Below are 288,358 nucleotides of genomic sequence, written 5' to 3'. Positions count from 1 at the left end.
AGAAACACACTAGGAAAAATCTCCACAGGAACCAGTGTCATGCACATTATGTCTTGCTGGACAGGATTTAAGAGATTCTAAAAGCAAAAAGAATTTGAAGACACAGAACAAGCATTGGAACCAGATTCAGACATGAAAAAGATGTTGGAATTATCAGGCTGGAAATTTAAAACAATCATGATTAATATACATAAGCCTCTAATGTATAAAATAGACAGCATGTACTAACAGATGGGCAAAGTAAGAAGAAAAAAATGGAAATTCTAAGAAAGAAAAGAAATGTTAGAGATCAAAAACAAAAATGAAGAACAATTTCAATGGATTTATTTGTAGACTGCACATGGATAAAAAAAATATCTCTGAGCTTGAGGACATCTTAATTAAAAAGTCCAAAACTGTAAACAAAAAAGACAAAAGACTGAAGAAACAGAATATACAAAATTATATTAAAATTATATATAAAATTATACAGAATATACAAAAATTGTGGGATAACATATGCCTAATGAAAATATCAGGAGAAGAATACTTGAAATAATGACTCAGAATGTACCCAAATTAATGCTGGACATAACACCACAAGTCCAAGAAGCTCAGAGTATAGCAAGCAAAATAAATGAGTCCCTCTTCCTACTAAAAAAAAAGAAAAAAAAATCTTGGCATTCATTTTTTAAAATATCTTACAGTTTTTTTAAAAGATTTTATTTATTTGAGAGAGAAAGAGCATGAGAAGGGGAAGGGTCAGAGGGAGAAGCAGACTCCCTACTGAGCAGGGAGCCTGGAACCTCAAATCATGACCTGAGCTGAAGGTAGTCTCTTAACCAACTGAGCCACACAGGTTCCCCAATATCTTATAGTTTTATTTGTCAATTATACTTGACTAAAGGTGGATTTTTTAAAATTAGGCTCTAGGATCAATAGGAAATGGTCATTTGTCATACATGCACACACATATACAAATCTACACATGTATATACACATATACATACATACATGTTATATGCAGTGTTCTGCAGTAGAAAAAATCAGGGTTTTTTTCTTCAATTTAAGTTATAACTGGCATATAATGCTGGTTTCAGATGTACAACATAATGATTGTGTATTTGTATACGATGTGAAATAATCATCATAACAACTCTACTTAACACCAAGTTAACTCTAGTTAACTCTAGTTAACGTCATCATGCACAGTTACAGAATTTTTGTTTTTCTTGTGATGAGAACCCTCAAGATCTACTCTGTTAGAAATTTTTAAATATACAATACAATATTGTTAATTATAGTTGACATGTTGTACATTACACCCCTATGATTTATTTATTTTACAACAAAAAAAAGTTTGTACTTTTTGACTCCTTTCACCCATGATAGATATATTATTTTGAAACCACAGAAAGTCAAAGTTAAGGAAAAATCCAGAGGTAAAAAACACTTTACCTAGAAAGAAGAAAATACAGGAATTATATATGAACCTCAGAAACCATGGAAGTGAAGAGAGTGAGATGAAATATTTAGTGTTGAAAGGAAAAAAAAAATACTACCTACATCATGTACCATTTTTAAATTTTTTTTTAAGATTTTATTTATTTGACAGAGAGATCACAAGTAGGCAGAGAGGCAGGCAGAGAGAGAGGAGGAAGCAGGCTCCCTGCTGAGCAGAGAGCCCGATGTGGGGCTTGATCCCAGGACCCTGGGATCATGACCTGAGCCGAAGGCAGAAGCTTAACCCACTGAGTCACCAGGTGCACCTAAAAAAATTTTTTATTGTTATTATTTTTTATAAACATATATCCCCAGGGGTACAGGTCTGTGAATTGCCAGGTTTACACACTTCACAGCAATCACCATAGCACATACCCTCCCCAATGTCCATAATCCCACTCCCCTCTACTGACCCCCTCGCCCAGCAACCCTCAGTTTGATTTGTGAGATTAAGAGTCACTTATGGTTTGTCTCCCTCCCGATCCCATCTTGTTTCATTTATTCTTTTCCTACCTCCCCCCAACCCCCCACATTGCATCTCCACTTCCTCATATCAAAGAGATCATATGATAGTTGTCTTTCTCCGATTGACTTATTTCACTAAACATGATACCCTCTAGTTCCATCCACGTCGTCGCAAATGGCAAGATTTCATTTCTTTTGATGGCTGCATAGTATTCCATTGTGTATATATACCACTTCTTCTTTATCCATTCATCTGTTGATGGACATCTAGGTTCTTTCCATAGTTTGGCTTTGTGGACATTGCTGCTATAAACATTCGGATGCACGTGCCCCTTCGGAGCACCACGTTTGTATCTTTAGGATATATACCCAGTAGTGCAATCACTGGGTCATAGGGTAGCTCTATTTTCAGTTTTTTGAGGAACCTCCACACTGTTTTCCAGAGTGGTTGCACCAGCTTGCATTCCCACCAGCAGTGTAGGAGGGTTCCCCTCTCTCCACATCCTCGCCAGCATCTGTCATTTCTTGACTTGTTAATTTTAGCCATTCTGACTGGTGTGAGGTGGTATCTCATTGTGGTTTTGATTTGTATTTCCCTGATGCCGAGTGATGTGGAGCACTTTTTCATGTGTCTGTTGGCCATCTGGATGTCTTCTTTGCAGAAATGTCTGTTCATGTCCTCTGCCCATTTCTTGACTGGATTATTTGTTCTTTGGGTGTTGAGTTTGATAAGCTCTTTATAGATTTTGGATACTAGCCCTTTATCTGATATGTTGTTTGCAAATATCTTCTCCCATTCTGTCAGTTGTCTTTTGGTTTTGTTAACTGTTTCCTTTGCTGTGCAAAAGCTTTTGATCTTGATGAAATCCCAATAGTTCATTTTTGCCCTTGCTTCTGTTGCCTTTGGCGATGTTCCTAGGAAGAAGTTGCTGCGGTTGAGGTCAAAGAGGTTGCTGCCTGCATTCTACTCAGGGATTTTGATGGATTCCTTTCTCACATTGAGGTCCTTCATCAATTTTGAGTCTATTTTCATGTGTGGTGTAAGGAAATAGTCCAATTTCATTTTTCTGCATGTAACTGTCCAATTTTCCCAACACCATTTGTTGAAGAGGCTGTCTTTTTTCCATTGGACATTCCTTCCTCCTTTGTTGAAAATTAGTTGACCATAGAGTTGAGGGTCTATTTCTCGGCTTTCTATTCTGTTCCATTGACCTATATGTCTGTTTTTGTGCCAGTACCATACTGTCTTGATGATGACAGCTTTGTAATAGAGCTTGAAGTCTGGAATTGTGATGCCACCGACTTTGGCTTTCTTTTTCAATATTCCTTTGGCTATTCGAGGTCTTTTCTGGTTCCATATAAATTTTAGGATTATTTGTTCTATTTCATTGAAAAAAAGGGATGGGATTTTGATAGGGATTGCATTAAATGTGTAGATTGCTTTAGGTAGAATAGACATTTTCACAATATTTGTTCTTCCAACCCATGAGCATGGAACATTTTTCCATTTCTTTGTGTCTTCCTCAATTTCTTTCATGAGTACATTATAGTTTTCTGAGTATAGATTCTTGGCCTCTTTGGTTAGATTTATTCCTAGGTATCTTATGGTTTTGGGTGCAATTGTAAATGGGACTGACTCCTCAATTTCTCTTTCTTCTGTCTTGTTGTTAGTGTAAAGAAATGCAACTGATTTCTGTGCATTGACTTTATATCCTGACACTTTACTGAATTCCTGTACAAGTTCTAGCAGTTTTGGAGTGGAGTCTTTTGGGTTTTCCATATATAGTATCATATCATCTGCAAAGAGTGATAGTTTGACTTCTTTGCCAATTTGGATGCCTTTAATTTCTTTTTGTTGTCTGATTGCTGAGGCTAGGACTTCTAGTCCTATGTTGAACAGCAGTGGTGATAACGGACATCCTTGCCGTGTTCCTGACCTTAGCAGAAAAGCTTTCAGTTTTTCTCCATTGAGAATGATATTTGCAGTGGGTTTTTCATAGATGGCTTTGATAATATTGAGGTATGTGCCCTCTATCCCTATACTTTGAAGAGTTTTAATCAGGAAAGGATGCTGCACTTTGTCAAATGCTTTTTCAGCATCTCTTGAGAGTATCATATGGTTCTTATTCTTTCTTTTATTAATGTATTGTATCACATTGATGGATTTGTGGATGTTGAACCAACGTTGCAGCCCTGGAATAAATCCCACTTGGTCGTGGTGAATAATTCTTTTAATGTACTGTTGGATCCTATTGGCCAGTATTTTGGTGAGAATTTTCGCATCTGTGTTCATCAAGGATATTGGCCTGTAATTCTCTTTTTTGATGGGATCCTTGTCTAGTTTTCGGATCAAGGTGACGCTGGCCTCATACAATGAGTTTGGAAGTTTTCCTTCCATTTCTATTTTTTGGAACGGCTTCAGGAGAATAGGAATTAATTCTTCTTTAAATGTTTGGTAGAATTCCCCTGGGAAGCTGTCTGGCCCTGGGCTTTTGTTTGTTTGGAGATTTTTGATGACTGTTTCAATCTCCTTACTGGTTATGGGTCTGTTCAGGCTTTCTATTTCTTCCTGGTTCAGTTGTGGTAGTTTATATATCTCTAGGAATGCATCCCTTTATTCCAGATTGTCAAATTTGTTGGTGTAGGGTTGCTCATAGTATGTTCTTATAATTGTTTGTATTTCTTTGGTGTTAGTTGTGATCTCTCATCTTTCATTCATAATTTTATTTATTTGCGTCCTTTCTCTTTTCTTTGTGATAAGTCTGGCCAGGGGTTTACCAATCTTATTAATTTTTCCAAAGAACAAACTCCTAGTTTCATTGGTTTGTTCTATTTTTTTTTTTTTGGTTTCTATTTTATTCATTTCTGCTCTGATCTTTATGATTTCTCTTCTCCTGCTGGATTTAGGCTTTCTTTCTTGTTCTTTCCCAAGGTCCTTTAGGTGTAGGGTTAGGTTGTGTATTTGAGACTTTCTTGTTTCTTGAGAAAGGCTTGTACTGCTATATATTTTCCTCTCAGGACTGCCTTTGTTGTGTCCCACAGATTTTGAACCGTTGTGTTTTCATTATCATTTGTTTCCATGAATTTTTTCAATTCTTCTTTAATTTCCTGGTTGACCCATTCATTCTTTAGAAGGATGCTGTTTAGTGTCCATGTATTTGTGTTCTTTCTAAATTTCCTCTTGTGATTGAGTTCTAGCTTCAGAACATTGTGGTCTAAAAATATGCAGGGAATGATCCCAATCTTTTGATACCAGTTGATACCTGATTTATGTTCCAGGATGTGGTCTATTCTGGAGAATGTTCCATGTGCACTAGAGAAGAATGTGTATTCTGTTGCTCTGGGATGATATGTTCTGAAGATATCTGTGATGTCCATCTGGTCCAGTGTGTCATTTAAGGCCTTTATTTACTTGTTGATCTTTTGCTTGGATGATCAGTCCATTTCAGTGAGGGGAGTGTTAAAGTCCCCTACTATTATTGTATTACTGTTGATGTGTTTCTTTGATTTTGTTATTAATTGGTTTGTGGAGTTGGCTGCTCCCACGTTAGGGGCATAGATATTTAAAATTGTTAGATCTTCTTGTTGGACAGACCCTTTGATTATGATATAGGGTCCTTCCTCATCTCTTATAGTCTTTGGCTTAAAATCGAATTGACCTGATATAAGCATTGCCACCCCAGCTTTCTTCTGATGTCCATTAGCATGGTACATTGCTTTCCATCCCCTCACTTTAAATCTGGAGGTGTCTTCAGGTCTAAAATGAGTTTCTTGTAGGCAAAATATTGACGGGTTTTGTTTTTTTATCCATTCTGATACCCTGTGTCTTTTGATTGGGGCATTTAGTCCATTAACATTCAGGGTAACTATTGAGAGAGATGAATTTAGTGCCATTGTATTGCCTGTAAGATGGCTGTTACTGTATATTGTCTCTGTTTCTTTCTGATCTACTACCTTTAGGGTCTCTCTTTGCTTAGAGGACCCCTTTCAATATTTCCTGTAGAGCTGGTTTGGTGTTTGCAAATTCTTTCAGTTTTTGTTTGTCCTGGAAGTTTTTTATCTCTCCTTCTATTTTCAATGATAGTCTAGCTGGATATAGTATTCTTGGCTGCATGTTTTTCTCCTTTAGTGCTCTGAATATATCATGCCAGTTCTTTCTGGCCTGCCAGGTCTCTGTGTATAAGTCTGCTGCTAATCTAATATTTTTACCATTGTATGTTATAGACTTCTTGTCCAGGGTTGCTTTCAAGATTTTCTCTTTGTCACTAAGACTTGTGAATTTTACTATTAGGTGATGGGGTGTGGACCTATTCTTTTTTATTTTGAGGGGGGTTCTCTGCACCTCCTGGATTTTGATGCTTGTTCCCTTTGCCATATCAGGGAAATTCTCTCCAATAATTATCTCCAATATACCTTCTGTTCCCCTCTCTCTTTCTTCTTCTTCTGGAATCCCAATTATTCTAATGTTGTGTCGTCTTATGTTGTCGCTTATCTCTCTAATCCTCTCCTCGTGGTCCAGTATTTGTTTGTCTCTCTTTTGCTCAGCTTCTTTATTCTCTGTTATTTGGTCTTCTATGTCACTAATTCTTTCTTCTGCCTCATTCATCTTAGCAGTGAGAGCTTCCATTTTTGATTGCACCTCTTTAATGGCTTTTTTGATTTCAACTTGGTTAGATTTTAGTTCTTTTATTTCTCCAGAAAGGGCTTTTATCTCTCCAGAGAGGGTTTCTCTAACATCTTCTATGCCTTTTTAAAGCCCGGTTAGAACCTTGAGAATCGTCATTCTGAACTCTAGATCTGCCATATTACCAATGTCCATATTGATTAGGTCCCCGGCCTTCAGTACTGCCTCTTGTTCTTTTTTTTGTGGTGAGTTTTTCCACCTTGTCATTTTGTCCAGATAAGAGTATATGAAGGAGCAAATAAAATACTAAAAGGGTGGCAAAGACACCAAGAAAATGCACTGTAACCAAATTATAAGAGACCCCAAATCATGGGTGGGAGAAAGGGGATAAAAAGAATTTCAGAAAAAAAAATTAAAAAAAGAAATCATATAAAAAAGAAAAATATATATATACATTAGATAAACTAATTTAAAAACGATAAAAAAGAAAATGGTAAAAGTTAAAAAAATTTAGCAGAAGAAAAAATTAATTAAAAAAAATTAACTGCAAGACTAAATAATCATGGGGAGAAAGCCATGAGTTTCGTGCTTTGCTTTCTCCTCCTCTACAATTCTGCTGTTCTCCTTGGTAGGTGAACTTGGTCTTGGCTGGATTCCTTGTTGATCTTCTGGGGGAGGGGCCTGTTGTAGTGATTCTCAGGTGTCTTTGCCCCAGGCGGAATTGCACCGCCCTTACCAGGGGCCGGGCTAAGTAATCAGGTTGGGTTTGCTTTCGGGAGCTTTTGTTCCCTGAGCACTTTCCATAGAGTTTCGGAAGACGGGAATGAAGATGGCAGCCTCCCAATCTCCGGCCCGAGGAGCAGAGAGCTCGGGGTCCTGCTCCTCAGTGCGCCCTCAGAGAAAAGAGCCCAATCACTCCTGTCTCCCTGGCCTCTGGCCATGCTCTGAGCTCACCCAGCGACTGATTCAAGGTAACCCCAAACTGAGAGCTCACTCCTCGGCTCTGTCTCTGTAGCCGGCTTCCCTGGTCTAATACCTGAGAGGTCTGTGACACTCAGACACCCCTGATCCTTCTGTTACCCCATGGGACCTGGGGCTGCACTGACCCTGCGTGGGCTTCACCACAGTTTAGCCTCTGGAATGATGTCCCTCAGTGAAGCAGACTTTTAAAAGTTCTGGTTTAGTGCTCCATTGCTCTGCTGCTTGCCGGGAGCTGGCCCCTCCCCTCGCAGTCTATCTTCCCATCGCTTTGGATTCACTTCTCCACTGGTCCTACCTTTCAGAAAGTGGTTGATTTTCTGTTTCTAGAATTGCTGTTCTTCTTCTCTTCGATCTCCTGTTGGATTTGTAGGTGTTCGCAATGGTTTGATAAGCTATCTAGCTGATCTCCTGCTACCTGATGTAGTCTCAGCCTGCTACTTCTCCGCCATCTTGACTCCTCCCCATCCTGTACCCTTTTAAAATGATGAAATCATCCTTTAAAAATGATGAAAAAAATAAAGTCTTCCTCAGACAAATGAAAATTGCAAGTATCTCTTGTCAGCAGGTCTGGCTTGCAAATAAATAAATAAATAAATAATTAGAGGTGGGGAGGGGCAGAGGGAGAGAGAAAATCAAGGGGCTCAATTCACAACCTGAGATCATGACCTGAGTCGAAATCAAGAGTCAGTCAGGTGCCTAATTGACTGAGCCACCCAGACACCCTTGTTTTGTAAAACATTTTAAGAAAAAAAAAGTTATTTAGAGAGAAGATAAATAAAATAGGTCAGAAACTCAGATCTACATAAAATAAAGAAGAGCATTGGAGGGGCACCTGCATGGCTCCTTTGTTGTGTCTGCTCAGGTCGTGATCCCAGGGTCCTGAGATCAAGCCCCACATTAGAGTCCCTGCTCAGTCAAGACCCTGCTTTTCCCTCATCCTGCTCCCCCTGTATGTGCTCTCTCTCTTTCTCTCTCTCTGTCAAATAAATAAATAAATAAAATATTTTAAAAAGTAAAATTAAAATTAAAAGAGCATTGGAAAAGAAATAAGTGAAGATAAAACAAAACTTATTTTTCTTAATTGATCTGACAATAATTTATCCAAAATAATAATAGTGGCAATGTATTCAGTTATATATGATTATGTATATAGATATTCTTATGTGTGTTTATGTAAAAGGAACATGACTGACAGTAATGATACAAGGGAAAAGTTAGGATTATTTTGTTATAATGTACTCACACTACCCATGTAGTAATATAGTATATTTGAAAGTGGACTAGGATTATTCATAAATGTAAATTGAAAATTCTAGGGCAACAACTGAACACAGTAAAAAGAGAATTACAAATGAAATACTAAGAGAGGAGAGAAAGTGCAATCATATAAAATGCTTAATTAAAATCACAAAAGGCAAAAAAGAAAGTGGAAGACAAAAATAGAAACAAAGAAGAGCATACAGGAAAAAGTAACAAACATGATATCAATAATTACTTAGAACATCAATGGTCTGAATGCACTAAAAGGGATTGCTAGAGTAGATAAAAAAAAAAGACCCATATATATAGACATATATAGACTATATATATAGACCCATATGTATATACATATATAGACTAAAAGCAAATGGATGGATGGAGCTATTATGTGTATTATGCTAAGTGAAAAAAGCCAGTCAGTCAAAGACAAATACCATATGATCTCATCCATACATGGAATTTAAGAAAGAAAAGAAATGAACATAGGGGAAGTGGGAAAAGAAAAAAAAGGAGAGGGAAAGAATCCATAATTGACTCTTAATGACAGAGAACAAATAGAGAGTTAATGGAGGGAGGTAAGAGATGGGCTAGGTTGATGATGGGTATTAAAGAAGGCACTTGTGATGAGCACTGGGGTTTATATGTAAGTGATGAATTACTGAATTCTACTGCAGAAAACAATATTGCAATATGTGGTAACTTAAATAAAAATAAGAAAATAAAAATAAGTGGATGAAGAAAGAAAAACTATGCTAAACATTAATCAAAAGAAAGTGGGAGGGGCTATATTAATTATAGGCAGAGTAGACTTCAAAGCAAGGAGAGTTATGGAGAAATAAAGAAGGGAATTACACAGTTGTAAAAGAATCAATTCCCCCAAAAGCTATAAAAAAACCTTTAGCTGTATATGCCCAACAATAAAGCATCAAATTATGTGAGGCAAAAACTAATAAAATTGCAAAGAGAAATAGATGAATCTACTATCATGGCTGGAGACTTCAACACCCCTCTCTCAAGAATGCACATATCCAGTGGTCAAAAAAATCAGTCAAGATACACTGAACTCAATAACACCACCAACCAGCTGAATATAAGACACCTATAGACTCTTTCAGCAAAGACCAGCAGAACACAAATTCTTCTGAAGCTCATAGAACATCCACAAAGATACACCACATTCTGAGCCATAAAACACATTTTAACAAATTTAAAAGAATAGCAATTATACAGTGTCTGCTAGCAGACCACAATGGAATTGAACCAGAAATCAATAATAGAAAGACAGCTGGAAGATAATCAAATAAGTGGAGATTAAACAACACATTTTAGTTAAAAAAAAAAAATCCAAGAAAAAATGTAAACTACTTTAAATGAGAGTAGAAACACAACTTATAATTTGTGGGATGCAGCAAAAATACTGTATAGAGGGATATTTTTAGCACTAAATGTATATGTTAGTAAAGAAGAAAGATCTAAAATCAATAAGGTAATCATCCACTTTAAAAACTAGAAGAAGAAGAGCATATTAAATCCAAAGTAAGCAGAAGAAAAGAACTGAAAAGAAATTAGAAGGTTTTTGATCACTGCTTCAATCTCATTACTAGATATTGGTCTATTTAGGTTGTCAATTTCTTCCTGACTCAGTTTTGGAAGTGTATAGGTTTCCAGGAATGCATCCATTTCTTTTAGGTTGCTTAACTTATTGCCATATAACCGTTGTTAATAATTTCTGATGATTGTTTCTATTTCTTTGGTGTTAGTCATGATCTCTCCCTTTTCATTCATAATTTTATTAATTTGGGTCCACTGGAGGCATCATGTTGCCCGATTTCAAGATTTACTACAAAGCTGTGATCACCAAGACAGCATGGTACTGGCCAAAAACAGGCACATAGATCAGTGGAACAGAGTAGAGAACCCAGATATAGACCCACAACTCTATGGTCAAATAATCTTTGACAAAGCAGGAAAAAATATACAGTGGAAAAAAGGCAGTCTCTTCAATAAATGGTGCTGGGAAAATGGGACAGCTATGTGTAGAATAATGAAATTCAACCATTCTCTTATACCATCCACAAAGATAAACTCGAAATGGATAAAAGACCTCAATGTGAGGCAGGAATCTATTAAAATCCTAGAGGAGAACATAGGCAGTAACCTCTTCAACATCAGCCACAGCAACTTCTTTCAAGACATGCCTCCAAAGGGAAAGGAAACAAAAGTGAAAATGAACTTGTGGGACTTCATCAAGATCAAAAGCTTCTGCACAGCAAAGGAAACAGTCAACAAAACAAAGAGGCAACCCCACGGAAGGGGAGACAAACCATGAGAGACTGTGGACTCTGAGAAACAAACTGAGGATTTTGGAGGGGAGAGGAGTGAGGAGTTGGGTGAGACTGGTGGTGGGTATTAAGGAGGGCACATATTGCATGGAGCACTGGGTGTAGTGCATAAACAATGAATTTGCAACACTGGGAAAACATTAAATCTAATTTTTTAAAAAAGAAGAAATTAGAAATCAATGAAACAGGAAATACAAAATTAGTAAAGAAAATCAATGAAATAAAAAGCTGATTCTATGAAAAGATACAAAAATCAATAATCCCCTGGCTAGGCTAAATAAGAAAAAAAGAAAGAGAAGACAAATCACTAGTATCAGAAATGAAAGCAGAATATGATTATAAATTGCATGGACATAAAAAGGATAATAAAGGAATACTATGAATACTATAGGCCCACAAATTTGATAACCTAGATGAAATGGACCAATTCCTTGAAAAACACAATTTACTAAAACTCACACAAAAATAAACAGTCTGAGGGTTTCTGGGTGGCTCAGTCCGCTGTTTCTGCCTTTGGTTTAGGTCATGATATCGGGAGTCCTGGGATCCAGCCCAGCATCTGGCTCCCTGTTCAGCAAGAAGTCCACTTCTCCTTCTACCTCTCCCTTCCACCTGTGCTCTCTGTCTCTATCAAGTAAATAAACAAAATCTTTTTAAAAACTTCTTTTCCCTATTTCTCTCCCTCTGCCCCCTCCCACTCTCTCTAAAATTAATTAATTAATTTTTTAAAAGAATAGATGATCTGAATAGGCTTATATCTATTAAATAAATTGATTTAAATAAGTAACACCTCCAAAACAGAAAGCACTAGGTTCAAATGTTCTCACTAGTGAATTCTAAATATTTAAGGATAAAATGTAAACCAATTTTCAATAATCTTTCACTGGACAAAAGGAGAGAGATTACTTCCTAATTCGTCCTATGAAACCAGCAATATCTTAATGCCAACTCAGACAAAAACATTACAAGAAAAGAAATCTACAGGCCAATATCTCTCATTAATATAGAAACAGGGATCTTAACCAAAATATTAACAAATCAAATGCAACAATGTATAAAATAATTATACACCATAATCAAGTAAGACTTATTTCAGATATGCAAGGCTGATTCAACATTTGAAAATCAACTAATGTGAACCATCACATCATCAGGCTAAAGAAGAAAAATTGTATGATTATATCAATATGCAGAAAAAGCATTTGACAAAATTCAACACCCATTCAGGATAAAAACCCTCAGTATGCTAGGAATAGAGGAAAACTTCTTCCACTTGATAAAGAATAGCTAGGAAAACCTACAGCTAATACTTAATTTTATAAAATAGAAACTTTCCCATTAAGGTCACAAGCAAGGCAAAAATATACCCTGTCACTACTGCTTTTCAAGTCATAATCTAAGTATAAGAGAATGCAATAAGGAAAGGAAATAAAATGTGAGTAGACTGGAAAGGAAAAAATAAAACTGTCTTTGTTTGCAGGTGATATTATTATCTATGTAGAAAACCCAAAATAAATGATATTTAAAACTCTAGAGTTAAAAAGTGATTATAACAATGTTGCAAGATATAAGATTAATATAGAAAAATCCATTTCTTGGCTTATATATCAGCAACGAACAGGTTAATTTGAAATGAAAACCATAATGCCATTTACATTAGCACTGCAAAAAAAGATACATTCTTAGATTTAAATCTAACAAAGTATCTGTATGGCCTATATGAAGAAAACTGCAAAACTTTAGTAAAAGAAATCAAAGAATTAAATAAAAAGAGAGATATTTTATGTTCATGGAAAGGAAGGCTCAAAATTGTTAATATGGAAGTTCTTCTCAACTTTATTTGTAAATTCAAAACAATCCCATTCAAAATACCAGTAAGTTATTTTGTGTACAACAAACTGATTCTAAAGTTTATAGGGAGAGACATAAGGTCCAGACTGGCCAATGCAGTATTAAAAGAAAAGAACAAAATTAAAACACTGACACTCTCCAAACTCTAGGCTTATTATAAAGGCATAGTCATGAAGACAATATTGATAAAGGAATAAATTAACAGATTCATGGAACAAACTAAAGAACACAAAATAGATCCATATGAATATAGTTAATTGACCTTTGACAAAGGAGCAGACAGCACAATGGAACAAAAAGGGTCTTGATATTGTGCATTCTTTGGTTTTGGACAAATGTATAATGACATATGCCACCATTATAGAATCACATAGAACAGTTAGTTGATAATAGTTAACATTGATTAATCAGTTTTCTTAATTCTTAATTGATTCTTTTAACAAATAGTACTGTGTTCAACATATAATAATAAAAAAGAAATAGTCTCTACCTTATAGAAACTTAGAGTTCTTTTGCATGAAAGGGCTTATACATCTGTGAAATGTACAGATGACATTAATGAGCTTTGTTTAGTCCCTTTGTTTGCATTCTCTCATTAAGGATGTTTTGATATCTCTAAATGATTTTAAAAACATTGAAAATATTCTAGGAGGATTAGTGGACAGTTATTTTCCTCATTTGTTAGAATAAACTAATTGTATATTTTAAATTATATTATTGTTGGAAATATCACAGTTATTAACATGGATCATTAATGTTATTTTCAAATATCTCACATATTATGAATTGTCATAATTTCATTTTTAGAGTTATATCATGATAATAGCTTTGAAATAAATGTTTCCTATGTGTTAGGGTTTTAATTATAATTATCTCTACATAGTTATATATATTACTTCATGTTAGGTCAGATGATATAGGAAAGTAATTAAAATATGTTTCACTTGTACATAATTAGTCTAATTAAAACTTGTTGAGAAGTTTTTAAAAAATGAATCTAGACACAAACCTTACACTCTTTCCAAGAATTAATTCAAAATACATCACAAATGTAAATGTAAAAAAGAAAACTATAAAACTCCTACAAGATAACATAGGAGAATATCAAATGACCTTGGGTATGGTGATGACTTTTTAGAAACATCAATAAAAACATAATACATAAAGGAAATCATTTCATAAGCTGAATTTCTTTGAAATTAGACATTTCTGCTTTGTGAGAAACATTATTAAGAGAATGAAAATATAAATTCAGGAGAAAATACTTACAAAAGACATATATGATAATATGATGTTATCCAAAATATACAAAGAATTCTTAAAACTCAACAATAAAAAAAACCAGCCTGATTAAAAAATTAGTCAAAGACATTAACAAACACCCCACCAAAGAAGATGGACAAATTGGCAAACAGGCATATGACATCATATGTCATCAGGAAAATACAAATTAAAATTAATTAATACAAATTAAAACAACAAGATACTACTATACACCTATTAGAATGGCCAAAATCAATGAACGCTGACAACACCAAATGCTGGTGAGAATATGGAGCAACAGAAACTGTCATTTATTGTTGGTCAAAATGCCATATATATAGTCAGTTTGGAATGCAGTTTGGCAATTTCCTATGAAACTAAATATACTTTTATAGAAGCCAGCCATCACACTATTTAGCATTTACCCAAGACTAGTGAAATCTTATGTCCACACAAAAACCTGCACATGGATGTTTACAGCAATTTTATTCATAACTGCCAAAACTTAGAAGCAACAACATATACTTCAGTAGGTAACTGAATAAAGTGTGGTATTTCCAGACAATGGAATATTATTCAGCAATAAAAAGAAATGAGCTAACACTGATTTCTGTATGTTGTTTTGCATCCTTCAACTGTACTAATCTGTGAAATAATTCTTTTTTTAAAGATCTTTATTTATTTACTTAACAGAGAGAGAGACACAGCAAGAGAGGGAACACATGCAGAGGGAGTGGCAGAGGGAGAAGCAGGCTTCAGAGGGAGCCTGATGGGGGGCTTGATCCCATGGAAGAAACTTAAATGCACATTACTAAATAAAAGAAGCCAATTCTGAAAAATCTACATACTGTCATTACAATCATATGACAGTCTGTAAAAGGCAAAACTATGGAGACAATTAAAAGATCAGTGATCACAAGGAGTTAGAGGGAAAGAAAGGATGAATAAGTGGTGCACAGATTTTTAAAGCAATAAAATTTTTCTGTATGATATTCTAATAGTAAAGATGCATCACTATAAATTCATGCAAACAATAGAATATAACACCAAGAGTGACCCCCAATGTAAACTGTGGAATTTGAATCATGATGATGTGTCATTGTAGCATTATTGATTCTAACAAATATACCATTCTGGTGGGGGATGTTGATAATTGGGGAGACCATGCATGTTGAAGGGCAGGTGGTTTATGGGAAATCTCTATGTCTTCTCCTCAATTTTATAATGAACCTAAAAGGGCTCTAAACAATAAAGTTCACAAAAAATCTTGGTGAGGGATGATACTTGTATTTTTAAATTTTTTTTATTAACATAACATGTGTTATTTGTTTCAGGGGTACGGGTCTGTGAATCAGCAGTCTTATACAATTCACAGCACTCACTATAGCACTAAACGTGATAGTTTTATATAATCCACAATAGAATGAAACTTATTCACATATTAGAGTAAATTAAAAGCGTTGTCACTGATTTAAATATATAGTTCAAGTTAATTCAGATTAATTATATTTGTATTATATAATTCTTTACATTTTGTAATTATTTTTCCCATGATCATACTCAGAACAGGCTCTTTTTTGGTTATTATTATCATTTCCATTTTATAGGTTAATAAAAGTGAAACTCAGAATATTTAAAGGAAACTAGAAAGTGAAGAATCTGAATTTAAGTTTTTTGATTCCTGATTTTGTTCTTTTTCTGCATATATTCCTGGCCGTTAGAAGAGTTGAGAATTACCTCTAATTTGATCCTACAATTAAATGGACTCTTAAAAACCAGAGGACCCAGTGGAAAATCTGTTAGTGCATATGATTAGTCAAGGAGTTAAATAGCTTTCATTTCCCTTGGGGGAGTCCCTTATTCTGTCTGATATTTTTCAAATTCTGCTGATATGTTATTGTATGCCATTTTATATGGTCCCCTTGTTTCTCAATTTTTTTTTTTTGATGATTGAACATCTAGACAAATTAGTCATAACCAAGAGGGTTGTGCTCTGAGTTTTTAACTTAAAAAGTATTCCTTTCCTCTTAATGAAAAATAGTTTTGGGAATGTATTCTTGCTGAAATACAGAATTGATTTAGTATGCACATGAATTTTTATGTAACATCCTGATACTCTGGTAAGAAAAAAATTCTAAGACTATTGGCCATAAATATAAATATCTCACTGTTACTGCAATGGTGTGTAATTCTATTTTTTTTTTTTTCCTACCACCACTCATAGTCAGAAGGAGTTAACTGACTAAGGCCCACAATGTCAAAGTGAATTTTGTTTTAGCATCAGCAAGAACCTCGGATTATGCCCCTGAAGACAGTGTTTTATGTTTGGGAGGAGTCAGGAAAGAATAATGAGTTATTGTTGATCATGTTTTCTATTCAATTACATGTTAAAGAAGAACCCTGACTGTTGCTTCACATGCAAGTAGATAAAACTTGGAAGAAGTTGCCTGAAAGTCTACCAAACCTATTCTGTCTTATTTTATTTATTTATAAGTCATACTTCATTACAAAATTAACATTTCAGGAAAGTACAATGCAAATGAATACAACAAACGTTCACAGGGTTGTCCCAGGCAAAGCAGGATATTTAGTTTATTCTATGATAGTGCCTTGACAACAGGTAAGACTCAAAGAAATAGTTGCGTGGTGTACTAAGAATGCTGGCTACTAGACTTGCTTGTCTTGTCATATAATCCTGGTGATTATGCTGGACAGGAAGCCTATTTATTTATTTAATTTGACCACTGTCTCACTTTAAAAATGATCTGTGGCAGCTTGAAGAAAAAACACATTTATATATAAGTAGAAAATTTTACAATATAAATAACAAATCTATTTTTCTAATATAATACAAAGTTCTCTGGTCAAGTGAGAAAACTATATGGGTTCTTCTTTCTCTCAAACTCTTTATAAAGTTTGCTTCGTGATGATTTAGAATATTTTTGCACAGGCGACTTCTTAATTTGGTTGCTTTGCTGCATGTGTTCATTTCCATAAAATAGAATCCATGGTCAATTTTAAGTGTCACATCTTAGCCTAGTTTTCTCTAATAGGAATCTATCATACCTTGTGCATTGCTTAAATTAAGAAAGATGACTTTTCAACATGTACATGACTTTTATTATTTATCCACTCATATCTTGCCTTGTTGCATAAACTATTTGAGGTAATCATATGCATGTATATAATTTTTTAGGATTAGCATATTATCAGGTTCATGGAACAGGCTGAACAACATTAAACCATGCCCATTTTTTTAATTCCTTAAGTAAGTAGAAGAGAAGAGATGATAGTTACTTGTTTTGAATTGGAATTGAGATTAAAAGATAAAATATGCAATCTGACCCATTTGTCAGCATCTTCATTCTTTTATTGAATATATATATTATTCCCTCTTAACACAGACTTTAAAATATATTCAACTTTATCAGTTCTCTAAAACCATATCCAAGCTTGTTTAAAAAAAAATGTAATGATCAGAACATTGAATGGTAAACCAGTGTAAACATACATTTAAGAATTTAGAGCAATTCTCAATCCATTAAAGAATGAGATTTTTTTTAAAGATTTTATTTATTTATTTGACAGAGAGAGATCACAAGTAGGCAGAGAGGAAGGCAGAGAGAGAAGGGGAAACAGGCTCCCCACTGAGCAGAGCCCAATGTGGGGCTCGATCCCAGGACCCTGAGATCATGACCCCAGCCGAAGGCAGAGGCTTAACCCACTGAGCGACCCAGGCACCCCTGAGATTTTTTTTTAAATGATCATTTCTTTAAGCCTTAAAAGAAAACCAGACTTTTTATACGATAGGACTGTTACATGTTGAACTCTGGCCCCCACCAAAAAAAGTATCCCAAGGTCCTGGGATCAAGCCCCTCATTGGCTTCCTGCACAGTGGGGAGTCTGCTTCTCTCTCCCCTCCCCATGCCCCTTCCCCTTGCTTTTACACATGTTCTCTCTCTCACTCTCAAAATAAATAAATAAATAAATAAAATCTTTAAAAAAAATAGATTGAGCTCCATTTCATGATTATCTCTGTCATTTACTTGAGTGGGCATGCAGCCTTCCGTTGCAGGTAGGGGATGGTGGGAGTATGTTCACATTCAGAATCCTGGCTCCAATTAAAGACACTAAAGGCAGAGCTGTTAAAATGCACCTGAGAATAAAATCTTAAAATTAAAAAAAAAAAATGTACCTGAGCCACATGTGTGGGCTTGGACAGCAAACTTTTTTTTTTTTTTAAACAATTACACTATTAATTCCTAACCAAATAATAGACATCTGGCCACCATGAACACGAGTTTCAAAGAATTGCAGAAATGAAGGAATTATCTATCCAGTTTTGAATCTTTTAACTAGCTAGCTAGACTCCTCTTGATTTTATGTAAGAAATTAGTACTTGATGCATGCAAAATAATAATTGATACTTTCATTTGTGATTAATTGCTCTGAAAAATATTCTAAATTTAGATTTTTTTTTATTTCTTCAAGTAATGAAAGAAGAATAAGCTCTAGATCATTTCTTAAGAACATGGCATAACCTTTTTTTAAAGATTTTATTTTTTTAAAGTAATCTCTATGACTAAAGTAGCGCTTGAGCTCACCACCCCAAGATCAAGAGTCACATGTTCCACCAACTGAACCAGCCAGGTGCCTCAAGAGCACAATATATTCTTTGCTGAAATTATCACTTTGTGTGGTAAGTAGACTAAGGCAACCCCCACTTGAGACAATGAACATCTTAATACAATGAACATCTTAATGTGAATATTGGTACCTATATGAGAAAAGGACCTTGCAGTTGTGATTAGATTGAGATGTAGACATAGGGTGACTATTCTGAATTATCCAGATGTGTCCTTAGAATGGTTCCATAAAATCAGAAAAAAATATTTGAAAGGTAGAGACTGAGAGAGAAAGAGAGATGTGACTGTAGAAGTCTGGTCAGAAAGATACAACACTGCTGGCTCTGAGCCTGGAGGAAGAGACCATGGGCCTAGAAATGCAGGTGGCCTCTTGAAGCTTCAAAAAACAAGGTAACAATTTTTCCTAGAAGCCTGCAGAAAATACTGCAACCCTGCTAACACCTTGATTTTTAGCCCATTGAGACCTATGTCAGACCTTCTGATTTATAGAGCTATGAAATAATAATTTAATATTGTTTTCTTCTACTACATTTATAATAATTTATTATAAGAGTCATAGGAAACTAATACACCTTAGTTAATACCTTATTTCTAAATACCTGATTATTCCTTAGATGTGCTATATAAACTTAAATTAACTAGTGTGTACTTTATGAAAATATTATTTTGAGTCCATCCTCCCTGGTTAGTAGGATATAAAAACATTTGGTTACGGAACATAGCATTTATAAATTATGCTATAAACATAACATTTAATTGTTGTGCAAATACTGCTTGTACCTAATCACTCAAAAGCTCAGTTTCAGCCCTCTAATAAATTCAGTTCAGTGAGACTACAAAATATTTTCTCAACTGGGGTAATTTATAAGAAATTGATACTGTAGTCTGCTTCACTTCCTGCCTAAACTGGTATTTGTAACACAGGACTCTAATATACCAAGTGTCCAGCAGGATCAGCAATATGGCATTATTTCTTCCCTACCACATATACCCACCTGAAGTTAGCTAAATCTAAACCTGCTCACATGTGAGTACATTGATTTTATTATCAAAGAGCACTCAGCATGCCATCCCTGAGAGAGAAGTATAAATTATGGTGTGTGGAGGAGGGTTCAGGAAGAGAACATTGGGTGTTGCTGGTCATCTTTTTTTTAATCACATATCCAGAGAGAATGCTGATTGCAGCATATGCACTTTACACACTATTAGGCAAAATCAACATAGAAGCTGCAAATAAAAGTTGAAGTTCTCTCCTGGCTCAGTGGGTTAAGCCTCTGCCTTTGGCTCAGGTCATGATCTCAGGGTCCTGGGATCAAGACTCCCATCGGGCTCTCTGCTCAGTGGGGAATCTGCTTCCCTCTCTCTTTCTGCCTGCTTGTGATCTCTCTGTCTAGTAAATAAATAAAGTCTTAAAAAAAAAAAATGAAGTTCTACCAAACCCATCCTAATTTTAATGCAACCATTAATTTTATTTGTAATTTATATTTTATTTCAAGGTGACTTTTTCAGGTTTAAGTGCTCAACAGCACAGGATACTGGCAGAGTGGGTATTTACTAGGATGGTCCTGGCCAAACCGGCATGAGTTATTCACCCTGACCATGAATGACTCTAATGAAGAATCCTTTTCAAGTGGAGTCTTTTCAGCAAGGAAGAGAAGCATGCTGTGCCCAGAAAGGATTCACGTTAGGGTTTCTTGCAGTCATGTGCTGATGAACATTTAACAACCAGCTCTACTGGTAAGGTGCATGGGTGGGGAAATCAGACTTGTAGTATTTGCCAGTTTCTGTGGCGTAAATAGTCCCACCAAAGACAAATTCAAGCTATCAAATTGAAATCAGTGAATGTGGAGTTAGGAAGAGATGTACACATCTGTCTCAGCCAATAGGTAAGAGCTGAGTGCAGCACACCCCTAGCTGTCTCTGGAACCACACACACATGGAATGGGGGAAGAGTCACATATGACTGGATTCTAAGGATACCATCAATGAGTACTATAGACTAGATATTAGAAGTTCGTCCTTTTTCTGTTGGCCCACTTACACTTCACAGATTCTAACATGACTCGTGGATGGAGAGAGTAAAGGAGTACTTGGATAGCTTTTGAAAGTTCACGCAAAGATTAAAATACTATATTATTTTAATGTTATAAACTCAAATTGAATTTAAAAACCTCAAATTAAATATGTATTTATTACTTTTGTGATTATTATATAAATTCAAATTTAAGATGACCATAGCTCATTGGGGGAAAATATTCTTGCTAAATAAGTAAACCTATAGAGCAGACATGAACTTAGAAGGAATTGTGCGCTCTCTCTTTGTTGCCCAGTATCAATCAGATTTTAGAATGTTTGAACATTTTAACAATGACTTTATAATTCACTCTAATTTTCATACAATGGCAATGGATTTTAGTTGTACTTTCTTTAAGGTTAGCTGTCAATTCTTACTCCTAATTATATAATAAATGTTAGGGTCTAAATGTGTGTGTCCCCTCAAAATCCATATGTTGAAATCTTAAGACCCAATGTGATAATATTTTGAGGCAAAAATTGGGGGCGGTAATTAGATCATGAGGGTGGAACCTTCATGAATGGAATTAGTGCCCTTGTAAAGGAGCTCTCTTACCCTTTCTGCCATGTGAGGATACACTGAGAAGACAGCCATCAATGAAATATAAAGCAGTTTCTCACCAGGCACTAAGTCTGTTGTTGTCTTAATTGTGGGCTTCCTAGCCTCCAGAACTGTGAAAAATAAATATTTGTTGTTTAAGGTCTACACTGTTTTTGTTATAAGAGCTCAAATGGACTTAGACAATACATCACTAAAAATCTCCAATTTTAAATCTTTTGCAAACTAAAATTACTGAACAAAAACTTGCAGGCAGAACGACGTTAAAATTTATCCCCACAAAAACAAAGGAGGTACCAAACACATTAAATAATGAGGATACAAAAAGTATATATAATTTAATTTTAAAAATTCTGTTTTTGTGCTTCAGAATATATCAATTCATAAAAATGACTTTTTGATGGAGCTTTATTTTTTCATTTGAAAATTTATATGCTCAACCTAAGTGAAATAAAATTGAGATTACCTAAAATATATTTTGAAGAAAGGGCTTTTGATTGGTGGCAAAAAGACACTACCTTTGAAAATATTTAGTCTGAAATAATCACAAATTTCAGTGTGAGAAGACTTAGAATTTGAGAATAGCTTCCATTTAGCAGAATGCTCAACAAACTTATGTGTACCTCAGTACTCACAGAAAGAATATTTCTTCAATTAAGCATATCATAGTTCAGAGAGAAGTCACTTGAAGGTATGACAACTTGGAATTTTAATTAAGTAATTAATAATAATTAAATCTGTATTTTCAGAAAAATGCCAATGATTTAGGATTTGAGAACAAAACGAATTAAAGTATATGATTATGTTCTAAGAATATTCTGCTTAGGGCGCCTGCGTGGCTCAGTTGGTTGAGCGACTGCCTTCTGCTCAGGTCATGATCCCGGACTTCCAGAATCGAGTCCCGCATCGGGCTCCCAGCTCCTTGGGGAGTCTGCTTCTCTCTCTGACCTTCTCCTCTCTCATGCTCTCTCTCACTCATTCTCTCTCAAATAAATAAAATCTTAAAAAAAAAAGAATATTCTCCTTATTTTTAATACATATATAATCAATATAAAGATTTTTAACTTGGATTTAATATATCCAGTATATAGTATTTTTATCTTTTAGAAAGGTATAGGTAATTTTTAATAAAATTATTTAAGAGCCAACCAATATTATGAGCCAATTGATCAATCTCAAGTAAATATTTCTAAACTGGAATTTATTATTATTATTGTTACACCAGCTTTCACTGTCAAAATTGTCTCAGTCTGGATGACCTGTAAAAGTTCTTTCCTACTCTAGGATACACTGACTTCTATTACACTTTAGTATAGGATAATCTTCCCTCTATTCCTTCTCTTATCTCAAAAGTACTCCCCAGTTTGCTACACTGTCTCCTTCCTCACATACTCAGCCCCATCAACTACCACCCCTTCAGGTCCCCTAGCATTACCTCTCCAGAAAGTTTTGAATTCATAAAATGGTAGAATTGTTGACTTCAGGCAGCTTCTATTTTTTAGTTAACAGAGAGACCACATTGTGCACTGATTTAGATAAGAGGAAGAAAATGTCCTACAGAGGTGATGTAAATAGCTACCATAATTGTTGTAGCAATTGTTACTTGCTGTAGCAATTGTTACTTGTTGTAAGGAGGAGGTGCTTTGCCGATTTATGAATTTATGGTAGGGTAATCAGGTTTGCCTTCGTTATAATCCAGAGGTACTCAAACTGATTGACAGTCAATCTTTATAGTTGGAATGTATCTTGTCCACATAAAATTATTACAAAATCTGTCAGCTGCATTGTTTATACTCTATTATAGCAGATCTTTCATACCATAATATTTCTATATATGTCAGTTTCTCCCACTAGAGTCTGAGCTGTTCAAGAATTAGGATACTATTTTATTAATCTCTATATCCCCAGGATCTAGTGTACTCTGGCCACAAAATAGGCACTCAGTGAATAGTTGCTGAAGGAATCATGAATTCAATCATATCTATAAATTCTCACATCACAAATACTACAGATGCTTGAAGAATATAATAAATTATTTGCATTATTGTTACATGGCCTGTAGCAAGTCATCTGCCATAGAGAAATCTTTCTTTTGTCTCATTAGCATTAGTGAACATTGTTCATACAAATTGTACCTATTTTTAGGATGACCAAACCCCTACCCCATAGGGTTCAAACATTTCTTTAGTATTTGCCCTTTGTACTCAATAACTGTAATCTAAACTGTAATGACATTAAAAGTATAAAAACATAGTGAAAAGGAGAATATTTAGCTTGCAAAGTTCCAAGATGCTTTAAAGATCAATCACCTAGTACAATCCTCTCAACTAATAAGTGAATCAACTCTTACCCAGGGAAACTTAATTCATCCAAGTTCACATGACTGGTTAGTGATGAGGCCAAGGGAAAAACAAAAAACCAAAACAACCTTCTAAATTTTATTTTTTTCCATGATGTTTGAAGTTAATTGAATTGGCAAAAGGAAAATAGAAGCAGGAAAAGTAACACAGAAAAATTCAGAGTAAAAACTACATCAGAAGAGAAGTTTACTTTATACAATCGATTTAATTTTCAACATTAATGCGCAAAACTTCTTTTTAAATTATTTTACATTAAATGAATCCTGCAATTTGAAGAAATCCTATCTTAACTCAACTTCCCCAGAGAACAGACTTTGAACATCAGAGATTTGCAGGTAGGAAGTTTATTGGGGTGTGGTCTCAGAGCAATATCTGGGAATATTTGAAAAGCATCAGATTGGGCAGAGGGAAAAATTAAGCTGTCACAAAGTTGCAACAGATTCATTTAATTGGATTGGATGCTATGGAGCTTGGATGTCCCTTCAGAGCTGTTCCCATTTAAGGCAAGGGGGCTAGGCTTTGTACTCCCACTTCAACCAATCAATGGACTAAGCTGAGGGAAATTTTGAGATACTCATTTGCCTTCAGCAGCAGTTCTTCCTGGCAATAGATATAGTATGTCTCATTCCCGAAAGGAATCTGAATAATGCCCCATACTATCCACTACTGTCCTCTCCTTATGCCCCTCAGAGTCACTTAAGTCATGTACTCCACCTGGGTAAAGGTACCCCACCTGGGTAAAGCTACTCCAAGATTCAAGTTTGTCTCTTCTAGGAAATTTTGTGATAAGAAAGCTAGTGGAAATAACTCTAGTTCCTGCTGCTATAGGGAACCATAACTGAGATTCATTATTTCCTCTTCTATTCCCATTTTAGATTAATTCCTGCCAATAAGAGTAGCTTATTTGGTGATCTAGACCCTCAGCCCTTATGAGAAAGAGTCCCTAGCCTTATGTGTGCTCAGGCAGTTGCCCATTTACTCTCAAAATTGAGCAAAGGAGTACTAAGAGATGGCCTACTATATCACCAGAATATGAAACATATCCTCCCCAACTCTACCCATTGTATGTCACCAACTTTATCTTCTCCTGGTGATGAGCATCAATTTCCCCCTTTCCCTAGGGCCTCTTTCTATGCTTGCTGGTCTTTTAGTAAAAGAACCTCAAAGCAATGAGGTAACAGCCATAGGTTAAAGTGTAATGGGACATTTACTGTTTCCCTAGTAGAAGCATTCCCCTTTGGAAATCAGGACCTCTAGACCTTCAGAGTCCAAAGTTATGAGGATGAGAGGATGGAAAATACAAATTCCCCATGTGGGTTATTGGGAATAAGTTACATGGAGCCATTCCTTCTCCTTTATTCTCAAATGCATGAATTATTATTGGATACATAGCATCATATAATGGCAACTGATTTAAATTCTTTGCTGCATTTTGGAGGATGGAATACCAGTATTAGATGACCTCATCTCTAAGCTGGTGCCTCAGATACACTTTCAAATGTCTATTCCGCTGCTCAGTCATGCTGAAAAAATTGAATGGTATAGTATATGATAAGACAAATGACCCAGGGGCCATATGCCCATAGTCACATTCTGCATGCTGTACAGTGGGTTCATTGATCCAAAACAATATTAAGAAGAATTTTATGCTGGTGAAACAAATAATCTATAAACCTTTGGAACGTGGAGCTAGATGAGGGCTTGTTGATAAGGCAACCCCGATATCTGGAGCATGTTTTCCTGTAATTAAGTTGAATTGGTGCCCTACACAACTAGGGATCCAGTGAAATCACTTTGCTACCAAATAGCTTGTTGGCCTCCTGAGAGAAGGTGCCTTGTTAATGGTTCAGCATCATTCTTTGTTGCTGGAAAGTTGTATATTCTGCAGCAGCAGTCACTGTATCAGCCTCACTGAATGGAAGTCCATTCAGTTGAACCCAGGCTTGATAAAATCCGTGCCACTCATGACTATTCCATTTATGCTCCTCCTTTGCCAAATTAGGTGACTGATGTCCACTGGCCAAGATATCCCCTAAGTTTGATTATTTTTTGTAGTGTTTCTTCTATGATGGCTCACTTGTGGCAGGAATTATCATGTATTACATGTTTTTTTTTTTCCTATACTTTGTGCCTCCCATAGGCCCATTTATATATCCCACCAAAAAATCATTTCTCCCAATCCTCATTTTTTTCTCCTTCCAAGCCCCTAATCATTCCTCATTCATTCATCACTGCCTATGAACCCACATATATTTTAATCTCAAGCCACTTTTCTTCCACTTATATGGGTACTGCTCAAACTTATACCCACTGAGAGGATTTCTCCTCACCTTTGTCTTTCAGGCCCACCCTTATGTTGGTTTGTAGAACAGCACATTGATTTTTATTTTTTTATTTTTTTTATTTTTTTTTATTTTTTTAAAAGATTTTATTTATTTATTTGACAGAGATCACAAGTAGGCAGAGAGGCAGGCAGAGAGAGTGAGAGGGAAGCAGGCTCCCTGCTGAGCAGAGAGCCCGATGCGGGACTCGATCCCAGGATCCTGGGATCATGACCTGAGCCGAAGGCAGTGGCTTAACCCACTGAGCCACCCAGGCGCCCCAGCACATTGATTTTTAGATAACATACAAAACCAACCCATCTATGACTTAAGCTCAGCGTTTACCTCTTTTATGAGCTATTCATAATGAATCCCCCATATGCCATAAGTGCATGCTAAATGAAACATTCCAGTGCAAAAGTGGTAGATGATAGGGAGTCTGAGCTACCTGCTTGTGTTGCTTACTTGTACCCTCTGGCCCTGCTCATGAATAATTCTGTCATGATGTATAGCCATTGGGCTTAATCAACCTATGACTAGATGAGTTTGGCAGAACCCAGCTCCACATGGTTACTTGATTTCTATTTACATTCTCTGTCTCTTCAAGATCCCTAGCATGTCACAACTGTTAATCTAATAGAAGTTCATTTTCTTTTGCTGATGGCAAAGCCTTGCTCCAGAACACTAAAGGGTCTACATTAGAACTCTCCATTTAAGTCATGCCATTACTCTACATGGTGATCCATGCCTACTATAGACAACTTTAATATCATAGAGACTTCTGTATAATCTTCAAGGAAGGGGTTCATGTAGCAGGGCTACTTGTACTCTAGCCAGAAGCTCCAGCAAAATGTTTTCCTGTTTCCATGTTTAACTCAAAGCTGTTAGCCTTCCATGTCATTTGTTTACCAGGACTGTATCTTCCTTCTTAGTGGTGTAAGATAAAAGACACAATAAGTTGTCTTTTACTGTGGAAATGATCTGGCATATATATGAGGTCACTGAATACAAACTTCACTGAAATAAGAAGTCCCTGAATCTCCACTGGGTTTATTTCCCACACTCTAGAATACATGTGTCTTAGCAAGGCCACCAACATAAACATTTCTGCTTCTTGTAGTCTGCTTAATATAATGACATTGAAAGAGAGGACCAACGTGATATCATATGGATACCAAAATTATTCAGTTGCCTCAGGCTCTATTTTTGATGTAGGATAAGAAAATTAATATAGCCCTGGGAGAGAAATAAAAATGTTTATTTTTGCCTATCATATGTGAATGTTAACTTCTAGTTCTCCTTCCCATTAGAACTGAGAAATGGCTGCTTACCAAGTTCCTGAAACCCTGTTATACAAAAATAAAACAGAGTGAGGTGAGTAAGACACTTGCATCAGTAGCAAAACTTAAGGGAACATTAAAAATTCAATAATCAAGATAAATAATATTTCAATGCAATTAAAAAAATCATCAATCAAAAAACCCATGATGAACAAAGTATCATTTTTTTTAGTAAAGACAGAATCAATATTACTTATATCCTTTAGTCTTGGCATCATCCTGTTTCTGATTTTATTCTAATTTAAACTTTCATTATATCTGGTAAAGAACCTGTGGCTATTGCTTTTGTGGTAGTTTATGGTCATCTACCATTACCTTACTTTTGACCATCTTGGACAGCTTCAGGAACAGTTTCAGAAGTTTCTACTCAGTATTCTTCATCCTAGTAGTTCTTATTCCACAAGACAATGAAGTTAAATGTAGTCTTTGCATTTTATGTATACATTTGAAGACCAGAGAAATGTCTAGTAGGTGGGCTGATGTACTTTGTGTACTCGAGATTCTGTTTATTACCTGGCCTCTATATGCTCTACTCTAACAAGGAAATCAGGCACTTGTGTATTAACATCAACTCAAACATTATGCCTTGCTGTTCTCTAAACGTCTGGTTATTTCCCTTTCCTCAGTGTATGGTTATCCATATAAATGGATGTAGGTCCCTTTAAATAAGGACTCTGAATCATTTTAGCACAGTACATTTGCTTCAATCTTGCAAATCCCTTCCTTCTGGGCAACTGGCCTTCCTTTCAGTCAGTGTAATGTGGAACTTAAAATTGGCTCATATAAAACTGGGCAGGAGATTATGACATGTTATGACATGTTACCCTCAACCTCCTGATCATTCATTTTTTAATTCCTTTGTTTTTTATAAGTTGAGCAATATCCTTGCCAGCTACTCCATGGCTTCCTTAAGCCTACCCACGTTCAATCAAACATCTCTATATTTCCATGTGACTCAAACTCCCAGGCTGCCACTCTGACCTTGTAGCACTGCCATCTAACCTGTATTATTCCAGGATTCTGTATTTCTTATTTTATCAGGGGTGTTTCAAATCCCCAGCTATCAACAGCAACACTGTTCTCTTTCCAGTGTTATGTACCAACATCTTCTGCCATCAGTCCTGGTCTTCAGAAGATAACCATCACTGATCTTCACAACAATGGGAAAGTATCTCTCCTCTTACCACTGTGGAAAACACTATGTCCTCCAGACTTTTGCAGAACATAGCTGGTGAGTTTGTCAGCCTTATGCAGTTTATCCAATCTAAGGGGTCAACTTCTTTGACTCCTTTTATCCTTTATTCTACCATCTGCCATCTTAGTTTTGGACTTTGCATCTCACTGAGAGCTATCAATTTCTTTCAACCTTCAAGAGCCCACCTAGCATGTTAGCTGTATCTTCTCTCATCCTTCCCAAAATGCATTACCTGTATCATGGCAGAGTGCTTGCCATTCATCTAGCTCTTTTAAGATCCAATCCCATATATTCCTGCCAGTACTATTAAATTAGCTAACTTAAGCTAGTTAGCTAAATCCTACAGTTCCTTTGATATGTCATCCCTTCTTTTTTTCAGCAAGTCCAACACATATCTAAGTACATTATATTGTATTTAACCCTAATTTTTAGTATTTGGTCAGGATTGGAGGTAGAGTACATCCTGAGGGGATGCGATATGCATTTTCCTATAAGACAGAGCCTTGCACTGTCTTTAAGCAAAGGGGAAAGACTGACATTTAATATGGAAGAGTAACTACTTTTGATGACTCAGGCAACACAGATGAATTTATGGATGTGAAAATTTTCCAAGTGCATTCACCTAGATTTCCTCATCTTAAGATTTTGCGAGGAGGTAGAACAGTGATAGCTAATGGATGACAAAATAGGCCATTCCCAATTTTGGCTCTCCTCACAAGAAGAACAACTAGCAACTATCCACAGATAAAACACCACTGTGAAAATCCCCAAATCCAGGGGTGAGGCTGAAACATTCACCCTGGACCACAGAGACTGAGAAGGACTATAGTAGGATAAAAGGAGAGTCTTCACTTTAACCACATCATCTCTCCTCAGTCCAATACAGTACCACACTGAGAGAATCTCCTTGGACATGAAGTTTCTCTGGTAGGAAAAAGAAAGACCAAAGTGGATGTTCAGTTTCCCTAGCTTTGCAGGATGCTTTCTGGGAGCTCACGTGGGTCTCACATCCCAGGGATCACTGGGGGGATGTGCAGGACTCAACACTAATGATCAGATACAGATGAAGACGGAGACAAGGCTTTCAGCAACCAGCATTCAGATGTTCGTGGGTCACATTACTGCTTGCAGTTGCACCCAACCAGAGATCTCAGTCAGCAGCTCTTCTTATTTTCAGAGCCAAGTCAGTGGCCCCATCTGCCTAGGGTGCTTGAGCTATAGTTCTACCTGATTTGGGTGGCCAGACAATAGGCCATAAGTATCTGTAGAACCCATTCTTGGCCCCAACTGGGCAAGGAAGAAAGTTCAAAGCATTGTCCAACTGCTAATCATTGACTCCAGTCTTCCCCCACTGGAAAACCTGGCCATAGACACCCAGCACCCAAAGAGTACACCCTATGGCCTGCCTGAACAGTGGGGTAAGGCAACAGCCTCACCCAATTGCTAAGCATAGCCTCCAGTCCCACCTGACATAGTGAAGTTTCATCCTACATTTCTGCTCAGGTAAGGCACAAAATCAGTAGCCCTAACCAAAGGCTGAGCATAGTTCTGGTTTTACATGACCTAGGAGCCAGAACAGTGACCTCAGGCAGACTTGGAGCACCATTTACACCCAGTTACAGAGCCCCACTGAAAAGTTTCACCCGACAGCAGAGCCCAGCAATGGCCATACTATATTGCAGAACATAACCTGCAGCCTAATCTAAGCAGAAAGCCCAATTGGTGACCTCATCCAATTACAGAGCTTAGCCTGCAGCCTTGCTCAATCAAAAAGCCTGGACAGTAATCCCACTCAATCAGGAGCAGTCTCCAGCTCCATCTAACTGCAGGATATAGGAGGGGCTAAACAGAGAGCCAGGTCGGCAAGCTCACCTAACAGCAGAATACAACCATCAGACAGTCTGATTATGAAGCACCTCCACCGGCCCCACCAAAACACTGGGAATGGCCAGCAATCCCTGTGCCAACAAATGAAAGATTACTCCATACTTTGCTGTGAAAGAGAGAAGGCAAGGGGGTCAACCCTCAGGCATGGGAGCCTTTATTGGTCCCACTTTTATTGGTCCTTCAGTACAATCACAAATCCTTATCACTGTTTCTCAAACACAGGATGTGTGACAAGGGGTCTTACTGGAACTAGGAGGATCCATTTATGGGAAAGATATGATATGTTAATCTTTGTGTTCTACAGTTCTGCTAAACATAGCCTAAGAGACAAAGCATACATCTCTTAGATCACAGGGTAGCTATTTGGGCTAAGAAATCTTGGATGAAAGCAATTCCCCAAGGCATTGTAATGGCAGAGTGGTGTGTAGGCCTTGGTATTCCAAAGGCCTACACCCTTCTCCAGAACCTTCCCTGCCCTCAGTGGCCTCTGTGTTACATTTTACCAAGCCAGGTATTATGACTGGATCCCATGCTCTATATTAACTCAAATACGCAAATTCACAGCAGAGCTTGCTGTCCCCAATCACAAAGTTCAACCTCAGTCATTGTCTGACCATGAAGCCTCTCCATGGAGTCCAGCCAGTGGCAACTTCCAGTCAGAAAACACAGCCTGGAGCTCCACCCGATCAGGAGCAATTTTTGAGCCCAGCCCACAGGCCTGCCTGATTACAGAGTTCAAAAAGTTGGCACTGCCCAAACAGACTTGATTGCTGAGACCAGTTCAAGGGTCCAACTAACAATAGAGCACAGCCATCAGTCTCGCCCATCCAGTGGCACCCTCTACTAATCTCAGAGCCCAGGTGGTAGACTTGTCCAACTAAAAGACCCTGTTAGGAAACCTCAACCAGATGCTACCAGCTGAACTGTCCAGAACACCAAGCTGATCTGAGTGGTGAAGGTCTTTCCGCACCAAAGCAAACCTATAAAGTCTGGAAGAGAGAACCACTTCTTCAAATGCACAGATATCAGTGCAAGAATCCAAGAATCATGAAGAATCATGTAAATATGACATCAAGAAAAGAAACTAATAAAACCCCAATACTGACCCTATAGAAATGGAGAACAGTGAACTGTCTGACAAAGAATTCAGAATAATATTTTAATCAATAAACTACAATAACACACAGCTTAACAAAATATAAAAACAATGAATGGAAAATGTGATAAATTCAAACAAGAAAAAGAAACCATCATTTAAAAAAATATATAAGGGATGGAAAATACAATGACTAAACCAAAGTACTCAGTAGAGATATTCAATACCAGATCCAATAAGTAGAAGAATCAGTGAACTCAAAGATAGATCATTTGAAATTACCCAGTCAGAGAAGCAAAAGAAAAGAAAAATGGAAAGGAAAGTAGAATACATATGGAAGCCATAAAAGGAAATAAAATATACATTATGGGAATTGTATAGGAAGAGAAAGAAAAAAGGACAGAAATTCTATTTCAAGAAATAATGGCTAAATATATAAAAAACCTGGGGAGAAGATGTATACCCAGATTCATGAGGTCCAAAAGATTGCAGATAGTTTGAACCTGAAAAGGGCCACAAGACACATAATTAAATTGTCAAAAGCCAAAGAGAAAGAATTTTGAAAGCAGCAAGAAAAAAATCAACTCATCACATACAAAAGAACCTTCATAAAATTATCCGGAGTCTCCCCAGCAAAAATTTTGCAGGCCAAAAGAGAATGGGACAGTACAGTCAAAATGTTAAAAGAATAAAACTGTAAACCAAAATACTCCATATGGCAAAACTGTCCATCAGAAATGGAGAGATAAAGAATTTCCCAAACAGAAAAGCTGAGAGTTCATCACTGCTAAACTTGCTAACAGGTGTTCTTCAACCTGAAATGAAAGGATGATCATTAACATCCCCAAACTATACAAACATGTGAAAGGTAAATGTAAATATATAGCCAGATTTTCTGATATTGTATTGGCGATGCATTAATCACTTGCAACTCTAGTTTAAAAGTTAACAAACTTAATAAAAGCAGTTATAAATAACTTGTTATTGGCTACACAATATAAAAAATTATAACATTAACCTAAAATGTGAAGCCCAGAATAGTAAAAGTATAGTTTCTATATTCTATCAAAGTTAAGTTGTTACCAGTATAAAATATGATGTCATAACTATATTTCACATAAACCCCACAAGAAGGAAACATCTATAGTAGATACACAAAAGATTACAAAAAAGGAGTCAAACCACACCAACATGGGAAAAAAAAATCATCAAATCATAAAGGAAGACAACAAGAGAGGGAGAGAAAGAAAGGAACTACAAAACAATCAGAAAACAAATAACAAAATGGCAATAATAAGTTCCTACCTATCAATAATTACTTTAAACATAAATGAATAAAACTCCTCAATCAAAAGACATAGACTGTCTAATTGGGTTAAAAACAAAACAAAACCAAGAGCCAAAGAAATGTTGCCTCAGACAGACTCACTTTAGCTTTAATGCAGATAAGCTGAGAACGAAGAGATGGAAAAAGATACTCCAAGCAAATGGTAACCAAAATAAAGCAAGGATAGCTATACTTATATAAGACAAAATAAACTTTAAGCTAAACATGGTCAAAAGAAATAAAAAGGTAATTACATAATGATAAAGAGGTCCATGAGAAGATAAAACAATTGTATATATTTATGCACCCAACATAGACCACCTAATTATATAATGAAAATACTAACAAAACTAAAAGTAGAAATAAACATAATATTTGAGGCAGACTTTCAACAATGAATGTATCCTCCAGATATAAAATCAATAAAGAAACAATTTATTTGGAAAACACTGTAAGCCAAATGGACCTAACAGACATAAATAGAACATTCCATTTGCAGCAGCAGAATACATATTCTTTTCAGGTATATGTGAAACATTCTAGAGGATAGATCATCTGTTAGGACATAAAACAGGTCTCAATAAATTCAAAAATATAGAAATTATATCAAGTACTATTTCCAATCACAATAGTGTGAAATCAGAAATCAATTGCTGGAAGAAAACTGGAATTTTTTTTTTTTAAAAATGGAAATTAGAAAGACTCCCCAAACCCACAGGATCAAAGAAAAAATTTCATAAGGAAAATAAAGAAAATATCTTGAAACAAACAGAAATGAAAACACAGCATACCAAACTTATAGAATGCAACAAAAGCAATTCTTAGAGGAAATTTTATAGTTACAAATACATACAATAAGAAAAAAATCCCAAACAACCTAGTATTACATCAAAAACTGGAATGAATGAAAATGAACTAGAAAATGAAAAACAAATTAAGTTCAAAATCAGTAGAAGGGGGAAATGATGATTAGATTATAAATAAATGAAACAGAGAATAAGAAAACAATAAAAAATATTTTAAAAACTTTGACTGTTTTTTTAAATAAACAAAATTGACAAATCTTTAACTAGACTAACCAAGGAAATAAGAAAAGACTTAAAACAAAATTTTAAGTTAAAGAGGAAACATTGTATTTCTGATACCACAGAAATACAAATGATCATGAGACTACTATGAACAATTATACATTAACAAATTGGACAACCTAGGAGAAATGAATACCTAGAAATGTAACAACCTAACAAGACCAAGTAATGAAAAAATAGAAAACATTAACATATCAATAATGACTAAGAAAATAGAAGAGTGATCAAAACCTTCCTAACAACAGCAACAAAAAAAGCCCAAGGCAAGATGACTTCATTTAAATGTTTCTACCAAACATTTAAAGAAAAATTAATACCCATTTTTCTCAAACTATTAAAAAAAAAAAAAAAAAAACAGAAGAGAACACACCCAAACTCATTTTATGAGACCAGCATTACCCTGATTCCAAATATACAAGAACACTATAAGAAAGAAAATTATATGTCCATATCTCTGATAAACATAAATGCAAAAAGTTCTAAATATACTGGTAAACCAAATTTAATAGCATATTTAAAAAATACACCATTATCAAGTGGGATTAATCCCTGGGATACAAGGAGGTTCACAAATCAATGTGACACATCACACTGATTGAGTGTCAAAAATCATGTGACTATTTTAATAGATGCAGGAAAAGCATGACAAAATGCAACATCCTTTCATGATATAAACCCTCAACAAGTTTTGCACAGAATGTACCTTAACATAATAAAATCCACATATAACAAGCCCATAGCTAACATCATACTCAACTTTTTGAAAACCTTTCCTCTAAGATCAAGAACAAGGCAAAGATGCTTTTTACCACCCCTCTTCAACAGTTGGAAGTCCTAGTCAGAGCAACCAGGCTAGAAAAAGAAATAAAAGACATCTAAATTATTTACATATATAGAAAATTGTCTCTGTTTGCAGAGATAAAGTTACATGTAGAAAACCCTAAAATCTCTACAAAAAAAAAAAACCTGTTATAATAAATTAATTCAGTAATGTTACAGGATACAAAATCAAATACAAAAATTAGTTGTGTTTATATACACTAACAGAACTATCTGAAAAAGAAATAAAGAAAACAATCCCACTTATAATTGCATCAAAAACAATATAATACTTAGAGACTAATTTAACCAAGGAGGTGAAACCTCTGTAACTGAAAACTGTAAGACATTAATGAAAGAAATTAAAGAAGATACAAATAAATGAGAAGTTATTCTGTGTTCATATATCAGAAGAGTCAATATTAATAAAATGTCCATAATACCCAAAGTGACCTATGGATTCAGGGCAATCCTTATCAAAATTCCAATGGCATTTTGCACAAAAATAGGAAAGCAATCCTAAAATATATATGGAACCACAAAAGAACTCAAATGTCCAAAATAATCCTAAGGAAAAAGAACAAAACCGGAGGGTTCAAAATTCCTGATTTCAAATTACACTACAAAACTGTACTAATCAAAATATTGTAATACTGGCATAAAAACAGATTCACATATCAATGGAAAGAATAGAAAGCCCAAAAATAAACCCATGCACATATAATCAATTAATTTCTGACAAAGGGTTCAAGAACATGCAGGGGGGTGAATGATGGTCTCCTCATAAAACGGTGTTGGAAAAAACTGGACAGCTACATGCAAAAGGACAAAACTGGACCAATATTTTAGACTATAACCAAAATTAATTCAAAATGGTTTAAAGACTTGAATGTAAAACCTGAAATAAAACTCCTAGAAGAAAGCATAGGGAAAAAGCTCCTTGACATTGTATGGGCAATAAATTTTTGGGTAGGACACCAAAATCACAAGAAACCAAAAAATCCGTGGGATTACATCAAATAATTTCTCTACAGAAAAAAAGAAAGGATCAATAAATTGAAAAGTCAACCTATAGAATATAAGAAATAATTGCAAATTATATATCTCCTAAGAGATTAATATCAAAAATATATAGAGATATACACACATACACACACACTTCTGGATATATCAGAATGAAAAAGAATTACTTTCTGGAACAGATATCTGCACCCTCATGTTCATTGCAGCATTATTTCCAATATCCAAAAACTAGATACAACATAAGTGTCTGTGGATGAATGGGTAACAAAAATATTATATATATAAACATATATATACGTATATATGTGTGTATGTATATGTGTGTGTGTGTGTGTGTATATATATATATATGTATATATATATATATATCTCAATGGAATATTACTCAGCCATAAAACAAAGGAAATCCTGACATTTGCAACTGCATAGTTGAACCTGGAGGGTATTATGCTAAGTGAAATAAATCAGACAAAGAATGATAAATACTCTATAATCTCACTTACATGTAGACTTCTAAAGAAATCATAAAAACAGAGAAATCGGTGATTGTCTAGGGCTAGTGGGGATAAGGGCAATGAGGAGAGGTTGGCCAAAGTGTACTAATTTCTAACTCTAAAAGGAACAAGTTCAGAGGTTCTAATATACAGCACAATATTAATAATAGAGTTAACAATATTATTTACTGGAAGTTGCTAAGAAGTAGATCTTAAATGTTTTAATCACAAAAAGAAAAAAAAATAACTATATGAGGTGATGAGTGCATTAACTAACTTTATTATGGTAATAATCTTGTAATACATATGTATATCAAATCATCATGTTGTGCATTTTAAACTTAACAATGTTATATGTAATTCTAGCTCAATAAAGCTGGAAAGGGTGGGGAGACAGGTTCCACTCTTTCCTAATTGGGACCCCAACCTTGCAATAGATTATTTGCTGAGACTGAAAATTCAGTTTTCTCTAGAGCTCTGCTACACTTAAAATTGAATCTGATCCTCTGCTTTTTATATTTAGCTGTAAGAAATGAGAGTTTCTTCACATTTGGCCAAGAAAGACCCTCTGGTTTTCATGTTTCACTTTAAATTGGTGACTGGTAACCTAAGCCTTCGTGTTTCCGAGTAAATTGTTGCCAGTTGGCAGTAGACTTCCAATTGTATTGTCCTGTATTTACTGCTTGTCCTAAGTTTCTCACACATTGAAGTTACTGTGCCCACTTGTGCATTTCCTTCTACTGGTATGTTATCTCAGTTTACCACTAGTAAGACTTTTTAACAATTGTGCTGCTTGAGTATACCCGCAATATCTGCACTCCATTCATCATCCATAATGAAGTATGCATTGCCCTCTGACTGGTGGGTGACCAAACTTCAATATCTCTTTCAGAATCAGTTGCCTTGAACAACCCCAATTCTGGTACCAACTCTCTTACATCAGTCTTCATTTACTGGAGAGCAGAATCCGGAACAAAGATTTGAATGCAAAAAGTTTAATTTACTTAGGACTAACACCTGTGGAGGAATGAGGGCAGCAGGAATGGACAGAGGAATAAACTGAGCTACAATGCTATTCTAACAGAAACTCAGCCAGTTCCATGGAGACTTCTGAATTTGCAATGATCCATAATTGTCTCCCCCACCACCACCAAAAAAGGGGGGCAGGGGGCAGCACATATTTATTCCCAACATGAATCAGTCAATACATATAAACCACCCAAGGGAAAAGAGCATAAACATGGGTGACACAACTTTCTTCAGCTGAGAGCAACCCCTAAGTGTGGAATTAACTATGAACAGTATGCAGGTAACTCTTAAAACAGCAGAGGAATTGGTCCCTAAAGGATTTCTAGTTGACACACCATAGCATTCTCTATAAATCACTTGGTGGAAGTTTTTCACTGAAGTGATAATCTCCTAATTTCTTACATCTATATATCTGTCTCCAGGTGCTGAATTTGTTTAAAGGATAATCTATCCATCCTAAACTACCTTTTAAAAGTGTGTAATATCTGACCAAGAGTAAATTTTAGTTTACAAATAACCCCTCTAATCTATAGAAAAAAGACCTTCTACCCTACGGTAAAAAAATTTTTTTTAAAAGTCTATATGTTTTTTATGAGTGAAGAACCAAAGAACAGAGATCTACCTATAAAGACAATATGAATTCTGCAAGAAATGTGAGTGAATCTGTTTCATTTATTTTATTAATTAGTATGTTTTCACTCATATTCCCAGACATTTAAGTATTTAAAATTAGAAAATCCCACTCCACTCATTATTGAGACTTAAAATATATCTGTATGGAATATAACAAAGTTTTAAGTAGAATAATAGATTGATTTTTTTATAAACATCTCCTTTTTCTATGAAAAATGTTTTCTAGGATTAGCTTCTATAGCTCTTAGGCCTTGTGAGAGGACTCTGTGGGCTAAGAAAAGCTAAATAGGAAGGTGGGAAAAATGAAAGTAGAGGTTTCTCATTCAGAAACTTAAGTTTTCTGAATTCTAAGTTAAATGTTTGAGTATATATGGGTTCAGGATCCATATCCTGTGATAGATGATGCATTCTTTACACCATTCTAAAACCATTCTCACATGACCCCCCCCCGTTTTCATGAAGTCAGATAAATTACCTGAATATATCTTTATGCTTTTCTATCTTCTAAAGAGTCTAGAAGCTGCAAGAGTTTGACAGTGATTGTACTTGAAAGACTTAGAGCTTCCCATATAAAAAAAAGATCCATTCAATTCTAGTCCTCAAATCCATTATGAAGGGTCAGACAAAAATAGTTACAATATCATCCTGTCTAAATTTGTAAAATCCATTCTAGTTAATTCCCTCTATCCCCCTACCAACTTCTTCCTTCTCTTCTATTTTAAAATAATTAATTTTTAAATTAAAATTTAACTAATTTTTATTTTAAAACAAAAGTTCCCATATATACCAATAAATACAGAATGGTAATGGAGGGAAAAGAATGTACAAGAAAAAATGGGGAAAGCTGAGAAAGGCAGAGCCCACTCTCTGTTTTGTTTTGTTTTCCCCAGGAGGTTTCTATGTAAAAGAACTCACAAAGACTACATTTATATTTATCTATCTATCTACTTGTAGATAGATAGATAGATAGATAAAACCATCCCTCAATAGAAGAGCAGCTAGGTGAAGATGATCCCTGCCCTTAAGAGTTGTAACAACACTGGGGTGCCTGGGTGACTCAGTCCATTAAATGTTTGTCCTCAGCTCAGATCATGATCCCAGGACCCTTGAATGGAGCCCCACAGTGGGGGTCCCTGCTCAGTGGGGAGTCTGCTTCTCCCTTTGCCCTCCCTCATTTGTGCTTGCTCATGTACTCTCTTTCTCCATAATAAATAAATAAAATCTTAAAAAAAAAAAAAAAGAATTGCAACAAGATTAAGCTAAATGTTAAACTCAATACTGCCCAGAAAAGGTAACTAACTCCTCCATATTCTGAGATCTCCCTGGCTTAGGACCCCATCCTCAGCAGGATGGAAAAACAAGTGACACAATTCCTTCAAGGCAGAAGTTTCATGCAAACATCAGTTGAACAGACTACTCCACCCCAGGCAGCACACTAAGCCAGACACTGTATGGTTTGGCTGGGGTTAAGAATTCAGGTCAGAGCACCTTTGAAGAATGGGCATTTACTCTTTCCTTCCTCTGCCTCAAAATAAATGCTCTCTCTGACCAACCCTTCTTACCACAGAGGCTGGATGGCAGGAGGACCTTTTCCCACAGTGATGACCAAGGGTCATAGCTCTAATCACACTTCCAGCTCTAGTTCTCCTACATGCTGCTTCTCAACCCCAACAAATATAACCCAATGGTGGCTGAGCACTGATAACTGAGGTACCAGGGAAGTTGGTTCATAAAGTCTATGTTGCAAATTTAGAAAGAGAATCCTTAGATAAGTCATATTCAGCATATTAGACTGGAAAATGTCTAACTGTGAGAAAGAATTTAACTCAATGAAATTACGAGCTGTTTAGCAATTGCAAATATACGGGAAGACCATTTTAGGTTTTGTTTTGGAACCACAAACACAGGAAGAAGCTTAGATTAGCATAGGAAAGGAATAGGTAGAATAGAGCAGGTTATCAATAATCAATTAATAATGAGGAACCTGATAAACTGCTCTTCTGCCAAGAGCTTTAGAAAACTTAGTCCCAGTCAGCTAAGCTCAGTTGAAACTGTCTGCATAAACATTTTATTGGTTGTCTAAATTGCATGAGCAAAGCCCATCAGGTCTGCTAAGCTTTGCTTAACATCAATCAGTTTTGGATAACAACCCCTGACTTCCCAAGGTCACATAGATGTTCAAAGGTGTGCGGTTGCTTCCTGAACGCCCACCTGTTAAAGAAGATAGTTCCCTGCACCCACAAGGTTAATTACACTGAAAAGACCCTTGAGATAAGTTAGTGCTTAATGGCATTTACATTATGTAAAGAAGCAGGTTCTCCAGACAGACTTCAGTGGATGTACAAGAACAGCATAAAACAAAAATAAGAGTACACATAACTATTACAGTTAGTGGCATATTAGTGAACCACTTTACTATATGAATGAGTGCTATAGACTGAATGTTTATATCATCCACACCAAATTCATATGTACAACTTAAACCCTAATGTGATGGTATTTGGAGATGTGGCCTTTGGTGGGTGATTAGATCATAAGAGTGAGTGGAGCCCTCCCGAATGTATCTAGTGCCCTTATGAAAGAGACTATAGAAACCTCCCTTATCACATCAACCGTGTAAGGGTACAACAAGAAGATGGCCATCTATAAAACAGAAAGCAAGTTCTCAGCAGACACTAATTATGTGCCTTGATCTTCAACTCCCTAGCCTCCAAAACTGTGAGAAAAAAACTTTTTTGTTTGTTTGTTTATTGTTAAAGTCACCTAGTCTATGGTATTTGTGTTATAGATATCCAAACAGACCAAGACAGTGGGAACCCTAATTTTTAACATTTGTCAATATTCATTGTGTGATTACTTACATCAAGGTCAATTATGTAGGTGATGTAAGTATGTAAAAATATTCTGAATATTTAACACTTGGTCCTCAGAGCTGGACCAATGCACAAGGCATCTCTGCTATGGTGCTAGTATAGCCTAACAGCAATAAAAGAAGCAAGACAGAGACAATTATCTTGGCTAAAGATACTGCCCTTTTTCTAAAGCAGCAACAATAATAACAGAAAATCAGAGGAGTTCTAGTTCAGGGTATAACAGAGATAAAATGAGAAAGGCAATATGATTATCCCAAAGATTGTATAAAATGAGATAGGGGAGGGTAAAAGAGATGTGCTCTAAAAATTATAAAGAAGCTGAGAAAAAGGAAGATAAACAACTGGGATCACAAAGGGAGAACTCGAGAGATAAGTGATACCATAAAGTGAAACAATATTAGAATAACTGGGATCCCAGAAGAAGAAGAGAGAGAGAGAGGAGCAGAAGGTATATTGGAGCAATTATAGCTGAAAATTTACCTAATCTGGGGAAGGAAACAGGCATCAACAATCCAGGAGACCAAGAGAACCACTTAAAATCAATAAAAATATGTCAGCACCCTGACATAAAATAGTGAAACTTAAAAATCTCAGAGACAAAGGGAACATCCTGAAAGCAGCTCGGGACAAGAGGTTTGTAACCTACAAGGGTAGAAACATTAGACTGGCTGCAGATCTATCCACAGAGACCTAGCCCATCTAGAAAGGATTGGCAAGATATACTCAGGGTGCTAAATGAGAAAAATATGCAGCCAAGAATATTTTATCCAGCTAGGATGACATTCAAAATAGAAGGATTGATTAAAAAGCTTCTAGGACAAATAGAAACTAAAAGAATTTGTGTTCATCAAACCAGCCCTACAAGAAATATTGAAAGGGATGCTCTAAGCAAAGAAAGAGCCCAAAAGTAAGACGGACCAGAAAAAAACAGAGACAATATACAGTAACAGTCATTTTACAAGTATTACAATGGCACTAAATTCTTATCTTTCAACAGTTACTCTGAATGTAAATGGGCTAAATGTCCCAATCAGAAGACACAGGGTATCAGACTGGATAAAAAAGCAAGACCCATCAATATGTTATCTCTAAGAGACACATCTTAGACCCAAAGACACCTCCAGATTTGAAGTGAGGGGGTGGAAATCTATTTATAATGCTAATGGACATCAAAAGAAAGGTGAGATGGCAACCTTTAGATCAGACAGATTAGATTTTAAACCAAATACTATAATAAGAGATGAGGAAAGACATATCATAATTAAAAAGTCTATCCAACAAGAAAATCTAACAATTGTAAATATTTATGCCCCTAATATGAGCAGCCAATTATATAAACCAGTTAATAAAAATATTAAAGAAACACACCAATAATAATAATAATAGGGGACTTTAACACCACCCTCACTACAGTGGACAGATCATCTAAGCAGAAGATCAACAAGGAAATAAGAGCTCTGAATGACAAACTGGACCAGATGGACATCACAAATATATTCAGAACATTCCATCCTAAAGCAACAGAATATACATTCTTCTCAAGTACACATGGAATATTCTCCAAAATACATCACATTCTGGGTCACAAATTAGGTCTCAACTAGTACCAAAGATTGGGATCATTCCTTGTACATTTTCAGACCACAATGCTTTGAAAATAGAACTTAGTCACAAAAGGAAATTTGGAAAGAACTCAAAGACATGGAGGCTAAAGAACATCCTATGAAAGAATGAATGGGTCAACCAGGAAATTGAAGAAGAACTTAAAAAGTTCATGGAAACTAATGAAAATGAAAACACAACTTTCAAAATCTTTGGGATCCAGCAAAGGTGGTCCTAGGAGGGAAGTATATAGCAATACAAATCTTCCTCAAGAAACAAGAAACATCTCAAATAAACAACCTATTTCATGTGTCAAAAAGTGCTCAACATCACTTGACATCAGGGAAATACAAATCAAAACCACAGTGAGATACTACCTCACATGAATCAGAATGGATAAAATTAACAAATCAGGACATGGCAGATGTTGGTGAGGCTGCAGAGAAAGGGGAATCCTTCATGTTGGTGGGAATGCAAGCTGGTGCAGCCACTCTGGAAAATAGCATGGAGGTTCCTTAAAAAGTTGAAAATAGACCTACCCTATGACCCAGCAATCAGACTACTAGGAGTTTACCCTAAAAATACAAAATGTAGTGATCCAAAGGGGCACATGAACCCAAATGTTTATAGCAGCAATGTCCACAGTAGCCAAACTATGGAAAGAACTTGATGTCCATCAACAGATGAATGGGTAAAGAAGATTTGATACACACACACACACACACACACGAATACTATGCATCCATAAAAAATGAAATCTTGCCATTTGCAATGACATGGATAGAACTAGAGGGTATTATGCTAAATGAAATAAGTCAATCAGAGAAAGACAATTACCATATGATCTAATATGAGGAATTTGAGAGGCAGGGCAGAGGAGCCGGGGGTGGGGGAAGGGAGGGAAAAAAAATGAAACAAGATGGGACCAGGGAGGGAGACAAACCATAAGGGACTCTTAATCTCAGGAAACAAACTGAGGGTTGCTGAGGGTGAATGGGAGGGAGAGCTAGGGCGACTGGTTTATGGACATTGGAGAGAGTATGTGCTATTGTGAGTGCTATGAATTGTGTAAGACTGATGATTCACAGACCTGTACCCCTGAAGCAAATAATACATTATATGTTAAAATTTAAAAAAATAAGTTTTATAAAAAAGAAAATATACAACCTAACCTTATACCTAAAGAAGCTGGAGAAAGAACAGCCAAATAAAGCCTAAACCCAGCAAGAGAAGAGAAATAATAAAGATTAGAGCCGAACTCAATGAAATGGAAATCAAAAGAATAGTAGAACAAATCAACAAAACCAGGAGTTGGTTCTTGAAAGAATTAATAATATTGATAAACCCATGGACAGACTTGTCAGAAAGAAAAGAGAAAGGACCCACAAAAATAAAATCATGAATGAAAACAGAGATCACAATCAACACTGAAGAAATACAACCATAAGAACATATTAAGAGCAACTATATGCCAACAAGTTAGGCAATCTAGAAAAAATGGAGGCATTCCTAGAGATGCATAAATTACCAAAACTTAACCAGAAAGAAATAAAAAAATTGAAGAGACCCATCACCATCAAGGAAATTAAAGCAGTCATCAAAAATATCCCAACAAACAAGAGCCCAAGGCCAGATTGCTTCCCAGGGGAATTCAACCAAACGTTTACAGAAGAATTAATACCTAATCTTCTGAATCTATTTCAAAAAGTAGAAATGGAAGGAAGACTTCCAAACTCTTTCTATGAGGCCAGCATTACCATGATCCCAAAACCAGACAAAGACCCCCACCAAAAAGGAGAATTATAGACCAATGTCCCTGATGAACATGCTGCAACAACTCTTTCCAAAATACTAGCCAATAGGATCCAACAATATTACTCACCACGACCAAGTGGGATTTATTCCTGGGCTGCAAGGGCGGTTCAACAACCACAAATCAATTAGTGTGATACACTACATAAATAAAAGAAATAACAAATAACAAAGAAAGGACAAGAATCTTGTGGTTCTCTAAATAAATGAAGAATAAATAATGAATAATAAATGAATAATAAATGAAGAAAAAGCATTTGACAAAGTGCAGCATCCGTTTTAGATTAAAACTCTTCCCAGTGTAGGGATAGAGGGAACATACCTCAATATCATAAAATCCATCCATGAAAAACCCACAGTGAATATCGTTCTCAGTGGGGAAAAACTGAGAGCTTTTCCCCTAAGTCAGGAACGAAACAAGGATGTCCACTATCACCATTGTTGTTCCACATAGTACTAGGAGTCCTAGCCTCAGCAACCAGACAACAACAACAACAACAACATAAATAAATAAATAAATAAATAGAACCCAAATCAGCAAAGAAGAAGACAAACTCTCACTCTTTGCAGATGATATGATACTTTATGTAGAAAACCCAAAAGACTTCACCCCAAAATTGCTAGAACTCATAGAGGAATTCAGTTAAGTGTCAGAATATAAAATCAATGCACAGAAATCAGTTGCATTTCTATACACCAACAACAAGACAGAAGAAGAAGTTGATACCATTTACAATTGCTTCCAAAACCATAAGATACCTAGGAATAAATCTAACCAAAGAGGCAAAGAATTTGTACTCAGAAAACTATAAAACATTCACGAAAGAAATTGAGGAAGACACAAAGAAATGAAAAAACATTCCATGCTCATGGGTTGGAAGGGAAAATATTGTTAAAAAGTCTAATCTGTCTAGAGCTATCTACACATTCAATGTATTCCCTATCAAAATACCATCAACTTTTTTCACAGAGCTGGAACTAATAATCCTAAAATTTGTATGGAATCAGAAAAGATCCTGAATAGCCAAAGGAACGTTGAAAAAGAAAACCAAAACTGAAGGCATCATAATTCCGGACTTTAAACTCTCTTACAAAGTGATAATCATCATGACAGTATGGTACTAGCACAAAAACAGACACACACATCAGTGGAACAGAATAGGGAACCCGGAAATGGACTCTCAACTCTATGGTCAACTAATCTTTGACAAAGCAGGAAAGAATATCCAATGGAAAAAAGACAGTCTCTTCAACAAATGGTGTCAGGAAAATTAGACAACTGCATGCAGAAGAATGAAATTGGACCATTTCCTGATGGAAAATAGAATCAAAATGAATGGAAGACCTAAATGTAAGACAGGAATCCAGCCAAACCCTAGAGGAGAACATAGGCAACAACTTCTTCAACCTTGGCTGCAGCAACCTCTTGAAAGACATGTCTCCAAAGACAAGGGAAACAAAGGCAAAAACAAACTATTCATCAAGATAAATAGCTTTGGCACAACAAAGGATATTATCAACAAAACCAAAAGACAGCCAACAGGATGGGAGAAGATATTTGTAAATGATATATCAGATAAAGGGCTAGGATCCAACATCTATAAAGAACTTATCAAACTCAATGCCCCAAGGACAAATAATTCAATCAAGAAATGGGCAGAAGACATGAACAGACATTTCTCCAAAGAAGACATCCAAATGGTCAACAGACACATGAAAAAATGCTCAACATCTCTTGGCATGAGAGAAATATAAATCAAAACCATAAGAATGGCTAAAATTAACAAATCAGGAAACAAATTTTGGCAAGGTTGTATAGAAAGGGAATACCTCCTACATTCTTGGTGGGAATGAAAGCTGGTGCAGCCACTCTGGAAAACAAAAAAAAAGTTAAAAATAGAGCTACCCTACAACCCAGCAATTGCACTACTGGTATTTACCCCAAAGATACAAAGGCAGTGATCAAAAGGGGTACCTGCACTCCAGTGTTTATAGCAGCAATGTCCACAATAACCAAACTATGGAAAGAGCCCAGATGTCCATAAACAGACGAATGGATAAAAAAGCTGTGATGTATATATACAATGGAATATTACACAGCCATAAAAAATCAAATGTTGACATTTGTAATGACGTGGATGGAATTAGAGGGTATTATGCTAAGCAACATGAGTCAATCAGAGAAAGACAATTATCATATGATCTCACTGATATGTGGAATTTAAGAAACAAAACAGAGGATCAATAGAGGAAGGGAGGAAAAAATAAACCAGGCAAAACCAGAGAGGGATACAAACCATTAGAGACTCTCAATCAGAGGAAACAAACAGGGTTGCTGGAAGGAAAAGGGTTGGAGGGATGGGATAACTGGTTGATGGATATTAAGGAGGACATGTGATGCAATGAGCACTGGGTTTTCTATAAGACTGGTGAGTCACAGACTGTATCTCTGAAACCAATAATGCATTATATATTAATTAATTGAATTTAAATTAAAAGGTTAAAAGATAAAGTTAAACATTATAATAAGGCCCAATAATCAGAAGTCTTAAATCTCATGATTAAAAGTTTGCGATTTTTCTAGGAGTGATGAGAAGCTTCTTAAAATTATATGGTCTCATAGCTGTGAATGTATAACTTTATCCAACAATACTTCTAGTGCCTGAAATAGAATAACAGTGATGGCAATGTAAAATTTAGGACTACTATTTGCAAAAGACAAAAAAATAATAATAAATTGGTTTTAAAAGTAGAATTTATTGCACCAAGAAACTGAAAATTAAACAACTGCTTTATTCAGAGGCTCAAAAGGTATCACCTGGACAAATATCTCTCCTTATCTCTATACTTGTCAATGTTCACTTGATTCTCAACTTCTATATGATTACGAGGTATCAATAATAGGTCCAGGTGTACATCATCTCAGATTCATGACCTATAGATGGTTAAATAAAACATAAATTTTTTTTTCAGAAAATTGAAAAGCCTATTCCAATATTTGTATAAAAAAGGAAAAGGACTTTTTTTTTAATGTTGAAAAGAAGAACAGAGTTGAATAACTTAACTACATAATAGTAATCAAGAAAAAGTGATATGGGATAAAGGATAGACCTGGAGGTCAGTGTAATAAAATAGAAAGTCTAAAACTAGATCTATGTTTATGAAGTCAAGTTGCCAAAGTAATTCAAGGGAGAAGGAATAGTCTTTTTAACAAGTGGAGTTGGGACAACTGAATATCTATATGGAGAAAAAATGAACCTCAAATTTTACCTCATCATATATACAAAAATTACCCCAAAATATATCTTATTCTAAATATAAAAACTGAAACAATATAATGTCTGAAAAAAATAAAAAATCTCTCTGACATTAGATTAGGCAAGAATTTTATGAATAAGACATAAGGAGAATAAATCATAAAAAGAAGGAAATGATAAATTGGATTTCATCAAAATTTAAAAAAAAACTTTACTTTTTGAAAGATTCAGTTAAGAATACAAAACACAAACTATAGCCTGGGAGACAGGTTTTCAAAACATACCTGGAAAGGCGTGTGTGTCCAGAATACATTAAGAACTCCTATGATTCAATAATAAGACAACCCAATTAGTAAGTGCAAAAGATTTGAAAAGATACTTTACTAAAAGAAGACACCCAAAAAGACAACAATCACATGAAAGATGTTTAACATTACTACCAGCCAGGAAATACAAAGAAAAGTCATAATAAGATATTATATACCCCTCAGAATGACTGAAATGAAAAAGGCCAACATTACCAAGTGCTGGAGAGGGTGAAAAGCACAGGACTCTCAGACATTATAGGCAAAATCAAAATAGTACAACCACTCTTTGCCAGCATCTTATAATTTAAGTATACACTTATGATACACCCTAGAAATCATACCTCTAATTACTTGCCCAACAGAAAGAACATATGTTCTCACAAAGACCTGTATACAAATGTTTATAACAGAATTATTCATAAAAACAAAACATGAGAAGCTCTCAAAGAGTTAACAATTGATGAATAGATAAACAAATTGTGATGTATCCATGCTGTGGAATACCACTCAGTAATAGAACTATTGATACATGCAAAAACATGGATAAATGGAAACTGAATTATACTAAGTGAAAAGGTCAAACACAATAATCTACATGCTGTAGAATTCTCCTTGTGTATAATTCTGGTAAGACAAAACTAAAGTGAGAAAAAGCAGATTATTAATTACCTGGGACCAGAGGTCAGGAGAGGCCATTACTGCAACAAGGATGAAGGAACATTCTAATTATCTGATTGCTAATTCCAAGTTTATCTCTAGCATCTCAAACTCAAAATGCCAAAATATGGCATTTTTATTATCCTATTTCATGAGGATGAAGAAAATGTTATCTTGAACTTAAAATGGAGAAATTTTCTTGTACTTATATTTTACCTCAATAAATGTGAGGGAAAATTATTCCTGAGCTTTCCCTTTTTCTTTCCCCTATCCTCATCCTTCTCCAAAAGTTCAGTCCTAAAAAGACTAAAATGTGGTACTGAGCTAGAAATGATAGGTCAGTATCAACACATAATTTTTGATAGAAGGGTGTGTGTGTGTGTGTGTGTGTGTGTGTGTGTATTCCCTATTTCTGTTCACTGAGAGATTCTAAAAGTAATGTAACCCTAAGATCAATAAACACACTTAACATTCAGATATTGGTCTCTAATTATCACTCTCTATTAAAATGAACTAGTGCCAGTTGGAAAAATGACTGATGTGCCAGCACAACTAGAAAACACAGAGGTACTCAAAGCACAATAGGGTCATGAAGATACCAACCCTTTAAAGGCATTTCCACTGGCTAACTGAGAGAAAAGATGAGCTTCAAAATAACTACAGTAACAGATTGTAACTGATTAAATTAAATGGTAATTAACTCTCTTATCGTTATATCCCTGCTGATAAAAAGACATTAATAAATTGAAAGTTTGATGAGGAAAGGAATATTTATATAGTCCCAAAATGCCTCCACACAGAATGATTATTAATACCAAAAGGAAAAGGAGTAACTCTAAAGTAGAAAATTCTAGAAGATACCACTTTAACCAAGTGATCAAAGTAAATACTATCAGCAACGTGAGTAAAATAAATTGTTACCTGAGAGGATGCAAATGAAAATGTCCTCATAAAGATTTATAGGCAAAGCCAAATTGAGGAACACATTTCAAATAACTAGACTCAGTCTTCAGAATTGTCAAGGACATGAAAATTAAGGAAAGACTGAGGAACTCTCCCTGATGAAAAGAAACTAAAGAAATGTGACAACTAAATGCAATGGATGATTCAGGACTTATTATTTTGCTCTAAATGGTGTTATTGGGTGGGACAATTGATAAAAGTTAAGAAGGATCTAGAGATTAGAAACTATTCTCTTATAGATGTACACATCAAATCCCTAGAACCCATGATTATATTACTTTGCATGGTAAAAGGAACTGTGAAGATGTGATTAAATTAAGGATATTAAAATGAGAGATTAGCCCAGATTATTCAAGTAGGCCCATTGTAATACTTGTAATTGAAAAAGGGACACAGGAGAATCAGAGTCAAGAAAAGATTAAAAGATGCTCTGTTCCTGTCTCCAAGAATGGAGGAAGGGAACCATGAGTCAAGGAATGTTGGCCAACTCTACAGTCAGAAAAATCAAGGAATAAGATTCACTTCTAGACCTCCCAGAAGAAATGCAGCGTTACCAATACCTTCATTTTGGCCCAGTGAGACCCATTTGACCTCCAATCTCCAGAACTCTTACATAATGAATGTGTGAAATTCATCTAGCAACTATAGCAGACTAATATAAGTGGTGTTAATGCACTGATGTTTATTTCTTGATCTTGATAGTTATACCGATTCTGTGAAGGAGAATGTTCTTGTTTTTATGAATTACATGCTATAGATTTAAAGCATAATAGTGCATTGTCAACAATTTAATCTCAAATGATTCAGAGGGGAAAAAAAAAGTTTTGAACTGCACTTCAAATTCTGTAGGTTTGGTATAAATTTGGTTTAAGTTCTCAAATATCCCTAACTAAATTAGTTATTATGGACAAAGGGATAGCTTCCCATGTTAATCCCCAGATTAATCATAATATTAGTACCCATGAATAAAGAAGTGTTATCTTATTTCTACAAAAAGTACTGAGTATCTTGAAGTACATTTGGAATAGAGAAAAAGGAAGATAGGCAGAGAAACTATAAACAAAAATTTAACAAGGAGTTAAAATGAAGAATAATGATTAGAATAGCATTTTACCAGAAGATTCAACTAGACTTATGTCTTTTTTTTTTAAATTAACATATAATGTATTATTTGTTTCAGGGATACAGGTCTGTGAATCATCAGTCTTACAAAATTCACAGCACTCACCATAGCACATACTCTTCCCAATGTCCATAACCCAACAATACTCAACTGGACTTGTGAAAAAATAGAAAAGAGAATTCAAACATAATTCCATGGTTTTCAAGCTGGGATAACTTATTTTTATGCCACTCACTGAAATATGGACTTCAGGAGAAAAATCAAATAAATACAAGTAGATGATAAACCCATATTTTGGCATTTTGAGTTTGAGATGCTAGAGATAAACTTGGAATTAGCAATCAGATAATTACAAATAATAGAACAAATATGAGAAAAATGGGGAAAGACTATTCAGATTAGATGTTAGTTGATAGAGAATAAATGAGAGAGCAAGGAACAGATAAATGTAAAGGTAAATTTTAAAAACTGATTATTGGAGACAATGACCATTAGATAGACATATAGGAAGGAAGAACTACTGAATAGTGTACAGTTAAACATGAGCATAAGAAACAAACTGTCAAAAAAAAAAAGAAAAAACTGTCACCAATTACAGTAAATAAGAAAACTTAAACAGAATAAAAAAATGAAGAAAGATCATTAATTTTTATATATGAGGAAACACTGATGGCTTTTATTAGAAAGATTTTAGTGATGTCTTTAAGTGTGAAAGGGTAGAATTAAAGGGTTAGTATATATTGAGGAAATAAAGCCATCAAATTTTTAAAATTTTCTTGGATATGAAAGGAAAAAAAAGATGAAGGAATATCAAAAGGTACAAGTGTCAACAACAGTATTTTTTGTGTTGTTTTGTTTTGTGTTTAAGATAAGAAAATTTTATTTTAAAGGACATAGCCAATATAGAGAAAATCATAAAAGAGAAAGATTGATAAAATAAGTCCTAGAAAAATGAGGAGGAAACAGATGAAGGACCAAGCCTGTAAAGGAAAAGAGGTCTAAACAGATAGCAGAGGAAGAAAATACTGTAAAAAAAAAAAAAAATGAGGCCAGTTTTAAGTTGAATAATTATGAATTATTAGTGGTGTCTACCAATATTCAAAGTTCTTTTTCAGAGAACTTTCCTGCCTCTACAGTTAGATAAAACCATAATTTCCTTTAGGAAATTAAATAAAAGCAAAGCATTAGGAGCCATTTTGTCTTTAACCTGCCTTTCTTTTTCTGTGCATGACATCTTCCATAAACATGGTAGTGCAGATGATGGCTGCTATATCAGATAGTTACTGGATTGAGGAATACATGCAGCAAAGCTACCAAGTACCCATAATAGACATGCTGTGGGAAAAAGAAAGAAATCTTATTGTTTAGGGCACTGAGATTTGGGAATTATTTGTTACTGCAGCATAATTTAACTATCCTGACTGATAAGAATTCCAAATGCAACTAAGAGTAGTCAGAGATGTAGAAGAACATCCAGTGGGATTATTATTTGGATGCCTTTGATTTTCTGAGTTGAAAAAAGGAATAGTTGACAGTTGTAATGGAGATTTCCACAATCATCTTGTTACAGAAGTATAGGCCTTCTTGACTACTTAACTACAATAGAATTGAACATTTTTATATATTTATTGGATACTTTCTTTTTCAAAATATCTACATATTTTCCACATTTTTATCATTTCATATATTTTAATTCTTCTCAATCAGTTTCACCTGGGCTTAATTTTATTAGACTTTTAAAATGAACCACATTTTCACCTGTTCATATTCCCTTTTGTATGTTTTCTATTTTATTTATATTTCATTTCTTTCTGCTATAATTTTATTTCCTTCTATTTTGCATTCCTTAATATAGAATGGATTATTAAATTATCAATTTTTCTTTTTTGCTATTTTCTAATATATGCATTTCAAACTACACATTTTTAAAATTTATTTATTTGGCAGAAAGTGAGACAGCATGAGAGGGAATACAAACAGGGGGAGTAATAGATGGAGAAGCAGGCTTCCTGCTGAATAGGGAGCCTGATGTGGGGCTCGATCCCAGGACTCTGGGATCATGACCTGAGCCTAAAACAGACGCTTAATGACTGAGCCACCCAGGGACCCCTAAAACTATACATTTTCTTTTCAATGAAGTTTTAGTTACATGTCACACATTTTAATTTTTATCCATTATCATTCAGTTCAAATATTTGTTACTTTATTGTTATTTCTTGATCCATACCTTACTTAGAAGTACATTGCTTAATTTCTAATCATATGAAAATTTCCTAGTTCTACTTCATTGTACATTACCAGCTTAATTAAACTACAGTCAGAAAGCATACTCTGTAGGATTTCAATTCTTTAAAGATAATTTTTCTTTTTATTTTAGCTATCTTAATATTTTTGTATATCTTTGGTTTTCATTTGTTTGTTTTTATATGACTAGATACAGTTTTGTGTTTATCCTTATTTATTTTGCATAAATTTTGATAGACTCAATGTCTATCAGTTTTGGAGATTTTTCAGTGGTTATTTCTTCAAATATTGCTTCAGCACAAATGATAATAGCCCCAATGGGGGGTCATTAAAAAGAAGTCACAGCTTCTCAATTTATCCCCTATATCTCTCATTTTTTTCTGTCATTCTCAATTATTTCTTTTCTCCTTTTTATTCTTCATTGTTGATATTCTCTAGTTCTTTCTTGAAATATTCAACCTTGAAATGTATTTCTCCAAACACATTAAACAGAGGTTTCTTTAAGCCCTGGATTTTATCTGAATCCCTTCTACTATCAATTTCTCTCTTTGTTTTTGATCGAGTGTGTTCGTTGTTTTTTGTTTTGCTTATTTGGTTGGTTATTTTAAACTAAATGCTAGCTATCATATGTGAAAAGTTACAAAATTATTTGAGTCCTAGCATGATGATGTACTCTCCAAAGAGAATTTAAATTCAAGCTGAATTTCATTTTCTACCAGGAAAATTGCTATAGTGTAGCCTGTCAAAATCCCATCCCATAGTATGGAGCAATAATGGAGGTCTTTTTCCCCGGTGGCGCCTGGATTTTCGCTTTTGTCTCACTATCCCCACAAAGGTGTCAAAAATACATCTTAGAATATTGGACTCTCTATATCCTTTCTGGAATTATCAGATAACAAGGAAAAGGGCAAATCCAAATGTCAATTTAATCATTTTGTATTTCCTCCTTTCCCTGGAACTTAGCTTCGTTATTCTCCACTGTTTTGTGGGATCTTTCTATGCCAGATGAATAGTGGTCAGAATATTTTACAGCTCCTCTAATCAAGAGATGGAATCACAAATTCAATGCCCCCACCTCTTGAATCTTACCTGGCTTTTTGGCTTGCTTAGGCTAATCGAATAGTATTGGCGAAATGGCACTGTACAAGTTCAATACCCAAGACTCATTGTCCCATGCAATATAGTCTTGCTGTTCATGGGAGCCTTATAATGAATATGGAAGCAAGCTCAGACTATCCTGCTGAAGAATGAAAAACATGGAAAGAAACTCCAGTCATCCCACCCATTCCAGATGAGGTAAATAAGCCAAGAAGCTTCAAGTAACATATTATCTGAAAGACATGAGTTTCACCATGATCACCTAAACCTGGCTCATACCAGAATGACAGTCTAAATTCCAAACCCACAGAATTGTGAGTCAAATAAATTGAAGCTGTTTTAAGCCATTAGATTTGGGGTTCGTTTGCTATACAACAAAATGTAAATAGTATGTCTGCAAATAAATTGTTTTCATAAACATTTTATCCAATTTTTAATTGATCCCTGTGGGGAATTGGTCCTAGTTATTTCATTCTCTATCACCAGAAGAAATCACTGAAAAACATTATTTAAAAATTTTTAAATTTCAACTTTAAAATATCTTTGAGTGGGAAGATTTTAGTTACAAAATAAAGTTAGAATACCTACGTGCAGCACATTACGACTCACAACAAATTTTACTGATCTCCATAAATTCTTAAACATGAATGACTATTCATTTCAAATCCTTCCAATCATTAAATAGTATTAAAAAGTACTAATTATGTGATTTCTTTTAGAATTTAAAGGTTGCCAAAGTATTGGAAAGGATTTTTTTTTTACTTTATTTTTAAAAAGTTTAGAAAGAGGAAAAAAATCATACAATAAAATAGGCATAATCAAAACCCACAATAGTCATATTATACAACAAATAATCAGGGTGCCTGGGTGGCTCAGTGGGCTAAGCCTTTGCCTTCAGCTCAGGTCATGATCTCAGGGTCCTGGGATTGAACCCCACATCGGGCTCTCTGCTCAGCAGGGAGCCTGCTTCCTCCCCAACCCGCCACCTATCTCTGCCTACTTGTGATCTCTCTCTCTCTCTCTCTCTCTCTGTCAAATAAATAAATATTTTAAAAATAATAATAATAATCTAAGGAGCCATAGATCTCTCGACATAAGGAAAAATAAATAATAAAAACACAAAAAGAATTTATAAAATCTAAATAATTTTGATGGTACATTGTCAGAAGTAGGTTAGATGGAAAATAATTATTGTTGAGTTTGAGGACAGCCAAAAATGATACAACAGCACAAAATCAATCATAATAAACTAAAAAAAAAAAAAGTTTTTAAATGAAAGAACTGGTGAGAAATTTTCTTCACTTTTTCTGAGGAGAATGCAATGATAAATGTCCGGAAAAGCAATAGCAATGGCTTTGTTATTTTGAACTAAGAAATAACCTCATAAAAAAGGATACAGAGAAGAATCTACTGGAAAAGAAAATTAAAATAAAATAATTATGCCAAATGACCTATGCCTTTTATTTTATGATGCCTCTTATGAAATACTCTAATACTGCTTGTTCAGTCTGACATTAACAATCCCAGGCTTTAAATAAAATAATTAGGGACAAAGAACATTAAGAATTAACAATATAGCCAGCTTGCCCACAGGAAGTAAAATAAACTCTGACTTATTTCAACTATAATTTTTAAAAATGGCTAGTGTATTTATAGACTAATGTACTTTACAAATTTGAATATCATCACTAATGGGTAACCTGTTATTGATGTGAGTAAGAGACAACCAAAGCCAATTTTGAACACCATATCAAAAACAGTAATTCACTGACTACCCATATCATTTACAAGCTCTAATTTAGGTTGTAAGAACAACTGCTCCTGCTGTAACTGATTCTGGCCAGGGAGTTAATCAGGCATTCATTTTTATTGGTTCATTATATGATTAATATGATCTTGTTTGTTAGGGTGGAAAAAAACAACATTCCTGGTCTGGACAGGTCAGATCTTGTGGCTCTTTCAAGCTTTAAAACAAACCAATAAAAAGGCTTTGCCTTATTTTATGTGGAAAAACTATGGAAAAAGTACTTCTGAAAGTGTATGAAAGAAGGGAGACAAATCATAAAAAGCATTTCAGATTTCAAGTGTAGATGGAGAAGAAACAACTTGTTAGATATCTTCCACAAATTATATGATGAAAGGAAAGTGATATTGGTATGTAAGTAAGAATGAGTCTATTGAATTGCAATATCTGAAAACATATCCCTATTTGTAGAAATAATTAGGGCTAAAATATGGAAGAGAGGTGGGAGAGGGGTAAAAGCACTATAATGGATCCTAATAGTTTTTAATGTTTGAAGGATGCCAACAAAGTAATGTTGAAAGGTGTATTATTCCATTTATCCTGCTAGCTAACTCACATGTGGGCTTCACTAAGGAATATTGCTGAATATATCTAGAAGTTTTCAAATGAAATCAAAGCAAATTAATTCTCACAGCGTGGTAATTTTTCTTTGCATTCATTTTCCCCAGCATAACACTCTCCCCATCAAACACTTTGGAGGAATGTCTTTTGAGGGCTGTGATGTATTCTCACATCACAAGACAGTTAGTGCATGTAGATAGATATGAGTTCATAAAGATCATATATTTATTTCACTAATGATCTGTCAACTACTCTCCCTATTGTTATAAATGGCTAACTGGTTACCTAAGCAACAGACTAAAGATTTTTCAAGAAGGGCGTGACTACCTTGTCTATTTTAAAGAAATCTGGAAGGAAATATATTATTCCAGGTTTAATATAATCCTAATAATAGATCAATTAACAAGTGATTACCTGCTTTACATAGCTCTTATTGCCTCATTAATTTTTTGAAAAATGCTTGGGGATATAATATCTTTTTCCATTTGTTACTGTTGTAAAAGTAGTCAATTAACTTTTAAATCACTCATTAAAAGTAATTTAATGTTATCATCCTGGGGTTGTATTAAAGTTGCTAGTATTTTCAATGTATTAATCAAGGTTTACATATAATCCCAGGAATATTTCTGTTTGTGATTTATGCTGCATCCAACAAATGCCAACAATGTCCAAGTGAATCATAATTGTCTTAAAATATTATTTAGAAGATCAATTATTAGGAATATATATTTAGTTAATATGCAATATACAATCAAAAGAACTTTTTCATCATTTCAACTCCAGCTGATTTGATAAACATAAACTATGACATTTATATAATGACAGTTTAATAACTCTTGAGGAAAGGAGATTAGTCATGTCCAGAGAAACTTCAAAAGGGCCATATAACTAAGGGGCATTTACAGATAATCTTAAGCAACAGAACTAAGATATATTGGAATTTCAGATTTATAAATACAACTGATAGTTGAAAGGTAATAAGGAATTGGACAAAATCAAACAAACAAACAAATTATTTTACCAACCTATCTAATCCAAGACCATATTAGATTCTCACTATTTTTCTACCATTTTAAATTGCTCTTAATCCTGGAGGACCTTTTATATTTTATCCCAGTTTAGTTATGTCTATTGCCTACCAAGATAGAATTTAATTTACATTATGCTACTCTTTGATCTAGTTAATATACCATGGAAATTCAAATGGTGACACATTGTCCTCATGAAATAAATTCACATCATGCCAAGCTATGGATGATATGTTAAAAAATAACTTCATCCTGGGATGAAATTATATTTCTATCCCCTATATTAGAATATTTGCTGTTTACTATGGTAAATGAGCTGCAGTAGGGAATCATTACCAACAAATTAAGTTGTTTCCCATCTAGTCTTAGCGCAAATTAATACCATAAGTCCTCCAAGCTACACCAGCCAAGAACACATATCAATTATACCTTAAACAGTTTTATTTTTGTAGTCTCTTTCAGATATATTGAACTATTGGACAAGAAAAACAAAATAGAGCTTGTTTGTTAAACCTGTATGAATAGAGTATACTTTTTGTATAATTGTCTTCTATAAAAATGGAAACATAATATGTAAATCTCAAATAAAAATTACTTTTAGTTACAGATGCCAGGCCTCAATTAACTATGTCTTTGCATGGCAGTACATTTTCCAGGGATTTAAGTGTAAAAATCAAGCTTAGAAATGGCTGTAAGATGTTCTTTTGCTTGATATTATGGTATATTGAGACTATTAAAGTAATAAAGTAAAATCTTTTAAAAAAGAATAAGAAAATTAATGTAATTAGCTATGCTCTTTTGAATAATATACAAAGTAAAATTATTTTATACTTGGAACTGGGAGAAATGTAAGGGGTCTTTATTTAAAAAAATTTTTTTTTCATTATATTCACAGTCAGATTCTACAAATTGACAGAAACCATGATTAAACTGCCACTTAAAATAATTTTTAAAAGTGGGTTGTATTACATTCTGCACAGTGTCTGTTAAATGTTAGAGAACGGTCAAAAATATATCATTTTATGAATTGACATGTGAAGAATCTCTTCTTTTGCAATAAATAACTAGATAATAAAAGTATATTTAATAAGCACTTTAATAATGCTATTATATCATTCTAGAGTTAAGGACCATTGATATAAATTGTTCTGCTGTTATTTGCTAAAACGTGAAAAGCATGTTATAGGACAAATCACTTCTTATTTAATCTATTTTCTTTTGTTATATAGAAGGTCACCTTGTATATGTGAGGCTCAGAAGTTGCATCTATCTTGATAGAGACATTAAATGAAAGAGAAATAGTCATCACAAAGAGAATTGATAATGGATTTGTAAATACATGGAAGAACAAAAAAGTAACCTAGTTCCATGTTCAAACTCAAAGAAAAAGATGGACCTGTAATAGCAAAATTTCATGGATTCTTTCAATCATGAAATATCCTATTCTCATAAAAGAGGGCACAAAGAATTCCATTATATCGTATGCACATCTTTAACTTTTCCATTTTCAAAGTAGGCTTAGGAAGAACAAAGGACTTGGAACTGTTCAATGACATTATGCTAGGGGAAGTACTGTACTTGGGGTTCCATTCTGCCATCTCAAAGGGATTTTTTTTTTTTTTTTTTAGCTGTCAGAGTGCTTTTTAGCCTGTAGGTAGTGTATGAGCAGGGAGAATTCTGTTTGTTCTTTTAAAAATAGTCCAAAACATTTCAGTCTTTGTGAAAATTTCTTGAAGCTTAAATAGGAAATAAATTCAAAGTCAAATTCCCTATTAAGCCATCCATGTTACTTGTTTCTTATTCCACTGAGAACAGTATATCATAGTTCTACTGAGACTAAAATAAGCTCAATATAAAAATGGGAATAAACTATAGAAAAGTCTTTGATTTTACCTGAAAGTCAAACAGATCTTGAAGTTACACAAGGACACTTCTAGTTTGTTCTTTATTTTTAAGGTTGAAAAAATGTTACAGTTACCTACTTTAGTGGTCATGTCTTATTTAAAATCACCTGGCAGGAAAAAAATTAACAAGCACATATACATATTTGTCTGTTATGTATGTGTGTGTGCATGAATAAATTTGGAGACTTATGGAAAATATAGACAAATAAAAAAATCTCTGCTATTCATTTATAAAGCATTTCTTTGAAATATCATTTTCTTAATTGTAAAAATGGATGGAGAAATAGTTGTTGAATCAGTGGAGTTGACTTCAAGTAACAAATATGCTATTCTCACATTTCTAATGTATCAAAGACTCAATTTTAATATTTATTGTGGTCTAATATCTAAGGTACTCTGTGATACTGGATTTTTGGAATTTTGAGGGATCTCATTATCTTATACTACATATACAAAATAAAACTAAAATAAAGAGATTAATTTGGTACAGATTTGATATATCATTTCTGGTCATGCCATAGTTCACTCTAGTAATTTCATTCTAGTTACTACTTGACAGCAATAATGCCATGGTTTATGGAATCTATTTCTGAATAGCATTGAACATTCTTATGCAAAAGAGAGGCAAATTGGGGTGCCTGAGTGGCTCAGTGGGTTAAAGCCTCTGCCTTTGGCTTCGGTCATTATCCCAGGTCCTGGGATCGAGCCCCACATCGGGCTCTCTGCTCAGCGGGGAGCCTGTTTCCTCCCTCCCTCTCTGCCTGGCTCTCTGCCTACTTGTGATCTCTATCTGTCAAATAAATAAATAAAATCTTTTAAAAAAAAGAGAAAGAGGCAAATTAATGTGTTTTCCATAAGCTATCTGACAAAATAAAGTAATATGGGGATATTATACCTTTTCGGGTCCTGTATTAAGGCCATTGTATTTATCTCCAAGGAAGGAGTATTAGCATATAATGTTGAGATGGAAAGAACCCAATGAAACATCATGTTCTAGATACAGGAAAGTGAACATTATCTATTATTGTTAATTTATTAATTTATTATTTTATTGTATAAATATTTTTTCTTAGAAAGCTGGTATTAGAGTATTTTAATGGTATTATTTATGCCTCATTATGTTTTTTTGATTTCTTATATTTTTCATTTTTTTGCTCTCCCCCTCTCCTCCTTCTTCCCCCATCCCAACATGTACACACATGTACACACTGATAGCAGGAGTCAGTATTTTGTTTTGATATTTTCCCAAGAACTAAGTTTGTCTCTTTTTCTATTTAAATATTTAAAACAGTTTAAGCTTTCTTATTATTTCCCTTCATTACCTTTTAATCATATAACATTTAAAACACTCATCAAACATTCAAAAGAATATTTATAAGTAATATATGAAGTACAATAACAAAATGAACATTTGTCAAACACCACACAACACAAGAATGAGAACATTACCATGATCTTCGATTACCTATGTATTCCTTCCCTATTTCAGACTCCTGATCCTCCACCCTAGGAAGAAGTCCACCGCATACCTTTCCAAGACAATTTCAAGCTAACTTGCAAAGCTGTTGAACCAGTTTGCACTTACAAAGAAAATGAAATGAGTTCCACTTTACCCACCACTATATTAGCACTTCTTATTTACAGATGTTTACATTTTTCCAATATGTTAGATAGGCAAAAAACATCTAACTGTGGTATTGATTTGCATTTTCCTAATGATGAATGAAATCAAGGATATTTCTCTTGTCCATATGTCTTTCAAGTTTCCATGAAGTACATGCTGTATTAGTAATCTATTGCTGTGTAACAACTTAACACAAATTCAATATTTTAAAAGAAAAACATCATTATGTCAGAATTTCCATGAACCAGGACTTTAAGCGTAGCTTAACTGGGTCCTATGCTTTGAGTCTCACAATGCTACAATCAAGGTGATAGACTTCATTTTCACCTGGGACATTCAAAATAGGGAAAGAATTCATTTTCAAGCTCATACAGGTTGTTGGCAGACTTGTTTTGTTTGACTGTAGGTCTGAGGATCTGGGCTTCTTAATCACTCACACCTGGAAGATAACCTCAATACCTAGAAGTTACCCCAGTTCCTTAATGCTGTCAATAGTTCTTTGCCATAAGGACTTTCTCAAAATGGCAGCTTACTGTATTAAACATACAAGAAGAGTCTTTAGCACAAGTGTGCTAACAAAAGAGTCTCATGTAATGTAACATAATCCTGGGAGTGACATTCTATCACCTTTGCCAAATTCTACTGGTTAGAAGTTACTGGCCCCACCTATTAGGGACACAAATGCTTGAACACCAGGAGGCAAGAATCCTGGTGGAGAGCTACACCTGTCTACCACACCTATTTATGCCATTAGCCCATTTTTCTATTGGTTATTTTTCTTCTTAGCAATTGGCATGTTTTTATGCTGTCAGTTACTCATGTTGCTATATTTTCTATTTCACAACTTATCTTTTCATTTCTTTATAATGAAACATTCTTCATTTTAATGGAATCAAATTAATAATTTATGTTTCTATGGTTATTGCTCTTTATAACTTATTTAAAAAGAAAGTTTCCTAATTCTAAAATTTTTAGGTTTTGCATGTCAATTTCAATTGAGCTTATATGTTCTGGGTCCTATAATCTTTTTTATTGGTCAGTCTGTCCATTGGACCTAATGTTACTCTATACTAGTTCTATAAGATGTCTTGATATCAGATAAAGCAAGCTTTCCCTTATTCTTCTTAACAATCCATGAGTACTTTTTTTTTAAGATTTTATTCATTTATTTGTCAGAGAGAGTGAGCACAGGCAGACAGAGTGGCAGGCAGAGGCAGAGGGAGAAGCAGGCTCCCTGCTGAGCAAGGAGCCCGATGTGGGACTCGATCCCAGGATGCTGGGATCATGACCTGAGCTGAAGGCAGCCGCTTAACCAACTGAGCCACCCAGGCGTCCCCCATAAGTACTCTTTTAACAGTTTCATCAACTCTAGGGGTCGAAATAGGAAGTTATAAAATTTTTGTTATTGAGTCTTCTTTCCATGAACATGAGATATTATTTATTATTAAAGGCTCCTTTAATATCTTTTACTATAATTATTATCTTTTGGTCTTGCACATGGTTTTTAGTTTATTTTTCAAGATAAAATTGTTGTCACTATTACAAATTGTGGTTTTTGTTTAATTATGTTCATAATTTCTGATTGTTTCTTTTGGTTGTTGCTGGAGGGTAGAGATGTAATAATGTGTATGTACTGATGTACTGATATTATAGCTAACAATTTGTCTAAACTTCAGTATGTCTAACAATTTGTTTGTAAATTATTCTGTTTTATAAATTATTTGGTCTTCTCTATGTAGAGTTATACCATTCCTAAATAATAACCCTGATTTGTTCTTTCTAATCCTTAAGCTTTACTTTTTCATCTTATTGTAATGCCATCTTATTTTATAGTGTTAGGTAATAATACAGATATTTGGAACTTTGTTTTCCTGATTGTTCAGGGAATGCTATTGGTAATTCTCCCATTTATTTCTTTTTTCTTCTTGGTGAGAGAGAACAAAGTAGATGTCTTCTCAAGTGGGTGAAGGGTGGGGGAGTTGGCCCAGTAGGCCAAAGTGGACTGCCAGAGTTCTACCATAGTGAGAAGGGGGTCCACACTAGGTAATCCTGGAATTGGGTTTTAGAGCCCAATAAGGGTGAGTAGAGAACCTTCTCAAGGGGGTGGACCCCTTTAGGGTGTTGAAACCCATGTGGAGGTGAGGAAGCTATCCACAGAGAACAGCTAGGTTATGGGGTATCACAAGTAGGGTGAGAATAGCATCCATGTGTGAAGAGATCAAGATACTGACCTTCGGAATCCTTTTAGAGTCCTCCTCTGCAATGAATAGGGATAACTTGTATTACCAATATGATATTGTAGAAGTGATGGAGTGTGATATCTGAAGCTGGATCTCAAAAGACATTGAAGCTTCTATCTTGTTATTGTGGATTACTTGCTCTAGGACAAACAAACATCAATACTGTGAGGACACCTAAACCATCCTATGGAGAAACTCACATTGAGAATAACTAAGGTTTCCCACCAAGAGCCAACATAGAACTAACACTACCTGCCAACAGTCATATGAATGAGCCATCTTAAGACTGAATCCTTCAGAAAACTATAAATCAGGCAATATCTTGACTTCAACTTCTTGATCCAGAACAACCCAAATAAGCTACCTCTGAATTCCCTACCCACAGAAACACTGAGCTCATAAATGTTTGTTGCTTTAAGCTGCTAAATTTGGAGACAATTTGTTATACACCTTTCAAGTAGGTTAATATAAAAAGAAAGAGATAATTTAAAAGCATATAAAATATTAATCACACTCATTCTATAAAATCCAAATTTATATAATAGACAAAATTTTTGTCTATGACATTGCACATTGGAATATGTGAAGGTGTAGATAAATAAGCAGTTTTATGCATTGTTTATGGGAATATAAACCATAAAATCCTCTGAAGGCAAAGCCTTAATATTTGCATACTGACTTCAGGCCCAACTAGGAGTTTGAATCCATGTGTTAAACTCTCTTCCCTTTGTCACCAAAATGCTAATTAGAAAGGGGTGCACACAGTATTCTAACTTCAGCCTGCTGCAACATAAATGGAAAAGAAAATTTTCAGAACAGCAATGAAGATCCCTTCTAGAATGGCACATATAACTAAAGTTCCTTCCTTGCTTCCCTTAGGCAAATCGACCTATAGTGCAGCAAATTAAGACTCCAGCAAATCTTAACTTTCCCTTCTCTTTTCATCATGGACACATTTGAAGACTCACATACTTCTGGAGCCAACTTATTTTAGCTCCACTTCTGAAGATAAGCCTCCCCTATCCCATTAAATATGAGCAGAGAGAGACACATGAGCAGGGACCAATATGAGAATCAAAATAAATGTTTCCCTGTGAAATATTTTCACTTTACTTCAAGAAACAGAAGAAAACGTTAGAAAGTCAATAGCATATTCTCAGTGATTTTAGAGGCTTTGGCACCGTTTAGCAATCAAGAAATGAAATTAAAACTACCATGTCATAGCCATCCACATTCTTAAATAATTTTAACTGCTACTGTCCTGTGTTAAGAGAAATAGAAACTCTTATGCAATGCTAATTGGAGAATAAATTGGCATGTCTATTCTGAAAGAAAATTTAAAATATGTAGTAAAACATTTCTATAGAGAACAACCTGATAGTTACCAGAGGGAAAGTTGGTGGGGTCATGGGCTAAATAGGAGATGGGGATTAAGGAGTACATTTGGGATGTATGGAAGTTGTCATAAGGGAGTGTTGAACCACTATATTGTACACCTGAAACTAATATTACACTGTTTGCTAACTGGAATTAAAATGAAAACTTCAAAATAATTTTTTAATTTAAAAAAATTCTTCAAATAATCAGACTTTTTATTCAGTAATTGCACTTCTAGAAATTAACCGTTATAAATAGTTGAGACACACTAAAATGTATATGAGGTATTTATTGTAGATTAATTAAAACAAAAATAATCTAAAATGTCTAACATTAGAGAACTAATAACTGAAAATATTGGGATGTCATACAATTTTTATTTGATGAGAACTGAAAGTAACTTAGCTCATAAGTATGCATTTCAATTTGGAAGCACAGAAAAAGATCATTCAAATTAAGATGGACAATAATTGTTATTATTTCAGTTTATTTCTGTTCAATTTATTATTTCAACCAAGTTAAATCAAGATTCTCTTTCTCCTCATTCTTTATTTTTTACTTCCAGAATGGTCTAAGTTCCCAGATGGCTTTCTTGATGTCCCTGATTCAACAGATAACCATATTATATTTTACACATAATCCTCTGTCCTACTTACTTGCCTGGTCTGATCTTTGGTGTGCCTGGTATCCACTGTATCCATTGCATCTATTACTTGTATCCATGGTTCCATCATAACTTCTTATTCTAAAGCTTCATTCTCTGAGATTGCCTCTCACAATGCCAGTTCTCTACTGAGTCCTTCTTGCCATTTTCTAATCCCTTCCTAACCTGACACTCAGGGAGCCTCAGTCACCTGTACCATGTTGAATATTCAAGACTTTCAACATAGACCCCTCTCTTGCCATGGCTTATACTGCACTTAAGTACTGGCTCCTATGTGAAAACTCTCATAGCTCTGCAGCCTCTACCATTCAACTCTGCAAAGCCTTCTGTTCAGAGCCCCATCACCTTCACATCCAGAGTTTAGTATTAGAAGGGGGTTGCAACAACATTGTTTGCCCTATTGTCATGCTCTCTGATATTACATCCCTTGTCAATTAACTGTACTTACATGATTTGGGAAGGGAAAGAGCTCTTCAGGAAATTACTCTAGAGTCTATATTATAAATTTTCACTTCCAGGCTTCCAGGCTTTGACTTCTTAAAAACTTGGAATCTGGTCCTGTCTCATGAAAGCCTGGTACTTTCAATTAAAAGCTCTGTTCTCAAGATTTTAATACACTCGAAAATCCTATTTTTCACTTAAGTTAACATAGTATTTTTGAATTATGATATAACCTCACACTTGGTGCAGGGTATATTTAAAGTAACTCTGCTGTCTGAATGGTGATATGGGATAATATGATAATGAAGGATGGAGAGAAGCAATTTTTCATTATTCCATTCATGAAAAGACACACAGAAATGAGAATGAAAGAAAATATGCTAAAACATTTGAGTGGTTCTCTGTGTGTCTATATTCTATTTTCCTTTTTGGTTTTCTATAGTGGTATTTCTTTAATGAATATGTTGTTTGTATGACCTATTAAGTTATTATCAAAGATACTAATTGGTTTTGGGATTTTTGTTTGTTTGTTTTGGGGGTTGTTTCTTGTATAACAGTTTTGAGAAATCTCTTAGCCTCTCTCTTTTTGGTATTATTAATAAATTAGAATCTCTGGTACTTTAAGATCATTTCTCACTCTTTCCTCCACCATTTGAATCTATATTATTCTGGATCAGGAATAAAATTTTCTAATTTTCCTCTGCAGTATCATAGCATATAGTGCATACTCAATAATTCCTGGTCAAACAAAATAAATTTGGACCTGAATCCCACCTGATGAACTGCTACTGAGAACTCTGCTTCCAGTCAAGACTTTCCCCCCATAAGCCCTTTGTTTTTAGTTTGTTCATTGTCCTATTTTTCAAGAATCAAATAGAATGTCCAATATTCCTGTGATTTTATCATTTGAAAGCTTTGCAACGAAGATCCACCATGAAAAGATACAGGCTGTTAAAATCCCTACTCCCTAGTTCAACAGAGGAAAGACATAAAAACATTCAGGAAGAAATTCAATACCTTTTTCTTTGAAGTATGTTTTTGTTTCTCTTAAAATACTCTATTTCCCTGGGTCCCTAGAGTCTCTTGGACAATACCCAAGAGAGAATTTTTAAGTACCTAGTGTGTTTCTTATTTGTTGACTGCTGTTGCAGTTTTCCTCTTTAAATTCAATGTGGCTAAGAACAACTTTCTTCAAGACAACAGGGAATTTGCTTTATTTGAAAGGAGAATATCGAATTTTAGTATATGATTTCGATGGAAAAATGAAAGTAAGGAAACTAATACATACTGAAAATAGGATGTTTAGATCTGCTACATTGCAAAAGAATGGTGTCTCTTCCCATGGAGGCTGAGGTTGGCTACCTTACCTCTTTCCATCTGAAATAATGTAGTTTGAGTAAATCATTTAAATAAATTAAAATGTTTTCAAATTATTACGTGAAACTTGTACTGTAAATTTTTAAGTGAGACATAATAAGTGAGGTATCATGTAAACATTTGTCCCTCTGACACACACAAATATATCTTATTTACCAAAGAATATTTTAGAAGATATTTACTTTATTTCTATTTCTTTTAAAAAATGTTATTGTTAAGGAAAACTTGGCAAATATATGGAAAAGGATTTTTAGAGAGGTCAGTGCTGCTTTTCAGATAAAATTATCTCAATCCTCTCATTAAAATTTAGTGAAAACTAGTACCAGAGAAGCGTCCTGATACTTGGGTTCATTGTGCAAAAGTAGATCTCTGGAAACTGCCAAGACCGTTTATGTTACACAGACTCTTTTTCTTCTCTCTCCCTTTTTTTTTATTTTAAATGAGCAGTGAAGCTTTTTATTCCCCCCATTCCATGTTTTATAGCTGAGTCACATTTTTTATTTACAAGACACCTGCCTCCCCTGTCACACATCTCTGAAACAAAAATCAGAGAATAAGAAAGTCCAATTTTAAATTCAATCAGCACACAAGCCATCTTATGCAATGGATTCCATTTCAGCCACTGTCTCTGCCTATGTGTCCCATGCAGTTAAAAAAAAAAAAAAAAGATTAAATTAAAAAAAAAAAAGCCTTCCTCTGGAGAACTGATCATGTACACAAGATGACTAAAATCCAGTTTAAGTCTGCCCAGGTGTAGGATTATTGGCAGTAGTCCTACTCCTAGTGATTGACTTTAACCCCTCAGAGCCTCTTCCATATTTCCAAGAATGCTGATGTGTAATATTTTAATTTAATATTTCACTGAACTCCAAATTTTAAACACCAAAATGCTTTACAGAAGAGAATTTTTACACAATTGCAAATACACGACATGTCTGTGTGTCTCTTGAAAGTTAAAGCGTGCTGTGAATTTTATAGGAAAATGTAATTTTATAGAAATCTCTGGAGTAAAGAGGGTAAAAAAAGAGGACAGATAAAGCAGTCATGTTCTAAAGAGGAGAAAGTTGGTTGGTGTTTAGGTATAGGATTGCTTCTGAAATCAGTTAGCATTGATTTCTTGAATTTGTCATTCTTCTAACTTTGAGCCTAACTAGAATGTGTTACACAGTAATCACAATCTAAATTAGCTTCCCCCCGTAAGTTGGCTTTTTAAAGGAGATACAGGTTTCTCCTATTGTTGACACATAAACTAGCATTCTATATTTTATTCAAAAATCAGAAGGCCAGAATTTCCAAGAAAGTATCTGATTAGAGAAATTCCACAAAATGAGTAGAAATGACAACTCATCATATGTTCCCTTTCCACAGGTGGAAGATTGTAATTGCTATGGAAATGCCATTTCTCATTGCTCACAGAGGAACCTGAGAGAGAACTTCATCCCATCCTCCACCTCAGTCTCTAACCGATGTCTGCACCTGCCCCTCTGTTCCCAAATACTTCTGAAGTCAGTTCCAAGAGCAGCTCAATAGAATGCAACTTGGGATGAAATAAAACCAAGGCTCTTTTAGGGAGCCAGCTGAGTTATGAGTTAAATTTAAAGGGATATTAAATCAGATACTGTGACCCTTGATTTTCTAATGCTCAATGTCAATCTAGAAACTGTTTTAATTGAATTGAATGGGCGATCGCAACGTGCATTGTGAAAAAAAATTCACCTGGTTATATTCAGAGAGGGAGAGTGTTGGGGTAAATGCCTTAACAAGTAGTTTGGTACAATGAATAAAAGGTACCATTTTCCCCTACATATACATATTAGCAAAATAATTTTATAAAACATCTTAATGAATAATTATAGAAATCTGAAATTTTTCATTTGTTATATAATTTTAGAAGTTTTAATAAAATTAGATTTTAATAACTATAATTCAGTAATGAATTAGTTTATATTAGAGTAATAGTTGAACCTTCAAATCATAAAAAACATCTACAATAAAAAGTTGACTTTTAATCAAAAAGCTAAGAGGCGTCAGTATCCTCCAATGTAGAATTAGCATTTAGCCACCCACAATAGAATTATTCCCAATAGTCCTTTTTCTTCTTCTTATATTTTTCACCTGGTACTAGAATGGCAAATATAGGAAGAAGACATGAATGACTTTAAAAACATGAAACTGTTGACGAATATGAGAAAGAGCAACTAATTTTATCCAAATCTGATATGGTACAAAGCAGAAACAAACAAATCATCATATCCTTCTTCTTACCTCATAAGTTTGTAGTTTAAATAACTAAAGAAAAAGGAAGATGGGGTGGAATGGAGTTGTACTTAACCTTCAACAACCATGGTTTAAACAATGGCTGCCTTATACCTGTATGCTGGAAATTTTAAACACTTGATTCCTTTTTATATCACTGGGGTTCAATACAAGCCTTTTGAATACAAAAACATGACAGCAATCAGTAATACATACTTAGAGAATGCAGTGACTGGTCCTAGAGAAAAGAGATCAATTTATTGTCAGCCAATAGATTAGAGAGATGGAGGAAGAGAGAGAGAGAGAGATAATGAATGACTAGACTTTGGGGAAAGAGTGCCAGGAAATTTCATTTTAACTAGGCATTATTCTAGCAGTTTTCTTCTTGTGAAAACTAAACAAGGAAGAATGTAAGTGTTAAAGACATTCAGTTCCAACCTGTATATGCCCAGTTAAAAAATATTAAAAAGAGATAGGGAAGGATTTTTGAATTTGATTCTTAATTCTTTATCTTCCCCAAAACACTGACATTTTGAATTGTGGTTTTGCCGACCACAGACCTTGTCAGGGATGAAAGCAACCCCCCAGGTTTAGCAAGAGTGAATTGTATAGGTCCTGACTACTACTGGTAGTTACACCAATTTTTTTTCTGACATATCTTATGTGTATGTATCCAACTTCTGGTTATCATACTCTAACACTTAAACACTTTAAACTCTAAGCCTTCTCTTCACTGTGGTAAAATTATCTCATTGTTTTATCTAGTGCTTATTAACCTATTTCCAAAATTTTCACTTCATAGGGCGGTAATGAAATTTTACATGAACAATAAAATTAGTACTCAATATACTGGAGTATTAGAATAAGCAATGCTGCTTATCAACACTTGATCATCTTGTTTTATACAAAATAACATATTTTTAAAGATTTTATGTGTTTATTTGACAAAGAGAGAGAGACAGTGAGAGAGGGAATACAAGCAGGGGTAGTGGGAGAGGGAGAAGCAGGCTTCCCGCTGAGCACATATCCTGATTCGGGGCTTGATCCCAGGACCCTGGGATCATGACCTGACCTGAAGACAGACACTTAATGACTGAGCCACCCAGGTGCCCCTCTACAAAATAATATTAAAAGTATTCTGACATCTATTACGGTAATTGCATCAGATTAGATACCAGTTCCATCACCCATGAACAAGAAGCTCTTACACCAGGGCATGACTGCTAAATATGAATCTGATGTTAAACACTAAATTATATAGGTATATACACACATGTAATTATATGAACACACATGCAAAGATTCACACATATCTTGGTAAATTTTACAATGATTCTTGCAGCATCATGTACCCGTGACCCTCATCTTTGTCATGTGTTATTACAAATTAGAAGTCAATTAAGAAGGATCATTAAATTATGAAAGTACCTATTAACATCCTTCTAAGCAATTGATAAATACCTTTGAAAAATGTTGTGTTGTGCACACATGGAGGATTATTGTTTCATTCTTAAGAAGACTTTACATATTTTGCAAATGATTAATTGAATTGATGCAGTTAATAATATGATATATAGATCTTTAAACACTTGGAATATATTTTCAGCCACATTTTATTGTAAGTATAAGAAATTACTTTAGATTTATGTGAGCAGACCAATATTATCATCTATATGTTTTCCTTTTAAAATTAATTCAAAGCCATAATTCATTCTTTGAGATTTCATAAGATATGTGTTCTATATCTTGTTGTTCCACAACTTATAAAACATTAATCTTACTAAGAACATATAAAACAAAATATTTCTATACAATAATTTGTCAGAGTCTAGAATTTTGAATTTTAAAGATGAAATTTAGAAACTTTCTAGGAAGCCCCTTCTAATTGGTCCATTGGTAACATATCGCAGGCCACCCAAGTTTTTTTCTTCACAATTACATGCTGCACAAGGAAGGCTTGCCCCTAGATATCTTTGCAGAAGCATCATTCATAGTTTAGTTTTATAACTTCATCCCATGCATATGATCCTTGCAAGTCCCATAATGCCTTGAAGGAAGGTCCTGCTTCTTTAAAAAGTGACATTGCCTTGGCCAGTTTGCAACTGATTAAAACTGAGCTCTAATTGAGTGAGTTTATTAAAGTTTTCTATTTAAAATAATTGAGATATGGCCCTGTAAGCAGTGGGCCATATCATCTATGTCATATTATAAATAGAATGGAGCTCATGTCACGGTTGCTTTTGGATAATTTGTGCAATTGTCTGTGAAGTACTGCTACACAATTTCTGAGTGACTGTTTTGTCTCTTCACTCAAAAAAGATTCATAATGGGCTACTAAGCTTGTTTTCTGGAGATATACATGGGTAATTTAAATAGCAGTTTAGTCAAAACTGGTCCATCACTTGTTTTTAGCAATACATATTTCTAGAAATTTAAATTTTTTTAATAAATTCACAGGATGAGATCAGCAAAACATAGAAAACTCCATCCATAATTTCTGCCCCAGAAAAACTGAAGCACATTTAGTGGTATGGGAAGGAGCAGACTGAAAATAAAAGGATAGCTAACAAAAGATAGAGCAAAAGTTATAGCACACAGAGGGAAAAAAAAACACTTTTTGACAAAAAAGTTTTTAAAGGTCCTTCAAATTTCATATAATTGGGCTTTCACCATGCTCTGATCTTCACTGCTGATTTTCGAAAATCTCACATTTTTCTTATCCCCTGCTGAGAACTGCCCTGTCCTGTTTTTAGTCAGAGGTAATTTTATGTTGAGGCTATGAAACCTCTTAAAATAACTTTTTATTATTTATGATCCACAGATGCATATCAGAGGCATTGTTCTGTTCAGTGTTGCACACTGACACCTCACATATGGATGCCTCAGATTACCCTGAGATTATCGATGCTCTCCAAAGAGCTGGCTTCAAATCATTCTGGAAGCTTCTCCAGTAAATATTTCACTATCAACCTAACTGTGTTTAAAGAGATTGCTATTATTGAACAGGGGTAGTCAGCTGCCTTCAAGTTCAAATTCTGTGCCCCTCCCCCACCAAATAATGAGGTGCCCTTGTCTTTGCCCAGCTCCCTTTTTTTTTTTTTTTTTTTTTTTTTTTTTTTTAGGAATGGTCTTCAAGCCATAAGTGAACAAATAAACTTTTTAAAACAGGGATATGAACAAATTGTCTTCTTTTTCATTACAACAATTTCTGTTTCAACAGAATGAGCACCTCAGAAGTGAATTGATAGCCTTGGCAAACTCTGGGTTTTAACCTGGAGTTATACCTCCCATGGTGTTCCGTCAGACAGATTTTCTGAGTTACCTACAGAGACGCAGAAGCCACCAGGCGGAAGCGTTAGAGGCAGAGAACTGAAGACACAACACCACAGAGGCTGTCGCAGGATACAGCTGTCATCTTACCACAAGCGTTACTGTGCAAAATCTTAAAGCTCTATACGATGTGGCTGGTTTCAGTCCACAGAGGTTTAAGACAAGCTTTGTTTGTACCACACATCAAACTTTTAATGTGAATTTGGGGTTCTAATAAATTTAAAACCACAAAATGAAATTTGGCAGCCACATGTATGATTGGAAAAATCTCTTCACTGGCTTTAATACAGTTTAGCCTCGAACTTGTACATCAGATAAATGATGTGGCTATTTAATTATTTTCAAGACCATCAATGCATTTTAATTATGTCAGTGATACTCCCTAAAATGGTTCTTTTGGAAGTCTCATATACTCAATAATTAGAGTCCACACAGCCTGAGTTGATTATCAAAAGATGACTTCCTTTTTTAATGAGTAAAAGTATTTCTCTTTCTCCATTTAATGTAAAGCAAAGGTCATTTCTGAGGGAGGAGGGAATAAAACTAAAATTTTTGCTACTTTTAAAATGTTATTTTGCTTTAGGTGATAACTCAGTAAACAGACTTTGGGGTCTCTTAACATAACTGTCTACATGATCATTTGAAGAAATTACACTAGTTAAATGTCATGTCAGGAAATGTGGAAGAAATTCAGATGAAAATTAGTCTGTAAATAACCTTGTATACTCTCAAAGGAAGCAATTACTACCCAGAACACACTTTCAGTGACTACTGGGGTGAACACAATCTTGATCAGTGTGTTGACAGACCTTGATTCATTACAATCTCGCCTTCCTGCAAAAGTGATCACAAGATTCTGTGGTGAATCGCTTGTATTCCAAAAGGATTTGGGTTTCTCATGCAGATAGTTGCCCAGCATGTGACCCTAAAACAAATTGCCCCTTCTTCCAGAAGGGAAACTGCCCTGAAATAGATTGCCCATTTATTCACCCACTCTCTAAACTGCTGTGCGCCAATTGAAAATTCCAGGGCATGACTTTTCCTGGAGCTGTCCTCTATCTTAATTTTAGCTGTCCAGAAAAAGACGGGGCATCTAAGGCTTCCCGTCCCCTCCTCTGCAGTCCCACAGAAACTGCTGTCATTGTGTTACTTTCTGCTGGCCAGGCAGGTATGAGGCTTCCACTGAGGTGGATGTTAAAACAGCCACATGGGTCAGCAGGCAGATGGAGAAAAGGACTGGGGATAGCGAAACAGAGCATGCTTTTTAAAAGACAGCATACCATGGGGTCACACATGTGGTGCTGGGTGATCTGACACTGCAGTACTGACAGTTGTGGGATAGAAATTTAAAGCTGGATGTTTTTCTAAAATTATTTTGTCTAGTTCAGTGCTTCTAGATTATTTTACAGGGTACTCTGACATATTATTTAAACATCTCAACCAAAACTTTCTTTGGAGATCTGACAAAGATATGGAGATTTTATAATAAGCCAATCAATCTCATCTTTTTCAGAATAATTTATCAGAATTGTGAGTTCCACGCTGAATCATTTAAGTGAAATGAACAAAAATCAGAAAAATAGGAAAAGAAAGAGTAGAAAATATAAGGAAATTATAGGGTAAATAGTCTCTTATTCTATTCAGTAAATGTGATCCTTCAACTCTAAAGAAAAACAAGCCTCAGAAGCTCTGGAAAGTGCAACTCTCCTTGGCAATAGCTAGATTTGTGATTAGACCACCAACCCTTCAGAAGAGCCTCATTTATGCTGTTTTCCAATGCCGGAATTAGAAATCCAATTTCCACTACCCAACCCTTTTCCATATTCTAGGGCTTTTATCCAAAAGATAGTATGCTTTTAGGAACACAGCTGTATGACCTCGGTGGAAGTAATTATTCATGAGGAGGACCTGTCCTTCATCATCCACACTTTTTCCAACAAGTGGATTCAATTGTATTCTCTTAGATGGTGACTCTGGGCCTGCTTTTATGCATAGAGTCTAAAGCCTAAGAGAGCTGACATCGATAGTGACTCAGATTCCCACGTTTTCACCACTTCAGAGGAAAACATTGACACCAGGACTACTGCAGTGAAAATCCCCACGAGGTGACATTTACAGCATAATATATATGAATGGTGCCACTAAGAATTACACAGAGCATAACCTACAAGGCCAACATTTGAATCCACATAAAGGCATTTAAGAAGGGAATTTTCCCCCCCACAGGAAAACATCTGCATCAATTTTACCCAACAACTCCTTTTTCCCTTTATCAGAAACCACCAGAAGATATATATTGAGATATTTGTTGCAAAAAATTGGTTTACCCGATTGTGGTGGCTGGCTAGGCAACTCCAAGATCCAGAGGGTAGGCCCTCAGGAAGGACAGGCTGGAAACTCTCAGGGCTGGATACACTTGGGCATGGACTGAAGCTGTTGCCCGGTAGAATTTCTTCTTCAGGGAAGCCTCAGTTCTGCTTTTTAAACCTTTCCCTAAAAAACAAAAAACAAAACAAAAAAAAAAACTTGCCCTGACTGAATCAGGCCTCAGTTCTGCTTTTAAGACCTTTCACCTGATTGAATCAGGCTGACCCAGACTACCTGTGAGAATCTCCCTTATTGAAGGTCAACTAATTATGGGCATTAATCACGAAATCTACAAAATATTTTTATAGTGATATATTCATTAATATTTGATTCATGAACTACAGACTAGACTGTAGCCTAGTCAAGGTGACATGTAAAACTGGCCAACAGAGTCTTCTTCAAAGGAACAAAAAAAATTAGTCTAGTTTTCCACATTAAGAGTAGAAAACAAAACTACCTGCCAGGAGAAAAATCCAGTCACCCTGGTGGTTACTTCTGTGCAAACTTGACTGGGCCATGAGATGTCCAGATAGTTGGTAAAACATTATTTCTAGGTATGTCTGTGAGAGTGTTCCTGGAAGATATTACCATATGAATTGATTAAGTAAAGCACATGGGGTGTGGGCATTCATCATCCAACCCATTGAGGTCCTGAATAGAACAAAAAGTCAAAAGGAAAGTTGAATTCACTCTGTGCCTTAGTGTTGAGCTGAGACATCAATCTTCCCCACATTCAGTGCTCCTGGTTCTTAGTGCCTGGAATTACAGAACCAAACCACCAACTTTCCTGGTCTCCACCTTCAGACCATGGGACTTCTCAGCTCTCATAATCATGTGGGACAATATCCTATAATAAATCTCTTCCCAGGTCAGTAGGTAGATAGATAAGTGGGTATGTTTGTCTATCAATCAGTCCATCTTTATCTATCTCTTTCTAGTTCTGCTTCTCGAGAACTTGACTAATGCACACTAACATTGAGTGAGCTAGGTTTCTATCTAGAAAGAGGAAATAAACATAAAAATAAGTGAGGATGTAGCCAAAAGAAGAAAAGACTCAAAATTTAAAGTGGATTTACCACTGAATTTGAGGAGTAAAACAGTATTTTAATGTATTGGTTTGTTTTTGTTCCATATAATTTTCACTTCCTTTAATTCCCTTATATCCCATAGCCTTCCCCTCATGCAGACTAAACCCAGAGACATCCACTGCCTCCAGAAAAGGTTGTGAAATCACAAGTATTTGAGTATCAGAAGCCAAGATATAAACAGGGAATTTAGAAGAAAAACGATCTATCTGGTTCAGTTTCCCCCCATCCACTTCCCAAATTTCCAAATTAGTTAAGATTTGCTTTAAGGATAATAAGGAAAAGGGCAGAAGAGGAAGACAAAAAGGAGTGAAATAGGCAAGACCTTGGTAGAACAATGGCTAATACTCTGCACCCACACCACAGAGTTCGAAGTCAAGGAGGACAGTGAGGACAAATAGTTCAGAGGATCTAAAAGTAGCAAAACTTGCATTTCCCACCTCATCAGATCTATCCACAGATCTGTGAAAGAAGAAATAGGATTCTTCTGCTTTTTACATGGAAAGGATCAGAAGACACACCTGAATTACAGGACTGCGATCACCTCATCGCATAATATAAAGGAGCACAGTGTTGTCAATGATGAGGGGATTTCATCTGGTTAAATTAATGATGCTTAAGAGAAATGGCTTTGCCTTGTGAATGCTTTCACATTTGTTGCCCTAGAACCAATTTAACCTCAAAGTTTGTTAGATTGGTGTCTTTGCTACTAACCATTCCCATTTATGGCTGATGTCTTCACCACCTTATTCCATAACTTAATAAATGTGTGCACCATACAATACCCAGATCATATCAACATTTGGTCCTGGGACTTTTAATTAGATGCCATAATCACTCCATTCTGTATTTCCCTAGTTTAAGCATCATAAAATGACTTTATTATGGGATTGTAATAAGGTAAATTCATGCCACATTTTTATTCCAGAGAAAGCAACATCTGCAAGAACTCTTAGATTCTATGTGCTGTCAGTAAGATGCCTGTCTCGTAGTCATAAAGACCTGACAACACATAGGACTTGGGGTTTGAACTATAATTTGATGACATGTTGCTGCCATACCTTACCTGTTCATTTCCTAGCTGATGCACTGACTTTTAACAAAAACTGTTATATCCTGGTCCAAGTTTGCATCACTAGGAACTCACTACCAACGAAACCCAACCTTGTTGAAACTCTCAGTTCCTCACCATTAATGGCAGATTTCGATTGCCTGTGGGGTTGCAGCTGATGTGTAACCTCTGCCTCACTCAAGCATATTGTTAGTCCATAGCCCTGAGTGCAGAAATAATTGACAACCTGCTCCATCTCCTTCTGTATAAACCCGCAAGGCATAGTCATCCACGTTAAACAACTGCTAGGTGACTGCTTCAAATATTGCAGGCTTCTACTGAATCCTGCTCAAGGGCAAGAACTTTCTGGAGGAGGAAAAGGAAATCTTTATACCAGTGTTCAAGTTTCTGGTTGCATCACTGATCAGGACTACAGAAAGATGCAATACTCTACAATCTGGAGACAAACCCATCTAAACCCACTGGACATGGATAAGAGAATAAAGTGGGGCTATGCACATCGCATTATCACAGGTGTTTGGCAGCTTTTTACCCCGGCAGCAATAGATATAGAATGTACTTTTCTTTTGAATGAATTTGTATATAAAAAGAACTAGGTTATTGACAAAAGATTGACCTTTCCAACTTGAATAACTTCAAACACTTTTTTTCTTTTCAATTTTTCTCAAAATTGTAGAACTATTTTGCCATAGATATAACGCTGTTTTATTCATTATTGGTCACTATTCTGGTTATCTATTACTACATAACAAACCATTTCAATACTTAGGTGATAATAAAGATTTATCAGTGAGGACGAAACTTCCCAGAATCTTTAATGAACATCTCCTTGTATTTCAAAGGCCAAAACTAGGATACCCACCCACCCAAAATGGCTAGATTCCATTTTTACTCAATTCAAGAGGACTCTACTTGATATATTATCTTCAATGAAATACTCTCAGCAATGAAAAATGAGGGACTTTTATAGACAATAAACTATCTACACATGAGTTTTCTGCATATTTGTATTAGAGAATAACACTTTATTGTTGCTTATAGTGAAGGCAGTGGTCTTCCACGAAAGGCCCTACATGACCTAATCTCACTTATATTTGTCTTGTGTCTGATTGATACCTTTTGATTTTACTAATCAAGAAGTTGCCAATTTTCATTTACAAAAGGCATTTATTTGGCAGACTTTCATAACCTACCTATGTATAATTTTTGAGAGGGCTTTAATTTTTTTTTTCTTCCCATGGCAGGTGTAAGGCAGAAAATAGAGGTACTCTACCAATACAATACCAGTAGTACTCCAGAATGGCAAACCCTTGGCCTGTATGTCTTTAGAAATTCTAGGGTGCCTGTGTGGGTCAGTTGGTTGGGTGGCTGCCTTTGGCTCGGGTCATGACCCGGGACTCCCAGGATCGAGTCCTGCATCAGGTTTCCAACTCCACATAGAGTCTGCTTCTCCCTCTGACCTTCTCCCCTCTCATGTTCTCTCTCACTCACTCTCTCTCACAAAAGGATAAATAAGATCTTAAAAAAAAAAAAGAAAGAAAGAAAGAAAGAAAGAAATTCTATTGTTGCTGTCCCTCTCCCTAAAATATGAAAAGGGGATCCAAGTTCCCTGGTTTGTGAGGAATCTATGAGAAAGGTTCTAATATGTCATAATTACTGCTGGTCTGTACAATTACACATTTAAATTACAAAATCACGTGATGGCCATTCAATACCAATCCTCACATCTGTGAGTTAGTTGTCATGAGACAATAAGGCAAATTTGGAAACTAAAAACGATCTGGGCTACTTTTGAAATATTTATTTAGGAAATTCTAAGTACAGCTTTGATAAACGTACCTAAATCTCATCTCCTGGGCCACTCATTCAGTAGGACTGTCAAAACTGGTTGAAAATCTAAGGTTTTTATAACTGGCTTAAAGGTTCAACTAGGATTTTCAAAGTCTCTACTATTTTAGGTTTCCTGGAAAATAATTGTTATTCTTTCTCTTTGGTGAGTTCTATATTAAGAGACAGATATCTCTACTGTCCTCTCTTGACTTGAATTAGAATTATGGAGAGGATTGGAATGTCCTGTTCATTCATATCCAATTTTTCACCCAAGAAGCATGTCCTAACCATCAACTATGTACAGAGACCTTGCTCAGCATCTGGAGGGATAGGGTTTCTCATATCAGAGAATAGATAATCAAATCCAGTTTGAATAATGTTAAAGAAAAACAAAAACAAAACCCTTTGAGGGAAGAAAGAGTTAGTTAAAAAAAAAATATTGATGGACACCTGGGTGGCTCAGTCAGTTAAGCATCTGCCTTTAGCTCAGATCATGATCCCAAAGTCCTGGGATCGAGTCCCACATTGAGCTCCCTGCTCAGTGGAAAGCCTGCTTCTCCCTCTGCCTGCCACTCTCCCTGCTTATGCTTGTTCTCTAACGAATAAATAAATAAAATATTTTTTTAAAAAATTGAAATAGTGTCAAGATATATAGTCAATTCAGAGAGTTTGAGAATGTTAAGTAAATGCTTATGTGGGGATTGAATGGCTGTGAAACATCAAGGTCTTTAGATGAACAGCCATTTGTTTTAAAAAATGCTTCTATAACTATTAGTGGTCAAAATAGTAGTGAGATGATTAGATAAAAAAGGAAAAATTAAAAGATCAACAGCTACATGAAAGGAGTTAGTGGAATAGATGACTCATTTTAAAATAATAGATTAAGAGCAAGATGAAAAATTATGTAGTTACGAGTATTTTAATAGAAATACTAAAATGAATTTTAACAAAGTAAATTGCACTTTGCATTTTAGGAAACATGCTTAAATTGGCAAAAGCCAGCTTACAGAAAGTGCTGAAAATGCCCATAAACTATTTCTCAGAGAATTGATCAGAAGGGCGGCGGCGGGGGGGGGGGGGGGGGTGTCTTTGTTGTTAAAGGATTAAACTCTTTAAATCCTTTAATCTGAGTTTCCTTCCTTTCTCTCTCTCTTTATTTCTGATCCAACGAGGCATGGCCTTATTCACGTAAAACTTCAAGCAGTCCAAAGGTTTAAGAAAGCAGACGTTTGACAAGTAGTTAATGGAACCAAACCCTACCCTAGAGATATTCTCAGATTTTTGATTGCCAAGCCCTGAGCATCTGCCTCTTTGCTTTACTTGGGAGTATGAAGAGGCCTCGTGCAGGATCTGTTGACCAGGAGGCTGACAGAATGCTAAACATGCAGAGAGAGCACAACTCATTTTTCTTCCTCAAGATCTACCTGGCTTGCTTAATCCCCAGTCCTCCTCCCTGCCACCACGTGCCGCAGAAGAAGCTGATAATTCATGCCTGCAAACCTCTAGACAGGATGCTGCCCTAGATACCCCAAGGCAACTTCACATGCACTTTGCAAATCTTAGCAACTGTCTTGGGCAACCTAAGAAGGAAATGCAAAATGAGGGGATGGTTTCAAATACTGCAGGGACCATCTAGCCTCAAGACCTCCACAGATGACATTTGAACAGTTGTGACTGATTATGTTCCAGGGAAACCGCAGCCATCCTGAATGGAGCGCAGGTGTTTCTTCTTGGGTGAAAGGAAGGGAATGAAATGGGGAACAGACTGCACACTGATAATGCATTATCCTTACTAAATTGGCATCTTTAATGATAAGTATATAATCTCCAATGTTAAAAAGCCTGCATAACAAATATAATTGTCTATGCCTTATCTTTAAGTGAATTACATATCAATTACTTGGTTTAGGCTAAATCTTGTCATAGAAGAAATTATTTTGGTCCACAAATGAAAGGAAATTTTACAAAGAGATGAATGACAACTAGCTAAGTATATCCAAAAAAATTTGATTCAGTGAATTCTGTTACCAATCAATCCAAAAAATTTGTAAGTAATTTAGCCATTTGGTATATAAATATATGTAGGGTTTTAAACTTCCTTTAAAGTGACATTTGTGGGTTTTATAGCTTATAAAAGAACCTGATAAATATTATATATAAGTATTAGCAGCTGTTCCTGTAGAAAACAGCTGCTGGAAGGCAAAACAAAAGTTTTCAATGACCAAAAAATTCAGGGAATTGTTCATTTATAATAAAGTATCATACTTGGAAATGCTGATTTATGTGTTTGGCCAAACCGTAAGAAAATTTGTTTCCTTTGGGTACAAGAATTGTTAATATGTGAAAACCCATGGAATAACTGTTTGCATGATCATTTGGTAGTTTTAAACACACACAAATGACAATAAGAGCAAAATTTAAATGTATGAAAATATCATTTACCATAAAACACTCACAAATATTAGAACTAACAAGAAAATGATTATGATTTAGGTATTCTTTTAAAAGAATTTTTGCTATAGTTTAAAGTAGATAATTTAACTGTGCAGCTACTGAACACTCTTGAAAACTAATTTACAGATACTGTACTTCCTGTGGACAAAACATGACTATTAGTAGCAAATTATAACCTGAAAATTTAGAGACAAATACGCTTTCCTAGCAAATAAACATCAGAAGTGTCTAATTAAATGAATCCTGACCTGGTATCCATGATACAACATTTTTACTTCTGGCATTTCTAGCTATTTGGTGATCCGGGGAAAATCAATTGACCTCTGTGAACTTAGTTTCTTCATTGGTTTTTAAAAGAAGGAAAATAGATTGAATAGACTCTTATATCCAGTCACTGTGGCAAGAACTTTCCATTTAATAGTCACAACAAACCTATCAGGTACTATTCCTATTCCCAGTGTACAGGTGAAAAAACTAAGGCTTCGAAAAGTTTAATAAATTTTTTATGATGACAAAATTCAAAGTCACACAGTTGGAATGACCTTTCAGTTCCCTTTTAACTTTACTATTAAAATTGTAGAGTATCATTTAAATACAAATTGAATTAAAATACTGAATTAAAATGCTTATTTTAAATTTTGAACTTACATACAATTTGAATTAAAATAGGGTTATTTAATCCCTACGTACACAGACACTGCTTCCTTAACAAAATGTGCTTTTCAGAATCCATGCTGTGAAACTGATGGTTTCCATAATTTTCAAGACAGAGCCATATTATCCCAAATGCCACACTAAATAGGTGCCTATTAGAGCTATGCTCATCTCTTCAACCATGAGCCCATTTTCTGTTTTGGGTTTCTCAAATGAAGTAATTTTAAGTATCATTTTCTAGTTAAAATCTACCCCTAACTACAAAGTCCTCAAAGATCACCAAGACATGGGGTTCTGAAAATATATATCACTTTGACGCCCCAAGAACATGAGGAAAATAAAACAATACAATTCATTTGAAGAGTCAAAGAGGTATATTTTAGAGACAACACAGAGTGTGTGGAATGAGAAAGTGAGGGCCAGGGAGACAGAGCAAACCCTTACACATTGGTGGCTGTGTTCTGCCAAAGATTCTCAAGTGCTTGAAAGAAACTGAGGTTCACAGCAGTCCTATCAAACTGCAGATGAATGGACAGGATGTGAACTATTCTCAAGGTTCCAACAGCAACAACAAAAAATTATGACAGACCTGAACTTTCAGGTTCTTGTCCAATATTAGATGCAATTCTTTCGCAAAGCATTTATAACGTTCTTACTAAAGGACAATTCTGTTTATTTAGCTGTGACTTTAATTCCATTTCTAAGTGACAAGAAAGCTAGAAAATGCTACCAAAACAAATGATATTTTTGATATTTAAAAAAAAAGAAAATGTAGTTTTCTGAACATTTGGTATACAATATTCTATATATTATAGTTTAACTGTCATGTTTTTTCTCATAAAAGATTAAAATATGTTATGGGAATGGTAATGATACATAATACATATTTAAGTGTTTAATAATTTACATTTTGTTAATTATTTTGACTGATTTTGGGTAAAGATTGTTTCAACACATAAGCAGACCATCTGTTGCTGTTAGAATTATTAATAAATGCTCCCTGAACTAAGTATTTTAATTAAAAATAAAATGCTGCATTCATTAAGGCCCATCTTAAGTGGCATGCTCCAAAAGGAATTAATAGTGTATCCAGCTGCCAATCTCTAAATAGTTTGAAAATATTATAAACTTTTATTCATGAGAAACTGCATGGATTTGGATGATTAGGGAACAATCTGTTGAGTCCTCCAATGCCTTCTGCTGTGTAGGATCCAAGAGTATATGAATCAATGAAAATGACAATCCCTGTTCTATATACCGTTCCACAAAATTACCAGGGAGTCAGACTAGTGCACATGCTTTCTTAATTATGTCTTTTTGGTTCTTAATCTCAGGAAGGGGAGCAACAAGTACTAATCAACAGACAAATCAGTGACCTTGCAGATGATGAATTTATTTCATGGTAGTATACCATGAAAGCAGTCTCTGCTGTCAGATGACCTAGGTATAAATCCAACCTCCCTATTTTTTAGCTGTGTGACCCTGAGAAATTTACTCCACATTTCTGTGCTTTAATGTCCTCATCAATAAAATGAGGATACTAGTGGTATTTCCTTCATTAGGTAATTATAAGATTTAAGAGTTAATAGACACAGAGAAGCTAGAAGAGTGCTTTTTCTACAGAGTAAATATTTAGTTAATGAAGACTCAGAATTATTACTTAAGTATTGTTGTCATTAGTGCACCTTTGCAACTTTTCTTGGAAGATTGCCTTCAAAAGATAGGTTACATTCTTTCACATTTTCTTAAGGATGTTACCTCTTCAATTTTTCCTTTGAAACTCAATGTTGATTAGAACAAAGGGTAGTGAATGAGGGAAGTAGGAAAACTTGATAATTCCATTTTTAATCAAAAAGACACATGACAAGGAAATATGTAAGCACAGTTCCTAAATTTCAAAGAAAAAAGTGCCACACACATGCATGAGGAACAATCACCCCTCAAACACAAGTTCAGGTAGAGCGAGGGAGAAAATGATAAGGAAAAGCAAGAAAAGGAGAGAAATCAAGAAAAGAATAAACATAAAGGACACTTAAAAAGATTGCCAGAAGTCTAGAATTCTGAATAAAATCTCTGAAAGGAAAAACCTCTTACTTCCATTTACGTTAGAACCTTTGCCATGAAAATCAAGGACTGAAAGTTCAAGTTATACCTTTGATAGTGCTGTTAACATACATGGACTCTGACCCTTCACACTCTTTAGCAAGTCCCTGCTCATAGTGAAAAGATTTCACTAGGACATTGTGCTCATTTTTCATTCTCTTCATTCACTTTCCTGGAAATAACCAGGGTTTGGGAGCTATTGAACTTGAGAGATTCAAGCACCAACTTGAGGCCACATAGTTTCAGAGCTCCCTGAAGCATGTAGGGTGGTAGTGAGAATTGGAGAGGTCCTCTCTGAATGAAATGTTAACCTACTCTCTTACATTAGTCAAGTCCTTAAACTGTACAAGGCACATTCACTTATACCTACTGATTAGGTAATCAGAACCACTCTTTAAAATTGCTATTGCATCCCAGTGTTATAGTATTAGAAAACTGAGCCTCGAGAAGCTTAAATGGTTTTCTTCAGGTCACAGGACCAGAAAGTGCAAGAGTCAAGAGTCGACATGAAATTCAAAGCTAATTGCTTTTCATGGTCAACCCCAGCGTTTTTCAAACTGAAATGCAGAATATTTGGGTTCCATTTTGGAATCTTTAAGGAGTAGCCTAGAGGTGAAGAGTTACCCGAGCAGCTCACCCGAGCCCTTTCACACTCTCCCTTTCCTCTGCTTCCACAGACAGCTCTAATGAGAAGTTTTGAACATCAAAGTTCCAATTGAAACTTAAAAAAAAAAAAAATCACTGTTAAGAATTTCGTTTTTCAAAATTAATCAAGAAATGCGTTCATCATGAAGAGTCCTTAAGTCCCAATCTTTAGACAGTACATATCTGTGTATGTCTAGTTAATTGCCTATTATCAATTATTTAAATTTTAATAATTTAAATAAATAATTTATTATTTATTTGATTATAATTATAATTATATAAAAATTATATTTATATATTAAATTAATTAATATATTAATTAGTATATATTATATATTAATTATATGTTAATATAATTAATTATAATATTATTAAATAAATAATTCGAATAAAACTGTGTTCTTTTTACGATATGTACCATGCACTGATCTGATTATATTACAGAATAATCACTACCAGAGGAGTATTGGATGTACATCAGTGCTATTTAAACTGCTTAAACAATGCTTGTTAAACTGTTACTGAGTCTGATAAGGGGCCTATGCCAGAATCCAAACCAGCACATTGTTTCCTTTACGTGGAGAAAGTCTTGTTATGAAATGAAAAACAAAAGTTAGCTGAACTAAACAATGGGCTTAGTTGGTTTACATTTTGTAACAGTTGTTTATGCTTTCATTATCCAGAAACAATTTCCCTAGGGCATTTTGAGTAGCACTGTGCTAGATTCCAGAAGTTCTTTGAATGAAAACTTGGTTCCTACCCCTAAAGTTATGTCCAAAACTTTCTCAATGGTCTACCACTCTGATTATTCCCTGTCTGTCTTATTTGTCTGTTTTGTGCTCTGAACTCTAAATACTGGAGTTTTCTGAGACCCTGTTCTTCAGCTGTGTCAATTCTTGTTTTCTCTGCTCATCTTGAATAAATTTTCTGTATCCTGTATCTTATCCTTGAATAAATTTTCTGTATCAAAGGCCTCATATTTTTTCTCTTTTGTCTCTGACCCTAAATTTTCTTCTGAACCCAGATTCCTTACTTGTAATTGCCCACTAACAATCTCTATCAGATTTTAGTACATGTACCTTGAATTTAACATTTCTAATGAAAAAAATACCTGCCCCTATACTCCCTCTGCAACTATATAGTCAAGAATTTTATATTGTTAGAATAGGACAAAAAGAAAACAAAATGATAATTTCCAGAAGAAGGGAAGGGATGAGAAATGAAGGGAAGAGGAAAGAAAAGGATGGGAAGGGAAAATGTTTTGGCTGTATTCAGAAAATTCCCAGGATTCATCAGCTTTGGGGATGATTGTATTAAAGACTTCAGGAAAAAAAGCATCATTCTAATCTCCTGTTTTTTCCATCTCAGAATTCAGCTGTCTTCAGTTCTGGCTCCATTCTTTAGGGTGATCATCATCTTCAGATTTACATCTTGTCTTCTCAGCAGCTTCCAACCCAAAGAGAGAGTCTTTCTTACCAATATTTCCCTTAGTATGATCAAGAATATCCCATACGATGATTGGTCATCTTAGTACTAGCAGGGGAGTCAGCTATATTTAAAACATGGACTATAAAAAGGAGGAAGGATCCTTCTCCAAGAAATGCATGGAATTGTTTCAAATAAAAGTTGATGGATGTTGGGCAGGCAAAAAAAGAGAGCCCCAAAATACTCAGCCTAAACGTGTGCTGCCTCCTGTATTTGATTAATCATCTTAACTTTAAGATATTCACTCAGACTTCTAATCTGGAAAATATAAACCTCAACTACTACTTCTCTCTAACTGTCCATATGCAAGCACATATCCATATTCAAGAACAAATCTTGTTGATTCTACCTCTGAGTGTCTATAAAATCTCATTTCTCCTTTCCATCCCAGTTACCATTATCTTTCTCTCTTATTTAAATTATTGTCACTGATTATTCCAACACATTCTCCTGTCATTTTTCTCTTTCCAGTCTATTTTTTCTGATTAAAATCCTATGCTTTTTCATACAGAATAAAATCAAAACACCTGAGATTAGCCTATGCATTTTTCTTTCAAGGATTCTGATCACTACACTTGAAATACCCATAGAAGAGATAGGCAATCCCCATGAAATCTACCAGAATCAATTTTCCAGGGAATCTCTGGGTGCTATTACTCTGAAATCCTTGAAATCGACTAATTCCATATTGGCTCACAAACACCCATCTTTTTCTCCATCTGCCCCCAACCTTGCACTCTCCTCCACAGTATACTTTAAAAGATCCTTCCCTGAAGCCAATTGCTCTTTTCTTCTAAATATTTTAATTATACCAAGAGGAATACCGTTCACCTTCAATATCTTCCCATTTTACTCCAGATTAACAGAATTTTTTTCCTGAGGATACCATTTCCCATGAAGCCCTCTCAACTGAAAGACACTCATGCTCACAGATTTCAATCATTCCAGAGCTGTTCATTGAGAAGAGCTTTAGTCTTGCTTTTCAACAGCATTTCCAGGCCAATAGTCAGTCCCAATCACATCAAAATCACTGATACATGAGGACTGATGACAACTGGCAACAAATGCTGTTTTTTTGTCTCCTCACCTAACAGTCACTGTTCTCCTTTTCACTCACTAGGAATCCTTTGGATCAGAACTTTCATTTTCCTTCCTCTCCATATTGTGCCACAGTCCATTATTTCAATGTCCATAAGACCCAACGGTATCCCAATTTTACATTTACTTTTCCTTATTTCTAGGGACCTCCACCTCAACTCCTCTGAAATCCCCCACTTCTGTGGCGATGCCTTAGACTACTGATCCAACCATAATTTGCATTCAAATAACCCAACCCTCTGCCACATCTTCCTGTCTCTTTGCTATAACTTTTTTTTGTTCTTACAGGGATTTCCAGTTCCTTGGCCCCTCCGTTTTACTCCTATCAGCATTGTCTTCTCCTCACTTCCTTGACTAAGTAGCTTAGATTCCATCAAAATTACACTTTTCTCAATATCTTCAACTTTTTTTTCCCTATTGTGCTATAATTTTATTGTCCTAGAAAACTATAAACTGAATGAATCCATCTCAATCTTTTCCAGGCCTCCATCCAGTTTCCTGAGAATTGTCATTAGGCTTTCCTCCAAATTTTAGTCTAGCTCACATGTCACCATTAACACCAAACACTAGACTATTAGATGTTTATTGCACAGAAATAGCATATCACCCACATTGTGTTTGGTCTGTTTAAATACCTTTCTCCCTTTCTAGACATGTTGAGAGCAGGAAACATGTCTTAGCTACCTTTTTTATTCCTGTATTTCACACATTGTAGTTATTGAATAAAGTTAAATAAATGTGAATAAATATGTGTGATGACATCTTTGTTCTTCATGCAGTGGATTATGTTTCATATTTAAATGAAAGTTGTTTAATTTTAACTTATAGTAACCTCATTAGGTTATATTATTTTTACTAAGAAAAACCATGGTTTTGCTCCTTGTTAAATGACCTCAATTACTCAAATTATTTTAATGAAAAATGCATTGGTTTATTAAGACACAGTAACTTTGGTACAAAAATAAATAAACCTAGTAGAAGGTTCAGAAACAGACAGTCACCAAGTTCAAAGCAAAGTTGACACTGTGTTTCAAGGAGAGATAATTCTCTCTTTAATAATGATGACTAGTAAATAGGATATCCCTCCCATAAAATGTAAAAATTAATTCCAAATGGTTTATCATTCTAAACTTGGGAAGTATAAAATAAAGCATTTAAGGAAAATAGAACATATTCAAAGTTTTCTTAAACAGGATATATAGTAAAGCTAATTGTAAAATAAAAATTAATTGGACTATCTTAAATAGAAGAACTTTTAGTCATTAAAAAGATACTGTTAAGAGCATAAAAAGAACCCAAAGAGTAGGAAAAGATATTCACAATACATATATCCAACAAAATGTTGGTATTTTGAATAAATTTTTTAAAACTCCACAAATTAAGGATCCCTATAAACTAATTTTTAAAATAATGATAACCCTCCTTAAAAATTACATTTCTTATATTTATATGGGCAAATTACTAGAACACATGAACACACTTTACCAAAGAGATTAACCAAATGGCCAATAAATGTATGGAATGGTGCTTAACCTCATTAGTCATCAGAGCTAAATACTGACAAAACGACTAAAATTAAAGAGACAAAAATAGCAAGATTGCAAGGATGTAGAGAGCCACTAGAATTCTAATACATCACTGGTGGAAGTCTTAATTGGCACAGCCACTTGGAAAACTTCTAGTCAGTATACATTAAAGTTAAACATATCCATATCCTATGACTCAGCAATTCCACTGCTAGAATCATGTCCTAATGTTCACCAAAAGACATATAAAAGAATATTTGTAGTTCTGCTATTTATAAAAGCCCCAAGTTGGAAACAATCTACTTGCTGAATAAAAACAGAATTGACAAATAAGTTGCAGAATGGTTGCACAGTGGAATATTATACAGCAATGAAAATAAGTGATATCACAGCATGCAACATGTGAATGAATCTCAAAAACATAAATTTTAGCAAAAGAAGCCACACACAAAAAATCCCATACTCTCTGACTACATTTATATAAAATATACAAACTAGGAACTTTAATATATATTACTAAAAGTTAAGACAATGGTTATCCTTGGGGGATAGAGGAATGGTTTAGTCATTGGATGGCATGAGGATGACTTCCAAAGTGTTATACACAAAAATGTGCTCAGAAATTCACCACGATATGCACTTATGCAATTTGTATTTATTATGCCTCAACCAAAAAAATCTTTAAGATGAGATACTGTAAGAAAAAGTAATAAAAGTGAATAGGGGTCTAGGAAAAAATAAGGAAAGGACCAAAGGTTAGAAAGACTGTACTCTTATAAATTGAATATGAAGGTCTATAAGCTCAGCAATTCATAAGCAATATATACTATTCAAAATTGAGTCACAGATTTACTTACATCCAGCTCCATGGCCTCCTTCCACATGGGTTGACATTATTTGTGTACTAACTGACTTTCTAAAATACATATTTTCTCAGTGAATTCCAAGGGCCTTACACAATAGAATAAACATAGTTTTGTAATTGACTATATTCTTTTGTCTTTATCACAACAGAATAAACTGTTCTGCGGTGTCCTGGATGATCATTTAGCAGTTCTTTTCACTTATAATTATCTTTATACACAAGGTTTTCTAGAATATTGTTGGTGCCTATAAACAAAATTTGGATGTCAGAAACAGCATCTCATTTTAAAAAGCATGTTTGCTTCCTAATTGAAAAATTATATTGCTTTTGGCACAAACTGAAAAGAAAAGCCATCAAACAAGATGTAGGTAGTGTTAAATGACTAAAGATTATAAAAAGCTTTTATAACCTGGAATCCCAAGTTACACACTAGCTAAGATGCATTCAAGGAATGTGGCACTTTATGGCAAAGTATGAGAAAAGAGTATTATATTAAAGCAATTTATTTTCATTTTTTTTGTTCTGCATTCATCTGTGATAAATGTAGCAAGACAATAGACTACAGGTGGCAGATGGTTATTTAATAGGCAGAAATGTCAAAGCTAAACTATCCACTTCTGCAAAATACCTTTAGGTAAAAGAGAAGGGCTTATTATCATTGAGAGCAGCATTAAACTCATTAATAATTACCTTAAGAATGTTCTTTAACCATTACAGAATCTAACTGCAATAACTGTTAATTTTTCTAATATTTTACCAAATGGCATAAAATAGCAAAGACAAAATCTGATAATACATTCATCTTTAACTCAGTCAGATACATAGCACATATACAAAACCAAGTCACTTTAGATTTTTTTCCAAGTTTGTAATCTAGGATAATAGTAAATTGTTATATAAGCATTTTTCCAAGCTAAGTACCTTGCTAACTAATATGAATTATCTCCCTACTAATTATTTTAAAACTTAAAGGTCAGGTAGTAGATAATCTCCAAAGATGGCTGCCATCAATTATTTCTCTCCCTGTACAGGCATGCCACACTTCACATAAAAAGATGGAGTCTAATTCTTCTTCCCTTGAACCTGGGCTGATTTTGTGATGACACTTTGACAAGCAGAAATGTGATCAAAGAAGTTATAAAACATCTTACAAGTTCTATCTGGGTCTGTCATGATGCATGCTCTTGGGATGCTTCTTCTTAGAACTCACCCATTATATGGTGAGAAGCCCAAGTCCAGGGCTAGATTTATAAGCATGCAGCTTCTGCCATCACTGTCTTGAAACTCTTATTAATTTTTTTAACAAGAAGCCCCAATGCTTTCCATTTGCACTGTGCTCTGAAAATTATGTAGTTTATCTTGTCCAAACCTCATAGACAGCCTGAGCTCCCACACTTGCAGCCAGCATTACCTCTCAGCCATGTGGGTGAGTCCCCTTGGATATTCAGCCCAGCTGAGCTGGCTGGCAGTCCCTGAATAAAACCTCATGAGAGACCCCACATGAGAACTGCCCAGCTAAGTCCAGTCAACCCCTAGAACAATGAGAAATAATAAATAGTTTTTTAAGCCATTAAGTTTTGGTGTGGTTTATTAACCAGTAATAGAGATGTGATACCAGTAGGTATTACTATTAACTCATTTATTTCTTATAGTAAACCTATGAAATAATTACTAACAATATAATCACCTTTGAGGCAAAGAGAAACAATTTCACTAACATCTCTCAGTTAAGACATGGAGAGCTATGAATCAAATTCCAATATTATCAAAACACATAGCCCAAGCTATAGATTGCTTTTCTTTATAAGTGTCTAACACACAACAGTATTACTTGATTTTTCTACTTTTAATGTGATTTTTTTCTATCTTTGTTTCACTAAAGTATTTAATTTATATATGCTTCCAAATTATCACCAATGAGATTTCAAGAGTAATGTCTAAGGTTGTACCTTCCAGTACCTCCTCATTTTCTCAAGAAGGTTCGAAACCATAATAATTGTAGACACCTCCATTTTAATGCTAGCCAATTATGCTAATAGGAGTGCATTACTCATTCTTAGTGATGTATAGTCAACTTTTATGATTATGTCCTCTACTATCCCCTGAAAGGTCATCATTAATTCCTAACTGCTCAAAATTATTTTCCTACACACACACACACTTATGAGGTCTTTGTGATGGGAATTTATTTCTCAAAAGGGAATTTAAGACCAAATCTCAGATATTCAAAAACTGATGAACAAGGTAGTTGAACCTAATTAAGCTATAGGAAGTCACCAGGGAAAGAAAAGGCACATCATTAAGTTCACTTTGCTGAAAAGTAACAATTTCAGGATTCCTGGGAAAGCAAAGAGATACCTTAAACATAATTTCTTGAAATTTTGTTCCAAAATTTGGCTATGATTCAACTTTTCTGTCTCTGGTATTAACCTAAAGCACTTGAGTGAGACATCCAATGAAATACTTCTTTACTGAAATTGTTAATTAACTATTAACCTAAAAGTGAACTCTGAATTATTCTTTTGTTTGTGTTTAAATTGTTTTAAATTAAGTTGGATGAGTGTTAAAAAAAAAAAAAAAGAAAGAAAAGAAAAGACAAAAGAGAAAAGAAAGAAGAAAAAAAAATTAAGGAAATAATTGGGTGGCTCAGTTGGTGAAGTATCTGCCTTTGGCTCAGGTCATGATCCCAGGGTCCTGGAATTCAGAGCTGCATGTCGGACTTCTTTCCCAGCAGGGTCCCTGCTTCCTCTGCACCCTCTGCCCCTCTCCCCTCACTCATGCTCTGTACTCTCTCTTGTGTTCTCTCTCACCCTAATAAATAAATGAAATGTTTTAAAAAAGGAAATAATTTCACTTCTAATCAAGACTCTTTTCAGCTAATATACTTCATGCTTTTCACAAAATGTATCTGTATTAAAAAACACAGCACAATCCCCAAGACAAATGTATATACAGCTTTCTAAAGAATAACCAGAAATCCATATTAGTAATTTACATAATAATTTTAGTCAAGAGATAAATATTGGCTACCAATTAATTTGTAAGACCAAATTAATTATTATAAAATTTATTGACTGACCACTGTATTCCAGCTCTTTAATATTTTTATCCAATTATCCTTTTCCATGAAGTAAAATATCAACCCCTAAAATACTTCTTATCCACCTTATTTTCCCTCAAATAAACATACATTTTAAAATAAAAGGACATAATAATATCTTATTTCTGATATAGTTTGATTCTGTGATCTCATTCAATGCTAAAACTTTTTAAATTACTTTGTATGTTTTTAACTAAAATATTTAATTATTTTCTCTGCTACCAATTTAGAACATAGAGTATAGTAAACATATTTGGAACTACTTTTGTTGAAAAGAAACTAAGTAGAATCATTCTTATACCCTATAATATATGTAAGGTTATGGAAATATATTGATAACATTTGACAAATGCTTCTGGAATGAATGAATGTAAATAAATGAATGAGCTGAAACTTAAATTATAACTACACAATTTCTCTGAAACACAAGGAATTTTAAAACCAGTCTTCGCATTCTTTCTCTCATTACCACTGAGAAACCAGTGGCTGCTCATCACAGCCAGTGGAATTGAGAGGCAACCGTACATTAACTAACAAAACTAAAGAAAATATATGTTATGAGTATTATAAAACAGATTAAAATGTAAATAAATGACCCTGTTTAATTTTAATTGATCATTAAAATCTGCTGATGTATGGATGTGAACTTCATAGAGGAAGCTGTATCATCTGTTACTTTATCTCTAATACCTGAACACATAGTATGTGCTCAATTAATATTTCCTCATTAGATAAAGAAATGATGACTTTTATTTTATTGCTATATGTCTTTGTTTGTAATAGTCTAAAATAATATTTCAACTACCAAAATCTGGGAAGCAGTTTTCAGTCTGTCATTGTCTCTATTCTATTCCCTATTCACTGCTGATAATTGTCACCACTGTATATAGTACCATTCTTAATTATCATTCTTAGAGGAAATCATTATAGATTATTTAAAACATGACTTTTGGGAAAAGAAGCAACTGGAAATGTTGATCTCTTTTTGTCTATTTGATACATCACTTTATCTAATTGTATTAATTATCTATTGCTAGATAACAAATCATCCCATTTAGTGACTTAAAATTATAATAATTATGTGTTATCTTTAACAGTTTATGCCGGTCAGGAATTCAGAAAGTTATCAGTCCCTGAGGTTGCAATCTGATTTTAGTTGGGGCTATAGTCATCTGATGGTTTGTCTAGGAGTGGCTGATCCACTTCCAAGGTTTTTTAACCACAATACTGCCAAGTTAGTTCCTCGCCTTGTGGGCTGCTCTGCTGTTCTTACAACAGCTGGCTGGTCCCAGAGAGAGCAATGCAAGAGAACAAGAAAGAAACTGTTCCTTTAAACCCAGCCTTAAAAGTCACATGCTGTCATTTCTGCAGTGTTCTGTTGGTAACTCAAATCAGCCCTGATTGCACAGGTATAAATAGTTAGGCAAGATCTTGAGGGGATACCCTGGAGACAGGCCACCGTACCAATTACATATGTAAAAAGATAATATAAAACCACATAAGTATTTAAATTGTTTGGCTTAGGACCAAAAAGCATTTGCCATTGATTCTAGTGAAAGCTTTTTTTAAATCTCTATTCCCACCTACTTGACACTTTTGGCTCTAAGTTAGTCTTAAAAGGTATGCCATGAACTTTTAGTTTTATAGTATTGGAATAACAATTTAATCATAGTTAATGTGTTATTTGCCATTTGTGTATTTTCATTTCTTCTCTCATTGATTTGATGTCAATAAATTTACATTTGACATATACAAAATAATAAAAACATAGACTTTTTCATCAAAATTATTTGAGTATGAATAAGGTCATTTCTCTTTAAAGTGCATTACCCAAATTGTTTCCACTTAACCTTTGGAATGGAGCAGGGAGAGGCTAAACTTATGGACTAATTTCGCAGAAAGAAAATGCAAATCCAACATAAGGGAGAGGGAAGGAATACAGAAATGACACTCAGAGGAAAATGTTACATTATGGGAGGCTAGAGTTAATGAAGCAGCAACAGAAGGGAAACTAGGATGTATGGGTAGAGATAGTATGGATATAGCACTTGATGCAGGAGCTTCTCTGAAAGGTTTCTGATCTATGCTCAGCTGCCTCTGCAGGCCCAGAGGACCCATTTCAGCCCAGTCTCTGAAAGTCATGGTTACATTTGTGAACTTGGGATTTCAATAGTACATTGAAATGAAGATGCTACTGTTACCTATTGTTCCTTTCTGGTCAACATCATTACATAAAGTATATTATTCTATGTCTATGTCATTTGCAATGCTAATTCACTCTACTTTATTCCAAAGACATGGACCAGTATTTTCTAAAACGATTACATTACGCTTTGGGGAATAGTTGTCAAAAGCCTTTAAGGCCTTCAAAAATTTAATTGAATGAAGAATGTGACATTACCTGTTTTAGATTTTTTTAAAAAATTGTTTTTTCTTGGAGATTCTTTGTATTGTAGTAGGAAAGACTCAAACTTTGAGGAAGTATTTGAATGTAATTTCCCTACTCATCTATGCTACCATGGGCTGCCTACTTATGCTTTCTTTGCCTCATACATCAAGTGGGAATAATACCTACCTCACAGAATTCTTATAAAGATTCAGCATGATAACTGTTATAAAGTTCCTCTAATAGTAAATACCTATTAAATGTTTGTTCCCTTCTCTCTTTTGCCTTTTATGTGTTCCCAATATAAACACTATTTTCTGATAATATCAAATCAATTTGCTGGCAGCCAATATTTAATCCTTCAGTGAAGGCTTTTCCTAGTCTACATCCTGAGGACTGCATATTTTGCTCATAACCTTTCTTTGTATTTGAAGGAGCAAGGCCAATAGTACTTCCTCATCCATCTTATATCTAATCCTTTTCATGATTTTTTTTTCATTATCAACATTCTTCAAATAATCTTCAGTATAAGTTTTAATAACTTGTCAAAAAATGTTTGTCCTGTTAATTATTTATTGACCAGCTTTGGGGGGAGGTGTTTGTTTATTTTACATGAAGCAACAGTGGAATCTTATCTGATAAAACTGCCATTAATATTTTCATTTTCAATTTCTCTAGTTTTCTCCCTTCTATTAAAAAAAGAAAATAATCAAAGCAGTGTGAGTGCAAGGTAGTACAATAAAAAAAAAAATCCATTATTTTGGTTCTATAATCTTTTCCACTTACTACTCCCATTCCTGAAATTATTTTCCAATGATTCAGTTATTCATTGTTTGCATGTCCTAATAAATATCTAAAATATAATTACTCCCTCTTTGTTCTATAAACCTTCCAAATTCAAAAGTGAGACTTTTTCCCCTGATTTACCATTAGACCCCTAGGTGTTAAATATCTTTATAAATTTATTTTTCCAATTTCCAGTTACTGTTTTCCTCCTCCAGTTTTCATCAATGGAATTTTAATGTGAAAAATGTGGATATTAATGAACAAGTACCACTACATTATTTTCAACGTATGTAAGAAGGTGATGAATGTACGGTCCCCCCATTCTTTCTTAAAGTGTTATATTAGATATAAACGTGTTTCTCATGGTAAAGCAGCTCACAAGATTGATTCTCTGAAAATGCAAGTTATTATTGAAAATTCCTGTACTCATCTCAGATCTAATATTTTCCTCCATCATAGTGTTTTTTTCTTTTTATTTCTACCAAATAACATTTGAAAATCTTATAGCAGTATTCTGGTTTCACTGATATGTAAATAATAGATCACAAATTAAATTTGTGTTGTTTCTTGATAAGAGAAAATAAAATAAGCTTATTAATTTTCTTCAGTACATCTCTATTTTAAAATATCTTGCACTGTTTATTAATTCTAGGTGGATGACTTAATATGGAAAATAAAGCCCATATTAATAAAACCATGCACTAATTTTAGTTAGTGACAATGTTGTTTATTTATAAAATTCAGCCTCCCCAGCAAAACTTTAGAAATGTTAGTATTTTATAATAGTTGCAGAAGTGATTTTGAGGGGTTGAATTCTGTTCCCCCCAAAAAAGATATGTTGAAGTCCCAACGTCTAGTACCACAGAATTTGAACTTATTTGGAAATAGGGCCTTTGTAGATGTAATCAAGTTAAGATGACTACATTAGAATAGGCCCTAATAAGATATGACTGGTGTCTTTATTAAAAAAGAAATGGGTGGATTTGGACACTGATATGTACAGAGGGAAGACAATGTACGGAGACATAGGGAGAAAGTCAAATGAAAATTGGAGTTGTACTTCCGCAAGCCGAGGAAAATCTACAGCAAAAGCTGAAAGAAGCAAAAAAGGATCCTTCCCCTATAGGTTTCAGAGGGAACATGGCCTTGCCAATGTTGATTTTAAAATTTCAGCTTCCAGAACAGTGAGAGAATTCTCATTTTTTGTTGTTCTAAGCCACCTAGTTTGTAATACTTTGTTATGGCAGCCCTAGGAAACCAATATAAATGTAAAACTAATAGCTACTTTGATTCATAGTATATAAGTTACATGGACTGTGATTATATAAACACAGTTTTGAATAATTTATTTTAAAAATGAATCGTTACTGGGGTGTCTGGGTGCATGAGTTGGTTAAGCATCCAACTCTTGATTTCAGCTCAGACCTTGATCTCAGGGTGGTGAAATTGAGCCCTGCATCAGGCTCTGTGCTGGACATGAAGCCTGCTTACGATTCTCTCTCCCTCTCTCTCTGCTCCTCTTCCTGCCCTCTTTCTCCATCCCTTAAAAAAAGATTATTACTTTAACACCATAGATCTTTATCATTATGGGCTATTTTGATAACATAATAAAGAATACTTCTTTGTGTCTACTACCATAATAAGTGTTTTACTTTTACCAATTCACCTAATCCTCATAACTATATTTCAAAATAGTTATTACCATTACAACCCCTTTTAAAGCACAAAGATGTGAAGTAACTTTCCCTGATGTTGTCCCTAGTATGTGAGGGAATCAATTCAAACCCACAAAGTCTACCCACAGAGTCCATGTTTTCAGTCACTACATGAGATAACTTTCATCCAGTCTATCCCCCATGCCTTCACCTGTACCAATCAATGTCTCACTTTGTCCACCTTTTAAAACATAGCGATCATGGGGCACCTGGGGGGCTCAGCTGGTTAAGCATCTGCCTTCAACTCAGGTCATGATCCCAGAGTCCTGGGATCGAGCCCCGCATTGGGCTCCCTGCTCAACGGGGGAGTCTGCTTCTCCCTCTCCCTCTCCCTCTGCTCCTCCCCCTGCTCATGCTCTCTTTTCCTCTCTCTGTCTCTCACTCACTCTTTCTCTCAAATAAATACATAAAATCTTTAAAAATAAATAAATAAAACGTAGCTGTCATGGCTATAGCCAAACACTCATAATATGTTTTATCATTGTTTACAAGAAGGCTGCCAGATTCTTTGGTGTGGCATATAGCATTCATAGTGCCCCATAACCTGACATAAACTTGCATTTCAAAATCTCTAGTCACATTATGTAGAGAGACATTAAAGGAAAGGAAATTGCATAAGTGGTGTTGGAGAACAATAAAAGAATGTAGAAGTGTCAGGATTTAGAGTCAGTGCAGAAAATACCACTGACAATGAGTCCTTTTTATAAGACATCAGGTCAGGATAAGACACACAAGCATAAAATTCTGACCTTGCCCCTACTTACCTGCTTAATCCTATCTCCTCCTACACTTGCTTTTTCACAGCACACTCAGCATATACTTCTGCAATTTTAGAGTGAGCGCATTCTCTCTTATATTCTGACATTTATGTTTGCTGCTGTCCTTTCTTGTGTTCTTTTTATCCCTAATATAATTTCCCCTCCACCATCCCATTGCACCACTTTTATGCATAGCTTCTCCTAGAATTCTATAAAGCAGCTTGTTTGTCTCCTGTCCTGAGAGGCTTTCTCTCATTTGCCTCCCATCCACTGGCCAACCCAGAATCTGTGCTTCACCTGTGTGCTTCACCTGGTCTTTAGCATTCATTGCACACCTTTGAAATAGTCAGATGGCTTGTCAGCATGGCCATTCTAAACTCTTTCACATTTAGTCTTCGGCTGCCCAGAACATATACAATGACTAGAAAGAAGTAGCAACTCAATAAGAGTTTGATAAATTAATAAATAAATGTTGAAACCTAGAAAAGCCTGGAAGTGTATGCTGAAGAAAAGAGGAAAAAATGTCCAGCCTATGGAAAGACCCTAAAGCCAGAGCTGTCTGTGGTGCTGAAGCTCTGGCATCAATAAATACTGGTACAGACTGAGATGCGCCTGCCAGTCAAATGCCCGAAGGCAGGGACAATATCATGTTGTTGCAAGAAAAAGACTGGAAACATTGCATAGGCCAAAGCAGATTTTTTTTTTTTTAAAGATTTTATTTATTTATTTGACAGATAGAGATCGCAAGTAGGCAGAGAGGCAGGCAGAGAGAGAGGAGGAAGCAGGCTCCCTGCTGAGCAGAGAGTCTGATGTGGGGCTCGATCCCAGGACCCTGGGATCACGACCTGAGCCGAAGGCAGTGGCTTTAACCCACTGAGCCACCCAGGTGCCCCCCAAAGCAGATTTTTATCCAAACTGACTAGCCGGGAGGAAAAAGCAGAAAGATAGTTGAAAAGAGTGGACCGTTGTAGAGTCAGAATCAATACAGACAGAAAGAAAGAAAGGAAATGCAAGCAGTAAAGATCAGGTGATGCAAATGGTAATTCCATAGGCGGATGAATTAGAAATAGAAAATTGTCGCATTAAAAGATTATATGATCTTTTCTCCAGAAAGTGTTCGGGCCAGGAAATCAACAGACAGGAAAGCAGATGCAACCACAATTTTGTAAAATATTGATGACTACAGTAGATGTGTGATTTAGACCCTAAAATTTTATGGAATTCCTACTAAAGCAGACATCAGCTTCTATATGAGTAGCCAAGGCCATAAGATCCATGAGAGCAGGCTTATATCTGTCTGACTCACTGCTGTATCTGCAGCCTAGCATCTCATTGGCACAAAGAGATATTTAGATAGGATGGGCCTTTCAGTTACATGACATGCCAATCACTCTTCACTCTCTCTCCTCTGTCATCAGTCATCTAGTTGTCCAAGCAAGAAACCATGAATCATCACAGACTTCTCCTTCACTCACTCTCCCAACATAATTATCAATAAGCAACTTGTTAATTCTAATACCAGAATTCAATTTAGTGACTCTGTGTCCCTATTTTCCTATCAACACAATGCTTGTTTAGGCCACCATTCTTGTTAATTTACACTCCTGCCAAATTCTTGTAATGATCCCTTCTGTTTCTAACTATTCTCTTCGAATGAACTCTCCAAATTGCTATCATACTAATAAGTATTGTGTATTGAATTATGTTCCCAAAAAAGATATGTTTGAATGCTAACCTCCAATACCTGTGAATGTGACCTTATATGAAAATAAGTTAATATGAGGGTATACCAGGTTGGGATGGACCTTAATTCAACGATCAGTGTCCTCATAAGAAGTAATTTAGATCCAGAAAAACAAAAACAAAAACAAAACAGGTAGAATGCTATAAGACAATAGAGAGATGACAGAGGCAGAGATTGGATGCATCTACAAGCCAAGGGACACCAAGGATTTCCAGAAACCACTAGAAGATAGAAGGACGGACGCCTGAGATCCTCAAGCCATTGGGCATCAGGACTTTGGTTTCTGCTCAGGTTGTGATCTCCACTAGTGATCTCAATCCCAGTGTCATGCTCCATGGTCATTGTGGAGTCTCTTTCAGATTCTTTCTCCCTCCCCCTCCCTGCTGCCCTTCCCCACTCACATGCACATGCGCATCCATGCTTTCTCTCAAATTAAAAAAATATAAAGTTTTAAAAAAAGTTTCCTACCCTAGAGCCTTCAGAAAGACAATGGCCCTGCCTACTGACATCTTGATTTCAGACTTTTAGCCTCCAGAACTATAGGAATACGTTTCTGTTTTCTTAAGTCAACCAGTTCATAATTATCTGTTTCAGCAACCATAGGAAACTAATACAATCTGCAAAAACAAAAATCCAATCAAACCACTCTATTGCTCAATATCTTTAACAATCCTTTTAGTTAATATACAAATTTTTTATAAGTCCTATGAACCCCAGGTGATCTAAATCATACCTAACTATCTGGATTAATATCCAGACACTTTTACTTTCTGGGTTTGCCACACTTCAGAGATGCAGGACTTGTTTATTTTCCTTCAATATGTCTCAATTTCCAGGACCTCATATACATGCTCCTTCTGCTTGAGCATCCCATTTCTCTGCATTCCCCTCCTATAATTAACATGACTAAGTCTGATATTTTCCTATCTCACAGCCTCATTCCATCAAGGAAGCTTCTCAAGATGCCAAAACTAGTTTAGGCTCACCTGCTATGGAACAGTATGGTACAGACTTTATTCTAAATATTGGATTATTTATTTTTTCCTCTATAAACTATAGATACCCTAAAAGGAAAAACAATATCTTTCTTGTGTTTTCTTCTGTACTTCCTGCATCTAGCAAAATGTTCATACATTACTATGAATACCTTGTTACTATTATTGGTCACAATTGCCACTACTACTAATAGTAATAAGTTAAAAATTTTGAACACTCATTTGTACCAAGAATTTTGCAAATGATAAAAAGTCACATTACTTGATGCTCTTCTCTAATAGTTATTTACATGATAATCACCATTATTTCTAAGCTATCACTGAGAAAAGTGAATTTTACAGTTGTTGAATTACTAATGCAAGGTCACACTGCTCTGAAGTGACAGAACGAGAGCTCATGCTAGTTGCTTCTGACTTCAAAAGGCCATATTCCTAATGATTTTGCTCAATAAATATTTGTTGACAATCCAATAGAGAGAGCAACACAAATAAAGGCCAGGTGCTGAAATTAACACAACTGTGTTTGAGGAAAATGAGACAGAGATTTAACTTTTAGTGATAAAATGAAAATGATGGTTTATAGCATGTAAAGAACAGATAAAGAAGCAAATTTGAAGAAGATAATTGAGACCCTATGATTCAAAGCAAAATGGCTTTGAGGAAGGTAGTATAGGGAGAAGCAAAATTGTATTAATTATTAAGTCAAATACAACACTATCCTCTCTGAAGATACCAGGCAATAAAAATATCACTGGATCAACAAAATGTAAATTGATTCAGACTCCTCAAATATACAGCATCTTATGGAAATTAAAAGAAAAGTACTACAAATTTGGGGGGGAAGCACAGGATGGGGTAGAGTGTTGTGACATATATGTTTTGAAATGTTATGATACAGCTGTTTAAGTTTGTTGGTCACCATTGGCTTAATTTCTGAAAACAAATAATGTAGCTTGTACCAGAAGTGAAGAATTCATTTTACTACCTAGATTTAAATCCTTTAGTAAGATTTTCAAGAAAATGTTTAGTTTTGAAAGGCACAGGAGAAAATTGGAGTAATATTGTCCTCTTTTTCCACAATATTAATGCTGCTTCAGGCAATGGCAGATTATTAATAGATTAATCCCATTCTGCATATACTTTTTTAATAATAGGAAATGAATTGTAGGGTACCTGGGTGGCTCAGCTGGTTAAACATCTGACTTCAGCTCAGTCATGATCTCAGGGTTCTGGGATGGAGCCCCGTGTTGGGCTCCCCACTCAGTGAGAAGGCTGCTTGTCCCTCTGCCATCCCCCCCAACTCAGGTTCCCCCGCCACTTAAATGAATAAATACAATCTTAAAAAAAAAAAAGAAAGAAAGAAAATGAGTTTCACCTCAATGTAGATATTGACAATATGTGTAAAAATTATACATTGGAAGAAACTTAGGAAATGCATATGACCCCATCAAGCTTTGGTGGAAGGCAGCTTTAACTTCTGATAATGCTTGAGGTAAGGACACAAAGTCACAATGACTTCAGATTTGAACCTGAGCTGTGGTGATTGAGAGTTGATTTTATAGTTAAAAAAAAAAAATCACTTTGTATTCATATTATTAGAAAGACATCCTAGAAAGAGATGGAATACTTTCAGAAGGAAGGATGATAAACAATTGACGAAAACTGGAAGGGTTTTAAGTAGATTGGAGGGGTCCATATTCATCCTTTGGTTAAGGAATTTACTAAAACTCATATATCTTTGGTGCCTTGAAGAAAAAGGCATCTGGGTGGTTTAACTGAAGAGAAATTAGAATACTGGTGTTTAAACATGAGAATCTCCCAGGATTCATGTTAAAAATGTGGGTTCTGGGCCCAATCAAAGATCTTTTGATTGAGTAGATAGGGGTTCCCAAGAATATTCATTTTTAAGGGCACCCAAAATAATTTATCTCCCAGGTGACAGAGGTAGTCTCCTCGCACATTTTGAAAATATCAGTGGGTAGTCCAGGAAACACTTTAAAATAATAATAAAATACTTATTTTAAAAGATGGAAACTGATTCTAGTGAGAAAGAATAAAAAAGTTAACTTTAATTTGTAGCAAAGAAGCCAGAGAATGATTTAATAACCATCTCCAAGTATATTAAGTGTATATATGAGAATGGCTGGGCAATATTTCTCCATTTCTATTGTTGTCCACACAAGGGGAAATTGACTTGGATTAAAGTAAGAACTCATTTACAAGAAAAGATTTCTTTCTTTCTTTCTTTTTAAAGAAAAGATTTCTTGACTTAAATAATGATTATAGGCTAGAACTGTCATGAAGGACATTTTGGAGAATCCATATTCCTGTTTTGTTGTGTCTTGCTTAAATATTATAATCATCATCCTCATCATCTATCAGTCCTGGCTATTTCAGGGTGTGTCCCTTCACCAATATTGGAGATAGGGTCATTGACCATAGGCTATTCTAAGTTTCTTTCCCTGTTCTATGATAGGGACATTTAATAAGGATATATTGCTCTTTGAGTAGGCTATGCAGGAGTCATTAACTGTGACTAATATGCTATCCTCAAGATGTGCCAGAGCAGCCTCATTAATCAAATCAAATTGCTGCTGAAGACATTTTTGTATATGGATGTGTGTGTGTGTGCATGAATGTGTGTTTGTGCATGTGGTCATTTATTAAACTCTTTTGTTGGAGTTACAGAATAAAGATAATGACTTAATTGAAAGACATACCTTGTCTCTTTTTTTTTTTTTTTTAACCTTTTCTCTCTTTCGCCTAACCCTTAAGGACTAGACCTGCAAGCAACCAGGCTGCTGTTCTCCTCAGACAGCATTTGTAAATGCTAAGTGGTACAGAGTTGCTCAAGCAAACAGAGGGTGGAATTCCACCTGGTTCTCTCTCCCTGCTACTGCTTGGTTTCTGCAGCCCTCTCATGCTGTGATAAGCCATAAAAAAGACTGGCTAAAGTGACTACAGATGTTGTGTGAAATAGCCAGTATGTTTTCCACCTGTCTATATTTGCCTAAGGGGTCAGGGACAATCAAATTAAAGCAATATGCAAGATGTGACAGATGTTTGTCCTATTGAGATAAATCTGAGCAAGTTACAGAAAGGTAGAATAAATGTAATACATGAAACAAAACAGAGAAACCACTTTAGAAGGTGTCCTGAGAATAACAACATTTCTAAATAAAGGCCCATTACTATATGCCCTTCCCTTCTAATTAGACCCATAATTGGACACTTTATAGTACCTAGTGGAAGCATAATTAGTTATTCTTTTTATAGCACTGTAATTTGTTGGGAGTTAGATTGTTGAAGTGGAAGAAGGATCATTTTGGAGATTTTTTTAAATCTCTTTTTCAGGCAATAGGTAATGACATGGTGCATTGCCCATTTTGTTGGAAGAACTTGGATGAACGTTTCTCCATCAAATTAATGTCCTCCAATTATCTCATGTTCTTCCCAAAATATAGGATGCTGGTCTGTATCTCTGAGGCTAAGCCAGGTAATGAAATAGCCTCTCAATAACTTATTGACTGGAACATTGCTAACATGTCAAGATCAGGCAAGAGGGAGTTAGATGTGACATTATGATTATATATGTCTTGAAACAATACATTAATATGGAGCATTTTTCTTTTGTGTCACACTGGCTGGATGTCTCTGGTCAAATAGACAATATATGTTCCTTGGCAAAGTTCTTTTCTGGTCTTTATCTTTCTTTTCCTATCTCAAATATTTTATGCTCTGAAATTTCAGCAACTGCTCCTGAAAATTATGAGGCTTAAAAAATACGAGTTGGCCAGCAAAAGCATAAAACCAACCAACCATTGGACATTAACTCTTTTGAAGGTTGTAAAACTGTGCAAGACATGATGAAATAGTATTCATTGCATTTTGTAGAAGGAATAATCTGTTCCAATTCAAGTCATTTGTAAATACTTTCAGGGACATAATAGAAGGTTGTGTGTTCCTTAAGACAAAAGACTATTATGATTACAGGTATATATTATTCCCTAATTTCATTGTCCTAATGTGACAAGTCAAGTGGGTCTGAATATAGGCAATTCACTTCTGGTCCCAGCTGCTGCCAACTGCAGGTTGATTTAGATGACAACCTATGTGGCTATAGTGAAGGCCAATGGAAATTACATAAGCCATTTTTCTTTCCATATGGAGCTTTCCAAACTCTCAATCACAAGACAAGTCAAGCACAGAAGCCTAATTGAGATTTGGATACCTACTGCTTATTGCAGCATCCCTCTTTACTAATACAGAAGGAATATTCACTGTGAACCTCAGCCCTTCTGTTAAAATCATTCAGTGTTGGGTAGTGTTTAAGCATTGTTGGTTTTGAAAAGGTCTTTCTCAGGAGAACACCAATATTTTCAAATTGACCTAATTGATCTGTGATTTAGCAATATATTTGTTGAGTTCTTATTATTTGTCAGACACTACTTTACACCTAAGCTTTTTCCTTCCCAAATTCTGTCTGTTGCAGCAACTGTAGTACTGGAATCACTTGATCAGTGGTGATTTGGAACACACATAATTCCATACCCTCTCTCATCCAATCCTTCCAGGAACAGGGTGTGTAAATCATCACTACTCTCAGGAGAAAAGGGAACGTACTCAGAGGATTCCAAACTTCTCCTGGCATTAATAGTGAACATCATGAGAATGTTGGGAAGCCAGGGTAGGTGGCCAAAAAAAGGGGAAAAAAGCAACAAGATGGGAAATGAAGATGCCTCAGGCTAAAAGATGCTAAGAGGAGTGATTGCTCATTGTTCCATCAACCAACTCTGTCAATCACATGGCACATAGGAAAATGTGCCTGCCAACATGAAGGAAATGGATGGACTAATTTAACTAGCACTAATCAACTAACTCAGGTGGAAATTTCAGTTAGATTGCACTGATGTGTATATGTTGACAATAGGTTAATTTCTAGGGCAGTTCAGGCATTAGGAAATTCCTTGGCTAATAAAATTGACTGATTTGTGTGTTTGTGTGTTCTTCACGTTTGAAAGAACACCACAGCCTCAAAACCCATTTTAAAAGAATTGAAAAATGATAGGTATTCTTCAAAAAAAAAAAAAAAAACTATTGAGATTTCCGGTATCATTTAATTTGTAATAAATAGGTCGTTGACCAAAGATTTTTTTTAATGTATATAATTTTGAGCATTATTAGTGTATTTTTTGCCCTTTACTTACATTACTTTACTTACATAAATGCCATTTATTTACACTATTAAAAGGAAGAATTGTGGAGAGGAGTCAAGATGGCGAAGAAGTAGCAGGCTGAGAGGACATCGGGTAGCAGGAGATCAGCTAGATAGCTTATCTAACCACTGCGAACACCTACAAATCCAACGGGAAATCGAAGAGAAGAAGAGCAACAATTCTAGAAACAGAAAATCGATCACTTTCTGAAAGGTAGGACCTGTGGAGAAGTGAATCCAAAGCGATGGGAAGACAGACCTCTGGGGGAGGGGCCGGCTCCTGGCAAGCGGTGGAGCAACGGAGCACAAAATCAGGACTTTTAAAAATCTGCTCCACTGAGGGACATCGCTCTGGAGGCTAAACGGGGGGGAAGCCCACACGGGGTCAGTGTAACCCCAGGTCCCGCAGGGTCACAGAAGGACTGGGGGTGTCTGAGTGTTGCAGAGTTTACAGGTATTAGATCAGGGAAGCCAGCTACAGAGTCAGAGCCGAGGAATGAGCTCTCAGCTCGGGGTTACCTTGAGCCGGTCGCAGACTGGGAGGGCTTGGAACGCGGCCAGAGGCCACGGAGACAGAAGCGACCAGGTGCTTTTCTCCAAGTGCGAGCAATTGAGCGCTTTACTCCAGGCGCAACCAGAGGCCAGGAAGGCAGGGGTGGTTAGACACTTTTCTCTGAGTGAGCACTGAGGAGCGGGACCCCGAACTCTCGGCTCCTCCGGGCCAGAGATTGGGAGGCCGCCATCTTTACTCCCGTCCTCTGGAACTCTACAGAAAGCGCTCAGGGAACAAAAGCTCCTGAAAGCAAACCCGAGCGGATTACTTAGCCCGGCCCCTGGTAAGGGCGATGCAATTCCACCAGGGGCAAAGACACTTGAGAATCACTACAACAGGCCCCTCCCCCAGAAGATCAACAAGAAACCCAGCCAAAATCAACTTCACTCACCAAGAACAGTGGAAGTCCAGAGGAGGAGAAAGCAAATCTTATCTGCACAAAATGACAAGGTGGAAAAACTCACCCCAAAAAAAAGAACAAGAGGCAGTACCGAAGGCTGGAGACCTAATCAATACGGATTGGTAATATGACAGATCTAGAGTTCAGAATGACGATTCTCAAGGTTCTAGCTGGGCTCGAAAAAGGCATAGAAGATATTAGAGAAACCCACTCCGGAGAGATAAAAGCCCTTTCTGGAGAAATAAAAGAACTAAAATCTAACCAAGTTGAAATCAAAAAAGCTACTAATGAGTTGCAATCAAAAATGGAAGCTCTCACTGCTAGGATAAATAAGCCAGAAGAAAGAATTAGTGACATAGAAGACCAAATGACAGAGAATAAAGAAGCTGAGCAAAAGAGAGACAAACAAATACTGGACCACGAGGAGAGAATTCGAGAGATAAATGACACCATAAGATGACACAACATTAGAATAATTGGGATTCCAGAAGAAGAAGAAAGAGAGAAGGGAGCAGAAGATATATTGGAGACAATTATTGGAGAGAATTTCCCTAATATGGCAAAGGGAACAAACATCAAAATCCAGGAGATGCTAAGAACGTCCCTCAAAATCAATAAAAATAGGTCCACACCTCGTCACCTGATAGTAAAATTTACAAGTCTGAGCGACAAAGAGAAAATCCTGAAAGCAGCCCAGGAAAAGAAGTCTGTAACATACAAGGGTAAAAACATTAGATTGGCAGCGGACCTATCCACAGAGACCTGGCAGGCCAGAAAGAACTGGCATGATACATTCAGAGCACTAAATGAGAAAAACATGCAGTCAAGAATACTATATCCATCTAGGCTATCACTGAAAATAAAAGGAGAGATAAAAAGCTTCCAGAACAAACAAAAGCTGAAAGAATTTGCAAACACCAAACCAGATCTACAGGAAATATTGAAAGGGGTCCTCTAAGCAAAGAGAGGACTAAAAGTAGTAGATCAGAAAGAAACTGAGACAATATACAGTAACAGTCACCTTACAGGCAATACAATGGCACTAAATTCATATCTCTCAATAGTTACCCTGAATGTTAATGGGCTAAATGCCCCAATCAAAAGACACAGGGTATCAGAATGGATAAAAAAACAAAACCCATCAATATGCTGCCTACAAGAAACTCATTTTAGACCCGAAGACACCTCCAGATTTAAAGTGAGGGGGTGGAAAACAATGTACCATGCTAATGGACATCAGAAGAAAGCTGGGGTGGCAATCCTTATATCAGATCAATTCGATTTTAAGCCAAAGACTATAATAAGGGTTGAGGAAGGACACTATATCATACTCAAAGCGTCTGTCCAACAAGAAGACCTAACAATCTTAAATATCTATGCCCCTAACATGGGAGCAGCCAACTATATAAACCAATTAATAACAAAATCAAAGAAACACATCAACAGTAATACAATAATAGTAGGGGACTTTAACACTCCCCTCACTGAAATGGACAGATCATCTAAGCAAAAGATCAACAAGGAAATAAAGGCCTTAAATGACACACTGGACCAGATGGACATCACAGATATCTTCAGAACATTCCATCCCAAAGCAACAGAATATACATTCTTCTCTAGTGCACATGGAACATTCTCCAGAATAGACCACATCCTAGGTCATAAATCAGGTCTCAACCGGTATCAAAAGTTTGGGGTCATTCCCTGCATATTTTCAGACCACAATGCTCTGAAGCTAGAACTCAATCACAAGAGGAAATTTAGAAAGAACACAAATACATGGAGACTAAACAGCATCCTTCTAAAAAATGAATGGGTCAACCAGGAAATTAAAGAAGAATTGAAAAAATTCATGGAAACAAATGATAATGAAAACACAACGGTTCAAAATCTGTGGGACACAACAAAGGCAGTCCTGAGAGGAAAATATGTAGCAGTACAAGCCTTTCTCAAGAAACAAGAAAGGTCTCAAATACACAACCTAACCCTACACCTAAAGGAGCTGTAGAGAGAACAACAAAGAAAGCCCAAACCCAGCAGGAGAAAAGAAATCATAAAGATCAGAGCAGAAATCAATGAAATAGAAACTAAAAAAAAATAGAACAAATCAACGAAACTAGGAGCTGGTTCTTTGAAAGAATTAATAAGATTGACAAACCCCTGGCCACACTTATCAAAAAGAAAAGAGAAAGGACGCAAATAAATAAAATCATGAATGAAAGAGAAGAGATCACAACCAACACCAAAGAAATACATACAATAATAAGAACATACTATGAGCAACTCTACGCCAACAAATTCGACAATCTGGAAGAAATGGATACATTTCTAGAGACATATAAACTACCACGACTGAACCAGGAAGAAATAGAAAACCTGAACAGACCCATAACCAGTAAGGGGATTGAAACAGTCATCAAAAATCTCCAAACAAACAAAAGTCCAGGACCAGATGGCTTCCCAGAGGAATTCTACCAAACATTTAAAGAAGAACTAATTCCTATTCTCCTGAAACTGTTCCAAAAAATAGAAATGGAAGGAAAACTTTCAAACTCATTTTATGAGGCCAGCATCACCTTGATCCCAAAACCAGACAAGGATCCCATCAAAAAAGAGAATTACAGACCAATATCCTTGATGAACACAGATGCGAAAATTCTCACCAAAATACTGGCCAATAGGATCCAACAGTACATTAAAAGGATTATTCACCACAACCAAGTGGGATTTATTTCAGGGCTGCAAGGTTGGTTCAACATCAGCAAATCCATCAATGTGATACAACACATTAATAAAAGAAAGAATAGGAACCATATGATACTCTCAAGAGATGCTGAAAAAGCATTTGACAAAATGCAGCATCCTTTCCTGATTTAAACTCTTCAAAGTGTAAGGATAGAGGGCACATACCTCAATATTATCAAAGCCATCTATGAAAAACCCACTGCAAATATCATTCTCAACGGAGAAAAACTGAAAGCTTTTCCACTAAGGTCAGGAACATTTCAAGGATGTCCGTTATCACCACTGCTGTTCAACATAGTACTAGAAGTCCTAGCCTCAGCAATCAGACAACAAAAAGAAATTAAAGGCATCCAAATTAGCAAAGAAGAAGTCAAACTATCACTCTTTGCAGATGATATGATACTATATGTGGAAAACCCAAAAGACTCCACTCCAAAACTGCTAGAACTTGTACAGGAATTCAGTAAAGTGTCAGGATATAAAGTCAATGCACAGAAATCAGTCACATTTCTTTACACTAACAACAGGACAGAAGAAAGAGAAATTGAGGAGTCAGTCCCATTTACAATTGCACCCAAAACCATAAGATACCTAGGAATAAATCTAACCAAAGAGGCAAAGAATCTCTACTCAGAAAACTATAAAGTACTCACGAAAGAAATTGAGGAAGACACAAAGAAATGGAAAAATGTTCTATGCTCATGGATTGGAAGAACAAATATTGTGAAAATGTCTATTCTACCTAAAGCAATCTACACATTTAATGCAATCCCTATCAAAATCCCATCCATTTTTTTCAAAGAAATAGAACAAATAATCCTAAAATTTATATGGAACCAGAAAAGACCTCGAATAGAGAAAGGAATATTGAAAAAGAAAGCCAAAGTTGGTGGCATCACAATTCCAGACTTCAAGCTCTATTACAAAGCTGTCATCATCAAGACAATATGGTACTGGCACAAAAACAGACATATAGGTCAATGGAACAGAATAGAGAGCCCAGAAATAGACCCTCAATTCTATGGTCAACTAATCTTCAACAAAGCAGGAAGGAATGTCCAATGGAAAAAAGACAGCCTCTTCAACAAATGGTGTTGGGAAAATTGGACAGCCACTTGCAGAAAAATGAAATTGGACTATTTCCTTACACCACACATGAAAATAGACTCAAAATGGATGAAGGACCTCAACATGAGGCAGGAATCTATCAAAATCCTAGAGAAGAACATAGGCAGTTACCTCTTCGACATCAGCCACAGCAACTTCTTTCAAGACATGTCTCCAAAGGCAAAGGAAACAAAAGCCAAAATGAACTTTTGGGAATTCATCAAGATCAAATGCTTCTGCACAGCTAAGGAAACAGTCAACAAAACAAAGAGGTAACCCATGGAATGAGAGAAGATATTCACAAATGACACCACAGACAAAGGGCTGATATTCAAGATCTATAAAGAACTCCTCAAACTCAACACACACAAAACAAATAATCACGTCAAAAAAAAAAAAATGGGGAGAAGACATGAACAGACACTTCTCTAAAGAAGACATACAAATGGCTAACAGACACATGAAAAAATGTTCATCATCATTAGCCAGCAGGGAGATTCAAATCAAAACCACACTGAGATACCACCTTATACCATTTAGAATGGCCAAAATCAACAAGACAGTAAACAACAAGTACAGGAGAGCATGTGGAGAAAGGAGAACCCGCTTACACTGTTGGTGGGAATGCAAGTTGATGAAGCTACTTTAGAAAATAGCATGGAGAGATTCCTTAAGAAATTAAAAATAGAGCTACCCTATGACCCTGCAACTGCAACTGAGTATTTACCCCAAAGGTACAGATGTAGTGAAAAGAAGAGCCACCTGTAGCCCAATGTTCATAGCAGCAATGGCCACAATCACCAAACTGTAGAAAGAGCCAAGATGCCCTTCAACAGACAAATGGATAAAGAAGATATGGTCCATTTATACAATGAAATATTATGCCTCCATCAGAAAGGATGAATACCCAACTTTTGTATCAACATGGATGGGACTGGAGGAGATTATACTGAGTAAAATAAGTCAAGCAGAGACAGTCAATTATCATATGGTTTCACTTACTTGTGGAGCATAAGGAATAACATGGAGGACACTGGGAGATGGAGAGGAAAAGTAAGTTGGGGGAAATCGGAGGGGGATACAAACCATGAGAGACTATGGACTCTGAGAAACAAACTGAGGTTTTGGGAGGGGATGGGGTGGGATGTTGAATGAGCCTGGTGGTGGCTATTAAGGAGGGCACATATCGCATGGAGCACTGGGTATGGTGCATAAACAATGAATCTTGGAACACTGGAAAAAATAAATAAAATTACACACACACACAAAAGAATATGTAATTCTAAATGTTATTGTAATTATTGAATATGACAGTGTTAAATAAAGCTTTGCAATTTATGAGAAAAAAATCAATTCAAAATATATTAAAGATGTAAATTTAAGATCTGAACCATAAAACTCCTAAAAGAAAATACAGGGGTTAAGCTCCTTGATATCAGTCCTGGCAATGACTTTTGGATATGACATCAAAAGCAGAGGCAATAAAAATGAAAATAAACAAGTGAGACCAAATCAAACTAAAAACCTTCTACATAGCAAAGGAAGCCATCAACAAAATGAAAAATCAATCTACTAAATGAGAGAAAATATTTGCAAATCATATAACTGATAAGAAATTAATATCCAAAATATTTATTAAAGAAAAAAATCATATAATCTAAATACAAAAAATAAAATCCAATTAAAAAGTGTCAGAGGATCTGAATAGACATTTTTCCAAAGAAGACATACAAATAATTGACAGTTGAATGAAAAGGTGTTCAACGCCTTTAATCATCAGGGAAATGTAAATCAAAACTATCATTAGGTATCACTTCATACCCATTAGAATGGCCATGATGAGAAAGGCAAGAGATAACAAGTGTTGGCAAATATGTGGAGAAAAGGGAAACTTTTACACTGTTGATGGGAATATAAATTGGTTCAGCCACTCTGGAAAACAATATGACGGTTCCTCCAAAAATTAAAAAAAGAGTTACCATATGATCTAACAATTCCACTACTGGGTATATATCCAAAGGAAATGAAAACAATGTATTGAAGAGATATTTGTACTGTCATGTTTGTTGCAGCATTATTCATAATAGCCAAGACATGGAAATAATCTAAGTGTCCGCTGTTGCATGAATGGATTAAGAATTTTAATATACATCTGGGGTGCCTGGGTGGCTCAGTGGGTTGAGCCTCTGCCTTCGGCTCAGGTCATGATCTCAGGGTCCTGGGATCGAGCCCCGCATCGGGCTCTCTGCTTAGCAGGGAGCCTGCTTCCCCCTCTCTCTCTCTGCCTGCCTCTCTGCCTACTTGTGATCTCTGTCTGTCAAATAAATAAAAAAAGTATTTAAAAAAAAAGAATTTTGATATACATCTATGTATGCAAACAAAGGAATATTAATCAGCTATGAGAAAGGAGGAAATCCTGCCATTTACCACAACATGCATCAACCTTGAGGGCATTATGCTAAGTAAAATAAACCAGACAGAATGACTAATACTGCATATCACTTATGTGTGGAATCTTTCAAGAAGAAAAAAAGTAAAACTCATAGAAATAGTAGAAAAGTGGTTGGTTGCCAAGGGCTGGGAGGTGGGGGAGTGAACAGGAAGAGGTTGGTGAAAAGATACAAATTTTCAGCTACAGGATAAATAAAGTACAAAGACTAATATAAAACATGGTGGCTATAGTTGATAACACTGCATTATATAATTGAAATTTGCTGAGAATCAAACTTAAAAGTTCTTAACTATAGCAACAAAGAAAGATAAATATGTTGGGCAATAGATATGTTAATGAACTAGATGAGGGAATCTTTTTGCAATGTCCATGTATATCAAATCACCACCACATACACTTTAATTGTGTTACAACTTTATACATCAATTTTACCTAAATATCCTGAAATTTTTAAAAAGCTAAACTTCCAGAAATATTTATAAATAATTATATATTTTACTCTCTATTTCATAATATTTATTTTAAATAAACTATTCTATTGATACAATTAGAGAAAAGACTGTACTTGCTAAAATAAAGACAACTGTAAAATGTATATATTATTCATGAAGTTTATACTTATTTTGGTTATAAAATTTTAAGCACTTAAAAATCAAAGATTTTTTTAAGGATTTTTTTTTTTTTAACTACGGAAACAGTTTTCAGAGAAGCTGTGGGTAAAATAAGTGAGTACATAGAAATGGCTTTGCTGCAGCTTGGGAATATTTCCCTAAATGGTCAATAGAATGAGCCAGGTGTCCACCAGTTGTGATGATAAAAATCTTGCTGTTATATTACTTCAAGGAGGTGTGAAAATATATGTGTGCAGATAGAAATAGCAATTAAAAATATGTAAGACCATTAGCCTAACAGACAAAATTGGCAGAGACAAAATCATTTGCTGCAGCAAAAAAAAATAATAATAAAAATAAAAATAACTTAAATGCTCCAGCTTTTAGTGTCAGCCCTCATCTAAGCTATTCAATAGAAAGAACAAGTCTACAAAGCAAAGATGCAAGTGATAGCAAACAGTTGCAAATAAGGGATATTGTCAATAACTCAAGGTTATGAATAAAAATAGGTATATCTTATTTTAATTATTTTATATTTTGTGCTTTTTTTAAACCAGAATTTACAGTTCTTGAGGCTAAACATTCTGGATGCCTTTGTATGAGAAAAGTATCAGAAGTCATTTGGAAATTCTTGACAAAACTTAAAAATCAGAAAAGTTAATTTTGATGTTTTTGTAAGTATTAAGAGAAAAAGGTATTCTTGGAGTTAGAATTTTTAAATTCTTGTAAATTTTTATGAATTTTTTTATGCCCCCACAAAGTAATTCTTATCAGTTACTCTTTTGCAACCAGGCAGTTTGAATGAGTTTATACACAGAACGGAAACTCAAGAACAACAGGTATTTTGTCTGCTATGCTCATTGAAAACCATTAGTGGGGAATTGATAAATATGTTTTTTAACATAATAAATAGGTCATGTGAAAACTTGGCAACAAAATGTAGTGAATTTTTTTTTTTATTTGAGAGAAAAACAGAGAGATCATGGGGTGGGTGGTCCAGAAGGAATCAGGACAAGCAAACTCTCTGCTGAGGGAGGAGCCTGGCACAGGGCTTGATCCCAGGACCCTGAGATTCCAACTTGAGCTGAAGTCAGATGCTTAACCACTGAGCCACCAAGGTGCCCCAATGTAGTGAATTTAAGTGCTTTCATAATTAAAACATCCTAGGGAGTCCTTATAGTTTAACACTGCAACCTATTAATTAGTTATTCAGGAAAATGGGGAAAAATTAAGTCAGAACTTAGGTCAATTTTTGTTATTAAATTCTGAGTTTGCCTGTTCATATAGTAACACTATGGGTTGATTGATTGAACTTCCCTTTTCATCCCTTTTCTTCCATGCCTTTATTATAAAGGCTGCAAAACTTTATAAACTCAACTACTCAAACTCCAACTTTCCAAACTTTCTTGCTGCTAGGGTATCCATATTCTCACTGTCCCCACAGAAAAATGTAAACAGATGTCACTGATTCTTTTTTTCTAAATGTTTCCTCCTTCTTTTTGCCTGTAAATGATGTAAGGCCTAGGTCATATCATATGATGTCAGTCTTCTTGTGACATAAGGCAATAGGATGTGTAAGTGAAGATCTAAGAGAGATCCTGGATTGAGAAACTGTACCAGTCCTGGATTGAAGATCTCCTTTTTTTTTTTTTTTTAAATTTCTGATGTGATCCCAGGGGATATAAGTGGGGAGTGAAGAAGTGAGACAGAGAAAGGAAAGAAATAAGTAAAGGAACATTATCCATTATCAGCAATATGGATAGAACTTTGGAATAGCTTCTTAGAGACCTGGTTAAAGTTCTGTCTGGCTGGCAGCTTCTGAAGGGAACAATTTCTGATAGGAAGAATAAATCCTGTAGCCAAGTGCTTGTTGTCCTAACTCTTTCACCATAAAGTGAAGGCAATGTTATATGCAATCTCAAATCCTTGGACATTCGTGCTGGTTAAGGCATTGAAGACAGAAAAGTAAATCCATACTGAAAATACTTTACAATACCAACAGGATGAATTGCCCTTCACCCAGTACATAGAGGGTGGAATACAATCAACTTGCCATCAAGTGACTGATTGGTCTCTAATGAATTGTATCCAAATCTCTGATAGTTAAATTCAGCTACATGGTCTCAGCAAGTACAAATTAGCGTCATTCCCAATTCCTATCACCAACTGATCTACAGAAGATAGCTCTACTTCTCAACAATATTGATTTACCCTTTTTATCACATTCTCTATCAATTTAGAGAAAGGTGTACCCTCTGAGCCCCACAAGAGAACACAGTCCACTGGCTGATTCTCTAGAATCATGTACTAAAGCCATTCTAACATAATCACATTACTAACACTTTAATCCTTCCTTTAATATTTTCCACAAAAGTTCTTTGAAGAAAGTGCTAGGACCTTAATCTTGAATCTCAGGAGAATTCACCATATCAATAAACTGTTTTTTCCTGCCTTAGATTCCACTCCCCACCCTCTACCACAGCCTAGTCCTTTCAGCATTCATTGTCAAGCATGTTCTCCTAGTTTCTACTGTATATAATATACAGATTCTGCAACTCATTTAGTAAATAATCCCTTTCTTCATAAAGTATATACCAGAAAAACAGGAAATCCTTATCCCATGTCTCAGTATCCATTCTTTCTCAGCAGGACCCTACCATCAGTGTAAGAGCTTTGCCAGGACCGTAAATTCAGCTCACTTTTTACTCCTGTCAATAGTCTGCTCTTCCACTGTTGGAAGAAAGGGTCTTTGTATCATACGAAGCAGAACTGTTAGTTGGTTGCCTCAGGCCTATACTATTTATTTATTTATTTATTTATTTATTTATTTCTATTATGTTCAGTTATCCAGCATAGAGTACATCATTAGTTTTAGATGTAGTGTTGGATGATTCATCAGTTGCATATAACACCCAATGCTCATCCTAACACATGCTCTCCTTAATACCCATCACACCATTACCCTATCCCCCCACCCCCTTCCCTTCTGTAACCCTTTTTTGTTTTCCAGAGTCAACAGTCTCTCATGGTTCATCTCTCTCTTTGTTTCTTCCCATTCAGTTTTTCCTCTCTTCCCCCATGACCCTCTGCACTATTTCTTATATTCCACATATGAGTGAAACCATATGATAACTGTCTTTTTCTGATTGACTTATTTCACTTAGCATAATGTTGATGCAAATGGTGGGTTTTCATCCTTTCTGGTGGCTGAGTAATATTCCATGGTGTATATGAACCACATCTTCTTTATCCATTCATCTATTGAAGAGCATCTTGGCTCCTTCTATAGTTTGGCTGTTGTGGACATTGCTGTTATGAACATTGGGGTGCATGTGCCCCTTCTTTTTACTACATCTGTATCTTTGAGGTAAATGCCTAATAGTGCAATCACTGCGTCATAGAGTAGCTTATTTTTAATGTCTTGAGGAACCTCCATACTGTTTTCCAGAGTAGCTGTACCAGCTGTCATTCCCACCATCAGTGTAGAGGGTTCCCCTTTCTTCACAACCTAGCCAACACTTGTTAATTCTAACTGGTGTAAAGTGATATCTCAGTCTCCTACTGCAGTTGTCATATGCCAACCAACACCATATCTTTATAAATACAATTACCCCATATTTCTAACTGTTAATTCTAACTGGTGTAAAGTGGTATCTTGGTCTCCTACTGCAGTTGTCATATGCCAACCAACACCATATCTTTATAAATACAATTACCCCATATTTCCCAAGAGCTACAGGTCTTGGCTGAACTAAAGCATCTCATTTTCCTGTAACCCATTCCAATTCACCACAGGTGAGACTCTTAAAATAAGAGATATTTATAACTCTATAACTTACCACCAGTTACAGGGTCCTTGTTGCCATATGGCTGGTAACTAATCCAGTTCCAGAATCCTGTCTTAAGAGTTTTCTCCTATGACCTTTTTGGCACCAGTTGTCTATTTGGATTCCAGAGCAGCTGCTGAGAAAAAGATTTCATGGTGGGGACTTTATTTAAGACATGATCCCAGGAAGCACCCCTAGAGGAGTGGGACAGTATGACAGGAAGGAGAAGGAAACCAAGAAAAGGTGAGTTGATGGGCTAGTTACCAATTTAGACAAGGGAGCTCAAATCTATTAGGGCTGTTGGGGGCAGATAATATCATCACAATCAAGGTGTGGAAAAGCTGAGTTATTTACCCACTAAGTTTCCCTGTGTCATTGCTGGAGCTTTTACCTGCCCTTTCCACCAACCTTGTGTATAAAGCATGCATGCCCCCGCAGCTATACTGAAGCAGAGAGTCACAGGTACTCACAGTAAGCAGGCTTCAGGGTATAGACACATATACAGAAGGGACATAGGAGGGATAAGGGATATACCTGTTCCTACAGGGAACATCTTCCTTTTCTCAAAAATCATACCCTAGGAAGGGTATGATTATGCCAGGTAGAGAAATCTATTTCTGGTGACATGCCAAAGCAAAATAAGGAATTACATATATACAGTGTGATGAAAAGTGCCCAAGGACTTCTTTCTCTAAATACATTTTATCAACCATCCCCTTGTTCTAGTGCCTGAAATCCCCCCATTTGTTTTTATTCCCTTAGCCTAAACTCTTAATATTCTTTGTACAAGAGTAAATTATACCTGGAAAGAATCATGCATTAAACCATTATAATAATAAAATATAATGCATAAAACAGGAAAATCGGGACGCCTCAGTGGCTCAGTGGGTTAAGCCACTGCCTTCAGCTCAGGTCATGAACCTAGAGTCCTGGAATCGAGTCCCGCATCGGGCTCCTTGCTCAGTGGGGAGCCTGCTTCTCTCTCTGCCTCTGCCTGCCACTCTACCTGCTTGTGCATGCACTTTCTCTCTCTGACAAATAAATAAATAAAAATTTAAAAAAAAAAACACCTTTAAAAAAAAACAGGAAAATCATAGTGTCATTTAACAACCAAACTGAAGGTAGATTCTGGCACTTAGGCACAAAAAAATCACAAATCTCTTTAAAAGCTAAATATCTGTTGTTAAGTCCATAAATTTAAAACTATGTTGATTTTATATATAGATGCCAATCAATCTGTTAAACTCACTAACTGGCTACATGACTCATTCCAACATAATAGCCTATACATAAGCAGTTTACAATGTGATATTTCATTTAATGCTAAATAATAGATGATGGCTACTATTCTGTTCTCTAAGTACCTTTTCCTTCACCTTATCTTCTAATATCCATACCCAAGTATATCTATATCTATATCTAAAATCTATACTCAAGTATAAGGTGCTGTGAGTAAAAACCATGACATAATACTTTGGTATGATCAATTTGTGTCTTTCCTGGGAGTTCAAGGGTGAAAACAGTCCTGTCTTCCAAATGATAGAGTTTGTGGGGTTTGTTTGTTTTTGTTTTTGTTTTTGTTTTTTTCTGAGTTTTCTCCATTTTACATCACTTTGCTTTGGAATTTCCTCGTCTAAGTCCTTTCATGCAGCTGTTATAGTAAAATAGTCCTGAAATCACCTCTTTTTCTTAAAAGGATTGTCTACTTTCAGAAAGCAGAAAAGGACTACAGTGGGGTAAACAGAGAGCAGGTATGTGGTGTTCCCTACAGAACAGCTCTGCTCTGGGTCATAGGGAGAAATGTCTTGAGAGAAGATACTTGCCATTTTTGAGGATACCTGTATAATTTGGGGTCCCCGGCAGAAACAGATGGCACATCCAAATGATAATAATTTGAGAAGGATTTAATTAAGGGGCAATTTATAAAAATCAGGGTAGTTCATAAGAAAGTCACAAGGGATCTCATGCCACCAGCACCCATAGGTTTAACAGATCAAAGAATGCAGTTATAGGATCCCAGTCATCCAGAAAGCTAGAAAAAGCTGGAAAAGACTCCTACAGAAGCTAAGGATTCTGTCAAATGATAAAGCCAGTCCACGGAGACTAGAAAGACTAGAAGAAATACAAGAAATAAATACCCTTATCTCTCTCTCTTTCTCTCTCCTCTCTAATTCGTCTCCTGCCTGAGCTTTCAGCTGGTTACCTCAGCTAAAGCCAAACAATAAGGGGATGAGTTGATGGAGTCTGCACAAGTCAGCACTTCAAGGCACAGAGCAGGGTGCAAAAGGATGGAGAGTAAATCTGAAAAAGCACTAGAATATTTCCAGGCCACTGCCCTTATTTATATTTGGGGAAATCCATAAAAGTATTAACTTGGTAAAATTTAAGGACCACCTTCCAATAAAGAAACTTTAGAATTATACATTTGCTCTCTATGATTCCTGGAAGTTATGCTTCATCAGTCAGGTACTCATGCCAGGGAAATACAGCAAATTTAGAATTAATTATGACTGTCTAGGGGAAGTAGTCAGGTCCTGCCAGTAGCAGCCTCTACAGTCAAGGGGCAGCAGAGCCAGTGGCAGAATCCAGAATCCAGTGGTGGCTGCCTTGGCACTATACACCCAGATATTTCCTTAGATGACCTCGCCTAGGCTTCTAGCCATTTAGGTTTTCTGAGTTTTTCTGAGCCTATTTCTCTAGCTTCCCTATTATATTTGTCTAATTTTTTTTTTCCAAATGAGTTGTTTGGCAGCTCAAATTCACCAGAGACCATTTGTGGTTTCTGGAATAAAGAATTCTGATTAGTGGGAAAAAATGATACCATGAGTAGGTTGCAAAGGTGACATTGGAGGGGCTACCATAATACACAAGGGGTCCAGGGTTGTACCCCAGTGATCTAACCTTAAACAATCTTGATAGATAAGAAGGAATTTAGAATTCTTCATCTTGCTTAATTAAGGCTGAAAACAAGCAAACCAAAAGTTCATCTAGTGTTCTATGAGAAGAATCTCAACACCCAGCATGACATAGCACATCTCTGATTCACATTTTACCTATAGTGATCTGAAACAAAGAGCTCAATGAAGGCTTTGAGAAACAGCTACTGCCATAGGAACAGTATGCTAGGAAGGAGGCATTCAAGGACTGCAGGGTGAGCAGATGCTTCTAATGGCACTTGGTAGTTTAAAGGAAAACAATGAGCAACAGCCTAAATCCCCAAATCCTTGGCTCAAGTAATAGATTGAAACCCGGGAAATTTCTACAATTAAGCTAAAGAACATTTTATCTTTTGCAATGCAGAGCTAAGACGGGGTCGGGGGCGGTTGCCCATTTGAGATTACAACTACCATGTCAATCTGGATACAAGAACTTCATCAGTATCCACCCCACATTTCCTAAACTCTTACCCTCCATCTTCCCAGCCCATACTCTCTCTGTGGTAGAAGTCTGACAATGACGTGCATCACTGAAAAACAGTAATGGGGAAAGGCTTTAGTATGCAGGGTGAGAAGTACAAAGAGGGAGGTGTTGGGCCCTGGAAGGTGATTGTAGTCGTGACCAGGGTGGGACCAAAAAGATAGGTGAAAATGTCTACTGTCAAGGACGATCAAGGGAGCCACTTGTACGCATTCAGAAAACTTATATATGAGTAAGGCTCTCCTAAAAGGGAATAAATAAGAAAAGAAATTGGACAAGGGGAAGATAATTTTTTCTTGCCATTAGGTTTCTTTCTGGAATTTATTTAAATAATACCATAGTATTTCTATAAGTTTCTTGTAATCTTTTAAAATAGCTACTATAGACATAAATATTTATTTATGGAGATTTTAGGGAAAAAAATCTTTCCATTTATTTACCAATTCTCTATAAAATTAAGCTATGTCTTATTCTTTCATATAACTGTATCCCAGTAATATTCTTCTAAAACTTAGGTGGCCCAGTAATACTGTCCCTTATGGACCCCTCATTTTCTGCTTATCTTTACAAATCCCTCATTTTCTGATGCTTTTCTTTTTTTTTTTTTATCAACATTTTATTTATTTATTTGAGAGAGAGAGCACACAGGGAGGGGCAGAGGGGCTGATGGGGAGAGGGAAAAGGAAAGGAAGAGATTCTCAAGCTAACTCCGTGCTGAGCACCCAGCCCCATGTGGGACTCCATCCATCATAACCTGCACCAAAACCAAGAGTCAGTTGCTTAACTGACTGAGCCACCCAGGCGCCCCTCTGATGATTTTCTTTTTCTTTTTTTTTTTTTTAAGATTTTATTTATTTATTTGACAGAGAGAGAGATCATAAGTAGACAGAGAGGCAAGCAGAGAGAGAGAGAGAAGCAGGCTCCCCACAGAGCCTAATGTGGGGCTCGATCCCAGGACCCCGAGACCATGACCTGAGCCGAAGGCAGAGGCTTAACCCACTGAGCCACTCAGGTGCCCCAATAATTTTCTTTAAATAAAATACTGGTTTTATAATAGTATAAAAAATGCATGGATTCTATCATAGCCAACTGTCAAGAAATAATCATAAAACAGTTGAATCACTTAATTTATTGTGATAGGAAATTATGATATGTACAAGAAAAAATCTCTAAAATCAGCATAAGCACAATTTAAATGTAAAATACTTTCATAGATAATCTTGATTCCTGTTTAAAAAAAAAGGCATGGGGCAGAGGAGTCAATTCTTAAATAAGAGGACTATAGCAGTTGAACAACCAATATTAATTTTTAAATGTGTAATCGAGCTGCAATATCAGCAATATGTCAATATAATTAAAATGTTTTAAAACTGAACTTAACAAAACCCAAGATTCTGATCTCCCACTTCATGCAGAAATCTTTACGGAGTCCACTTGAGATTTTCACTCTCTGGCTTTGGTTTGTTTAAAGCAGTTACCATCCTGTTTAACTTCTATGTCAAGGTGTTCACAAGGCCATCTTAATTGTCTCACTTGGGCCCTGAACTCCTTGCTCCCAGAAGCTCACTCAGCTCCCTAAGGACATATAGCTAGGATGGGACATGAACTGTTTATGGCAGAATAGTCTTTGGTGCCATGCAGCTGTCAGATCTGGGATGATCATTTCCAGCAGAGAGGAAGGTTTGTTGCTCCCTATAAGAGCATAGTCCTCTCCACTTCCCACACGTTCAGCTAATGGATTTCCACTATTTACCTCATGGAACCTTTTGGTGAAATTCTTTACATTGTATTTTGTAACTGGCAAGCACAAGACCCTTACTCTCAGCCTCCCTCGATCTACGGGAATTTCTGGATCACTTCCATTCTCTTCCAGTGGAGTGGTAAATCAGAGGATGATCTGAGACCCTTCCTGTGTCCAGACTGCCTCATTGTGTGGCCATATTTCTTGCTCCCTCATCCAACTTTCAGTGTGGTAGGACATATTTGTGGGTTGATATTCTCAAATTCAGTTATAATACAGAACCCCAGTTTCTTCTCGTTCTAAACCCTACAATTTCATGAGGAACTCTGTCAAATCTACTCCTTCCTTTTGAGGAATCACTGAATGAGAACAGGATACATGTCTCTTGTACTTGCTTCTCCTTCTCCAGAACACAACACCAGGATTTTTCAGCATCCCCACTATTAACATTTTGGGCTGCATAAATCTTCATTGTAGGTGGGGGTGTCCTGTGCATTATAGGATGCTTAGCAGCATTCATGGCTTTTGCCCACTAGATGATAATACTCCATCCCCAGTTGTGACAACCAAGCATCTCCAGACATTGCCAAATGTCCCCCTGAGCGAGGCAAAACCACTCTCCACTGAGAACCACTGCTCAACACTGACTATATCCATTGGTATAAAGGTATTTTGTATATACATAGTATGAATTGAAGAAGGAAGATAGAAACCTGCTCTGTCTATTAAAATCTCTACAACTGTACTGTACTCAATGGTGTCAGTGGTAACCTAGTTCTTAAAAAGATCTGGGGACTCTCTTTTGTCCAAAGGAGACTATCCCCATACAAACGCATCTCTATTTAACATCAAGGTCAGTAAGGGCCAACATATGGCCTAGAAAACCAGGTTGAGAGCACCTTCAATTAATATTTCGTATACTGTCTGGTCCAGGTTCTAGCACAATAGTTTGAGAACCAAGAAAAAGAGATGCATATTGTAGTTATTTATTTCCTGCTGAGGATTATAATGGCCTTGTTTAATATGGATGTTGCTACCTTCCTAAAGTATAATCCTTATATTCCTGAGTCTACAATTACAGCTTTAAAATATTAGATAAATCTTACATCCTTTGAACATTTCTTCAAGGAACTCACATTTGACTGTCCCTCTAGCCATCCTTCTTCCTTAATTCACAGACCTTTAAAAAGGAGTCTACATTTACTGCTTTAACTTCCTTACTTCCTTTTATTCCTTAATCCATTGCACCATCACTGTTTTCACACCACTCCACTAAAACTGTTGCTATTAAGATCACCACCTATAATATCCAACATATACTCTCCTGGCCTCATTTTTTTTGTTTCTGCATCTCTCCATATTTTATATTATGATCAGTCTGGCTTTCCATGAGTGGCGTACCATCAGGCAATCCTGGAACAACCACTGTATCAATTCCCTCTTATTTTCTTGTCTAGTGCTGATGTTGCCCATTCTTTTTTTGTTTTTTTACCCCTCAGAGACTCTCTCTTGTCTTGTTTGGCACACTCTGCCTGAAGCAGGCAACCCTTGGTGCTTCTGTGATGGATATCTTTTACTGCTTCCTCCAGAATAACTCCTAGCCCTCTCACTTTGCTTGTGTCCTAAGAAGCAAACCTTTAAGTCCTGTATCAATGAGCTCCTATGCACTATGGCTTCCTTTGACCAGGTTTGGCCAATGGGGATCATATTAGTTTAGAGAGAAAGAAGAGAGCCAGGTCAGGTTATTTATTCCCCTCCTATGATGTCTCCTCTCAAGCTGGCTGTGTCCCTCAACAGATGGACACTGTTTCTTTCATGGCCACCTGCATTCTTGTATGTATTTACATATAGCTTTAGATGACCTTTACCCTCTCTCATTACTTAGGTTTAGAAAATTTGATAGTTTTATTGCTGTTAGTAAGTTTCCTTCAATATTCTTTTAGTTTCCTTTTAACTTGCCCATACTTTTATAATCCATCTCTTTGTAAATATACCCTCCCACAATTGTTATAGTTATTACTGAGTGTTCATAATTTTCCTCTTGGGAACCTGAATGAGATACCCATCAATGTACTATTATGGCCCTGTCCTTTTCTCCAAGGTCACAGTATGTTTATATGATTTTCTACTGAATATACATATATAACCTGTGTACTCCATGGGAACTTCAAATTCAACATGCCCAAATTGAATCTATTATCCTTTTTCTCCCCAAAGCCACATTCCTGGAAGTTAATTTGACTCTCCCATTCTCACTATATGTATGTATTAATTTAATCATTAAATCATATTGAAATGGCTTTTAGTCTGTCCTACTTCATCTTTACTACCTCTCTTTGGTAAGTATTATTAAATTTACCATTTAAACTATGAAAATAACCTTTTAAGTTTTTTTCCCTGTCACCTGGATTACTGCTAGTGGATTTTCTTTTATACTAGTAGTGTGAACTATCCTATCTTGAATAACTGACTCAAAAACTTTTCTAAGCTATTTTCCCTAAGGAAGGAAAAAAAAAAATAACTCCAAGTATTTTACAACTTACTACTCATCTCCTGATATGCTTGCTCTGCAGTCTCATACCCATCCACCAAATCCTTCCCTCCTTAATTTCTGAAAATGCCAAATTCACAGCCTCTGAACACATTACTTTGTTTCTCTACACTCTAGTACATGTTGTTTTGTACATGTTGTATTCATTAGTGAAGATTTCATTATATTTCATTTATTTATATATCAGCTCTGTCTCTGTGAAGCCTTACTGGTCTCAAATAAACCTCACTACTCATTCCCCTGTACTATATATGTAGAAGGTAATACATATGATAATATGCTTTAATTACTTACATTTTTTATATGTTGCTAAACTTGAACTCCTCAAGAGCAGAGACCATTTTAAAAACCACCTCATGTTTCACAGAACTGAAAGTACCTTACCAAAAATTATTGATCCATCAGGTTGTATACTCTTTTCACATAGAGAACATATTTTTTAAAAATAAAAATTTCACATTTCATTTTTAAATAAATCATATTTTGGCAGGCTCTCTTACATCGACTGCCTAAGATTCTCACTGTTAGAAGCAACAACCTCACCCCTTCCTCTCCACTATCTGCTCAGCAGCCACAAAGCAGCAACCATGCTTGACTATATCTCCATCCATGTTGGCCAGGCTGGTCAGACTGGCAATGCCTTTTGGGATCTCTATTGCTTGGAACATGGCATCCAGCCCATGGTCAAATGCCAAGTGACAAGACTACTGGGGGAGGAGATGACTCCGTCAACACCTTCTTCAGTGTGATGGCTGTTGGCAAGCATGTGCCCAGTGTTTGTAGACCCAGCACCCATGGTCATTGATGGAGTTTGCCCTGGCACCTACTGCCAGCTTTCCCATCCTGAACAGTCTAACACAGGCAAGGAAGATGCTGCCAATAACTGACCAAAGGCATTACACCCTTGACAAGAGGATCATTGACCTCATCTTGAACTGAATTTGGAAACTGTCTGACCAGTGCACAAGTCTTCAGGGTTCTCGGTTTTCCACAGCTTTGGAGGGGGAACTGGTTCTAGGGTCACCTTCCTGCTGATAGAATGACCTTCTGGTAAGAAGTCCAAGCTGGAATTCTCCATTAACCTAGCCCCCCAGGTTTCCACAACTATATTTGAGCCCTACAACTCCATCTTCACTACCCATACCATCCTGGAGCACCCTGATTTTGCCTTCATGCTAAACAATGAGGCCATCTGTAGTAGAAACCTCAATATTGAACATCCAACATAACACTAACCTTAACCACATTATTAGCTAAACTGTGTCTTCCATCACTGCTTCCCTCAGATTTGATGGAGCCTTGAATGTTGATCTGACAGAATTCCAGACAAACCTGGTGCCCTATCCTCATATCCACTTCCCTCTGGCCATACATGCTCCTATCATCTCTGCTGAGAAAGTCTGCCATCTGTACCTTCTGTAACAGTGATCATCAGTGCATGCTTTGAGCCAGCCAACCAGATGGTGAAACATGCCCCTCGCCATGATAAATACATGGCTTGCTGCCTGTTGGTCCATGGTGACATGGTTCCCAAAGATGTTAATGCTGCCATTGCCATCATCAAGACCAAGCATATAATCCAGTTTGTGGACTGGGGTCTCACTGGCTTCAAAGTTGGCATCAATCACGAGCCTCCCACTGTGGTACCTGGTGGAGAACTGGCCAAAGTAAGGCGAGGCTTGGGCATGTTGAGCAACACCACAGCCAGTGGTGAGACCTGGGCTCATTTGCACCACAAGTTTGACCTGATGCATGCCAACCATGCCTTTGTTCAGTGGTATGTGGGTGAGGGCATGGAGAAAGGAGAACTTTCTGAGGCCCTTGAGAAGGATTATGAGGAGTTTGGTGTGGTTTCTGTTGAAGTAAAGGGTAAAGAAGGAGGAGAGGATAAAGAAGAAGGAGAGGAATACAAAAGTTAAAAATGTCACAAAGGTGCTGCTTTTACAGGGAAGTTTAATCTGTCTTAAAAGCATTGATAAGCTGTGCTCTGATCCATTCATTTGTACATAACATTGTATATACTTTCACATACAATTACTGACCTGTGTTTGAAAATATGATGCTTTATTTCAGACCCACGCTGTCCATTTATCTCATGGGTTTAAATAAAGTATTCTCTGTTTTAAAGGAAAGATCAAAAGACAAAAAATAAATTAATTAAAATTAAAATTAAAAAAAAAACAATCAGTCAATCAATCAGTCAGTCATGTTTTGGGATATTGTCTTTAAGCCAATATCCAGTCTAAATATGTGTAACAAATATAACCATCTTATTTTCCCAGTAAAAAAGACAAATTTGAGGTCACATGCCAGATGGAAAAAGTTTGTATGTAGGCATGATAATTTCTTAAATTATTTTTGTTTCTCCTTTCTGGCTGGTTTCCTACACCTTTACTATAAAATGTTCCATGTAAATGTAATCCTAATTCACTTTCCTAGGGACATCCAGTTCCATAATTTAAAAGTTAGAGTTCTATATATTCAAGCTCTTAAAATCAGAACCAGAATTAGTGCTATTTAGATATATGCTTTGTTTGCTTTTAGTTACTAGGTTAAGTTTAATTTCCATTCATCTTTGGCTATCAAGAAATGAAAGCTTTTTGTGGTTTTCAAGTATGCCTGAATTTCATAAGTCTTGCAAACTTTGTTATTCCTTTCCCAGAGATAAGCTGCTAATCAAGATATTAAGCATAATTGATATGAACTAGTATTTGGTCTTCATCATTAAAGTATAAACAAGATAATTTGTGAGTAGTGAGTATATATCATACAAATTAATATAATTATTTGTGACTAAAATACAATACTTTAATGTGGTGAATAACATTAATTAGAATGTAAGTCTATATGATATAGATATTTACAACTTCTTTAAAATTATTCTTTATTAATTTCATGGAAGATATATTTCAATGACTCTACACTTGACTCTAAATTCGAGTTTAGGAATCCATTTATAACTTTCCTTCAGAGGAAATTCATGATTCCTCATGACAAGAATTTAACTATAAATCATCAACTGAAAAAAACTATAAAACTTTAAGAAAGCCTTATACAAAGCTATTCTGTTATCATAAAACCTTAATTAATAACTGCATAAAATTATTAATATTATAGCAAATTTTACAATTAATCATGCAAATGTTGAAGAAAGAGCATTAGATTTTTTATTTCATTTTGCAAACAAGGCAGCAAAAGTCTTGGCTGGGAATTATATAGTGAAAAGCACCATCAAACAAGCAGACTAAAAATAGCTTGAAGCTCTCTCAAGGTTATATCCTAATATCCTTGAAAGGAGACACTTGAAAATTGTCAGATTTTCAGAAATTGACAGTTTGTGTTATACTATTAACCTACTAAATAGATGAAAACATTTGCATTTTAAAACATTATATAAAAATAAATGTATATACTCTTGGGCTGGATTCAACATTTTCTTGGTTTAAAAAATAACAATAGTAAAACAAGAGACTTCAAAAAAATTGAACACCCTGGCTCACGTCTCTGGAAGCAGCATACAGAACGCTTTGGAAAGAGGGCCGGCAGTCCTATTTTCAAGCCCCAGTTCCACCACCTACTAATTCACTAACCGTGATCCTCACTTACCTTATCTCATGCAATGAGACTCATGCGCTCTCCAAAAGTTATTTTGGCAATAAACTGATACAGTGAATATGAAGTATAGAGCCAAGTCCATTCCAAACATTGAGACATTTTTCTAACCATGCGGCATTGGAAAATGCGTTGTTGGTGGTGGTGTTACCTTCCCTAGGGACAGATGTTTCCTGTGCCCTGAGAAATCTTTTGGTTTGAAAGTTTAAGACTCACAGAAACATGTAAACCTTAGATATCTCTCAAACTAGTTTACTTACTTTCCTGAGGTCGTATGGCACACTTTCACCTCTGATATCCATCACTTAAGAAGCATCATCTTAGTCTTTGAAACCCTACATACCTTACAGTTTTGTTCTCTCTTCCTTGGCTTTTTCTCTGAATATACTAGATAGAAGTAACTTCTCCTTCCTCTACTCCAGGCATTACATTTAATTTATATTTTTGAGCACTTATGATTATCTAGAAATATGTACTGTCTCATTTTCTCCTAACAAACATCCTAATTAAGTGAATATTATTATTAGTCTCATAACTTTCAGATGAAGAAAGTGAAGGTTATATAGATAATATTTATTGCCCAAATCACCAGTGAGAAAGTAGCTGAAAAGTGTCTGAGACGAGTCTACCAGCCTCCCATACCACTTTCCAAAATGACTTCTCCCTACTACTTTAGTCTCAGTTATGATACAGTTGCCACTATTTGTATCGATGGCTTATTCTCCTTACTAAATTGTGAGCTCCTGGAACTTCACAGTTCTTCCACTCGTTGTTATCTAAAACAAAAAGGCCAACCGGAAACCAGAGAAAGGGGGAAAAATTGCTTTTCATCTGACCTTGCTGAACTCAAGAAATACTAACATTCTCATGGGTAACATACATGGAAAGATTTCAAGACTATAAAGATTCAGAGAACTGTCTTAACTTGCAGAAGCTATGCCAAAGAAATCTGATTCTCTGGCATGTCACTATTAATGACACATGTCAGCTTTCATAGGGTCATGAGATAAATAGTAACCTGAACCACTTGCTTCCAAAGCTTTTGTTTCCTCTGAAGGCTGACATGGTATCATATGAAGTCACAGGTCCCATTACACCTGCTGCAATCAATACTGCAATTAAAGGAGACTAGCACCTGAAGGAATTGATCAAACAGATCCAAACCTGTTTTCTCCACTTTATATGAATCCAAAACAATAAAATAACAAATTAAATATATTGCACATGCACACAAAAACTGACACTTCCAGAGAGGAGTAGGTCATAAAGGTACAAATCAAAAAATAAACAAGGTTTCATACAAATTTCAAATGTTTAAGTAGCCATGTGCAAGAATAAAAATAAATAAACATTACTCCTAGTCAACAGTGTCTACTTCTTTTAGATTTTACACATTTAGTAGTTCAACACAGAACTGACATAATGCTTTGCACTTTTACAGTTTTGTCAGTAAGATTAAGATATCAATGACAAGCTAACATAACAGTTAAGATCAGCATTTCTGTTTAAAAGGAGGTCTTTGATTTGCCTGTACACATTCAATAACAATTCATTATATGTAACTATGACTTATTACTTTGTTTCTCCAAAGATAATGCCTCAATATTTTGTCCTATGAAATAAAGCAAATGATTTCACGTAATCTTAGATTTGAAGTGCATCCTAAATATCATAGAAAGTGCTTGAGTGGCTAGAGTAAAAGATCCGCAAAATATAAAGACAAAGTCAGATAAAGGTTACCCTCTAAAGCCAAAAGTTATAAAGATCATAACATTTTAGATCAGATTTAATTAAATACGTTGGACACATGTTACTTACATGTTACTTACATATGTCTTCATACTGATTGTCCCCATTAATGAATTCTATTATTACTCAGTGAGATATCTTAGTTGTAAGTGACAGAAACAACTCAAGCTTCCTTAAGAAAAAAAAAAAAAAAGAGAGAGAGAGAGGGAGAGAGATATAATGTGATGAAACGGAGGAGAGGAACCTAAACAGGACTGCAGATGAGCCTCACATAGTGTCTAGAACTGAGAAACGTAAACTATCAGCACTTTATTTCTATTCATGATTCTTCTCTTTTCATAGCTACATCCTTCTTTTTCATTCTTTGTCCTTATAGAATATTATGGTCTGATCACACCTCCTGATGTTAACTGTTAAATGGTGTCTGTAAACAAAAGTTATTTGCTATCTCATTCCCAATTCCAAAATTCCTCAAACAAAATCTGGTTGACATCCATTGTGTCATGTCCAATTCAATCTAATCATCAGTGCCTGGGAGGCAATGTCACACACCATTGTATGGCTACCATGACTTACTTGTGACAAATAGAGGTAATAGTATTATAAGCTTGAAAGATAACTGAAACCGTACTATTGCATGTGACCATCCACAGTAGTAACATATCCAAATATCCAAAGCATTCTACACCATTCAGTCAAAGGGACCAAACGCACCTAAGTTTCCTGGAAAACTATAAACCTCTGCTCTTTTCTGTTTTTTTCAAAACAGGAAAATCATGGCTTGTATGGAGCATAGAAAATAAGTTACATAATAAAAATGAGTCCAGCTACCTAGCTTGTCTCAGAGACAATGGTTCTCATGAATAATTAAGTAGCTAAACAGGTTTGCTCTATAGTATAATGTGGGTAATTCTAAACCATCTGATTAAACATTCCTTAAGACTCCCAGCTATCTTTCCTCTACTTTTATGAACACCCACAGTTACATAACTTACAAGTTCAGTTTCTTTGGTAGCTATATGTAAGAAAAGATTGACTTGGATCATAGACACAAGGTTTCTCATCACTAGCAAAATATAATCCCCAATCCAAATAAAAGGCCATCTAGTGTACAAATAAGTTATAACTAGTCTATCATGAGCCAATGTTTTAAAATTGATCACCCTTGAATGAACCAGGCCTTAAACCATTATTTTTTGTTTTGTTTTTTTAATGTAAAAGAATATGTTCAATCACAGAAAAAGGAATGCACATTCTCAAGATCAAAGAACTGCCTCTTATCTAACCAATCCAGATAGATCATGATGACTTAACATTTACTGAAGTTGGAAAAATTACTATCATAATGACAAACTCTCCCAAAAAACCCTAGATTTTAATAGCTTGTTTAATATCAATTAAGATAACATATTCCAAGAGGTAAGTGAGTCTAATATTTATTGACAAGATATCTAAGGGATAATTCTTATAGTAAGGAGCTCATACAAATAAGATACCAAGTGTGTGTTATAATGAAAGCTCTATGGGATTAAAAATGACTAACTCAAAATTGCACCACACCTACTTGAAATGTTAATAAATTGCTTTTGAAAAAATAATTACTTTCCAACTATACAAGTGCATGTACATTATATAGAATCTACTTTTGAGCAGCTGAAGAAGAAAGATGTAAGTTATGATTGAAATGGTAGTTCTAATTTATTCTCTTCAATAATGTTGAGATATGATTTTAAGATGATTAATGATGATTATAAGCAACGAATTTAAAAGGTCATCAGGTGAAAAAGCCAATTGAGGAACTTCAGAATTCTTTACGTTAGTGGTTTCCAATTGTCTTTTAGTTGTAGAACATTTTTTAAAGTACATGTAAAACTTATGTAATCAAAGTATATTCTGGCTAATAGGAATGGATGAGAAGCATAGGACTACTCTATCAAACCCCTGTTTTTCCCTGCATACTTACTTTCAGTTACCTCCTTAAAACTCTGAAGCGCTGTGGAATTATTTATAAACCACTGTTTAAATTCATATTTCTTACTATGGTCTCCATTATTTTTCACAACAAATTCCAAACACATCAATACCAAAGTAATACAAGTACAGTGGTTGCATTCTACTATCTGGAGCACTTTGTTCCTAAATTGCATTTTGATTCATTATAATTTAGTTTCCTCAGCTGGGATGATTTATAGCTATCCAATAAGTGCCATGTTTTGTGTACTTTCTACCATCATGAGCAGTCATGTCTAGGCCAAAACTTATTTTTCTTCATTTGGAAATGAAAAGAGTGTCCACATAGATTGAGGAAGATAACGGTCACTTACCATAAAGCCTGTTTATTGTTTCTTTTTCCTGAAATACATTTTCACCTTTCAGGATGTCCCACAAAACATCTCTGATTTCTTCAGTTTTTTTACAACCAAATGATAACATTTGAGGCCACAACATTATGACATTTTCTTCAGCATTATAGCTGTGCTGTGTTCTTTCTTGTTCTCTGCTGGGAAATTAACATTAGCAAACAAGACAGTAATGACACATTTTATTATAGTTACTGACTTAGGTAAATTCTTATTAATAATAATCATAAATATTCCCACAAAATTCAGTTATGATCATCATGTTTATTTACTAATCATTGATAATGTGTAGAATTTGACTGCATGATCCTCCAGATGAACTGTGCGGGTAATGATAAATATGCTAGAAGAGGAAAGATAAAGGAGAAGGAAGAGAAACAGAAAGTGCTAATTAGACTGTATTTTATTTCTTTTAAAAATATATTATTATAGAATAAGAAGACAAGCCCAGGAGAAAAAGAAAATATTTGCAAAAGACACATCTGATAAAGGACTGTCATCCAAAATATGGACAAAACCCAGTAATAAAACAAACTGATTAAGAAATGTGCCAAAGAACTTCACAGATATCTCATTGAGGAGGTTATACAAGTGGTAAATAAACATGTGAAAATGTGCTGCACATCATATGACATCAGGGAATTGCAAATTAAAATAATAAGATACCATTATACATCTATTAGAATGACCAAAATCCGGAATACTGAGAAGATTAAATGCTGACAAAATTTGGAGCAACAGGAGACCTCATTCATTGCTAGTGAGAATGTAAGACTGTACAACAATTCTGGCAGGCAGTTTGGCAGTTTCTTAGAAAATTAAACACATTCTTACTATGATCCAGTAATCACTCTCCTTGGTATTTACCCAAATGAGTTGAAAAGTTATGTTCACACAAAAACCTGCACACAAATGTTTATGTCAGCTCTATTCATAATTGCCAAATCTTGGAAGCAACCAAGATGTCTTCCAGTAGACAAATGGGTAAACTATATCTAAACAATGAAATATTATTTAGCATTTAAAAAAGGAGCTATCAAGCCATTAAGCACATAAAAGAAACTTAAATGCGTGTTACTAAATGAAAGATGACAATCTGAAAAAGCTATGCCCTATGTGACTCCAAGTATATGACATTTTGGGAAAGGTAAAACTATGGAGACAGTATTGTAAAATATTGTCTCAGACTGCCAGAGGCTAGGGGAAGGGAGGGATAACCAAGCAGAACACTGGGATTTTTCAGGCAGTGAAACTACCCTGTATGATACAATGGTGGATAGATGTCATTATACATTCATCAAAAATCATGGAACGTTCACCCCCTGGAGTGAGCCCCAATATAAAACTAGGCACTTTGAGTGAGAATATTGTATCACTGTAGTTTCATCCATTGTAATAAATGTACCACTGTGGTGAGGGGTGTCAACAGCGGGGAAAGTAGCACACGTATGGGGACAGGAGTAGATAAGGACCTTTAGTATGTCTCTGCTCAACTTTGCTGAGAACCGAAAACTTCTCTAAAAGGTAAAATTGATTATTATGTAAACTTACTTGTCCTATATACCTCACAGGTCTGTTGTGTGAGGCAGAGTCTGATGAATTTGAAAATACTTCACATAAGTAACTCCACTCTGGTCTTCAAGTTTAAGCTCTGTGTCCTAGATTATCCAAACTATACACAGTCAAAACCCATCTACTCATGTTTCTTGAAAACTTTTCCTTTCACCTGCCTTATCTAGCAGAGTTTATAGTGCTTCCATCATCCTAGAAGCCAAGAAGGAAAGTAGAGAACCATTCTTAATACTGTATTATTCTTGTCCTGAATATACAAATATTGACTACATTTTATCTTTTAAATTTCACATGAACGTATCTTCTCCTCTTCCTAATCCCCAAATTGCTGCCTGGGGTACATATTAGCATCACTTGGGGAAACTTTTAAAGCTTCTGATACCTGGCATCACCCCAGATCAATTAGAGCAGAATTGCTTGGGATGGAACCCAGGTATCGATAGTTTTTAAAGCTCTCAGATGATTCTAATGTGCAGCCAGGGTTTTAATCCACAGATTTGGACCTTAATGATCTAGAGACCGGATAACTGCATCATCATGATCCTAATTGATAGCCCTGATTTCAGGACTCTTCCTGTCAAATGTTAAATCCATCACCCAGAGCCTGCTCTTAAAACACTCCCTATTTCTTAAAATATTTTTATTTTTATGCACTTCAGGATAGAGACCAGGGGACTCTTGACTCCTTGACAGGGGACATACGGATCTGCATGATCTGGCTTCCAAATTCTGCTGTCTCACAGCCTCATTTTCCACATTAAGTGCTTTGTATTTGATAATCCCGCAACACGAATTTGCTTACACTTCTCTGCACACATCATGGCGGCTTACCTCACTGTCTTGTTCATGCTATTGTCATTTCTTCATTTCATTTAGTTATTGGCCTCTCATTATTTAAGATTCATCTCAGAAGTTCTCCTCATCGCTAGGATGAATGTATACCTTTCATCTAGGCTGTGATAGAATTTGCATGCCTTTTTTCATTTGTCCATACCCTTCATGGATTGTAATTCTTTTTGCATGATTCCCTTTACTAGTCTGTGTGCAACCTGAGGAAAGGAACGTGTCCTATCAATGTTTGTATCTACACCTGAGGAGACAGCTCATTGTTTGTTATATGAATGGGTAAATCATGACATCATCAGTGCAAGCAAAGTGACTGCGTATCTTTCTCCTCATGTTGGGAACGTAGTTATCAAAAAACAAAATTTTAGTTTTAACAGGATGGAGAATGAGTGTTAACCAGAGAGTTCACAATTATTACATGAGGAAAAGTGGTAATTTTTGTTATTACTCCTAATCTACTTTATTGTACAAGTCTTGAAAGATGATTCTAAAGGAAGATTTCAGGTGATTGCTTATGAATTTATTTCCATTCGCATAAGATGCTTAGAGAGCAAGGAAGATTTTGCAGTACTATCATGTAGCCGAAGGTGTCTGCCTACCTAGATAATCTTAACCCCAGTTGTTATTGAAATGAAAATGGTGATTATCGACAGATGTTCAATGTGAATCAATAATAGAGGAAGTTATCCCCCAGGAGTCCTCTGACCATAAATCTGGACTTAAAAATAGTTATGTGGTGATCCTCATGTTGACTCAGACCTTTGTTAAAAATTATGTGTATTTTTTTCATTTCTAGTAATTAGTAATTAAACTAGTCAGCACCACTCCCTAAATACTACATTTCCCAGCTCTTCTCAATATCCTCCCCGTGCTCTGCTTATTCCTTTGGGCCTAGTCACTCTCCTAAGCCAAGGGTTATGCCCACTTTAATATTTCTTTTTTAACTCAATCATTTCCCAGGAGTTGTGTTCCTGCCACTGTACACCTAAGATGTGCTCCCAGTCCCTTTAGATTCCTGAGTTTATGTTCCTTTTCCTGATTCTTGGTCCTTGAAACTAAGCCAATTGCTTGACCTAAATGATTGAGTATCTACACTCTTAGTTTCAACCTCTTTCCATCTGATTTCCTCGCTAAAAGCTATTTCTCTATGTTTGATCCAAGTCCCAAACTCACATCCCTGACTTTCTTCCCTTAGATTAAAAACCTTTAATATGGACACTTGCTCAGAGTTCCAGCTTCCCGTTTAAACCCGAAGTCAAAATTCAATGCATTGTAATACATCCGATCCCTACTAAGTCTGATATTACTTTAGAAAATGCAGTTTAGAATCCGTTTTGTTATTATACTTGGAGTTTGGGACCTGGGGTCTCAGGTCTCAAAGACACATCTCACCCAAACTCTAGACAGGTAAAACCTAAACCTCAAACATGATACATATTAATGAATACATGGGGCACTGCCACAGTGTCAGAATATCAAGTGGTAATTCAGTCAGGCTTCCAACTAGGAAGGGGGAAAATAATGAATGAAAGATGTGAATAAATACCATAGCATACATCTATAACATTTCAACAGGTATCACTCTTGCAAAGGTTTTGTTTAGACTCTAAGGCACCGGTACTTTCACTGTCAGATTTCCAAAACTTACCTCTCACTTCATTTTGTAACTAATAATAGTAGTAGTAGTATTAGATTATCAAAACGATATGTCCCACAGGCTTCTAACTCTTCCAAACCTGCTTCTAGTCTCAAACTATACCTAGACACTAAACGTGTCAATGACACTTGCTGTCTTTGAGGATTTCATAAGGCAGAAAACAAATTACACACACACACACAGACACGCAAGACTGAATAAAAACTTTAGAGTGATTACTATCTCAGCTAAGTACAGCCAAACAAAGGGAGAAAATGAATCTTAAAAAATGATGCAGGCAAAGGGAGATATAAAAGCTTCCCAAGAGGGGAAACCAAGGTCAAAAGTATATGTAATAGGAAATTGCTTTCTTTCACAACATACAAATTTTACTTTTCTCAGGAAAAACCTAACTGGGAAGTGTGGCATGGAAGGAGGAGGAGGTAAAAGCATGAGCAAAAGACAGAAAAGCAAATATGACATCCATTTGTTCATTGCCCGTATCCCATAAAAATTATGTTTGAGGGGCGCCTGGGTGGCTTGGTGGGTTAAAGCCTCTGCCTTCAGCTCAGGTCATGATCCCACGGTCCTGGGATTGAGCCCCGCATCGGGCTCCCTGCTCAGCGGGGAACCTGCTTCCTCCTCTCTCTCTGCCTGCCTCTCTGCCTACTTGTGATCTCTGTATGTCAAATAAATAAACAAAATCTTTAAAAAAAAAATTATGTTCGAAGTCATGTGAACCTATAGCACCTGTAAACTCATTTGATTCATCTTTGATACTTCAAAATTTGATCCTGTTTAGCAAGTTTAGTTGGTCCTGTTTATATTATAGATTGAAATAATAATTTGGCCCACATTTATGGTCTTGTCAGTTATTCATTTGATTGATTTCTCCCTTTTGCATTCCAGGAGGCTGAGGGGGAGAAAATTCAGAGTGATAATGAACCACTTTTCTCCCCTCAGCAATAAAGTTAAACTACCTAAGGTGAGGTGTCATTTCAACAATATTTACCGATTTTGTTTACTTATCAAGTAGAGCAAAAGCCAAGCCTACCAGTAATTACTGCTTTAATGAATTATTTTGATTGCTTATTTCAGAAAGGCTCTCTGTTTTACATTAAATCCTTCTCAATTATTGAAATGCTGATTTAAATTCCCTAACACAGACTTGTGGACTTTCCTTAAATCATCCTCACTGCTTTCTAATAGTATGTGTTTATCTAGCAGAGGCATGAATACTTGCCTGGTCTCCATGTAATTATTTAAACCACTCAAGTAAATGTAAAATTACTCTCTTCTGTTTAAATTACATATTATAAAACTTTAACTGAAAATCAGCTGTGAGAATACCCATTCTTTGTTATTAGTAACATTTTGATTTTTTAATTGTTTAAAAGTTATCATTGTTGGGGCACCTGGGTGGCTCAGTGGGTTAAAGCCTCTGCCTTCGGCTCAGGTCATGATCCCAGAGTCCTGGGATCGAGTCCCGCATCGGGCTCTCTGCTCAGCAGGGAGCCTGCTTCCCCCTCTCTCTGCCTGCCTCTCTGCCTACTTGTGATCTCTCTCTCTGTCAAATGAATAAATAAAATCTTTAAAAAAAAAAAAAAAGTTGTCATTGTTAGTGAGAAATATAAAGCCTGGCTTCTCAAGAATTAAGCAACACCCATAACAAATATTCAAAATAATCATCAGTTCACCAAGCATTTGTTAAATACAGGACCTTATAACCAGAAGTGTATTCATTTTAAATAACACTTTTTTCTGACATAAAAGGCTGAATATGGGTGCTTACTTTAGGAAATCTAAGAGACAACAAATAGGACTGTAAACATCACCTATAATCTCACAACAGCAATATAATTTTTAATATTTTTAATATTTTGATGTCTATGTTCCCATTCCATTTCTCAATGAACATACATTTGTATGCATCTGTCTTCAGTCTTAGAAATAAAACTGGAGTCAGGTTTAAAATATTGTTTTACGTTCTGCTTTTGTTCACTTAGTATCATATCCTAAAATTATAGAGTCAAGAGCAAGCCTATCATGCTTGAAGATCATTATCAACCCCTAACATGTGTTAAGAGTGAGCCCTGCCTGAGGGAGACAAACCATAAGTGACTCTTAATCTCACAAAACAAACTGAGGGTTGCTGGAGGGAGGGGGGTCAGGAAAGGGTGGTTGGGTTATGGACATTGGGGAGGGTATGTGCTATGGCGAGTGCTGTGAAGTGAGTACACCTGGCGATTCAAGACCTGTACCCCTGGGGATAAAAATACATTATATGTTTATAAAAAAATTGTTTTTAAATTAATAAATAAATAAATAAATAAAAATAAAGTTCTGAAGGAAAAAAAAAGAGTGAGCCCTTAGCATTTAAATACTCAAAAAATCTACCATACTCCTTAGAAATATCAGCCTCCATCTGCCAGGTCAGCAAAGAATTCTAGGCTTTCAGAATAAGACCACCTCTAGACTGGCTTCTGTAACATCTTCTACAGAAGTAAAAAAAGGGTTCTTGGTCACTGTCCTCTATTGCTGAATCCCTCACATGGCCTCCTTATTTGCCTTAAGACCACCAGTATGAGTTCCATTATTCCTTTCTTTCCTTTATCTATTTGCCACAAAAGGAGATTCCCAGATCACCACCTCTCCCAACCCTGTATCTCCTTTCTATTTTCCAGATGGCACCATACATACTCTATGCTCTTCCTAGTTCCTATCACTCCCCCATTTACAAAACCTGCCCACTGTCCCTTCAGGTACTCACCATCCATCAACAGTAAAATCTTCTATAAACCTAAAATGTTTTCTGATCCCTTCTTTTGGGACCAGGGAGTACATCGTCTCAGTGTCTCTCTAAAATAAATAAATAAATAAATAAATAAATAAATAAATAAATAATCTTTTAAAAAATTATTTGCTAAGGTATTTCAGATCACACCAGCTTTGTGAACTGGGTCCTCCCACTATCATGAGGGTAAGTTCGTGTCTATAAACATTTAAATATGGTTTGAATTTTCCTTCCATATAGCACCAAGGTTTAGAAAGCCAAGTCTCCTTGAGCCTTTCTGCATATCAGGTTTACTACTCACTCACTCTTATTCTAGAATCTCCTGTATGATTTCCTACTTTGGCTACAAAGCCACCAAAACAGAAGGTCAAATGCCACCAGAATTTGAAGGATATACTGAGAACAAAAACCAGCAATGGTGAAGTTTTATAAATTATGCCAAACCTTGCCATGCCTTGTGTATATGTATAAATAATATATAAAAATATATAATATATAAACATATAAATTATGCCACGCCTTGAGTCTCTTCTTTTTTTAAATCATTTATTTTTTTTTTATTTAGAAATGAATTTTTTTTATTTCATTTAGAAAGCTGACACCAGCTTTTGTATTGCTATGAGTCTTTCTGAGTATTTTAAGGAGAAGTTGGTAGAAAGCATATTTGTCACAGCGTATCTGCAGAAATGTAGATTTACTCTGCAGATATATAATCCCATATATTCAAACCATGTCATGGCTCAGTTTGTTTGTTTTTTTAACCTCCAACAATGATGCACTCAGCCAGAGTAGTAATCTGTTTCTGGAGTCCCCAAAGATCACTCACATATTGAATGACATGCTAGAAAGACTCACAGGACTCAGGCATATAGCTCTGTGAGGTAGAAGTTAGAATCTAGGTATGCCCAGTGGAAGGAACACCTTGGGGCAGAGCCCCAAGTCCTTGAAGGGGAATGATAGAGACAGTAGCTGGAGGCAAGGACAGTGATAAATAAGCTACACATTATAAGCTGGGGAGCTCAACGTCCTAATCTCGTGGATTCCAACCCCTTGGGACTGGCAGACCGAAGAGCCATGAGGGCAGAACATTCACTCTCCTCTTCCACCTCTGTCCTAGGGTAACTCCTAGATTCATGATAACGCATTTGCATTAGGCACAGTGCCTGCATTCAGAAAGACTGCCAGGGCAGTTCCACAGTTCAGTACAAACCTTGAAGGGTCAAAAACTCCCCCTTCCAACCTGTACCTCCTACAGGTTTTCTAAACGATAGGAATCAGCCTCCATTAGGGACCACCCCACTGTATCTCACTGCTCCTCCCAGCCCAGAGACAACCAATTATATTCAATCCCAAAACAACCTAGGGCTTGGTTCCACCATGTGCAACCTGCCTGCTCTCCCACCTTGAGAGTGTGCTTTCACATTAATAAACTTTGTGCTTGCTGCTTTCCTTCTGGCCATCTTTATTATGAGTGTGGATCCACAGGTAAATCTGGTGGGGGATCCAAGGATGGAGATCTCCAATCACACAACACAGACACTCCCTCATTCTTAACAGCTGTACTAATGGAAAATATTTATTATGAAAATATAACAAAGATCACAGTCAGATGAGAAAAAGACATTAGGTAAAGACAAGAGAAATCTGTGGGAATCTCCCTATCATCTCCCTCCTCCTTAGTGTCAGAGGTGACACACAGCATCTTCTTCTTTTAGGAGAAAAAAAAGTAAGAACATGTATAAGTAATATTTCCAAAATAGCCCATTTTAAACTCAGAGTTTAGAGGTTTCATTGAGTACTAGTCACATAGGCATTCTCTGGCTAGCAATATGGAAATACCAGACTCACGGAAAGCAAATGTCACTATAAATCACATTGTTTGTACAAAGTCGAGGCCCAGCAAAATCACCATATCAGTTACAAATGTTTCAGAAGTCAAGTTCTCAGAACCCAGCCAATGGCCAAGCTTCCAAACAAGTCTTCTAAAGACAATAGCCTCAAGTCTAATGTTTTAACTCTTTTTTGTACATAATACACAAAAAAATCTTTTGACACTCAAATCCTTTGATCTGGATTTATTTTTGTTGATGCCACCAAGAGAAATTTTATGGGAATCACTTATGATTGGTTAGTGATTATAAAAACTGATTTCTGACTAAAATATATATTTTAAAATATGCCTATGTTGACTTAGCCAACAAAACCAAATTGTATGATTTATCTACTCCAGTAATTGCTATTTTCATTTCTGCATATTAAGAAATCTGACTTGCTATTTCCAAGGCCTCTATTCTATGTGTTATTCTGAATAAACATTTAATTTGATTATCATTTTTAATCAAATTACTGCATTAGGTGACCCAAAATGTTTTAAATTAAACAGTATTACTACGGGTTACCTGAAGAAAAAATTGTATTATGAATGGATTTGAAAAGGAAATATAAAGCCAGTGATCCATGACATAATCCATTTTGTAGAAGTTCCAAACCCTGATATTCACAAATATGAGTATGGGCTAATAATTGTTTCTTATTCATCAAATTTTTTTTCTCCATGCATGTTTTGTTAAATAAATAATTAGCACTCAAAGTTTCAACAGAGCTCTGGAAACTACTTGTCTGGGAGATCAAAAATTGGTCTCACATGACTTTTGGATATATTAAGATATAATAGCACTGCCACTAACACTTACAAGACTAGTGACATTTAAAGATTCCTCATAGAAACAGAAGAAATGGAGATAATCACGATTTATTTTACTCACACAATTGATTTTATTATAATTAAATTCGCTGTAAAATTAAAAGAAGAAAATTCCTTATTTAGTGCAAGAAGAACCAAGGTCATCTGAGGTGATGTGCTTTTGCAGACGATCAGGAAGCAAATCTGTTTTATCTTTCCTCTCACACACACTGTGTTTTGGCTGTGTGATAATTCATGAAAAGCGAAGACAAGTACAGAATTTTAGAGTCAAATAAGATTTTCTCTTTGAATTGTGAAATTATAATTGGCCAATCTCTAGCAGCTGCCTCTTAGAATTTGTATTTTCCAAATGTTAGTAGGCCCCAAGTTAGCAATAAATATGAACATTAAGTGGAAATCTTTTGTTTTGTTTTATCAGGGCACACATAGAATTTTTGCTTTTACAGTATATTCTCATCATTCTCCAAACTAATAGTCTATGCCATATGTTATATGGTAAGCATTCTTCTGCTAACTAGACTTTAAAGCAGTTAGTGATTATTTCGGATATCAAAAACTAGTTCTTATAAAACAGAGACTTTCATCAAAGCAGTGATGTTACTTAAAATATGTGTTTCCTGTGTCGGTATTTTATCCAAGGTTTATTTCTCTCCCCCTCCCTCCCTCTGTGTGTGTGTGTGTGTGTGTGTGTGTGTGTGTATTTGTATCTGAACCATTCAAAGACATGGACAGAAAGAATGTTCCTATGTAGATTTTTTTTAATGTAGTGATTATTGTCTCAACTGGAGCCCAGATGTAATTATTTTTTTCCTAAGCCTTTCTGTGGTATTGCCTAAACTACCATCAAAAAATATTACTTCGACCATAACAAGGCTCTCCAGAAAATCCCTATTTGTTACAGTAAAAACATTCATATATAAAACACAAAAATAAAACCAATTTTGTTCCAAGTATATGTTTACTTAGGAATTAAAGAAAAAAGAAAACTTCATAAGGGACATTCCACATATGTGAAAGGATCATGACATTGCATTTATGAACAGAATGAAAGTATAATGTAGAAATTAAATTGGGTTTCCTTTTTGAATTAACATCCTAATTTCTGCCTTGAATGGCCAACTAAACTTGGCACCATGGACACTTTCCTCACTTCTTAAAATTTTTAACTGTATTTAAAACAGATCACATCCACCTCCTCTGCATCCACATGCTAACTAGTCAATGGAAATCGAAACACAACCAAAATAGGCACTTCACGCTGCTGCCAAGAGGAAAAGGTTCAGGGCAAAAGGTGTAATTAAAAGTATGACTAAGCAGACAGTCACATTGAAGAAACGTCTCGCAAAAAAAAAAAAAAAAAAAAAAAAAAAAAAAAAAAAAAAAAGAGGGGAAAATGGAAAACGGAAACAAGTATCCCGCAAATATAATATTGCCATCTCGGATTGAATCATTTGAGCTCTAGAATCTCAGCTTTCTGGTATAGGACTCAGTTGCTATAGAAACTTACAACTGGGAGCTAAATAAAGTAATTTCTATGCTAGTGTTGGTGTCTATAACTTCAGCACCTGATGCTAACCAAATTGTGCTCAATAAACAAATTTAAACTTTAAAAGCCTGCAATGCGATCACAATGCTTTCTATACAACTGATTAATCTCAATTGATCTTGGCTCAGAGCAAAAGAACGTAAGAAATCTCAGAAACAGAAAAAGACTACTTAAGGCCAATATGCCTGCATCCTTTGTTTTTCTTATCTGATTTCCTACCTTATCCCCATACCTCTTCCCTGACTTAGTTTTAAAATAAAAAGTCAGCAAGCTCACTCTTCAACTCATCGATAATCCTGCTCTCCCTGATCCTTTTAGACAATTTATTCTATATTAAACCACTCCCTCTTGGCCTCCCCCTTTTCATTTATCCTACTCTAAACCTAAAGAACAAAGAAATCAGGCAGCCCAATAGATACTTAGTCCTTAATCCTCCTGACTGGGCCTGTTATTGCTGCACATTTGATTGTAAGATTATTCACTATTTGGCAAGAAATCAAAAACCCGAAGTAGCCCCTTGATGCCCCTGTTTGTGTGGGCATGTCAGACCCTTACCCATTATGTCACAAAGCAGTGGGTTAGGCTTTGGTCATACTCTGTTAGGAAGAGAAATGAGACTGCAGGGCCTAAATATATATGTTTGCATCTTTTTCCAGCACCACTTTAGAAAGAAACAATGTTGGCATATACTGTATGGACCCTTTGTATTTCTCCAGCGGGGAGGCCACATATTCCAGGCCAATGTTACTGTGGTGATTTAAAGTATAAGAAAATCATCTGAATACATTACCTTGTTAAAGTACATGACTGTTTTGCTACAAGTAACAAATACATATATTTGCAAATTTGTTTACCCTCATTCAGAAATGTATAGTGATAAGCATTTGAGGGTGCAATTTTCTGTTATAATATTGCATTTGTTTCACATTTTACCAAGATCTTCGCTTCAGTGCCAGTGTATACTCTGGAGACTTACATGAGGCTATGATCTGGGATCTCAAAGCCAAGATCCGCCCAGGGCAGAGTATTTTACACAAATAGGAAAGGTGCATTGCCTAATTATGGAAAAAATAGGTCAGATGACACATTTTTCCAGAACTAATTATTTATATTTCTATCTCCTGGCATTATTACCTACAGAAAAAAATGAATAAAAGAAAGAATGAGAGAAAGAGAAACAAAAAGAAAGGGCAAAGTTTATCCAAGTTCCACAAAATTGAGTTTTTAAAAAAATCTTTACTTTGAAATGAAGATGCAATCTTTAGGAGGTAATATTTTCTTTTAATTATCAAGATACTCACAAACACCGGGGGAGAATTTGAAACACCAAAATAAGAACTGATAATATGAGCTCACCATGCATTCATAAACCTCTCCCTGTGGGTTCCTCTGGATTCTAACTGCTACCTTGGCTTTTGTCCAATGAGCTCTTAAAAGGAAAAGGGAAATGCTGGAGGGTTAAACCTAAGGATTGACCTGCTACTACCACTCAGTGTTTGACCAAAATTCTCATTAGGAAACAACATGGACTAGTTTTTAGCTGCAAAAAAGGCACCCAAGAGAATAACAGAAATATATTAGGTTAACTGTCGGTGCTGCCTGTATACCAAAACAAAACATTCTGGGAGAGATATGAGCTATGTCAGAAACAGAGTCAGCTAACAACTGTCAGCTGGGATTGTTGAATAGCATTTAAATGCACTGAGCAGCATTTGGGAGCAGGTGACTTCCAAGAAGGATGGGGAAATGAAATTTTGTTAGCTGTGGGAATAGAGAAAGAATGGAACTTGGGAACTCTTTTTTTTTTTTTTTTTTTTTTTTAGTGTTTGAGAGAATGTATTTCGTTTTTTCCTGTCTGTAAAACCGGGACCCTTGCAAATTTGCATGGAAGTGAATAATAGGTTGTATCCTCACACAGTGCACAGCATTTAATAGGCAATTTACGAATATTTGTTTTATGCAAGAAGGAAAGGAAGAAGGAAGCAAATGAGGGAAGAAGAAAGGAGGGAGAATCAAGCCTGAATTAACTCTCACTGAGAAAAAGAACTGGGATCAGAAGTGAGTTCGGATGAGGCTGAGTATAGGCATCAGAATATTTACATGTTAGCCTGAAGCGGTAAGTGGCAGCTGGCTGAACGGCCGGCCGGCGGCGGCCAGGTGGTCAGTCAGTACTGGCTACCAGAATTTGGCATTCAAGTCAAGCAGCTGCAAAGCGGAAACGGCCCAGCAGCTTTGTAGAAACAGAGTTACCGGCCATTTTATGGTTCCAGGCTCCCAGCCAATCACGATAGGAGAGCGCTGAGGACACCTGCCTGTGCCCACAATGGGAAAAGCAGAGCTGGTCTATAACACAGAGCACCAAGCAGGAAAGACCGCATTCCAGAAAAAACACACTCCTGTCCCCATCCCTATCCCCATGAGTGAAAGAAGGGAATCATCTGGTAAGTGTTGGCTTACTTTGGAGAAAAGACCGACCAAAAATGGATAAGACTTTATAGGCAGTCTGCCCTCAAAATTTTCATAGTGATGCTTCACATAGTGAGTTTGTGGTACAGCAGGGATTAAGGAATAGGTTTGCTGATTCTTAGCTCAAAGCTCTTCTACCACCACTGGTTCCAGACAAATAATTCCCATTTATCACAATTGCTTTGCTCAGCAGAAACATGCAAAACCTGTTCATAGGTATATCAAAACTACTAAAATAATTGTTAATTTTCTGTTCCATTAAAATAACCCCCAGAATGTTTTTCCTAAATCAACATGGCAAAGTAGAAATTGCCATAAAGACAATTTCCTCATTTTAGCATTCAAAATGTTATAGCTATGTAGCAGGCATAACTTAAAAAGAATTATACAGACTTTGTCCCTGCATTCCGGATTTTTTTTCTAAAACAAGAGATTACAGTTATGGTTATGACATTACTGTGCTCCAGAAATTTAACCCTGTAATTTTATTGGACCAATTTATCACCAGCCATTAAATCTGTATTATAATACTTTATTTACCTAACCTAGGGATTTGGGACAAGGATTATTCAGTATGTCTTATTAAAGCTTTTGAATTCTCTTTGGATTGCAAGTGTTTCAGGGACACTATTTAACGTAGAGTATCTATAGACTGTGGACTAACAAAGGGTCTAAATGAGAAGCCAAGTGAATGAAAGAGCCAGGACTAGGATTAAAAATAAAGTCTAGGGGCACCTGGGTGGCTCAGTGGATTAAGCCGCTGCCTTCCGCTCAGGTCATGATCTCAGGGTCCTGGGATCAAGCCCCGCATCTGCCTCAGCATCCCTGCTGAGCAGAGAGCCTGTTTCCCTGCCTCTCTCTGCCTGACTCTCTGCCTACTTGTGATCTCTCTCTCTCTGTCAAGTAAATAAATAAAATCTTTAAAAAATAAAATAAAGTCTAAAATCTCTTTGTTTTATGGGGCATCTGCGTGATTCAGTCAGTTAACCATCTGCCTTCAGCTCAGGTCATGATCTCGGGGTTCTGGTATCAAACCCCATCTCTGGTTCCCTGCTCAGTGGAGAGCATGCTTCTCCCTCTCTTGCTACCTATGCTTATGCTCTCTCTCACTCTCTGTCAAATAAATAAATAAATAAATAAGACTTTGTCTATAATAAATAAATAAAATTTCTTTTGTTTTATTGACATATAATTGACATATATTACATTAGTTTCAGGTGTACAATATATATATATATACTGTGAAATGATCACTAAAATAAGTCTAGTTAATATCCTACACCACATAGTTACAGGTTTTCTTCTTGTAATGAGAACTTTTAAGATCTGTCTTGGCAACTTTCAGGTATACGATATAGTATTAATTGCAGTCACCATGCTGTACACTACATCCCATGATTTATTTATTTTATAATTGGAAGTTTGTACTTTTGACCCCCTTCACTAATTTCACCCATCCCCTAACCCCTGCCTTTTGCAACTACCAATCTATAATCTGTATCTGGAAGCTTGTGTTTTGTTTTCTAGATTCCACATATAAGTGAGATCATATAGTATTTGTCTTTTTTTGTTTCACTTATTTCACTTAGCATAATGCCCTCAAAGTCCATCATGTTGCAAATGGCAAAGTTTCCTTCTTTTATGGCTAAATAATATTACATTGTATATTTGTATCACATTTTCTTTATCCATTCATCCATCAGTGGGCACTTAGGGTGTTTCTATATCTTGTCTATTGTGAATGATGTTACAAGGAACATGACAGTGTTTTTTTCCTCTGGATAAATACTCAGAAGTGAAATAGCTGGATCATGTGATAGTCCTGCTTTTAATTTTTTGAGGGATCGCTTCTCGGCCTTTTGGCTAAGATCAAGTGTAATTTTTTGAGGAAGCGCCATGCTATTTTTCATAGTGGCTGCACCAATTTAAATTCCCAAAAATAATGCACAGTTTCCCTTTTCTCCACATCCTCATCACTACTTGTTATTTCTAGTTGTTTTGATAATAGCCATTCTAACAGGTGTGAGATGACATCTCATTATGGTTTTGATTTGCATTTCCCTGATGATGAGTGATGTTGAGTATCTTTTCATATAACTGTTGGTAATTTCAATGTCTTTTCAGAAAATTGTCTATTCAGTTTCTCTGCCCATCTTTTAATTGGATTTTGTGTTTTGTTGTTTGTTTCTTAAGTTCTTTATATATTTCAGATAAGCTTTTTTGTATGCATTTATATATGATATATTGCATTTTATATTCAGTCCTCCATATCTCTTCTTTGTTGTCTTAACAAAGATTTTTGCTTATATGTGGAATAAACAGACTTAAGGGCATTATTCATGACTGCTGTAATGTGGTGGACAGGGCACTGAGTTTAGTGAATTAGGAGTTGATTACACTGTCTTTTTTGTGTGTTATGCATAAAGAAGAGTATATATAATAAATATGCACAGTATGAAATAGTAATAAAATTTAACACCTGGGTATCCACCACACAGCTTGAGAAACAGAACTTTATCAAGGCTCCTTGATGTTTTTTCTCAAATCCTTCTCTCCCTACTCCAGAGGATTTTTTAAAATTTATTATTTTTGTGTTGTTTTTTATTTTGTTTTGAGAGAGAGAGAGAGCAAGTGAGGGGGAGGGGCAGAGGGAGATGGTGAGAGAATCTTAAGCAGGCTCCATGTCCAGCACAGAGCCCAACAGGGGTCTGATCTCACAACCCTAAGATCATGATCCAAGCTGAACTCAAGAGTCAGACACTTAACCAACTGAGCCATCCAGGTGTCCCTGTTTGTTTTTCTTTACAGTTTTGCTACATATCTTTGTATTCCTAAATAATGTATTATTTCATCTTGCATATTTTGAACTCCACATTAATAGAATCCTATTTTTGTTACAAATTTTCACTCAACATCATTTTTTGAGGGATACCCATGTTGATATGTGTAGCCATATTTTATGTGTATTCATTGCTTCATAGTATTCTGTTGGATATATTCACCAACATTTATTTACTTATTCTCCTTGCACTTGAGTATCTTCCAGTACTTTTTTTTCTATTAAAAATAATGTTAGTATCTATATTCATGTTCATATCTGCTAACACACAAGTTAAGTTCACTTTCTTTTCCTCTCAACTGAAGATAACAATAGCTATATTCCATGGATGTTCTTTTTTTTTTTTTAAAGATTTTATTTATTTTTTTGACAGAGATCACAAGTAGGCAGAGAGGCAGGCAGAGAGAGAGAGAGGAGGAAGCAGGCTCCCTGCTGAGCAGAGAGCCCGATGCGGGGCTCGATCCCAGGACCCTGAGATCATGACCTGAGCCGAAGGCAGAGGCTTAACCCACTGAGCCACCCAGGCACCCCCATGGATGTTCTTAATGATGCCAATATTCAGTTTCTTGATCTACAAAGTAGATAATTGCTATGCTTAGCATTAAATGACCATGTGTTTAAATACATAGAACAAGGACTGATTCATACTAAGCATTCCATAAATCTTTATTTACTCTCCACTTAGGAATTCCAAAATTATTTTAAACCTTTATATATTGACTTGCTTTATGGAGTATGCTAGGTGAATGGTAGGCACAGAAACATCTGAGTCAATATACAGAGTTATTATTTGACCTCTAAAAAATGCAGATTGGTATGGTTTAATGATTATTTACATGTCAAATGGCCAAAAAGGCTTTTAGGAGAAATGGTAATACCACGTCATATAGTTAGAGAGGAGATGCTTGCTTGCTTCCCCAGGATTTGTCAGCATTATCTTCCTGGACAAAATCAAGCCAGCTCAAGTTGTCAGAGGCAAAGACAAAGTGCATTATTTTGGCTCAGATCAAGCCTTGAGATATGGAAAAGAGCACCACTGTCTTTTGTGGGTCACCTCAAATTCATGCATTGACTGTGTGACCCAGTTTTCTTCCTTCCAGAAATGCTGGTGCTCTTTGAGCCAGTGGAAAATACTTACATTACCCATCATTATTACATTGATGCTGTACATCTTAAGATCCTTCTTCTGAGTTGGAGACAAGAAAGACATGATGAGAAAATTATAATAGCATACCTTCTTAGGAGTCTGGGGGGGGAAAAAAAAACATAGCAAATAGATGTTTCTTTTTAGCCAGATATCTTCTTTACCATTTTTCCTGGGGTGAAACTTCTGGTCTTTTGAATCTTACCTTCTACACATTTTATTCCCTTACTACCTGCCTAAACTTTTCCCTAAAATGATATCAAGCATTTTATAAATTTAAGTCTGATTATCAGCCATTAGCCATTGAATTACCTTGGGGAAAGGGGATGGAAAGAGATCCTTTGTAGGCAAAATTACTAAAATAAATACTTCAAAGTACAGAATTTACATTTTGTTACTAAAGTAAGAGTCCCTGCTTATTTCGGTGTTGTCTTCCATTTGGTTCACAATCAGTCCATACATGACAACAGGTATGAATGTCAGATTCCATCAAATGTAGCTGATAAAAATGTAGCTGGAAAAAAAAAGGAAGAAAAAAAAACTCTGGGTATAGATATATATATATTTAGAAATCCACTTTGACTATTTCCTGAGTGTCCCAATGAATTCAATTCTAATTTACTTTTGTTGTTTGTTTTCTTGGCTCTTCCAAAAAGCTCATGAGTAAGCATGAGAACTATCATGAAACAACAGATCCTTCTCTTCAGAGGCTGCTACCAAATGTTTTATACATGAAAAATAAATGGCAAAAGTCCATTGACATTTGACACAGATAAAATCTGAAGCTTATGCTTGGAGAGAAAATTTCTTGAGATACTGAAGTCATCATCTAGTTAGCTGTGGGGAAGAGGGGGTGTCTTCATTTCTGAAGCTTGTAGCCAAGTATAGTCTAGTGTGTCACTGCTTCAGGGACAATGTGCAGAACCAAAAATATAAGTGTGAAGAAATGATGGAACGGAAGAGCCAGTTGGCCTCAGGGCTGGCTTGACTCGGGAAAGGAAATGCAAAATTCTGGAAAGCAGCACAGTGATTGCTGAATAAAAGCTCAGACATTGCCTTCTGAGCCATTTTCTCAGCACTAATTATAGACTTTACTACATAATATCATGTCATAATGACCAATGGGATGCTCTGAGAAAGGAGGCACAAGGGAACTAGACTAGAATTGGCCACGGCCACCCCTTACTCAAAACTAATAGACCTAATGTGAAAGCCCCACAGTGACCCTTGTGGGAGGAAATTTTGCCAACTTGGAGGGAAAAAATGAACACTCAAGTGAGAGTCAGGCTGACACCAACACTGTTCAGTCTCATCAAGTGGCTGATGAGAATCAGGATACTACATTGTTCCCTGAGGATAGAAATGCATCAAAAAATGACAACATGGGGGAGAGAGACTTTAAAAGATTCAGGGAGTATGACAATCAGATCTCAGTGTCTGATGAGGGATATATGTAAATGAACTACTTAGCATGACTAAGTCAATGTGTATTAGGTACAAACTATGTAAAATAGATGCCTAGTGATCAGAGCATGAGGCCAGGGAAATCTCCTGTAATTATATATGGAGCAAGCATTTTTATAGTGAGTTATGAGCTAAGGAGATAAGGCAAAAAAAAGCAAACCAAAAGGCTTAGTCTTTAGGTGTTTGACATTTCAATTTAGCACCATATCATCAAGACACAGCCAGCAAATGAGAAATATAATAGTTAGTACAACAGAGAGAATCTAATATAGGAATTGTTTAAAGAGTTATTAAAAACTGAACAATCCAAACTGGACTAATATAGAGATAGAAACTGAAGGAAGCATCTATTACCCTTAGAATGCAAGGAACAAGGAAAAAAGTTGAGATTTTGGGAACATTAGCAAAGAGACTTTGAGATGCTGTGACTCAGCTCTCTTCAAAGTGAGAATTCCTGTGGACAGCTAGTACCTCGAAAGCCCAAAGGAGATATCCTGCTAACCTGGATGACAGGGTCCTACCAGCTGCTGCAAGTTTCTCCAAAGAAATGCCATGAAGTTGGTTCCAAGAACATGGAAGAAAGCAAGCTAGAACAAACAGCTACTACTGAGATTAGAAGCTATGGCTGCGATGAGGCGAACAGGAGTATTAGATACCTAGAAGAGGCAACGGGACCCCTGAGTGGCTCAGGCGATGAAGCGTCTGTCTTCAGCTTGGGTCATGATCCCACTGTCCTGGGATCAAGTCCCGTACTGTGCTCTTTCCTCAGTGGCAAGTCTGCACCTCCCTCTCCCTCTGCGATCTCTCTTGCTCTCACTCTTTCTCAAATAAATTAACAAAAATCTTAAAAAGAAGAAGAAGAAGAAGACACCTAGAAGCAGCAAGTGCCTCCTCTCTCCAAATAACTTTCAGCTTCTTTCAGTGTCCTCCATTGACAGAACAAACAGGAGGACAGCTGGCAAAGAGGAAATGTAGCTTGCAGAGCACCCCCGCCCCATACCACAAATCTGGAATATGATGGTTAAGAACTGTCACCTCAAACTTACAACCTTGAACCTGAAGGCCAGAGTATATCAAAAAGATTTATTAGAAGAGCTTAACAGTGCTATAGTTTCAGCTTAAAGTTATGAAAAGAAGATATCTTTACTCCCTCCTTACATATTTATGAATCTGAAAAACCACCATAATAAAGTCTTTTTCAGTCTAGGTTTACCTATAAATGCAATAAACTCAGGATTTGTCTTTATAAGGTAGAGAATAAGATAAGAGTATCCAGAGTTCAGTTAATTCAAAACTTTTATCATTTCCCAAAGTCTCAATTATCTCTTTCACCATACTTTCTACCGGAGATGTTAATGAGAAGCAAAATGGATTGTTAATGGACTGAGAAATATTCAAATGCAGGGAGAAAAGAGGAAATAAAAACAATGTGAATATTCTAGAACAGGATAATTGGCCTCTGAATAATTAAGTCAATTCTGTGAAATCATCTTCCCTAGGAATCCCTATTTTTATGGCAATACATCAAGATGACAATTAATTCACAGAAGGGATGAAGTACAAAACCGATATAATTGCTACAGTGGCTGTAAAAAAGTCCAAATGAAAAGGTGAGCACTATTTTCAAGAAGAACAAAAAGAAGACATATGATGGATGTCCCTTATTCCAATTTGTACATCTTTATATTCATGTAAAAGGTAAAAAAGGAGTAATTAAATACTTTTCTAACATGTCATAAGTTTAAACATAAATGCATACACACAAATCACATTAAGAAAAACAGTGCAGAGACCTCTGGATAAAATTAAGTAGAGTATTATAAAACACATTAAAATTTCTTATCTTGGTGTTGGGCACCACATGCAGTATATGTCTCCTGAATTGTATGTAACTGTTCATTGGAGGTCTTCACAAAAAAGTAGAGCTATCTTTTGTGTCAGTCAGCCATTGTCCAAAAATACTGCATAAGAAAACAATGCACAATTCAGGGGCTTGAAACAAAATTGATGATTCTTATGAATCTGCAGGTTGGCCATTTTGGTTAATAGAGTGTAGGCTCAGCAGGTGGTTCTTCTCCTGGAGGTCCTGTGCTACAGACAGTCGCTCTGGAGGGCAGCTGCAAAAACTCTCCTCCACATGTCTTCCATCCTCTTTTTGCCAACGGGCTGCCTGAGCCCTTGCTTTATTGGTGGCAATGGCAGAAGTAGAAAACAACAAGTGGAAATGCATGAGAAATTTTTGAAATATAGTATCACTCCTATCAATGTGCCAATGTCCAAAGCATATCAGAACTCTGAACTCAGAGTGCCTGGGTGGCTCACTCAGTTAAGCATCTGCCTTTGGCTCAGGTCATGATCCCAGGGTCCTGGGATCGAATCCTGCATCAGGCTCCCTGTTCAGTGGAGACCCTGCTTCTCCCTTTCCCTTTACTGCTCTCTGTGCTTGTGCTCTCTCTCTCTCTCTCTGTCTGTCTCTCTGTCAAATAAATAAGTAAAATCTTAAAATCAATCAATCAATTAATTAATTAAAAAATAAAATAAAATAAAATAAAATAAAGAACTCTGAACCCAAAGTCAGAGGACAGAGAAATAATCCTGACCATGATAAGGCCATAGTGAAAAGGTGAGTTCCAGAAGGGGTGAAAAACTGGGGCCAATTATTCAATCTACAAGTTTGACCTCTGTTTCAGAAAGGAAATGATAAAATAAAACAAAATAAAAGGGCATGTGTTTATAGGTAAGGGAAGTTCTTATTCATTGAGTATTTACTCTAGCAGAATTCTAGTGTGAGGATTAGTAGTGGAATGTGTCTCTCTTGAAAACAGAAATAAGACTTTAAATTAAAGAAAGAATCAGAAAATTTCTTTAATAGAATAAAATGCTAAATTCAGGAAAAATAGTCATAATGAACTAGGAAAACCGTTTTTGCATTGACAGAACATCAGGTCAAGAATGAAGATTATAGGAGGAGTCAAGATGGCGGAGAAGTAGCAGGCTGAGACGACATCGGGTAGCAGGAGATCAGCTAGATAGCTTATCTAACCATTGTGAACACCTATAAATCCAACGGGAAATCGAAGAGAAGAAGAGCAACAATCCCAGAAACAGAAAATCGATCACTTTCTGAAAGGTAGGACCTGCGGAGAAGTGAATCCAAAGCGACGGGAAGATAGACCCCGGGGGGAGGGGCCGGCACCAGGCAAGCGGCGGAGCGACGGAGCAAAAAACCGGGACTTTTAAAAGTCGGCTCCACTGGGAGACATCGCTCCAGAGGCTAAACTGGGGGGAAACCCAGGCGGGGTCAGCATAACCCCAGGACCCGCGGGGTCACAGAAGGACTGGGGGTGTCTGAGTGCCGCAGAGCTCGCAGGTATTAGAGCGGGGAAGCCGGCTATAGCGACAAAGCCGAGGAGTGAACTCTAAGCCCGGGGTTACCTTGTGCCGGTCGCAGGCTGGGTGGGCTCGGAGCGCGGCCGCAGGCCGCGGAGACAAAAGCGACCCGGCGCTTTTCTCCAGCTCCAACAATTGACTGCTTTCCTCGAGGCGCGACCGCAAGCCAGGGAGGCGGGGCTATTGGGCGCTTTGCTCTGAGAGCGCACTGAGGAGCGGAACCCCAAGCTCTCGGCTCCTCCGGGCCGAGAGATTGGGAGGCCGCCATCTTCATTCCCGTCCTCCGGAACTCTACGGAAAGCGCTCAGGGAACAAAAGCTCCCGAAAGCGAACCCGAGCGGATTACTTAGCCCGGCCCCTGGCAAGGGCGGTGCAATTCCGCCTGCGGCAAAGACACTTGAGAATCACTACAACAGGCCCCTCCCCCAGAAGATCAACAAGAAACCATCCAAAACCAACTTCAGTCACCAAGAACAGCGGAATTCCACAGCAGGAGAAAGCAAATCCTACCTGGACAAAATGACAAGGCGGAAAAACTCACCTCAAAAAAAAGAACAAGAGGCCGTACCGAAGGCTGGAGACCTAATCAATACAGACATAGGTAGCATGACAGATCTAGAGTTCAGAATGACAATTCTCAAGGTTCTAGCCGGGCTCGAAAAAGGCATAGAAGATATTAGAGAAACCCTCTCCGGAGAGATAAAAGCCCTTTCTGGAGAAATAAAAGAACTAAAATCTAACCAAGTTGAAATCAAAAAAGCTATTCATGAGGTGCAATCAAAAATGGAAGCTCTCACTGCCAGGATAAATGAGGCAGAAGAAAGAATTAGTGACATAGAAGACCAAATGACAGAGAATAAAGAAGCTGAGCAAAAGAGAGACAAACAACTACTGGAACACGAGGAGAGGATTCGAGAGATAAGTGACACCATAAGACGACACAACATTAGAATAATTGGGATTCCAGAAGAAGAAGAAAGAGAGAGGGGAGCAGAAGGTATATTGGAGACAATTATTGGAGAGAATTTCCCTAATATGGCAAAGGGAACAAACATCAAAATCCAGGAGATGCTAAGAACGCCCCTCAAAATCAATAAAAATAGGTCCACACCTCGTCACCTGATAGTAAAATTTACAAGTCTTAGCGACAAAGAGAAAATCCTGAAAGCAGCCCGGGAAAAGAAGTCGGTAACATACAAGGGTAAAAACATTAGATTGGCAGCGGACCTATCCACAGAGACCTGGCAGGCCAGAAAGAACTGGCATGATATATTCAGAGCACTAAACGAGGAAAACATGCAGCCAAGAATACTATATCCGGCTAGGCTATCATTGAAAATAGAAGGAGAGATAAAGAGCTTCCAGGACAAACAAAAGCTGAAAGAATTTGCAAACACCAAACCAGCTCTACAGGAAATATTGAAAGGGGTCCTCTAAGCAAAGAGAGACCCTAAAAGTAGTAGATCAGAAAGAAACAGAAACAATATACAGTAACAATCATCTTACAGGCAATACAATGACACTCAATTCATATCTCTCAATAGTTACCCTGAATGTTAATGGGCTAAATGCCCCAATCAAAAGACACAGGGTATCAGAATGGATAAAAAAACAAAACCCATCCATATGCTGCCTACAAGAAACTCATTTTAGACCCGAAGACACCTCCAGATTTAAAGTGAGGGGGTGGAAAACAATGCACCATGCTAATGGACATCAGAAGAAAGCTGGGGTGGCAATCCTTATATCAGATCAATTAGATTTTAAGCCAAAAACTATAATAAGAGATGAGGAAGGACACTATATCATACTCAAAGGGTCTGTCCAACAAGAAGATCTAACAATCTTAAATATCTATGCCCCTAACATGGGAGCAGCCAACTATATAAACCAATTAATAACAAAATCAAAGAAATACATCGACAGTAATACAATAATAGCAGGGGACTTTAACACTCCCCTCACTGAAATGGACAGATCATCTAAGCAAAAGATCAACAAGGAAATAAAGGCCTTAAATGACACACTGGACCAAATGGACATCACAGATATATTCAGAACATTCCATCCCAAAGCAACAGAATATACATTCTTCTCTAGTGCACATGGAACATTCTCCAGAATAGACCACATCCTGGGTCATAAATCAGGTCTCAATCAGTACCAAAAGATCGAGATCATTCCCTGCATATTTTCAGACCACAATGCTCTGAAGCTCGAACTCAATCACAAGAGGAAATTTGGAAAGAACGCAAATACATGGAGACTAAACAGCATCCTTCTAAAAAATGAATGGGTCAACCAGGAAATTAAAGAAGAATTGAAAAAATTCATGGAAACAAATGATAATGAAAACACAACAGTTCAAAATCTGTGGGACACAACAAAGGCAGTCCTGAGAGGAAAATATATAGCAGTGCAAGCCTTTCTCAAGAAACAAGAAAGGTCTCAAATACACAACCTAACCCTACACCTAAAGGAGCTGGAGAGAGAACAACAAAGAAAGCCCAAACCCAGCAGGAGAAGAGAAATCATAAAGATCAGAGCAGAAATCAATGAAATAGAAACTAAAAAAACAATAGAACAAATCAACAAAACTAGGAGCTGGTTCTTTGAAAGAATTAATAAGATTGATAAGCCCCTGGCCAGACTTATCAAAAAGAAAAGAGAAAGGACGCAAATAAATAAAATCATGAATGAAAGAGGAGAGATCACAACCAACACCAAAGAAATACAAACAATTATAAGAACATACTACGAGCAACTCTATGGCAACAAATTTGACAACCTGGAAGAAATGGATACATTTCTAGAGATGTATAAACTACCACAACTGAACCAGGAAGAAATAGATAACCTGAACAGACCCATAACCAGTAAGGAGATTGAAACAGTCATCAAAAATCTCCAAACAAACAAAAGTCCAGGACCAGACGGCTTCCCAGGGGAATTCTACCAAACATTTAAAGAAGAATTAATTCCTATTCTCCTGAAACTGTTCCAAAAAATAGAAATGGAAGGAAAACTTCCAAACTCATTCTATGAGGCCAGCATCACCTTGATCCCAAAACCAGACAAGGATCCCACCAAAAAAGAGAATTACAGACCAATATCCTTGATGAACACAGATGCGAAAATTCTCACCAAAATACTGGCCAATAGGATCCAACAGTACATTAAAAGGATTATTCACCACGACCAAGTGGGATTTATTCCAGGGCTGCAAGGTTGGTTCAACATCCGCAAATCCATCAATGTGATACAATACATTAATAAAAGAAAGAGTAAGAACCATATGATACTCTCAATAGATGCTGAAAAAGCGTTTGACAAAGTGCAGCATCCCTTCCTGATTAAAACTCTTCAAAGTGTAGGGATAGAAGGCACATACCTCAACATTATCAAAGCCATCTATGAAAAACCCACCGCAAATATCATTCTCAATGGAGAAAAACTGAAAGCTTTTCCGCTAAGGTCAGGAACACGGCAGGGATGTCCGTTATCACCACTGCTGTTCAATATAGTCCTAGAAGTCCTAGCCTCAGCAATCAGACAACAAAAAGAAATTAAAGGCATCCAAATCGGCAAAGAAGAAGTCAAACTATCACTCTTTGCAGATGATATGATACTATATGTGGAAAACCCAAAAGGCTCCACTCCAAAACTGCTAGAACTTATACAGGAATTCAGTAAAGTGTCAGGATATAAAGTCAATGCACAGAAATCAGTCGCATTTCTTTACACTAACAACAAGACAGAAGAAAGAGAAATTGAGGAGTCAGTCCCATTTACCATCGTACCCAAAACCATAAGATACCTAGGAATAAATCTAACCAAAGAGGCAAAGAATCTATACTCAGAAAACTATAAAGTACTCATGAAAGAAATTGAGGAAGACACAAAGAAATGGAAAAATATTCCATGCTCATGGATTGGAAGAACAAATATTGTGAAAATGTCTATTTTACCTAAAGCAATCTACACATTTAATGCAATCCCTATCAAAATCCCATCTATTTTTTTTAAAGAAATAGAACAAATAATCCTAAAATTTATATGGAACCAGAAAAGACCTCGAATAGCCAAAGGAATATTGAAAAAGAAAGCCAAAGTCGGTGGTATCACAATTCCAGACTTCAAGCTCTATTACAAAGCTGTCATCATCAAGACAGTATGGTACTGGCACAAAAACAGACATATAGACCAATGGAACAGAATAGAGAGCCCAGAAATAGACCCTCAACTCTATGGTCAACTAATCTTCGACAAAGCAGGAAAGAATATCCAATGGAAAAAAGACAGCCTCTTCAACAAATGGTGCTGGGAAAATTGGACAGCCACATGCAGAAAAATGAAATTGGACTATTTCCTTACACCACACACGAAAATAGACTCAAAGTGGATGAAGGACCTCAATGTGCGAAAGGAATCTATCAAAATCCTTGAGGAGAATGCAGGCAGCAACCTCTTTGACCTCCACCGCAGCAACTTCTTCCTAGGAACATCGCCAAAGGCGACAGAAGCAAGGGCAAAAATGAACTATTGGGATTTCATCAAGATCAAAAGCTTTTGCACAGCAAAGGAAACAGTTAACAAAACCAAAAGACAACTGACAGAATGGGAGAAGATATTTGCAAACGACATATCAGATAAAGGGCTCGTATCCAGAATCTATAAAGAGCTTATCAAACTCAATACCCAAAGAACAAATAATCCAGTCAAGAAATGGGCAGAGGACATGAACAGACATTTCTGCAAGGAAGACATCCAGATGGCCAACAGACACATGAAAAAATGCTCCACATCACTCGGCATCAGGGAAATACAAATCAAAACCACAATGAGATACCACCTCACACCAGTCAGAATGGCTAAAATTAACAAGTCAAGAAATGACAGATGCTGGCGAGGATGCGGAGAGAGGGGAACCCTCCTACACTGTTGGTGGGAATGCAAGCTGGTGCAACCACTCTGGAAAACAGTGTGGAGGTTCCTCAAAAAACTGAAAATAGAGCTACCCTACGACCCAGCAATTGCACTCCTGGGTATATATCCTAAAGATACAAACGTGGTGCTCCGAAGGGGCACGTGCACCCGAATGTTTATAGCAGCAATGTCCACAATAGCCAAACTGTGGAAAGCGCCTAGATGTCCATCAACAGATGAATGGATAAAGAAGATGTGGTATATATACACAATGGAATACTATGCAGCCATCAAAAGACATGAAATCTTGCCATTTGCGACGACGTGGATGGAACTAGAGGGTATCATGCTTAGCGAAATAAGTCAATCGGAGAAATATAACTATCATATGATCTCTTTGATATGAGGAAGTGGAGATGCAAGGTGGGGGGGTTTGGGGGGAGGTAGGAAAAGAAAAAATGAAAAGATGGGATTGGGAGGGAGACAAACCATAAAAGACTCAATCTCAAGAAACAGACTGAGGGTTGCGGGGGGGAAGGGGGATGGGAGAGGGTGGTGGGGAAATGGACATTGGGGAGGGTATGTGCTATGATGAGTGCTGTGAAATGTGTAAACCAGACGATTCACAGACCTGTACCCCTGGGGATAAAAATACATTATATGTTTATTAAAATAAAAAATAAAAAAAATAAAAAAATAAAAAAAAAAAAAAAAAAAAGAATGAAGATTATAGGGGTGCCTGTGTGATTCAGTGGGTTAAAGCCTCTGCCTTCGGCTCAGGTCATGATCTCAGGGTCCTGGGATCAAGCCCCGTATTGGGCTCTCTGTTCAGCGGGGAGCCTGCTGCCCCCTCCCTCTGTCTCTGCCTGCCTCTCTGCCTACTTGCGATCTCTTCTGTCAAATAAATAAATAAGTAATCTAAAAAAAAAAAAGAATGAAGATTATAGCAAATGATAAGTAAATGCAGATTATAGCTGGGCCACATTGGGCCTCTGTGTTATTTAGAAAAATGCTCTCCCTCTGTGGAAGACAAATCACATCTGGGTTCAGGATTTGTTAAGTGGGGCTTGGACTGGATTTCAGCTACCACCTGCTCTAAGCCAGGTCTCATTGTTTAGGGTAAAGGTAATCCTGCTGAAAGAGAAGAAAGCAGGGTTTGACTAACTTTGTTGATGTGCCTCACTGACTTACTATGTCTTACAATCTTTATTGATTCACCTTAACAGTTCTCTCAAATGGTAGCCATTCTTTCCTTCCTTGCTTTCCACCTTCTTGCCTTTCTTCCACAAATATGTACTGAACTTCTTCTGTGTACCAAGTATGTTCCAGGCAGGTAGAATGCAACAGGAACAATACAGACAAAAGCCCTGCCTTCCCAGGCTTTATAATGTAGTGGGAGAGTCAGACAATGAACAGTAAGCATACAAATGAACGAATTTTATAGAGTAATAGAGGATGATAAGAACTGCGCAGAAAAAAACAATTGAAGGAGAGGGAGGAAAAGGACAAGATTGTCTCAACAGGTAATAACCAGAGCAGACATCCTTTGAGATAACAGGTTTTTGTTATTTTTTGAAAATTTTTGTAGGGAAGAAAACTTTATTATTCCATATTTTCATTTTCCTACTTTATATGCATGGTTGGCATTTTGTAGGAAGAGATGAACCCTTTTTAATTTACTCACACCTCAATTCTAATTGATTGCATAAGGAAGGGTATTTTTCCTAGTACAGCAAGACTAAACCCAAGAGAAAATCCAGTCAGAAGACAAATCTTGATAAAACATAAAATGCCCTTATTTTGGAAATCTAGGTTCATTATTTTCTATATATATATAATAACTGTGGCTAAAGCAAGTGAAAAGTTGGTGAAATTTTACAGGAGATTTTTAAAATAAATGTATGTATAACACAATTGATGTTATAGCTTATGTGGTTCAGATACATTTTTGCTATTTTTAAAATTTAGTATGTTAGGCACATTGAGTTGAACTTAAGATAAATTTATTTGTAACATTTTATATTTGCCATAGTGTTTAATAAATAGTTTTAAAGTCTAGAAAACCTTTCCCTTGGCTATGAATTAATCTATAGAACATTCAAAATGGTTGAATGCACAGGTTGGGAAAATGAACACATTTGTTACAGTAACAACCTTCTAATGAATTATGGTCTTAAGCTGTTCTTGCAAGTTGTTTATTTAAAAATGGTCTTCATGGGGCGCCTGGGTGGCTCAGTGGGTTAAGCCTCTGCCTTCGGCTCAGGTCACGATCTCAGGGTCCTGGGATCGAGCCCCGCGTCAGGCTCTCTGTTCAGCAGGGAGCCTGCTTCCCTTCCTCTCTCTCTGCCTGCCTCTCTGCCTACTTGTGATCTCTGTCAAATAAATAAAATCTTAAAAAAAAAAAAACGGTCTTCATCAGTGGTCCAGTTTTCTGGTTAAAAGGATTTTTTTTTTAAGATTTTATTTATTTATTTGATAGAGAGAGATCACAAGTAGGCGGAGAGAGAGAGGAGGAAGAGGCTCCCCGCAGAGCAGAGAGCCAGATGCAGATGCGGGGCTCCATCCCAGGACCCTGGGATCATGACCTGAGCTGAAGGCAGAGGCTTTAACCCACTGAGCCACCCAGGCACCCCTAAAAGGAGTTCTTAAAATAAAAAGAAAAACAAAACTAAAGTATTTTTGCTTCTACCAAATCAGGACAAAGACATTGGAAAGCTTGGGTCATAATCATGCTACCGTATTAGTTAATTCTTGGCTTTTTGAACTCTGAATCCTCTAAATTTTCTTTAGCAGTTTAGAGGGACTCTCCATGTGCTACTTCTAAAATACATACTACTATGTCATCAGAATACTTTTAAAACCTTTAGGATCTACAACATTTTAGACCCATAGAATTATAACATTGCTCTCCTCTTCCTTGATTCAGTGGAAATGAATCAAATGTTATATTGCATAACATTGCATACAGTAAAAGAATTTTCCTCCTTTAATCCTCTTTGATTGCTATAACTTATTTGATAAATGAATTCTGAGAAGAGTAATGCATGTTTCACTTTAAACACCTTAGGTTGGCTTATGTGCAAATGCAATGGCCAGCTTCCTATGTGGATCTGAAATGGAATTGAATCCATCACTATCGAGTTAATACTTCCTTAGTTCCTATGTTCGATTGTCGGCAACTTTCTAAGTTGCTGAAAATGTACCAATAAAAAGTCTGGAGATGAGAAACTTTTGGTAGGATATTTTCTTAATCTTGAATTTTAATCTCTGTATTACAGACATTTTAAACACTCTGCCTGATACCTAATAGAAGTTCGATAAATGTTAGTTGCATGACTTCACATATATGTAATGATGTAAGCATTTTTATATAATAAATGAGGACTAGGTACCCTGTTCGTATCACAGAGGATAGGGGTCAGCAAAAGTTTTGGGGGGTTTTGTTTTGTTTTGTTTTGTTTAAGTCCAGATAGTAAATATTCTAGTCTTGCAGGCCATACACTCTGTCACTAATAATCAACACAAAATCAATATATAAATACAAGTAATAAATGAATGAGAATAGTTCTATTCTACTAAAACATTTATAAAATGGTGATAAGCTACAGCATATACAAGCTATAGTTTGCCCTTCATATAGACCATTTCAAATTGCACATGCTAGTTGAACTACAAGAATGGTCCACATAAATACAGGTAAACCCAAGGGAATTTTGTCAAGCATATTCAAAATGTGCTTCTATAGAGTTTCTAAAAATTTATGAGTTGTTTCTGACTCGTTTAAAGAAGCTAATAGTCCAAATTTTCATATATTTTGTAATATTTAAATATGGTATGTTTAAAATATAAGGAATTTTGTTTTTCATTGTCCATCTGATTCAAAACACATGAATACAACTGAGTGTGACAATTTACTACTAAAAACTAGAAAGCAATGCAACTAATTTAAATCTAAGTCTTTGTCTTAGTCTATGACTGGCTCATTCACTTTTTCAGTATTAATTGTATTAGTCTGTAAAATGAGGAAGCTTCATTTCATTTTCTCTAAAATGGGAAGAAAACTAGCACAAAACCCTTCAGTGAATGAAGGGAAGAACTGGAAAAAAAAAAAATTTGATTTGGGTCTCTCAAGCTGAGAGGTCATAGCTAATTTTTTTAGTGTGATTTTTTGGAGTATTTTGATGTTTCAGTCTTAAAGGCAGGTTGATGTTAGCAAGATCCTCCAATATATTAAACCAAAAGTATTCAGCCTAAATGTCTGAGAGAACAATATCATAGAACTGACATTGCTGCTGAAAGCCTACAAGAATCAAATAAAAAAAAAGATTATAAAGCATTTTATAAGCAAAGTGCTCTCTAAATGCTTAATAATATTTTGCTAATGGCTTTCCTCTCCTAAATTCTGCCTCAGTCATTCGATTTCTTTCCTATATCACCAGTGTATTTTAATTCTTCCTAGTCTCCCTCAGATGTCATTCAGTGAGTTAGAATCATCTGGCAGGCAGCCATGCACTACCTATAACAAAGAGTAATAATTTTATTCAAGTTCTGTATCTTAAAGATAGAATTGTCATCTCTGTGCTAGACGAGGTGGATTTGCAAAGCTTACCAGAGTAACTCTCTTAAAGGATAAGTTTATTTTTCATAACATAAACTGTGGACAACTAGATCTATGAGCACAACTCCTGACCACTTCTAATAACACCATGCCCTAAATAGGTATCCTATCGAGCTTATACTTAACAAACCTTCGAATAGCTAATTTATGACTCATCGATTCTACTTCCATGTTTTATTGCCTCTAGTTAGAGCAGAAGTTTCTTTTTTCAGAGGGTGAGAATGAAAAATAGGTTTGCAAGAGCAAGGTACACTTGGGAGTGCAAACCAAAGTCAAATCATGGAAGAATCTCTTTGATCGTAATTCCCTGAATCACATACAGGTGTCGGACCTTCTTAAACTTTGCTGATATTAACTAGGCAAGACAAGAGGTGACTTGTATGTCCAGCCTCTGCTGTTCCAGACTCTTACCTACAGCAGTTCTTCAACCTGTCACAGTGTATAAAAAGCCCTCTGAGAGCAATAGCATAAGCACTCCTTGTGCTTTATGCACAACAGAGACAACTAGAAATGATGAGTTTATTTTGCAAATTTAATTTAGGAGGTTTTTACACTGTGTGCACACATCCTTTTCTGAAAGTCACAGGCAAAGTATTAGATTTCTTTCAGGGCCAACTAAATACAGTTTTTGTTGAAACCCAGTTGAGAAATATATAAGAATTAAACCACATTAGAGAGAATGCCAGCACTGAGTTCATCATTTATGTAGTAGTTTACACTTGCATAGAGTTGTACATGTGAACAAAAACTCATCCAGCTTCTGGGATCTATCTTTAACTATATTTTCCCCTGTACCTAATAATATTGCCAACACGTAAACAATAAAAATATGCCTACTTTAGTGCGACATAAGCCCATTGAATTTGGAATTTTAAAAATGAAAAAAATATTAAATTCCTGTTCCACCGTTTATTAACTTTGTGTCCTTGAAAAACAACTTAATTATAAGCCTCAGTTTCTGTATATGTAAAATGGGGTAATAAAGGTACTTACCTTATAGACTTATAATGGGAATTAGGTAAAATATTTATATAAGACTGGTAGTCCAGAACCTCATGCACATTATGCACTGATCCCTAAAAGCTTCTTGGGTTAGGTAGGTTAGAAATGAGCTTATTAAAAATCATCTCCTGGCCAGGCATCTGGCTCAATCCAATTTATCCCTAAGCAAAACCAAGCATTACTAGATAATGAAAGTAGAGATGTCTGTCCATTTAGAGTAGAACAAGCTACCAGTCCACATCTCCCAAGGCTATTAAACAGAAGTTCGTTCTGATTTCTCATTATATATTTCCACATAAGACCCAATTAGATTACAGAAGAGATGAGTGTAAGGATGGGGAAGGGTAGTCACTGCTGGGGCAAACTATTTAATATGATTTTTGATGGCAATGTGTGGAATCAAAACATGACCAGTTCTATTCAAGCAGCAAGGACAATCACCTCGGTATTCTAATCCAACACATGGAAGACACATTTTACTTTTCTTTCTTACAAAAGCAATAGAAGAGGTTTTTTTTTTTTTTTTTTTAAATAGAAGAGGTTTTTTTTTTTTTTTTTTTAACCTATAGGCCAACTGCTGCTTGATCTCCCTTTAAGAAACAACTTTTCTAATGTTCAGTAGTTATGAGATATTTTTCACTATTAACACTTTCTTATCCCCGTAAATTTTACCACGTAATATGATATTAAGAAATTCAACTGGCGTCTTACACAGAAGTATTAAATTTTCATTTGGAGGATTTATTTCATACAAACAATAGTATGGTTCGAACATTTGCTTTGACTACCTTTCACTGGGTTTGTATAAATTAATTATAAAACTACTTTCCACTACCATTAAAATCTCTAAAATTTGTTTTAAAATCATTAGTAATTTTTTAAAGGTACTTATGTCTTTAGTATTACTTCTATCGTATTTGCTCCTATTCCTTAGCTCTGTAATTTTCCTCACTCCTTGATATAAAAGAACCACACTGCTATTATTCCTGAAGAATCATGAAAAAGGGAAAAAAAATACCAGCAACAGCAACAAAAAGTTGCTAAAGAAAAAATTAGTGACACTTGTTAAAGCACAGTAATGAAGACTTTATTCAAGAGGGTCATGGATCAAGGTTTAGGGGACAATTACAATGGAATCTTACAGTGAGGGAAGGATTGAACTTATTTTGAAATACAGCACTAAATGGGAATTTATAGCCAAGGATCAGGATGAGGATCAGGGGGTAGAAAACTACTAAGAGAAAACATCAGGGGTAAGGGAGATTCTGGCTAAACCAACCTAACAGGATTCTTGCTAAAAACAGCCCAGGATGATCAGAATTACCTGGGAGAATGAGGAACTCAATTAGAAATGGAGGGTAATCAGATATGGAAGATGGGGTGTTCCAGTTAAACTGACTTAGCAAGGTTCTTACTAAAATTGTACAATGCAGAGATGAACGTGGAAGTCCAAAAGTTAAGCCTAGTTTAAAAATAGCTCAGAGAAACTTGAATAGAGTTTGGTCAATGGGGGAATCTTTGCCACACTAATGGCAGAAATAATTTAATACACCACTTGAGAAGTTCCTGCCTCAGCCCTATAAGAATAATACTATTGATGTGGGAAACAAAGGCAAAAGAAAAACTTAAATCTCCTTACTGCTTATAGTCCATTGACAAGTCCTTGAAACAGACAGAATGACATTCTTCTAGGAACTCCACTGACTCAATGTTAATACTTTAATAAGCGCAAAAGGTAATCTTAGCTTTTAACATTATTCTGACCCCCCGGGATCCTGTAAGTCTACTTTAACATATAAAAAGTTTTTTGGAACCTTCCTTTATCTCTACCCCCCAAGATATATGTTGGCAATCATCCTCCAATCATATGACCCACAGCTGAAGGGTCTCATGACTGAGTTTTTACTAGACAGTAATAAAAGACCTTTTCCTAACAACAGCTAGCCCCCTCAAGGTCTTGGAAGCCTTGTTTCCAAAATACCCTGGAGGCTTGTGCTGTCCTTAACCCCCTCCCAACTTGGAAGTATAGGATCAGCCACTCCTTATGACCCTGGTGCATGGGTCCTGTCCCTGTGCTTTAATAAAACCATCTTTTTGCACTGAAGATGTCTCACAAATTCTTTCTTGACTGTCAGTTCTGAACCCCATCACTTAAAACCAAGTTACCCAAATATTTTGGAGATATCTTTGTAACTTTACCAATCCATGTATGCAGATTTCCTCCTTCAATTACTATATACCAAAAGCCTATCTACCATGAAAAACACTGAGGCAGGGTTACCAATAGTGGAGTACTATGACTCTCAGATCCACTGTTTGGTTGGGTCGGAACAACCTCCTCCTCTGCCAAACTAATTCCAATTTGAACACAAGACTCAAGTTACACATGATCTTTTCCTTAAAGACATATCTCACTCTTCTCTGCTCCCTATAATATTCTATCCAAGCCTGTAGCATAACATTTATGACAAATTCATCTCCAACTGGTCCTTGACTAGGATCCAAAGAATAAACACTCCTTGAGAACTGAATGAGTTATTCTCTTCTTTTTATCCCTGCCCCATGCACAGTGTCTGACACATATTAAACACTTGATTCAAGTTTATGAATAGATGAATTAGTGAATGAGTTAAAAAGCTTCAATGACAAATTAGACATACCAATGTGATATAAATATAACAAAAAAATACATTTATAGGCATCACTACTTTCTTTTTGTAGCTTTTCACCTTTCTTACAATTTTATTTTAAAAGGTTGTCCTAGGGTAGAAACTTTGAGCATTTATCAACTTCATGATAACTGTAAAATCAATAACCAATATTTTCAGAGCACCCATAAAAATGAGGTTTACAAAAGAGAGAGAAAAAAAAATTAAGGATGGCCAGTCAGAAAAGAGAAACTGGAAGAAAATGAGTTCTGCTCTACCTGAGTTGATGGTAATATATGTCTCCCATCAATTTCCCTTTCCTCCAAGCCAAGGATCTCCTTTTGTCATTGTGATTACTAAAGGCATGAGAGCCTGCTGGTTAACTGATGATCCTGACAAAGCATGCACACAAGCATTGTTAATCCTTTACACCTATGCTTTTGCCTATGTACACAAGAAACAGATCTGGTCTCCTGGGAATCCTTCTATTTCAGATATATATTCAAAATTTGAAGAAGCCTTTGCTCCTATTGGGCATACCCAACATGGTTTTGGGCTGTCACTAAGTCTCCATTAGAAGTAATGCTAAATATAAGAAACACTAATTTTGAGAATCTATAGTATTATAAATTTTGATATAATGAAGTTTCAAAAATCAAATCATTCATTCCTAAAATGTTCACCAAGGCCCCCACATAAATATAACTCTATTGGGGTGCCTGGGTGGCCTAGTGGGTTAAGCCTCTGCCTTCGGCTCAGGTCATGATCTCAGGGTCCTGGGATCGAGCCCTGCATCAGGCTCTCTGCTCAGCGGGGAGTCTGCTTCTACCTCTCTCTCTCTCTGCCTGCCTCTCTGCCTATTTGTGATCTCTCTATCAAATAAATAAATAAAATCTTTAAAAAATAAATAAATACATATATATGGATGTTCCAAAGAAAGTAGAAAGCCCTCTCCCTTTCTACTTCAGGGAGTTTCCATTCTTAATTTATAGTATTCCTGTGAGTTATAACATTGTAAATTGACTGCTTTTCCGAAGTCAACCTAGATTTGCTTTTAGCTACCATTATATTCTAGGTAAGACGGAATGAAAGGTAGATTTTATTTTTATGGACTGGCCACTTTTTTTTTTTTTTTTGGCTTTGTTTACTATCTTCTAATGACTCTCAACCCACCTTGCAATTTATGTGACAATTTTGGCTGCTTGACCTGAGCATGAGCTCTCTAAGGGCTTCACCATGTGCCCTGATCCTGTGTGAGACATTGATAAATTCTGTCTGAGATACAAGCCGCAAAAGGCAATTTAAAAATATATATTTTCCTCTGTTCTCACTTTCTTCTGAGAAGTCTTTCATTCTATTTCTGAGTTGAGTTGATTGATTCTGAACTAGTTTAAACTCAAGGTCTAGAGCAACAAGCTGAGGGAAAAAAAATGATAGAGATATATTTAAAAAGTGCCTTGGTTTTATCTTCTGATTCATTCAATAGAAAAGCTCTTTTATGGATAAAAGTTCCTTTTTGTACACTGTAGTACTCTCAGTTACTACTGGAGTCAAGCATTACAAAAGAGAAGAAAATGATGAAATACTGACAATTTAATACACACTAAATGTAAAAGAAGTGAATATTGAAGACTTGGGCTTTATTTGTGATGTTTTTGTGGTATTTCTCTCTCCCTCCCTCTCTCTGTCTAATTAGTTAAATAAGTGAAATATAAAGCTTAACTGTGAGTAGTGAGTACATAATAGATAAATGTAGGGAAGTTTAAAAAAATTTTGAGCTTCACTAAAGTTAGCAAAAATGTGAGATTTTCTGCCTGTTCATGTAATCAGAGTATCTCAGCACTGCTATCAAGTGAAATGACTAGCTGGTAAAATGTTAAGAAACTTCTCAAAAAGATCTCACTTATCTGCCTAATGCCTTGAACCCCATCAAGAAGCTTCCTGCCTTTCCTATGAGGCTTTAATCCTCACATAAATAAAATTATTACCTGGGAGGGGTAAAATATTAAGTTATGGGACATTTCTAATCCAATAGCCACTCTTCTAAAGAGGAACTCAGGTCTTAGAATGCCTTTGAGAAAATTTCATATAATAATAATAATGGGGTCTCTTGTTGGAAGACACAGATTTTCAATCCATCAAATACTTTTGATGTAGTAGCCTATTATGTTTGTAGAAAGCATGTGGTGGGAATTTAGAACAGTCTTCAGGCTCTTTATATACTTCTAGTTTTATATATACTGAAATGATTTAGGATATGTTTTCTCTAACGTGCTTTTTTCAGCAATAAAGGACTCTTTGAGACTTATTCATTCCTTATCTAATTGACTGCTACCCAACACAATGGAAAATGCCTTGGTTTATGTATTTGGATAATATTCTATTTAACTATATTTCTTTCCTCTTTATGATCACCCACACTGACGTCAGATGTCATGGAACTCAAGTGCTTGTGGTACAAAAGACTGTCACTATCACTTAAATCATTTATGGTCCTAATATATGGATATAGAAGTTAATTAACACTTTTGATGCCAATGACTTCCTGTGCTTGAAAGGGCTCCCTACTGGGGGGAGGAGTCAAGATGGCGGAGAAGTAGCAGGCTGAGACGACATCGGGTAGCAGGAGATCAGCTAGATAGCTTATCTAACCATTGTGAACACCTACAAATCCAACGGGAAATCGAAGAGAAGAAGAGCAACAATCCCAGAAACAGAAAATCGATCACTTTCTGAAAGGTAGGACCTGCGGAGAAGTGAATCCAAAGCGACGGGAAGATAGACCCCGGGGGGAGGGGCCGGCACCCGGCAAGCGGCGGAGCGACGGAGCACAAAATCGGGACTTTTAAAAGTCGGCTCCAGTGGGAGACATCGCTCCAGAGGCTAAACCGGGGGGAAACCCAGGCGGGGTCAGCATAACCCCAGGACCCGCAGGGTCACAGAAGGACTGGGGGTGTCTGAGTGCCGCAGAGCTCGCAGGTATTGGAGCGGGGAAGCCGGCTATAGCGACAAAGCCGAGGAGTGAGCTCTAAGCCCAGGGTTACCTTGTGCCGGTCGCAGGCTGGGTGGGCTCGGAGCGCGGCCGGAGGCCACAGAGACAAAAGCGACCCGGCGCTTTTCTCCAGCTCCAACAATTGACTGCTTTCCTCGAGGCGCGACCGCAAGCCAGGGAGGCGGGACTGTTGGGCGCTTTGCTCTGAGAGCGCACTGAGGAGCGGAACCCCAAGCTCTCGGCTCCTCCGGGCCGAGAGATTGGGAGGCCGCCATCTTCATTCCCGTCCTCCGGAACTCTACGGAAAGTGCTCAGGGAACAAAAGCTCCCGAAAGCAAACCCGAGCGGATTACTTAGCCCGGCCCCTGGCAAGGGCGGTGCAATTCCGCCTGTGGCAAAGACACTTGAGAATCACTACAACAGGCCCCTCCCCCAGAAGATCAACAAGAAACCCATCCAAAACCAACTTCAGTCACCAAGAACAGCGGAATTCCACAGCAGGAGAAAGCAAATCCTACCTGGACAAAATGACAAGGCGGAAAAACTCACCTCAAAAAAAAGAACAAGAGGCCGTACCGAAGGCTGGAGACCTAATCAATACAGACATAGGTAGCATGACAGATCTAGAGTTCAGAATGACAATTCTCAAGGTTCTAGCCGGGCTCGAAAAAGGCATAGAAGATATTAGAGAAACCCTCTCCGGAGAGATAAAAGCCCTTTCTGGAGAAATAAAAGAACTAAAATCTAACCAAGTTGAAATCAAAAAAGCTATTCATGAGGTGCAATCAAAAATGGAAGCTCTCACTGCCAGGATAAATGAGGCAGAAGAAAGAATTAGTGACATAGAAGACCAAATGACAGAGAATAAAGAAGCTGAGCAAAAGAGAGACAAACAACTACTGGAACACGAGGAGAGGATTCGAGAGATAAGTGACACCATAAGACGACACAACATTAGAATAATTGGGATTCCAGAAGAAGAAGAAAGAGAGAGGGGAGCAGAAGGTATATTGGAGACAATTATTGGAGAGAATTTTCCTAATATGGCAAAGGGAACAAACATCAAAATCCAGGAGATGCTAAGAACGCCCCTCAAAATCAATAAAAATAGGTCCACACCTCGTCACCTGATAGTAAAATTTACAAGTCTTAGCGACAAAGAGAAAATCCTGAAAGCAGCCCGGGAAAAGAAGTCGGTAACATACAAGGGTAAAAACATTAGATTGGCAGCGGACCTATCCACAGAGACCTGGCAGGCCAGAAAGAACTGGCATGACATATTCAGAGCACTAAACGAGAAAAACATGCAGCCAAGAATACTATATCCGGCTAGGCTATCATTGAAAATAGAAGGAGAGATAAAGAGCTTCCAGGACAAACAAAAGCTGAAAGAATTTGCAAACACCAAACCAGCTCTACAGGAAATATTGAAAGGGGTCCTCTAAGCAGAGAGAGACCCTAAAAGTAGTAGATCAGAAAGAAGCAGAAACAATATACAGTAACAATCACCTTACAGGCAATACAATGGCACTAAATTCATATCTCTCAATAGTTATCCTGAATGTTAATGGGCTAAATGCCCCAATCAAAAGACACAGGGTATCAGAATGGATAAAAAAACAAAACCCATCAATATGCTGCCTACAAGAAACTCATTTTAGACCCGAAGACACCTCCAGATTTAAAGTGAGGGGGTGGAAAACAATGTACCATGCTAATGGACATCAGAAGAAAGCTGGGGTGGCAATCCTTATATCAGATCAATTAGATTTTAAGCCAAAGACTATAATAAGAGATGAGGAAGGACACTATATCATACTCAAAGGGTCTGTCCAACAAGAAGATCTAACAATCTTAAATATCTATGCCCCTAACATGGGAGCAGCCAACTATATAAACCAATTAATAACAAAATCAAAGAAATACATCGACAGTAATACAATAATAGCAGGGGACTTTAACACTCCCCTCACTGAAATGGACAGATCATCTAAGCAAAAGATCAACAAGGAAATAAAGGCCTTAAATGACACACTGGACCAGATGGACATCACAGATATATTCAGAACATTCCATCCCAAAGCAACAGAATATACATTCTTCTCTAGTGCACATGGAACATTCTCCAGAATAGACCACATCCTGGGTCATAAATCAGGTCTCAATCGGTACCAAAAGATCGAGATCATTCCCTGCATATTTTCAGACCACAATGCTCTGAAGCTCGAACTCAATCACAAGAGGAAATTTGGAAAGAATGCAAATACATGGAGACTAAACAGCATCCTTCTAAAAAATGAATGGGTCAACCAGGAAATTAAAGAAGAATTGAAAAAATTCATGGAAACAAATGATAATGAAAACACAACAGTTCAAAATCTGTGGGATACAACAAAGGCAGTCCTGAGAGGAAAATATATAGCAGTGCAAGCCTTTCTCAAGAAACAAGAAAGGTCTCAAATACACAACCTAACCCTACACCTAAAGGAGCTGGAGAGAGAACAACAAAGAAAGCCTAAACCCAGCAGGAGAAGAGAAATCATAAAGATCAGAGCAGAAATCAATGAAATAGAAACTAAAAAAACAATAGAACAAATCAACAAAACTAGGAGCTGGTTCTTTGAAAGAATTAATAAGATTGATAAGCCCCTGGCCAGACTTATCAAAAAGAAAAGAGAAAGGACGCAAATAAATAAAATCATGAATGAAAGAGGAGAGATCACAACCAACACCAAAGAAATACAAACAATTATAAGAACATACTACGAGCAACTCTATGGCAACAAATTTGACAACCTGGAAGAAATGGATACATTTCTAGAGATGTATAAACTACCACAACTGAACCAGGAAGAAATAGATAACCTGAACAGACCCATAACCAGTAAGGAGATTGAAACAGTCATCAAAAATCTTCAAACAAACAAAAGTCCAGGACCAGACGGCTTCCCAGGGGAATTCTACCAAACATTTAAAGAAGAATTAATTCCTATTCTCCTGAAACTGTTCCAAAAAATAGAAATGGAAGGAAAACTTCCAAACTCATTCTAGGAGGCCAGCATCACCTTGATCCCAAAACCAGACAAGGATCCCACCAAAAAAGAGAATTACAGACCAATATCCTTGATGAACACAGATGCGAAAATTCTCACCAAAATACTGGCCAATAGGATCCAACAGTACATTAAAAGGATTATTCACCACGACCAAGTGGGATTTATTCCAGGGCTGCAAGGTTGGTTCAACATCCGCAAATCCATCAATGTGATACAATACATTAATAAAAGAAAGAGTAAGAACCATATGATACTCTCAATAGATGCTGAAAAAGCGTTTGACAAAGTGCAGCATCCCTTCCTGATTAAAACTCTTCAAAGTGTAGGGATAGAAGGCACATACCTCAATATTATCAAAGCCATCTATGAAAAACCCACCGCAAATATCATTCTCAATGGAGAAAAACTGAAAGCTTTTCCGCTAAGGTCAGGAACACGGCAGGGATGTCCGTTATCACCACTGCTGTTCAATATAGTACTAGAAGTCCTAGCCTCAGCAATCAGACAACAAAAAGAAATTAAAGGCATCCAAATCAGCAAAGAAGAAGTCAAACTATCACTCTTTGCAGATGATATGATACTATATGTGGAAAACCCAAAAGGCTCCACTCCAAAACTGCTAGAACTTATACAGGAATTCAGTAAAGTGTCAGGATATAAAGTCAATGCACAGAAATCAGTCGCATTTCTTTACACTAACAACAAGACAGAAGAAAGAGAAATTGAGGAGTCAGTCCCATTTACAATCGTACCCAAAACCATAAGATACCTAGGAATAAATCTAACCAAAGAGGCAAAGAATCTATACTCAGAAAACTATAAAGTACTCATGAAAGAAATTGAGGAAGACACAAAGAAATGGAAAAATATTCCATGCTCATGGATTGGAAGAACAAATATTGTGAAAATGTCTATTCTACCTAAAGCAATCTACACATTTAATGCAATCCCTATCAAAATCCCATCCATTTTTTTTAAAGAAATAGAACAAATAATCCTAAAATTTATATGGAACCAGAAAAGACCTCGAATAGCCAAAGGAATATTGAAAAAGAAAGCCAAAGTCGGTGGCATCACAATTCCAGACTTCAAGCTCTATTACAAAGCTGTCATCATCAAGACAGTATGGTACTGGCACAAAAACAGACATATAGATCAATGGAACAGAATAGAGAGCCCAGAAATAGACCCTCAACTCTATGGTCAACTAATCTTCGACAAAGCAGGAAAGAATATCCAATGGAAAAAAGACAGCCTCTTCAACAAATGGTGCTGGGAAAATTGGACAGCCACATGCAGAAAAATGAAATTGGACTATTTCCTTACACCACACACGAAAATAGACTCAAAGTGGATGAAGGACCTCAATGTGCGAAAGGAATCTATCAAAATCCTTGAGGACAATGCAGGCAGCAACCTCTTTGACCTCAACCGCAGCAACTTCTTCCTAGGAACATCGCCAAAGGCAACAGAAGCAAGGGCAAAAATGAACTATTGGGATTTCATCAAGATCAAAAGCTTTTGCACAGCAAAGGAAACAGTAAACAAAACCAAAAGACAACTGACAGAATGGGAGAAGATATTTGCAAACGACCTATCAGATAAAGGGCTCGTATCCAAAATCTATAAAGAGCTTATCAAACTCAATACCCAAAGAACAAATAATCCAGTCAAGAAATGGGCAGAGGACATGAACAGACATTTCTGCAAGGAAGACATCCAGATGGCCAACAGACACATGAAAAAATGCTCCACATCACTCGGCATCAGGGAAATACAAATCAAAACCACAATGAGATACCACCTCACACCAGTCAGAATGGCTAAAATTAACAAGTCAAGAAATGACAGATGCTGGCGAGGATGCGGAGAGAGGGGAACCCTCCTACACTGTTGGTGGGAATGCAAGCTGGTGCAACCACTCTGGAAAACAGTGTGGAGGTTCCTCAAAAAACTGAAAATAGAGCTACCCTACGACCCAGCAATTGCACTCCTGGGTATATATCCTAAAGATACAAACGTGGTGCTCCGAAGGGGCACGTGCACCCAAATGTTTATAGCAGCAATGTCCACAATAGCCAAACTGTGGAAAGCGCCTAGATGTCCATCAACAGATGAATGGATAAAGAAGATGTGGTATATATACACAATGGAATACTATGCAGCCATCAAAAGACATGAAATCTTGCCATTTGCGATGACGTGGATGGAACTAGAGGGTATCATGCTTAGCGAAATAAGTCAATCGGAGAAATATAACTATCATATGATCTCTTTGATATGAGGAAGGGGAGATGCAAGGTGGGGGGGTTTGGGGGGAGGTAGGAAAAGAAAAAATGAAAAGATGGGATTGGGAGGGAGACAAACCATAAAAGACTCAATCTCAAGAAACAGACTGAGGGTTGCGGGGGGGAAGGGGGACGGGAGAGGGTGGTGGGGAAATGGACATTGGGGAGGGTATGGGCTATGATGAGTGCTGTGAAATGTGTAAACCAGATGATTCACAGACCTGTACCCCTGGGGATAAAAATACATTATATGTTTATTAAAATAAAAAATTAAAAAAAAAAAAAAAAATTTTGATCTCCCTGCATTCAGAATGGGGTCTGGCTCCCAAGAGGCACTTATTCATTCAACAATCATTTCTAGAGCATTTGGGGGGCTGGACACTGTCCAGGCACTCGGGAAAAAAAAAAAAAAAAAAAAAAAAAAAAAAGAAAGGGCTCCCTACTTAAACACTTTGCTCTGTATAGCACCCACCACCTTCTACAAATATTCCCGTCTCCTGACGTTAAAATCTCTTTTCTCCTCACCAAAATCCATAGCAAATCTTTTAGAACAATGATTCTTGGATATTGTAGAGGAACTAGTGTTTCAGTCAGTCATTCAAAAAATAATTTTTGTGTCTACTGTTCATGTGGGAATTACCAAGGATATTTTAAGAGATATTGGTTATCATGGATTCAAATACTCTACTTGTTTTCCATCTAAACTTGATCTCCCCAATCAATCTTCATTCCCTTACCCTGCTTTATTATTTTTTTTTTTCTTCATAGTACTTACTGATGTGGCTTAAAGTGGTGGGGTTCAGAGCTGACAGCCAAGAAAGAATTCTTGAGATGTCTTTGGTGCAAACAGTGGTTTTATTAAAGCACAGGGACCGGATCCACGGGCAGAAAGAGCTACACTGGGATCATATGAGGAGTGCCTGATTATATGCTTTCAAGTTGGGCGGGGTTAGGGACAGCACAAGCTCCAGGATATTTTGGAAACAAGGTTTCCAGGGCCTTGAGTGGGCTAACTATTGCTAGGAAAAGGTCATTTATTACTGTCTAGTAAAACCTCAGTCATGAGGCCCTTCAGATATGGGGCATATGCTTGGAAGATGATTGCCAACATATATCTTGGGGGGTAGAGATAAAGGAACTTTCCAAAAGAATTTTTACATTAAAGTTTTTACAGGATCCTGAGCATTTGGAATAATGATAAGCTAAGATTACCTTTTGCTCTTATTAAAATATTAACATTGAGGCAGCAGAGTTCCTAGAGGAATGTCATTCTGCCTGTTTCAAGGACTTGTTAATGGACTGTAAGTAGTCAGGAGATTTAAATTTTTCTTTTGCCTTTGTTCCCCACATCACTTATAATGAAATTATGAAATTATGTGATTTTTTTTTAAATAATGTCCATCTCTCTGTATTGAATACAAGCTCCAAGGGGGTGATGGATTTGTTTCATTCACTGCTTTATCTCTATTATCTAGAACCATGCTTATGCCACTGTAGGCACTCAGTCTTTTTTTTTTTTTTCTTTAATTTGACAGAGATCACAAGTAGGCAGAGAGGCAGGCAGAGAGAGAGAGAGAGAGAGAGAGGGAAGCATGCTCCCTGCTCAGCAGAGAGCCCGATGTGGGGCTCAATCCCAGGACCCAGGGCCGAAGGCAGAGGCTTTAACCCACTGAGCCACCCAGGGCACTCAGTCTTGTTAAATGACTGGCTCAATTAATTAATTAGTCTCCATAACAGATACCACCCATTTCTTCACCGCACTGTGAGGGAGCCTGTGTCACAAATGGGATTGTGTCATAGGCTTCAAGTATATTGGGGTTAAATGAAGGTTCAGAACCAGTGATAGAGACCTACAGTCACTGAAGAGAAAGGAATATCTATTTAGATTCTTCTTGTAGTCATTAAATACTTTTGCTTCATAGAGATACAGTTATTTTATTGATCTCCAATAAAGAAATAATAAATAATGCTCTTAGCTGAAACTAGCTTGTAGCTAATTACCTAAAGGTGAAATTTTTATTGCCTATTATCAAGCATCTTAGCATATTTACATCTCCCTCTGTTGATACTTACAAAGGGATGGGGGGCAGGTCTCATTATAAATGACATTTCATAAGATCACAGGATTTTGAAGCAAGGACCATTAAAAATATAAAGTCACACAGAGTATTTTTAATCATTTAAAATAAAAAAGCATGTGCATCTGAATTCCTAACAAATCTGTGACTACAAGGATGTGCAACCACACCTGTGGCATCAATGATTGATATGCTCTACAGCGTTCTAAGAACCCCTCCAGCCCTGCTCTCTGGAACAGTCTGTAGTGTACAACAAGAAAACAGGGACCAAAGCAGCCAGAGGGAAGGGGAGGTTTTCAAGGAAAATGAGACATTTTATGGATAAAGGGTATTATCTGCATAATTAGATGCAATACAGCAAGTGTTTTAAACAGTTCATTTTGATCATTATTGTCAGTTTTATTTTGCTCTTTCAGAAAAAAAAAAACATGAACTGAGGATTTAAAGCAAAAGATGCTATTGTTTAAAACTGGCTCTAGGGGCCCCTTCTGGCTCAGTCACTGGAGCGTGCAACTCTTTTTTTTTTTTTTTAAGTTTTTATTTAAATTCCACCTAGTTAATATACAATGTAATATTAGCTTCAGCTATACAATATAGTAACTCGACACTTCCATACAACACCCAGTGTTCATCACAACTGCCTTCCATAATCCCCATCATCTATTTCACTCATGCCCCATTCCCTTCCCATCTGTTAACCATCAGTTTATTAAGAATCTATTTCTTGATTTGCCTCTTTCTCTCCTTTTTTTTTCCCCCTTGAGCATGTGACTTGATCTCAGAATCTTGAGTTCAAGCTCCAAGTTGGGCATAGAGCTTTTTAAAAAAGGCTCTAGATCTTAGAATGTGTCTGGAAAGTTGTTTTGACAACCATGAAAGCACAGAAAGATTACCATAATACATAAACTAGTCCAAGGAGGGTAAGTGTGATCACAGAGGCTGTGTGAACATCTAGAAGCCTCCTTCTCATTTTCTGCCAAAACCTAATTACCAAGGGATGAGGGGAGAAGTGCTCAATACAGTGGTTAAAAAGGAACATAGTTTTAAATTAGGAGTTGCACCAAATGGTCTTCTTAAAACATATGAGTAGGTGATTTCTAAGGTGTGAAAACTTTCCTACAGTGTTATAATAACAAAATTTTAGTGCGGTTATTATATATGCACAGGAATATGTCAGTTCTATTGTTTGTAATTCAATGAAGCAGCAACACCTAACAGATAGAAAACATGGAAGTGGGTGTTGAAAAGCTGAATTGTAACAACATATGATTCTTTCTTCTAACCATTTCACGTGTTTCTGCTTTAGCATGTCTTCCTCAAAGGCTGAAAAAATAAGCCTTTTCTAATGGCAATCTGAGATTATACTAAAGGACAAAGGTTACAGCACTGATATTTTAAATATTATTTAAAATAACGAGGATAACGAAGCAGAGCCAGTTTTAAATTACCCTTAATATCTGGTCTAAGAGAGTAAGGTGAAATCTGATAATGAAAGGAGTCAATGTTGTACCTTCAGTTTAGTCAAGTAGAAAAGATACAACAATAACATAAGCAAATTTAGTGAATAGTCCAACAAGTGTAAGTCTATTCTATATGGTATATAATGAGAGAGAATTGTACATATGTATTTTTTTAATAACAACTTTCCACCAAAGTGGAAAGTGTAGCATTAATTTGTAACATGAATCAGAAATTCTGGAGAAAGAAGAAAACAAACTTGTCCCAGTCATTGCAGGTGTATGATTATTACCTGTTAAGTTGCTTTATCTTCATATTAATTTTATGAGTCAAGTGATTGAGAAAATACAGGTCAAATTATATTTTTACAACTAGTAAGTAGCAGAACTAGAATTTTGAACCCATATCTGTCTGCCTTTAAAGCCATGTTTTTTTCCTACCACATTCTGCAGCATTTTCAAAGGAGTTCATAAACTCTAGATTTTCCCCACCATGTTTGTTGTTGAACAAAAGAATGACCTCATCTCTGTTCAGTGGCCCTTTCCCACTGTTTTCGCACCCAAGCTTGAGTTAGACTCACGTTTCCATTCCTGGGCCCTACAATGCAATACTATCCCCAAGACTGCCTTCTAGCATTGCCACTTAGCTTATTCCCAAACATTCTCCATAATTCACATCAGAGAACCCTGCCATATATCCCTCTAGGGTTTTGTAGGAGGTTAATTTGTTAATTCCAAATTAATGAATTCATACTAAATTATTTGTAAGATGACAGCTTAATTAAATATCACTCCTAGGCCCTTTCCACATTTTAAAAGGGGAATCGAGAGATTTATCCACGCATTCATTCATACTTGGAACAAACAGGTATTGAATACTTACTAGCTACTTGCAAACACCAGCTGTGGAAAACTGACAAATACAGCATACATACCCTCAGCTCTCAAAAAGGCAACAGTCTGGTCCAATAGAAGAAAGGATGATTCTAAGTTAATTAAATACAATAGAATGGCATACTGGTTCTCAAAGAGTAGACCCCGAAAGAAAAGCATCAACATTACCCAGGAACTGGTTAATATGCAAATTTTCTGGCCCTAATCCATTCCTACTAAATCAATAACTTTGGGACTGGGGCCTAACAATCTGCATTTTAACAAACTTTCAATGATTCCAATGTAAACTGAAGTTTGAGAACAGCTGGTGGTGTTGTTTACAATATAGGGGCTGGATCCAGACTAAAGGGGGTTCAATACTGGTTCTACCACTTCCTGATTGAATGGCTGTGGGTGAGTTACTTGAATTCTGTGTGCCTATTGCCTTCTTTACTAAACAAGGACAACAATAGTGCTAATAGCTTCCTGATACAATTGTTGTAGGGTTTAATTAGTGTGGAGGCCAAGAAAAACAAGGCTGTACCCACCTCGAGTCTAGCCCTGACATAAGTGCAGCCATCTTGATGTTCCAGAGTATCACAAAAATCTCTTGGGTTCTGACCTACTCAGGTTAGTGCTTTAAACAGTCCCTCTCTCCTTTAATGATTGATTTAAATCCCTGGACTCAGCTGCCTCTGTCTTTCATAACTCCTCTACACATTCCCCAACTGACCAGTGTTGACCCGAGTAGGTAGGGACAACTCTACGCCCCTATTCAGCAGGAAGAAGTTACAGAAGATGAGACCTTCCACCTTCCACAACCTTAAAGATTTAAGGGTCAAAATTGTTCAGGGGGAAATGTGGGGGCCGAGAAAATTAAGGGCCATCCCACCTCAAGTTTAGCTGATGTGGGAAACAGAGGTAAAAGAAAATCATTAAAATTCCTCACCTACTGACAAGCTTGAAACAGACAGAGTGGCTCTCCCCTGGGGACTTAACTGTCCTTACCTTGAGGTTTTGCTAAGGACAATCCTAGCCTGACCAACCCCCTACCCCAACAGGTCCGACCAGGATCCTGTAAGTCTACTTTAACAATTCCTTTATCTCTAAACCTCCAAGATAGTGTTGAGAGTCATTCCCAAGTATATGGCCCAGTGATATACATCTAAAGGGTCTCACGAGAAGATTTTTATTATTGGTAACAAATAACCTTTCTCCCAATAATAGCTAGGCCCTCAAGGTCCTGGAGACCTTGCTTCCCAAAGTCCTTGGAGACTTACATCATCCATAATCCCCTTTGTCCTCACCCACCGCCGAGTCCACCCCTACTCTGCCTTTAAAAACTCTGTAATCTGGTTCGGGGTCCAAGTCCCTACTCTGCTGTGTCAGGTGTACTTGGGCCCAAGCTTAAGCTTGTCGTGTGAAAGCATCGGTGCTTGGCTCCTTGGTGGTCTCTCAGATGCGAAAACTCGGGCATAACACTAGTTGATAAAAAAAAAAAAACAGGATTAAGTTAGTTAATATACATTAAACACTAAGACAGTTCCTGACATCAAATAAGCACTCAATAAATGTGCTTTGACTTCATTACAAGGCAAAAATAATTGTTAAAAATTCTGTGTTTTAAGACCTAAATAACTCTTGAAATTATTTATAATACTCCTGAAATTTTTTAAACATATTTAATTATAAGACTTTTGTTTGGAAGGCTGTTTTATTTTTGAAGAACAGTGGGGGAGGGAGGTGCAATGTCTTAAGTAAAAATATGGATGTTTAAGGTGGAAATATTCAATAAATGAAGATTTTTGTTTGTTTTCAGTAAAGACCTACTAACAGTTCTTCAGTATAACATGAAAATAGATACTTATGTCACTTGTTTTTTGGGACTCATAGTGACTCATAATTAAATCTGCCTCTAAGTGTGATATTATTTGTTTACTATTTGAATAATGATATACTTGAGGATATTTTTTCCTTAAAAGAATGCTAACTTCTTGGGAGAGACATCTAGTCCTTTAAGCACAAGTACTGTGTTTGAGATTCTCTATAACTTGAAAAATTAAGTTGTCTTAGTGTGTCTTGAATTTTACCTAAAGTCTTGCTAGAAAAAAAAAAGAAAATGCATAAATAAAACTTGTTTAAAGCAACAAGAAAGTAGTGCCCCAAGCAGAAAATACATTTCCTAGATTCAGTTTGGTGTCACTTTCTGCTTTCCATGAATTGGGGTAACAAGAGCGTCCCTCTGTGCTCCCTGCTCATCTAAGTCTGCCAAGCAATTAGCATCTCTTAACATTTCCAGGCAGCTGCCTAATGAAATGCTTGTTTCTCTAGAAAGACATTTTGCATATAAAACTCTGTCTGATCCTCTGAAACTAACAAAGGTATTTCCAGTTCAAAAGACACTCTGACATTGCCAAAACAAATGTTCAGATATTTTAAAATCCCTTCCAAAATTTACATTAGACCTATCTACAGAATATCAGTGAAGTCTAGGTGACCATCCAAAAACAAAGTGACATCTACGAAGATTTTTCCTCACTTTCAAAATATCTTCATTCTGTATTTCTTTCAGCATGTTATGAATTCCCAGGTACATTTCTTCATTTGCTTTCTGAAATGTTTCCTTAGAGGAAAATCAGAACCATGAAGAGGATGTAAATGAGGAAAAAAGTGCTATTTAAGCTTTTTCCAGCTGTTCTTATCTCCATCTTTTTATACTTAGTAGACCTTGGCCTTGTGCTTGAGGCTTGTGGAAGATGAACAGATTTCTGCCCACTCTTGAAGAAGGCTCTTTTCTAAGTATTTAGAGTTCCATTTTCAGGACATGAGTTCAATTCCCTTATCTTTTTATTTATGCATGCCAGCCTAGAAAGGTTTGAGGCTTAACTATAAGAAAATACAAGTCACTGCCGTTGGAAGATGCAGGATTCTGACTTATCTACCTTGACTGCATGCACAATTAAGCTAAAAGCTTTGGGGTTAACCTCTTTTCATTAGTTGCATATGAACTTGCAAATTTTTGCAATATTTGGCAAGGATGGGAAGTTTCTTAGAGGTTAAGGCAGAGAGTCATTCAGTATAGTGATTGTCAGGATGTATTAAGGTTGTAGAGAGCGTGCCTTGACAACTGATAACACACTAGAGTTATCGTCAAGGCCCAGAACTCAGAATAATCTGATCTTTGGAAAAGGTTAAAAAGACAGAACTATTCCTGGTGTCACTACAAGAGCAATAGGATGTTCTTAGGATCAGAACAAAGAAATCTGCCTCGTAGTCTGTGCTGTAATCAGACCATGCCACATTCAGAGTGAGATGGAACATTTTTCCAATTCCCTACCTGCTCACAGATACCAATCATGTCATAACCACAGAGCCAAGCAAAGTGAATTGCGTTGTAACTTCTAACACAGACTTTTGTAGCTGCTATGTCCCAAAGGCAGAGACCTCAAGAGAAACCAAGAACCTTTAAAGAAATAGAGCAAGAGAGAGAGAGAGAGAGAGAGAGAAACTAATCAGGAAATGGATCAAGACTGGATACCAATCCCAGTATCTTCAATTCTAAGACCAATGATGCTTATACTTAAATTACATGGGTTATATTTTTAGTGACAGAAAATGAGTAGGAATCCTGGGATTTTAATATAAAAAACTCAAGACTGACCACTGCTCTCTTGATTCATGACTTTTTAATCTTTTATGTATACCCTGTTATAGAGAGAAATCTAAAGACAAGTTTTCTCCATATAACAATAGTAAACACAACATACCACACACACACACACGCGCGCGCGCGCGCGCACACACAAACTGGTTGTCTTCATTTAGTCCTTTCTAAATGAACTAAAGGCTTCAGAACTTGTCAAAAGGTCTTGGGACTTTTGTTACTATACAAAAACCTGACATACCATCTGCTCAAAATGTCTCGGCTGGAAATTTACTTGAACCTTATTGGTTTGTAGTGAATGGAATATTCCCATGTGGTTGTAGTCCTTGCAATGGCTCAACCTGAAATCTTAGAAAGCAAATTCTAAGAGCAGAGAAAGTTTTGAATTTAATATAGTGGAGAGAAAAAGGTACTGTCTGCTTTAGCTAAAAGTAATTATTGAGAGTTCATCGTGTTGGTCCTTCTATCCCAATTTTGCTATTGTTATATCTGTCTTAAAACTTAAGAAAATGAAAAAGAAGGGTAACAATTGGCATATTTAAGTCACTATCTTACATAAAATACTGTGCCACACATAAACAAATCCATCCCCCAATGCCAAAATAACACATTATAAGAGAGCCTCAAACCAACCAATAAAAACCTCACTTTTATTGCTATGCAGGTCTTCTCAGTAAATATTTTATACAGTGATACAAAAAATGACAATTACTAGAGTTTTTTGAAAGGTGTCAAAAACTGCAAGTTTTTTTAATGTATTTAATTTTGTAAGTAGTCATACAGAAGGAATATTTATCCCACCTAATTTATTTTGTCTTACCAAAGTCCTAAACAACTTCCCATATATCAGACATTCAGCAACTGAAGTACACCCACAGGTGCCAAAGCTACCGGTGAATTTGGCCAAACCATTAACTAAGCAGTCCCTGAAGTCAAATTATGAGTCACACATTGACATTGATCAGTCAATTTAGTCAAAATGGTCCATCTGGAGCATTAAAACACAGCTAAAAAATAAAAAAGGAAGAAGTGAAGGAGATTATCTAGCATGGATCTAAGCATTCTATATTTTAAAATATTTTATTATTGATCAAATTTTTAATATGGTTTTTGAGAAAATAGTTGTATGGCAAGCTAAGAATTCTTATTAAGAAATAACTCATGTAAAAATACTTAAAGATGAGATGGTAGGAGGCCTGGGATTTGCTTCAAAATAACCCAATGGGAGGGGGTTGGGGGGGGACAATTAATAAGTAGATAAGATGACGATATAATTCATTGTGCAAATTGGAACACTTTTGAGGGAGTGGTGGAAAGTTAAGATAATTAGCAGTCATTTATTGATTTAAACTAGGAAACATGATCAGCCTAAGTTTAGCAAAAGTGAAATAAGGCAAGAATTGAAAATTGTGGAACCTAGGTTATGGATACATAGGCAGTTCATTACACTATTCTCTAATATTTGTATACACTTTGAATTTTTCCATAATATAAACTCTATAGAATAAAGAACATTAAATATCTGATAGTAATGGCAATACGACTTTGGTCAGCTCCTCTTCTGCAGAGTCCATTGGTCTTGATGTGATGGCAAAGATCTCTTCCCTTTCCAAAATTCTGAAATCAACAGCAGGGAAAGTTGAGCCTGGCTTTGATCAGAATGAAAACAAATATGGAATATGAAGAGAACAGTAGGAGGGCTTATTCAATCATGTCATACCTAGCAGATACTAATGATATCTTGAAAAATAGAAATAAGTAGTAGCTCAATTCATATTCTGTAAAAAGGCATCGCTAACGTGAGTCCTAAGGAGAAGAAAATAAATAAAAGACAAGTTTGTTATTCTAAGGACTTCTCTCTCCCTGAGTAAACAATAGTGCTACAAACCTAGTAAGCATGGTTCAAGTATCACTGAGGGGGTAAGGCTTACATCTGATGCACATGCATGATGCTTATACGTCAGTTAAATTGCCTCTATATATGAACAATAAAAACCAACCAAAGCAGAGCAGGCGCAAGCCCTATGAGTCACCTCCACCAGATGTCATCATCAATATGGATCACTACTGCTCTTTCCATCCTAGGGTGATCTGTATGGATTATAGAAGCCAATATTATCTAAATCTATAGGCTGAATCCATTGTACTATGGTCTGTTTGTCTCCAGCTGTGACCATGAGTATCATTAATTGAACTTGGGCGTCTCATTACTTCTTATATGGTAGCTCATCCTTGTATCTATTACTCATTCATATATGTAGTGATATGAATTAATTCATTAGTCCTAAAGGGAACGTTAAACCCTGGGTAGTCTAAGATTGGATACGGTTGGGAAAAGCAAGTTTGTATAAAGTTCTTAACCTCAAGTTCTTCTTCTTCCTCTACAATGTAGAAACAGATCATACACTCCAAATACAACCACTAGCAATGGCTGAAGAAATTGGTCATTCCTAATTATTATTTTAATCCACGCAACAACCCTATGAGATATTAGATATAAGGTATGTACTATTATTATCAACATCATTTGAGAATTTGAGGCAGAAGGCTTAGTAACTTATAAAGGTTATGCATATGGCTAGATGCAAAGCAAGGATTTGAATCCAGGCATCCTAATTCCCATGCTATGCTCTTACCCACAAAATCTGTCTTGCAAGGCAGCATGTCCAAGTAAGTAGTTATGACAAGCTATACTGCAAGCAACTCAAGATTAAAGAAGCAGAGTGCTGTGATTATATTGACTATATGTTCCCTTCCAACAAATATCAAACTTCTTTTAAAAATAAAACAAAACAAAAAAGTTTCAGGTTTAAATTTCCCAGGAAGGGCACCTGGGTAGCTCAGTTGGTTGAGTGTCTGCCTTCAGCTCAGGTCATGATCTCAGGGTCCTGGGATCGAGTCTGGCATCAGGCTTCCTGCTTGACGAAGTGCCCGCTTCTCCCTCTCCCTCTGCCTGCTGCTCTGTCTACTTGTGTTCTCTCTGTATCTCTCTGCTAAATAAATAAATAAAAATCTTTAAAAAAAATAAAACAATAAAATAAAATAAATAAAATAAAATAAGATCTCCCGGGAAGTGAGGGACCAGTCACTTGGTTCTGGATAGTGTATTTATATGAGTAGAAGCCAGAGTTGGCAAATGATGGCCGTTGAACAAAATTCAAACACTATTAAAAAAAAAATTGGAAGTTTTATTGAGACACAGCCATGCCCACTCATTACCGTCTATGAATACTTTGGAGCTACAATGAGTAGTTGTGATAGAAATTATATGTCCCACAAAGCCTAAAATATTTCCTATCTAATTCTTTACAAGAAAAAGTTTGCCAGTCCCTAGTTTAAGCCAACTGTAGTAATTCCATTTCCCTCACTGTGATTGATTTAAACAAAAGCAGGTGATACTTTATCACTCTTCTTGTGATGCTTAGAGAAGTCTATTGTGTGTGTCATGGGGACACATGAGCAAGTATATTCTTCAGAAATAAGGAAGAAGCATGTGTCCTTTCAGCCTTGGAACACTGTCGTACAAAGATAGGATGCGAGGGCTTTGTTATAAACTGTGTTTCCCCAAAAATATATGTTGAAGTCCTATCATGTCTCAGAATAGAACCTTATTTGGAAGTAGGGTCACTGCAGATATAATTATGTAAGATGAGGCCATACTGAAGGGGGGTGGGCCCCCAATCCAATGACTGTTGTCTTTATAAGAAGATGGCCATGTGAAAACAGAGACACAGGGAGAATGCCAGGTAATGATTAATGCAGATATTGACATGATGCATCTACAATCTAAGAAACACCAAAAACTGCCAGCAAATCACCAGAAACTAAGACAGAAGCATGGAACAGATTCTCCCTCACATCCCTCAGAAGGAACCAACCCTGTAATGGTCTTGATTTCAGATTTCTAGCCTCTAAAACTATGAGAAAACACGTTTCTCTTATTTAACCCACTGAGTCCTGGGAAACTAATACAAGGTTGTTGCAGCAACTTATGCTCATGAGGGGAATAGGCTGAGGACGAGAGTCCACACTCCAAGGATGACAAGACCTAGAGGGAGAGATGGCACACTGGGGTTGTATCGACCCACTGAGCTTACCAAATCTAAAATTGTACCTTTGGATTTCTTACCTTGGAAAATAAGTCCTCTTATTACATAAGCAACTTTGGACACTGTCCTCTGTTACTTGCAACCAAAAGCATCAAAAATGGAATACCACACAGCCTTATTTTTTAAATCAATCCTGATTTCAAATATTCTATTTCATTGTCCACATAAATATAGTCAAAATTAGTAACAATCGCTTTCTTCTCTTTGGTTCAGAAAATGAGATGACTGTAAGCAATCTTCATGCTGTGAAATAGGTAGAAATGAAGGACGGAAGGTATTACAGGCAGAGGGCAAGGCAGTAATGCACAAAACCACAGAGAGTAAGGCAGCCATTCTGCCAAGTGATTAGGACGGGTATCGACTCTTATAATCCACTCTTCAGTTATGAGATGTGATGAAGCAGAGTAGTAAATTTTAGAAAGACTGGGTTTGTTATCAAAACTGATTTAGACTTCTCTAATGAATGGCAACTTGATTTCTTGATATGCATATAAAAGCCAAAGGATTTTTAAATTAATAAAATTTTAGAAAAACCACAGACACTCTCACTAAACAACATAAAGTGGCATGATTTTAAATGCAAACATTAAGAGAAAACCATCTAGCTATCTGTGCACATTTCACTGTTCACATTTGCATATGCACTAAGGGATAAGATACAATAAGCATTATGAAGTGACAGGATAGATCTCTAGGCAGAAAATGTCAATAACAACTGAAAAATTGAATATACAAATGGACCATGGCCAGACCACATATAAAAACAGAACTCTGACCCACAACCTGCAGCAACATGCCCAGGAAACCAACTCCCTTATCTACAACAAACAGCCCAGGAAGCCAGCCTGTTATAGGTCAGACTTGCAGGAAGTCAGATTGCTATCAAGTGATAATCCAGGAAGCTAACTAGTAACTTCTGTAACAGTCAGCCCAGTATGGCCAGGACTTGATTAATAACTGAAGGCTTCCCTACCTTTTGTTCCACTTCCAACGTAGCACCAACCAGAGAAAATTAAATATTTATCCCTAACCAATCAGATAGGACAATCTACTTCTAAGTAGCCTGTCTACAGCTTCCCCATGCCAACAGCCTCCCAATCAGGACACACCTGAAGCCTTCCCTTTTTCCACTTACGAAGCTTTTCCAGTCCCTATCCTGCCTTTGAATCTATGCCAAAACGCAAGTGATAATGGTTAACTTCCTTGTTGTGAGCAAGCTCAGAATAAATAGCCTTAGTTTTTTCTCATTTGGTTGACCTTCATACATTTGCACACAATTAAGTTTATATGAAGAAACGCCCTCTCACCACCTTCCCTCAAGAACTCCAAAGTCAGTGATTTTCATGATTGTGGTTTTAGGTGTAAGTCAGGATTCCAAATTAATACTTGCAAAACTTTGGGGCGCCTAGATGGCTCGGTGGGTTAAAGCCTCTGCTTTCGGCTCAGGTCGTGATCCCAGGGTCCTGGGATCGAGCCCAGCTTCCCAGCTTCGGGCTCACTGCTCAGCGGGGAGCCTGCTTCCTCCTCTCTCTCTGCCTGCCTCTCTGCCTACTTGTGATCTCTGTCTGTCAAATAAATAAATTAAAAATCTTAAAAAAAAAAAAAAACTTGCAAAACTTTCTGAAGTGATACAACCCTAACTACCACTCACTGTTCACCCCTAGACTCACAGAATCACATCTTCAACCAGCTGAGTATTGGTGGTTTATTATACTCCTCACTTATATGAAGCAGAGAATGCTTGAGAACCACCAAGCACTATATTTAGCTGAAAGATGAGGTATCTCTCAAACTCGGTTTAAACTAGTCTCCAGAAAAAAAAAAAATTATTTAATGCCCAAGGTGTGGACAATAACTTGATTTATAAGTTAACACCATTTGATTATTATTCAGAGTTCAATGTATATGGAAAAGAATAAAGAGAGAAAGACTTTATTTTAATTGAGATGTTTCCTAAAATTTGGCATTTCTTTTAACCCCACACAACTCAGCAAGCATTTTTACACCCCATAATCCTGCTTAAATATGTAGTGATATCTCTTATTGACTTGACTTCCTAAGGCGCTCCTCTGAAAAGGTACTAAAATACTGAACTTATTTATAAAAAAATAATTCATATAGAGAATTAAGATTTGATGGAGAGGTTATCAGATTCTATCCATTTCTACAGATCGGGCTCTTATTCCTTTAATATTTGAATTAGCCTGCTGATCATGTGATGTATTGACCACACAATTAATATCCTATATGACCATATTTCTGTAGTTACTAAACCAGTCTTTCCAGACCATTTTCATGCCTTCTGTCATCTCTAGTGTTTCCCTATTGTCTTTCTGTATCAATTTGAAACACCTAATCCTCAGTCCATTTCTCTAATGTCATCCCTCAGTTCTTTATATAATGTTTTTATACTACAGCCAAATCAATTATGTAGCTCCTCTAAATAATATTTCCATTTTTTCTGTTAGCCTCTTTTCATACTAAACAAAGGTTTTCCTATTGAAATTTAGATATACAATCTCCTTCAAGACTCAGTTAAAACTCCTCTGCTTCTGGAGGCCTTCTGCCTCACTTTCTCTCCAACTTTCTCTCCCTGTTTCTCTCTCTCCTTCTCTCTCTTTCTTCTGCACTTGGATATGCATAATACATTAGTGTATTATGGAAAGGATACATCCTGCCTTGAAATGCTTGTCAAGTGTATATGACTTCTTTTCATCTCCACGCTAGATTAGAAACCTCTCAAGGGCAGGAATCTTGCCCTTTTGAGTCGTCCCGTATCCCCATCAGCAGCACATAATGTAAGAACTTAAATGTGTGCTGACTATTTGACTTATCCATGCTTTCTTTCATCAGAGTGTATTAAGCTCATCAGCAGCTGGTTGAGCATGCTGATTTGAAAATGTATACAATAAGCGATACATTTCATGTTTGGTGAATAACTGCTCCCACTTTAAAATTCTAAAGTGTAGCATAAAAATAGCATATGACAAGGCTGTCCATCTGGAAGTAGCGTTCTGTGCATTGCAAAGTGAGAAGACACTAAATCCTGAAGAGGCCTCAAATTGGAGAGATCAGTGAAGTGTTTTGCCAACAGGAAAGGAAGATGATTGCTTTTCTCAAACTGTGCCATGTTGCCAAGTATAGGAATCCAGCTGTTATGTGAGATTTATACTCATTTCACTTAACTATAAATGTATCATGCATCATTTTTCTTTAATTACTCAGATTAGCTGGGTAGGTGTAGGTGATGCACTGAGGTCTGAGCATAATCAAAATGAGCTACTGTGATAAAGTGAAAGGAAAATATTTTTGTAGTCAGTGGAGGAAAAAGTATGTTTATGTGAAAAAATAAGATCTTGTCACTGCAACAATCTAATTAGTGTTAAAATCTCTTTAGTTATCCAGAACTGAGAATCTTCCAATTATAAATGAAGTCATCTTGTAGAAGAAATCTATACCACTTTTTTTTTTTAATTCTTAATTACTTTTCTGCTTTGTCTCCTCATATTCAGGGCATTCCGATGGACAGCTTTATCCTCTGTAAACATGTTTGCATTCCTTTTTCCTCAAATCTCTGGAAAACTTTTAATTTCCTGAATTTTGACATCAGAATTCCTTGCCAGATTTTCAAAACATCTATCCAATTCTTCTGCCCTTCCTAAAACAACTCAATTCTTATGTGAATTTCCAGCTGTTGTGTCAGTTTTATACTTGTCCAATTTTCTCTGTTAAATATTTTTAAGATTTTTCTCAAAATGTCTCATATCCTCAAAATAGCCCCTATTCTGTCCATCATATTTGGAAACAATTTTTATCTCTTATGGAAACCTTCACTGACTTCTTAAACTTGGTTCCACAACCTGATGGTACCTGCTTCATAATGTATCTGCCTACAGACATCCACCTATTTTCTCTATCCACGTTTAACATCTGTACACATATGCATGTGTTTTGCTCATTAATAAATGACCAATAAATTGAATACAATTTTGTTACTGTTTGATGCTCATCAAACATCATATATTACATATATACATATATACATATACAAACATAATATATTACAATTTTATTGAAAATAAAGGCTATATTATCTTATATTGTGTCAAAACTCTTAGCACCTAGAATAATGCCATTACAAAGAAAGTATTAATGATTAAAGTGATTAATCTAAAGTAATGAACTTCTGTGCCCCCCCCCATCCTCCACACAACCATTATAGCCTCCTTCATGTGCATGGCTCCTGTTGAAATCCCAGTTTTAACTCTATTCTGAGGACTCACAAATATTGTTCTATCAGTTATTACTATGTAGCATATCCATATGAGTACAGCATTCCACAACCATTTTTAATTTTTATTAATCATTATAATCACCACACTGCACTGAAATGGTTCAGTTGCTTCTTGTGGATAGATAGCCTAATAGCACTGCAATAAGCTCTGTCCATTCTCCATCCCACTTCGATTCTTGTGAACTCTCACGTTTCACATGATTTACAAATGTATAGCCTTTGCATAACAACATACCCTGTCCTGTTTTGCAAATGGAATCATTTGCACTTTTTAAATTAAATTAAATTTATTTATTTGACAGAGACAGAGAGAACACAAGCAAGCAGAGTAGCAGGCAGAGGGAGATGGAGAAGAAGGCTCCCTGTTGAGTTAAAAGCACGACTCAGGGCTCGATCCCAGGACACTGGGATCATGACCTGAGTTGAAGGCAGCTGCTTAACCAACTGAGCCACCCAGGTGCCCCTACACTGTCTTAAGCCAACTGAAATTTCTTAGACATTTGCCTCAAGTCTCACTATAGTGTTTTTCCAGGTCAAGTCAGTACATTAATCAAGGATTTGTGAATAACAGGGCTTTAAAAAAAGGGGGGGGGGGAATCACACAGCAGAGTAAATATATGTAATAAGATCTGCGGAATTATGGTTACTTTTAAGTGACTATTTTATCTTTCCAGTGGCTGATCTACAAGAAAGAGATAAAGTTTTAAATTTTTTAAAAATTGGCCTGGTTTTCAGTAATTCTCTGAGGAGACAATGACCTGTATGACACCAAATATGAAAGGATAATTCAGTTCCTTAGGCATTCAGTAAGGATTCAATTGGGTCAGAAACAATACCTTGCCTTATGAAGAGATGAACTTCAAATTTTGCAAACAGGCATAAGATTATGATCCAGGAAATACATAATTTGTTTATTTACTAGGCCTCTAAGCTAAAGAATATACAGAGCTCTAAATTCTCTGAGCTTTCTAAAGGCATGAAGTTCTCACTTTGTCTTTCTCTATCTGTCTATCTATTTCCATATATATATATACATATATATATGAACATTTCATTTTTCTAACTCAGGAAGCAGCAGTAATGAGGCATTTTGGAATGTCTCTACATTGAACACAAATTTTATAGTAGCAAAAAAATGTGCCACAAGCATGTGACATATTACACCTCCTTTTATTTTATAGGGTTATGTTGTGTGTGTGTGTCCTCTTTCTTACTAAATGTTATTTCTTTGAGTTATCCAAAAATATTAGAGTGCTAAAGAGTTTCAAGCTCCTTTCATTTAATATAAGCATTGTGCAACAAAAATGATACCATACATAAGAATGATTTTAAAAAAAAAACACTAATGTTTGGAGCTTTTAAAATAGAATTCTGAAGTATAGTGTTTCATAAGGGTCATACAAAATCCTATAGAGAGCAATATGACTTTGAGTGGGGAAAGAGGGATGTACCACATATGGCTTACAAATTGCTTCATCGGATTCTTCACGTTTGCAAAACTCAAGAACAGCAATTCCGATTGGCTCAACAAGTTTAGGCAATTACCTTACAGATGCAGTAACAGTGAAGAAAGTTCAGTTCAATTTCTGCAAGCACTAGTCCAAATGAGAACTGCAAGCAAAGCAATGAGTAGTGATTTTTTTCCCCAGTTCTTAATGCTCTAGGCAAGGGATTCAATCCTAAGGGCTGTGCTATTGAGAACAGGGAAGAATACTGAGCAATAGGGAGTGATTTCAGTGTGCGCTGTTGTTGGCACTAGTGGAGAAGAAATAACAAATCAGAAGGAAAAATAAAGAGGCAACTGGGAATAATAAAAGATAAGTAAGACTATCAGTGAAAAATAATATTTTTATAAAATGATAAATTGCGGGAAAAGATTTGTTCTCTTGAGACACAAAAACTTTTAGAAGAAGCCGTCTGATCTTTAGAGGACTGGAAGTGTTAATAATGTACTTGGGGATATTTAAGTTATTGTTACTGGTTTGCTGATATTGCTGTTTTTAGCTTCCAAATGGCTTTTGGGTAAGTAACAATCTTCCATTTAAAATCTGTCTGCCCTGCTGACACTCTCTGATCACATTGCTTACTCAGAGCAGGTGTTTCATGAAACCAGCTTTCAGTGCCAATAATGAAGCACCTTAGAGGGTCCATATCTCAGCACAGATGTATGTAGTTTTGAAGTCTGAAATCTCTGGTGTGCTCAAATTTGGAAATTTAAAGCAAAGAGCAAATAGTTTTCTTGTGTAATGTTAATGTCTTTCTCTTCTTCTTTAGGAAATATGTAGGCTTCATGTGTTAGAAATGGATGTTATTTTCCCTGCATTATGGCACCGTAGGAAAGATCTGTGAGGCAGAGAAGCTTTTATTCTCATTATACTATATATGTGGAAGCACTAAGAAATATGAAATCCTTCACTGGTGCAGACTAAAAGATTTCCATTTCGTCTGGAGGGGAAATGTGCCAAAGTGGCTGAAAATAATTCAAGTAATTGGCAAAGAGCTGTACTCTAAGGAGCCTTTTGGTGTAATTTGATTTTGTGCCTTTTAGGGGAGCAAGTGAGATGTGATTCTACCTGCCCCTGAGGGCCAAGAGATTTTAAACATTACAGAATCCTTAAGGTAGATGATGATGAACTGCAATGTCAAAAGACACCTGGAATTGTGATATTCTTAAGAGATAATAATAATAATAAAGATAATGCTCAACTGAGTTAAAGAATGTCCCTTACCATGCGTAGTCTGTATTTTGCATTAACACTGACAAAACAGTCTCATTTAAGAGCTACATGATCCTCTGCCTACAAACTTACAGGATTATTGCTAAATTCCCTAAGTGTCGTTAGTAATAATGGATGGCAACAACCAGCTCAATCAGAATCAGCCATTTATAATTTATAGATGGGCGCCCATGGCCTTACAATACAATGGCCCTACTTACCACAAGTCCCAAACTTGCAGGGCCCCAAGTTTGTCTTGACATACTCCTCCGTAAGTCCCCACCAGCATCTCCTCTCATTATGGCCTCTTCGTGTATCTTGGCTCTTTCTCACACAGAGGCTGAGAGTCTATTAGTTTTCAATTTATTCCTCATCTATTACTAAGGAAAAGACAGCTTTTTATGTGTTGCTTTTTCTTTTGGGGAAGTGCCAGTTTCTTTAAAATAATTTTAGTAGTAGAATTTTAAGCAATTTTACACAAGGAACCTTAAACCTTTCTCTTTTTCTGAGACCGAATATAAGGCAGCCTCTGACTATATTAATATTTCTCATATGGAAATCAGTAGAAGATTTGAGTTCTTGTCCACTCCAAGACTATACAGCCAACTTGTAACTTCAGCATTAAGTATGCCTACTTTCTTTTCCCTTGCTTACCCACAGAATTAAGGAAGAAGAAGAAAAGGCTGAAGGAGAAGCCTCAGGACAAGGCCATACAAGTACAGCACAGCATACTAATGGGGGGCTCTGGAGAATCCCCCCACCAGCAGGCCATACTAAACTGCAGGAGTCCTCAGGTATTCCCTTAGCTCAGTGGTCCTCAAACTTTAGCTCAAGTAAAAATCACCTGGGGGCTTGTTTAAAAATAGCTTGATGGGACCCACTCTCAGAACTCTTTAATCCGTAGGTCTGAGGTGGGGTGGATATTTATATTTTTAACACATGTCCAACTGATGTTAGTGTTGTTTGTCAAGGGACCACACCATGGTTCAATAGCCCCATCCCTGCAAACATTTTATTTCCCATACTCCCCAACAGTTTTATTTAGCGTACCATAAGTATCACACAGAAATATGTAACATATGAAATTCAGAACTAACATTATTATCTAAGAAAAAATCTGTGTTCATGTTTTTATACAATTCTATGAGTAAAGTGTCCCAATTTCATTATTAGTTTCAATGAAAAACATAGGATTTAAAAGTCCATAAAGGGGGGCACCTGGGTGGCTCAGTGGGTTAAAGCCTCTGCCTTCAGCTCAGGTCATGACCCCAGGGTCCTGGGATCGAGCTCCGCATTGGGCTCTCTGCTGGGCAGGGAGCCTGTTTCCTCCTCTCTCTCTGCCTACTTGTGATCGCTGTCTGTCAAACAAATAAATAAAATCTTAAAAAAAAAAAAAAAGTCCCTAAAGGACGTCCAGTTTTAAATACCTCATCTGATATGGGGTAGGTACATTTCTCCCTGGTGTGCCTGTTAAGAAATACTTAAACTCTGGAGATTATATATAAAATAAACATAAGAAGACTGTAAAGGGAGGAGAGAGAAAGGCAGACCATCTGGGGACCTGAGAAGTGACATGGCAGTGAATTTACTAGGTTTCCTTTTGGCCTCATATATCCCAGACCAGATGCTGGAGAAGCAGCAGTCCAGAAATACCACTGGGTACAAACCAAAAATGTCCAACTAAAACCTGCTATCACTAGACATAGGACCAGCCAAGGACTACACAGCAAGACAAAAAACTTTTAGAGGATAACTGATCTACTGCAGCCAAGCACCATGAGAAAAACTGTAGAAATTGGGGAAAATAGAGAGATATTGGTCAAAGGGTACAAAATTTCAGTTATAAGATAGGTAAGTTCTAGATATCTAAAGTAGAGCATTGTATTGGTTAGCAATAATGTATACTTGAACTTTGCTAAGAGAGTATGTCTTAAATGTTCTCACCACAAACACACACATGCACACACACACACACACACACACACTCAAAATGGTAACTATGGAAAGTAATGGATATATCAAGGCACCTTACTATTACAATCATTTCACAATATGTACACATATATATTGGGTATCACATTGTATACCCTAGATTCACATAATGTTGTCAATTATATCTCAGTAAAACTGGGGAAAAAAACATGGCCCCATGTCTACTTTGATCAACAAAGGCCAAGTGGAAAGCTTAAAATTCACTCCTCCTCAGCAACAATGAAGTCTTGTCAGGATGGCGTTGGAGCTGGGAATTGCATATCTGCCTTGAGACAAAAAGCTTCCTCACTTTATTGTGTCAATGGAAACCATATGGGATCCAGTCTCCCACTTCCAACAGGTTATGATAATGTAATCTGTTCTCCCTACCAAAGTGGTATCCCAGGAAGTCCAGTGGGAAGCTTGGACTTTCCCCACTTTCCAACAATAACGAATCTCTCCAACTACCCTTTGATGTCCGTGTGGGTCACATGGAGAGCAATAGCAAGGAGATGCTCCCTCTTCCAGTCCTGATGAGGTCAGAACAGACCTACGAAGGACCCTGAACTTAATTCCACCAAGCAGCAGTAAGGAGGGAATCTTCTCTACACAGTCAACAAGATTATTAGAGCTTGTACCCCCATTTAGCAGTGATGAGGTGACCTGGTACTCCCAACCTGTGTACACCAGCGTGATATCATAAGGAAGCCTGCTCAAACAAGATCTGATCATGACCCAGAGTCCCATAAGATAATACACAAAATGTCCAGGATACAATTTAAAAAACACTCGGTGGTGCCTGGCTGGCTCAGTTGGCTGAGCATCCCATTCTTGATCTCAGGTCAGGTCTGTCTTGATCTTAGGGTTGTGAGTTCAAGCCCCACACTGGACCCTACACTGGTTGTAGATCTTACTTAAATAAACAAAAAACAAAAACACTCATCATTTTTTATTGGTCCTACACTTAATCACTGGAAAATCAGAGACAAATGTTTTGTTATAGATTCCAACCAAAAATTTTCTACCCTTCTGGTCCAAATCTTACAATCTTATGGTGATTAGCTTTCTAAGCACAGCGAAGATTGTCCTTCTGAACAACCTTGTCCTTTACAGAGGTCAGTGGAGTGTTTATTACTCTGCAAATCAAAAGGTCTAAAATGATGGGGATAGCTTTGTTTGCTTCTGATAAAGAGTGTGCAATGTACTGAGAAGGTTTTAAAGTCAGTCAGAAAAATCCATTTTTAAATCCCTGTTTTCCCCCTTACCAGGAATATGATCTTGGTTAAATTTATTAACGTATCTAAGCTCTTAGTTTCTTTGCCTATAAACTGTAGTAGTAGTAGTAGTAGTAGCAGATGTAGTTGTCATAATAGCAGGAAGCTTGTAGTCATACAATAGTTGCATTAATGGAAGCAGTAGTATGTGCTAGTCACTTTACCTATATTTTCTAACTCTCAGGACCGGGACTCAAAACCATGGCTGGGGGCACCTGGGTGGCTCAGTGGGTTAAGCCTCTGCCTTCAGCTCAGGTCATGGTCTCAGGGTCCTGGGATCGAGGCCCGCATTGGGGTCTCTGCTCAGCAGAGAGCCTGCTTCCCCCTCTCTTTCTGCCTGCCTCCCTGCCTACTTGTGATCTCACTCTCTGTTAAATAAATAAAATTAAAAAAAAAAAAACCTATGGTTGTTAACTTCAAAATCTGTATTTCATCAGGTAAACCCTAAAGCTTCTCAGAGAACTAAACAATAATTTCGGTAAAAGAATTTAGTGCATTGTCAAATCACTGTGTTTCATACCTGAAACAAATATAATATCATATATCAATTATACTTCAATATAAAAAAGTGCAAAAATTTTTTAAAAAGTAAATTTAGTGCAAACATAGCACTGAATGTTATCTCCCTTCATTTTCAAGTGATATTCATATATGCATACATATATTACATATAATATGCATACATGTATATGATACATATTATGTATGCACATGTATTATTCATAATATATGTATACCTATATGTGTGTACATATAGCTTCATGTCAGTGCCTTCCCAATAAAAAAAGTCTTTCAATTCATTTAGAAAATTTCAATGCTTTAATGTTCTTTCTCAAATCAGATAAACCCAATAGATATAATTTCTCACTAAAATAATTTAAAGATTATTATAGAAATTAATAAGTTTATATTCATAAATTATTATTTTATCTAGAATGTTTTATTGAGTGCCTTATGAAGGTACTGGACTAGGTTAATGACAATAAAAAGAAACTCAAGGGTCAGTTATTATTCTGTGTACCTAGAGCCTTTAGATATTATTTCCAAAGCACAATGCAGTAGAATAATTCCATTAACCCTTTTCAATAAATTCATTCATAAATAAATAAATAAAAGTTACACTCAATTGGCATCAAAGCCATTTTTTTAAATATGCAAAGACAACCAAAGAAGAAGACATGAAATCAACAAGTAAAGCTCTAGCAACAGAAATCTAGTGAGGGGAATTTCCAGGATCATGATGGCATAACTGGCCTAGAACATTTGGAGACTATATTCAAGCAATAGATAATAATGCATTCTGGGGGGAAATCTGCCAGAGAGAACAAATGTAATGGAAAAATAATCTGATACATCTGACCAGGTAAAAACCATACTGAATGCTGTTGGAGGGTGTGGAAAGAACTGATAGACAACTGGACAAATGAGAACAAGAAGGAAATTTTTAACTCTGGGGAAAAAAACATGTAAGAAAGGAAATATAGTATGCTCCTTGGCTCTACAGTGAATAGTGTTTGTTTATGATAATACAAAAATTAAATATAACTAACTTCGAGTTGGGACATGATGTTATTGGGATAATGAAGGGAAGCAGAGCAGACGTTTTAAGAGAGCTAACAACAAATTTGCCATAATAGGAAGTTAACAGATGAGGCTTAAACTATACAAATCAAAAATTAGCAATATTATAACATTACTTAGAAATATAAACATAAATACACAGAAGAAAAGGCTAAAGAGAGTTGAGAATAACACTAATAGAGAGCAAGGCAAACAGTGAGAAAGGGCACAGCAGAGAATTCTATTTTTTTAGAAATAAGATTTTAATAATGTTTTTGCTTATTAACTAGGTGCGTACAAATTTAAATATAGTTTATTTTTTAAATAAGAAAACTACAAAATAGTATATATGGTATTAATTTTATTTATGCAAACTTTATAAAATTAAACATAATATATTAAAGCTATAGTATTGGTAATTATAAAACCCAAGGTGACTTCTTCCCTTACCTCAACATAATGTATCAGATAGGGTAAGGAAAGGAATGTGATCAAATTTAATAATTTTCAGTGTGCCAGGGAAATGCTTTCAGCTTTGTAAAACCAAACACTCGTCTAAATACAAGCCTCCCTTTGCATATTTATGGAGTAAATTGCCCAGGGCTGCCATGCGTTGTAAGTGTGAGGAAAATCGCATTGCCCCTTTATTTTAGGGCTTCTTGGCTTTATTTCCCATTTACTTGGTTTTTTGGTCTGTTTTCTTTTCTTTTCAGGTTTTGCTTTTTCCCTTTTAAAAAATCTCACTGTATTGTCTGGGCCATCTACATCAATATAGAACTCTGTTCTGTTTCGTTTTCAGACCATGCGATATTTCTCCACCAGGGAAATCTACACTTGAAATTGTGCTATGAAGAAATGAGGACATCAGGGAGAAAATGTGTGAAGGTAGGAGAGCAGTGATCAAGGAGCACAGTTAGGAGGTGGAAATGAAGAGAGAGAGGGAACAGCAATCACTTTACCTCAGGCTACAGTCAGTAACTAGCAGAGTAATAGAAGACAGAGGGGAAAGGTGCTACAGATTTATCATGAATACAACTGCTCAGTGAAATCCAGGGAGACGCCAAGCATGTTTTTTCTGTCTCTTTAAACATTTTATGTAATTAAAGAAATAAAACCTGCCTACAAGTTACTTTTAAAAATACTTTTCTTTCTGATCCCCAATAATTTCAGGGATCCTAAATTGTCAAAAAACACACCATGAGTTCAAAAACAGACCTTCTCCCCGACAAGAAGGGCTGGTAGGGAAGTAAATTTCAGCCTTTAGTTATGGCTACTCCAGCTTTTCCAGGCTTATTTCTTCTTCAGACAAATTCCATTCCCCCAGAAGCTACTCTATCAAGAGCTTCTCAACCATGCTATTAATGTGAAAATGAAAAATCTGCTTTATAGAGGCAGCACTCATGGGAAGAAGCATGCTGGCTCAGTGAGCTTCTAAGACTCTTGATTACCTGGAATTTCTGAAGCTTTTGCAGTTGTTAATGTACCTCTTGCAAAATAATGAGATTTCAACCTTTTCCAAACACAGTGGCTTTGCTTTTCCTTAGACAAACTCCTGCACACATTTTACATTTCTAACTCCAATTTCCTCTGGCCTTCTTCCCAGCAATCCCTACTTGCATTCTACCTGCCATTTGCTTTTAATCTAGAAACCAAAATAACAATAATTATTCTATCAGATAACAGGTGATGTTTCCAAATACATGGTAGAAGAGGGATGTTTTTCTTTTGCTACTTTGAGTTGAAATAATATGATGGTTAATTCAAAGTAAGAAATCATACAGTTTAACGTTTTATATTATCCAATAATAATTAAAAGACTTTTATATTATCCAATAATAATTAAAAGAAATACATGAGTATCCTTACATTAAGGGAGGTAAAATTTGCTAAGGTAGCTTACTTAGATTTCAAAAAAAAGGAAAGTTTTTACTGATTCCCAATATTTGTAGTTTTCATATCATATCACTGTAGACTTAGCTTTCCTTCAACATTTTTGGGAAAAAATATCCCAGTAAACAAAAATTCAGTCTTAGTGTCTGAAATCTCTTTACCAAGGCATAGCAAATTCTTTGAGCTTCTATTTTTGGGGGCTCCTTAAAATTTTCACATTTGTCCCTGGGATTTATCACAATGTTTGATTTTTCTCTAGTAGATATCATGAATCCCAGAAGCACATACTCTTAAACAAATTAAACTCCTCTTCACCTGAGCATGTTGCCAAAAGAAGTTTATAGCAAAGCAGCTCAGGGTCCCGTATTGTAACATTAATTGTTTAAGGTTTGGAAGAATAACCGAAACAAGTGGCTTTTCTTTTTTCTGTCAAACTCTGTCTTTAACTCCAGTTTCTTCCTTTTGCCTCTGTGGATTTCCAGTGTGCTACTTACAATTTAAATAGAGACTGAATTTAGACTGTGAAATATATCAAACCCCAGTAAAACATACACCACAGGATTTTTTAATATAGAAGATGAATATGGATTTATGAGCAAAAATCATCAAACCTAATTGGATAAACTGAACAACACTGGAGAAAATGGCAGATCAGTGCTGATACGTGATCATAAAAATACCCTACTCTTTTTTTTATTAGATTTTGGTATAAGCCGGCACCTCTAAGTCCCAAGATATAACAGTCACAAAATGCTCATGATAATTACATTAAAGTCCTTAGAATATTAAAATTTGCAATTCAGATTCTATTGTTAGATAGGTAACAAAATTTAATTGATATTTTGTACACAAAATAATGCTCTAACTTTCTTCCATAGTGAGAGAACAGAGTTCCACATAGATTAATTTTCTAGATAACAGAAGCTTATAGTACCGTAAGATTGCTAAATTATTTTCTATAGCTGCTATAAATTTACCATTACAACACTCAGATATGCAATAATATCCTCCCATTATTTTTTGAGAGTAATTTTATTTCACTGTTCCCCATTTCTGGAGATTAAGGAAATATCCATTTTGCAAATTCAAGAGTAGACAGGATTACTTCCAATTTAAATCCCAATCTCTTTGAGATCATTATGCAGTCAGTACAGTATTCCCACTTCCCTCTTTCCCAAGCCTTCTTCCTGGATGGCTCTGACTCAGGGAAGGTTGACAAAACATCATGGCACAGAGTGACAGCAAGGCAGTTGGGGGGGGGGGAGGTGTACAAAAGAACACTGCAACAAGTTTGTGGTCCTCTCAATTCCCTCTGACCTCTGCTGAGTGTTTTTCATCCCCATTCACCTACTTAGAATGTCTGAGGTCCTGCCAAGGCCTCTTCCTTTTCAGTACACACACTATGCAACCCGCTTATTCCAAATGCACCCACTTTAGTAGACTTGGCTCTTCCCCGCCGCCTCCCAGCGCTGCTAGATGTAGGATACCAAGCCATCTGACACTGCTTTCACGCCCACTAAAAAAGTAGTAAAATAGTCAGTGCTACTTGACCTATTAAGCACCATGTTGAGCGTGGGATTTCTCTGTAATACTTGCTGTTTCCCTGCACGCAGAAAGTCACCAAAACTAACTCCAGTCACATCTCTGAATCTCCTTCTTACTCTGCTAGTCAAAGTCTTACCCCTTTGGGAGTGTTTACATCATCCTGGAGTTCTCCTCACTCTAGTTGATGCTATAACTGGATCAGAGTCTTCCGTGCTGTAGCTCTTTGTAATTTTGAGCCAAGGTTTTAGAAATGAAATTGGCTATTTCTTGATCAAATAAAACAATTAAAAATTGAGGGGCTTTCAAGTTCATAATCTCTGCTGGAGAATTTTAAAAATCAGTCTACAAATTTAAAACAGAAAAATTACTTCGTTTTGTCCTAGACTATATCTGTCATTCTGCATAGACAATGCACACTCTTAGTTCCAGGGAAGAGCTGGAAAGACATCATTATTAAAATAATGATGAGATGAAAGAAAAGAAACTGGCTAGAAATCTCCAAATATTATCCCATGATAACCAGTTTTAAATAACAAACTCTCCTAGACTTTAACACTTCTCTTGCTTCTCAAACTAAAATCACTTAACCTTCTATTTATGATTCAGAGTCAGTTTTAGTTGTCTCTTTAAAAATGTGTATTCTGCAATTATGATGTTCTAATTTAATTCTTAACTCTACCATGTATTAACTTGGCAATTGACTTAGGCTCATATATAAACTGGGGATAATAGCAATCTCTATCACATAAGGTAGTCCTTGGGAATTATTAGCAAAATAACTCAAATAAAGTGCCTAGCACAGGGCCCCCACATAAATGCTCAGTAATTGTTAGCTATTGTTGTTGTTTCAAAATTTTTAACTATACAGAGGATTTCTTCAAGCTGTACTGAATATAGGCTACTATGCTGAATAAAGCCATGTAAGTTTACTGTTTGAGTTCCTCTTTTCCAATCAGGATCAGTTGCTATTCTCCTCTTTTTTTTTCTTTTTTTTCTTTTTTTTTTTTTAGGTAGGTTATAGGACAGAAAAAAACAGAAACTAACCAAGTAAGAATGAGGGCCTTAGATTTGAGTCTATTATTACAAAAACATAATAATCTGTGGAAGGCAGTTTGGATACAAGACTAAGGATAAGGTGATATCTTTATTTTGTTCATCATTAATATTCGGGGAAAAAAAACACTTTGAATTAATTTTGGTTTTTTTTTTAATATTGCATTTATATGTCCTTTAATTATTTGGGTCACTGAGCTTTGCCATCTTAAGTTTCTTTGTAAGATTTTATTTATTTATTTGTCAGAGAGAAAGAGCACAAGCAGGCAGAGTGGCAGACAGAGGCAGAGAGAGAAGCAGGCTTTCTGCTGAGCAAGGAACCGGATGTGGGACTTGATCACAGGATTCTGGAATCATGACCTGAGCTGAAGGCAGCCGCTTAACTGACTGAGCCACGCAGGTGTCCTTGCCATCCCTGCATTGCATCCCTGCATAAATTTTATGCCTAAGGTAAAATCATCTCAACCCAATCCTAGCCCTATTGGGTACTTTAGAAGAGCCATTGAGTACTACTACAGTAAGTAGAAAAAGGACCCTATCTTTACCTGTCATGTCAGGGTAAAAGCTGTAAATTCAAATATTTTCATGGGCCAAGACATTGATAGAAGCGATTCCAGTAGGTTAGGGTAAAATGGTAGTGTATGATAGGGCCTGTGATGAAAACAAACATTCAAAAATCTAAAGGTATTCAAATTCAGATTTGTAATGACACTAGCCATCCAAATTAAAAAAGACTAGGGATGAAATTTTGTGACCTTGAATTAAGAGAATGGTCTTGCACTCACCTAAAGTCAGAAGAAGCTGGGATTAAATTTTCTACTGTTTGGCTCCTGCAGTTTGATTTTGCCACTGTTGGAGTGGTGCTAAATCCTCCAGAGTGCTGAGGTTGGGAATAAAGATTTGCATTCTTTCCATTGCATGTCACTGTGTGTCTTCCATGTGATCTTAAGATAAGAGAGGTTGCCAGATCTGTATTTAGCATTAATGTCTTTCCTCTATCTACTTGCTATCCCATATCTCATGTTAGGGACTAAAATAATCTGTTAAGCAAGCAGCAAGATTCGTTTTTAAATGAAAGAAGTGGTTCTAAGTGAAGTCCTGAAAGTTCCTTCTATAGATAAAATTGCACATGTTTTAAATGAAGAACATTTTACAGTTCACTTTGAGAGATAGAGTGCCATACTGGAAAGATTATGAATCGCTTTGTAGTGAGCTACAGCTAGGTTCAAATCCCAACTTGGCTACTAATTAATTACGGAAGTTCAATCAGGTCATTTTCGTTCTGTTCTAGTATTCCTCATCTAAACAACAGGACTAAAACTTCCCATCTCACAAGGTTGTTATAAAAAACAAGTATCAGAATGTATGGTGTTCTTAAAAAAATAATAAATATATATATATATATATATATATACAGTGTTCTTTACATGATATTTGCCAATAAAATGTTCACACATCGTAGAATAATAATTAAGAGGCAGTGCTTTACCTACTCTCTCACCTCTTGGCTATATTACAGATTAATAAATTTGTAAAATAATAACCACTGAAAAGCTGATGGGCTTCTTTATATATAAAGAATATAAGTGAGCCACTATATATGATTCTGTGTATAAGAGGGAGACAATTATAAGCAATTCTATTTTTTATTTCCTCAAATGTGACTTTAGACAAATCACGTAGGCGGAACAAATATGTCTAAAAATGTATCACTATTTCTTTCTTACTTTGTCAGAACTGTATTTTTCATCTTTCCTTTAAGAGAAAATAAAATCTTTGTTTAATAAATTAAGTTCCCCCCAAATTATGTATTATATGTTGTTATATATATGACACTCAACCCGTAAATGTGTTAGCAAGCCCTTTAAGTCATAGAAAGATTTATAAACAAATATTCACTAGAAGAATCCAGAGTTCAAAGTACACCCAATTAGAATTCAGAAAAGAGATGAGTTTTTAAATGCAATTTTAAACTTGGAAAGGGAATCTATCAGGAGGTAATTGATTCCACCAAAGAGAAGTAATGATTGAAAATGTTCTGTCACTAGAGGATCCTCTGGAATATAAAAATGCATGGAAAAAGCAATAAGTAGTTTACACATTTGAGAACACATTTGAAAAATAAAGCTTTGTAGTGTATTCATTAGCAAACAGCAGGAATCCCTAAAACAGTCTGAGATTATTCAAAGGCTTTTTTCTTAAGCAATATTCCAAGGAGAATAGCGGTGTGGCAAATAAATGTATAATCAATTAGAAGTGTCCTCAACTACATGAATGCACATTATTGCATATCTTGTTATACTAGTGACATTCCAGCCCAGTAGCTGATTTTACAAGATACACAGTGATAATACATTCCCGTATTTGAGAAACTAAGACGGAGTGCCAGGAGTGGGGGGCTGTTGGTGGCAGGGGACTAAAATTTACTTGCCTGTGCAATTGTAGATATCCATAGCGCAAGTCTCATAAAATTCAGAAAGAGAAAGAACACTGATTGGACTGAAACATATTTGGCTCTGGTCCTTTTCCCTTAGATTTCTAAGATCAAAGCAGATGATGGTACCAGAAAATATTATAGAAATCAAAAATAGTATTTACTAAAAAAAGAGCATGTGGCTAAAAATTAAAATTGAAGACCTATAGGTTCTTAAAAATTGGGATCCTTTGAAAGAGTCGAGATTTCAAGGGTTATTTTGTGAGGGCTTTTTTAAATGTCCTTTTTATTGCCTAACTTTGTCATGATCTTCCTATTTATGGTGTTTCTCTTTGTTAGGCTGCAGCTTTGCCCTTGCTCTAATCAACTCCTAGTATAAGTACTTTAGTTATAATGATAAATATTAAAATATAAAAAGGCTGCTTCTTCTCTTAACCTATAATCCCCCTCACCCCCAAATCTCCTGGCCAAACCAATCCTCTTGCCTCATCTCCTTTGGCCTCCAAAGTCATTGCTTCTAATTCAAAAGACTTCATTAAATGTGATTTGGAATGCTGTACCGATGTCTTCTTTAAGTGAAAATATACTAAAGAAGTAGATATAAATAGAATAAATAGATGTATAAAATCGTATTGGAGAAGCTCAGAAGTGCTGCACTCAAGAAAAGCACGGCGATTGACAAGCAATTTAAGCTGGAGTGTGAAAGGATGCAGAAATAACAAGATTTGCATGAAAAATATTGAGATCATGAGAACATCAAATTTAAACGAAAAACTCATGTGCCTCATGATTTAATCATGAGGGCTGACATTACTGTTATAACTTTCAATATCCTTGGCTTTTGAAAATAGTTCTATAATGAGGGTGGAGTATATCTATCTATATAGAAAACCGGTGTTATTTTATCCAGTCAGCTCATTACTATGAAAAACAGGGTTACAAGGATCTTAAATCTTAATCTGTATGTTGGGAAGCCCAAACGTTAGGTATGGCTGAGAGCTTATTTTTGGTCAGGGACTCAAAGCAAAAGAGAAAAACTAAGTCAGGTTGTGAAACAAACCATTATTTAATCAATTATGATTAACCAACCCACAAAAAGCGAAAGGTAACTCAGTTTGATGTTAATATTTCTGCATTTATCATATGAAAAAAATTAACGACTGGCCAGGAGCAAGGATAGAGATGTTGTCTATAGAGGTCATTTAAAATAAAAGGCTCCATATTGGCCTGGTAAGTTTCATTCCCACAAATCAGGCAGCTGACATAAAGTAGGTCTTATTTTTCTTTCCCTTTTATTTTTTATGGCATAATAGGTGGTCTGAAAATCTAGTTGCACTTGTTATCTCAGAGGAGAAATGCAGTTCCGACTTCTGTTTATACTTTCATATCATACTGTATTGCTGTGAACCTGGATGGCACTTCCAGTGGGACGCCATGTTTCGCCCATGAATGAGAAGACTGTCACAATCAAAAGTGCTTCAGGCACAAACAGATTTGAAACAATCTTCCTACTGACTGGAAGAGAAAAGGCTGGTTCTGAAGATCATTAAAGGTTCCATTGATGTGGTTTAGGGGGCACACATTTAGATTTTCAAATGTGTTTTACATTTGGAACAGTTTTACTTGCATTAAAGCTCAGCTGCTTTCCCTGAGAACTCTCCTTCTTGTCATCATTTGCAGAAGCTTTCACAGAGAACTTACTGTTCCAACTGGGAAGGAGGTGGGTGAGGTGGGGAACGCAAAGCAGGCGTTTGAACTAGCTCTCTTGACTCCGAGATGCCAGGATCACCTGCTCAGCAACATACTGCAGAGTGTGAAGCCCAGAGATGAAAGGGGCCACCTGCAGTGTCCAAAAAAAAAAAAAAAAGAAAAGAAAAGAAAAGAAAAACTTTTTGGCATTTAAATGTGCTAGCAGTCTCTGATTCAAAAAGTAAAAAGGCTTTCTATCAATATCAGTTATATTGAAAGTAATTAGGCAGACAGCTTGCCACGTCATTTCTTCGTGTGCATTTGTGTTATGTACATGTATGTTTCCTCATTTGTTGTGGTGGTATTTGCTTGACCACTTCATTGTAAAGACACCTCATTACACAACTTTTCAATGTAAGAACACTTCTCCATACAGCATCTCGTCACTGACATTTTATCGTTGATGCTGCCGGGGCCTTTGGTCATGCAGTACTCCACCATTGACACTTTATCAAAACAGCTGGCTATGGTGGCAATAGCTCAGGGCCAACAGTAAACTAAGCCCCTTAATTAGATTATCTCATATGCAATTACGTTTTCAAGTTCCTGATGTAACACTCCCTCTGTGAAAAGAGAGAAGATACTTTCTATTTCTCACTGCCCTGAATTTTTTAAAACAACCGTGAGAGTTTCACTTAACTAAAATATTGTTAATTAACGTTGTATGTCCTCATAATGTCTTTTATGGCCATTTGAAAAGAATCTTCTAGAGCAAGAGTGGGAAAACTCCTGCCTTTGGGCCAAATCTACCCTGCCACTTATTTTTGTTAAAAAACAAAAGTTTCATTGGAACAGTTCGTGCCCATTTTACATGTTGTCTGTGGCTGCTTTCTCACCATGGCCAGAGTCGAAGAATTACAAAACAGATCTGCTGATACACAAGGCCTAAGATATTTACTATCTGCTCCTTTACAAAAAAGTTTGCCAACCCCTGTCCTAGCAGATGCTTATTTAAAATGTGGGTCTTTAGCCCCCACCCCATGCAAGAGAATCAGAATATCTGTTGATAGAATTTGGTCATCTGTATTTCAACAACTATTGCATAGGATTTTCAATGGAAAGCATGCAGTTATAACTGGGACGGAGATGCAATTGGGAAAGGTGGGGGATACAGTCTTCAAGTTTCCTACCTACTGTCTTCACAAAAAGTAAATAATACTTGGAAGAAAATTCATAACTCATCTGATTTAGTCTCATGCTCAACTGTCTTCTGTCTTTCATAAGAGAAAGTAGTTGTAGGGGATACATTCATTCATTACCTAACCAATTAATTGTTCTATAGCCTTGACTTGACGATTACTCAAGCAATATGTTAAATAGTTTGGTCCATTTTTTTGCTTTGAAAAAGCTTTAATTTTTGAATTAGAAAACTGTGATATATTCCTATAAAAATTCAAGTAAAACTGATGAAAATAATCATTAAAAATCCTCCTTTACCCAACTTTCCCATTTCTATTTCCTCGGGCTTACAACAATTCATTCAATGTTTATCCTTTCAGAATCCTTTTTCTTTTCATCTCCAATGAATCACTCTGAGTATTTCATTTTAGAAGGTCTTCCTAACTCTCCATATTTAAATTTTCCCCAAATGCTAGATTAATTGCATAACAAGACTCATTCAATAGAGCTTTATTCAATGTTGACTCTGAGCCAACTTCTGAGGTACATGACTGGTGTCCCAGCAAGGAATGGCGGTGAGCTGGGCTGGAAAGCAGGTCACAATTTTTCATTTGCTTCTTGTTTGTTGTTTCATACCCTTTTATCCTCCTGGCAGTTACTTGCTTAAACCCTAATGATTTTCTGCTTTCTCAGGTGCATTTCTGTGCTTCTCTTCCCCTTTCCATTTATCTCTATTCTCTTCCTTTTGATTTGGTTGGTTTTGTAACTATAGGTGATCCATACATTTTCTCCTTAGCACTGCCCTCTCATCTGAGAGTCTTTTTCCATGACTCTCAGTAAATAAATACTGTGGTGCCTCCTCTTCTGTGAATGTTTTCAGGAAAGGTGTTTTATGGCTACCATAGACATTTATAGTAACTTTAACTGGTAGTCTCTTATTGCAAAGTAAGGCAGATGCCATCATTGTTTTGTCTACTTTTCATTTCATTCTGCCTCTTGAAATAATAGGTATTATCATAGTCATCCTTTCCATCTATGTCAAGTTTAGTAAACCACAGACTACCCCTTTATAACTAGTTTTTTATAACTTTACATTTTTCTTTTGGTGACCACTGATTTTTTTTCCACGTTATCATCTACTTTACCTTGCTCTTCCTCATTTTTTAAAAAATTATTTCTGTCCTCTCCTACCATGTGATGAAACTTTTAAAACCACTCAATATATTACTCTGCTCAACTACCTTTGAAATACAAAAATATTTACCTGTGAAATGAATCTGCATTGGTGAAACCTACTTTTTGATCAATTGAGAAATGTTGGCTTTATTCTGTCACTTTACTTCTACAGAAAGAAACCTTACAAAATGAATATAAGGGGAAATATGCATCAGACACTGCTTAAATCATTTTTTTCTGTGCTCTAAAATGCTTCTTTGTTCATAACTCTTCTTCCTTCCTCTTCCTTTTTATAATGTAGATCAAAAATTGTCACTAGTACCCCTTATTATAACATGCTACTTCTTGCTATTATTTCCCAAATTCTGTGATTTGTGGTTCCAGGGTGTTTTCATTTTGTATTATATATTTTAATTGAAATGTAGCTGACATAAACCTGAGTGTTCTTGAAATGGACATTCTTCTGATCTTTATTGGAACCGGACAGTAGGATAGAATTAATAGTGGAAATGCCAGCAAAGAGGAAAAAGGGGAAAAAAGAATAAAATATGGAGCAAGAGCATAACTTAATGGAAATATGTGTAAAACTATAAACCAAGAATATGACAGTATCATCACTTTGTTGTTGTTGTTTTTCATATAAGACCAGGGATAGAGAGGCCTGCTTATAAACTGAATGAATAGTATGATATAAACTTCTCAAGAATCACTCACTATATATGATTGCTACTCTCAGTAATAAGTTGAAAGTATGGTCATTGTTCTATTTATTTCTTGAATAAAATTATACTGTGATTCATAGAATAGCGTAAGAAATCTTCCTAGTGTATATCCCATGGATGAGAATGATCATGAAAATCTTGGTTTCTTATAATTTCCATGTACAAGATAAGGAAAAGAATAAGCGCTTTCTATCTGCCTGTGATGTGCTTTCCCTCATCACTCCAACTTGAATAGAGGTGGTCTGTTGTGCTTCAGTTGTACTGGGTACAATTCTCAATTATATAAGTTCTCTGACTACACTGTTACTATTTGTGTACTTGTCTGTCAGCCCTACTAGACTGGAAGACAGGTCAGAAATTGATGCTCATTTATCTTTTCATTCCCCTGTACCTTGCTTTATTTTCTCAAGAAACGTTTGATATATGGGCAGGTGAAAGGATGAATGAGAGAGTAAAAGCAGATAACCAAGAAGATCATTTTCCTGCTTTTGTTATTATATGACAAATGACTAGAATATAATTAATATATCAACTTCCACTATTTTTGTGCTACTCATTCCAGGTTTGTGTGACACTAAACCACAGAATCTGCTCAAAAGGAACATGAGAGAATGAATCTCTTTGATTACTGAAAAGGAATAAATACCATGACTAGGGCTCTGATTCACTAAAATAATAAATAATAATTATTATTATAATCATAATAATAAAATCTAAACTGTACTCAATGTTTATCATAGACCAGATGTATTTGAAGAACCTTATGAAGTAGGTTGCATTTTTCCCATATTGCCAAAGAGGAAACTGGGGCAAGCAGTGGTTAAGTAATTGCCTAAGAACACAAGTAGTCAATAAAGTTACTGAATGATAAGCCAGCATTATCATTATCAGATGAGATCAGAATATTCTCACGACACTATATTCCTTGACATTTATCACTAAAAAACTAAGACTAAGCTAAAACTAAAACTAAAAAACATTTAGTTTTTTAATGTGTGGCTAATGTATGTCTTTCCTACTATACACTTCCTCAGGACTGTATCTGGTTTTGCTCATCTGACACATGATAGGCACTCAATATTTCTCTTTTTTAAAGATTTTATTTATTTATTTGGCAGAGAGAGACAGATTACAAGTAGGCAGAGAGGCAGGCAGAGAGGGAGGGGGAGGCAGGCTTCCTGCGGAGCAGAGAGCCAGATGTGGGCCTCGATCCCAGGACCCTGAGATCATGACCTGAGCCAAAGGCAGAGGCTTAACCCACTGAGCCACCCAGGCACCCCAGTATTCAGCATTTCTTGAATGAATGACAAGACTAGCTGCTCAGAGGCCAGTACCCCATAGATGTAGTACAAGATAAGAGCAAATTGTCCTGGAATTCTGTCTTTCTAAATACTCATTAAACATTAAGTATGCTAGAAACATTATCGGAAGGAAGTTTAACACTTACAAGACATACACATGACTGTTAGTCTTCATGTTGCCAATAGCATGAAGAACCTCAAACATGAGTAACCTGGGACATGACTCAGCACATTATTTTCCTTAAACTATGTAGAAGGATACTTGAGTTTCTTCAGCTTGTTTTAGTTTTTCTTACATTACCAGAAAGACATCATCTCCTTATACTAGACTATTTTCTCCTGAAGCCCCAGTGAGTCTCATCTTCTCTCTTTCAGTAGGAGACATCCCTGAACATACTCAGAAACTGAAAGCTTCTCAACACCAGTGCCCAGCCAGTTGAAATAAGTGTCTTCCCTTCATATCTAAGAAGTCTCTTTGTACAAGAAAGATGACTATCTCCTCATCTTCTATAATTGAAGTTTTGTTTAACCTCATTTATCTCCAGGGGATTCTGGAGTCATTCTCTGACTGTTTTCTTGATCAGTTGTGATTCTTCTCTGCTAGTCCCACCTTCGTTCATTACCATATGTGCTAGTTCATTCTTGTAACCCCTTGTGCTCCACTTAAACTGCTTATCATTTTACTCTCCCCAAGACCGTTAACATCACAACACTTGCCAATCAAGTGACTATTTCTGCCTACATCAACTTTTTCATTCTTGAAGAGAATTTGATCCAAAAAGTATATATACAATGTCTATCTGTGTAGATATAAGACACTTTGGGGGAATTCAGAGATGGATAATACCCTTAGGTTCCAAGTCACAGAGCTTAAAGAATCTTTTGGGAGACAAAATACAAACAGTAATAAAAGTTAGAATGAGTCCTATTCTATAATATACATAAAAAATATAGTGTTGTGAAAGATTAATCCAGTAGTAAAATACTTCACAGAGGAGGTGGCTGGGTTGAGATTAAAAATAAATGTGAGATTGTGACAGAAAGAAATGAGGAAGGAGGGGGACTAATCCATATAGTAGGAACACCATCACCAAAAGCAGTGATTTTTGAATCTACATCACTTTCAGAGATGAGCATAGTAGTAGAACCAGGATCATGGAACAGGTTAGAAATATTGTTTAGGGTCTTAATTGTCTTAGTAAGAATTTTGGACTTTGTAGACAATGAGGAGGCATCAAAACTTTTTGAGCAGAAATATGTCATGATTAAGACCCAAGTTGAGGAAAATCACTCTATATGTATACCAAACAGATTGGAGAAAGTTTAAAATGGGGACAAGAATTCTAAAAGGGACTATTTTATAGTAGTTTAAGTGACAGAGGATTTTAACAAAGGCAGTAGCAGCAGGAAGAAAGGAAGGATGAATGAAATGCCCTTAGGAAGCAGAATGGACAAGTCTGAAAAATTAAGAAAGAAAAAGAGTAAAAGATGACAATATGTTATGGTTGGCCTGCACAGTAGAATCCCTACAGAATTTCTCTGACAGTCTCAATATTTTCCACAGTACTTTTTTCAGGAAACCTTCTCTTATAGCCTTTACCACCAGAAGTCATAACACTTCTACCTCTAAAAGCAAAAACTGTGTAAAATTTCACAGCACAAAGAATGCAGTCAAATCATCTTAGAGCTGGCATGACCATAGAGATCTAATTTAACCTTAGAGAGTCTAATATATCTCTCTTATTTTCTAGTTAAAAAAACCAAGGCACAGAAAGTTAATGTGAGCCAGGACTGGATATATGTGATTTCTGTCTTCTGCTCCAGTTCTTTGCTATTCATTGTCTCTTTCTAATAACCTAAGAGTCAACTTCTTAGAAGAAATTAGTTGAGAGCCTATGTGAGCAAAAACTAGACACAGAGTAAAGGATCTGGGGAAAAGAGTAACAACTAAGAATGGAGACCCTCAAAGATGAACAAGGGCAAGGAAATTAGACAAATAAAACTCTATTGAATGTGTTACATTGGGTACTTCAGGACAGGCCTACCAAATATTGCATGCCACGAATTTGCCCAATGGCTCCTAGAAAGTACCTTTTCTTTAAACATGACTCTGACTTCATGCAATGTGAGCCTACTTTCTAGTAATATGGGGAATAATTCTTTAATACCCTGATTAATTTAGCCCTTCAAACACAGTATTAAATGTCCTGTTATGTGAAATGATATACCGTAATTAATTTGTCTTATCTCATAAGACACAGTTTTGTTTGTCTTACCTATTTCCTCCCCTATTTTTCAACTTGTTTGATCAAGTGCAGAGACCAGGCTGAGAGACATAGCTGTAATAGGATCATACTGAGAAGAGCTGACTTATTTCTTGATTTTTCTTTGTCATACTGAGTCACACAACATGCTACAAATATTTTCTTACTAAATGTGTTATTTACACGTTCTTAATATTTCATCTAGTAAGCTCCTTTTTCAGTTTTGACTATATCTGTGCCTTGATAATAATACCCTATTTTGTGTCACCTTTATTTTCCCTCATTTTTTTCCTTATCCCTCAATTTTGCATTAATAACTAGTTCCTACTCACATCACAGTGAAAACAATTCTTTGACACCAAACCTCATACTGGAGTCTCCTGCTCATCACCAACCCTCACATCTCCCAAACACAAAGCGAGCTGTAACAGTATTCACCTTCCTTGTATTCCTCTCTTTAGCAGGGAAAAGGGGGAGGGGACTTAGGTAGAGGCATTTTAAAAAATGAAATCTTCCACATATTTATAATAAGGGTCCTCATGCCATCAAACCATGGCCACACTTATACAGAATTGCTTAATCATCATTAGAACTCAGTGAAAGAGCTATATAGTTCATGGTCTCCTGCCTTTATCTACTCTGCCTTCAGTGAGTTCATCAAGACATAGGACATAATTAGGCTCTTTAATCTGGTATCTCCCAAATTTCTACCTCTAGCCCTTATCTCTTCCCTTATTTCCCAACTATATAATCAATGGCCTACTTACCATTTCTGTCTTGATTCCTCATAGGTATCAAAACTAATCTAAGTTGTCCAAAGGGTTGTGTAGTCGTGGTGAGTTCTCTAATCTTTCTGAGTCTTGGTTTTCTTATCTACAAATTGGAGAGAATGCTATCTACTTTAAAGAGCTGATATTGGTATAAAATAAGCTCATGAACATAGAATATCCAGTACTGTATAGGAATCTGTACATAGTACTCAGTGACTCTTATTGTCTTTCCTCCCTTGTTATTCTCTTACTCCTTCCATTCACTCCCAGATCATTCAATTTACCTGTCCCTACCTTAGGTACCCATCTTATTTCCTGGTTCCCTGTTCTCTCATTCACAAGGAACTGTACAACTACCTCTGTGTCTGAATTAATGATGATTCTACTCATCCTCCTACTTACTTTATCACCCACCAAACCCTACCAGCAGCTGTGTGCAAAACAAGCAAATAAAAAAGAGTAGATAAACGATGATTTTTTTAAGAACTGTTTTTTCTATTTTATTTGACACTACTTTCATATTCTTTTGAATATAAATATATTTTGCTGCATTTATAACACTGGTGGTTATAACTGCTTGAGATCTCAGCACTTTCCGGTTATAGTGGAACAAAACTGCAGAACATTAGTTTCTACTTTGAAAGATGCATATGTTAATTACTGTAACGGCCTAATCTACATATTCTAATACATTATGTGGCTAACCCATGACTGGGCTTTTCTACATTACTCTGAGAAATTGAGAATTGGCTATTCTTAAATAATTGTCAAAACTATATTTGAACAAAATGAAATTATTTATCCTAAACATAAATGCATCCTTGCCGAATACACAGATAATGAGTACTAATGATAAACTCTAGCATTGTAACAAAGCAGCTTAAAATCCTTTTAGGATTCCTTTTCAAAAACATCACTCTCTCACTAAAAAGTGAGTAAAGTTTTACCAACAAAGAAACTCTTTGACAAGTGGAAATGTTGTCTGCAGCTATGCTTGCCAAGTGGAGAAAAGATAATGCCCAAGACATGCAAATCTAAGCTTGTTGGGTGAAGAATAGATTTCAAATATGTTTCCAAAAACATTCATTACAAAACAGTCAGGTTTACCTTTTTGAATTGTTAGTTACTAAGTCATATAAAAAGTTCATATTCTGAAGATTTTTCAGCTTGCTGTGAGCAAAATACTGTGTGTCAATTCACATTTGACACACTAAAATACTTTTAAAAATATTCTGAATTGGCCTTTTAAAAACAATTCAGGCATTCAACTTTATGTATTCACCTCTATTCCTACTTAAATATGAACATGTGGAAAAGAAGTTCACCAGGGGATAGATAATACACAGCAATTTGAAGCAAGGAAACATGACTTGACATCTTGTCTGGTTGACAGAAAACCAAATAATAGACAGCTCACAATAGCAAAAACTGATGCTAGAACTGTTTCAGAGGATTATGTCCTGAAAGCATAAGTAACCCTTTGAATCAATTTCTGAGACTAGCTGCAGCAACCTAAGCTTATGCTTCACATCCAATGGAGACTAGAAGAAAAAAATAATCATTTTTATATCCTTTCATGAGCCTTAATCTCCATAATGGATATATGGGAGTGCTGGCCTCTAAGAGATAAAATGTCTCCCAGACTTGCTTTAACATTCTGAGCTTGTAGTGTCTTTAGTCCCAGTTTGCCTTACTAGGAGTGGGGTATCTGCAGTTCTCTTTCCTGAGTAAGGGAATAAGCATGGGTTTCTTCCCTAGCCCAGTGGGACACTTTGTCCTACATGCCCATGTAAGGCAATGCAACTAGAGAATGGTGGAGGGATCTCACAAGTAGTGTGCATATATTCTAACTTACAGGAATTTAAATTCAGAGGATATTCGAGCATAATAAAATTAATTTGTTCATTAAAGGGATATTCATAAGGAGAATCTATGTTTAGTGTCTTGAGTCTTCAAAGGTAAATGAAACTCACTCTCTTTCCCTACAGCAAAGGTTTATCCAGTGGGACAGTTATCTAAAAAGATGGTTCAGCACATTCCTTTTTAGGTGGCTTAACTCTCAGAAAATATTTCTTTATCATCTATCAGTAATTTGCAGTAAGCTTTCCAATTGCAGTAATCTTCCTCCCCATTATTTTTATCTCTTCTAATATTATCCTTTGGAGAAGACAATAAGAGGTTTATTTCTTCTACTTGAAACCTTTTCAATTATTTGAAAATTATTATTATGTCATGGTTATACATTTTTAATTTTGCTTGTTTTTGTTTTTTAATGCTGAAATTCCCCCAATTTACAGTAATCATTTCAGTTTTTCCAATGCCTCTCAGAACCCTTACCACCCTGATGGCACCTCTGTATTCTTCTGTTGTATCACCCTCTTCTTTGGGGGTATCCAGAATTGAAAACAGCATTCTATATGTGTTATGGTCCAACAGCAGAGCCATTATCCTTAACTTGTTATTTATAGTCATATTTTTTTAATGTGACCTATAAGAACATTAGCTTCTGAATGGCTTTGTGATACCTGGACCCCATTGTGTCTTTGACTAAGGAAAATTCTTGCAGATAAGAACATATCTATTGGGACGCCTGGGTGGCTCAGTTGGTTAAGCGGCTGCCTTGGGCTCAGGTCATGATCCCAGCGTCCTGGGATCGAGTCCCACATTGGGCTCCTTGCTCGGCGGGGAGCCTGCTTCTCCCTCTGCCTCTGCCTGCCACTCTGTCTGCTTGTGCTCACTCTCGCTCCTCTCTCTCTCTCTGACAAATAAATAAATAAAAATCTTAAAAAAAAAAAAATATCTAAATCTCCTATTGAAGACATAAGCAAAATGGCAGCAAAAGAATTTCTAGTGTTCATCCCCACCTACCACCCCAAAACATCAATTTGAGCAATGATTTGTGCATGAAAATATACTCAAAAGAGCTAAGGACTCCACTTGGTGTATTGTTGCACCTGAGCAAAGCACATAAATAAGAAAAGACACCTTGAGGAGGGTAGGAAAGGGAATCACATTACCACCTTCGCTTTCTCCAAAGCCTGGGCAACCCAACACAGAGAGAGAGAGACACCTTTCTTATAAGAGAAGAAGAAGGAAGCAATTGCCCTGACTTCTCCACAAACCCCAGAGCTGAGCTGTCCCAACACCACGTCAACACTTATGGACCTAAGTGACTCACTGTAAGCTCCTACAAACCCAGATACCAAGCTTATTCCAGTGCCTGCTGGCTGCAGTGGCCCCAGTTGGCTTTCATGGCCCCAGGCTACCAGCAGGCTCCCACAAATCTAGCCCTCTGCTCATCCTGGTGCCAGTCAGTTCCTGTAGCCACATGGCCCCAGGATCTTGACAGATTCCAATAATCCAGGGTTCCAACAGACATTGACAAACCCAGGTTTCTGGCCAGGTTCACCGCCAGGCCTACTATCACAGACCCAGGATTTCAACCCACCCCAGCACCAGGGCAGTTCCTATCGTTCCAGGACCACATCTCCCCACTGCCAGGCTAGTCCCTGCAAACCTAAACTCCAGACCAGACCTGCAAAACCAGGTTTGCAGCCCAAGCCAGTTCTAAGCCAGTCCCCATAGTCCCAGCCTCAAGACCAGTTCCCAAAAATTTGGTCTCCTGTTTTGCCCCAGTGCTGGACTAACCTCCTGGTAGGCCTCCAGTTCTCCAAGTTATGGGATGACTGACTCACAACCGCACCCTCATGGCTCACCCTAGCACTAGGCTGACATCTGTGGACCCAGCCTGTATGCCAGCTGCTGCAAAATTGGGTTCCTACCCAATCTCAGGACTAAAATGGCCCCCATGTAACTGAACACCAGGCCCATCCCAGAGTTTCCCCCACTTATTTGGTCCATGTGAACCCAGAATCCAGGTCTGTACCTACAATCCAGTTCCAAGGTCCAACACTACAAACTCAATTACAGGCCCACCCAGTGAACCCAGGCTCCAGGACCAACCCTGCAGATACAGGCTTCAGGTTGGTAGCCATATACCTAAGCCTCAGGCCTGCCCACTTGCTGACCAAGGCACCAAACCTCTCTACTGAAAAACTTCAGCAACAAACCTGCCTAGAGACAGCACCAGATGGTCCACCCAGAATCTCTAGATAGGTTGACCTGTAAAGAGCTTTGCCTGCTGAAGTGAGTCTATAAAGACTGGAAAAGGTACTCACTTCCTCAAGTGTGCAGACATCAATCTAAGGCCACAGGGGTCATAAATAATCTAGATAACACCACCACCAGAAGAAACTAACAAAATTTCACTGACTGATCCTAAAGATTTGAAGATCGATAAACAGCCTGACAAAGAATTCAGGATAATCCTCTTAAAGAAATTCAGTGAATTATATAAACATATAATTATAAATGTAACTAGATAACATATAATTATATACGTATATATATATATACATATATAATTATAAACATATAAACTTAACTAGATAAACATAACTAGGCAACTAAATGAACTTAAGAAAACAATTCATGAACAAAATGACAATTTCAACAAAGAAATGGAAACCAATAATAGCAATAGCAATAATAATAATAAATCAGAAATTCCAGAGTTGAAGAATACAATGACTGAACTGAAAAATTTAATAGAGAGTTTCAACAAGAGACTCAACTAAGCAGAAGTAGGAATTAGTAAGCTTGCAGACATGTCACTTGTAATCATCCAGTCAGAGGAGCAAAAAGAAAAAAAGAATGAAAGAGTGAAGAAAGCCTATGTGAATAATGGTATACCATTAAAGGAAAAAAAAAATTAGGTATAATTAGAGTCCCAGAAGGAGAAGAGGAAAGAAAGAAAGAAAGCAAGGCAGGCAGAAAGCTTATTTTAAAGAAATAATGACTGAAAACTTCCCAATGTTTGGACATCCAAGATCAAGAAGCTAATAAGTCACCCCAAAATTTCAACCCAAAATGATCTCCAAAACACATCATATTACAACTATTTGAAATCAAAAGCATAGAGAGAATTTTAAAAGCAGCAAAAGAAAAAAAATTGTACAAATGAGGAAACCTCTATAAGGACATCTAGATATTTCTCAACAAAAACCTTATAAATCAGAAAAGAGTAAAATGATATAATCAAAGTGTTGAAATTTTAAAACAAACAAACAAAGCTGACTAAGTAAGAATATTTTAGTCAGCAAGCTTGTTTTCCAGACAAGGTGAGAAAGAAAGAAAAGGACTTTCACCAAACAAGCAAAAGCTAAGGAAATTCATCACCACTAGACCCGCATCACAAGAAATAAAGGACTTCTTCAAGTTGAAATAAAAGGATCTTAATTAGTAACATGAAAATATAAAACATACTAGTAAAGATAATCACATAGTCAAATTTGAAACACTCTAATACTGTAACATATGGTGTGCTAATCACTTAACTCTAACATAACAGTTTATTTTTTTTTTAAGATTTTATTTATTTATTTGACAGAGAGACCAAGAGAGCACAAGCAGGGAGAGGAGTAGAAGGAGAGGGAGAAATAGGCTCCCTGCCAAGCAGGGAGCCTGATGTGGGGCTCAATCCCAGGACCCTGGGATCATGACCTGAGCCAAAAGCAGACACTTAACCATCTGAGCCACCCAGGTGCCCCTAGTATAACAGTTTTTAAAAGAGAAAAGTATTAAAAATAACTACAGCTACAAAAATTTGTTAATGGATGCACAATAAAAAAAGAGGTAATTGTGACATCAAAAACATAAAATATGGGGATAATAAAAGAAGAGTTTTTATATGAGATCAGAATTAAGTTGTAATTAGCTTTAAATAGATTATTAAATGTACAAGATGTTCTATGTAAGCCGCAGAGTAACCACAAAGCAAAAACCTACAGTAGATGTGCAAAAGATAAAAAGAATGAAATCAAAGTATATACTATAGGGAATCATCAATTCACAAAGGAAGACAATGAAAGAGGAAGAAAGAAAGAAAAAAAGGAAAAATAGAAATCAATTAATAAGATGGCATTAGTAACTTCTTAACCTATCAATAATTAAATATAAATAGATAAAATTTTCCAAGATAAAGGCATAAAATGGTTGAGTAAGTGTTGAATCACTATATTATACACAAGAGGAAAGAAAAGAAGGAAAGACAGAAAGAAAGAAAGAAAGAAAGAAAGAAAGAAAGAAAGAAAGAAAAGAAAAGAAAGAGAGAGGGGAGGGAGGGAAGGAAGGAAAGAAGGAAGAGGGAAGGAAGGAAAGAAGGAAGAAGGAAGGAAGAAAGAAGAAAGAAGGAGGGAGGGAGAGAGGGAAGGTGGAAGGAAGGAAGGGAGGGAAAGGAAAAAATAAGAGACAAAGAAAATCATTATGTAATGATAAAAGGATCAATACATCAAGAGACTATTACAATTATGAATATATATATATACCCAACTTGAAGCATTTAAGTCAGTTAAGCGAATACTAATAATTCTGAAGGGAGAAATAGACAACAATATAATAACAATAACAGACAATAATACCCCACTTTCAACAATGGATAGGTCATCCAGACAGAAAATCAATATGGAAATATTGAATATGAATTTTGCTTAGATCAAGTGGACCTAACAAACATGTAGAGCCTATTCCATCCACCAGTAGTGAAATACACATTCTTCTCAAGTGCATATGCAACATTCCCAGGATAGATCATATGTTAGGTCACAAAACTGCCTTAGCAATTTTAAGAAGACTGAATCATATCAAGCATCTTTTCAAACAACAATGGTATAAAACTAGAAATCAGTTACAAGAGGAAATCTGGAAAAATTCATAGCTATGGAAATTAGCCAACACACTCTTGAACAACCAATGTGTTAAAGAAGAAATCAAAAAGAACATCAAAAAATATCTTGAAACAAATGAAATGGAAACATAGCATACCAAAACGCATGGGATTCAGCAAAAACAGTTCTAAGAGGGAAGTATATAATGATAAATGCCTGCATTAAGAAAAAATAAAGATCATTTAAAAAAGCATAACTTTACACCTAAAGAAATACAAAAAGAAGTACAAACTAAGCCCAAAGATATCAGAAGAACAGAAAAAACAAAGGTCAGAGCAGAAATAAATGAAATAGAGACCAGAAAAACAATAGAAAATATCATAAAACTAAGAGCTGTTTGTTTTGTTGTTGTTCAGTTTGTGTGTGTGTGTGTGTGTGTGTGTGTGTGTGTGTGTGTGTGTGTTTGTTTAGTGAAAGCTCTATGCCCAACATGGGGCTTGAACTCATGATCCCAGGATCATGAATTGTAAACTCTACAGACTGAGCCAGCCAGGCATTCCCCCCTCAAAAAAAACCCTGGTTTTTGAAAAGATAAACATAATTGACAAAACTTGAGACAGATTAACTTAAAGAGAAAAGTCTCCAATAAATAAAAGAGATATGAACTAGGAGACATTACAACTGATATCACAGAAATAAAAAGAAGTGGGGCGCCTGAGTGGCTCTGTTGTTTAAGCAACCAACTCTTGATTTCAGCTCAGGTCTTACTCTCAGGGTCGTGAAATCGAGCCCCACGCAGAGCTCTGAAGTGTGTGTGGAGCCTGCTTAAGATTCCCTCTCCCAGGGCGCCTGGGTGGCTCAGTGGGTTTGGTCCCTGCCTTCAGCTCAGGTCATGATCTCAGGGTCCTGGGATCGAGCCCCGCATCGGGCTCTCTGCTCAGCGGGGAGCCTGCTTCCCCTGCCACTCTCTCTGCCTGCCTCTCTGCCTACATGTGATCTCTCTCTGTGTCAAATAGATAAATAAAATCTTAAAAAAAAAAAAAAAGATTATCTCTCCCTCTTCCCCTCCCCCCACTCACACATCCTCTCTTTCAAAAGAAAGAGAGAGAGAGAGAGAGAGAAAGAAAGAAATTAAGAGAATCATAAGATACTATTACTTTAAAGAATGATATGCCAAAAAATAAAAATAAAAAAAATAAAAAAAAAGAATGATATGCCAACAATTGGATAACCTATAAGAAATGGATAAATTCCTTAGAGTCATACAACCTACTAAGACTGAATCATGAAGGAATAGAAAATTTGAAAAGAATGAGTAAGTAGAATTGTATCAGTAATCAGAAACCTCCCAATAAATGAAACCTAGGATTTGGCAGTTTCACTAGTAAACTCTAGCAAACATTTACAGAAGAATTAGCATCAATGATTTTCAAAGTTTTCCAAAAATTGAAAAGGAGGGAATACTTTCATACTCATATCAGCATTGCCCTGTTACCAAAGTCAGATAAAGACTCTGTATATTTTAAAAATTACAGGCCAATATCCCTGATGATTATAGATACAAAATTTCTCAAGAAAATACTGGCAAGCCAAATTCAGCATATTTAAAAAGGATAATACACCATGATCAGGGAGATTTATCCCTGAGGTGGTTCAACATATACATATCAATAAATGTGAAACTCCATATTATAGAATAAGAGATTTGAAACATCATAAAATTATCTCAGTAGATTCAGAAAAAGCTTTTGACAAAATTCAATATCCATTTGTTATAAAAATTCTTGGGGTGCCTGGGTGGTTCATTGGGTTAAACCTCTGACTTCAGCTTAGGTCATAATCTCAGGATCCTGAGATAGAACCCCGCATCAGGCTCTCTGCTCAGCAGTGATCCTGCTTCCTCCTCTCTCTGCCTGTCTCTCTGCCTACTTATGATCTCTCTCTCTCTCTCTGTCAAATAAATAAATAAATAATCTTAAAAAAACAAACAACAACAACAACATCAACAAAACAAAACAAAATCAAACTCTCAACAACCTGGGGGTAGAGGAAACTTACCTCAACATAACAAAGGTCATATACGGCAAACCCATACCTAACATATTCAATGGTGAAAGTTAGAAAGTCTTCCTTCTAAGATTAGAAACAAAACAAGGATGCCCAGTCTCACCACTCTTATTGAACATAATATTGGAAATCCTAGTTAGAACAGTTAGACAAGAAAAAGAAACAAATGTCACCTAAATCTGAAAATAACAAATAAAATTGCCTGTCTTGCAGATGATAGGATCTTATATATGGAAAATCCTAATGACTCCACCAAAAAACTATTAGAACCAATCAATAAATTCAGTAGAATTGCAAATACAAAATCAACATACAAAAATCAGTTGTGTTTCTACATACTAATAACAAAGTACCTAAGAAAGAAATGAGGAAAACAATTCTATTTACAATGGTATCAAAAATAATGTAGTACCTGGGAATAACTTTAACCAAGGAGGTAAAGATTTATACACTAATAATTAAAAGTTTTGCTTAAAGAAATTGAAGATACAAATAAATGAAAAGATATCCCATGTTAATGGGTTAGAAGGATAAAATTGTTAAAACTTCATACTACCCGACACTATCTATAAATTCCATGCAATCCCTATCAAAATCCCAAAAGCCTTTTTCACAGAAATAAAACAAACAATCCTAAGGAATAACAGAAAACCAAGAAGAGCCAATGAAACACTAGAACGAAGAACAAAATCGAAAGCAACACAAACTGTATTCAATCTACATTTCAAACTGTATTGCAAAGCTATAGTAATCAAAATAGTATGGGAGTGCCATAAAAACAAGCACATTTCCCAGTAGAACAGAATAGAGAGCCCAGAAATAATCCCACATGTCTACTGTTAACTAATATTTGATAAGGGAACTAAGAATATTCAGTGGGGAAAGAATAGTTTATTTAATAGATGGTGTTGGGAAGATATGCACACTTGCAAAATAATAAATTGAATCTCTATCTCATACCATTCACAAAAATTCACTCAAAAGGAATTGAAGACTTACATGTAAGACCCAAAACTGCAAAACTACTAGAATAAAACAAAGGGGGAAAGTTCCTTGACATTGGTCTTGGGAACAAAGTTTTTAGATGTGATACCCAAAGTGCAAGCAACAAAAGCAAAAATAAACAGATGGGAATACATCAAACTAAAAATGCTTCTGCACCAAAGAAGAAATAATCAGCAAATTGAAAAGGCAACCTACACACAGTAGGAAATATTCGCAAAACATCTATCTAAAGGAGTTAATATCCAAAATGTATATATTTTTTAAAAAAACTCAAATAACTCAATAGAAAAAAAATTAAATAATTAAATAAACAATCAGATTTAAAAGTGACCAGAGGACCAAATAGACCTTTTTCCAAAGAGACATACAAATGGTACATGAAAAGATGCTAAACATCACTAAATCATCAAGGAAGGACAATTCGAAACCACAGTGATATATAATACTACAAATACAAATAATACTAAAATTTGTATGGAAACACAAAGGATCCCAAATAACCAAGCCAATCCTGAGAAAGAAAACGAGGCTATCTAGTTTAAGATAAACTAGAAAGTTGTAGTAATCAAAACAGTATGGTACTGGCACAAAAACAGACACACACATCAACAGAATGGAATAGAGAGACCAGAAATAAACCCATACTTATATGGCCAATTAATCTATGACAAAAGAGGCAAGAATATGTAATGGGGAAGAGACAGTCTTTTCAACAAATGGTGCTAAAAACTAGACATCAACAGGCAAAAGAATGAATCTGGACCACTTGCTTACACCATGTACAAAAATCAACTCAAAATGGATTAAAGATCAAAATGTGAATACTGAAACCATAAAACATCTAGAAGAAAGCATAGGCAGTCATTTATTTGATATTGGCCTTAGCACATTTTCCTAGATGTGTCTCCTGAGGCAAGAGAAACAAAAGCAAAAGTAAACTATTAGGACTACACCAAAATAAAGCTTTTACACAGTGAATGAAGCCATCAAAAACAAAACAAAACAAAAAGGCAATATTCTGAATAGAAGAAAATGTTTGCCATTGATAATATCCACTAAGGGGTTAATGTCCAAAATATATTATAAAACTGATACAATTCAACACCGAAATAATCATACTAGTAATCTAATTAAAAATGAGAAGAAGGGGGTGCCTGGGTGGCTCAGTGGGTTAAAGCCTCTGCCTTCGGCTCAGGTCATGATCCCAGGGTCCTGGGATCGAGCCCCGCATCAGGCTCTCTGCTCAGCAGGGAGCCTGCTTCCTCCTCCCTCTCTGCCTGCCTCTCTGACTACTTGTGATATCTGTCTGTCAAATAAATAAATAAAATCTTTTAAAAAAATAAATAAAAAATAAATAAAAATGAGAAGAAAACCTGAATAGACATTTTTCCAAAGAAGGTATACAGACAGACAACAAACACATGAAGAGATGCTCAACATCACTAATCAACAAGGAAATGTAAATCACTGGGTGATAGGCGTATAATGAGGGCACGTGGTGTGATAAGCACTGGGTGTTATACCAAATGATGAATTATTAAACACTACATCTGAAACTAATGATGTACTATATGTTGGCTAATTGAATTTAATAAAAAAAATTAAAAATTTAATTTAATTTTAAAAAATGTAAGTCAAAACCATAGTGAGATATCACCTTATACCTGTCAGAATGATAGAATCAAAAAGACAAAAAATGACAAGTGTTGATGAGAATGTAGAGGGAAAAGGAACTCTCATACACTATTGGTGGGAACACAAGCTGGTGCAACCACTGGGGAAAATAATATGGAGTTTCCTCAAAAAATTAAAAATAGAACTACCATACTTAATAATTTCACTACTGGATATTTATCTGAAGAAAACAAAAACACTGATTCAAAAAGATATATATACCCCTATGTTTATCACAATATTATTTACAATAGCCAAGATGTGGAAATCTTGTCCATTGATAGATGAATGGATCTATATAATGGAATATTACTCAACCATAAGGAAAAATGAAATCTTAGCATTTGCAACAACATGGATGGACCTAGAATATATCATGCTAAATGAAGTAAGTCAGACAGATAAAGACAATATCATATGATTTCAGTCAGATGTGGAATTTAAGAAACAAATCAAACAAAAAGAAAAAAAGAGGCAAGAAAAAAGACTCTTAGACACAGAAAATAAAATGGGTTGACAGAGGAGAGGTGGGTAGAGGGTGGGTAAAATAGATAAAGGAGATTAAGTACATTTGTCATTATGAGCACTGAGTAATGTATAGAACTGTTGGCTGACAATATTGTACACCTGAAACTAATATCTGTTATTAATTATACTTCAATTTTAAAAAGAATCAGACGATTGTTTAAAAAAAATAATAATCTTGTGTTAATTTCTAACCTCCCCACCCTAAACAGGGTTACATGTTTAGCGAAATAATGTTCTGTTGTCATGTGTAAGTCTTATAAAAAATCATAATGTCTTTTTTTTAACATTTCCCTCATGCTAATTAGTGTTATTTCATTTAATAAATTATAAATGACCATATTAAAATGGTTCAGAATTGTCCTCAAGAAGCTAGTCTAGTGGAAAGGAAAGATAGTTCACAAATATTTCCAGCTCAAGAATTTGTGTTCAAGATATTACATAAGAGGGGAGAAAAACTAAGCAGAGTTATACAGAATCAGAAAAATGAAACACAATGAGATATTATCTCACATGTGTTAGAATGGCTACCATCAAAAAGACAAGAGACAACAAGCATTGGTGAGGCTATGATTTGAAAAAAAAAAAAAAAAAAAAAAAAACCTGTGCACTATTGGTGAAAATGTAGATTGATACAACCACTATGGAAAACAGTATGGAGTTCCTCAAAAAACTATAAATAGGACTACCGTATATATGATTCAGTAATCCCATTTCTGTTTATTTATCTACAGAAATGAAATAAGAAATCAAAGATAAATCTGCACTGTCCTGTTCATTGTAGCATTATTCACAATAGCCAAGACATGATCTAAGTGTTCAATGACGGATAAATGGATAAAGAAAATTTAACATTATGCTAAATGAATTAAGTCAGACATAGAAAGACAAATACTGTATGTTCTTATTTATATCTGGAAACTAAAATGCCAAATTCATAGAGAGTAGAATGTGGTTGCCTGTTATTGGAGGGGGGTGAGAAAGGGGAGAAATTGATCACAAGTATAAATTTCTACCAATAAGATGAATACAGTCTGGGGATCTAATGTGACTATAATTAACAATACTGTATTTATTATATACTTGAAAATTGTTAAGAGAATAAATCTTAAATTTACCACAAAAAAACATATGTTGCTACAAAAAAAGTGTAATTATGTGAAGGTTTGGAGTTAACTAATCTTATTGTGATCATCATTTCATGATATATACATGTATCAAATCATCATATTGTATACCTTAAACTTGCATATGCTATATGTCAATAATATCTCAATAAATACAGGGAGCAAATAAATAACAAATGTATCCCTGAAACAAATTCATGTTTAGCACACACTAGTTACTAAATAAGTAGTTGTTAAATGAGTAAATGAATAAATTTTGAATCTTATATTTGATGATTCTTTAAAAAAAAAAACTAAATGCATGACTACAAGTGAATTTTGTCATCTGGTTTTGGTCTGTAATTTTAGATGTTAATGAATATCTTAACTATTTCTCCTATGTTATCCACAATACTGAAAAAATATGTCTTCCTTGTCTTCATTTGAGTTGATGTTAATGATAACTAAATTGTTTGACCAAGTATCTTTGCCTATATTTATACAATTTATTAGTTATTTAATTTTATTCTTCATTCTCTACCCTTCACACCTGTGGCAGAGGAAGTAATGTTCACCAAATATTCCATTTATCCATTTTCATATTCTGGGACTTCACAGTACTGTGAGTTGCCTCTATTCTATACCTACTGACTGAATCAGAAACTTTGGGGCTGGGCCTCAGTAATTTGTGTTTTAACATGTCCTCCAGGTGATTTTGTTGTATGGTGAAGTTTAAAAATCACAGGCATAGTGCTCGCTTCGGCATCACATATACTAAAAATCACAAGCATAGCCTATTCTGACCAAAAAATACCTAACCATTCTTTGATCACCATAATGAATATAAGCTCAACAGTTGAGATATTTCATTTTTCTGTTCAGTGTTATACCCTTAGCAAATAGAAAAATACCCAATGCATAGAAGGTGTTCAATAAACACTTAATAAATGAATACATTTTGTAAATCAACACAACTTGAGATATTCTTCTTTCCTAACTTTTCAAAAATAGTTTTGCTTAAAATCAGAAATGATTCTAAAAGAAGAAAATGAAATAAAGGCATTGTTGAGAAATCAACTGATTTGAAAAATCTTTCACTTTCTTAAAACTCTTGTTTATCATCATGGGTATATTTTTGAAAGATTATTCCATAGTAAATAAATACATTAGACTGTTTTTTCAAAATTCTAAGAAAAATTTCTTTAATGATTTCATTTAGAAGTTGGTATTTTACAACCTACTTTGGTAGCCATGAGAATGTACCTTTTCAACCTCCATCTATAGGAGTATAAATAACCAAGAACCACAGCAGCTGAGTTCTGAAATCCATCACTGAGCCTAATGTTTTCCAAAGACTGCTCAGAGACGGTAACTAAGTTGATAGAAATACCAAGGCAACCTCATACTGAGAGACTCTTCTGATAGCTAACTTTGTCTGAAGGACTCGCCAACAGCTTTGCGGAACTCTCCTGCAATGGTATGGCAGTCCATAACATTTCCACTCACCCTTCCTTTCCTCCTTCACTCGATCAGACTTGTAACCTTATGAGTTTAACCAATACTTGGAACCTAGTTTTATCTAGGGAATTTGGTAACTTCTCTAAGCATTTGAATAAAGGGAATATTATAGTATAATAATAATTTTAAACAAGTGTGATTGTGACCCTCAATACAATAACAAGAAAAGAAATTTAGAATAAATGACAAAGGAAGACACATTTAAAAAAAAAACAAACTTTAATATAGCTGATCCATCTAAACCAAGTAAGAATCTTTATTAGCATTTGTCTCAAGAATAGAAATTTGTATGTGATATGGCTTACTAAAGACTTTTTCCTATTCACCCTCCATTCACTGCAAAAGTTCTCCCATTTCTAGTTTATGACTAAAACTCCAAAATTAACACTCTCACTTTTTTTTTTTTTTTTTGACAGACAGAGATCACAAGTAGGCAGAGAGGCAGGCAGAGAGAGAGGGAAGCAGGCTCCCTGCTGAGCAGAGAGCCCGATGCGGGGCTCGATCCCAGGACCCTGGGATCATGACCTGAGCCGAAAGCAGAGCCTTTAACCCACTGAGCCACCCAGGTGCCCCAAACACTCTCACTTTTGACAAAACTTTCATGTCATATGAAACATGCAGGATGTTTTGAATTGAAATCACATTTTTAATAATATGTAACTATTAAATGAAATATATTTTTTAGTAAATACTTTTTTGAGAAAGCCCAGGGGTAGGGGGATGAAGGGACGTAGGGCAGAGGGAGAGGGAGAGAGAGAATCTCAAGCAGGCTTCACACCAGCACAGACCCCATGTGGGGTTCAATCTCATAACCCTGAGATCATGACCTGAATCAAAATCAAGAGTTGGGTGCTTAACTGACTGAGCCACATAGGTGCCCCTTTTTGTAAATCTTAATAAGAAACTATAATGGATAGAGTGGATGAGGACACTAGAGTCCTAAATAATTGATGTGTTCATTGAAAACAGATAGCACTGACAGTAGTGACTCTGAGGAAATTATGTAGAAAAGCAAGGCTAAGAGTACTGAAAACTTACTTTAAAATTTTGTACAGTATTGGCATTACTAATAATTTATAACTACTGTATCCATTAGGAACGTATTCAGCAGCAAGTATCAGAAATCCTGACCAAGTGTTGCTTAAACAAACTGGTTTTTTTTTCCTCACATAACCAAAAATCTAGAGATAGCCATCCAGTGTTGGCACAGTGGCCATCAGGGAATCAATACAGGTCCCTCCACTGTGTCATGTTTCAATGACCTACTTTCATCCTTATTGCTGTTACCTAATAATCACAGTGTGGCTGTTGTATCACTAGCGTCATGTCTACGTGGCAGGCAGGAAGAAGAAAGGGTCAAGGGGCATGCCAACCTGGTCTATCCATTTTTATCAGGAAAACAAAACCCGACCCAACATAATTCCACTTACATCTCATTGATCAGAATTGTGTCACATAGTCAGTCCTAGCTAGAAGGTAGTTAAGAAAAAGGTGCTATTTGTCAACACCAAGCACATATACAATACTAGAAGTATGCCAGCTACTGTGGCCTACTCAGGTACTCATTTAATAAGAGCTTTAAAATAAATTATCTCAATGTAATGGAATAAGCAAAACAGCAGCTGCTATGATCTGCCTTTTCCTAGTCTGCATTTCACATTTTATTCTCTTTTCTTTTTCCTCATTCCTCCTCAATCCAGTCATCCTTAGAAGTATTGGCTGAGCCCATAAAAAGTATGACGAGCTATTTAAAGCAAAGATTATGTGTGAAGAGTCTTATACTTCTCCTCCCATATGTATGCTTAAATGTAATTGCATTATTATATTTATACACAATATATTTCCTGAGTTGTGTTATCAGTTGTGTGCAATGGGTAACTTTCCTTTCTCTTATGTAAATAAGTCATCTTCATTGTCTTGAACCACTTTAATATCTCTCCTCAAGACAGCTAATAATATTACTTAGGAGTCCCCCAGTATTTTCCATGTGGGGGTGTTTTGGAAAGCTTTCTGCAATATCCAGAATTATTAGGAATTGTGCCAGGGTTTCTATTATATATTCAGTTACATCTGCTGCTTCCACACATTTGGGATACCAGGAACACAGATGTTCTTGGCTCCCAGCCATTTCCAGCCTTGTTTCCTCTGCAAGTAAATTTTTCATTACACATTTATCAAAGCGTATTACTTCCTGGTTGGTCCACGTCTTTAGTGCTGGATCAGCCATATTGCAGCCATAGTCCTTTTAGCTCTTTTCCTCTCCTCTCCTCTCCTCTCGTCCATCACAAGTAAACAAAGACCCTCCAGTTTCACCTTAAAGAAGACCATAGCTGACCAGAGGCAACTTCAATTCTAAAATAAAAGGATTCAATGGGAATGAGAGCAGTAGTTCCATGGAATGTGAAGCACAAAATACTAGAAAGAAGAAAATGAAATAACAAGTGCTGATAATCATTTTGGAATATGAAGTGATGTAACTGTCATAACTTGGAAAATTATAGCAGGTAATTCAGTATTTCCCGTACTTAAATCACCCAGAAATATTAAAATTATTGATGCCAAGCCCTACCCAAGACATCCTAAACCCAAACTTCAAGATAAAAACTGGCAATGTGTATTTTCAAGTAATTTTTCTGATCAGAATATTGAGAAAAATAGTGGCACTTGAATATTTGGCAGCACAGAAAAAAAACCTCAAAATTTGTCAGAATATCATCAGCACAGAAAAGATCTTTAAAAACTCAAAATTTCACCCTTAAAAATGGAGTTAGGATGACTACCTGATGATGCAGAGAATATACAAGTAAAGTAAGCAAAGGAGAGAGTAGCTACTATAGGTTGTGGTTTTTTGCTCAGACCTAAGTCTTAAGATGTGTTTTCTTCCTTTTTTTTTTTTTTTCACATCATATCAAATGAAAGATTGATTGGAAACACAATAAGAGGGGTGAAAGAATTCTTCATAAGAGTTTTCTCAGGAAGGAAAAGAAAACCCAAGGGAAGGAATCAGAATGTCCTTACACTTGAGCGAGCATGCCCTGCTGATCAATAAGCTTGTTCCACAGAAGACTAAAACTTCCCTCCACAGGATGCTGCCCTGCAGGGGCAGGTAAATGGGGCTAAACACAATGGGTGGGGTTTCTATGAAAGGACCAGAGGTGGGACACACAGAGAGTCAAACTCGGAGGAGGAAAATCTGTTCCTTTAATCCTTTTCAAAATACTTTTCGGTTGAAAGAAAACCCAAATCACAATATTCTGATCCTCCTCTCTCTCTCTCGAAATTAATAATATTATTTATTATGGCCAATGTGAGAACATCAGTCAGCCCCTTAAATTATTTAAATGAAACTATTCCACTTGATTTGGCACTAATGCTCAAATGGTTTTAAGAAGTAATAATAGCTATTGGGGGGATTTTAAATGCAGAGTTAGAAAATCTCTGCTGGTACCCTGCTTTCTATTAAACAGAGTTATAGAAGCCTGCTGTCCCCATTATAACTGTAACTCACCATGAGGCTCTGAGCCAGTAATATCAGCTCTGCTCCCTGTGGAAATCTGTAGAAAGAAAAAAAAAATTCAAATATATTTTATATGACTTGGTTGGAAGATACATATAGATCTTTCTGGACTCACAGATTAGATAGATAGATGATGATAATGATAGATAGATGATAGATAGATAGATAGATGATAGACAGATGATAGCTAATAGATTTTAGTTGTTAGTTTGACATTTGGCAGTCCTGGTAAAGTATGCATTTTACCCGCAAACTCTCCCAAATCTACTCTCAGCATCTCACAAAGAACAATAATTGTTTATTGATCTAAGTGTTAACAATGTATCGATGAGGTCTAGAAATAAGACTCAAGGGCAACAACTGCCCAGGACAGTAATCTTAAGGTACTTCTCCATTATCTATAATATGATGTTAAATATATATATATATATATATATACTTTTGAAATCCCATGTGAATTTTTTAAATAAACAACTGTTTAAAAACATGGCAAAATTTAGCATGGGTGCTCAAAAACAAGTTGTTTAAAATAAATAAATAAATAGATAGATAGATAAATAAATAAATAAATAAAATATCCATTTGAGAATTCCTAAGACAACAGATATGAAACCATCATGAAAATGCAAAGTGCACTTACTGCTTTTTAGGATAAAAAAGTAAATAGTATTTCCTGGAACCATTTGCTATCTATAGTAGATATTTAATAAATGTGGTTTCTGTATTTGAATAAAGGTGATAACTAGCTCAATTTTCCCATATCTAGGCCATAAAATATAACCACCAAATGCATTACAGGCAAAAAAGCCAAATAATATCATATGTGCACATAATGAAAAGATTTAAAAATAAATAAAATAAAATATCCCTCTAGGTATGCGAATTATTTGGTTTGCTATACCTGTAGCAATATACATAGATCTGTATTTTAGTAAACGTAGTTTTCCTAGCATGCTTTCTTGTATCCCTACTTCTGATAGCAGGACACCAATCTTTCTTCGCGCAGTCCTTTTCCCATCCAATAGAGTAGGAGAGTCAGTCACGTGTTGGCCTGCAGAGATGAGCACTTGATCCAGAATCCCAACCTCCTTTTTAAGGGACTGAGTCTAGGGGTGGTCATGGAATCCTTATAGACCCAATCAGAATACTTCTCCATAAGATATTCTATGAATTCTAGGAGGGGCAAAAAAAAAATCTCTTCTTTGTGGATTGGGGCTGCCACTAGTACCTTTCAAATCACACGAAGAAAGCTAAGCTTTGGCAGGAAGGTAAGAGCAACACACAGAAAGATGCAGAAACAAGCAAGAAGAGAAAAGAGTGGGAAGGGTGAGGGGAAAAACCAGAAACAATTAGCAAAATGCTGGGGTTCCTGAGTCCTGTCATCCTTAAAGAACTCCTGGTTTAAGCCAGTTTGAGTTCAAGTTCTTTCACTTACAAGTGAAGAAGTTTTGATTAATACGCACACACACACAACGATCTATATCCACAGATCTGTAGGCAAATATATCTGAATAAATGTATTAAAAACATAAGTTTTTATCTTCTCAAGACAGAAACTCTCCACAAACAATTTCTTTGGGACTCCTTTTTCCTATATCCCCCCTCTTCCAAAGAAGACTTCTAGATGGATTGCCGTCTTACTCTAGGCTCCAACTGATAAAATAAGAATCAGACTCAAAATATTTTGAAGCAAAGGATAATGCACCAACTTCTCAGAGGGTAGTATCCCCAGCTCTACAACTGTTCCATTGTGAGCCAAACTAGAGAAATGCTATCTCCTTAGAAACAAATTACAAAAGAAAAAGAAGGAAGGAAGGAAGGAGAGACAGTGAGAGAGGGAGGGAGGGAGGAAGGAAGAAAGAAAGAAAAGACAAAAGAAAAGAAAGGCATTAAGAAAAAAAACAATTGTCAACTAAGGAGACATCTCACTGAAGATGTCCCTGAATTTGTTTCTTTTTTTAAAAAAATCACCTCTCCACAGGTCAGGGGGACAGAAAGGACTGAGACAAACACCCAAGCCAAGGAAGAGGTAAGGCTAACAGGATGATAAAGTTCCTGAAGTCCTAAGACTATTCTATGATTATATCAAAATTAAAGTCAAAGTCATATGAAACACCCTTCAGATCTATGTCATAATCCCATTCGGGTGTCTGACAAACCTTGAGAAGCCAAAGTGACGATTACTGATTTACCTTTCTGTGCTGAAAATGGAAGTTGAAAGCTAAGTGGCAACATAAAGCTAAGCACCTCTGAGACTGAGTTTCAAGTCTGGACTAGACAGAAATGACAGAAAATCATTAAGAACAGAAGGCATTAAAAGGTCAGAAATAAATTGTTATCAAGCCCTATTTAACCATTTTATCAGTCAGAATTTTCTCTTTGCTCTCAAGCCTGTGGTAGCATTTTCTTAACTCTGGAGATGAATATGGTATTATGAGGGGTGTTACATACACACTGATATTCAGATTCTGAGAATATTTTGTGCGGAAAGACTGTTTGCAACAAAATGGACTCTCAAATAGTTTTTCGTTTTTTCTTTTTTTTTAATGTTATTGTCTTGTCTTCAACTGTCTGGACTGTTACTTAGGGTTCGGGTGCTGTGAAGTTTATCCTTCGTGGAGGAGAAAGCCAGCGATGTCTTCAGGTGTTTAGATTTCAGTGCAGTTCCTGGTGAGACAGATTAGCCCCAAGTCAGTCCTACAATAATAAATCTCCCTCCTCTCCCCCTCCCCTTTTCCTCTGTTCCCCATTCTCTCTCCATCCATTTGGCCAAGAATGGGGACTTGCCGTTTCAATACCAAGAGATCAGGGAAAACTAATGCAGATCTCTCAGAAGCAAAATTTGATCTTCAGCTAAACGAGCATGTTAGTGAATCACAATTTCTATACCCTGCATTTACGTTATGAAAGTGGAAAATGATGGGTTAAGAGATTGAGTGCAGGAGAGGGAAGAGCCTTAATCATTTTAACAATTAGTATGTAATGTCCTAAAATGATGCACTAATCACTCCGCAGCTGGTACACTGAAAAAACACGGGGTACAAAAGCATTCCTCAAATGTCATAGTCCAAAGGGATCTACACTTTGAAGAGTACGTGGAAAGAAAAAAAAAAAAAAAAAAAAAAACCACACAGGAAAAAGGAGAACCTGTAGCCTTGCCTTCTGATACAGACAGAAACCTTGTGAAAACTAAGCAATCTATGGCTTAGTTCATTTTGAATGATATTTTCACACTTTAATGAACATAATAATTATCACTATCTTTAAAAAGGATAATATACTCATCAAGAGAAGAGCTTGCCCTAAATCTTCAAGGGCCTTTTCAAGAATCTTTTTAGGTCACAATTGTAGAGGTCAACACAGTGTTATTTTTCTGGACCTACTTTATCAAAATGTGTATGTGCTACTTAAATAAACAGTTCCATCTGCAGGTTTTTCATAGTCATATGTCTTAATACTTAAGATATCATAGCTATCAGCCACAAATAAAAGAACTTTTAAAAAAAAAAAAAAGGAAAGAAAGGAAATGGAAGAGAAAGGAAGGGAAGGAAAGAGAAGGAAAGGAGGGAGGGAGGGAAGGAGGAAAGGAAGGAAGGAAGGATGGAAGGAAAGAAGGAAAGAAAACCACCTGAAAATGACAGTCAAGAATTACACTGGAGTTTTTGCTTCATATAACACAAAACATAATGTGCTGCTCAAAGGTAAGAGCTTTTCCTTCAGTAGAAGCTAGTACTTTGAACCCACCCACGGGTAGTAGATGATAATGGTGACTTAAATAGTTATATACTTCTAATTATGTCCTGTTTTATTCTTCAGGTTCCCACATGAGGATATTTTTTGGTTTGTTATGAATTTGTATGCTAACCTCACTGCTAGCTTCAACACATTCCTAAAACTACCTGTCTCTCCACCTTACTATATAGTGTAATCAAAAAGAAAAATGCTGGCTGGGCAATAGCTATTTGGCTCTGATGCTGCTTTCCTTTAAATTTAGTAAGAAGGTCTTGGGCCATTTCAGTTTGCTTCATTATCAGAATTGGTATCCATTTACCTATGGTTTGCTCTTGACAGTGATCAAATTCAGAGGTACTGCACTTTGTGTGTGGTAAGCTGACAATTGTCAAGGCTGCTCCTATGGCCATCAGTGACTCCTTTTACCCTACCCAACCATAGAGTGTAAAACTGATTCAAATTACCTAGAAGCCCTGAGGTTATAAATGATGTTCATTTATGAAGGGGCTTTATTCAACAACTCAAAATGCGGTGTAGGAAGTCACTGAGACAAAAAGTCCTTCACCAAATTATAAAGAGTTGTATATATGTATAGGTGAATTCAGGCAGAAAATATGTAAGTAACGAATCAGTGCAAAGAAATGTGGAATTACATCAATTACACCTTCATTTTCAACCCATTGCAGACTACTGTTTTTCTTAAGTCAGCTTTATTTCTAAAAATGATTAACATGTGTGTGTTTATCCACACAGTTTGCCATGCACAGCTAAGACCAATTCATGGATGAGCATATACTTAGTGTTCAATTAACCTACAATTCATACACAAGAGTTAATAGATTCCTATAAAACTTCAGCTACTTTATTCCTCCTGTCATCTGAATAAATATTGGGAGTCATTTCAGGATAAAGGCACTGCTTTCTCCTTTCTTTTTCTATTTTGCCTGGGGTTGTGTTGCGTGCCTATGCCTGTGACTGGAAGGAAAAGAGATATTTGCTCTTTTATAAATAAGAACACAGACTTTCTCTGTATATTAGATTATTTTCCAGCTAAATGGATTATTTTGGCTGGGCTAAGTTTAGTAAGAACCAGAATAGCACTAAGTTCATTGATCTTTAGTTACTTTAAAGAAGGAGGGAACGGAAATTTAGAAACGAGGGAGGCAATTCTCCATTCTGTGCATAGAGATTGCAAGAATTGGAGGTGAAGAGGACGCAGCTGCATTTCTTAACTTTTGAATGAAAAGCAATTATGCCAAGAGCCTTCATTTTAGATTGTCAGCATGGGCCTATGTCATACCCATCCTGACACTCCCAAACTGAAGATTTTAAAGGCCTCCTGCCTTTGTCATTGAGACACCTGTCACCAACTACACTGAATCAGCATCTCTAGATGCTGGGAAATACATATTCAACATGAATCTATGTAAGAAGCAACAGTAGGGAGGCTGGAATTCTTCAGAATTCTTAAAGAAAAAAAAAATGAGAGGAAAACTTAAGCCTAAAAAAGAAGCTGAAGTTGTGAGGAAATTTTCCACCCCAGAAAGCACACTTCTGATTCCATTTCCACTTGTTTGCAATTGAAATAACTTAACCCCAATGTCGAGTTAACAAAGCAAATTTCTGTGAAAATTTTAAAAATATACTAACTATAAATATTAGGGGAAATATGGTTTTCTACATGATATTTGTAACATGAAGAGCCATTTGAGCATATTATTACAAAAAGAAATATTTCTAAGGACTATTTTTAAGATAGAATAATAATTAATAAGGATGAAATAATCAGTCACATACTCAATTCTCTAAGAAGCTTGCTAAAAGAAAAAGAAACTGTGTTTTTACAGTACTGGAAAAATTTTGGTACTCTCTACATGTTAAATCTCATTTTCAAATACATTTATTATTCATTCTTACCCTCTTCATCCTTGCCCTCCTGCTTAGGATCACATCTATGAGTCAATTGCAAAAGCAGTGCTCATTTCCCGCTTGCTCAAGTATATCAAGATATTCAATTTATGATTTCTGCATTCAAAAGAGAGACATCCCCCGGAACTCCAAGTGACACTCACAAGAACTTGAAATTTTATAGTTCACCAGCTTAGATATCTTTCTGAAGAAAGGCTAAATGGTTTCTTTATACCTTATTAGCTATTTGATGGCACATTTACACAAATGTATTCAATGTTAAAAAAATAGTAATTTTATATAACCAATGGGGTAACAAAATCAAAATGTGTCACTTAATACTAACCCTTTCAAGAAGCACCAAATCAAACCTAAAACACATGATTTTATGCATTACTAAAATTAGAAGTATGGCAGTACTTAGAGTTTCTCCAATTGTAGCCTATTTTATCTTGAGAAATCAGGACCAGCCAAAACATTTTTAAAAATAAATTTCTAGAATATTTAAGGCGACCACTCAAAGGGTGCATATTTCTAAATTGTAATAGCTCTTCACATCTAGTGACAATTAAATTATAGTATTAGATCAGGACTGCAGATAAACTTGAACTGAATGCAGGGAACATGAAATCCATATATTTATATAACAAAATGAAGAGGGGAAAGTTAGGTGTAAAAAAAATTTTTGACAGTAATACTTGCCAATCTGTCTTAAGGTTAAAACTAACAATATTTTATCAAGTAGAATTAAATTTGTATCCGTTTCTTCTAGATGTAACTCTGATGTATTTACTAACTGACTAAAACACCAATTGGCTCTCATTTGTTTTACTTTTTCAACAGAATCTATTTAATTGAGGACATTAATTTGATTAATGTCCAGTCACCAGCCCATGAGATCATAGACCTAATACTCTCTGATATTAAACATTCAGCTTTGCATTTCTTTCTGATGAAGCCTCTGAAGCCAAAACTTTCTAGCAAGTAGTGGAATTAGCCAAATGAAATTATTTTTCCCTTGTCTGTCTTATCCTAGCAGGTAACAGCGCACAATAGAATATCTGCACATCCTTCTTCTCAGGGCCACACCAAGGACTTTCCAAATGCTATCTTTAGTTGTATTTAATAACCAGCCCTTGTACTTACCAAACAATGCACTGACAGAATTAACAATTAAAACTTCAGCTCTTCCTGTTTAGGTAGCTAATGAATTAGAAGTCAAGAAACTACCGTGCTGTTGATAGAAAAAACAGTATAGGGCTTTCCAAAGAATCCTAGGCATTATAAGCTCATGATCCAGGTAATAAAATTGAAGATCACAAAAATCTTCAGTAAATACCCAGCACCAGCATAATTAAAACCCAGAGCAAACAAAACCCCACTTTTCCCACCACATAATCATCATATTTGCCCAATTTTTAATTTTATGGTTTTGATATTGAAATAATCTTCCACTCTTCTACTTTGAAAATGGCATCATAATTTAAAATTAACTTTTTAAAGAACTTAAAATCTTATCTGTAGCATGTGGTGAGGCAAAATAACTCCCACCCTCAAAGACGTTCACATCCTAATCTCTAAAACCTGCGACTTATTACCTTACATGGTGAGAGAAATTTTGCCTCTGCAGGTGTGATTATGTTAAGGGACTTGAGATTAGAAGAGCGTTTTGGATTGTTCAGGTGGGTGCAGTACAATCACAAACTTCCTTAAAAGAGTGAAGCAGAATGTCAGAGCAGGAGAGTGATTCAAAGATGCTACCCTGATGATTTGAAGATAGTGGAATGGGATCATGAGCCACAGAAGGCAGCTGGCTGCTAGAAACCAGAAAAAGCAAGGAAGCGGATTTTTTCCTAGAGCCACCAGAAGGAATACAGCGCTGCTGATCTTTCGATTTTAGCCCAATAAGACCATTTCGGACTTCTGACCTCCAGAACCATTACATAATAAGTCTGTGTTGTTTTTCATCCCATATTCTTGGTAATTTTTTACAAAAGCAATAGGAAATAGGGTTATTTATAAGGCCACTTCCCTGCGGTCTTGGCAGTGATAAAGGCACCATAAGCTTATAAGCATTATAACTGGTGTCAATATTCACACTGAGAATATGAAGGGAACCTAAGTATCCAGTTTGGCTCTTTATGCAGCATTTATTTGACTCTCCACTCCACTTCATACCATAGAGGCCGTTTTGTGCATTATTACAACACCATCTCCAGCGCATAATAAAAATTGGAATTAACAGTGTGTCAATTATTTAACAAAATCTTCCTCTCTTTGTCAAAAGAGACCAATCATACCAGTTTTTACTGCTGGGCTTTCATACTGGAGCAACTCTCTCTTTTCCTGCTTTGGAAAGGTCATCATAATTCTATTTTAAAATCATAAAGATCACAAAACATTTAAAACACTCCTTTGAAATTTTTGAAAGCTCCCAAAACCCAGTTAGGTCAATAAGGAATTACCACTTAATATTTGTTAAGCACTCACAGTCTGGAAAATATCATATCAGACAAAGAAAAAGAGACAAACACTAAAAAATTATGAGTGCTTCTTTTAAAGAAAATAATCCTTACCTGTAAGTCCTGGGATGAGATAATTCTAATTGATCACAAGTAATGACCCAGCAACTCAATTACAACCAACAAGCCATGATTTAAATAAATAAATAAATAAAATAAAAAGCCATGTTAATCTCTGTTCTTGGTTAAAATGTCGAGGTCTATGATTAGACTACAGGAGTCAAAGATCTGAACAATTCTCTGATCCATTTGAGAGAAAGGTCAGTGTATTATGATATGTACTTTAGTAACAGCAAATTTTGCAGATTTTGTGTAAATAATTTTCTCATCCTCTCTACTTGTAGCTAATCTCCAAATTTTTTTGAACAAAGCACTATGGTACATGTTATGGAAGATACAATAATTAATAAGGCCCTTCCTTCAAGGATATCACCACCTGGTGGAAGACAGAAAAACATGTATGTATGCATATGCTTTTATTCCTTTACAGTGCTTAGCAGAACACTGCCTTATTTAAAAAGTTTCCTAATGCTTGACTAATTATGTAATTACAAAACAAAGTGGAATTTGGTACTTACTTAGAGGTAGATATATTAAATGTTTCCTAATACCTGAAGAGTTACTAACTTATATAATTGCCATTTGCTAAATTATAAAACCAGGCTTGGCATTATATCTTGCCTAAGGTCAAAAACCTTTTAAAGTTGAAACAAAAGCAAAGAAATTTTTAAAATTTAATGAACTTTTGGCTTGCCTTTAAAGGAACCCCCACCTAGATGTGGTGACAGGAATTTGCAACCCCACCCTTTCATATCAGAGGAGAATCTAAATCCCAGAAATTAATTTGAGACTCATGCCATTCCCCATCCAACAGAGAAAGCAACCATTAAAAGCTACTGTGGTTCTTTGTGCTGATGCCAGACCCCAAGTGTTCCATTGAACAATACTGCAGACCCACTGGCAGTGCATAGTTTCGCTAATAGAAGAAATATTCTTTCCTCAGTAGAGGTTTAGACTATGTTGTATTTAAAAGGAAAGAAAGTTTGTAAGTTTGAAAGTTTTCCTAACAGTTTGTCTAACAATGAAAACAATGGTGTGAAGGGAGAAAAGAAACATAAAGTTGAAAGATTTACTTTAACCCTCTTTCATGGCACTGGGACCTGGGAGACTAGGCGGTTGCAAACAGACATAGCCAACGAACCCAAGCTGGGGAGCCCTGTTGTATCTGTAGGACTGGGAACAATATAAGCAGTACAGGGGCAAACTGTTGGGAGAGTGAGCATTTTCAGAGGGAAATAAGATCCAGTTTCAGACAGAGAAACTTGGAAGGGTAAATAAAGAACATAAACAAACCTGAGGTCAGGAAAGGAGGAAGTACCATGGCAATCCTCCTCCTAATTTAAAGGTATTCATAGAAGAGATATTTGACTTGGATAGCAGGTTCAATGGGTTAGAACTTTAATTTTTCCTCTCCTATGAGTAACTTCCTTGCGAAACTTCCCTGACTACATATTCTGCAGTCTGGTGCATTAGTCTTGGCTGGAAGACAGGGTGAAAAAATAGAAAAGATCTGTTCTTTTCTTCAAGAAGAAGAAGAAGACCATTTGCTTCAAGACCCAATCAAGAAAAGCCATTATTTCATTAAGTGGACTATAACTTGCAAAGCAAGTGATAATCAACAGGACCAAAAAAGCAGTCCCAAAGAGCATTGGTGAGAGACCCGTAACCACAGAGGAGCATTTTGCATAGAGCATATTAAGAGACATAGAAGCTTAAACTTCTAAATACCTAGCAGATGAGGAGAAGCACTCACTGAGAAGGGAAGGGAGTGATGTGGGACACAGAGGCAGAAGAATAATTATTAAATTTCCTTACCTACTGACAAACCCTTAAAACAAGCAGAGTGACCTCCACCTTAAGGCTTTGCTAAGGGCAAAGGACAATCCTAGCCTGACCGACCCCCTACCCCCAACCAGGATCCTGTAAGTCTACTTTAACAATTCCTTTAGGAAACTTTATCTCTAAACCTCCAAGATAGTGTCGACAATCATTCCCAAGCATATGGCCCACTGATACACATCTAAAGGGTCTCATGAGAAGGTTTTATTCCTTTTCCTCAGACAATAGCTAGCCCCTCAAGGTCCTAGAAACCTTGCTTCCAAAATTCCTTAGAGACTTACATCATCCCTAATCCCCTCCCCAATTTACTAGTATATAATAGACCACTCCTCACATCCCTGGGGCAGCAGGTCTTTCTGCCCATGGATCCTGTCCCCGTGCTTTAATAAACCATCATTTTGCACCAAAGATGTCTCAAGAATTCTTTCTTGGTCATCGGCTCCAGACCTCACCCCACCGAACCTCACCTATGTTCTAGAACTTCATCAGGAGGACACATGAAACCTTTGGTTTATATACGTTCAGTATCAACATTTTGGAATAGTATTCCAAAGGAATTTTTTGTTCTTAGAAATGCCTTTTACTGTGGCCCTTTTGTAGTTAAAGTTGGACTTTACAAGAGAGCCAAACTAGGAATAAAAAGTGTTGAATCCTAAATTTTTGACTGTCGAACTAGAGATAAACATTTTAAAAGCCTAAAAATTTTATTGCAAGATCCAATTTTCTTATTGAAAGAATTTTTTTTTAGTTCTGACTGGCTCAAATATTAAAATGTGTACCATAATGAAGAAAAATGAATATTAATATGATTTCATTTTCTTACCCAAAAGTATATGAAGTTCAAACAGACTGGAGGAGAGCGTTGAGGGGAAGAAAGCTGTAGTAATGCTTGCCTTTAATGGATCTTGACACATCTCACCCTAAACCAACCTAATAAAGTAGGAAAGTTGATTCTGGTGTGCTTTCAACGATCTTGTTCTTTTTATCATATTGTTAAATTATCTTTTTAACTTCAGTTTACAATTTCTTATTTCTTTGGTAATAGCATCCTGTTGATTAGGTTTTGCTTTCCTCTTGTAATCAGTTTTCTGGGTAGCCCATTCAATGGTCAAACAAATATTAAAGTAAGGTATCCAAATGACTAAGGGAGAGCTGTTACTATGTTGCATAACAATGTCTCTATTAACATATGAATACAGATTTCCTGATGTTTATTTTTTACACAATACTGAGGCTATGGTAAAAACATTCCAACTCAAAAGAGATTATAAATTATCAAATTCCTCCATTTCTTTACTGTTTTTATTTCTCTTAATAGCAAAATTTTCCTCTTTCAAATTATGGGAAACCCTGAAAGAAGCAGAACTGACCAACCACTCTTTCTTCTAAATCACTGTACTCCTTAAGAGTATTCAGATAGAACCAACAGAAAACACAGCTAAAACTGGCTTAAACAATAAAATGATTTCCACCGGTTTTCCTGCTTGAAGGTTTGAGAAGCCTCAGAAGTGATTTAATTCCACAGCAGAATGAACTTATCAAGAACCAATTTCTTTCTGTATCATGGATTTACCTCCTTGAATTGATGCTTCACCCTAAGGTTGATTTACCTAACATAAGGTAGTCACTATCAACTCCTAAGGCTACCTGCTTCCTAATCTAAGCCCATAGAAACAGTTACTTTTGGAAATTTTCTTGAAGACATAGTTTCTGTCCCAGAAATCTTTCAGCAAACTGCTTCTCTTATATCATTAGCTCATAGTGAATCATGTACCCTCTCCTAAATCTATGCCTAAGGGATGGGTTTATATTAATGGACTTAGGTTTGAGTCCCTTGACCTAACCCCAGATCAAGAGATAAAGCCAATTTCCTCCAAGAAATTTTAGGCTTCTCAGAAGTTGCATAAGGAATTACCTAGAGACAAAAGAATAGATTTCAGGAAAGAAACATCATGTCCATTATACATATTCGCCTTTGGCTCACATCTTGCATTTATGTTTTAAAAGCTTTGTCCCCTACCCTACTCTTCTCCAGTTCAGTCAGAGTAAAAACTCATGTTAATAAAATTACTAAGTAAACACATAATATTTTTGGCATGCAAGAGATTTTTAATGGTATAAGTAAGATAAAGTATAAGTAATATAATGGAACATAAATGAGAGTTGACTATTATTTTAAAGGATTTCAGACTAAACGTAGGGAGATCTAAAGAATTTTAGAGTTTTGCTTGTAGGCTTTGTTTGCCTTCCTCTCCAGAGTAAAGAAAAAACATGTTTTGGAGATTTGCAGAAAATAAGAGGTTAAATTAAAAGTCATCCTAAAGAGCACTAAATTATCTCTATTGTGATGTCAGAGAAAATGAATGGTTTAGGACTTTCTACTTATAAATATGATTCAGCTCCTATTAGGATGATTAGACATATGAGGATATAATCTAGCTAAAGATAATCTGTATTATCTGTACTGTAGTGTTAGCACTCACAATAAAGGTTATGTGGACAGATTTATTATAAACTTTGGAATAATAGTTATAGGACTATGCTGGTGAATCAGACACGGGATATGAGAGAAGAAAAAGAATCAAGGTTGACTCTTAAGATTTTTACTTGGATATTTGTGATTTCATATAGTTGATCTGAGGAATATAGAGTAGAGGGGAAATTGATCAAGACCTCTGTCTTAAACAAAATGTTTAAGATGACTAGGAATGCAGATGTTGAGAAGACAATGGCTACAAGATTCTGGAGGAATCAGGGGTAGAAACATATATTTGCAAATCACCTATAAAGAGATTATATTTTCAGGTATAAAACTAGATTACTTAGTAAGACAGCTCAGTAATGATCCTGGAATCGCTCTATAATTTGAAGATTTGGAGCAGAATTTCTTGAAGAAGTTTGAAGTAGACCACAATTGAAGTAAAAATAAAAGCACTAGTGTTTATGCCTTAGACCACAAATAAAGGACTATATCAAGAAGGGAAAGCCAACACTATTGAATTCTGCTGAGGTCAAGATAAGTCCATAGAAGTGACCACTAGATTTGGCAACCGGTAACATGACAAGAGAAATTTGAGTGTAGAAAGAAAAATAATTGAGCTTGGAAGGTTGAGAAGAAAATGAAAAGTAAGTTTAAAACCACAGACAATTATTTTGAGAAGTTTTGAAATGAAAAGGAGCAAGCAAAATATATAGTAGCGGATATAGGAGGTGGAATCAAAACAAACTGAGTTTTTGGTAAAATGAGAGATAATTTTTTATGGGATATATGTAGACCAAAGAGAATAATCCAGTAAAGAGGAGAAAAGCAATGATACGTGAGATAGATAATATGTTTGTATAACGGAAGTCATTGAGAAGGCAAGAGTCTTGGAGTACTGGAGTCCTTTTTCTGGAAAACCACATACTTTACCACATGGTTAGTTGAAAATAATTAGATTTCATTAATCTTATACTGAAATCACGACTCCTGAAATATTTTTACAACTAAATTTTTATATTTAAGTTGATGTTATACTCTGTGTCCTCTTGCCTATAACTGACACTAAGGATTGGCATCTAAGAACAAAGGGACATCAAATACCTAATATTCTAAATGGAAGTACAAACAACCAAGAGCCAAACACCTTGCTTGTAACCAAACTCACCTTGCTATTCGCACCACTAATGTCCACTGCCTTATCCCTCCCTCTCTCCCTCCCCCATCACCTCCATTAAACCAAATACTAGGGAAAGAAAGGGAGGTGAATCTCCCTGGTTTTCAAACTTTATCCTAGGAAGAGAGTGTTATGCCTTACTCAGCCCACCAAGGAGTCCTACAAACAAAAGCGTTTTCTACCTTCCCATTATTAGGAGAACATATCTCTGTGTTTGCCCAGGAAAATCCTGGCTTATGCCTCTAGCCCCCTTCTATTCTCAAGAGTGACTTGGTATGGACAGTGAAATATATGATCACCCTACCCTACCCAACAGCCAAGTAAGGAGTAACTCTTTCCAGACTGGGGGATTGGAATCGTACTTTCCTAGAAGGATGTCAGTTAAGGCCAGGAGCTTACTAGTCTTTTTCTGGGACCTATATGAGCAGACAAAATAATGATAATAGTAATAATAATAATAATAATTACCTTAAAAAGACAATGTGAAGAGAACGATAGCCTGCATTTCCATGGTCTGAGGTGATGAGAATGCAGCAGATTTCTATGAGTCAAGTAGACATGAGAAAAGGTACTCAGATTTGAGTTATCACCCTGGTCCTCCACCAGTGAAAGCTGGACACAGAGAAAAGAGAGGCTGTGAGGTGAGAACAGAGCTGAACCTTTTGGAGGTGGAGAGAAGAAGGGAAAAACAATTAGAGGAACTAGTCAGTCAATTTCCTGCCTCTGGGATTGTGAGATGGGAAGGACATTCTCATAGCTCCTAAAAAATTGCACTTGTGCCTAGAAGAACAGGCATCCACAATTGAGCATTGTTATGTTCATAAGTATTCACAACAGGGAAAATGTACCAGTGAGGTTAAAAGATTATTGCCTATTTCTGCAATGCTTCCTACCACCACTGTCAATGGAGTAATCAAAACCAGAAAGAAGAGTGAAGGGGCAAAGTCCTGGAAATGAAACATTCCTTGGTCAACATCGGGAGGACGGAAGGTGATGAAATTGAAGTTTTAGATTGAACAAGACTTTTTAATAACAGAAAGTAACAAGAAAGTGATGGGATTTTCCAAGATGTCATTATGGGTTGAAAAAAGGATAATCAGTGAAGCATGGTTGAAGCAATGATTGGAGAAAATTAAATTATCTTGGGTTTTTATATCACCAAGTTTAATTTGTCCAGTACACTTATGTAATTTAAAAACTTACCTGTTCTTCCACCATGTCATTATTACAAAGTTTATTTGGGGTTTGGGGGATTTGACGTTTGTGTGTATGTATGTATGTGTGTGTGTAATTTGTTTCACAGGACTATTTTTTTAATGGTGATTTCTTTTACTCATGAGATTAAAGAGTGGCTGGTGATGAATTCTGAGCTCTAAATACAGAACTTCCTTCCCTTTCTAGAATATAATATTTTCAATCACCAAAAGCAATAATATCTAACCCAGAAGGTAAAAAAAATATAAAAAGCTGACATATTAGGAACGTGCATTTCCATCTTGCCCTGCAGTGCACTAAATAAATGCAGAGGTTTCAACAGTTATCCATTTTAATTCTCAGATACAGAAGGGCAAGTCAAGTAGGTAAGTAGCTTCTATAGATCTCTCCAAGAAAAACTGAAATGATCAACTTCAGGCAGCTAATCTAGCACTGGATCAAAACCCCTCAGGGAAATATTTATGTTTTACTAGTTTACTCAGAGAAACAGCTCTAGGGATCTGCAGATATCCTCTGTGATTTTGACTGAAGGAAACACTGATGCCAGAGCTGAAGCTTGTGATTTAATCATAGAAGCAATTCAGCCTTTAGCAATCCTATCTCCTAAGAAATCAATAGTTACACTTTCAGTTCTATTAAAGGATTTTTTTTAACTTCTCCACCTGACCAAGATATTAATTTGTATATGTTCCATTGTCTGCCTTTCTGGCTGGTATTTTGAAATGTTGAAAGACTAACTCAATGATTCAGTTTGAAATACTTTCTCCAGATCATCATTATTTTAATTATTGATTCAAATAACATTTTTCAAACACTACAGAACTTTAAAGACTTATCTCCAACATCCAAAGATAACATTTCACATCAGTCTCCCAAACATAGCCTTCCAGTCCATTGAAGGTGCACAAAATAACTCTCAGAAACAGATTCTGGAGAATTCTCTGTTCAGAAACAAATTCCATTACTTTTTTTCTTTAAATAACAAAAATTCAATTGAAGAGCCAGAGAAATTGGGGCAACTCAAGGAATATCATGGTCTATCGTCATGCCAAGGGCTTGTGAAATCTTGAGTCCAGCTAAATTGAAGTTCTCAAAACTTCCACATGATGGAGGTCTCTACAACATATGCATTATACAAAGGCTGTGATTTTCCTTCAATTAAGACAAACATGGCTGCTTGCTCTGATTTGCCTTACCTTAAGACTTTTCATTCTACCTTATAATAATGGTTAAGTTATTACATTTGGGTATATGTGGATTTCATTAAATTATGGCATATATTGAACAATAGGGATGTACTGAAACCAGCATTAAATGGGGGAGTCAGGAGTCATGAATTCTCTCCTGAGGGCTCATCATCTAAATGTCCCTATTCAGTCACCTAAATGGTCTACATCTCATTCTATTATTTTAAAACATATGGTTCTGGAAATAATGACTTTCTGAGCTCTAAAAATTTCAAATTCTTTAATGTTAAAATTATTAGCTACACATAAATCTTCACATTATTGTTAAAGATAGGCATTTTCTTTGCCATAAAACTGCAGACAACTCAATAAATACTTGATTTCTGACAATATATAGACAATATTTATAATTACAACTTCTAGAAAATATGTTTTATTATATTACAGTTTGAAATCAATGTTCAAACTGATTTATTAAAAGAAATAGGCCAATGTTCATATCAATTTGGTCTCTGGACATTGGGGATAGAGACCAACACTGCCCTACTCACAAGGTTTTATAATCAGTTTATTTTTATTAAATAGTAGACAGAGAACAGAATGAAGATATTTCTAATTTTAACAGAAAGAGTGTTTAGAGAAACTGGTGAGAGTGTATGTATTACAGGTTTTCTAGTCATCTAGATAATACCAGCTACCAAACAAGGACCATGTCTTCTGTTTCTATGTGTAACCTACCTTGGTAATATAGGAAGGTATATCCATCCAAGACTATTTATTGAGTTCCTGCTATGTGTCAACCACTGTTCTAATGACTGGGAATATATTAGTGAAAAAAAAATGTACCTCCCCCCTAAAAAATCCTTGTCTAAACAAGAATATATACATAGAGAGAAATGAAGAGTTGGGGTGGGGAGAGAAAGAGAGAGAGAGAGAAAGTTTAGAACTAAGAAGTTGTGTGTGCTTACACAAGTACTTTCATTAAAAGAACAATTTCTTCCCATCTCCTTGGTCAAGTTTGCTCTCGGTACACTTAAGAATAAAAGTAATATACACTTAAAATTCAAATGTGTGAGAATAAATATGCAAGTAGAATTACTTGTGTCTACATCTGCTGAGCTCTTAGTCCAACACCTTTTAAGAGTGCTCGATCATTTATTCTGGGTACAATTGCTACTTGATATCCTCACGACTTACTCTGATACCACTATGCTTATTGATTAAAGGTCAAGTAAGGTAAATCTAGAAATACACTTTCTTTTTCCAAACACTTAATTTTTTACAATCTTTTCCCCTTGTTTTTTTCCCTAAATAATGGTGTATTTAAGCAAAAGTTCATAAAATATTTGTCACATTTTTTCTCATATGTTTGAATTGTACAGTTTTATCAATCTATAACTTTTATTTCTGTTCTTAGTCATTTTTATTTTTTATTTACTCTTTCATTAAGAAATAATAATAAATCATGAGGGTGGTTCATAGCAGAAGAAAGAAATAAGCATTTCTAAGCTCACGATATGAACTGTGCCCCTTCTTGTTTCTACCACTAGGAATATAAATTTCTGTACTTCTTATATATTTTTAAACTATGACTTCTTGTGTCAGGCACTGAACTCATTGCTGGGGATATGACGGCCAAAATATGACCTTTGCCCTTGCTGAAATCTCATTTAATATGTAGAAACAAAACACACAAATATAAAGTTAAGATGCAATGTGATTAATTAAGCTCTACTCCAAATAATAAAGACCATAGCAAGGAAAAGGGTTATTTCATAATAAAAGGGTTACAAAATCTTCATGGGAGAAAATACTTTTCTTGACTCTTTAAGGATGAGTAGAAATTCACCAGGAAGGGAAGAAGTAGGGGTCAATATAAACTAATTCATAAAGATTTTTAAAGGTATCGGTAATTACAAATGGTCCAATATGATTAGAGATCAAACTTTGAGTGAACAATAAATTTAATGACTTTCACAAGCAAATTTTTTATAGAGCCAAGTTACTTGATGGCTAAATATTCTATATATTACCCTTTTGAGACCTTAGTTTAATACAAAGATCACATTAATTCTTAATTTTTAGGCGATACATACACTCTATAATGTTATCTGTACACCTAATCATGATTTATTGACACCACCCTGTTTTCTTTTTATGGTAACTTCTCTCTCCAAAATCTGCTGCTTAAAAAATTATCTCTATGATTACTTCTGAGATTAAAAAATATATATGTCTCTATGTCAAGGCTGTCAATCTTTTTCTGTGGAAATTTGTATTATATTCAAAATTTAGAGGAAGAGCCATTTAGGTCAAGATATTTCATTAATATTTTTGTCATAACACACTAACATTTAGTTTTATTGACCCAATTTATGTGTGTTTTCTGTTATCCAACAACAACAAATTTTACATGAGTTTCTTTACTTCAAAAACCTTTGTGTGTTTTTTTTCCTATGGCTTACTTAGGAGAGGTAAAAAGAAAGAAGGAAACACGAGGGAAAGAATGGAAAACATGGTCTTATGATAGAAAAGAAGGAGTTTTATTTCTATGTTTAATAGATTTCTAAAGCTACCCCAAAATTCCCACAATCTATCTCCTCAGACAGATCAAGGAGGTATTATAAGAAACCTATAGCAGAAAGAAAATGTCAAGGAAACATCACAGATATAAAACAGATTTTTTCCATGAACAAATCGTTTCTAGGACATATTTTCTATAAATGTCCAGCACTTGCCTTGTGCAGGTGCTTTAGACAAATAATTCAGGCACAGAAATTTTAAAATGTTAAAATCTGATTTCTTCAGTATATCTTTTCCATACAAAAGAAATCTAAATTCAAGTTAAAATGCTAATAAAGTATATATGCTTAATGTTTGCTTCTGTCATTTGAAAATGGAGAACTTAAACGTCCATGCAAATGATTTTATAAATATGCAATACTTGGAAATCACAGATCCTAAAGTTTTTAATGCAGGGATGTCAGCACTCTTAAAGATTCGAAAATACATCATTTACTCTTATTTCTGTTATATGGCTTTATAATACCCACTTTAAGTAGCAAGAGACTGTTACTCTAAATTGAGTTTCTCAGATAGGGAATTTTTTTAGCCATAATAACAACAAAGTTATTACTAAAGAGAGAGGATTTATTCCCCAAGTTTCTTTGCAAAAGTCAATCATGCCTGCAGAGGAGCTTGATTAACGGTGTATAATCTACAGATGTTATGGAAGCATTGTAAGTGAGAATGTTAATTATCTAACTTTTTAGCAGAAAGATAAGAGTTTAACCTTTAGAAAAAGAAAGACAGGACTAAATAACTCATGGGAATTTGTAATGGGATAGTGAGCTTTTTATATTCACAATGGCAACTGAAATCCATCCCAGGTGACAACTGACAGGAACACGTGAACATCAGTTTCCACCGAGTCTGACATGTGAAGTGTTGGCAGCCTCTTCAGCTTCATCCTAAATAAGAGTCTATATCTCTAAAGTACCCAAAAATACTGACGTGCACACCAGAGGAAATGTATCACTACAGGTTGCTTGAAGACAATTGAAACTCTAATAAAGACTCAAGACCTACCAAGCTACTAAGCTCTAACTTTTCAGGCTCCTCTGTAATACAGCTATTTATGATGAGTCACGGTTTGCCCATAATTTAACATGTGTTATTTGAAGGCTGTTTCTTGTGTTTGTTTGTTCCCTGTTCTTCTTTTTCTTTTTTTTTCTTTTTTTTTTTTTTTTTGAGGAATGGGGTAAATATTCTTTTGTTTGTTTTAATAAAAGCTCAATGATATGTTTATATGTATCAACACTAAAATTCCCCTTTCTTTTTTTTAATTTTCTTTTCTTTTTCTTTTTTTTTTTTTAGTTTAATTTTATTTTTTTGGTGTCCCAAGATTCATTGTTTATGTACCACACCCAGTACTCCATGCCATACATGTCAAATTCCCCTTTCTGACTGAAGTCAAAATTAATATAAAACAAAGAATTGCAGGAGTCATTTAGCTTAATTATATGAATGACAAAAGACAAGAAAGCTATCTTATTGTAGCAATATATAATATTTCTCATGAAACCTAGACATGTTAGATAATAAATCTTTTGAATTGAAATTCAAGGCCAGCGATGTTAGACGTTTAGACGTAAGCCACTCCTTCAAAAAGCTACTCTAAAAATGCTTCTTCAGTGTTCTTTAAAGGGTCATCTTCTTCCACCTGTCTTAATCCTGGTGTTCTTCAGACATTTTTGCCTTTAATCTGTTTTTCTCCTGCTCTGCATGTTACCAAGAGTAATCTGATTACTGGTAGGCTTTCAACCACTACAGATATACTGGTGACTTCCAAGTCAATACCTCCAGAAGAGTTTTATCAATCACATCCCGGGGTAACATATCCAGTTGCCTACTGCATATAGCAGGTATAAATCCCAGTCTACAAAACTGCACGCTAAATAAATGGATTTTCTTCATTTTTTAATAATTGAGCTTATATTTGGATATACCATTTCACCTGAAAATGGAAACTTACTATCAATTAGTTGAAGGAACAATCTGCTTTTTGTTCCTAGACTTGCTTTTAAATTCTGGAGACACAGTAGGGTTTGAGGACAACCTGTGTACATACTAATCTGTCATTTGCTGAGATGTTCCTGTTCCCAGTTGTATTTTGTTCATCAATGCACAAAAATCAATATTGCAACCTCCTCTAGCATTCACATAGCCATAATGTAAACATGATATATTAATCATCCAAAGTGACTGAAAAACTGCCACAGATTTAAAAAAAAAAATGTATGGGGAAGTAAATAGGTGGAAATCAAAAGATACTACGTAAAAGTGAGAAGTCACAAAGGAGAATATAAGTATATTATTTGGAAATACAGAATACTATACAATGGCTATGGAGGAACAGAGGAAGGGCATGGAACAAGCTGAAAGGAATCTAGAGATTATAATGGTTTTCAAACAGACATCCAGCAATTCTACTCCAACCAACTTCACCTACATTTCTATGTGTTGCTAGTGCTAGTCAAACTTCTGAGCCTTTTAGAAATTCTTTAATGAAAATAAATTGATTGTCAACCCTCCCATTGTGGAGGACTCAACTTTCTGGGTTCTGCCTTGTCTGTTACCACTTGTCCTGCTGGTTTCCAGCCTCAGAAACTTTTACTGCTGTATCTGCTATTGCCTTCACTCTAATCCTTTTGTCCCAGTGGGTTTATGCCTTTAAAAATACATAAATATACATGGGTGCATATTTATATTTATATGCTTATATTTTATTATATATTTGTTATATATACATATATTTATTATATGTACATTTATTTATTATACATAAATATATAGAATATATATATATTCACTAAAGTTTTAGGGGGAGTTTCAGATAGAGAAAAGGTAACATTTATACTCAAACTGCCATTCTTTCCCTATGATTTTTCTCATCACTTTCAAAAGTTCTGTCATTCTTATTCACAAAACATTTTCATTCAGGTAATTAAGTTGTCCAGTACCTGTAATAGCAAAACTCAGAAATTCATTTAATTTTGAAGTTGTGTTCTGGCTCAGCACTGGCATTCTTCATGCTGGACCCCACAGTTGACTTTATCTCTATTTCCCCATTTTGTGTTCTTCCTCCTCTTCCCACCATCCGTCCCTCAGGTCCTGTAGAAACTGGGAAGGGGAAGAGGCAGAAAGGTCTTGCTTTACTCATCTACTGGCATGTAAGAAATCTGGAACTGGTGCTTTCTAGTCTTGGTGTATGTTCAAAGATAAGTCTTTCCTTTTTGGACTTCTTTTGTAGTTTTTTTTGGAAAATACCATCCCATTCCTTATCCACACATCCTGGGAACTTCCAAGTGTTGTTCACCTAATACAGCAATGACTCTCTCTTTTTATTTATTTATTTATTTATTTATTTGACAGTCAGAAATCACAAGTAGGCAGAGAAGCAGGCAGAGAGAGAGAGAGAGGAGGAAGCAGGCTCCCTGCCGAGCAGAGAGCCCGACATGGGGCTCGATCCCAAGACCCTGGGATCACGACCCGAGCCGAAGGCAGAGGCTTTAACCCGCTGAGCTACCCAGGCGCCCCCGAGCAATGACTCTCTTTATGATGTTGCTTACATCTTCCTCCTCAACTTCTGGCAAACCATCCTTCTCAGTCTTTTAAGTCAAAGATTCTAGCACAAAGCTATCTTTCAAGCCCACTTTCAGTCCATAGATCTACTGACTTGACAAACACTTGGAGGCAGGTGACTTTCAATGCTGCACATCTCTTCACTCTGAACAGAGCAACTACTCAGCCACAACCTCTGCCTTTATGATTTTCTAGGAATGGAGCTGGTGCCGTCCATTGCAACTAAAGATTTAGGCAACCCAAGCAGAGCTCTCCAAGGCACTCAACTGAAGCACCTCAGATTCAGCACAAGGTGACAGAAAAACACTTTATTCCCTTCTCCTCTAGGTCATGGGAATACTATCAGAATGTAACAAATTTCTCCAAAGGACTATTTTTCTTTATCTCTTCAAAGTCAATACTTTGTTCCCTCAAATGGACATTGGGCTAAAAATTGTAAAACCTTTTTGGAGTATCTCCTTAGCAAGTTATGAGTAAATGGTCTAGAACCTGTTTGGAATGGTATGCCCCTTATTTTCTCTCTTCAACTTGGAGCCTCAGCCAAACATGAGATACAGAGAGCCACAAATTTACATTCTCTTTTCCTTTGACTAGTCCCTTTTAACAAATTACCTAATCTCCATAACATGAAAAGTTGACTGTAATGATCTATGGGAGTCTCCTAATCTACAAATAAACAAGAGTTTTATACATAGACACTATAGAAATGCTTACATTTACTTTCATGACTGGCAAAAAGTATCAACAAGACTATCCTACTGTAAGAAAGTATGTAAAATAGATTACTTAGATATGTTATATGGATTTTACCTTCATTTGAACCTCTAATACTCAAGAAAACTGAGAGCTGGCTAGGATTTGGAATAACTACAACACTTGTTCACTGCCAGTAAAATTGTAATTTGGTACAATCACTTTGGGAAACAGTTTGGTAATATCATATAATCCTGAACATTCATGTAGTCTATAGCTTCAAGTGTTATATGTAGTAGAGAAACTCTCACACATAATTACCAGGAAGCACATACCAACATGTTTATAGTAATATGTTTAAAAGAGGGGAAACTGGAAACAGACAAAAGTCTTTCAACAATAGAATGCACAAGTTATGCTATTTCATACTGTAGAATACTATGCTGTAGAGAAAATTAATGATCTGATACATAAATAGTATGCATGGGTCTCAAAAACATATTGTTGAGGGGAAAAAAGACAGTCATAAGAGAATGCATTGTGTGATTCCACTTATGTAAAATGAAAAATTGAAAAAGTAAAAATGTATATAGTATTTAAGAATACATAGGTTATAAAGAGAATGTTAAATTTAAGAATCAGAATAGTGGTTACTTCTGGGGTTCGGTGAGAGGTGTGTTCAAGGAGGAGCACATAGGTTTGTAAAGGAATGAGGATCAAAACTTTAAAAATATGAAACCATTTCAAGAATTTCTCTTATAGGAAATTTGAATAAGAAATTACTAACAGGTGATAGAAGAGCTGAGAAACCAAATACAAGAGAATGAGGTAAGCCAGGAACTGGGGAAATCAGGAATCCACTATGATGTCTAGGCCAAAGACGAAAAAGAGGAGATGGTATTACCAGAGCCCAGAGAGGAAAAACAAGGGCCTATTCAAGAGCAGTGGAGAACTTACAGCCACCAGAGGTGTGCGTAAGGCAAGGCTGGGGGCAGAACTTGCCCTGGCTTCTTCCTTCCTCCTGTCCTCCCATCTCCTGCCATGGTTCCCACACAGGTGAAAGGGAACTGGAATAACAACAACATAACCTGCAAAGTCCCTCCCTCTAGGGATACAGAGCATAGATCTAAGGGCCAGAAAACTTAGGACCGGCATATCAGGATGGTAGGCTCTTTTCCTTAAGGGAGTAGTGAACACATGTGTGTCTATTTTATCACTATTTTTTAAGCTAAATATATACATTTTTCTCTTTTATGTATAACATACTTTTTCTTTTCTACTTCTGCTTTTCCTAGCATGGGGAGAAATGCTTTCCCTAATGGATTGTATCAGTAAATTTGGTATACTGCAGAGATACATGAGCTTTCCAAATTAAATGTGTTTTTAATGGAAGATCTTTTAAAATTCCAAGCAGCTTCCATATTGGTAAAATGGACATAAGGCTACCCACTCTCCAGAGTTATTTCAAGTTCTTAGGGAGACAGTATACATGAGAGGTCTAACATTGTGGCTGTCATAACTTCAATTAAAGTTACTGGTCAAGCCTTTTCCTCATGGAGCTGCAAAAAAGCTAGTGCAGCTTTTTCTGAATTCAAGACTTGACCAGAAAAAACTAAATAACCATAGATTTCCTTTCATACTCTTAGGGAAGGCAATTAACATACTTACATGAATTCTTACTCTTGTATTCATGCTTTGCTATTGGCATATTCAAAAGCAGAAGCCAACACTATGAATTATTGCAAAAAAAAAAAAAAAGATGTCACTGTTACAGTACCCATTATTCCAAGGGGTTAAAGGAGAAAATATGCTAAGTGCACGAGGAAGATCGGTCACCCCACCCAAAAGAAAACATTTAAAATGAAGCAATAAAGACTTAAAATCACTCCCCATAAACAATGGCAGGAATGTGTAGTTTATCGAGGACTGAAATAATCCCACAGCAGTGCAGTGAATTTTCATTGATATATAAGTGGTTGCCTATTATTTGCAACAATGAGGAGGACTAATTTCACACAAGAATGTAGCAGGAGAGGCAATGCCGGCTTAATAATAGGTTCATTCTCTGCAGGAATTCATATGAGTGAGTAGGGGAAATAAGGATGGTTGCAGAGTGGGGAAGGGAAGGCACAACGAGATGGCTGCAAACCGCACGGCATCTTTGCTTAGAAGTCTGTTACATGAATGTGCCAAGGAGCTGTTTCAGTGCCCTACTGTGTGAGTCAAGAAATGTGACTACAACTTGACAAAGTACAAAAGGTAAAGACTGGGTAAAGCTGACAGACCTCAGGGATCTCTGTTACTGGCTGTTCCCCTTCAGAGTGTCATTGGCAGAAGATGAAAGCAGCCCCTGGCACAGAGAGCTGCAGGTGCACAGGTCTAGCTGGGCTACAGAGCAGCAGGGAAAGAAAAGGTGTACCCTTCCCTGGAATCCAATTTGTTAAAGGAAACTGTACATTCTGTGAAACTATTTACCCTGATTTGGAAATTAGTGGTTGCCTTAGCAACACTTGAATCCCATGAGGCTCACACACAGTGCTAATTTCAATTCATGGACACCTTCACGGGTAAGGAATGCAAACAGTAAGTTGAGTGTCCCATTTGACATGCCTCTCGTAGGAAATGAGATTTCCCTCGGCCTATAAAAGTTTTCTGATAATGATGACCCCCATTTATCAATATTTTCTATGTACCAGGTGATATGCTGTCAGCTTCATACTGAATCTCATTTAGTGGTCACTGCAAGCCTGTAAGGTCAGCAATATTATTCCCATTTTCCAGATGAAAAGCTAACTGTAGAGAAGATACATAACTTTTCCAAGATCACTCAGTGGTGGTTTAAAGATTTAAGTCAGATTTGGCTGACTCCAAAATTCCATGTTCTTTTAGCATTTCTAACTTTGTTAAGAATAATACAAATTATTTTTTAACTGCAAAGTACCTTTCAGATTATCTATCACAGTGTCCTTATTTAAAACATAAGGAACTAGAAACCTAAGAAAGCCAAGAGATTTACCCAAAATCACATGTCCAATAACGACAGAGTTGAGAATAGAATTCAGGTTTCAGGACTCTGAGCATTCATTTATTGAAACCACCTCTGAGCCATCTAAATTATGATGCTCTCACTGTTGGACTGTATCTCATTGATTTTTGAATGCCTTTTTCTACATATAAGTAAATATAGATAAAACTGAAGTCGACCTAAAAACTGGGAGGATTTCTCTATTATGTTGAGGTGTAACAGTAAGATTTCAACATTTTTAAACCCAAAACATTAAAGGTGACTGATTTGCGCAGGCCCTTCCAAACTATGGGCAGGCACAGCTGCTCATGTCATAAAGTACCCTTGCACAATTTTCTTTCTGTAGTGAGACGTCCCATCTGTGTCTGCAGCAGTCACCCTGAAGTTGACAGGAATATGAGTCAAATGGCAGATTCACTTTGCCCCTGGGTTTTCACAGGAGGTAAGGACTAGTCTGAAACAAAATTGAACAGTAAGGGTTATGTATGGTGTTTCTTACTAAACACTTTTCTGTGCCGCTGCTTCTTTCATGACCTAATACTCCCTTCCTCAAATTACCAGACACATAGTGCCACCATACTGTCAGTCTTGCCATACTGTCATCTAGCTAACCAAAGTCCCCTGCTTTAAAATCCCATTAAGTCCTGGCCTCCTCCACAGTAACCTTATGCTCCAAAATTGCCTCTTTCTTCCTCTTCCTGTTCTTATCACAATTGCCATTGCCTTAATGATCTCCACAAGTTTTTGAAAAAGGAATTTCTGGTTAATTCTGAGACAAAATAATAGTGGCAATCATTACATAAAATTCCTCTTGTAAAATGTGGTAAAGGCTTTGTTTCCCTGACCTACCATCCTCCTAGGAAGGCTTTGTGCCTTGCTATATGTGCAGGTTTGCTGGATTTTTTTTTTCAAATGCTTTAATCCAGTGCTAGATTCAGACTTCAAAACCTTGTTAGGTGGTCAACCAAGATATGAAAACCAGAGCCCTAAGGTTGAAGAATGTGTCCAAAGGCAGAAAACTTGGGATGGATGTCACTGAACTGAAAGAAACTGGTTACCGTTCGGAGTCATTGAACTGCTCAAGATCTAGAGATCCATTCATCTATCAAACACTTGTTACGTGCTTACTCTGTGCCAGCACTACACTAAGTACAGGAAATTTAAAAAAAAAATGAGTAAAGAATAGTATTTGCCTTCAAGAAGTCTATGATAAAGATGGACAGATAATACATATGTTCATTGCAATTCTTTGTAATAACTGTTTTGATGAGAGGACCATTCGGTGAAAAGATGGGCTTAGACACAGATCAACGTGAACTTGGACATTGTCTCTGCCATTTACCAGCTGAGTGGGCCTCAGCAAGTCACTTAACCTCCCTGGGCTTTAGTTTTGTGTTTGTTTATTTTGTTGTTGTTGTTGTTGTTGTTGTTTTAATATTAAAACTACAGAATATGTATGTTTACTTCGCAGAGTTGTTTAGAGAAAACATATACAAAGCACCTATCCTGGTACTAGTGTGCCTGGCATAGAAGATGTTATATACCTGGCAACTGTCTTTTATAGTTGTTATAACAATACAGATAAACCCACATATTACGTACAGACACACAAATGACTCAGAGTTTATGAATCTAAAGAGATTTCCTGAATTCAACAGTGGCTTAAAATGACAAGTATAAATCTGATAAGGAAATGGAAGGAAGAAAAGGAGAATTGTAACTATCCATATTCAAAGACATAGAGAAGCATGATCTTTCAGGAACTGTGGGTGGGTCTGGGTGGCTGCAGCCAAAGACCAGAAAGTAACTGGTAAGGCTGAAAACAAGATCACAAAAAGACTTCTTCTCTATAATAACCATATATGCTCATTTACCTGCAATAAACCTGAGTTATGCCTATTGTCCCAAAGTAATTATTAATAGTATATAGTTTAACTCCTACTCTTAAATGATAAGTTGTATGGTCACCTTACTTACATGCTATGGTGAGAAATGTTTATCTAACCTGAAAGCTATGAAGAGTACCTAAAGAAAGCTAACATGGGGAATTACATAATCAATTCTCATTTTAAAGAGGACAGTCGGGCAATTCTGTTACCAAAGGTGAAGGATGGGTCAGAGAGGGCAACCTGGAGGCAAGAAAGAATGTAGAAGTAAGTCAGTATAAGCCGCACTTTCATTTATTTGATCAGGATTACGATCATAGATGACATATCTCTTCAATCAATTTATCACTACTTTCTGTCAATGGTTATTTACTCTAAATGCTTCTGTGTGTTATCTCATTTAAACTTCACTGCACCATCACAAGATGGGTATCATTATTATTATCTCTCTTTTTACAAGAGGAAACTGAGACCTAAAGAAGTTAAATTATTTGCTAAAGAAAAGGAGGATTCAAATTCAAACCCACAGAATCTATCATCAGATCCCATGTTTGTAACCACTAACATATATTGCAATTACACAGGACTCAAGCCAATGAACTGATGTCAGGATCCCTAGTCAGATTTTATCAAGGTAAATTTATCTAGATAAATCAGAATTTATCTAGATTTGTATTTATCTAGATAAATACAAAATCCGGGCCTTCAAGTACTCCCTTCCTTTATTGTATTGTAGAATCCCTAAAGGATTATCATGTTATTATTTAGTATTCTATCATTATTATTTAGTATTGTTATTCAGATAGACTGCAGGGAGAAGGGCCAGCTCCCAGCAAGTGGTGGGGCAGTGGAGCACAAAATCAGAACTCTAAGATGTCTGCTCCACTGGGAATGTGGAGCCCTTGTGGGGATAGTATGGTCTCAGGACCTGTGGGGTCACAGAAAGACCAAGGGTGCCTGAGTGTGGCAGAGCTCTCAGGTATTGGAGCCAGGAATCTGGCTGCAGAGACAGAGTTGAGCAGTGGGCTCTCAGTTTGGGATTACCTTAAACCCTGATCTGAGGCACAGTTTGGCCACCGCTCTTTGGGCAGAGATCCAACAAGCAGGAGATCCAGGGAGACCCTCTCCTTCCTCCTCCAGGAGGAGTGGCACAGGAGCACACTGCAGGACTCTGCTGGGTTTGGAGACTCCAAATGCAGCCATGCGCCAGAGATAGAAATGCTTGGTCACAGGCTGGGTGAGCTCAGACTGCAGCCAGAGACCAGAGAGATGAGGATTGACTGCTTTCCTCTGAGAGTGCATTAAGAATGGGGTCCTGAGCTCTCAGCTTCCATGGGACCAGAGATTGGGAAGTCGTCATTTTCATTCCCATCCTCCAAGGCGGTAGGGAAAGTGTTCAGAGAACAAAAGCTCCCGGAGGCAGATTACTTAGCCTGGCCCCTGGCAAGGGCGGTGCAATTCTGTCTCAGGCAAAGACATTCGAGAATCACTGCAAGAGGCCCCTCTCCCAGAAGATCAGCAAGAACATTCAGCTAAGACCAAGTTCACTGATCAATGAGAACTGCAGAACTCCAGAGCTAGGGGAAAGCAACACAGAATTCAAGACTTTTTTCCCATGATCCTTTAGCCTTTCAGAGTTAATTTTTTTAAATTTTATTTTGCCTTATTCTATTTTTTTAAATTTTTCCTCTTTCCTATTTTAACATTTTTTAACTATTTTGTCTTGTCAATACCTTTTTTAAAAAAACTTTTAAAATTTCCATTCTTATATATTTTCTTATATTTTTATGAGAAAAATATTTTATATATTTTCTTATATTTTTAAGTATTTTATATATATTTCATAATATATGTATTTGTTATATATTTTCTTATTTATTTTATCTCTTCATTGTATTTAACCTTATTTCTTGTATACATATAGATTTTTTTTCTTTAAAAATTTGGGATACAATTTCTTCTAATAGATTTAAATATACCCTAAATCAAGTGCATAGCTTTGTTCTAGTCTCCAGCCTGATCACAATCTTTCCTCTTTTTTTCTTTTTTCAACCAACTTCTTATCTTATCAATTATTTTTTAGAACCTTTTTTTAATTTTCATCTTTACAGTGATATTCCATCTCTTCATCATGCTTACTCCTATTTTTGTGTATATATATATATATATATGTGTGTGTTTCTTTCTTTAAATTTTTGAGACGTGGTTTCTTCTAACAGACCAAAATACACCCTAAATCAAGTGTGTGGCTCTATTCTATTTGCCAGTCTAATATACATATATATATTTTTTTTCTTTTGCCCCCCTACTTCTCCTCCCCATTTTGGGTCTCTTCTGATTCGGTTAGTGTATAATTTTCTGGGGTCATTACTACTCTTTTAGTATTTTGTTCTCTCATTCATCTATTCTTACCTGGATAAAATGACAAGGCAGAAAAAATCACCTCAAAGAAAGAACAAGAGGCAGTACTGATGGCTAGGGACCTACTCAATGCGGACATTAGTAATATGTCAGAACTAGAGTTCAGAATGATGATTATCAAGGTGCTAGCTGGGCTCAAAAAAAGCATGGAAGATATTAGAGAATTCCTTTCTGGAGAAATAAAAGAACTAAAATCTAACCAAGTTGAAATCAAAAAAGCTATTAATGAGGTGCAATTAAAAATGGAGGTTCTTACTGCTAGGATAAATGAAGCAGAAGAGAGAATTAATGATATAGAAGACCAAATGACACAGAATAAAGAAGCTGAGCAAAAGAGAGACAAACAATTACTGGACCACAAGGGGAGAATTTGAGAGATAAGTGACACCATAGGATGAAACAATATTAGAATAATTGGGATCCTAGAAAAAGAAGAAAGGGGGGGGCAGAAGATATATTGGGACAAATTATAGCAGAGAATTTCCCTAATTTGGTGAAGGCAGCAAGCATCAAAATCCAGGAGGCACAGAGAAACCCCCTCAAAATCAATAAAAATAGGTCTACATCCCACCCATCATCTAATAGTAAACTTAAAAGTCTCAGAAACAAAGAGAAAATCCTGAAAGCAGCTCGGGACAAGAGGTCTGTAATATATGATGGTAGAAATACTAGATTGGCAACAGACCTATCCATAAAGACCTGGCAGGCCAGAAAGGACTGGCATTACATATTCAGAGCACTAAATGAGAAAAATATGCAACCAAGAATACTATATCCAGCTAGGCTGTCATTGAAAATAAAAGGAGAGATAAAAAGCTTCCAAGACAAATGAAAATTAAAGGAATTTGCAAACACCAAACCAGCCCTATAGGAAATATTGAATGGGGTCCTCTAAGCACAGAGAAAAACTAAAAGTAGTAGACCAGAAAGGAACAGAGATGATATACAATAACAGTCACCTTACAGGCAATACAATGGCACTGAATTCGTATCTTTCAATAGTTACCCTGAATGTAAATGGGGTAAGTGCCCCAATCAAAAGACACAGGGTATCAGAATGGATTAAAAAACAAAACCCATTGGGGCGCCTGGGTGGCTCAGTGGGTTAAAGCCGCTGCCTTCGGCTCAGGTCATGATCCCAAGGTCCTGGGATCGAGCCCCGTATCGGGCTCTCTGCTCAGCAGGGAGCCTGCTTCCTCCCTTCTCTCTCTGCCTGCCTCTCTGCCTACTTGTGATCTGTCTGTTAAATAAATAAAAAATCTTTAAAAAAAAAAAAACCCATTGATATGCTGTCTACAAGAAACTTATTTTAGACCCAAAGACACCTCTAGATTTAAAGTGAGGGGGTGGAAAACAATTTGCCATGCTAATGGACATCAAAAGAAAGTTGGGGTGGCAATCCTTATATCAGATAATTTAGATTTTAAGCCAAAGACTATGAGAAGAGATGAGAAAGGGCACTATTCCATACTCAAAGGGTCTGTCCAACAAGAAGATCTAACAATTTTAAATATCTATGTCCCTAAGATTGGAGCAGCCAACTATATAAACTAACTAATAACAAAATCAAAGAAACACATCAACAATAATACAATAATAGTAGTATAGTACTACTTTATAGTAGTATAGTAGTATAGTATAGTAGTAGTAGTAGTAGTATAGTAGTATAGTAGTACTTTAACACCCCCCCTTACTGAATGGACAGATCATCTAAACAAAAGATCAACAAGGAAATAAAGGCTTTAAATGACACACTGGACCAGTTGGGCATCACAGATATATTTAGAACATTCCATCCCCAAACAACAGAATACACATTCTTCTCTAGTGCACGTGGAACATTCTCCAGAATAGATCACATCCTGGGTCACAAATCAGGTCTCAACTGGTACCGGATTGGGATCATTCCCTGCATATTTTCAGACCACAATGCTCTGAAACTAGAACTCAATCACAAGAAGAAAGTAGGAAAGAACTCAAAAACGTGGAAGCTAAAGAGCATCCTACTAAAGAATGAATGGGTCAGGTGCCTGGGTGGCTCAGTGGGTTAAGCCTCTGCCTTTGGCTCAGGTCATGATCTCAGGGTCCTGGGATCAAGCCCTGCATCGGGCTCTCTGCTCTGTGGGGAGTCTGCTTCCCCCTCTATCTCTGCCTGCCTCTCTGCCTGCTTGTGACCGCTGCCTGTCAAATAAATAAATAAAATATTTTAAAAAAATGAACAGATCAGCCAGGAAATTAAAGAACAATTGAAAAAAATTCATGGAAAGAAATGAAAATGAAAACACAACTGTTCAAAATCTGTGGCACACAGCAAAGGTGGTCCTGAAAGTATATAGTGATATAAGCCTTTCTCAAGAAACAAGAAAGGTCTCAAGTATGCAACCTAACACTAAACCTAAAGGAGCTGGAGAAAGAACAGCAAAGAAAGCCTACACCCAGCAGGAGAAGAGAAATAATAAAGATCAGAGCAGAATCCAATGAAATAGAAACCAAAAGAACAGTAGAACAAATCAACGAAACTGGGAGCTGGTTCTTTGAAAGAATTAATAAGATTGTTAAACCCCTGGCCAGACTTATCAAAAAGAAAAGAGAAAGGATCCAAATTAATGAGGTCATGAATGAAAGAGAAGAAATCACAACCAACACCAAAGAAACACAAACAATTATGCAAATATATTATGAGCAACTCTATGGCAGCAAATTTGACAATCTGGAAAAAATGGATGCATTCCTAGAGACATATAAACTACCACAACTGAACCAGGAAGAAATAGAAAACCTGAACAGACCCATAACCAATAAGGAGATTGAAACAGTCATCAAAAATCTCCCAACAAACAAGAGCCCAGGGCCAGATGGCTTCCCAGGGGAATTCTAAAAAACATTTAAAGAACAATTAATACCTGTTCTCCTGAAACTGTTCTAAAAAATAGAAATGGAAGGAAAACTTCCAAACTCATTTTATGAGGCCAGCATTACCTGGATCCAAAACCAGACAAAGATCCTGTCCAAAAGGAGAATTACCAATATCCTTGATGAACACAGATGGAAAAATCTCACCAAAAGACTAGCCAGTAGGATCCAACACTACATTAAGATTATTCAACACGACCAAGTGGGATTTATTCCTGGACTGCAAGTGTGGTTCAACATTTGCAAATCAATCAATGTGATACAATACATTAATAAAAGAAGGAACAAGAACCATCTGATACTCTCAGTAGATGCTGAAAAAGCATTTGACAAAATACAGCATCCTCTCTTGATCAAAACTCTTCGCAGTGTGGGCATAGAGGGTACATACCTCAATATCATCAAAGCTATCTATGAAAAACGCACATTGAATATCATTCTCAGTGGGGAAAACTGAGAGCTTTTCCCCTAAGGTCAGGAACATGGCAGGAATGTCCACTATCACCACTGCTATTCAACATAGTACTAGAAATCCTAGCCTTGCCAATCAGACAACAAAAAGAAATAAAAGGCATCTGAATCAGCAAGGAAGAAGTCAAACTCTCACTCTTCACAGATGATATGATACTTTATGAGAAAAACTCAAAAGACTCCACTCCAAAACTGCTAGAACTCGTACAGGAATTCAGTAAGTGTCAGGATATAAAATCAATGCACAGAAATCAGTTGCATTTCTATACACCAACAGCAAGACAGAAGAAAGAGAAATTAAGGAGTCGATCCCATTTACAACCACATCCAAAACCATAAGATATCTAGGAATAAATCTAACCAAAGAGGCAAAGAATCTATACTCAGAAAATTGTAAAGTACTCATGAAAGAAATTGAGGAAGACACAAAGAAATGGAAAAATGTTCCATGCTCATGGATTGAAAGAACAAATACCGTGGAAATGTCTATGCTACCTAAAGCAATCTACAAATTTAATGCAATTCCTATCAAAATACCATCCATTTTTTTCAAAGAAATGGAACAAATAATCCTAAAATTTATATGGAACCAGAAAAGACCTCGAATAGCCAGAGGAATGTTGAAAAAGAAAGCCAAAGTTGGTGGCATCACAATTCCAGACTTCAAGCTCTATTACAAAGCTGTAATCATGAAGACAGTATGGTACTGGCACAAAAACAGACACATAGGTCAGTGGAACAGAACAGAGCCCAGACATAGACCCTCAACTCTACAGTCAACTAATCTTCGACAAAGCAGGAAAGGATGTCCAATGGAAAAAAGACAGTCTCTTCAACAAATGGTGTTGAGAAAATTGGACAGCCACATGCAGAAGAAAGGCCATTTCCTTACAACATACAAAAATAGACTCAAAATGGATGAAAGACATCAATGTGAGACAGAAATCCATCAAAATACTTGAGGAGAACAAAGGCAGTAATCTCTTCAACCTCAACCACAGCAATTTCTTCCTAGAAACATCACCAAAGGCAAGGGAAGTAAGGGCAAAAATGAACCATTGGGACTTCATCAAGATCAAAAATTTTTGCACAGCAAAGGAAACAGTCAACAAAACCAAAAGACAACCGTCAGAATGGGAGAAGACATTTGTAAATGACATATCACATAAAGGGCTAGTATCCAAAATCTATAAAGAACTTATCAAACTCAACACAGCAAGAACAAATAATTTAATCAAAAAATGGGCAGAGGACGTGAACAGACATTTCTGCAAAGAAGACATCCAGATGGCCAACAGACACATGAAAAATTACTCCATATCACTCAGCATCAGGGAAATATAAATCAAAACCACAGTGAGATACCACTTCACACCAGTCAGAATGGCTAAAATTAATAAGTCAGGAAATGACAGATGTTGGCAAGGATGCATAGAAAGGGGAACCCTACTATACTGTTGGTGGGAATGCAAGCTTGTGCAGCCACTCTGGAGAACAGTATGGAGGTTCCTCAAAAAGTTGAACATAGAGCTACCCTATGACCCAGCAATAGCACTACTGAGTATTTACTCTAAAAATACAAATGTAGTGATCCGAATGAGAATGTGCACCTGAATGTTTATAGCAGCAATGTCCACAATATCCAAACTATGGAAAGAACCTAGATGTCCATCAATAGACGAATGGATAAAGAAGATGTGAGATACACACACACACACACACACACACACACACACAATGGAATACTATGCAGCCATCAAAAGAAACGAAATCTTGCCATTTGCAACAACATGGATGGAACTAGAGGGTATTATGCTGAGCAAAATAAGTCAATCAGAGAAAGACAATTATCATATGATCTCTGATATGAAGAATTTGAGAGGCAGGGCTAGGGTTCGTGGGGGATAGGGAGATAAAAAATAAAACAAGTTGGGTTCAGGAGGAAGACAAACCATAAGAGACTCTTAATCTCATGAAACAGACTGAGGTTGTTGGAAGATGGAGGGTAGAGATAGGTTGGCTGGGTTATGGACATGGGAGAGGTTAAGTGCTATGGCTAATGCTGTGAAATGTGTAAAGCTAATGACTCATAGACCTGTACCCCTGGGGAAAATAAATACATTATATGTTAAAAATAATTTTAAAAAGATGTTTTTAAAAGCAAGAGGTAAGTTGTCTTTCCTCAGTGCATGTGGAGAATGTTCTACTGAACTAAAAAGTAATCAGGGATGAAATAACTATGACATATCTTTAAAATTCCTACATTATATATCTATATATCTATTTAAAAAAACAAAAAAAAACAAAAAAACTTCTTCCCACATTTGTCCCAGTCTCTATTTCCCAGTTATTCCATAATTAATCTCTCCAGGATGATTAAAAGTTATAATACCTATCCCCTTTGTGAAACATGCATCTTTACTATCATGAAAGAGGGTGATATTGGTATATTTTTCAAAGTCTGGGTTATACAGTCCTATTCATGAGCATTTGAATACATAGGGAAGAATACTGCTGGCATTGGAAATTGGATAACTTATCTGTGATACATATGAAATAGAATTAAGAAGACTAAGAGTAGATTGCATGCGAGAGGTCAGTGAAGGGGAAAAATCCAGGATGATTCTCAAGTTTTTGTCTCAAGTGAATAACTGAGTGAGTGGGTAGTGATTTCATAAAATTAACTAAGGAGCATAAGCAGAGGAACTGCTTAAAAGGTTAGACAGGTGATAGTGAATTCAGTAAATATTTGTTGGTGTAAATGGATAAATAAATTTAAGATAACATCGCTGAAATGAAAAGATGATGGAGAAGTTAATTTAAAAATGGAACCAGCTAAACCAATTATTTCAAGGTTACCTGACACACTTGAAGCAAAATTATTTTGGTGCTGTTTATTAACTGGGCAATGGGTAGGGTAAATGGAAAATACAGACATATGTGCATGTGAGTGTAGAAACAGAAACATCATTCTAAAAATCTCTGAAAATTGATTACACAGACCATTTAGGACATCTGCATAATTCCATTTCGTGTAATCTACTATTGTAATCTTAATCAATTAAGATCGGTTATTAGTTGTTTTTTTTTTAAATACCATGCCTGATATTGTGTTAGAAAAACTATTATAGTCCTTCATAAGCTTGATGTATACTCTCTTTGGCTCAATTGCACAAGGTGTGTTTTATCCATTAACTATTGAAGACTACTAAAAGTCGTGGCTAAAATTATCACAATTGTTTTTCCTATTTTAATTGGATTTTTCCTGTATTCTAAAATATATGTAGATCTTTGGCTTAGATAATAGAGATAATTCCTAATTTTTATTTCCCTGGATATATTTCCACAGCCAATAGTAACATTCTTGCTGACATACTCATATCGTCTATCTCTGTCCCAGAGGTGATGAGGAGATCTGACAGATAGAGACGCATCAGCAGCCATGCCAACTGGCTGCCAACTTGGACATATGTACAGAGCAGAGAGCGTGCTAAAGTTCCCAGTGCAGAGAGCCAAGAGCCCACTGACATTCACCAATGACTGAAGGATGTGTCAATATCACTACAGCATAGTCAAGTTTGGAGTGAGCCATGTTAAAGGTTTGGAAAGGAGAAGATGACCACCTGGGTAAGGCACCACTCTGCTATGTATATGTGCCTCATTTGGCAACCATTTTGCATGTCTGCTGCTGGGCTTCCATCTGTCGAATCTCAATGTAATGTCAGAGATAAAAACTGAAGACTCCATGGCTTCAAAATGCATTTTTCTGCTGGCTGCCTGATGGCTGTCCAGGGACATAAAATTTAGAAACCAATCCCTGCTGACTAACCCTCTTATATGTTATGTATACTTTAATTTCACTCTGTAGAGTGTTTATGTAATCTAATCAATACATAACTTCAGAAAGAGCTTTGCAAATTTAAAGATACAAAAGTGAGAGAACATAGTCCTTCATGTTATCATAGAATCAAATCACATATAACTGAGTTAAATTGTGAAATATTTTCCCTTTTTCCTATTGAACATGTACCTATAAAAATATAGTATTAACTGGAATGCAATTTAACTTGTACTATATGTCTAAATTATAACTGATTCACAATATCTAATATTTTTCACAACAAATAAATGTAGGACTTTGAAAATATGTTATCAATTCTGTTTAACTAAAATTCCCCAAATTCATCTATAATAGCATCTTTGCTAAATTTAGCTATATTTAGTTGTTGCTCTCATTGAAAGAACTAATTAATTAATTTTTTAAAATTTATTTGTTAGAGAGAGAGAGACAGAGAGAGCACAGGCAGACAGAGTGGTGGGCAGAGGCAGAGGAAGAAGCAGGCTCCCTGATGAGCAAGGAGCCTGATGTGGGACTTGATCCCAGGAGGCTGGGATCAAGACCTGAGCTGAAGGCAGCCGCTTAACCAACTGAGCCACCCAGGCGTCCCAAGAACTAATTAATTAAAAACACATCAGTAATTCTGGTCAATTTTATTTTTCCTCCTTATAATTTAAAAATGTTTTTATTTTTCTTCCCATATAAATGTAAACATATAAATATAAACATTTTCTCTTTACTTCAGGTGCACTCCAGAAGTGTTTAAGTGTATCTTTTCTGTGTATGAGAAATGGTAATATAGTTAATCATAAATTGAGAGAAATTGAAAAACCAAAGGGCCGTTGGAATAATGGCAATGGACATTCCAGGATATCTTGGCTAGACTTGTACTAGCTGGTCTCTTCCAGGTAAATATAGCTTACCTTCAGGTAAAAATATCTCTACCTTCAGAACTTATAGAGTTGCAAGCTCTAATGTTATTTTTTTTTTAATTTTTTTATTTATTCAACAGAGAGATCACAAGTAGGCAGAGAGGCAGGCAGAGACAGAGGGGAAAGCAGGCCCCCGCTGAGCAGTGAGCCTGATGTAGAGCTCGATCCCAGGACCCTGAAATCATGACCTGAGCTGAAGGCAGAGGCTTAACCCACTGAGCCACCCAGGTGCCCCTCTAATGCTATTTTCTAACAGAACAACTGATCTGCTTCCATTGTTGAATGTGTATGTGTGTATATCAAAGCTCATAGTGTTTTCTCATTACTAAAAATATATTTTTTAAAAAATTAAAATTAAAAATTGAAAATTAAAAAATATATTTTTAGGTATTTCCATCAGTTTGTTGGAGGGTAACCTGCAATGAGTCCTGTCCTGTGCCATTACCTCCCTTTGAATGTGGGCCAAAACTATGAATTTATCTAGCCAATAAAATATGGCAAAGGTAATGGGATATTACTCTTATGATTATCTTACATTACATAAGATTCAGTCTTAGTAGACTTGCCTGATAGACTTGAAAAAACAAACAGTTCTGTTGTGAACTGACTATAGATGAGAGTACTTAAAAATGAGCAGCAGAGATCCTCTAGGAACTGAGAATAGCCCCCAGTCAATAGTTAGCAAAAAAAAAAAAAAAAAAAAAAAAAAAGGTGGGGGTTAGGAGAACACTTCAGTCCTACAAGCACAAGGAAAAGAATTCTGCAAACAACCCGAATGGGCTTGGTGGTAGATTCTTCTCCAGTCAAGCCTTCATACGAGAACAGAGCCCAGCTAACACCTTGACTGACTCTTGTGAGAATCTGAGCAGAGACTCCAGCTCACCTGTGCCCGGACTCAGCCCACAGAAACTGTCAGATGACAAATCTGTGTTGTTTTAAGTTGCTAAATTGTAGTCATTTCTCACAACAATAGAAGCCCAAAATAGATTTACACACAATGCTCTGGAACTCATATCTCAATAAATGTTCTGGAATTGTCCTAGTTGGCTAGAGCTACCATAACAAAGTGCCACAAACTGGGTGGCTTAAACAGTGGAATTTTACTGTTTCACTGTTCTGGGGCTATAAGTCCAAGATCAAGGTGTCAGCAGGGTTCCTTCTGAGAGCTATGGGGATGACCCATTCCATATGCCTCTTTGAGCTTCTGGTGACTTGCTGGGAATTTTTGGCATTCCTTGGCTTATAGTAGCACCATCCCAATTCCTGCTTTCACATTTACATGGTGTTTTACCTGTGTGCGTGTCTGTGTTCAAATTTCCCCTTTTTATAAGGACACTAGCCATATTAGATTAGAGACCCACTCTATTCTAGTAAGACCTCATATTAACTAATTATATCTGCAATGATGGTGTTTCTAAATGCAATTGTATTCTATGGAAATGGGAGTTAACAATTTCAACATATAAATTTAAGGTACACAATTGAACTCATAACAGGTGTTTGGCTCTCACTATAAAAGGGACTTCTAAGAAAGGAAGAGAACACTGCCATTTTAATTTAAGGTGTCATTTCTTCAGAATAATGAGCTCTCCTTTCATCGCTCACTTAGTCTGTCATGGCTAGAAGAGAGGGGGGACCAAAAGCATTCACATATCCATTTCTTTTTTAAATGTATTTCTTTGAAGGCTTGGTTTTCACGGTGACAGGAGCCATGAAAATACATTACATTAAAAAGCCATGATATCAGCTTCACTCATTAAAATACAGAACAAGTACTTGTCTTGGCTTATATAATTTGGTGCCCCAAAATAGTCAGACTTTGAAGACTGTTTGAAAAGTTTGTGAATTACCAGTCTTTCTTTAATGGTAACTTATTTTCTATCATATTTTAAGGACAGAAAGCATGAAAATGTATTTAATATCACCTAAGTTTGAAGAGATCATCCACTTCCAAATGATGAAGATTTTAAATAGTGAAGAGAATTGTGAGCTACAGAAATAGCTGTTAGCCAATTAAGCATCCCCTACCTGTGAAGTGCTCCAGTAAGCAGTTATCATAGATCACTTCATTATCTATATAGCAACCATAGAAGTAGATGTTAATATCTCCATTGTGTTAATAAAGAAACTGAGGAAAAAGAATAAGCAATGTGTCCAAAGTCACACAGTGGGAGAATACTAGACCAGAAATTTTTTTTTTTAAAGGTCTTCTTTTTCATTGGCAAGTATTATTAAAAATCCCTGTGGTATGTGAAAAGGTTTCAAAGCAATTGGAGCATTCTTTTTTTTTTTTTTAAGATTTTATTTATTTAATTGACAGACAGAGATCACAAGTAAGCAGAGAGGCAGGCAGAGAGAGAGGAAGGGAAGCAGGCTCCCCGCTGAGCAGAGAGCCCAATGCAGGGCTCGATCCCAGGACCCTGGGATCAGGACCTGAGCTGAAGGCAGAGGCTTTAACCCACTGAGCCACCCAGGTGCTCCTAGACCAGAAATTTTAATCAAAGTCAAAAATTTCAAAATTCTTAGAAACCACTATCACCCACCATCACTTCATTATACAGGTAAACAGTATTAACAAACACTTGTGTCATTCCGAGATTTCCTTAAACGGCACCACTGAACTCAAGGAGAAAGCATATTGAAGCTGACAGGAGAAGAGTGCTGGCCTTATTCAACTTCCAAAATGTTTCCTCAGCCAGCATTCTAGACACTTAAATTACCTCCCCAAAGTATAATTGGATGAGTATCGGATACCAAAAAAAGTTTTTAAGAGGTCAACATGACACTAAAATGAAAGGCAGAAGCCTAAAATTGTATTATGTGTCTCTGATCCATATACCTCAAGAGTTCTACTCTGGTCCTCTGTTTTTCTATTTCACACTATTTAGCTGCCTCTCCTGTATTGTTTTCTATGTATCATAAATTATTACTTGATCTGAGACTGGCGTGTTTATGGTTGTATGTGGGGCCCTTATCTAAAAACATACCATGGGTTATAAGAGTGATTCAACTCATGCTCTCAAGCTGCAGAAATACCCAACATTACTAGAAGTTATTACTTGGGAAGGGTTTCCACAATTTTGTGTATATAGCCCTGTAATCAAATGACCAGATCTATTTCTTTCATCAGCACAGCATGACCTGATGAGCAGCAATCTTTCCCTCTCTATTTCTCAGCTTAGGCTGTGATTAATTAGATTGGTTTCAAAATCTGTTGTGTCTTTCCTCTGTGCCCTGCCTGAGTATTGGCACAATATGGTTGCAGTGGGTTGCATTATTTCCATTTTATCTTACATACTTGAACTTCAGGCCACTTAAACCCAACATGTAAATTTCTGTAATATTAAATGCAAGTGAACATTTTAAGCCAAAAGCCTTAGTATTGAGGAAAAGGGACTATGTAATTGTTCCTAAATTACCATGAGGCATGTCGACACAAAGATATTACAAATAACAACATAAAATATAGAAAATTTAGATGAGTCTCAGGTAGTATATAATCAATGCATTTGGGTCTACTATGGATATAGATATAGATCTTATCATGTTTTTGTAATACCAATTCTAATCTCCAATCAGCAGAACTAAAAATGGCGTGATTTTCTATGATTACATTTCCAAATTAAAGTGCTACGTAAATTGAAAGGAAACCTGTTCATTCAAAAAACATGTATTTAGTACCTATTGTATGGTAGTTATGCTTAGAAGAGCTTACGAGGAAATAGTATAGCTATAAACTTTACTGCTAAAGGGAATGTAATCTAACTAAAGTAACTTCCCTCTAATAGTTCTGCCCCAGACTCGTCAGTATATTTAAATGCTTCACTTGGTTCTTAAGATTACCATTTATTCTATGTCTTTTTGCCAATATCTAAAAGTTATTGATGTTTTTTCATTATTTTTAATGAATGAAAATAATTTAGATGTGGTTTACACTGAACTTAACATATAACTGTTTTGTTTACATAGTTTGAAATTCATAAAACTTTAGGAACAATACACTCCTTCCAGAATAGAATGTCTAAAATTTTAGCCCCAGTAGTGAGAGGAAAGGCTCATACTCAGTCTTATTTCTATCAATGGCAGAAAACAATTATTTAATTCCTATTAGCCATTTGTGATTTTAATTCAACAGCAGCTAAGAATATTCTTCTGGGGCGCCTGGGTGGCTCAGTGGGTTAAAGCCTCTGCCTTCAGCTCAGGTCATGATCCCAGGGTCCTGGGATCGAGCCCCCGCATTGGACTCTCTGCTCTGCAGGGAGCCTGCTTCCTCCTCTCTCTCTGCCTGCCCCCCTGCCTACTTGTGATCTCTGTCTGTCAAATAAATAAATAAAATCTTTAAAAAAAAAAAAAAAGAACATTTTTCTGAGAGCTAGTTGCTAGGTGTATTTTTGCATTAACACTTTCAAAGAAATCCTGGTGTTGACAGATACAGATTTGGTGGTATGTCTGCTTTGTCATCTTTTCATTCTGCTTGCTCTCCCACTGCAGTTTTTCCTCTGCACTTTAGCTGGTGTATGGTATGTGTATGTGTGTGTGTGTGTGGAAAAAATTCAAAAGTTTCCAAAATATGAAATATACAAATTATTACAGTTTTGCTCTTCTAGCAAGAGCTGTTTTAATATTTTTTGTACTATTTCTTGATCTGAGTATAATTACATAATTACTTTTTGGATATTTTTTCATATTTGTTAAATATGTGATCATTATTTTCTATTACCTTTCTCTGTAATATTTTAAACATTTGTATGTAATTAGCAACATAGAAGAATCATAATGATTGAGGATTTATGATTTCAAAGATAAACGTTGCCTATTTACCTTAAAAATGTATTAAAAAATATATGGCGTCTTTCAAATAGATAAGTTTACATATAATGAGATAAACTCATTCTAGTTTTCATAACTTTAGACATCTTACTCATATTTAAATTGTATACTTTTTGCAAAGTAAGATGTTTCTATTTTGAATGTTTATTTTTGTGACCTTTTATGTGTAACTGTGAAATTGTCATTTGAATCTATTGCAACCAGCTGTAGTAAACAGAAACAATACAATAACATTAAATGAAGATGCTCAAGTTTTACATAATGAGTGAGTGACAATTGATGATGGAACAGTGAGCATGATTAACTAAGAACAGAGACTAAAATACAAAGAATAACGGTGTTATCCTTCCATGTCACTCAAAATTCCACAACAAATTCACTTAGACCAACCCATTACTAGTCATGGAAGCATTACAATGTTTTTCCTACAGAATACAGACAATATGATACAATCAGCTCCTCTCAGAAACAATAACCATAGAGTCTCCATATTGTTTTGTGTTGGCAAAGAGCTATTCTTGTTTATATTTTGAAATTTAAAATGTTTCCCTTCTTCCTCAGATTATTTTTAAACTGCAAAAAAGTAGATGAAGAATACAGTAGCAGATATTAAACTCATTTACTTTTAGAACTAAAAATTGACTAATAGCTTCCCTTTTAGTTTTTGGAGTATCATGCAAATTTAATAATTAAGTTTTTAATATCATAAATGGAATTAGCAATTTGAAAGCATTACAAATATCATCAACAATGCAATTACTTTTTACTGGGAATATTGGGGTGCTTCATTTTTTAACTAGAAAAAATAAAAAACAAACTTTAAGACTGCTCTTTAAGAATTGATACTAGTATGCTTGTGAGAATCACAAGTATAAGCACTCTGTCTTAATTATTTACTTATTTCTAACAAGAAGATAGACCTTTTAAAAAAAAAAAAAAAGTCTGAAGAAATGTTTCAAAAGCCCACCAAAAAGTAATGTGTGACTTCCCCCTGCTGGCTTAGCTGAATAATAAAAATAAGAAGACCCCTGTGAGAATTTCTTAAGACAGTAAAATCCTAGTAATTTAGAGAATCTAGGAGACATATCTTTTGTAAGTTATACAACATCTACCAGTAGCAACAACCTTCATTTATCTACCGAATGTGCAGACCCATCAGCATTCATACACATTTCCAGCTGCACACATTCACTACCAATTGGATCCAAAAACATATTAACCCCTTAACCCAAGACTATACACAACATACACACAGGCACATAGCACATATACGCACAGATACACGTTGAAATCTCTCTTTTCCCTAGTGCCAGTTTGGGTTTTTGCTTTCTTCTCCCTGGAATTCTGCAATCCTCTCTAGTCCTGCCAACATGGGCGGGTTTCCAGGTTCCATCCTCTGCCTGCTGTCTGTTGGACCTTGTAACTGAGCATGTTCCTAGAACCTCATGTGCAACACCACTGAGAAACTAGTTCAGTATTAAATTATATATTTTAAATCGCTTAATTATTGTTGCATCTTATTAAAATTAAAAATAACCCAATCTGATGAACCAAAAATAATAGATGCATATTTTATATTACTTTGAATAAAATTTGCATGTTAATCAACTAATTGCTAAATGTCAAGAAATAACTTTTCCTATTGCCTCCTTTCCCCCTGCATTGCAGTGGATATAAAATAAAGATGACCCAAATTAGAAATACAAGATTTTGAGTTACACATTAAGAATTAACAGCTCTGAATAAAGCACAGTTATTTGGGCTTAATGCTTTCTAAAGTCACTATACATGAGTGTACCTTTTCTAGAACTGTTTAAGCCAAGCCCGTACAGCAAATTAGTTCCTACATTTGGCAAATGTATCAAAGGGTCTATTATCAATAAATAAAATCTGTTAAGGGGTTATCAAGTCTAGATGTTGAGACCATTGATATAATCAAATCCAGTACTTTCCATTCTGTGAATGTGATCCTGATAAGTAAAGTGACCAAATAATAAGCTTGTTACCAGCTTAGTAACTGGTTGGCTCATGATTAAGACTACATTTTAGGGGCGCCTGGGTGACTCAGTGGGCTAAAGCCTCTGCCTTCTGCGCAGGTCATGATCTCAGGGTCCTGGGATCAAGCCCTGCATCGGCTGCTCAGCGGGGAGCCTGCTTCCCGCCCCACCACCTGCCTCTCTGCCTGCTTGTGATCTCTCTCTGTCAAATAAATAAATAAAATCTTTTTTTAAAAAAGATTACTTTTTATATCAATCTGGCCATAAAGTAAAAATGCGCTAGGTGGTTACTGTTACAGGTCGATTTTGTTCCCTCAAAGATATGTTTAAAGTCCTAACTCCCAGTACCTGTGACTGCAGATGCAATTAAGTTAAGATAAGGTCACAGTGAATTAAGGTGTGCCCTGCCTGAGTCAGTGTTCCTGGTGTCCTTATGAGAAAAGAAGAAACACAGACACCTACACAGGGGGGAAACACCATGTAAAGACAAGACAGAGACTGACGTGATATGTCTACAAACCAAGGGATGCCGATGATTGCCAGGAACTGCCAAATGCTAGGAGAAAAGTATAAAACAAATTCACCCTCAGAAACTTCAGTAGGAATCAGTTCTGCCAGCATCTTTTTTGGGGCCTTATGGATTTCAAAACTGGTAAAAATACACTTCTGTTGTTTTAAATCATCCGGTTTGTGGCATTCTGTTATAGCAATCCTAGGAAACTAATACAGCTATGTGATATAATGAATATATTAATATATAGGCCAGGCACTGAGTGGGTTTTTGAGCCCACAGCATGTAATAAGACCTTAGTCTTTTCCTGAAGGGCACTTCAGGGAATCGATGACAAAGCACTGAACCAGCCATTACAATTAGGCATGAAACTATCTGCAAAAGGTGTTACATGAGCATGTGGGAAGAGCCTTAACAGAGTCTCGCAGAGTCAGACTGATAGTTCCAAAGAATATGGCATTTCAACTAAGATCTAAAGAACAGATAGAGTAAACCAAGAAATATTAGAGACAAAGTAGGGATGGAGATGTGAAGAAATGCTGAAATTATTCCAAGCAGAAGCAACAACATACGGAAAAACTTAAGAGGAAGAAAATAAGCCATGTGAAAAGTGTGTTAAATTTCCAAAACTCCCAAGTCCATTCATTCAGTGCAAAAAAAATCACATACATTATTTGTAGCAAATCTTATTAGGAGCAAGATTTCTTTTTATTTACATGTTTTGAGTTAATAAGATAGTTCCCCAATAACAAGATGTGATCTCTCCTACAGAAGAATTCCTCAGAACAACATATTCATTAAATGACTGATTCTTTTTACTTCAAGGTATTTTCTGAAACTGGAACCCTAAGTCCATAGTTACTTAAACAAATATTCTACTACCACCTCTTTACTATTCCCAAAGTCTTTTTGAAAGTGCTTTTAAATTATTTCCACTTTTAAAATTTCCCAAACATCAGAGGCACTTGCTCTATATTATAAACAGACTGTCTAAAAATACTCAAATTGATTAATCAGTAAAGAAAGCATTTTCTTTTATAGTCCTAAGTGCAAGAGAGCATGTGAAATCAGTGTAGCTAATAGAAGAATTCAGATGAAAAACTACTCTGAATCTCAGAGGTTATATAAGCAGAGTATCAAGATATACTAGTTACTATGGTAACCTCACTTTTTAATTAGTACAGTAAATAGTATTACAAATCTTGAATAATCTGCTAACAAGTTAAGGTTAACCGTAGAATTAAACTATGACTATCTCTTTCTTAAAAATATAAGAGAGAAAATTAGTGACCAATATTTTCCAGAAGAAAGGTACAAGTATTTCCACAAATGTGTAATTGCTTTATTTAGAGTACTGATTTAGAACTCATGATATTATAAATATCAAAGTGATTTATTATTGAAAACTATTTAAATGCAAAATTGTTATTCTTCCTTTTTCTGATCATTCAAATGCATACCTGCCCATATTATTTGTCCATAATAATTTTTGATAATTTTTTAAGGATAGCTTACATACACACACACACACACACACACACACACACACACACAGGTTTTTGTCAGTGAACTATAAAAAAATTCCAGGAGTAAACAGGTAGATCTACCTTAAGATCTCAGGAATTCTTTCATTCCTTCAGTACATGACTTCCTTCTGGGAAGCTACTTGTTTTTAGACTCTGAATCTCTAAGAGAGAATAGGAAGGGAATGAGCCCTGGGTCAAAGGAAGTGTACTTAAGCCCAAAGTTCAAGTCTAACCCATTTGTCATCAGTACTTTGCACAACTAAATCTATTATCTAAACATTCAAAGAGTATTTAAACAAATGAAACTAAAAGCAAGTCAGCAATATCTTTATCCAACCAAATGAAAAAATTAGAAATGTTAGTGACTATTATATAACCATTGCATATCCAACATTATGCATAATAGGTATTTTCAATTCTGTTCAGAAAGACAACTCTTAAAGTATTCAGTAAGCTGGATATTTTTGTCCATATTTCAGTATTAGTGGTTGAGAATCTTTTAAGGCATAATACACTCATGCAACTCTCAATTACATGCTTTATAGTCTCATAACTGCTTTCCCCAGATCTTTAAAGATGGGCTTGTTGAAGCTTCCATTTATAGGATCAGTTTCTGACACATTACTCTTTCTGAAATACTTACCCTTTAGTATTAGTTACTATTAATTGAACAATTGGTACGGGCCAAGTGATTTACTTAAATATCCCATTACATATCAGAGGAATAAATAACATTATCTTTTTACTTTTACATTTGTGGAAATTGAAACCTAGATATGTTAAGTTACTTGATTTAATGAGCATAGCTATTAAATGTTGAAAGCCAGTTAAAACCTAGAACTTCTTGGGCTCAAAGCCAAGACCCTTAATCTCTATGCCAACTGTTCTCCAATTTTAGATGCATTCTTAAAATGCAGATTGTTGAGTCCGGCCCCTAAAGCTTCTAATTCAATGTTTTTACTTTTCTAATATGTTGTCAGATGAGGTCGATGCTGTTGATCCTAGACCACACTTTAAAACCATTACAGTATCTTAATTCTATCCTTTCCACATACACTCCCCACCCCCCACCCCCCCCACACACACATGCACAACATTGTATAACAATTGTCCTCAGTGCCCTGGTGGCTCAGAATGTTAAGTGATCAACTCTTGATTTTGGTTCAGATCATGATCTCAGGACTGTGAGATGAGTCCTGCAATAACCTCTGAGCTGAGCACAAAGTTTCCTTGAGATTCTCTCTCCCCCTCTCCCTCTGCCCCTTCCCCCCTTCATATGTGTGCATGCTCTCTAAATTAATCAATTAATTAAATATTTCTAAAAAGAAAAAATAGTCTTTAATCCCAACTATACCTTTGAATCATGGAGGAAGATTACCAAAATAAGAAACATATCCATACCTGGATCCATACTAGACAAATTACATTCAGATATCTGAGGATAGTGTCTGGATATGTTATTTTTAAAAGCCACCCAGGAGATTCTAATGGATAGCTAGGAGTGAAAACAACTTAGAAATAGTGAAAGGAGCACAGACTTTGTCATTTAACCTTTGAGTTTGGATTTCAAACCTGTGTGCTTCCATACCACGACCTTGAGAACAACATTGACAGTTATCTATTAAATCTGGATGCCAACTAGGGTTAATAATATTGTAAAGATTAAGTGAAATGAATATACAGTGTATGGTTTAGAGGAAATGCTTGATAAGTATTTTATACTACTAAGTTAATTACAAGGAAAATAGGTAATATTTACCTGGGTTATTTCCTCCCTCAAACCCCCACTTTCATCTGGTGAGACTTAGAATAAAGCCTTGTTCCCTGACCCAGGGGTAATGGCCTTGACTGGGGATCAAGACATCTATATTTTTCTCCCATGTGTCTTACTAGTGTGCTCTAAACTCCAGAGCACAAATGATAATGCTCATATCCTCAAAGTTTAAGCTCTTTTAGCTCCCTCTGCTCACTTCATCCTCTATGGTCCCAGACCCTAGAACAGGATAACACTAAGCCCTCTCTCTTTTGTTCTGACCTATTTCCTTTTTTGGTTCTTTAGCACACTATTCTAAAGCTTGACCCATGCCTAGCTCTTGCCAATCTCCTTCGGGAAGCCTCTGTAGCCTTATGGACCACAGGTAAGGGGAAAACACTACAGTATCCTAAATTCTACCCTCCTCCCCCCCAACACGGAATCCCACCTAACTATTGATTCACCTCTGCAATGCTCCCTCTGTCTCCTTGCATTAACTGCCAGCATCAGCATCTCTGAGAATCAACACTTGGAATATTGAACTCACTGAACCTATGCTTACAGAGCCAATGTCAGCCTTTTGGGCCTAACTGAGCTAGTTTTGCTAGCCTCTGCCATACCCTAAGGAAAAAGAGTCATCTAAATTCCAGACTCACTTTCTTCACTGTCATTCCTGGGTTTCCAGCATCTCAATTAATGATCTTAATTATCCTACTCATCATTAATGATGAATTTGACTACTCTATAGGCTGGAGCTACATAATATGTGGATAGAAACATAAAGTTTTTCAGTAATTTAAATAAATAAAATGTTCCAACACCTAAATGTACTCATTTAATGACCATTCATTGAATGCCTGCTGTGTACCAAATATGCTCCATGTGTTGAAGAAATAGGGCAAAAAACAGGCACACACAAAAAATCCTTTCCCCATGGAGTTTATACTTTAGAAAGAAATACAAATAATAAGAAAAAAACATGTAAAATTTATAGAATGTGAAAAGTACTACTGAGAAAAGTAGAGATAAGGAGAACAAGAAAAAAGAAATGATTACTTTTGGGGTGGGGGTGGGGGACTCAGTCCTCACTGCTAAAGTGGCATTTGAGTAAAGATCAGAGGGAAATAAGAAAGAAGCCATGAGGCTGTTTGGGGCTGGGGAGTATTCCAGGCAGGAACAAGGAGTATATTTGGCTAGGAAAGAGGAACCTTTGGAAGTGAGACTAGTCTTTACTGAACAAGAGGGGATGTAGTAAAAAGTGTAGTAAGGTCACAGAGAAAGTTGAGTTTTAGGTCACAGAGTCTTTCAGGAGCTATTTTAGGCAAGTTGGTGTTTACTGTGACATGGAAAGCTATGGGATATTTGGTCATAGAAGTGGCATAAATGGGATTAAGTTAACAGAATCAATCCTGTCACCAGAGGAAGAACAGATTACAAGAAGCCAAGTGCGGAAACAGGGTAACCAGGAAGTTTTAGTGATAATCCAGATGAGAGATTACACTGGCCTGGAAAGTTATAATGGAAAGGATGAAAAACAGTTTCTGAATATGTGTTAAGAGTAGAGAGGAAGAATATTCTAGTAAACGAACTATGTGGTCTAGAGGACAAAGAAGGACTCTAAGATTTGAAACCTGAGCCCCTGCATGATAGGGTTGTCATTTATTAAGGTGGAAAAGACTTGCAGAGAAACAGGCTTGAGAGAGAAAAAAATCAGGCTTTAATGCTGGGTAGAGTGAATTGAGACACCAACTAAGCTACCACATAAAAGCTACTGGCTAAACGATAATGGTGTTCAAGGTAGAGGCCCTGGAGTACAGATTAAATGTGGATGCCTCACTGTGGGACACTAGATGAGATCATGGGGGAGTGGTGATGGGAAAGGAATCCTGGAACTGAGACCTGAGTCACTCTGGTGGTTTAGGAAGGAAGGCAAAGGTATATCTTGTCCTAGAAGCCAAAGAAAATGTTTTCAGGCAGAAGGAATCGCCAATGGTGCCAAACTCTGCCAATAGGTAATGTATTGGTCACTGAACTTAGCATCACAGAGGTTAATGGCAAACATAAGTGGTTTTGTCAGAGAGGTAGGAGCAAAAGCCCAAGTTGGAGTGGGTTTATACATTTAAAATAAGGTTGCATTCTCGATTTTGTTTTCTAAGTAGGTCAGACATCGTTAGGCACTGATATTACAAAGATAAACAAGATCTCTCAAAGTGTTCGTAATCTAGAGAAAAACATTTGTTAAGTAAACAGTTTTAAATTTCTTCATTAAATACAAAAATAGAGGGATAGATACAGTGTCTCGGGAGTGATGAAATGAGAACACCCAGTTCTTTGCTTTCCATTTTTTTTTTTCTTTTCATGTAAGGATTTTTGTAACACGTGCTGTTTCTGTATGTGACAGGAAGACAGCATAACCTACCAAGGAGAAGGAGTAACAGGGCACACAGCACCCGAATTCCTTAAAGGCTTCTGATTCTAGCACAAATACTACATCATCTTCTTATCAGCAAATTAAGGTTATACAGCTTAGGAAATGTTTGCTTTAACATCTCATTAATGTTGAGCCCAAAATAAAACATAATCTTCCTGGTTATATCCAGGGCCAAACCTAAGCCCACTGACATGAAACTGATCTAACTCTGGGCAGGCTTTGTCAACCAATCCCCCTCCTTGTCTTGATTATTTGTTTTTCTCTCAGCAAACAGAACTCTCCCTTACAGCCCTTAAGAGGTTCCTAAACTAAGTGGAATCAGTGACTGGGATTTTCTTTCAAGAAAGTATTGCCTCCAGCAAGGACATCCCTCAAAATGGATCAGATCCTCCCTCTGTAGGAATCCCTCACTTTTCAACTCTCTAGCTGTCTTTCCTGATAGGGGGCCAGAGGAAGGTTAATTGGTAATTTCTCTTTGAATATGAAGCCTATTTAGCTAATTACTTGGTTTTTTGATGTTATTTTTAGAAGACTGGTTTAGAGAAATTATTTTAGAGGTTCTTTTCCTTCAATTTACTTTCAGATGTATTTTTAAACTTAAAGGCAAATAAAATAGTCTGATTTAATTCCAAATATTATAATTAAGTGGATGAGCCCATTATAAGTCTGAAAAGATTAGACCCTCCTTTTATAGAAGGAAATGAAATAACTCTTTATAAATTTTATTAAAGTTTCATGACTAAGAAATAGGAAACAGGCTGTAAAATATCAGTGTAAAATTTTTGAATCTTGTATCTAACAAAAGTTCAAGTGAACTCAACTAAATATCACTTTCACACAGTCACCTTCTCTGATCACACCTTCTGTGTTATGTCACCTCCGTATATTTTACAGCAAGCGCACTGATTCTTTCCCACATTTAACCTGTATCATAACATAAAATTATTTTTGGCTTCCTAAACTTCCTTATTATTTATTTTTCCCACTAGAACATCAGCTTCCTAAAATCAGAGATGACGTTTTTCTTTTTTTTTTTTTTCGTTGTGACTCAAACACTTCTCCCAATTCTTG

The 288,358-nt window shown here is 36.1% G+C and overlaps 1 long non-coding RNA gene and 1 pseudogene across 4 annotated transcripts; one reads left to right on the top strand and one right to left on the bottom strand.

Annotated features, from left to right (window-relative positions):
• Positions 1 to 118,291: 118,291 nt before the first annotated feature.
• LOC308356172 lies at positions 118,292 to 283,268 on the bottom strand. 3 transcript variants are annotated; one of them, XR_013968054.1, is made up of 10 exons: positions 283,185 to 283,268; positions 257,439 to 257,598; positions 249,983 to 250,126; positions 238,249 to 238,464; positions 235,789 to 235,834; positions 210,261 to 210,399; positions 133,674 to 133,849; positions 131,419 to 131,521; positions 128,031 to 128,105; positions 118,292 to 118,415 (listed from the first exon to the last, which is right to left on the bottom strand). It is a non-coding gene; the product is annotated as an uncharacterized lncRNA (long non-coding RNA). The 3 variants fall into 3 exon arrangements; XR_013968055.1 differs by having other exon boundaries at positions 249,983 to 250,055; XR_013968056.1 differs by lacking the exon at positions 249,983 to 250,126.
• Positions 126,576 to 127,907, top strand: LOC308349485 (tubulin alpha chain-like; annotated as a pseudogene). Its single transcript has one exon. The product of its transcript is annotated as a tubulin alpha chain-like (transcript).
• Positions 283,269 to 288,358: the final 5,090 nt, after the last annotated feature.

This window comes from Martes martes (genome assembly GCF_963455335.1).
Source record: "Martes martes genome assembly, chromosome: 1".
Classification (NCBI taxonomy): Eukaryota; Metazoa; Chordata; class Mammalia; order Carnivora; family Mustelidae; genus Martes; species Martes martes.
Note: the sequence above shows the minus strand (reverse complement) of the source record. Positions and strands in the feature narration are given on the sequence as shown.